At 43.1% G+C, this 288,358-nt stretch overlaps 5 protein-coding genes and 2 long non-coding RNA genes across 18 annotated transcripts in view; 3 read left to right on the forward strand and 4 right to left on the reverse strand.

Annotated features, from left to right (window-relative positions):
- The first annotated feature begins 27,003 nt into the window (after nucleotides 1-27,003).
- COL8A2 (collagen type VIII alpha 2 chain) lies at nucleotides 27,004-170,881 on the forward strand. 7 transcript variants are annotated; one of them, XM_088672285.1, is made up of 6 exons: nucleotides 27,008-27,384; nucleotides 61,444-61,534; nucleotides 95,830-95,893; nucleotides 128,988-129,117; nucleotides 154,351-154,532; nucleotides 166,316-170,881. In XM_088672285.1, exons 5-6 carry the CDS (start codon nucleotides 154,373-154,375, stop codon nucleotides 168,235-168,237), a joined length of 2,082 nt encoding a protein of 693 aa, XP_088528411.1. In that variant the 5' UTR covers nucleotides 27,008-27,384; nucleotides 61,444-61,534; nucleotides 95,830-95,893; nucleotides 128,988-129,117; nucleotides 154,351-154,372; the 3' UTR covers nucleotides 168,238-170,881. The 7 variants fall into 7 exon arrangements, with proteins under 7 accessions (XP_088528410.1, XP_088528411.1, XP_088528413.1 ...); XM_088672284.1 differs by lacking the exon at nucleotides 61,444-61,534 and having other exon boundaries at nucleotides 27,004-27,384; XM_088672287.1 differs by lacking the exon at nucleotides 95,830-95,893 and having other exon boundaries at nucleotides 27,250-27,384.
- Nucleotides 170,170-184,384, reverse strand: ADPRS (ADP-ribosylserine hydrolase). Its single transcript, XM_035117436.3, has 7 exons — nucleotides 184,170-184,384; nucleotides 183,140-183,271; nucleotides 179,484-179,580; nucleotides 177,436-177,643; nucleotides 173,668-173,855; nucleotides 173,450-173,550; nucleotides 170,170-172,848 (listed from the first exon to the last, which is right to left on the reverse strand). The coding sequence occupies exons 1-7, from the start codon at nucleotides 184,360-184,362 to the stop codon at nucleotides 172,556-172,558; spliced, it is 1,212 nt and encodes a 403-aa protein (XP_034973327.1). The 5' UTR covers nucleotides 184,363-184,384; the 3' UTR covers nucleotides 170,170-172,555.
- Nucleotides 184,385-185,725: 1,341 nt separating this feature from the next.
- Nucleotides 185,726-191,293, forward strand: LOC148685357 (uncharacterized). The gene is made up of 2 exons (XR_015950604.1): nucleotides 185,726-186,075; nucleotides 187,860-191,293. It is a non-coding gene; the product is annotated as an uncharacterized LOC148685357 (long non-coding RNA).
- An 869-nt stretch (nucleotides 191,294-192,162) lies between these two features.
- Nucleotides 192,163-205,903, reverse strand: TEKT2 (tektin 2). Its single transcript, XM_035118317.3, has 10 exons — nucleotides 203,599-205,903; nucleotides 201,410-201,577; nucleotides 200,805-200,930; nucleotides 199,920-200,125; nucleotides 198,447-198,590; nucleotides 197,175-197,289; nucleotides 195,966-196,073; nucleotides 194,835-194,978; nucleotides 194,278-194,357; nucleotides 192,163-192,660 (listed from the first exon to the last, which is right to left on the reverse strand). Exons 2-10 carry the CDS (start codon nucleotides 201,563-201,565, stop codon nucleotides 192,447-192,449), a joined length of 1,293 nt encoding a protein of 430 aa, XP_034974208.1. The 5' UTR covers nucleotides 201,566-201,577; nucleotides 203,599-205,903; the 3' UTR covers nucleotides 192,163-192,446.
- A 13,312-nt stretch (nucleotides 205,904-219,215) lies between these two features.
- On the reverse strand, nucleotides 219,216-270,439 carry LOC118086559 (protein argonaute-3). Of its 5 annotated transcripts, none has more exons than XM_088672280.1 (20): nucleotides 270,359-270,439; nucleotides 269,806-269,929; nucleotides 255,775-255,946; nucleotides 250,366-250,486; nucleotides 248,569-248,777; nucleotides 245,345-245,481; nucleotides 242,280-242,414; nucleotides 238,346-238,433; nucleotides 237,288-237,435; nucleotides 235,635-235,754; nucleotides 234,332-234,454; nucleotides 234,012-234,145; nucleotides 232,928-233,112; nucleotides 232,154-232,313; nucleotides 230,462-230,552; nucleotides 229,083-229,277; nucleotides 224,585-224,719; nucleotides 223,663-223,764; nucleotides 222,496-222,695; nucleotides 219,216-221,253 (listed from the first exon to the last, which is right to left on the reverse strand). In XM_088672280.1, exons 2-20 carry the CDS (start codon nucleotides 269,822-269,824, stop codon nucleotides 221,145-221,147), a joined length of 2,583 nt encoding a protein of 860 aa, XP_088528406.1. In that variant the 5' UTR covers nucleotides 269,825-269,929; nucleotides 270,359-270,439; the 3' UTR covers nucleotides 219,216-221,144. The 5 variants fall into 5 exon arrangements, 2 of the variants coding, with proteins under 2 accessions (XP_088528406.1, XP_088528407.1); XR_015950603.1 differs by lacking the exon at nucleotides 270,359-270,439 and adding an exon at nucleotides 225,441-225,653 and having other exon boundaries at nucleotides 220,773-221,253; nucleotides 255,816-255,946; nucleotides 269,806-269,928; XR_015950601.1 differs by lacking the exon at nucleotides 270,359-270,439 and adding an exon at nucleotides 225,441-225,653 and having other exon boundaries at nucleotides 220,773-221,253; nucleotides 269,806-269,928.
- Nucleotides 270,342-272,339, forward strand: LOC132592313 (uncharacterized). Its single transcript, XR_009557748.2, has 2 exons — nucleotides 270,342-270,676; nucleotides 271,645-272,339. It is a non-coding gene; the product is annotated as an uncharacterized LOC132592313 (long non-coding RNA).
- A 301-nt stretch (nucleotides 272,340-272,640) lies between these two features.
- LOC118086560 (protein argonaute-1) overlaps nucleotides 272,641-288,358 on the reverse strand; it is a 47,066-nt gene continuing 31,348 nt past the window's right edge. The window contains exons 10-19 of one of the 2 annotated variants that reach the window (XM_035118315.3): nucleotides 287,573-287,695; nucleotides 286,412-286,545; nucleotides 285,376-285,560; nucleotides 283,770-283,929; nucleotides 282,143-282,233; nucleotides 281,354-281,548; nucleotides 280,330-280,464; nucleotides 279,632-279,733; nucleotides 278,749-278,948; nucleotides 272,641-277,819 (exon numbers count right to left, since the gene is read on the reverse strand). In XM_035118315.3, coding sequence (XP_034974206.1) covers nucleotides 277,711-277,819; nucleotides 278,749-278,948; nucleotides 279,632-279,733; nucleotides 280,330-280,464; nucleotides 281,354-281,548; nucleotides 282,143-282,233; nucleotides 283,770-283,929; nucleotides 285,376-285,560; nucleotides 286,412-286,545; nucleotides 287,573-287,695 — 1,434 coding nt within the window. In that variant the 3' untranslated portion in view covers nucleotides 272,641-277,710. The remainder of the gene's footprint in view (nucleotides 277,820-278,748; nucleotides 278,949-279,631; nucleotides 279,734-280,329; nucleotides 280,465-281,353; nucleotides 281,549-282,142; nucleotides 282,234-283,769; nucleotides 283,930-285,375; nucleotides 285,561-286,411; nucleotides 286,546-287,572; nucleotides 287,696-288,358) is intronic. The other variant, XM_088672283.1, reaches the window with a different exon arrangement.

Below are 288,358 nucleotides of genomic sequence, written 5' to 3' on the forward strand. Positions count from 1 at the left end.
TGCCATGATACAAAAAAGTTTGTGGGTTGGTAGTTTTGGTGTGTGTGTTTTGGCCCAAAAGACCCCCTCACTCCCCACCCATTTTTAACTTTTTTTTTTAATTGACTGCTCATATATGTCCCCTGCTGTGCTACAAGAATGTGTTTTTCTTGTGGGCCCCCAAGACCTCCTCAAATGTGTCCATTGAACTTTTTAAAAAAAACAACTAACCATTTTTGTGGGTCCCTTGCTGTGATTCTGTGATGCCATTTCCCCCCTAGCCACACCCACCACATTTCAGCCCACTTTTATACCTTGACCACACCCACTTTGACATGTTCCTCTGTCTCAGAGATTCCAAACAAATGTAGGAAATAATTGCAGTTTTGTAGACACAGCGCATGGCTGATATTGGATGATGTTGTAACTTTGCTGCTGCCTAAGCAGGGCTAGGACTAAGCTGGGCTAGGCCCTTGATGAACACCCCCAGAATCTTGGGTAACACTGAGTTGCGCAGAGTGATTGAGAAAAAGGCAAGAGATTTAATTTAAATAATGATACCATCAGGAACTGATTTAATGCATTTTCTACACCCATGTAAAACTGCAGTTGTCCAAAATACTGCTTCAGAGCTGGCCCAAGTTACAGCACCCTACATCTGAAGGAAGAGGGAGACTGGAGAGTTCATAATTCCCCTTACTTCCCTCCCAAAATATATTGGAGAACAAATAGCCACATTTAGAGTTGATTTCAAAGCCAGTAGAAAATATAGCATTTTCTCAAGAACAACCTGTTGTTGCAGTTTGCAGTAGTTTGCAGATTAAAATCATAAAACTAACATGTCTAATTACAAAGGAAATCCCTGAATTGAAAAGCTTGTTCTTTTAAGGACTGGGTTGCCAGGAGGGAGAGGAAGGCAAGAACAGGACTAGCAGCTGCTTTTGCTGACCTGGGCTTAGCTCCAGTTGGGTTGTCAGCTCTTTACCATTTTTAAAAAGAATGTTTCAAGAATACAGCAAATAGCAAGTACTAGGAGCACTTGCTAAAGTTGATTATATTTTCTGTCATTCAGTGCTGCAGGCGCGAGGCAAAGAACGTGCAGAATTCAGATTCCTGAGAATCTCAAACTTCTAGTCCTTGTAGTTTGACTACATGTCAGGCAAATCTCAGAAAGTAAGGTACTGAATAACTGAGATTTCCCAGTAGTCTTGGGCAGGATTTCAGTCCCATTTTATGACAAGCAGAAACATGCAAAATATATGTGCAAATAAGCTTGATTTGTATAATCACAAAATTCCACTTTTAAGGGACTACTATCGTGTTACCTTCATGAGAATCTTTATTTATACATGTGTATGTGTGATCCCCCCCAAGAGAGCACATGGATGTAAGTAATATACCATGTTATGGGTGCAATTCCACGTAACACTTAGTGGGGAATACGTGCAGATAATGAGGTCCCCTCTCACAATAGGACTTTTCTCTTTCTCTCCCCACCATGTTACCCCTGAGCACCCCTAATCTTGTTCTGGGGTTCCTCCAACCCTCCAGAGCAGATTTAAGGAGTGTGGGGTGTATGGCGAGAGTGGCGGGGAAGCGCTGTTGTGCCAGTTGACCTTGCTCCACTCATGCAGCAACCTAGTTGAATCTCATCCTAAATATGAAGCTCTAGAACCTCCATTATTTATTCTGTCTATGACTTCTTCTCACCTTTGGGGAGATAAAGACAGATTAGTCTATATCAAGGTGGAGGAAACTCAAGCCCAGGGCCTCTTTATCTGGTCCTTAGAACTCTCCACAAGCCACACTCCTTGGCCTTTGCTTCGCTCCTGGAGTATTTTTGCCTGTTTTGCCTTTTGCTTGCTTGGATGGATGGAGCATAGAGAAGGCCGTGTTGTGTGTGAAGAAACTAGCCTACTGCACAAAATTAACATTTATGTTTGTTGCTCTAATCACTTTTGCCTCTGGATCTGCTCAAAAGTGGCATATGGCCCTCAAGATGGTTGACCAGAAGGAAAAGCAGCCCTTTGGCTGAAAAATGTCTCCCTACCAGTGTAAAATAGGATACATGGTCATCCTAATTTTGGTAGTGGGAGGCCCAAAAACTCTGCCACCTCATATTAAGTAATAGTGACCCCCCCAATACTAATGGAATTTGAACACACACACACACACACTCAGTGAAAATGTCCCATCCAAGTTGCCTAAGGAAGGAAATAGTAGGGAGGAGGAGAGAAACAGTACATCTACCACCACCTCTTAAATCAGGGGTCAGCAACCTTTTCCAGCTGTGGGCCAGTCTGCCATCCCTCAGACCATGTGGTGGGCTGGACTATATTTTTTTTGGAGGGATGAACGAATTCCTATGCCCCACAAATAACCCAGAGATGTGTTTTAAATAAAAGCACACATTCTACTCATGTAAAAACACGCCGATTCCTGGACCGTCTGCGAGCCAGATTGAGAAGGCGATTGGGGCAGCATCCAGCCCCTGGGCCTTAGGTTGCCTACCCCTGTCTTAAATAATAGTAACTCCCCTCACAACAAACGTATGGATGGAATTCAAAAACTTTCTTACAGTCAGTGAAATTACCCTCTCCCCACTTGTGTAAGGAAAAAAAGGGACAGGGTATATGATGAAACCTCTGCCACCTCATCATAAATCATAGAAACCGCTGTGCACACACACAAAAGTATGGCTAGAATTTAAAGTCCCCCAAAGTTGATGGAAATACACCCCATTCCAATTTTGTGGTGCACAAATATTTGAGATTTCTTGTTACAGGTAGGTAGTTGTGTTGGTCTGCCGTTGTCGAAACAAAATTTAAAAATTCCTTCCAGTAGCACCTGATATCTGAAGACCTGTGCATGCACATGAAAGCTCATACCAATGACAAACTTAGTTGGTCTCTAAGGTGCTACTACTGGAAGGAATTTTTTATTCTGTTTTGAGATTTCTTGTTAGGCTTCTTAAAATGACTTGGCAGTTCCAATTCTACCCACCAGAAGGCACTACTGAGCACACCAGTCTCACAGACTTAGTGAATACTTGAAAGAAAGAAAAAATCAGAAAACGCAGTGAAAATTTAGGGAGTAATTTATTAATTAAAATATTGATATCCTTCCCTGCTGGCACAAACGCTAAGCACTCTTATTAAAAGGGGGGGGGGGAGTTTTTGCCACTTAAAATTGCAAAAATAAGTATGTAATTATATGTAAAATATATGTAATTATATGCAATTTTACCTAATATTCACATTTTTGCAAAACAAAATGTGCCTAATATAATGCATTTTTGCATGCTATTTTTCATTAATATATGCATTTATGTGCATGCTTCACCCTATTGTGTGTATCTTTTGACAAATTTCTGGGCTGGAGAACTGCACTGCAAAATTTAGATAAGTGTGAGTTTTGAAGGATTGCTGTATATGGGTTCACATATTGTTTTGGGAAGTGTGAATTCGATAACTTTGCCTTTAAATGTAAATTGAATCAAACTGCTCCTCCATAGTTAACCTCTGTCCATCCACAGCACAAAGAGGGTTTGGATTGCTCTGTTAGTCTGCCCTTCTCATCCAAAGGAAACCAAAGCTGGCAGAGCTACCTCACTGGAGTGGTGGGAAGCATGCAGTGATATTTTTAAAAAAACTTTGGACATTTTATTTGAGGTCAGACAAATCTGAAATCGCTCTTCAGTATCATCCAAACTTGCAAGGCACTCAACATTTCATTATGCTGAAAAATATTAAACCAGCTCCACTCTTGGGAGTCTTGTTTTTCTTCCCTGGTGGAGCTCCCTGGAAAATGACTCCATAAAACGAAACAGCAGCTGTTCAGAATATAGTAAGATATATATATATATATTTATTTATTTTCCTTTGCAACTAATTTATTGCACACCATTTCTGCAGAGTTGGAGCTGCACAGTTTGCTTGTGTTCTGACACCCTTCTTCACACAGAAGTCAATTCTAGAATAGCCTTTGTTTGGCCTTCTGGACATGTATGTGGATTAAAACTCCACACAAAACTGGGGCAATTATGGGCTGCAATTATGGCTGGGCAACTATAAATGTAGTCATAAATGTATTCATTTTTTCCTCCGGGAAGCTTGGGGCAAAATGTGTGACAGTAATCATTTATCTTCACAGCAACCTAGTAAGGTAAATTAAGTTTATGTCTACCAGGAAGCTTCATGGCTGAGCAGGGATTGGAACTTGGTACCCCTCCAGTCCTAGTGCAACACAGCTGTACTTTCAGGGCAGGGCTTGAGTGCAGAAATTCATGTCCCCATCCGGTAGCCCTTCCAATACCAAATGGTTGACTTACTGTGTTTTGAAGTAGTAGTAGTAATAATAATAATAATAATTGGGCGGCTCCCAACAGAATTGGGCGGCTCCCAACAGAATATTAAAAACATGATAAAACATCAAACATTTAAAACTTCCCTGAACAGAGCTGCCTTCAGATGTCTTCTAAAAGTCAGATAATTGTTTATTTCCTTGACATCTGATGGGGAGGGCGTTCCACAGGGTGGGTGCCATCACCGAGAAGGCCCTCTGCCTGGTTCCCTATAACCTCACCTCTCGCAGAGAGGGAACCACCAGAAGGCCCTCGTAGCTGGACCTCAGTGTCCGGGCTGAAATATGTGAGTGGAGACGCTCCTTCAGGTATACTGGGTATACATTTGAAGCACTCTTATAATGTGGCTGTGACCTAAATGAAACATTACACAATGCTGTTGAAAGAGCCCTGCTGGCACCACTGCTATTGTAAGACTATTGAATCCAGAGTCTAAAATGATCCCCAAGCAACCCCAGGAGAAGTGATGGAAAGGGCTACAGAAGTTGTCTCCTGGTCAAATCTAGAGATTGGTGGTGTGGGCACCCAGCTTGCTTATTGTGGGCTGAAAGCCCACAATGTTCTTTCTGAGAGCGGTTGCACTCCCCCCTGAAGGAACGGTTTTCTACTCTGGGAGCACTCCTGGATTCCAACTTATCACTGGAGTCTCAGGTGGCTTCTGTGAGTGCAAGTGCTTATGTCAAGCTTAGACTGTTCTTGGGCTGGGATAGCCTGGCCTCAGTTTTCCATGTTCTGGTGACCTCCTGTCTGCACTACTGTAATGTACTGTATGTGGTGCTGCCCTTGAAGATGGTCTGGAGGCTACAGGTAGTATAGAATGCATCTGCTAGGCTGGTAAGTGGAGCAGCCTGATGGGCGCATGTGTGATGGCTGCCAGTGAGCCCAGATCAAGGTGTTTGTGCTAGCATGCCAAGCCCTAAATCGCTTGGGATCCAAGCACCTTCTCCAGTATCTTAGACTCTGTGACCAATAGAGGAGGACTTGTTGATGGTGCTGCCACTCGGAGATGCCTGGTTGGTGTCGACCCATAACACAATAGCATAACATAATAGCTCCCCATTTGTGGAATGTCCTCCCTCATTATTAAAGCCCAGGAGGAATTTAAAAACATTCCTGTTTACCCAGGCATTTGATGACGGAGAGATAAGGTTCTTGGCAACCCTAAAATCATTGGCGGAGAGAGAAGGTGATTGTTTTAAAACAATGTTTAGAACTTTTTAAAGAGTTTTAATGATACTGTTTTAATTATATGCTTGCTGTCCTGGGCAACATCAGAAGAAAGCATAGGGTAGAATTAATAATAATAATAATAATAATAATAATAATAATAATATAATTCAAGCTCTCTCAGTTTCTCAGTTTTCCAGTCTTATGTCTAGTTCTCCTCACTTCCACATCAGTTTGCCATATTAAAAAAATTCTTATGAGCCAAGCAATTCACACCTTCCAAAATGATACCTGAACCAAAACACAACCATCCTTTGAAATTTGCGCTTCTCCATATGTTGCCGTGTATTTTCCCAGCGAAGTAATGTGTACGATACACATATACAAAACTAAAGTGTGCCAATAACTGCATATATTAGTGAAAATAATATGCATTAGGGAAATATAAATATTAGGGAAATATGCTTTGCAAAATTTCAAAAATGTGTATATTAGGAGAAATTATTGCTAGAACACTGGTGAATTTTCATGAAAAGTTTTTACTAAAATGCAGATGAATCTTCAGAATAAGTTTGAAAAATCATAAACTGATGTGGAAATGTGAGAACTGAACTTAATGCTGGAAAAATTAGCAATGGTGAGAAACTGAAATTGACATATAGTGAGCCTGCAACTTGTGTGCATTTAACTTGTACACATACAGATTTACGCACTTGGCATTTTTCCACGGAAAAAAAGATTTTGACACCCAATGTGTTTTGATGATACACAATTTTGGCTTTAAGTGTGGTGCCCTCATAAACTGAGGGCTTGCTGTATTTGCCCATCACTAGCCCCACCATGCTGGCTGTTATTGCCTTTTGCACCTGGAAAGAGAGCGGGAGCTGGTACTGATGCATACTGAATTGCCTAACAGCCTGGGAGAGCTGGAACAGTCTGTCTTGAATCCAGAGCCTCTGTTCTTAAGCCAGAATCGGATTTGCTAGCAGGAAGTTTATGGGTGGGTGGATAAGGTTCCCCTGGGCATGTGATGAATTTTACAATATGCCAGTAAGTGGATTTATTTCCAGCCATGCCGTCTGTCAGTAGACAAACTGAGACATCCAGCAAAATCTTGCTGTCCCTAGAGACTGTCTTTAAGGAACGCTGGAAATATGCCAGAACCATGTTAATATATCTAGTTTTCCAAAATAACATTGCAAACCCCCCCACCTACCTATTGCCTGCCTCCCCACTTCCCGCCCCATCCTTCCCCAAAGAAGTAAAGGCACATGTCTTGAAATGATGTGTGTTCCCTCAGAGTCAACTCCTTTTTACCCAAGTGGCCCTTCAAGGCTAGTGGCTGGATTGAATTAAGTAAAATTAGTCAAGCAGAGAAAGGGAGGACTTGTTTTTCCAGCTTACTTGATACACCCCTCCTTTTCCAGCTTACTTCAGTTCAGACATCTCTCTTTTATGAGGAACCTGTGGTTTCCACCTTCTCCATTTGCACACATTGAAGCTTCAGTCCAGACATGGAATTGCCCAGGTGAGGTCTCTGTCCCTCTCTTTTAAAGGCATCCGTAGGAAGTTATGGCCACTCTCAAAAGCATATAGTACAGACATCCAATACTGGTTTCACACCACCCACCTGCACCTAGGAAGGCATTATTTTACATTCCACCCTGTATTTACTGCGTGCAGCACTGTTTCCATTCCACTGCAGTTTGTCTACTGCCAAAAACCATATTATTCATCTCACTGTCTGCTGTGGTGAAATTTAGTAAATTATGTAATTAATTATATAAATTACATTGTCATTTTGTTCTTCCACTCCATTCATTTCAAAGAAAACTCAATGATAATTGTGTCGGGGAGGGAGACACACATGACCAATTACGAATTCTTTGTGTACTGACAGCAACAAAAGTGAATACCAATCGTATTCAATGGATTCATTTCTATTCTGATCATGGGACGAATAAGCAAACATTGCCAATTCCCGCTTCTGTTTTTGTCAGAATTCTCCAACATCCCTACCTGCATATATTCAAAAAAGTAATTTTATACAAGACTCAATAGGAACATTACAGAAAATATTTTTTACTTCACTATGACCATGTTCATACTCGTAAGTACTGTACTTGGTTTTAGTAGATGTGCCCTGCTCTTTAACGAATTTTTTTTTTTTTACTGAGGATGGCTTTGGATGTTGTGAGATGCGGGGGTCAGAAAGTGTGAATCATTTACGTTTCCTTTTCTCAGTATTTATTTTTGATGCCTGAATTTGAACCCCACACATCCGTGCACTTGAGGGCTCATAGCTCGGTGACAGACCTCATGCTTTGCATGCAAAAGGCCCCAAATTTAAACCCTGGCAGGAACAGTTCAGCAGGTGGGGGAGAGCCACTAAGTTAGCTTTCTGGGAGGTGCATTGCTGTTGCCAAGTGGGAGGGACAAGGCTGTGGGGGAGTCAGTGCAGTGTAAATGTACTGGGTTGGCTCCAGCAGAGAATTTGCACCACACCAACCTCACATTGCCTCTCTTTCTCTCAGCAGGAACTTACCTGCCAATATGCTAGCAAAGTGGCTCTGCCCCACTTATTAATACCCTTCTGGTTCCTGGCACCCCCATTTAAAGACTGGAGAAGATGTATGCCTAAGCCCCTGGAGTAGTTGGGATAGACTGGGGACGAGGAAATGGGGGCCCTCCAGACATTGTTGGACTCCGATTCCTATGAATCCTAGGCATCAATGCCAATGGTAAAGGATTATCGAAAATGTAGTTCAACGGGATCCAGAGGCCACCACACTAGCTGTCCCTGACTTAGATGGACCAATGGGCAGTTTCATAGTGTATCCTGCACCCACATTCTCCTTCTCCCTGATCCCTGTCCTGCCCTAACAATTCAACCTGGATTGGAGAAGTGGGGTGGGGGACTGAATCTGGAATCTAAATGGCCCCTCCTCTCCCTCAACACTGTGAGAATGCTATTACTGGGAGTGGCAGTGTATTTTCAGCTGGCTGAATAGTTTCATTCCTCTCCATTTTATTGCATTGTGGTTTGGTGATTTATGTGAATTAGCAATCAGTTTAGTGGTTTAGTGATCAGTTCTTGACTTGTCACCCTGGAGCGTGATCAAGAGACAACAACCAGCAACTGGCAAAACCTCTCCCTCCCTCCCTCCCCCCCTCTCTTTCACACACACAAATATCAGGGTGTTAATTTAATATATATGGGGAGACATGCTAAAATATATGCTCCTGGGTGACCTTGGAGACTCTAACCTTAATACATAAGCTTGTTGCGATGATATAATGGGGCAACTCCTTGTATGCTGCTCTAAGCTCCTTGAAAAAAGGGTATGATAGAAATGTCAATAATGTATGGTATCTTCCAAAGTCTGTAAGAGTCTCTCAACAACTTATGTTGACAAAGTACCAATATTTATTTTAAGGGCAACATTTCAAAGGAGGAAAAATCCTAAAGTAAGAACAAAGATTTCAGCACAATCTTCTGTCCAAGCCAGAAAACACAAGCTTGGGGTTTTAACATTTCTTTCTTTTCTTCTTGCCAAAAAATGACAATTAAGTGACTTAATTTATTTTTAATGCTCACAAATTTCTGTTGCATTCCAAATGGTTTCCCATGGGAAAAAATGGTTGAAAACTTACTAACTGGGTGACAAATCTGAAGAGCTTGTTCTGATGTCATCCTAGGCCAAAGGTGGGAAACCCGGGCCCTGGGTCACACCGCTCACTTGCCTTGCTGCAATATGTCTGAAGGCTGACAACACAACATCAGCTTCGCCATGCGTGAATCCCTTGAAGATGACCACAGTACCTGGAGACAGACAGACAGGCCGTGTACCCACAGCAGTGACCAGAAGAGGAATGACTGCTGGGAGGAGCGCAGAGAGAAGAAACGCCATGGTGAATCCAACAGCACAATGGGTTGCTTTAATCTGCCCCAGCTGCAACAAAACATGTTTCTCCCATGTTGGTCTCTACAGCCACAGCAGGTGTAACCTAACAACAGTTTGACTTCACCCCCAAAAGCACACTCCTCCATTGCCTCCCAAGACAAACAGATGCCAACAAAGTGTCTTTGAACTCTGATAATGCCTCTTTCTTGCCCAGATGGAGGATAGAGAGGAGGTATACCAATGTGTGTAGAAGCTACTCTACTATACATATTTAAAACTAGCTGGCCCTGCCACGCGTTGCTGTGGCTCATCCCTGTGATTTCCCCCACCCTGTGGCAATCCATGATGTATCCCGCCCCCTCCCCCCACCTCTGGCTTATCCCTGTGATTCCCCCCTTCCCCCACCCCCAGCTCATCCCTGTGACTGGTCCCACCGTGTCTTGACCTATCCCGTCCCCTCCCCCACCCCAACCCCCACCCAGGCGAGTCAGTACCTCCATTCGGCCTAGTCTGTAAAGGCTTCAGCCTAGTATGTAAACGGGAGCCAAGGTGCTGTTGAGAGGGAAGGTTTTATAGGTGTAGTACCAGTGTAGCCGCCGCTAGAGGGCGCTGGTTTGTAACCTGGTTCTTTTCCTAGCATGCACTTTTGGCTGATCTCATCTCGCTCTATAGGCCAAGGGAGACAGCATTTGTCTGCAGACAGATTTGGCTGAGTGGTGCGTTCTGGAACAGGGTTTTTTTGGGGTTTTACCTGGCGGAGGTGTGGCATCTGTCTTAGCAAACTTTCCTATATCCTTCGGACATTTGCATGTGATGTTGTGTCAAAATGTCACCTCAATCGGTCAAGCGGTTTTGCTGAAAAGTGGAAACACACCCACATGTCCTATATATATATATATATATATATATATATATATATATATATATATATATATATACACATATACATACATACATACATACATACATACATACATACATACATACAGTGGTACCTCAACATCCGTATGACTTGACTTCCGAAGGTTTCGACTTCAGCAAACCCGGAAGTCTTTTCGCTGTGCGTGCGTTCTGCGCCTGCAAATGACATGTTATCGATGACATCCCCCTTCATCTGCTAATAATAATAATAATAATAATAATAATAATAATAATAATAATTTATTATTTATACCCCGCCCATCTGGCCGGGTTCCCCCAGCCACTCTGGGCGGCTTCCAACAAAACAGAAATTCTAAAATACAGAAATCCATCAAACATTAAAAGCTTCCCTAAACAGGGCTGCCTTGAGATGCCTTCTAAAGGTCTGGTAATTGTTGTTCTCTTTGACCTCTAGTGGGAGGGCATTCCACAGGGTGGGTGCCACTACCGAGAAGGCCCTCTGCCTGGTTCCCTGTAACTTGGCTTCTCGTAGTGAGGGAACCGCCAGAAGGCCCTCGGAGCTGGACCTCAGTGTCCGGGCAGAACGATGGAGGTGGAGACGCTCCTTCAGGTATACCGGACCGAGGCCGTTTAGGGCTTTAAAGGTCAACACCAACACTTTGAATTGTGCTCGGAAACGTACTGGGAGCCAATGTAGGTCTTTCAGGACCGGTGTTATGTGGTCTCGGCGGCCGCTCCCAGTCACCAGTCTAGCTGCCGCATTCTGGATTAGTTGTAGTTTCTGGGTCACCTTCAAAGGTAGCCCCACGTAGAGCGCATTGCAGTAGTCCAAGCGAGAGATAACTAGAGCATGCACCACTCTGGAGAGACAGTCAGTGGGCAGGTAGGGACTCAGCCTGCGTACCTGATGGACACCCAGCCCAAACCCCCTGATGATCTCTCCCAGCGGCTGCATATAGATGTTAAAAAGCATGGGGGAGAGGACAGAACCCTGAGGCACCCCACAAGTGAGAGCCCAGGGGTCTGAACACTCATCCCCCACCACCACTTTCTGAACACAGCCCAGGAGGAAGGAGCGGAACCACTGCATGACAGTGCCCCCAGCTATCAACAGTTTTAATCAGGCATCCCCATATTCGGCCCTCCAGATGTTTTGGGACTTCAATTCCCATCATCTCTGACCACTGGTATTGTTAGCTAGGGGTGTTGGGAGTTGTAGTCGCAGAACATCTGCAGGGCCGAGTTTGGGGATGCCTGGTTTAAAAGGTTGCTCAGCAGCTGTAGTCTGTATGTGAAGTATCAGGTTTGGTGCTGCATAGAACGGTGCATTAGTGTTCATGTGCATGGATTTTTAACACTGATGGGCATTACATGCAAGGTGGAGCCATTTCCCACTTAGGTCTTAAACTTGCAAGAGACCCCAAGGAGGGAGCAGAACTCTGAAAAATGACAACACTAGGAAATTCACATTAACAAAATTGTAATAAAACACCAGTGACAGGAAAAAAATAGTGACAATGATTTACTTGGGGCAGGGACCATAAAATATAACCTGGTAAATAGATACCATTGCAAAAGCCTCTGGCTATCTGTAGCAGCTGTTGATTCTGACTGATAGGTGCCACAGTCCATCGGGAGTTCCATTCCAGCTCTGGCATCACCTTTCACCCTTTGCTACTGTGGGGACGCTTGCAGGACGAGAGGAAACTAGGAGGTTGCTTTAATACTGTTGTTTCCTTGTTATTCTCTAGTGCTGCAAGACGTGTAGCTGCTACTACCAGCCAGGGGCTTCTGACCATGTGGAGGCTTTTAAAAAAGCCTCGTGCATGAACCATGCCAGAGATTCAGTTCATTGTAATTCTCTTCAGCAGACTGACGAGGAGATCGTCAAATAGGCAAAAAATAAGGAAAGGAAAGGAGATTCTTTGCTTTGTACATTTGCTATTCCTGTCAGCACCTACTTCTTTGAATTATACCAGAGCTATTTCAAGCAAATATCCTACGGCCTAATTCCTGGGAAATCTGGTTTAGATTTGTTTATATATTTATTTATTCTAAAGGTTTCTATTGGTCACTTAAGCTGTCAGTCACAGCCAGCTGCTTTATGAGTAGACTGGACTGGGAAGAAGGACTTTTGCACTTTCCATCTAGGCAATGCTCGTCTGTTCACAACACAAGAGATGGGGAGGGGAGGCAAGAGGGTTGAAATATACTCGGAGTCGAGAGTGAATTTCATGCTCTTTATTCAGCTTGTAGTAGCAAAAGGAGAAGAAGAGAAGGAATGGCTCTTTTCCCCAAACGTCTGCTTATATACATTATTTACACAATGGACCTTGCATGATTGGCTACTTCAGGGCTGCACCTGTAGGCCAATCAGGTTGCGGATTCACTTCCACCTGGAGCTGGATTTGGTGGCTCCTGCGGACCAATCAAGACTGCTGCATTCTGGATCCTATTGTTCTTGGATTCAGCTCAGTACATAACAAGGGTGATTAGCTTTGGTGCCTTTCTTGCATGCTTCAGGAAATGCCAAGGCTTGCAGAAAAATGTGACCAATCCAAAACCTTCCCATTTCATGCATTGGTACAGCACTCTTAAGAAAAAGTGATGTGGCCTCTGTGATCCTGTTATATTGGGATTGGTGCAGCAAGCAGGACTCTGTTCCATAGACGGGGCTAGCAAATGGGCACTTCTTTGGGAAGGCTGGGCCTGACCTAAGCAATTGAGGAGGTGTTAGCAACTCCTCTGGAGCAGATGGGGTGGAAAAGGTGACAGCTTCCTCCTCAGAAGCTGAGGCAGAGGCTCTGGCATGCTCTCTCTGATCCCACTGGCCCCTTCCCCAGAATCATGTTGCATCAGGCCAGCCAGCCCCCAGGGACCTATGACACCTGGAGTTGATGGGAGTTGTAGTCTATAAGATCTAGTAGGCACCAGGTTGAAGAAAGCTGTAGTACAGAGCAGATGGTGTGTGAGCTGCAGCAACATCCCCCCTACAGCAATCTGTTCGTGATGGAGAGGGCATTACATTGTGCTCCTCATTAAAGTGGTGTTTATTTAGGAGGTGCCCCTTTGCCCTAACTTGTTTCCACCTGAGGCGTAGCTGTTTGCAGGGTTTAGAAACCTTTAAAGGAGTCTTGTTATTTTACATGCTGATGCTGAATAAGGTAAAGGGCTTGCCAAGATAAATAAACCTTTCCCTCGCCAAAATTGTTCAAAGGAAGAGGGTAGATTTGAAGAGGGTTGTGCAAAAAGGATTACTTCTTGACAACTTTTTTTTTGTTTTTTGTTTTGCAAAGCGCATCAGTTTGTCGTGTTAATGCCTGCAAAATGCAACTTCGTAGCGTGTACCCCTGGCATCCACCAGCGGACAGGGCAGCAGGGTGGGTGGGTTATACATTCTTGGGCTGAAGAGCAACAGTGTCAGGAATTTTATATGCGCCTGAGGAATCTGTCAAATATCTTGAACATTCATCGTACCAGACTCTTCTCATTGGGCATTCTCCAAGCACTGAGAAAGCTCTGAGAAACTTTTGTAGTCCTCTAATGGGAGATCAAGATGTTTTTGAGGGCTTTTTAGAAATAATGCATACTGCATGGGTGGTCTTTAGGGTGAGATTCTGCCTTTCTTCTTGATGGTGGCAGAAGAAGAAAGGCAGAGGTTCTCAAGCAGAAGTCTTTCATGATCTAGTGCAGGTGTTGGCAAACACTTTGGGACTGTAGACACACTTGGAGGTTTTAGAAAGTGTCATGGACACTAGTTTAAAAATGGCTTCTATGGGGGCATGCCATATCACAAAATGGCAACCAAATCAGTCAAGGACACACTCACTGACTGCGGCCATATCCGCACCATACGTTTAAAGCACTATCATACCACTTTAACAGTCATCCCTTCCCCTAAAGAATCCTGGGAACAGCATGTTGTTCAGGGTGCTGAGAGTTTTTAGGAGACTCCATTTCCTGGACCGGCTCTGGGGAATGGGAATTGAGGGTACTTGTTCCAGTCCTACCTTTGGATCCAAGTCCATAGAAGTACCGTAGCATTGGGAGAATGCTTTCCCTTATTTTCTAATACATCAGGACAGCCAAACAGAGGTCCAGAACTCTGGAACCCTCTCCCCAACAGAGATATGGAGACAAAGAACCACAGTGACCAAGAAAGAAAACTGCACATGGTTATAAAACAAAAGTCAACAGGGTAGGGAGAGCCCCAGGTCTAAGTCAAAGCAGGTCACCAAGCAGCCACCACTAGAGATAGGGGCAGGGGAGGGATTCAGTTCAGGTGGTATTTTTTTTTTTTTTGTAAACCACTGTGAGATGATGATGATGATGATTATTATTATTTGTTACAATCAAGCTGTGTATACATTTAATGAAATGTAAAAAAATTCTGAACTTACCCGATTTGCATTTTCCAAAACCATACACAAACTGAAATGCAATTATCCTTCAAAATTTGCACTTCTCCAAATTTTGCAGTGCAGTTCCACAGCCAGGTAATGTATCCAAAATACATGTACTGGGCTAAAGTGTGCACATATTAGTGCAAATAGTATACAAAAATGCATTATACTAGGGGAAATCATTTTGCAAATGTTTGTATATTAGGAAAAAATACATACAAAAATGTGTGCATTGGGAGTAATTTACACTAAAATGCTGATGATTTTTTAAATAAAAAAAATTATGAATTGATATAGAAATGTGGAGAACTGGAGAGTGAAAAACGAAAAGTGACATATTCACCTAGCAGTGTCTACAACAACATCAAAAATGGCAGCCTGCATTGCCCCCCCCCCCAATTTTTTAAATCCGATTTACCCTTTGCAGGGAAAATCCAATGACTGTTGCCAATGACTCCTTGGCGACATCTCAACAACCTGTTTGCAGATTAAGCCCCTGTCTTGGAAGCACCCCCAGTCTCTCCCTCCCCTCCAAAAGCACAACCACACACAAAACCTTTAGTCGTTTCCTTGTCAAACAACCCCCCTGCAACATTTCTTGGAAAATGAAGGTTGTGAGCCAGCGGCTACGTATCAGCTGCTCACTGGCAACAGTGTCTGGGCTCCTTAAATCCCTGTTAATCCCACTGCTTCTTCTTTTAAGTGCTCTCCCAAAGCCCACCCATTAATCTTCTTGCCACGGGCAATGCTTGGCACGCAGCGGTTGAGGATGCTTCGTTTCATGCTTTTAGTGTTGCTCCAGAGTGGGAAATAGACCAGGAAGCTGGGCTCGCCTCCATTCCTCCGTGCATACCTGTCAACAGCTAAAAAACGTGAAAGGAAGTGGTGCCACATGCTGAGTTTGGGTGCAGCACTCGCTCGCAGGATTTGGCCCACCCAGGCATGCATAAGCAGAAAGCGGATCAGGTTCAGTCTGTGCCAAGTGGTGGAGTCAAGTCAGATGTGGGGTCATGGCAGGCCAGAGGTTGAATCCAGGGACCCCGGCTGGGCACAGCAACTAACTAGATGGGCTTGGCAATCCTCACAGGCCAAGAGGGATTCTAAAGCCAGAGAGCCTGTTCCAGGAACCAGGACTTGCCAGCTCTCCCACTTTGAAGAGGAGACGCCCAGCCTTAGGACTAACCTTCCTTCCATTCCCATAAGAAGACAGCTCTTTCTATGTGGGTAAATGATCCTGTGCATGAGAGGAAGTCCAGTTTAATCCACTTCACTTACTTCCAGGTAAACATGCACAGGATTGGGCTGCATTTTGCAAAAGGAAAAGTGGTGCAGCATAGTGGCCAAGTGTGTGTACAGTAAGCCAGCAAGTCCCAGTTCAAACCTCCCCTCCCCTCCCTTCAGTTGCTGAATGCACTGGTTGGATTTTAAGCAAACCACAAATCTCTTCAAGTCTTGCCTATAAATATGAAGCTATTGTGAGGATTATTGAGATGGTGGTTATGAATCTATTCGAACCCTCAGGGAAAGCATTCTATAGGTGTTAAGTATTGTAATTATAGCAGTGTTAACTCTTGAGCCACGGTGTTGAAATGTGCTTTCAAAACTCTGTGTTTGCAAAGAATAAGGACTACTTTGAGATGTGATGCATGTAATCTGCAAAGTTTATAATGGAATTAGCTGAACGCAATTCAGAAAACACAATTCTGTTGCATGTTATGGGTTTTATTGGATTTCAGTGCATCAAGATATTGCTGTGGGTTTGCCTTAAAGCAGTACCTGGGCAGAGTCTTGGATTTGACGAAGGAATGTTAATAGTTCAGAATACTTAGAAGATTGCTTCCTGAGACAATAGGAAAAGCACATTCAAAGCACATGATTTCCCCAAAAGAATCTTGGAAACTGTAGTTTGCCCCACACAAAGCTCATACCCCGCCAGTGTTTGGTTGCCGTGATCTCGCAATTTCACTGCATGATTCTCCCCTGAGAAAAATGGTTTTTGGTGAGCCGTGATCTTGTGTGGTGCCCCATAATGTGTGTTTTGGGCTTTGTCCCCCAAACTGATTTTTTGGGGGGGCATGGTGCAAAATTGTGAGATCACAGCAACCAAAACAGGTGCCATGCTTTCATGATAAAAAAATGGGAAGATGGTGCCTGGGAAGATGGTGTCCCATATATTGGCTTCAATGTGTTGGAGGGTATGAGAGCTACAATTCCCACCACCCTTAACTTGCTCACACCTGATCAGTTGGAGATCAGCCATGGCTGGTGTAAGACCCCCAAAAGTGGCATGGTAGGCTTGGTCACATGACCCATTAACCTGTCTTACAAACCTATTTTAAAGGTTTGTTTCCCCAGCCCCTCCCTGATTTAGGCAGAATGGGATTTTGATTTCTGCTGCTGAATGGAATTTTGATCTTGTGCAATTTTACACCTGCTTAATTTACACCGGCTTGCTTTATACCAACTTCTTGCTTATAGGATTGCTCCCTAGGACTATGTGTGAAAAATAAGGGAAACGGCAGTTTCTCATAAAGACTGAGAGAAAGACAGGGAGGAGAGCTGAGTAGGGGGCTCTGTAAGCATCTGGGGAGGACAGCTACCTCTCTCTGAAGTTCTGATGTGGAGCAGTAGATTTGGTTGTCGATCACAGTTTTTAAAATGTATACGTTCAACACATATTACAAAATGCCAATAAACTTCCAGTGACCTCATTTCCTATAGTAAACCAAACCTGGGTAAATGCAACAGCTATGGATTTTCCAGAGAATATTCTCTCTCTCTCTCTCTCTCTCTCTCTCTCTCTCTCTCTCTCTCTCTCTCTCTCTCTGTGTGTGTGTGTGTGTGTGTGTGTGTGTCATAATGTGGAGGGCTGCAATAGATGGGGAGGAGGGATTCATGAAATTTGGGTGCTCTGGCTAGCATGAGTGGAAGCATTTTAGTCTCTGTTTATTTAGCAAGATTTATGTAGTGCTTAATCAAGAGAAAATATCTAATGGGTTTACATAAAATTGCATTAAATATTCATTAAGAATAACCATAAAACAGACTTTAAAAACAGACATAAAAATAAACAGATTTTAAAAACAAATGTGCATAATAAAATTATGTGGATTGTATCCAAGGCTAGTCCTGCTCCACATAGACCCATTGAAAGCAATGGATATGACTAACTTACATTGAGTAACTTCAATAGGTCTACTTTGAGTAGGATTTAGATGACTACGGGCCTATGTCTGGGGAGGCTTGTCTAAACAAAAGGAGCTTTAGCAGGCACCATTGCCAACCTGTTTCCCTCCAGATGTTTTCGGATGACAACTTCCATCAGTGCCAGTCAGCCTTTGTTCATGGGACCTGAAGTCCAAAACATCTGGAGGGCAAAAGGCTGGCAAAGGCTGTGCTGTTGAGTACAACCAAATGCTTTTCCTTACAAAGTGTCCCCCTAGAGCTAAAATGATTCACTTGTATAAAAATGTTTTGTTTCCCATCATTTCAGTAAACTGAAGTTAATTGCACATTGTGCAGCTTGCTTGTTTTACACTATATGTTGAAGTACAACACAATTACAAAAATATAAACCAGCGCCTGTTTTACTCAGAACATATTGCAACGTTCACAAATATTCCCCAGACATATAAATGCTAACATTCTCAAATAGAGAACCTGTCACCTTCCAGATATTGCGGGGCTACAAGTCAGCTGCATAGCTCAGTTGGTTAGAGCATGGTGCAGATAACACCAAGGTTGCAGGTTTGATCCCCTCCAGAAGTTGCTAGACTACAACTCCCACCATTCCTGACCCCTGGCAATGTTGGCTGGGGGCTGATGGGAGCTGGAGTCCAACAACATCTGAGGGGCCACAAGTTCCCCATCTCTGGTCTAAAATCTCTGTAGCTTTGACATTTAGGGGAAATGAGAAAGGTGAGATGGTAGGGAGTTGTAAAACTATAAGCTGTGTGTAAAGTTGTAAAATGTAAAATTAGTCTTTCTCATAGTATTAGAACTCTATGCTACAGAGTGAGGTAGATTAGGAACAGGGTCAGAAGAGGAAAAAGGAAGTATGTATTCAAACACATTTTTTTTTAAGTTTAAAAATCCTTTATTTATAAATTCAAATAAAAAAATATACATATGATCAATTGAAACATACATAGTCAAATAAAGAAAAGAAAATGCATACCAATTAATTATATCCTAAACACTTATTCGAAGTAATCACACATCAGTTTTCGTAGAGAAGGAAAAAGAAAAAGGAAAGGAAAAAGAAAAGAAAGAAATTGCTCCACACAAAGAATATAAAGATAAAGCGGAAAAAAAAGAAATGAAAAGAAGAAGCAAAAAAGAAAAAAGAAAAGAAAGAAATACACTGCAAAATAGCATTGTACAACATTTACGACTTCCACCGCTTCTCCATACAGTGGTTAACTCAGCATGCATAGATGTTGTCTGTCTTTTTTGTATTCAAACACATTTTTAACTTATGGAACTCACTGCCACAAGATGTGGTAAATGCTACTTGCTTAGATGGCTCCAAAAAGAGCTTAGGTTCTTCAAGAATTGTGTCTTTTAGTTCTAGGCAGTCATTTGCTGTTCTGCTGCAACATTCATGTGGAATTGGAACTTGTGCAGGTATACAACTGTTTGCATAGGTACATCTGGCTTTATTTCATCCACACTAGTGGAGGTGACCAGGGCCGGCTCTAGGGGTAGGCGCGGGGCACCAGGGTGGGTGCCGGGTTGGTAGGAGGGCGCTGCGCGTCGAAGCCGCGTGGAAACCACCAGCCACGGGAAGAAACAGGGCAGGGTGGGGGCGCCAGAGTGATCTGCGCACCACGGCGCCAGGGCGCCTGACCTGCTTAAGACGGCCCTGGAGGTGGCACAGCTAGACATGTGGGGTAAGTGGCAAGTTTCACCTCCTAAATGTTCTGTCAGCTGCTTGTAAGACCAACAGTTTTAGAGATGCATTCCAACAGCATCCCTACTCAAGCAATGTGGGTGGGAGGTAGGTAGGTAGAGGGTGCAGTAGTGTATTCACCAGCCCCATCACCAACTTCCCTGCCCCATACGTATCTAAAATATCATCTCATCTCTTCTATACCCAGTCAATCACTGTGCTCTGCAGATGAGGGCCTCCTCCAGATACCATCTTATCAAGAGCTCCTTTCTGCAGTGAGGAATTGAGCCTTTGGTGTGGTGGCATCCGTCTTTGGAATTCCCTTGCATTAAATATTAGACCGTTGTCCTTTCAGCACCCATTGAAGGCCTTCCTTTTTTTTACAAGCCTTTTAAGCAGAGGTCTTTCTCAGTCTATAGCTGTAATGTTTTTAGGTGCTTTGATTGTTCTATCACTGTTTGCTGCCCCGGGGCTCCTTTGGGAGGAAGGGCAGGGTGTAAATACAAAAATAAATAGATTAATAAAATATACCACACAGATCTTCCTGCATGGAGTGGGAATGAAGCTTCCAAATGGATTTGCATTAAGCCCCTGCACAATTGTGAACCCTAATAGTTTCTGATTGTACAAAGGCTTCCAGCTGCTTTGAGCAGAGTGCAGCTATAAGATCCCTTCATACAAAAAGATCTCATTTTTGGGATGGAGATGTTGATAGTGGGACTTGCACATGCTCTCTTTGAACGCCTGCAGAGGGCAACTGTGCTACACTGACGCAGGGTGGCTGAAAGTCCTTTCGAGTGATGTGGAAGCACATAACAGCCAAGTCTGCTACTCCACTCTGCTTCATCTTATTACCGTAGTCAGCTTTTTTAAAAGAAAAAAGAAGAAATATTTTTATTGGATTTTATCCACATAACCCAATTACCAAAGTAGAAATTCATGAGACAAACACATAAAAACCTATCCAAACTAGGCTGGCATTGGATGTTACATTCACAGGAAGAAATGATAAAGCTGATTATTCGGATATTTGCGATAAGCTACAAGACAAGTAACTGGAGAGTACTGTCATAAGAAATGAGAGAACAAGAAGTTTGGTGCACATGACTTGCAAGAGATACAGAAACATAAACCTATAACTGAAACCTTCAGAGGCAAAAGGAATACCAAGAATAAAAGGCTCCATATTACATCAAGAATTCCCCCCCCCCAACCAATTAGGTGTTACTTATCACAACTTTCTCGAGAGACTTGTGGAAGAGACAAATGTAAATTTTCTTTTTTTATGTATTTAATAAAATCTCACCAAACTGAGACAAAAGAAGTTACCTTTATTTTTCCTTTCCAAAAGAGGTGTTACTTGCTAAGCTTTTCATGTAATGCAATTTTCCATATATTACTCCACCACAATGAGGCGTTAATTTCAGGTAATGTTTTTCATATTTGGGCAATTGATAGATGTGTATCATTAAGAAGGCAATTTAACAAATCAGCTTCTGTGTCACTGACTGGAAGCTCAAGCAAATGAACAGAAACTAAGTGTGATTTAGCTGTCAGTGAGCTGTACAAGTTCAGCCTGCCAGATGGGGAGGGATCAAATGTTTGAATGTTGCCCCATACAATATCCCATTCACCCTTCCTACACACATGCAACACAGGGAAGGGAACATGTTTTGCGAGGAGATTTTATCCATCCAGTCTTCCCTGCTCCCTATGTAAAGTATGAAATGGTATAGCCGTCCAACATATTACACCATAGCAAGATAGGAAGTTGATTTATACGGAGGTCAATTCAGCTCATTTTTGCCTTCATTGACTGGCAGCTGCTCTCCAGGGTTTCAGATGAGTCTCTCCAAGCCCAGTGGGAACTGGGAGCAAGGGTCAGAAGGCAGGAAGGCCAGCGGTAGGTGGAACCAGAGCTAATGACAGCCAGAGCTAACTTATTCTACTTTTTCACCCATCCTTCTTCCTATACAAGGGACAACCCTGAGATGGAGGAGGAAGACAGGCAGTGACACCCCCTGAATCAATTGCAAGTAAGAAGGCAGGCAGAGGCTGACTGATGGCAGACTGCGGTTGGTGGGGCAGTGGCGCATTTGCCTTAATGGACCAGCCACTGCTGTTCCAGTTCTACATTATTATTATTCATTAAATTTGTTAGTCGCTTTTTCTTGCCCAAGGTAACCCAAGCGACTTACAAGCAAACAAAAAATTGAGATGCTGGAAACTGAACTTGCAATCTTCGTTCCTGTATTGCAAGGGGTTGGAGTCTATGACCCTTGGTGTCCCTTCCAACCTTACAATGCTGTGATTTTATGATTCTGCATTGAAAGCAGATGCTTTACATCCATGCTATGGCCTGGCTGGCTCCTGCTTGTCCATTGTAGCTTCTAGTTCCAATGCTAAGATGTAGCAGTGTCAGCCTATGGATGGTGGCACCATCACACTACAAGGTGTGCCACAGGGACACTTCTAACACCTGATCCATACCGTTATCGTATATTCCGGCGTATAAGATGACTGGGCGTATAAGACGACCCCCAACTTTTCCAGTTAAAATATAGAGTTTGGGATATACTCGCCATATAGGAAATACAACCCGGCGTATAAAACGACCCCCGACTTTTGAGAAGATTTTCCTGGGTTAGAAAGTAGTCTTATACGCAGGAATATACAGTATTTCTTTGTATGTACAATTTAGCTGCTCCAGGCTGTTAACCTTCCTCTTATTACATTCTCCTACATTGTTGTTGTTTAGTCGTTTAGTCGTGTCCGACTCTTCGTGACCTCATGGACCATAGCACGCCAGGCACTCCTGTCTTGCACTGCCTCCCGCAGTTTGGTCAAACTCATGTTCATAGCTTCGAGAACACTGTCCAACCATCTCATTCTCTGTCGTCCCCTTCTCCTAGTGCCCTCAATCTTTCCCAACATCAGGGTCTTTTCCAAGGAGTCTTCTCTTCTCATGAGGTGGCCAAAGTATTGGAGCCTCAGCTTCACGATCTGTCCTTCCAGTGAGCACTCAGGGCTGATTTCCTTCAGAATGGATAGGTTTGATCTTCTTGCAGTCCATGGGACTCTCAAGAGTCTCCTCCAGCACCATTCTCCTACATACATGCCAACAATTGTCTGTGTGCCTTTTGTGTGTGTTATGGTTTCATTTTCACATATTAAGGGTGCCTTTGTTGCCAAACAACTCGGCTTGTATTGCATCCACTCTGCAGTTTCCTACACTAGAGGACTGTATCATAATAAAGTTTCACAGTTTGTTTCCATGGCCTCTGAAAAGTACAAACTCTGGCTGAATTTGAGGCATATTCCTGGGGTTCTGCTTGCCATCATGGTCCTCTGGGCTAAGATGGTACCATAATCTCTGGGGGTCTTGCTGATGTTCCTTAACAGTGCTTGGACCCTAAATGTAGCTTAGCAGGAGTCATCACTGTGATGCGGCAGCAAAAGAAGCTAATACAACTCTAGGTTGCATCAACAGAAGTATAATGTCCATATCAAAGGAAGTAATAGTACTGCCAGGGGCAGCATGTCCCATTTCACCACTTGAGGTGAAATGGGAAGTGCCACCCTGTTGCCACTACATCACATAGCACAAAGCAGCGACAGCAGTTTCCTCTTGGATGGGCCAGCCCTGAGTAGCACTTTATTCTGCCTTGGTCAGGCTCCACCTGGAGTCCTGTATCCACAGTTTATGAAGGATATTGACAAGCTGGAATGTGTGCAGAGGAGGGCAACAAAGAGGATCAAGGGTTTGGAAAGCAAGCCTTATGAAGAACTGTTGAGGGAGTTGGGGTGTGTTTAGCTTGGATAATAGGAGACAAAGAGGAATTATGATAGCCATCTTCAAATATTTGAAAGGCTGTCACATGGATGATGGAGCAAGCTCCCCCCCCCCCGGCTGCTCTAGAGGGTAGGAGCTGAATCAATGGATTCAAAATACAATAAAGGAGATTCCAGATAAACATGAAGGGGAACTTTCTGATGATAAGAGCTTGCCTTTACATCTCACTTCCCCCCAATTCCAGTGTAACTAAGAGAATGTTCCAGGGTATGGTCTGAAGGCACTGACCAACCCGAAACCTGCCTGAATGAGAGACTGCCTGGGGGCCAGGTGTATCCTGGCTACAATTTGTTCTCGAACTCTGATAATGCCTCCGGCCTGTTAGGATGGAGGACAGACAGGTGTGTGTGAGTGTGTATAGAAACTAGCGTATTGTATAAAGCTAAAATTTACATGGGGGGGGGTGGCCACCCCTTTGGAACTGCCCCCACACAAGCAATTTTACCTTATGGAGCCATCACACCTAAAGGATCTTACTGAGCTCTGAGAGGCTCCCCCAGTGCCCAGTAACCAAGCCCAAGAACTCTAAAGTTCTTTCACTGGGATGACCCTGCATAAAAAGAACTTTTAAGCTCTCCTTCCATGCATTTAATTCGTGTGATTTCAACCAGCCAGCCTTCAGCAGCATAAAGTTGAAATCACACATGTTAAAAGTATATAAATTTGTGAGTTATCTGCATTCATATTTACTTGGGTAATTTTTTTAAAAAGTACTCGCGTGTTGTGTAAATTCGTACTTTCATTTTCTCCCCTTTCTTTTAAATAATTATATGTGAGCAACAGATGGGTTGGATCCACATCTGTCTGTGAAGGTGGAAAGGGAGACAAGATTGAGGTGTATGGAGTGCTAGATGATCCCACTGCACACTGTTTTTTGACAACTGATCCTTGAATGCTATCCCTGGCACCTTCATTCATTCATAGTTTCCTGGAGCTCATTCATAGCTCTTTTTGTTGATCCTGCAGGAGGAGTGAGGCCCAATCTGTCCAAAAGTAACAGGGGCCTGGGGAGGATGGATGGATGAGCCTTGCAGGGAACACCTGTCAACAAGACATCTCGGTTAATTCATACACAAAAATAATACGTTAATATAGTGGCCAACTAAAACAGAGGGCCAGGCCCCTCTTGCTGAAGATAAATGAGCTGAGGCTACTAGAGGCAGAAAAGGGATCAAGGTGATGATGGGAATATCCGGAACATTCCACTTCTGTTCTAACTCTGCATCCAAAAAGGCAGTCTCGCTTCTGAAAGTTATACACAACCGGAAAAAAATCAGGAAAGAAATGCTATCCATATATATTTTATATGGTTGTATTTTATAACCATCAATGTGCATGGCACTCTGCTGAGCAAATGTAAGCTTGAGGAGGCAGGAGCATGTCTTTTTTTTTACGTAAGCAAAAAAGACAGCCCCCTACTCCACGAACTTACAATTTCAGTTTGAAAGTGGAAGAGAAAAACAGTGTGCGTTGGGAATGCAGTCATTTGTCACCTTTTCCACAAGCAATGTTCCTACACCTTTAACAGCAACCTACACACATCAATTTATCAGGCTAAGTTTATTGCAGCACGGAGCTAATTGGGGGAAGCTTCATCTGCTGAATGTAAGCTGCTTTTAGAAGCACAGGAACAGGGCCAGTTAAAAACAGTGGCAACATAAAGAGCAGGGGAGCGAGGAGAGGAGAGGAGAGGAGAGGAGAGGAGAGGAGAGGAGAGGAGAGAGAAAGGACATTTAACTGCCCTTAACAGCAGCTTGACATGGAAATTTGTCAGGTGAAGCTTTTCCTGGCATGCAGATCAAGTATGGGGGGGGGACGGATGGGGACCTTTATTGTTAAATTTATGCTAGGTTGCTGTTAAAGGCACAAAAGCAGAGAGAATTTATAAAGTGGCAACTATATATGTGATTTTTAAAAAATCAAAAGTAATTTCCAGTGTTTGGCCTCACTACCCTGTAAGGTTTATTTCTTGTTGTTCTTAAGTACTGAGCAAATGTTATTCTCAGAGGTGTGACTTGAATCTGAGTTATTGCTATTACCGCCAAACTGCAATTTTAAACACTCTTTGAAAAACTATCATGGCTTATCTCAAAGAACTGTGGGCATCTATATTTATTTTATATATAATTTATATTGTTCTATTTGGAATGTTGTTGTTGTTGTTGTTTTAAAAAAGTAACTGTCATGGCTTTATTTGAGCCATTGTGATGTAGTGGTTAAGAGTTCTGGACCTGGGACCTGGGGGTTATTAAGTAGTGAGTGGACATACCGGACGACACAGCAATTTCAACAAGTACTGTAGTCCTTTATAAGTGAGCAGGAAATGAACTGAACAGCTCAGCTGGCCTGCTTTATATAGGCAGCCAGCTGTCAACATTGTAACAACAACAGCCCAGGGTTTCCTTCCTAAATTAACTGACGTGGACCTGAGTGAAAACTATACACAATACCCCTGGTGGCCAGAGTGAGAATTTCAATACATAACAGGGGTCTAGGGTTCAAATCCCTGCTCAACCACAAAACTCAATGGGTCATCTTGGGCCAGTCGCAGTATTCCAACCTACCTTACTTCACAGGGTTGTTGTGAGGATAAAATGAGGAGGAGAACTATGTGTGTTATATTGAGCTCTTTGGAGGAATGGCATTGGATAACCTGCTGTGGTAAAGGTAAAGGAGCCCCTGACCATCAGGTCCAGTCGTGTCCAACTCTGGGGTTGCGGCGCTCATCTCACTCTATAGGCCGAGGGAGTCGGCGTTTGTCCGCAGGCAGCTTCTGGGTCATGTGGCCAGCATGACAAAGCTGCTTCTGGCGAACCAGAGCAGCGCATGGAAACGGCGTTTACCTTCCCACCGGAGCGGTCCCTATTTATCTACTTGCACTTTGATGTGCTTTCGAACTGCTAGGTGGGCAGGAGCTGGGACCAAGCAACGGGAGCTCACCCCGTTGCAGGGATTCAAACCGCCGACCTTCTGATCAGCAAGCCCTAGACTCTGTGGTTTAACCCACAGCACCACCTGGGTCCCTTTGACTATACCACCTGCTGTGGTACCTTATGGTAAATGCCGGATAAGGAATTAAAGACATCTGAAGGGCCACAGGTTCCTTGCCCCAGCCTAGAAAAACCAGGCGCCACTGAGGAGAGAAGGACAGGTTTGGTAGAGCTTGTCACACTTTACAGAAGGGCAGGCAGGCAGCTTCAGAAAACTCCTTTCTCCATCAAGGTTTGCCTCCTTTTTGGGTGGGGGCACGCTTTTCAGGTTTATTGGTCACTTGGGTGACAAAATTAAAGAACGTCGTTTGATCCGCTAAAGTAAGCAGCCCGTGTTGGAATAAATATCATACAGCTTTGAAGGAGAAGGTGTGTACATGTGTATATTTGGAGCGTGGGTAGAAAAGAGAACTTATTTCCTCAGCTTTAAAAAAGAAAAAAAAGGGGGGGGGAAAGCTTATTATGACGAAAACTTTTTTTTTTGTTGTGGCTTAAATAACACACTCCCGCCTCCTGCGTCTGTGTAAAGGAAAAACAATTCAGAAGCTGGAAGCCACTCAAGAGAAAAGGAGGGGGAGAGAGAGATACTTAAAAAAAATATCAACCAGCCAACCCAGCCCTCCTGAGCTGAATTCGCCCGTCCAAAAAAAGAAAAAAAGAAGGAGCTTGTGAAAAGCTCCTAGCTCCCTCCGCGCGCTCATTCGTAGCCCTGGCTGGCTGGCTGTGCCCGGTCCTCCTCGCTCATTCTTCTTCACCTCCTCCCTCCCTCCCTTTGCTATAAGGTGCCTCTTGAAGCCCTAAGGAGCGGGGCAGCAGCTGCAGTTCCCATGGAGTAGCAGACTCTGCCCTCGAGAGCAACTTCGCAAGTGCCTGCCCGGTCTCTCCTGCCCCCCACTTGCCGACCTGAGAGAGCCCCCCCATCTTCTCTCCACTGCCCCACCCCACCCCAAGGTAAGGTGCCTCCTCTTTTCTCTCTGTCACATGTTGAATTTCACGTGAGTTATCTGTATACAGTATATTTATTTCCTTCAGGGACCAGTGATTTGCCTGGTCTGCTTTATGCACAGGCAACTTTATACTTTCTCCATCTCTCCTCTCCCCCATCTAAAATATGTTCTAATTTTAATACATAAATAAATCCAGAAGGTATTTTAAAACTCTTTTTCTCACACTCATTTCCCCTTCTTTTTCTTTCCCAGTAAAATGCGTTGTGAGTTTGTTGCTGACTTTTTCCTCTCCTTTTTTACTATTCCGCTGAGCCAGCTTTAAATATCTGGGGCATATTTATCTATTTTAACTAAGGGTGTGGGGTGTTCGTATGGTATGTGTGTGTTTGTGTAGAAGTTGAATGTCCAAGGGGAGTCTCAAAATTCAGTTGAGTTCTGATAGAGAGAAGTTGCCGGGTTGATAATTTTACCTGCACCCCAACAATTTTTGTTCTTGTGTTTTGCTGTTGATTAAAAAATTAAAAAGAGAAAATTTGAGCTGGTTACACTTTTTATAGTCTGATAGGCAAATCAAGTCAGGAAGTGCTTTGCTAAATTGAACTCTCCCAGTCCTAGGCAATGTCGATAATTTAATGCTAATAATGAATAATAAGCAGATTAGAGGGAGTTTGTTCATGACAAGCAGCTTTGCTGTAAGCAAATGTTTAATAAATCATAAGGCCAGCAAATTCCACAGATTTTTTTTAGTACTTGTTTAAAAGCAACAGCAACCCATAACACTGGATCTGTCGACAAGTGGCTCGGACCAAAAAGGGCCACAATCCAGTGAGACAGTCTCCCCTGTAAGCACTATGTATGCAAATGAATAAATTTCCCTGGGGCTTACGCAGGAGAACTTCCCACTGAAGGATTATGCCCTGAAGTCTCTGCATTGCTTGCTGAAGTTTCTAGCATTTGGATGCTAACACAACAAACAAAGCTGGAATCCCAGTTTCTTCTGCCAGCCTTCCAAAAATACACGACAAGTGTAACTTGTTTGAATCGGGTTGTACGGTGTCAATTGTATGGGGCTGTATTGAGTAAGGGTGTGTGGACTCTTCAGAGCTATGTGGGGTATTGGTTTTATAAAGGCATTCAAGAGGAGGTGGGTAGAGTAAACTTATATAGGACAGGAGAAAGCTCCTTTTAATGTAACCGTGAAGGTTAGATTAATGTATTTTTGTTGAGTATATGGAAAATGGGTTATAGATTTATGGACATGTCATTGTGCTATGGAGCTGTGGTTTTTGTGGAATAAGGATTGCTTCTTAAAAATATGACATAATTTGCCAACCTGGGTTCCTGCCCTGTATGGTGGTGTTGTACCATGACAATGAATGTTGAAAGGCTCAGGAGACGTCTGCAGTGGCACACTTGATTTGGTGGTGAATTTAACATCTTACCTTTCCCATTTGCATATGAATTGCCGCTTGGAATAGATGCAATTTCATAGCATTGTTTAAATTTCTAAAATAGTTAAATGCCAGGGGATCAAGTAAACCTGAATATTGTTGCTTGTAGTTACTCCCTAATGAGAGAATTCAATTCTTTCTTTGCACATAAATTATTTTCCTTCATAAATACATCATGTATTTGAGACTTGGCACTGATTCAAATTCAGCTGTATTTAATACAATCCTGGTTCGAAGAAAGGGTTTTGGATTCTTCCCTTTCAATCTACAGCAGAACAAAATGTGCAGAGTCAGGAAGCTGGCATTCATTCATAGATGGGGGAATATCATCCACAGACAGAGCCAATCTTGCTACTAGGCCTTTTATTGCCCAAATTCATACCACATACTTTTTTGTCTATTTCTCAGTATAAGGAAAGTGTGAAATAGTGCGATTTGAGGAGAGATGAATTCTTTCCCATTCCTCAAAATGTAGATTTCTGTTGTTAGCTTCACTAGCACTTCAGTGGGATTGGCTACTCTCCTCCTCCCACTCCATATGGTGGGCTTCTTCTTCCAGGGAGATTTGCCAGAGTCTTTGGGTATCTTCACATTACCGCTTACTCCGCATCCAGGGTGCTTCCACTGCTAATTGTTGAAGCTGCACGTTCGCCACAATCCACATTGATCCTGTAGTTTCTTGACAAATACTGCTTTTTGATGTGTGTTTTATTCAAACAAGCTTCAATCTAATTAGGAAGCTGAATGTGGAGTAAGCAGTAACATGAACGTACCATGACAGTTCATTGTGCAGGGGCAGATGAGCACATGCACACAGATGACAGCCTAAAGAATAAGCAGTTCTGGGGTGGGTGTGGGTTACAGAGGCGTGGAAACTAAAAAGGTCATGTGCGTTGGGTGAAGACATCTCTGCCCCCTCTGTGATGTGAACAACTCCATGCAAATGTGGCTTGAAAAGCAAACGGAGGGGGTGACCTCGCTGCATTTCAAGCCACTAGTATGAACATACCCTTTATTCTGAGAAAGTCGAAGACAGTTAATTGACATAAGAAGAGCCTCTCTGGGTCAGACTAAAGCCCCGACTAGCACAGCATCTTGTTTCCCACAGTGGCTAACCTGCTGAATTTGTCTAATCCCCTTTTAAAGCCATCTTTGTTAGTGGCCAAATCTTGTGGCACTGAATTCCATGGATAAACTATGTGCTCTTTGAAGAAGCACTAGCTCCATCAGCAAGACAGCTTTTAAAAGCTGAGAGGTACGTCACTGCTGGCTGATGAACTGGGCTGAAGTACTGGGCTGAAGTAGAGATTGCCACCGAGTGTTTTTCTAAATTCATTTTTTTGTTTTGTTTACGCTATAAATACAGTTCTGGGGTGTAATTTCCTCTGAGCTTTCTACCAGAGGAAGTTATCAGAACTTAGAGAGGGAGAAATAGGGAGTGTGTGTGTGTGTGTGTGTGTGTGTGTGTGTGTGAGATAAATAAATGAACTATAGTCAGAAATCTAGTCCTGCTGTCACGGGGTGATACATGTATCACAATGTGGGGCCGAGAGTAACGAGAGCTACAAGAGGCTTGGGAGGCTGTGCTTGTACATTGTGTAGAGACCAGATCCTGACACCTGGCTCCTTTTTCTTGCCTTTTGAAAGCATGGAACTCCACCTCCCTGCAAAATTTGGCAGCATTGCCAAATAATGCAAGCATGTAAAACACTTCTAATTCAGGAATATTTACTGAATTCTAAATCACTGTCCTGAAGCAATACTCATTTCTTATGTTTTTATAGAATTCCCAGGTAGGAACATTACTGGTTAGGCAGTTTTAGAAATATGGGCCTGAAAGCGCAACACTATGTGTGTCTTCTCAAAAGTAAGTCACATTGGGTGGTATTGAACTAAGTTTTATTCAGAGTAGACCCATTAAAGTCAATGGACCTAACTCAGTCATGTTTATTAATCGTAATGGGTCTAACTTGGAGTAAAACTTAGTTGAATATCATCCATTGGGTTCAGTGGAACTTATTGACAAGAAGGTGCCTATAGAACTGTCAGCCTTTAAAGCATTTAGTAAGATGACAGTTCGTTTTGTTGCCTTAACATTTGTCAACAAGACTTCAGTATGCCTCAAAACATTTTCAGTATTTACATTTTGGATTTTTGTAAAAAGAAGAAAGTGGTCAGTTTGTGATGAATTTTATTTCATTTCTAGTTAAGTGACATGCTTGACTACTAATGGCAGGGGTACGGTATTATACATGTCATCTGTATGTGTGTGGAGTTGTCCTGCTTCTTCTTATTATTGTGACATATTGCTGGACTTTTCCAGACACTGGGGAAAAACGAGTTACAGAGATGTAGTCTGTCTACAGGTTGAGAAGGTTAGAAGGGAATATGATGGCTCTCCTGCCCAGGTTGCTAGATGTGTCAGAGGAATATAAGAAGCTGCCTTATACTATTCAGAATGTAGACCCATCTAGCTCAGTATTATCTACACCTGACTGGCAGCAGCTCTCCACATTTTGAGACGGGAGTCTTTTTCCAGACCTATCTGGAGGTACCAGAGATTGAACCTGGAACCTTTTGGATGCAACATACGTTCTCTTCCACTGAGGAACAGCTCCTCCTCATTTCTCAAGGGGCCTTGTGTAGACTTACTGACCTCTCAAAGAATGTTCTCCAGAATTATAACTCTGTGTCTTTTCTTTTTTATTGTTGGATTTACCTCGCCTTTCCAGTTTGCGACTTGCAATCTCAACACCAGGAAAGTTTGGGAATCTAGTAAATATTTCTCCGTTACGACCTTTTGTTACATTACATGGCAGATAGCCCCCTGTTTTTGGCACTCCTGAAGCATCAATAGCAAAACCATGTTGAGAACAGTGCCACATGGAATGTTACTGCAAGAAACTCCCGTCAGTTTGTGGGCTGGAATATTAACTGCCTTCTGTTTCTGTTTCTGGAGGGCAGCAAGAAAAAGAATACATTATCTTTACTAGAGAAGTACAGAAGTAAATCTGAAAGACTCAGCATCATATTTTTTTTAATGATCGAAAAGATGTATCAAGTACATTTTGAGAAGGATATGTATCTGCATACTTAAAATATAAAGTGATTCATTTTTCCCATTTAGATGGTATGAGCTTTCGTGTGCATGCACACTTGCATGCACACGAAAGCTCATACCAAAATAAAAACTTAGCTGGTCTTTAAGGTGCTACTGAAGGAATTTTTTTATTTTACTTCGACCCAGACCAACACGGCTACCTACCTGTACCCATTTAGATGGCGAATGTTATATTTCCGCATGACAGATAGAGGCTGTCCACTTGATTCCAAGGCTCAACTAGAATTTGAACCCAGAACCATTCTTCTCCTTCTTCCCTAGTTAAACTGACCATGTTTACCTCCTAGAATCTGATGTAGTGAATTACCCACAGTTGCCTGTGTTCAGTTTCTATGATTCAGGAATAGAAAAAAATAAGAGTTGTGCTACATCAGCCTCTGTGATTGGCAAGCACTATGAGACCTTTGGATTAGCTAGGCCTGATATAAATTCTAGTCCTGCTCTTCTCTTGCTTAAAAGGCAGAACAGAACCATCTTCCTCATGGGCATAGCCAGGATTTTTGTTGGGGGGGGGCAGGACTTTGTTAGGGGAGGCAGAACCAATATGATTGGTCAGTTAGTTAAGTATTTCTACTGTTTTACTTGATCTAGGGGGCAGCTGCCCCCTGGCTACACCTATGATCTTCCTCCCTCAGCTCCAACTCCTGACCTCTGGGGCTCTGGATGGGGAAAACTAGCATGTCACTCATGGACCCAGTCTTACTTTAGTAGTTTTTGCTTCTTGGTACCTTTTCCCTTCACCCAAAAAGACTGTTTAGTTTGAAAGATGAACAAATAGGTGAACTGACGGCCTCTGTGGGGAAGGGGCCTCCAGACCTACTGCTTGGAGTCTTTTCCTTTTCCCAATATATTGGTCCTGCAGTTCACATCTGCTAGTTTAGACAAGAGGGAGCACACAGAGTTCCTCTCAGGTCACTGGCCCTTTTCATAGCCTGGACTGGCAAGTGACCCAAGCATTGAAAAGCTGGACAGGCCAGTTAAAAAAAGAAAGGCGGAAGGAAAAAGAAGAAGCAAACTCTAGCAAAGTGACAACTATTTGGCTGGCTTTTGATGGTTTTATTCTCATGGCTGATAAAGTGTATGAATCAATATAGGCGCCTACTTCTGAATGCTTTGCTCGAGTAAATATTGACACCATTGACACCCCATCCTGAGACCCCTTTGCACATCAAAATGAGGCGTAGAACTCTGGAGTGCCAATCATATATGATTTTTGTTATGGGTAAGATACTATTGAGTGTGTGTGTGTGTGTGTGTGTGTGTGAGAGAGAGAGAGAGAGAGAGAGAGAGAGTATGGAATGGAAATAAGGCACTTGGTCCTCAGTAAAGAGTACATAGCGCTGTTTGTTTTTGATCATGTGAACAGAGCTCCGGTAAAACTAAAACAGTGACATGCCTTCTCTGGCTGGGCCAAGCAGGTCAAAGGAGCAACGTCACAAGACAGTGTGAAAAGACTGTGCAAAATATATGGGCTTTCTTCCTTCCTTTTTACACTTTTTATACTTCCTTCCCAAGGAAAGAAGAAGGATTAGCATTGTCACCATGACAGCAGCCATGAAATCTGAATTGGGAGATGCCACGGACAAGTTCATGCTCCCCCTATCAGTTTGGTCAGCAGCTTCTTTTGAACATGCATGAAGCTGCATTACTCAATCTTTCTAGCCACCTGGTCATGACTGGATTTTGTTAGGGGGCCTTGCCATCGCCTGCTACTTGATCCTTTGAGCTGAAGACTTCAGGGCTTGAACTATGGAATGTTCTGCGTGCTGAATATGTACTCTAAAACTGCTATGCGCTTCTCTTCCCAGAAGAGCATGACACTCTCTTTCCCTGGTGCATGGGCTTCTTTGGGATGGTTTGAAGGGCCATTTTTGAGGAGAGGGCAATGCTTAGCAGGCCATGGCTCCTTTCCTCAAACAGTGTGATGTCCTATTGCCGGGGTGGGGAACTGAGAGTTGAATTTGGCCGTTCAAGTCTCTCTATGTTCCCCTTGGAACTCTCCTCAGGCCACACATTGCACTGGCCCTTTGCACCATTCTGTTAGTGCTTTTGCCTGCCTAGAGGGTGTTCTTGAACTCTGATAATAATACCTCCCGCTTGCCTGGATGAAGAGATGTGTGTCTAAAAACCACTGACTTTTATGTGTGTGGAATGCAGCCTACTGTCGTCGTCTTCTTCTTCTTCTTCTTTGGTGATCACTCGTAGCCAATAAGATTGTCTTCCATAAACACGGTTTTAACAATGGGTCTGTACAGGTAGTCCATCGCTCTGCTGCTTTAACCCAGATGCTGCTCTTCCGCACCTCTTTGTTTGTGTTTGTGTTTAGCACTTGGAGGGGGTTAAACAGCACCTCTCAAAGGTATGGATTTAACTCATGGTCTACTTGCTTGCTGACCCTTATGCTAGCAACTGTCTGAGATTTCAGTGGTCTCAGCTTTCTGAGAAGCTTGGAGTATAGGGCTTTACTTTTACCACCCCCTCCTTTTTTTGCATTCCGTCTCTGAGAAAAATATTTTCCCGGGAAGCCTGTTGGAACTCTGTTGCTTTTCTTTTCAAAAAGCACCATCAGACTTGCATTCCGAGAGCTGTGAGGAGTTTTGTCAAGTTTTTCGGAAAAGAAGCATGATGCTTGAAGTATGGAATTTGTCACATTTTAAAGCAGACGGAAGGAGAAGCCCCGTTCCGTGTCGCACAGGTCCTGGCTGAGCAGAATGTCCTGGTCTGTTTTTTCTTTCAGTGAAAAAAAAAAGAGAGCTACTGTTATTCTTCCTCTCTCTCTCTCAATCCCTGCGCTCCCAGCCACCATCTCTTTAAAACAAAACTTGAATATTTTGGATTATTAGTTTCCAGCCCTGTTGTGAACTGGACTACACATGGCTAGATTTCAGTAGGAAGAACTCAGTTTATCTGTACTTGAATGTCTTGCAGTTCTTTGCAGTGATTCATATATTCCATTCATGTGAAATTCAGTGTGAATGGATGCTGATGTGGTAGGCTCTGCTTGTGTATGCGTTTAGAGTATTAAAGTTCTAAATGTGCTGAAAGTTTATTCACAGTGGTGAACTCTAGGTGTTTTCTAGCCTCTATGCTTTGGCATTGCTTCAGCATAGCAAGCCTGGTCGTGAAGTCCCTCTCCTTTCACATACTAACTGCATGCACGCTCTCTTTTGACAAATTTCCAAATTGTGAGGAGAGAACTTCAGCAGCTGTTGGCTTCTGATCTCTTAGCATAGTCTTTTGTCAGCATTTTGGCCTCCCCTCCTGAGGAATGCATGGCATTATGCTTAGGTGACCCCCACAGGTTCCAGACTATGCCCTTTGTGCAGTTCACATCTAGTGTCTTAGAGCCAGCCTTTAAAAGACCACAATTTCTGGTGTACATTTATCTTCTTCCCTTTACTTCACCTTCTCAAGCCTGGTTCACATGTCACGCTAAGTCAAACCATGGCTTGGTGTCAGGACCATGCAAAGCTTGTCTGAGGCCTGGGGTGGGAGTCTTGTTAGAATAAAGCTATGAACTCAAACAAAAATGCAGCTGGTCCCTGGCGGGGTCCTCTGACTGGCTTAGCCCTCTGAAGCCCAGGGCAAGTGTACCTGGCTGCTCCCCACCCTGCATAGCCTCAGTGTTAGAAACTGAGATATGAAAGCTAGGAGCTAAATGGCACCTTAAACCTATGTTATGGGTGCAGCAACGAAATGTCCAGGCACGCTTTTTTATAACAAGACTACAAAGGCAGCTAAAATATTATGTTATTTTTCACATGTTCTGGTCCTTCCCCTGCCCACCTCCCTAATATTCTTAAGAGGGTCTCTTCTCCAGTCTTCAGAGAGTAGCTGGAAGTGGGGAAGCAGAAAAAACATCCTCCTTTCCTTCCACTCTGCAGTTTTAATCTGAAATCTTAGGTGCAGTACTGCGCCCAGAGCTCAGAAACTGCTTGCACTAATGAAATTCCCTGTCGCAAAATGCACCTACTTTGCCTCTGTGTTCACCCAAAATCAGTGGGAATCAGTGCCCAACCTGGTGGTAACAATAAACAATGCAAGGAGGGAGCTGCAGCCTAGGATAGGAAAAGGGGTGGTAAGGGAACACTTAGCTACTTTAAATGAATTCAGATCCCCAGGGCCTGATGAACTGCACTCAAGGGTACTAAAAGAGCTTGCAGATGTAATCTAAGAACCTTTATGTATAATATTTGAGAATTCTTAGGAATTTCTGCAGGTGACAAGACTTCTCTCACTTTCCATGTCTTATCCACCTTTCACCAAGAGACCTTAGAGCAATTTTCTGCATTTCCTTAGTACTGTAGTAATAAGTGTGGCTTGTGATGTGCATGCATGGATGCACTTGAATATGCACTTGTATGTGTCTGTCATTGTAATTGTAAGTCCTTCCCCACCCCATAAAAGGTAAAGCTAAAGGACCCCTGACAGTTAAGTCTAGTCGCGAACGACTCTGGGGTTGTGGCGCTCATCTCGCTTTACTGGCTGAGGGAGCTGACGTTTGTCTGCAGACAGTTTTTCCAGGTCATGTGGCCAGCATGACTAAGCTGCTTCTGGTGAAACGCAGCGCAGCGCATGGAAACGCCGTTTACCTTCCCGCCGGAGTGGTACCTATTTATCTTCTTGCACTTTGACGTGCTTTCCCCACCCATAAGGTAAAGGTAAAGGGACCCCTGACCATTAGGTCCAGTCGTGACAGACTCTGGGCTTGTGGCGCTCATCTCGCGTTATTGGCTGAGGGAGCTGGCATACAGCTTCCAGGTCATGTGGCCAGCATGACAAAGCCGCTTCTGGCGAACCAGAGCAGCACATGGAAACGCTGTTTACCTCCCCGCTGTAGCGGTACCTATATCTACCTGCACTTTGAGGTGCTTTCTAACTGCTAGGTTGGCAGGAGCTGGGACCGAGCAACGGGAGCTCACCCCGTCGCGGGGATTCGAACCGCCAACCTTCTGATAGGCAAACCCTAGGCTCTGTGGTTTAACCCACAGCGCCACCCGCGTCCCACCCCATATCCAGGCCTAATTCAAGAGTGTGAAGAGGCAACAAGAGGAACTCTCACAGTCCCAGCAGTTCCCTTTCATGTGTATCTGAGTTTGTGTAATGCTGGCTTCTTATCACGAGATGAACTTCATGCCTTACATTCTAAGTCTTCAGAGCAAAACTATCCCTGTGTTCGACCCTTTCTAATAATCCATGTTTTATTGGGTCATATGCATGCTGCATTTTACATTTCTTGCCAATGCTGCAGTACTTTATACCTCCAATATTATTAATATAGTGCTATCTATGTACATGGCATTAAGTATGAGGACAGGCCCTGCCCTGAGGGATTTACAGTTTATAAATTTACAAAGGCAGATGATACAGGACAGGGGGAAGGAAATTGAGACGGGATAAAAAGGGAAGAATATGCAGATCTTTCAATTACATGTATTAAGGCTTGGTTACGGTTTGGAATGAGGACTAGGAGGCTGTGCCAAAGGAAGAGAGACAAATGTCCCTCTTTGAAACTTTTAACAATTGAGATGTCTTTGACTATGTGTGTGTCCAATTTCAACTTTCAGAATGATGTGGAAGTACTTTGATACCCACATGAAGTTCAAGCAACTTTTTGTTTATTGTTGCACAAACTGTCACAGGATCAAGCACTACAAACATATTTTCAACATAATGTTACTGCAGATTAATTCTCTTCAGGGTTTGACTTGACCTGTGATGGGAAATAGTATGGCTAAGTTTTGCTGGGGAGTCTGTCAGTATAGATCTGTGTAACTTCAGACAAGGTTTGCCAAGGGAGAAAAGCCTACTCTGCTCCTGTGCCTGTTACAGAGCTTTGAGATGCAGAAATCAGCCAATGTAATGGAGCTTTTCATGGCATTGAGATCATCTGCTCTTTGCTCCAGATCAAACAGCTGCTAAAGGGGCATTTGTAGGAACTGGCTAAATAAATTACAGCTCTGGTTTTGACTGAAAGATGAGAGTGAGAACAAAATATAAAAAATTCCTTCCAGTAGCACCTTAGAGACCAACTAAGTTTGTCATTGGTATGAGCTTTCTTGTGCATGCACACTTCTTCAGATAAATGAGAGTGAGGTATTTGTAGTTTTTCTTGCTGCAGGGTTTTAAATCCTTGTTTGCAAAATTCCAGTTTTGAAAGGTGATAGTTCACACACACACACACATACACACACACACTTTACAAATGCTCGCTATGCAAAACTTATCCAAACATGAGGAATAATGTACCCAAACCATTTCCAAGGAAGGCATTGTGTTCAGTAAGCAGGACCTGCGTATATATATTGTACAAGGAACATAGCAAGCTGCTTTACACTGAGTCAGACCATTGGTTCATTAAGCTCAGTATTATCTACACACTGATTGGTAGTGTTTTAGGCACAGGTTTTTCTCAGCCCTACTTGGAGATGCTGGGGATCAAACCTGGGATCTTTTGCATGCAAGGTAGTTGCTTCACCACTGAACTATGGCCCTTCCCCTTCCATTTTGGCCTACAATGCCTTTCAATCCCTGACCATATTGGTCCATATTGTCTGGGGCTGCTGAAGGTTGTAAAATGCTGGAGAGCACTAAGCTGGGGAAAGCTGAAATAGACTGTTACAGGAGCTGAAATGTTGGAGAATTTCTATGGCTGATCGCAGAGTGCAAGACCCACGGTGCGCTCTCTCTCTCTCTCTCTCTCTCTCTCTCTCTCTCTCTCTCTCTCTCTCTCTCTCTCTCTCATACACACATTCTTTGCTGCCCACAAGTCCTATTGATGCAGCCACCAGTCCTGTCGCACAATGTTTTTGCCATTGAGTTGACGAATGTAGGTGCCAGCTGGTGGTACTTAGGCACCAGTTCTGTTTGGTGGCTTCTAGTTGTCAATCTGTATTCTGTCATTAATGATTTTAAGCTCATGGCAATGTCGGGGTGGAACCATAACTTATCTGTGGAAGGTACATCATATTTTAAAATGTACAAAAGATAGCTCAGATTCAATTGCATGTGCCACCAGATGGCACCATTATCTTCCAAATTCTTGTGCTGCTTTCTTACTACGGTAGGAAAGCTCTATTCTTGCTGTGCTTTGTTTAGCCCTCCAGATGTTGTTGGAGTCCAGATCCCATCAGCTCCAGCCAGCATGGCCCAGTTGTATAAGAGAGAATAGGAGCTGCACATAGTCCAACATGTGAAAAGCTGCAGGTTCTCCATTCCTGGTTTAGACAATGAAAATACAAAGGAAACTTCCTACTGAAGTCAGACTGGCAGTAGTCTTAGATAAAATGGTCTTAGGACATCTTGCTTGTGTGACCACAGATCAGACCTCTAGATGTTCAACATTCGAAGTGTGTTCTCTACTGCTGGGCTATGTCATACTCCCTGTACAGTGGTACCTCCAGTTACGAACTTAATTCATTCCGGAGGTCCGTTCTTAAGCCGAAACCGCTCGTAACATGAGGCACGCTTTTGCTAATGGCACCTCCCGCTGCCCGTGTGCGACTTCCCCTTGCATCCCGGGGCAAAGTTCGCAACAAGGGGCATCTACTTCCAGGTTAGCAGAGCTCGTAACCCACAGCGTTTGCAAGGAGGATGGTACGTAACATGAGGTTCCACTGTATAATAAGATTATTATATTACCGGTAAGATAATATATAATAAGATTATTATATAAGATAATAAGAGGCCAAGAATTTTGAGAGTTTTGCACAGGAGATAAAAAGTGTCATTTGTTTTAAGGATTTGCAAAATGCCTGTTTATTGTATGTATCTTGGAAGGTTGATTAGACATTTGCTATTTAAACCTCGCTTCCCCCCCCCCAGTGTATTTGGAACCCATTGCATGTTTTTTAAATCCCAGAATATTTTATAAGTAGCTAAATCATTTGTTTGACAACTGCTGGATGTTTATAGGCCCATAAATTTCCCTTTAGTAGGTTGAGGAACATATGATCCTGCCTTTTACTAAGTCAGACCATTGGTCCATCTAGCTCAGTGTCAACTATTGTGACTGAAACACAGGAGGGAGCAGCTTTCAATCTGACAGAAGTTTTCCCCAGCATTTTCTGGAAATGCCTGGAAGGTGGTGTTACACCCGTGACTGACCTGCTTGCAAATTGTGTGCACAACCACTGAGCAACAATCCTCTTGTTGTCTCTCGGGATTGGCACCGTTTCTTTTAATGAAGTCACCCCTACCTGACAAATAGGCTACAAGGTGAGAGTTTCAATGAATGAATGAATGAGAGCAAGTTCATACAGTCATACCTCATGTTGCGTCCGCTGTGGATTGCGTTTTTTCATGATACAAATGTGGCGGACCTGGAAGTGTTTACTTCTGGGTTTCGCTGCGTGTGCATGCGTAGAAGCGTTTTGCGCGCTTTGTGCATGTGCAGAAGCACCACTCAGGTTGCGGACTTTTCGGGGTGCTAATGGCATCCCAGAATGGATCGGGTCCGCAACCCGAGGTACCACTGTATATACAAATAGGAAGCTCATTCTCTGAGTGTCCATCCTTATATAGTAAAAAAGGCATCTATGCACAAGTGGGAGGTGTCAGCAGGCTTAGGGAACTCCAGGGTTTGCAGATATATGAAAACCTTAGGGAGGGAAGAAGCTCCAAAACAGCCCAATGAAGACTGTGCATGCTCAGTGAGCGTGGAATTGTTGCTGTTGGAGACTAAGAATGGAAACCGAGGAGGAAGAGGGCAGGTAGTGGAATGGCACTGCTGCCTGGAACCCTGAACTGGAGCATGCCACCCATAGCTGCCAAGTACCCCGTTTTCCCTGGGAAACCCCCGTATTTTCTTACCGTTTCCCGCAGGTGTCCCAAATGGCAAAATACCCCATATTCCCCTGGATTACGGAGCTCCTTCTGGTGCCGCTGCGCTGCTGATCCCAGATTTTTCAATCTGGAACTTGGCACCTATAATGCCACCACAAAGCGACATTTTCTTGCAAGTCCTACTTATAAACCCTTTAGGGTAGACAGTGATGAGCTTATGCAAACTGTGTGTAGTACAGTTTTTTGGCTGCATGGCACCAGTGCATATTTCATGAACAGAGCAGGTAGCAAGCTACAGCTGGTGGTGTACATGGTGTATAGACAAAGCTGGATTTTTGCACATCTAGATATAACAACAGTACAAACAAAAATGCACTGTGTTCATTCTCCATAAAGCTGTTTGGGTGTGTGATACAAATACAGCGTGGGGGGAACAGGAAGTTGGTGGAAATCTTTCACTCCCTCCATGAAGGAGAGTAACCCCTGCCAGAAGAAAAATATGAAATCACTTAAGTTTTGGGAGAGGAGTGTGGGCATGTGATGGTTCAGCTGCCCCCTCCCAGCCATGTTCCTTTTAACTGCCTTGCCCCACCCACTAGGGAATTTAGCAGTGAATCAGCCCTGCAGACACAGGGTAACAGTCCCTGTCGGCAAGGCTTTGAATTAGGATTTCCTTTCTTTTAAGCAGAGCATTCTTTATAGCAAAGTTAAGTACAGTAATAGCACCACCTGCTGACAGATACTTACTGCACACGGTACTTTAATGCACTTCACTTCTTTGTAATGAGCTGCCATTAATATTTTTGAAGTTTGTGGTTTATTTACAGAATATTTTGCTGAGTATTGTTCAGTTCAATTAAGCTGCAATGGCCTGTAGCTAAATAATAAAGACTGATAGGTTGATTGCCCCCTGCCCCCCCGCCCCCGCCAAACATGAGAGACAGTTGCCTTGTTTCTTTTCCGTGCTCTACAGGAAGTCTGGGCATGGCTCATTGTTTGTTATTATTATTGACAGGTTCTTTAAAGTAAAAGTAGGATTGGTTGTATACAGAAATGGCTGAGGGGGTGGATTCAGTCATTGGTAACACCCTCTTTCTGCAGAATAGAGCTAGGCATGGATGAATCAGTCCAGTTCTGGTCCATGCCACCTTTACATGTGTTAATCCATAAATCCACTCTGTTCTGGAAGTATTGTGGGAGTGTGACTCTGTGGTGCCACTTTTGGGCAGTTCTATTGGTTACTCATTAATCAGTTTTAGAAGGTAGTTATTGGGGACTTTTTGTTAAGTGGTACTGTATTCTATGCTCTATACCAGGCATCCCCAAACTGCGGCCCTCCAGATGTTTTGGCCTACAACTCCCATGATCCCTAGATAGCAGGACCAATGGTCAGGGAAGATGGGAATTGTAGTCCAAAACATCTGGAGGGCCGAAGTTTGGGGATGCCTGCTCTATACTCTTTAATATCTTCATGAAACCACAGGGAGAATTCCATATTTTGCTGAGTTGTCCTCAGCATGTTAAGTGCATGAACTATATTAGTTATTTTAATCTGATTTTAATCCAGTAGTGACAGTAGAATTGAGGGTTTTGCCACAGTTATCCATATCTTGATATCATCTAGGTTAGATTACTGCAGTCTTTAATACTGAGTTATTGGAGAATATTCAGAAACTACAGCTGGTTCAGCATACAGCAAGTAGTTTGTTAACTAGGACTTGCCAAATGGAATATATATTGCCGGTGTTAAAAGATCTTCATGGGCTTCCAGTTTGCTTCAACGTGTTGGTTTTGACCTACACAGCTTGGGACCAGCACAACTGAAGGAATCTTCTTCTCATATGAACTTGCCCTATCTTTGAAATCCTCACCTGAGAATGAGGGAGAGGAGGAGTTTGGACTTGATATGCCGCCTTACACTCCCCTTAAGTAGTCTCAAAGCAACTAACAATCTCCTTTCCCTTCCACCCCCACAACAAACACTCTGTGAGGTGAGTGAGGCTGAGAGACTTCAGAGAAGTGTGACTAGCCCAAGGTCACCCAGCATGTGGAGGAGCGGGGAAGTGAACCCGGTTCACCAGATTACGAGTCCACCACTCTTAATCACTACACACCATGCTGGTTCAGAGGTTACAGGAGTGGTGACTGGGGACAGGGCCTTTTGTGGTGTCACCACATTGTGAAATACAAATACCACCAGCAGTGACATTTATGTGGTTGTTTTTTTAAGCAGCAATTTAAAATATTTTTCTCTCTCTCAAGCATTTGATAAATGATTTATTTTATGCTGGTTTGTTGTCTATTTTATTTTAAAGGGATTTTGTGGGATATTTAGCTACTGTTCTTTGTATTTAATTGTTTTAATGTCGTAATCTGTCTTGAAAGTGGGCCACAGGGTTCTGTCTTGGACCTGAATGGATGCTCATCAGGTTTTCAGATGACACGAAACGGAGTGGTATCAGACAGAATCGAGATTTGGTTTGACCTTTACAGATTGGAGAACTGGGCCCAAACTAACAAAATGAATTTCAGTAGGGACAAATGAAAGCTTCTGCATTAGGCAGGAAGAACAAGCTGCACAAATATAAGATGGGAGACATCTGGCTTCCAGTAGTACATATGAAAATGATATAGTGACCTGATCAAGGGAGGTTATGTTCTGCCTTGTTCAGACCACACCTGAAATACTGTGTCGAGTTCTGGACACCACAATTTAAGAAGGATATTGACAAGCTGGAATGTGTGAGGAGGAGGGTGAGCAAGTTGTTCAAGGGTCTGAAAACTATGCTTTATGGGGAACAGTTGAGGGAGCTGGGTATGTTTAGCCTGGATAAGAGAAGACTGAGATGAGATATGATAGCCATCTTCAGTGCCTGGCGTGCTATGGTCCATGGGGTCACGAAGAGTCGGACACGACTAAATGACTAAACAACAACAGCCATCTTCAGATATCTAAAGAATTGCCGCATGGAAGATGGAGCGAGCTTGTTTTCTCCTGCTCCTGCTGGAGTGATAGGACCTGAACCAATGGCTTCAAATTACAAGAAAGAAGATCCCAGCTAAAGATCAGGAAGAACTTTCTGATGGTAAGAGCTGTTTGACAGTGGAACAGACTCCTTGGGAAGGTGGTGGACTCTCCTTCCTTGGAGGCTTTTAAGCAGAGGTTAGATGGCCATCTGTCATGGGTGCTTTAGTTGAGATTCCTGCATTGCAGGGGGTTGTACTAGATGACTCTTGGGGTTCTTTCCAACACTACAGTTCTATGCTAAGACTGAATTTTGCCTAAGGTGAATTTGGATGGCCTTGATTGAGAGAAATATTCAAGAGTTCTCAAGAAAAGAAAAAAGCTACAGTCGTTGCATAAATGGGTATGAGGAACCGGATGAGAAAATCCACCAGCAATGTTTCCTCATAGTGGTCAATCTGTACACCTAGGTTGTTATGTATGTATGCATTCAGTCTGTGCAGAAAACGGTGATGAAACTGAAAAAGGAGTCCCTCCCAAAATAAACCTTGTGAATGAGCTCAGCCTCTGAAATTCTCTCATTCCACAGAAGATATCTTCCCTGGTTAGAAATGGAACCATATGAAGAGTTTAATATTTATAATGTACTGAGGTTGTCCTTTTCCATAACCCCCCGTTTCTGCGGTAGAATAGAAAAGCCTTTCCCTGACTGATCTGATGTTTAAATGAAAAGTTGGGTTCCTAAGAATTAGTTTCATTTAAAACATTCTTTTCATTTTTTCATAAAGTGCAGCAAATCCACAGTGCTTACAGCAGGAATGTACCAAGAATGTGGCTGGGTAGACAGCGTATTAACTTCAATATATGGAATATCAGCGATGGAGGAGAGAAAGGAAGGGGTGAGGGTGGGAAGTGGTTTTGTTCATCTGGCAGTTGAATAAAGTTAGCTGATACAAGGTCTAACCCCTCATTAGATTTGCCCAGACAGAACCAGGAAGATTATAAAGTGGTCTGCTGCCCACAGAGCCAGCCCAATGCATTTTGCTTCTTGAAGTGAAGAATAAGTTGGTGTTTTCATCTATTCCATGTGCAAATGCAGGTCAGGCTGGCAGTTGAACCTTATTTCAATGCTGGCAATGGGACAGCATGCATGAGGACAACAACCTAATGTGGAAGCTTAGGGGAGCCACAGGGTACACAAAGCTCTGTTCACTCCTTGTCCATCTGCCACCTGAGGCAGCCACTTCAGACAGTCAACTCCAGCCCTGCCAGATTACTGAGATCTTCCTGACCAGTACCCCGTTCTGAATAGAAGAAGCTGAATTGTGCTGACTTGAACCACTGTTCCATTTAGCTCATTGTTGTCTACACTCAATTGGCTTTCAGATAGGTTTAGTATCACTGAAAGTCTGTTGTCTGAAGAGCAACATATACATTGACTATGTTCACAGTCTGCTAGGCCACAATTCGTTTTCATTATGGTTTGTTCAAACAAACCATGAATTGTCTCAGAATTAAGAAAACAAACCATTGCTTGCTCCTTCAAAAGGTTACTCCGAAAGCTTGGTTTGTTTTCCAGCTACTCTTGCATCGTCTATGCTTCTGTAGCTTGCTGAGTGTCTGGGATGGAGTGGTCAAGCAAACCATACTTAAGCTAGGCTGCTGGATTCAGAAATGACACAAACTATACAAGCTGTGGTTTGTAAACCAAAAACAAACCATGAGTTCCCATTGTGATTTGTTGGCAGAAAACAAGCCCATGGACTGAGACTGAATATTCAAACAAACCACAATTGTCTAATCAAACTACGACCTAGCATTATTTGAATTATGTTTATTTGGAGAGGTATTATCTCAAGTTATTTGTGAGCAGAACTACATGGTAACAGAGATGCTGCTGAAAAGAGTGGCCCCATGTTTTTGTTTCCTGATCTGTCCCCCACTAACACATAGTTAAAGAGGACATATGAGATCGTCATCATACAGAGAGTTTCTGTCTTCCACTTCAGTCACTGAAATGGGGTAGGGGCAGAGAAACCAGGAGTACAATAATGTCACTTCATGCATTTTATTTTATGTTTATGATGCACTTACTGTATTTAGGGTTGCCATACTTCAAAAAGTGAAAATCTGGACAGAAAAGTTGTTGAGCTGTTTGTTAGTTGTTAGTTTTTTAGTTTTGCGCCCCCCCCACCCCAAAGGAAAATCTTCAAAAGCGACACTGCTGACATGTGTTACCATACATCCGGATTTTCCTGGACATTTCTGACATTTCCGCCTGGACATTCCAGACGTATGGCAACCCTAACTTATTTTATCATGTTCTAGGTGAGAGACAAGAGATGTATGGCCGCCCTTTTCAGCTGAAGTCATACTTTTGCTGTACTGTGTAACTTTGGCTTGAAAGGCTCTACATGATTCATTATATTAAATGCAAAAAATGCTCATTTGTTTCTTTTTTGTTGTCGCAATGAGACCCACTTATCTTCCTGCTGGATTAAGTTTCCACTGTAGATATGTTTTCCTTTCTAGTAAATGGTATCTTTTGTGGAGGCAGGGGTAGAGCAGGGGGCAGAATTAAATACTTTCCTCACAAGTACATCCATTGCTGTTGGAATTGCCATGTAAACTGTGGTTATGCAAGCATCATGGACCATTGCTGACTATTATCGTTCGTGGGAGTCATGCAACTTCCCTCCCCCACTCATGGATTTTGTTTAAAAGTTTGTTTCTTTGTGGAGTATACTGGGTAAGCCCAAAGTTGGAGAACTAGTGCAGTTCTGTTTGAAAAAAGCAAAATGTAGTAAAGACTACCAAGAGTAAGCTGTTCAGTGTGCATTGCTAACCTCTCCTCCTTTATTAAGTGCTGCTGCTGCTGCTGCTGATGATGATGATGATTTGAGCCATTCAGGTTTATTGCACAAGGGAGAAAAAGTCATTAGGACACATAAGCCAACCCTGCTGAATTTTGGAGCCCTCCTGCTCCTTTTGCTGAGTGGAGTCCAGGACTTTTGCCCCAAAGTCCTGCCCTGGTAGCACAAAAAATGATTCAGGGATACAGCAGTGTTCATTTTGTTGTTGTTTAGTCATTTAGTCGTGTCCGACTCTTCGTGACCCCATGGACCAAAGCACGCCAGGCACTCCTGTCTTGCACTGCCTCCCGCAGTTTGGTCAAACTCATGTTTGTAGCTTCGAGAACACTGTCCAACCATCTTGTCCTCTGTCGTCCCCTTCTCCTAGTGCCCTCAATCTTTCCCAACATCAGGGTCTTTTCCAAGGATTCTTCTCTTCTCATGAGGTGGCAGTGTTCATTAATAGAGCTGAAAAAGAGATAAGGTCCTTGCATAGAAATTATCCACTGGCACTGGTTTTAACTCAATCCCCTAGGAAACCACACTCTTTCATTATAGTTCATTATAGTTCCATGTATCATTCTCCTGAAGTGCAAAGCTGTTCAGGCAAGTTTCTCACTCCTTTTGCAAAACAAGAAACCAACAATTTGAGCTTAGATTCTCTAGGGCAGGGATAGCCAGTTAGTGGCTCATGGAATTTTTATTCCACCCTTCCTCTAAGGAACTTTGACTGGTATTTTAACCTTGTAGCAACCCAATGAGGTTAAGGTGCGGTAAAAATCAGTTAACTCTGAAGGAAAATAACATTGTTTTTTAAAAGAGATGCATGCCTCTGTGTGAGAGAGATGCTGTTAACATCTCATTTTGGGGGATGTACATGTAATGAATGCTCTATAAGCACATGTGAGTACTTGCGCTCCATAACAGAGAAGCCTTTTTGTTAGGGGGTGCCAACTTTTTATGCACCCAGCCCACCCATGAAGGGGTTGAGCAGCATGGCAAAAGATGCCGGAAAACATAATCCTCCGTCCCTCGGTACAAATTGGCCATTCCTGTTCTAGAACAGGGGTGAGCAGGCTTGTTATCTATCAAAGATAACCAGGTGCAGAGGACATACAGTTAAAATGAATGAACGGGGTGCTCTTGAGCACATTCTGAGCCTAGGTATTTGTTTAGAATATGAGAACCATACTGAGGTTACAGTCCTTTCACACAAAAAGGTCAATGCTTGGTTAGCTTTCTTCATTTTCTAACACTCACAGTAGTAAAAATGCAGTAACAATGAAAAATGCAAAGAACATTGAATAAGGTTACCCCCAAACTGGATAAAAACAAGATAAAAATGGGTTATGGAGTTCCTAGGATACATTTAGACAAACTATGTGTCTTTTCAATCTCATATACTGTAGTCTAAGTTCTCTGATCTTAGATCAGATAAAAAGGTCAGTTATTTCAATCACTGTGTTTCTCACTGTATAATTTTTATATAAGAATTGTATATTAAGTAGACAAAGGAGATCCTTTAACCAGTTATGACAGGAGATGGGGGGGATTTCAACCAGATTTATTTGAGTATTTACATGTCACAATAAAGCAGGGGTGGGGAATCTCAGGCTCGGGGACCAAATATTTCCAAGTCTTTCTATCTGTTCCTCAGATTCTTCCCACACCATGCCTCCTCCCCAGCTACAACCGCTCAGCCCAAACCACCCCAGTATTGGCTGTGCTTCCCACTTTCATTGAGTGTTTTTGCCTGCCTGTCTCATAGTGCATCTTGCTTGGCTGGATAGATGATAGATTGGGATGTGTGTTTAGAAAAGTAGCCAACTATATAAAGATAAAACTGCCCAGTTTTACCTCTGGCTTCTCCCACCATTGGCATGTGGCCCCACAAGGTTGTCTGGAAGGAGATAGGAGATACATCCTTGGACTGATGAGTAGATAACTTTTTTTCAGTTCAAGGATGTACTGTATACCCTTCCAGACAACCTTGTGGGAACAAACCAGAGTCTCATGTGTTGTGATGTTCAAACCTGGGCTTGTGGTTTGTTTCTCTAGCTAGCTGGCTAGAGATGCAAACAGGAGCAGCCATATTGGGAGGTGAGGACATATTTCAACGTTTTGTTGCAGTCCCACTTGTATTACCTGAGAAGAGTCCTGCTGGATCAGAATCAAAGGGCCATTTAAGTCCAGCATTCTGTTCTCACAGTGGCTAACCAGATGCCTATGGGAAGACTGCAAGCAGAACATGAGGGCAATTGTCCCCTCCTCCTCATATTCTCCTGCAGTTGGTATTCAGAGGCATGATCCTGGAAGCAATTCATAGCTGCCATGAAGTTGTTTACTCCTCTTTTAAAGTTACTCTCAACTAGTGGTCATCACAACACCTTGTGGCAATTAATTTCAGAAATCAGTTGTGTTTTGTGAAGTAGTAGTTCCTGGTGTTGTTCCTGAATCTCCTTTTGCTGATCAACTTAGCTGGATGGCCCTGCATTCTTGTATTATGAGAGCCCATGATTCTCCAGATCTTCAATGTTGACTGCTGCAAGCTTTGCACTCAGCATGGGTGCTCTGCAACTTGGCAGAAAGGTATACCATGACCATTTGAACAGCACCTGATCCCTCTTGCCCACCCATGCCTAGTGTAAGAATGGAAAGTGATCTTATACTTCACAGACATGATTACTTAAACGCACCGGAAAAATCTATGTATGAGCAGTAGTATGTACCACAATTCAACAAAGCTCTTAAGCAGGAGATGCTTTGTTTCTGGTGAGTTCAGTCAATTTATAAGAATGTGCTTAAAGTTAATCACATACTCAAAAGCTCTGCTGATCGAGGGTCTTAATGTCTTCACTTCTGGAGGCCTCTCTTGAAATCCTAGCTTAAACTCAGAGCCAAAATTAGTTTGGTGGTCTCGCCCCTTAGTGTTTCCAAATTCTTGTGGTTTTCTTGCAAGTCGTGCAAATATCTGGTGTGTTTTTTCTTCTTCTTTTAACTCCCAGCTGCTGAAGTCAAGTGACTTCCCCCTCCCTTAGATTAAGAATTTCAGCATTTATTTCCAACAAAGGTTTTTAGTCCTTGCCAGCTGTTGACCCTTTCACAATCTTAGTTTTCCAGCTATCCTCAAAATATTGACCTCCTTGATTGATAGTTAATGATCCTTGAAGGGGTGAAGGAAGGGCTGTAGCCTATCTGACAATGAAATGAAGTGAAATTTGGGAGAACGCTGAAGCTGTGTGACGGCTTTCCATGGGCAAGTCCTATCTCAAGGGGGTAATATGGCTGTATACTAGTGTTAACCATATCTGGTTATATCTTCATTCCCATGTCAGTTGATAGGGTTAGGTTTGCTGCTATAGCATTAGCACAGCAGCAGAAGGAATTGCCTTCTCGTTTCATTTTAGGAGGTGCATGCTGTAGTTCAGTGGTAGAGCACCGTACATGCTTTGCATGCAAAATGTCCTGCGTTTAATCCAGGTAGGTCTGGAAAGATTCCTGCCTGAACCCCTGGAGAGTGCTGCTGCCAGTCAGTGTAGACAGTAATTGGCCAAAGGTCTGGACCTCCTATGTTCCTTACCAGTTTGTCCACATCTTCAGGCTTCAACAAATGGAGTTCATTCAAGTAATAGCAACTGGAGAGTTCTCCAGTAGCATGCAGTAATGAATGAATAAATAATACGGTGTATTTTTGGCTAAACAGGCTTGACAGGTCTTTGAAACAAATATCTTGAGAACCTGTTTACTGGTGGCAGAAGACCCACAAAAACCTAATTGGGGGAAAAACTCTATAGCCAGTCTTCATCCTTTACGTCTCCTAACTCTAGAGTGAAGGTGGCTCCTCCACCTTTTCCCCCCTTGACAGGTACAGGTTGGACATTATATTTTTATCACAAACCCAATACATTTCGCAATGTACCAGAAAGCTAACTGTTCCTTTATCTTCATTATCCATTATACATATTTAGGCGTCGGGCAAAAACATTTCTCTTCAACCAGGCCTTTGGCTGATTAACAGTCTATGTCCTTTTAAAGCTGTGGGGGGTTTTTTGTGGGGGGAGTTATTGTTTTGTTTTGTTCTTGTTCTTGTTTTTATTATGTACTTTGTGGTTATTCTGTATTTTTTTGTTGTGAACTTCCCGGAATTCTTTGAAGGGCAGTATGAAAATTTTAACAATAACAGTCTTTTGTAGGGAGTCCACTGTAGAAAGATTGTAATAGTAAGCCTTTAGCTTTAACTTAGCTCAATAACTTGAAAGATGGGTTAAAAGTGTTCCGTTCTCACTGTCTTAAGATACAGACAGGTACCATCGCATAAGGTCAGCATAGCTGCCAAGTTATCCCTTTTTTACAGGGATTTTCCCTTATGCTGAATAGGCTTCCTCGCGAGAAAAGCGAAAACTTGGCAGCTATGGAGGTCAGTGCTTATGAAAGGCTACATTCGCCTGCAAGGTCTTTCATTGGAAGTCACTTCTTAAAATGCAGCCTACAAAAATCCCATTGTCGCCCCTGGACAACTGGAAAACTTGCCCTTGGATCTTCTTTCAGTACATCTTCCATTGAGGCGTATTTTACTAGAAAACTACAGTAATGGTGGTGGATACTTCTCTTTCTGGCTTAGCAGCAGCTCACCCATCCAGTCCAGATGCTAATAATTAAGTTGTTCACTAAGTGCTCTGTTAAGGAAACGTGTTGTTTCTTCTAAATATTGCCAGGGTGTTATGATTTGAACGTGTCTTTGGAGTTAAAGTTGAGTTTTGTTTTTAAATACCTTTCCCCTTGTGATGACCTCTAGCGGATTAATTTTGAATTGTGCAGCTACTAGTGTGTGTCTTTTAGCATTTGTGTTGAATTGGTCGACGCTGCTACCACCCTACCGCTGGGAGTTGGAATCATGGAATTTCCTTTCTGCAGCAGAACTGAGTCAATAACCACTACAGGGTCAAGGATATAGGTGGAGTGCAATTAAATACAGTGCTTAACTTGTTAAAAATAACATTATTAAGAACATTTTTATTTATTTATTTATTTCTCAAAGCAGCTTACAGGAAAAAAATGAAAAATGAAATAAAAAAAATAAAAAAACATAGATAGCCATGATGTGCCAAGAAGGGGAAAACCCAAAATTCCTATTAGGAAGTATCACAAAATAGTGTGCAATTTTTAAAGTTCTCTACAACTCTTTATCAGGCTAAATGGTAAAACCTTCAAAAGGCACTCCACACATACTCAAATGCATCATTTTTAAACTTCACTTATTCAAGTCCCCTTATGAGAACAGAAGATTTACTCAACCGTTTCAACATTTGTGCCCAAATGGAGATTGTGCTAAACTGATCCTGATCAGCTTCCTACGCATGCATTATCTATGAGGAGAGGTTATTCTTCAAAGGCTGCTGGGGTATGAACTCTAAAAATCCTTAACAAATTTGGGCTTTCTTGGGCAACATAGACACCAAATATTTCACCACCCAAAGAATAATGGGAACTGTAGTTTACCCCACCCCACAAAGGTACAATTCCAAGCACCCTTAAGCTACAGTTCCCAGGAATGTTCCCAGGAACAATGGGGAATAAATGTAGTTGCCATACAGTAAATGCCAGGATGGACGTTTGGGCCACTGTGGCAGAATCTCTTGGCAGTCGGCTGCACAGTCCTGTGGCCTTTTCGGCTACACCAGTGGTAACCAATTGTAGTGCCTCCTGAATTTTGTTGGACTCCAGCTTCCATCAGCCTCAGCCAGCATGGCCAGCAGTAGGGATAATGGGAGTTGTAGTCCAGAAACCATGTTGGCTACCCCTGGGCCACACTGCAAACATAAACAGATTTCACAGTCATTTCCCTCCTCCAAAACCCTTAGTTACTCTAATTCTGTGAACGGAACAAGGGATCCCTAACAGAGAAATTTGTATCTTCCCCCAACAACTTACGGTACTCTTGTGGGCAATATTAAGAGGTGAATCGGTATACAATGGATAAAATACACCTATTTAATACTTAGAGGTACCTTTTTCATATTTAGTAGTTTCTGCTGATGTTGCTAGAATTGGAGGAAATGCTTTATAATTTAATTGGCTGCAGGTTAGCATATGTCTTTTCTTTTAGTATCATAGCTAAATGGCCTTCCTAGCAATTTTCAAAATTACAGTACCTGGAGACAGGTGCTCCTTCACACTTGATAGAAAATTTCAGCAGCTGTAGCTTGCCATGCAAACATCCCCAGCTGAAATTCCCTCTTGTACACATGTAATCAAAGTGGAGACTGCCTATCCTCCTTTTTTACCTAGATGCCCTACACCTGGGAAGCCAGATATTTATCACGCAGCTGAATATAGGGGAGGTCAGTATATATTCCGGTGTGCTGTGAAACATAGGTGCCAGCTTCTGGGTGTTGCAGTACTGCCTAGCTTGCTCTGTTCAGGAAGATATTTCTGACGGTAAGAGAGCTGTTTGAGCAGGGGTCAGCAACCTAAGGCCCATGGGCCAAAAGCGGCCTGCGGAGGTTGTTTGACCGGCCCACAAGCCACCCCCGAACCGAGCTGCCTGCTCGTGTGCTGCGCTAAACCAGCCTGGTGCGGGGACTCACTTCTGTGGCGCCGGAAATCACATCTGCACACGTGCAAACACCCAGAGTCACTTCTGCACATGCACTTCTGCACATGCACAGGCGCTTGCGTGCAATCCAGCCCATGGAAGGATCTCCATAGGACCGATCTGGCCCAGGCAAGATAAACCTTGCCAACCCCTGTGTTTGACAATGGAAAGGACTCCCTTGGAAGGTAGTGGATACTCTTCATTGGAGGTTTTTAAAACAGAAAATGGATGGCCATCTTTCATGGATGCTTTAATTGAGATTCTGCATTGCAGGGGGTTGAACTAGATAACCCTCAGGAGTCCCTGCTAACTATAAAATTATATGTTTCTATTTAGATGTTTTATGAACTGTTTCTCCTACAGTTAGATTTTTTGGTCCTGTGCTATCGTAGTTGGATTTCCCTACTTTCCATCCGTGTGCCAAATATATTTCAGATTCGGGTCAGGTCAAAGTGGGTTTTTTTGTTTTTTTTTTAAACTATTTATTTTCATGGTAAAGAAGAGGCCAAAGTGGTTTGATTTCTTACATGTGATAATAATTGTTTACAACCAGTTGGCCTCTTTTCACCTATTCCTTCCTTTGCAGTGCTCTCTTCTCTTTTGCTGTTCAAGGTTTAAAAGCTCCACAGCACTTATGAATTTCTCACTGTGCTTCTCTGGATTTACATTCCTTTGTGTCTGAGAACCTAGGACTTGGAGCAATTTAATATCAAGCTACTTTAAAATGGGTTGGTGGGGGTTCTGAGCCCCTTAGAGTATAACTAGTAAATCATAATGTTCAGTATTCCTTGCTATCCCATTTCAATGTATTGTGTGTCTTTTCTGAACTGAAACCCTTAAAAATGGCAGGGCCAAATTTGTGTCTGAACATGAAATGTAGAACAGGGTTCTGAACCAGGTCACATACTTTCATTTTCATATTTCAATCTTAAAGGGTTGTGATGGGTTACAACTTTTTTTGCATTTCTCTCCCTCTTAAAAATGGGTGCAGAGATTGAGCTGGCATATTGTTAAAGCTGAATGGTAGCATTGCATTCTGAACATGCACGTCAAATTTCAGACCAATATTTTATACTGTTCAAGGGATGTACTGTGACAGTGCAGATGAAAAATGCATGTAGAGCAGGAAGGAAGCAGAGCCTGTGGCCCTCCAAATGTTGTCGGTCTCCACATCACCTCAGCTCCAACCAGCATGGCAACAACTGGAAGCCACCCTTGCTCTTGAGTAAATTCGCATAAGAGGAGGGAGCAGGATTGCACCTAACAACTTTGTCTCATTCTGCACATTCAGCATAGTATATCTGCACAGAAGCTGAAGACTTTACAGCTTTTTGCATCTTTAATTATTGTACTGGTGCTTTGACTGTATGCACACAGGCTTTTTGCAGAGGCTCTGCTGAAAGGCAGAGAGTGATCCCACTCCCCACTATATGCAAACATTTTGCAGTTTGCAAACATTCAAGCAGCTATTCAAACTGTTTCACTTGACCCACTCAGAGCTACACACATATATAAATAAGTTTGGAAACAGCAGTAAACATAAGGACACATTCTGCTACTACCACCAAGAGCATAAATGGCATGGGCTATTAACTCTATAGAGAGAGATTATGGGAGGGTTCATAATTTTACACTAAGGCATATCTATACATGTTCTTGTGGTGACTCCTTATCCTTCAGCTACTTTTCAGAAACACCTGGTATAAATTTTTGTCGCCATATAGGTATAAACAAGTCGTTTCTACAATTTTATAAGCCTTGTTCTCAAACACGAGCCACTTGAAAGTTCGAGCAGTTATTTTTAGGTTGGGTCTGCACAAGTTGTGTGACTCATTGAGCCACACACAGCAGCCCACCAGCCAAGTACGATGGCCCAACAGTGCATCAATAAAACTCCTGCCTGCTAAATAGAAAAGAGTTATCAAACACCTGGCAGGTGGGTTGCATTTGGCTTGGTTCTGCAGGCCTGTTTTTGGTAGAGATTCCTGTGTGGCCAGTTAGTTCCCGGCTTCTTGTTAGATCCCCTGTAGTCTGTAGGTATGGCCCATTCATTAACCAGTAAAAGATGCAGGCTCCCAAATTCAATCTTGGTAAAATGTGTTTCTTTCATAGGTGGTAGCTGTTTGAATTGGGCAACTAAGTGTGTGTTTTCCTGAGGGGGCTGGTGGTGGTTCAGGGGAATCTTTTGACCTTTAAATTAAATAAGTTGATCTAATGAGCAAACAAGAGTTGAGGAAGCTTGTTCTTTTCGTTGCAGCCAGAGGATGGTTGTTCATTTGGAAAGCGGGAGAGTGGCTTGATTGACTCCAGACTCCAACCAAATTATAGATTATAAAGCCTTATTTATGTAGTGGGAGGTCCCCCCTTCTTGCTTGATACAGAGCCTGCATTGGGAGCTCAGAATGGAAGAATTTGCATTTCCTTAAGATACAAAAAAAGAGCAAGTATTTAATGTGTTGATTTTTAAAGGGTAACTAATGCTGCTCTTGGCTGCCACCCAGTCAGATCCTTTATAAGTTTCATAAAGGCTTGCTTTTTTCCTTTCTTTCTTTCTTTCTTTTTTCCCCCTGCCGCAAGTAGGAGGGCTGGTGAAGTGTTGATTAGCTGTGTGTAAAGACTCTGAATCATGGCCACCATTTTGTGTCCTTTGTGTGGTGAAATTGGCAGGTAGAATATTTGGAACAGTATCTGCCCAGAAGAAATAGGATGGGACTCTTGTTAAAGATGGCTCAATGTTCCATCTCCAGGGGTGGTGATGGTGTTAATTACTGGGATGTTGACGTGCAGAGTTAGTTTTATAGAATTATTTTACTGAATGTGATCACTTTCCCAAAAGCTGATGCCAATAAGTTAAATATATTTCACTTGGGAATATAGCAGAATATATTTCTCTTACAGAATTATTATTAAGTTTTCTGTAAACACTAAACATGTGCTTTGCAAATGTGGCAAAAGTTGACAGTGTGTGGAAAAAATGCCCAAAGAATCAAACAGCAGTGGCACAAATTTAAATCTTTCTTGACACTTTTTTTTTTGGGGGGGACGACGACTCTTTACATACAGTATTTGGCTTTCTGTTGCTGAAGGTGGAATTACATGTTGCAGAAGATCATGGCCCTGTGCTGAGTTCTCCCCCATCTGTAAACATGTACCCAAACATGCCCTGATATCACCACATTGCCCTTTTTCTTACTGTGCTGCAGTATGGTTTGGAGGCATAGAAATGCACAGCAGAATGATGTGCATGATTTTAGAACAAGGCTTTGAGAGGAAGAACTTGACATGGGGCTGTCATTTTCTGTGACAGTCCCCTATTTATTGAAACATATAGCTCAATCCCAAATGAAAGTTTCTGCTTCTTTGTAGAAGGAATAAAATTGATTGGCAAGAGGCTGAGGGCAGACCCGATTCTCCCATGCGCCTGGTTCCTCATCTTTTTGGCTATATATCCTGAACTGGGATTAAAAAGGTGCTCCCTGTCTGCCTGAACTTCAAATGAAGTTTGCTTTTTGGGGGTGTGGTATTATGATAACGGTTGAGCCCACCATGTCTCTGAGAATTCAGAGTGAGTAACAAGATTGTAAAAACAAGTGTTGTATCTACCACACAGTAATAATTTGTCATGAAAAGCTACAGTCAGGACCAATGAATCTGAAGTATATTCTTCGAACGTTTAGTACTTTCTTCCCAAGTTTTGCTTCCCATATGAAAAATACTAGAATTCAGGTTCCAGGAAACTTCAAAATTAAGGTTTAAGACCTGGTTGTCACTAGAACCATTGCTCTGTGTGCTCTGATTGTTCTATGAACTTTTTGCCAACTGCTTCCATTTGTTGTAATAAATTGTGACACAATGCGGAGAGGAGCTGGTCTCTTTGAATGCATAGATACCAAAATGCAGTTTCTAGTACATTTAAAGGGCACTTTATGTATCTTGATTTCTGCGTCTCTTGTTGCTTCTGTAAGAGTTCTTTCACACAAACATCCCAATACCTGATAATTTGCCCCAGTGGGTAATAAACCATCAAATTCTGAATTGTGTTTTGTGGGACTGTCGGCAAAACTGCATAATAGTTGTTTTGAGCGTGGAGTCTGAAATAATGCCCCTTGAAGCACAATGTCCCCTGTGGGAAGGATGATAGTTGGAACTTGGAAACTCACATGCTGCCCCGGAATGAATTGCACCAAAATGGTCACAAAAGTGCAACTTTTGCTAGAGTACAAGGCTGCTGAGAAACTCTCTAGCATGTAAGCTCTCTGTGATCCAAGAATTGCTATTTGAGGCCATGGTGTACATGCTAAATGACCACGGCCGTGCTCTGAAGTGGTTGTGTTGTATAAACTGGCTCATAATTATGGCTGCAGTCTGTGTACTCATTGGTTGGGTTATCTTGTGTCAACTCTTTAGGAATATAGGGTCATGTTTTAGGTCATGACCTAGAAATAGGTCAACAGATGATGCCATTGCTACAGCTTTTCACCTTGCAGTGAGTCATCTGGAGAGACCAGGGAATTATGTCAGAATGCTGTTTATTGATTATAGCTCAGCTTTCAATACCATCCTTCCAGACATTCTCATCAGAAAGTTGAGACCTGGACCTTTCTTCTAACATCTGTGATTGGATTAAAGTCTTTCTGAGAGATCAGACACAAAGAGTGAGGATTGGACCTGTTACATCTACCTCCCTGAAGCTCAGCACTGGCACTCCACAGGGATGCATGTTAAGTCCATACCTGTATTCGTTGTATACATATGATTGCATTTCATCTGACCCATCTACTGCAATTATTAAGTTTGCTGATGACACCACCATAATGGGTTTAATTACAGGCGGAGACGAATCTGCATACAGGGGGGAGGTTCAAAAGGTATCCACATAGTGCACTGAAACATTGGCAAGATAAAGGAGATGGTGTTGGACTTTCAGAGGAAGAGGGGGCAGCTAGCCCCGTTGTATATCGGGGGGGGGGGGCTATGTGGAGAGAGTCTCTTCCTTTAAATACCTGGTAGTCCATCTTAGTGAAGACCTAACTTGGAAGGTCAATACAGCCCAGGAGGTTAGGAAGGCCCAACAGAGACTTCATTTCCTTAGGGTCTTGCAAAAGAACAAGGTCCACGATAGAAAGTGTTCTCTCATACTGCATTACAGTGTGGTATGCTGGTTTGACAGCCATGGACAGAGAGTCCCTACGGAGGGTGGTGAAGACAGCACACAATATCGTAGAGTCCGCTAGATGTTATCGTGGGAGACCGTTGCCTCAGAAGAGCGAGGAACATTCTCAGGGATGACCCACACCCTGGCCAGCACCTTTTGAATCTCCTGCCCTCGGGCAGGAGATATAGAAGCATGATAAGCCGCACCAACAGGTTAAAGAACAGTTTCTACCCATGGGCCATGAGGCTGCTGAATGGAAGACAGCAACATTGCAGCTGACGTTCAGGGTTGGTGGTTGTACGACAGCACCCAGAGTGTAACAATGACTGAGAGATTGGGGGGGATGGGGGGCTCGTTTAATCTCACTGTAGACAAGTGATACAGTGACAATAAAGTATTTCTATTCTATTTCTATTTCTATGTTTTAGTTGTCTCTCCAGGTTCTTCTACTTCTTTTATACTGTCATATTCAGTGTTAGGAGTTAAGATGTGAAAGCTAGGAGCTAAATGGAACCTTAAACCTAGGTTATGGGTGCAACAACGGATTGTCTAGGTGGGTTCTTGATGAACTGTAGCTAAGATAATTGTTTTCATTTTTCACAGGGTCTAGTCTTTCCCCTATCCATCCCCCTAATATTCTTAAAAGGGTCTCTTCCTCCAATCTTCAGAGTTGCTGGAGGTGGGGAGGCAAAAAAAAGGTCCTCCTTCCCTTCTACTCTGCTGTTTTAATCTGAAATCTTAGGCGCAGTAATGCACCCAGAGCTCAGAAACTGCTTGCACTAATTAAATTCCCTGTCGCAAAATGTGCCTAGAACAATGGGAGTTTCGAACACTGGTCATATTTTTACTGCAGTGTTTTGGAAAGTCGGCTACAGGATGATGTGAAATCTTATGTGTGAATCTGGAAATCTGGTTTCATTTATGGTGGAGATGAAAAAGGGGTCATTTTGTGAAAATGTTCAGTAGCTTTCTCTTTTGCTAGTCACTTGGCTCCTGTAAACAGTGTTTCCGTGCGCTGCTCTGGTTCGCCAGAAGTGGCTTAGTTATGTTGGCCACATGACCCGGAAGCTGTACGCCAGCTCCCTTGGCCAGTAAAGCGAGATGAGTGCCGCAACCCCAGAGTCGTTTGCGACTGGACTTAATGGTCAGGGGTCCCTTTACCTTTACTATTCAGCTGCTCTGGAGTAAAGGAAGTAGGCATCTGATTGACTGGCATCACCCATGAGACCTGTTCAGTAATGTTCTCAATATCAGTTGGCTTAATTTGTCCTCAGATGTTATTATGTAGCTAAATCTGGACATGACATCACATCATTCACAATCTGATCTCTGATTGTCTGGGCTCATGTAGTGTGTAAGAGGGAAATCCCCCCCAAAAAGGTGGAAATGACACCAAAGCAAAAGAAGATGGCATTCCAGGCAAAAACAAATAACAATGTTTTTGGAGATAGAGTTGTTGTTGTTGTTTGTTTTTAAAGAAGTACTGTATTGTATTCTCCCTCTGGAAACATATAATTTGTGCTGAGAATATTGGTTTATCCATGTAGCCCTGGTTTTCACATCTTAGTTCAGTGTTGAGCAAATCTGTGCTTTTATTGTTTGGCTTGATTATTTTTTAAAAATCCATTTACAGCTCCCAGGCATCGACCACCATCCCTCTGTGAGGCAGGGCACAAATTCAATGTTAGAAAACAAACAGTTCTGCTTTGCAACAGACAGATTCAAGTGCATAACAGATTTAAAGCAGTTGACTTCCAGCTCTGATTTATTTCCAAACTCATGAACGTCTGCCATTCAAATGCATGTGGGTGTTTCATTCTTTCCCTGTCTGCCACTTTTATTCTGAATGCCAGCCAGGCAAAAACACCCAAGGAAGGGTGCAAAGCAGGGCCAGTGAGAGACATGGCCTGGAGAGAGCAGGGGTAGCTTGAGGGGAAGTGTGATACTGGAGAATCCTCCAGTCCAAGTAGAGAGGCTTTTGAGGGCTATATTCTACCCCCAGGCCTGAGGTTCCTTGTGCTTGGTTCCATGTGACATAAGAACCTAGCCAGCACCTAAATTGTAAATACTCAGAAGTGGACAAGATCTCTTCATATCTCCTCCTTCCTTTCCCAGTTTTCGGATTCATGTTTACATTTGGAACCCTTAAGAGGGAGAAAGCAAATAGGCAGGTGTTCAGTGGGGAAATGTTATGTATTAATTTTATTCAAACTTTCATTTCCTACCTTGTAGAATAAAGATGCCACTTGTAACATCTTACAACATAAGACATTGCTTTTATAAAATAAAATAAAGCAGTTACAATTACAAAATAACATAAAGCAATTTGCTAGTATAAAACAGTCTTCAGTAAACCAGCAAAAACAATGAGGGATGTGGCAGTGGGTGGAAGACTGTATTACCTGTGCAGTATGTAAAGCCACTGAAAAGGCCCTCTGTCTTGTTCCACTCTTACATGCTTTCACTCTATACAGGACACAGGGAAAGGAACTTCCTTCAGATCTTAGGGAGCAGGCAGGATAGCATGGTAGGAAGCAGTCCTTGGATCTACACCAGTGATGGGGAACTTCTGTGCTCCAGATGTTGCTGTACTAAAACTTCTATTGTCCTTGTCTATTGATCATGTTGGCTGAGGCTGATGGGAGCTGGAGTCCAGCCACATCTGGAAGGCCGCAGGTTCCCAATATCTGGCAACCTCCATTTAGGGATTTAAAGCTAATCGCCAGTATATTGAATTGTGAACGGGTAACCAGTGCAGCTGTCACAGGTTCAGTGTAAAGGGGTCCCAGTAAGTTTTCAGCAGCTATCTGAACCAGTTGCAGTTTTCGGAGACTCTTCTAAAGTAGTTGCATATAGAATGTATTCCTGTAATCCAACCAATCCAAATAACTTTATTGTACTAGCCATTGGCCATGACAAATCTCAATAAAAAATAAATACAAATAATGGTCTCTATTTAGATCTCTGCGTCTCCCTTACAGTTCACTGCTATATTGTCCACAGTCTACTTTCTGACCCTCCCTTCAGTTTCTCTTCTCCCTGAACTGTTCTCATCTCAGCTGGTTATGATAAGAACTCTGTAACTTTAAAACCTTGGGTCTGAGTTAGCTACTCCTCTCACATTTTTGTTTCTTTCCCAGATGGCTGTTGTGCCCAGCGGTAGAGCAGCTGCCTGACCTGCTTAAGATCCCCAGCATCTCTGATAAGGCTGGGGGAAACTGCTGTCTGAGGGTAGGGGCAGTGTTTTGTTTTTGATTATTAAATAATCTGGAAGCTCCTCTGTGAGTCTTTTCTGAGGTAGAAATGCTTTAAAAAGAAATAATAATGACCTTAGGGCTCTAGCAACTGCTACTACTTGAGTGGTGCTTGTGAGAATTTGGAGCTTATCCACCCTTATCTTTTGCCCTGCTAGTTCCAGGTCTGTACTTTAACACTGTGTCTGAGCATTTGTTTGTGTCCTGAGCTTACCATGAAAACCCACTCTTTAAAGCTGAATTGGAGCAACGTCAATTTGGGTTTCTGCTCTGATTGAGCTTTAAAGGACAAGTTTTTGTGTAGAAAGCTCCTGGGGGTGTGTGCTTGGACACAGAGCTTTAAATTGCAGACTGTGCCTGTGAAGAGCAGAGTGTGGATAAACCCTTAGTTTTGATACTCTATCTTCTTCCAAACCATTAGCTTTTGGTGGAAGCAACATTGGTGACTATCTTCTTACAGTGGAACCCTGTACTGCATGAGGTTTAGCTATTCATTTCCTCCCACTCTTGCTGTTTTCTACCAGCTAGTTAAAGCCTATCTGTTCCAGCAGGCTTTTGCCCTGCGAGGTAGGGAAAAAATGTTTTGATTGGATGGTTGCTTTATCTGTCATACAGGCAGGCACCTGTTACATTTTGCTGATGCCGTGGTTTTATTGTGGTTCTGTAATTTTTATTGATGCAAGCCACCTTGAATGCATAGGCATCTGAAAGATAGGTTTAAAAAAATATTATGAATTCCTCTCCCCTCTCTATGCTCTTTCCCAACCTTATTCTGGATACAACACCAATGCCTTGGATTATATGTATACAACCTGGGAAAAGAGACAATGCACGTACTTTTGTAAACTAAGAAAATATTTTTTTAAATAAAATATTATAAATATGAGAAATAAGATGCAAATAATTCTACAAAAGCTGTAGCGCCATGGTTGGACTGGGGGGTGGGGATCCGTGGCTTTTGCTAAAGTATTCAGCACCTCCTGTGCGCACTCACAATAAAAACATCTCTGCAGAATTCCAGGGTCCTTTCTGTGTGCCTTCCTATGAAATCCTAACTTGTAAAGAGCTACTTGTTCCTCCAAATGATGTCTGGGGTTCAGAAGAAAGGGCTTTTACATCTGGAAGTATCTAGTGTCCACATAAATAATTTTATTAGGAACCCTTTCTTCATGCGTGCGTCAAGAAAATCAACCGCTGAAGCATGAAGCCCTTCCACATGTGAATGTATAGTGTAATTGTCAGAGATCCAAGTCTGGTAAAACAAAAATTGGTGGGAAGAGAGAGAAAAATATCACCCCCATGGAAATTTTGCTTAGCAGCTGCATCTGAAATCGGTGCTACTCTCCCCAACCCCACACAAAGGAAGCTGAGTTCCAAATTTTTCTGTAATTAGAAAGCATTTTTTCCAACCACATCATATGTTCATATATCTCTGAGCACTGACCTTCAGAACATGAAACACTGAAAAGTGGAATGCAATGTGGGGCACAAATGTTCTTATGCCATTGATGCTCAGGCTTCATCCACTCATCACTTGAGTTTTCACTTCATCATCTGAGGTTGTTTCCAGAAAACATAATAATAATAAAATTGTTTATGCCCCACCCATCTGACTGGCTTTCCCAAGCCACTCTGGGCGGCTCCCAGCAGAATATTAAAAACACGATAAAACATTAGAAATATATAAAAAAATAAAAAAATTGTCCAGTAGCACCTTTAGAGACCAACTATTTTTGTTCTTGGTATGAGCTTTCGTGCACATGCAAACTTCTCTAAACAACTTGTTTCTTGAGGATGTATTCTGATTTGTTTCTTCACTGTGTATTGGGCATTCGTTCTTATGTTTGTGAAGAGGTTAGAAAACATGTCAAACAATTATTATTTTACACTTTCCAGTGCATTTTCCACCACTTTCCTTATTATAAAAAGTTCAGGTTTAGGGGGGGGGAATCAGTTTTGTTACACAAGAGCTCCAAATCTACTTTGATTGCACTACCAGAATTTGCTGATATGTGATTGAATCCCACGCGAAAATGAATGTACAAGCTGGCTTCCTTGGAAAGCACTCTCAAGTAACATTGGAAGTGGTGTGTGTGTGTGTGTGTGTGTGTGTGTGGTGTTGTTGTTGTTGTTTTTAATCTTAGGCAAGGCTAGAGTAATATGTAGCCAGCAAAAGCATTTTCTCCTTTCTGGACCCTGGAATGATTTCTTCCACTCACAATGCATTTGGTTGGTTGGGTTGTCTTTTTTCTTTTCTTCATTTCATAGTATTATGTCCCATCTGCTTAACTCTCCTGCCCAAGTGGGCTCAGCTCCCTATATAACACTAACCAGGGTATCACAGAGGCTTATTTCCTCATAAATCTTTCTGCGGCACCCAGTTTATCCGTCCCAAGACTGTTTTAAAACACTGTGTGATGATGGATAAGAAGCGGATTACAGGGTTTAAAAAGTGTCAGGGGAACATGTTTCATTCTGACAAGGGTGAGGCCTCTCATGTGGCCTGCATCCAAGCACCTGCACCATTGTTATCTGGGGAGCAGCTGCTTTTCCAAGCTTCGAGAGAAGCCCACTTCTTCTATATTCAAAAACTCTTCATAATGTACATGCAGAACAACACGGCCGTGTGGATGTAATGAGAGAAAGGAGTGCTGGAAGTTGTTTCCCAGTTGTCTGAACTAAGGGCATATTTTTGTTGTTGTTGTTGGTATCTGTCCATATCAAGAGACAATGGAGTGCTCCTCTAGAGGTGAAGTCAAAATAGTGTAGAATTGTAGCACCTGCTGCGGCTGCAGAAACTGGTAGCTCATAACTGCTGCTTCCCATGTTGTTTTTACTGCATTAGCTGCACCAAAGTGACCTCCACAGGGTGTAAGCCTGGGCAGTGTGTATGTATGGAGTTGGGCTGCCCAGATGACATGACCTCCCTCTCGGCCTCGCTGATGTGATCCAAAGGAAAGCAGAGTAATACGTTCGGTACCAGCTTAGCTGCATGAGTTGCCAGAAGGAGGCATGTCGTGTTTACGCCTTAGTCTTTTCTTCTCCCAAAGATACCCTAGAAGGCAGTTGAGGTTTAGGGTTTGAGTTTTCCTTCTCTTAGATGGGCTACCTTCCCAGGTTGACAAGCCCCACCTGCCCCTACAGCACAAACAGAAACTGCCTTCTTGACCGTTGGACCCACTATTGGTCTTGTCCATTCAATCTGCCAGAGACTGTCTACACATGCAGGAGAAGTCCCTAACTCTCTGAGGGTTTGAGACAGTCAAAGTTGTTCCCAGGGTGTGGCCGCAGTCACATGTTGACAGCTACTAGGAGCCATAGGTGGGAGCTGAGTGCAGGGTGGGGACCAAAGGTGGACAAACTAACCCAGAAAGAGTATGATGTGTTCCCCACCGGAGATATTACCCCTCCCCTAACACCCCATACACCTCAAGCAGCTTGCAACCCAACAGACAGATGGAAAAGCCCCACAGAAATACAATAAAAACAAAGAAGAAAAAGAAATACATTAAAAACTTCCCAACAACTTCTAAGTTCTGCTCCTCATCATGCACAGATCCAAGTCTGTTGGCCCTGTCCCCTTTGAGGAGCTGTCTTCACCTTTAAGGGCCTTGTTTTACAGCATGGAGTTGATGAGGACTGTCCTGGATGTGAATATTCTGAATCCAGGGAAATCCAGAACATGCAGGTCTTCTGGCCTGGATAAATCTGGTAGGGATGGATGAATTGCTCCTTGTCCAGGTCATTGTCCAAGCTTGAGGGGCTGGTCAAACATGACAAGGGGAGGGACAGATTGCTCTTGCCAGTGGTCTGAATTGATCTCTTGCAAAGGTCACTTCTCTGTTGTCCTCTCATTGTGCCATCCATTTTGGTTTCTCCTCTGTTTCCATCCTCTCCTGTTCTTCTGTCTGTCTGTCTGTCTGTCTGTCTGTCTGTCTGTCTGTCTGTAGGTTTCCCTTACCTATATTAAAATTAGTCTGAGGGTTGCAGGTGGTCCTTGGACCATCAATTGACCAACTTTAGGCAGTCTTTGTAGCAAGGCTATCTCTAGGTTTGAAGGAACCCTTGGCAAAGTGTTTTCTGGTGAGCTCCTTCCTACATAAGCGGGCCACCATCTGCAGGCTTTCTGACAGTAGAAGGTGGCCATATACATTCCCCACAATGCTCCAGAGCCTCCCTACAATGGGCATTCCTAGGGCATTGTGGGAAATGACTGTTCACTGTCACCAAGTGTGGGGGCAAGGGTAAATGTCAGTACTAGTTGGGCCCCGCTAGGGTGCCGTGGCTACAGCTTATGTCTGAGGGTGCCAGATGGTGGCACTGGACCTAATTGTAGCATTTTGCAATCTAGATTGTTTAATTTGATCTGTGGAGAGACTGTTGGGTAAATTGGTCCTTCCTTGAAACAAAGCATTGCATTAGATGATTCTTGTGTCTTTGACAACACAATAATGCCTGTTTTTAACATGTATGGCACTCCAGTCATTCTTGCACTATTTTCTTTTTTAAGGCACGTGAGTATTGCTGTGGGATGTAAAAGTGGAAGAGAGCCATTTGAAAAATAAATAACATGAAAATAATGTATGCTCTAGTCCATTTAGCTGCATTAGGCTCAAAATGCAAAACATGCTTTTTAAGCATCACATAGGAAATTAGGATTCCATGTTAGCATAGCGGAATCCTGTCTGTTCTGAGTGCTGAAAGCCAGAGGGATGTTCCTGGAGTGATGTCACAGACAAACAACGGAATCTAGTCAGGGTGGACGAAGCAGAGCCAAAAGAGAATCCATGTCAGAGTCCGTGCCAAGCAGCGGCCAAGGCCAGAAAAGCAGTCCAGGAAGTTAGTTAAGGAAAAGAGGGAAGACCAGTAGCAAGGTTCTGGCAAAGGGACTCGGTCAAAGGCCGGTGGAGGCGGCATGGCCAATGAAGAGTGAAGGAACTGCAATACACACAAATCCCCCACTAGGCTGAACCACACCACACATACACCTGTTCGGGATGCCCTTATCCCTGTATTTTGGTTGCCAGGTTCAAATGCGCACACTCCCTACAAGTGACATAGTGACTTTTATTTAAGGATAATTAATTATCAGCTAGATAATATACTGATTATCCAGCAGCAGAGTGAAGAGTGAGTATTGCAGTGAGTTAGTGGCTGTTTCTGAGAATGCGAATTAGATTATGTTGTTTCTTAGTTATTAGAGGTGCCTCCAGACTGTTTTGTTGTCCTAGTACAAGAAATCCACTAAAAAGAAACAGATTTGATTTTCTTTTGTTAGAAAAGTGATGGGGAAATGCATTGAAAAGTGTGAGATGAACCACAAATGAACAGGAAGGGGTATAAACATCCCACAAGCAAATCAAAATGAGTGTTCATTGTTGTACAACTGCCCTACAAATCAAAAGTGTGAGATGAACCACAAATGAACAGGAAGGGGTATAAACATCCCACAAGCAAATCAAAATGAGTGTTCATTGTTGTACAACTGCCCTACAAATCAAAACTTATGCTCAATAAAGGCTGGATATAATCTAATTGCGTAAGCTTTGTGCAAGCAAATTGAGATGAGTGCTTAATAAATATGCTATCTGGAGGAGCCTTGGGACCCTCAGCTGTTTAGCAGTATGTCATATGTATTATAATTTGTCACACAGATTTGCCTGCCTGTCATTCTTCAAATTAAATAAAAATCTGAATTGCAAAATAATAGTAATTAATAATACTTACAAAGTTCTATAAAATACAGATATATAACATAGCATACTGTATAATAGAACATACTGTGCAAATCACAAAGATTGCAGCATTTTTACTATACATATCTCCAGACCCACGGGTCTTTGGTTCTAGGTTCAGTCATTTGAACTGCCCAGGGCATCAACAACTTTCCTGTGTGAAATGACCCATGGATGAGAGACGCCAGCAGATCTCCATCAATTACTCACCTACATAATGTATCTTTAATCTTTCAGTTTGGGGAAGGAAGCACTCTCTCTCTCTGTGTGTGTGTGTGTGTGTGTGTGTGTGTGTGTGTGAGAGAGAGAGAGAGAGAGAGAGAGAGAGAGAGAGAGAGAGAGAGAGAGAGCGCTGATGGGATTGTACAAGGCATATTGGGAGATATTTCATCTCCACTTCCTGGCTCTAGCAAAACTCTTCAACGATGGTGGTCTGTGGGAATGAAGCAAAAAAAAATTTTTTTTTAAATCCCCTGTTGCCTTAAATCTCTGTCTCTGTGTGTTTATTTGGGCTCCTTCTGAAGCTTTCAAGCATTTCTCTGCCTTTGAGAGAGGCCTCTTATTTGGTAACTTTAAAAGAAGTGTCAATATCTAGAAGGGAAATAAATAGGAAGGAAGGGAGAATTTGTGGTTGGTTGGTTGGTTGGTTGGTTGGTTGGTTGGTTGGTTGGTTGGTTGGTTGGTTGGTGTTAATGCCCAACCAAAAAGTAGGATTTTGATTTAGTGTTTTAAGTTTTGATGTATCTGGTATGCTGTAATTGTTATATCTGCTAATGTTTCAAGGAGTAAAGTCTTGTTTGCTGCCATCTTATTATACACACTTGATTGGGAACAAGGCTGGTCCTACCATTAGACAGGGTGTAACAGTGGAAGATGTCCCATTGCTAGTACTGAAGAAAGAATTCTACCGGCATCTCGTACCAATTATACATATTACTTTCCCAAATGAATTTTATATTGTTGTAAACAATGGTTTCATATTGCTTTATGATATATTTTATTATTTCTATGCTACTTTTAAGAAAAGGCCTTCAGTTAGCTAAAATGCAACCTTCTGCTTTTAATAAGAAATGCAAACCAACTTGAAATAAAGTGTTACCATTTAAACCTGAATTCAGAACCACATCCAAAAAAAGGCAGGGTAGAGAAATACTCAGCATCTGCTTGACTCTTCTTCTTGTTCTCTTGATTCCCACTGTGATGGCTGTCAATTACCATGACACTCTGATAAATGACACCATTACTCATGCTCTGCAAGAAGTACTTTCTTGTGTCCCACTACTAAAAAGAGATTAGGCAGATCCATGGAGGAGCAGAGGCCTATCAAAGAGCTAAGTGGATCCTTCATCTGCAGAGGCAGCATCCCTCTGAATGCCAGACATTGGGGTCAAGTAGCTGGGGGAGGACAGTTTCCCTGGTGACCACCTTGTCAGTTTCCCAGAGCATTTGGCTGAGCACTGTTCGAAACAGAATGCTGGATGAGATAGACCTTTGGACTTCTCAAGCATGCTGCATCCATATTACAATTTATTTACTTTTTTAAAATAAAAAGTTGCCCTTTTCTCTACCCTGAGTCATCTCCTTAACTGGCCAAATGATTTCCATACAGTAACCATGTCTCACCAGTGGCTCTCCTCTTGGGAAGATTGACAGGAATCAGGAGCAGGGTCTGTTTTGTGGTGGTGCCTTAATTGTTGAATGGCCTCCCTAGTGAGCCCAACCACGGCTCCAGATTGCCAGTTTTCAGACATGGCTCTGAAGACTATTTCCCCCCACCCCAATTTTAATTTGGCTCTTTCCTTTAGTAGCTGCTGTATTTTAATTGTTGTGTGTTTTATTGAAATTTTACTGTTTTCTGGAGACAACTTGCTCATAAAAGTAGGCTATAAATAGCTAAACTAAAATGTCACCTGGACATTCTGCCATTGAACTAAAACCAACCATAACTAACCAAGGGACAACACGTAACTTTTAAGTAAAGAAAAAAGTATAAAACAGAACAGCTATTAAATATACCTGCTGAAACTCAATAAAACCATGTAAGAATCGGTTTAAGTTCTTGCTCCCTCACTCCACCTTAATGCATCCAACTTTCTGGATGTTTTGAGGTTTTACATTTTACTGGGTATGATTAAGCACTCAAAAATGAAAGATCAGCAGCTTTCTGCCCTCAGAGAAACCTGGATGGCGGCTCTATTTGACTGGAGTTTGCCAAAGCATCTCTTCAAAAGGAGATCTAAGTTGGAGTCATTAAATAATCCTGCACCCATTTTCTAATTGTGGTCCAGGAGAAGAAAGGGAGCTTTTGAAAACACTTTTTTTTAATGACTGCACGTTTTGTTTAACAGTGCTGTTGGTTGCTATTGCTCTTCAGAACTACAAAAAAAAAAATCCAAAGTTGTGTGTAGGAATGCTGTGGTATAATCTGTCAGCCTCAGAAGACTGGAGCAGAAGTGCACTAGCCAGGCAAGCTGTCCATCTGCTCAAGTTGGAGGGTGTAAAGGACAAGAAAAGCTGCATTGGCTCCTTGTATTACTTCACCCCTGCTGAGATACATCACACAAGAACATCAGAAAATCTGTGCTGCATCAGTCCAAAGACACAATTAGTCCAGTATCCTGTTCCACACAGTAACCAGCCTACGTGCCACCTACCTGTGGGAAGCCCATAAGGAGAACATTCTGCTGTTGGGTTTCCTGGCAGCTGGTTTTCAACAGCCTCTGATCCTGGAGATGGCTCATAGCCTAATAGCCATTGGTAGCATTGTGCTCCCTGAATTTAGCTAATCCCCTTTTGATGACCCCCACAACATCATCCATAGTTTAACTAGGCACTGTGTGAAGAAATGCTTTCTTTTGTCTGCCCTGAGTTCAATACCAAGAGTGCCTTACACTGTCCAGCACTTCAGACAGCTGAACCTTGCTTACTATTTATCATGACTGCCTGTTCTCTTTTTGCTGCCCCATAAATGCCCCTTTCCAAATGTGTTCATTGTGCCATCTTGCACTCGGTCTTCTTTCAAAATCCAGCTGCTCGTGAGGCTGTGAACTCTTCAGTCCACCTTCTCAATTGCAAGCCTACCTAACTACATGAAACTACCTTTGCCTCTGCGTTTAACCAATTTCTCTTTCTCCCTTGACTCTACATAAACCCTATTCATTCTTTTCTTTCCTCTATACCACCAGGGGACAGTGGCCCAGTTTGCACATCATAGTAATGTCTGACTGCTCCTTTTTAATTCCTTCCTTCACATGAGCAGGAGCAGCAAACCATGAAGGTTGGGTTGTCATAACGTCAAAACCAGGCTTGTGGTTTGTTTCTCTTGAATAAACTATGATTAGCAGGCCAAGAACAAACCTTGGCTTCACAATTGTGGTTTGTGTGGGAGAAATAAACTGTGATGCCAGGTTCTGACATAATGATAAGCCAAGCTTCCTGGCTTGTTATTCATGCAATGTGCACTTACATGTTGCTGGTTCATGGTATGCCATTAGCCATGGCCTACTGTGACATGCAAATTGGGCCAATGTCGGCAAATTCTGCCTCTCTAATCTTCTCAAAATCCAACAAAAGAAAACAGCTCCCAAATTGCCAACTGGAATTTATTTTTGGAAACTAATTAATGCTAGCCTGGTTATTTGCAGAGACCTGAATGTTTCAGATATATTTATCATTCTTTCCTCTTCTACCCCTTGGTTTTAGGTTTTCCAAAACTGTTAGATTTCTCCAGATTTATTTCAATTAGCAGCCACAAATGGAAAAATAACTCTTCAAAGTGACGCTTGGTTGACTGTTGAGTTGACAGTTGTTTCTATTAACAAAACATTAAAATGGGGATTAAACTACTTAAACATTTAAAGTCTAAAGGTGCTGACCTTTAAAGCCCTAAACGACCTTGGCCCAGTATACCTAAAGGAGTGTCTCCACCCCCATCGTTCAGCCCGGACACTGAGGTCCAGCACAGAGGGCCTTCTGGCGGTTCCCGCCCTGCGAGAAGTGAGGTTACAGGGAACCAGGCAGAGGGCCTTCTTGGTAGTGGCGCCCGCCCTGTGGAACGCCCTCCCATCAGATGTCAAGGAAATAAACAACTATCCGACTTTTAGAAGATATCTGAAGGCAGGCCTGTGTAGGGAAGTTTTTAATGTTTCAAGTTTTATTCTGTTTTTAATGTTCTGTTGAAAGCCGCCCAGAGTGGCTGGGGAAACCCAGCCAGATGGGCAGGGTAGAAATAAATCACCATCATCATCAAAACAGTTATGCTTTGAAGTGCCATGGACCCGCTGTCATGGCAAGTCTTTCTGAGAGCCCTGCAGACCAGATTCTGTTTAGCCATCCTTTTAATGACCTGTTTTTGTTTTTCTAATGGAGCAATGCCTCTGCTTGCATAGCTGCTAACAATAGATCAATAAGTTCATAGTGTTGCACAGAGATATCTAGCTCACTATTTAACAGCACAAAACAGGGTTCTGGATTTGGAAGTTGATTCATGATGTTGAAAATTGTAGTGAGAACCATTGCCTAAAAGTGTGTAACAGTTCCACCACATATGAAAGGCCCAACACTCTATGATGAAGTTTCACCAGGGTCCAGGGCCAACTAAATATGACCTTGAGAACCACCTCCTGGATGCAGCTGAAATTGTTTTCAGGGGCGGAGGAGTCCACAAATGCTCCCAATTGGAATTACCTATTTTTATCTTGATCCCCTTCCCACATATATTCCAATGCCACTCTAGACTCCATGGACACACCAAACAGAAACTTATATATCTTATAAGTATTCCCTTTAAAAGCTTATGTATGTTGTGTACATCACCACACCTGTGAATCCTTGTGTAAATGACAAAATCTGTGTTTTTTGCAACCAATTTTCATGGTGACCTTGCAAATTTGTTTGTCAATATGCATCAGTGACCGACCTCCCTATATGCACAGTATATAGGTCTTTAGATTCCCATTCTCTCTCCTGGGCATATTGGTTATTATTACTGAAGCTAGGTTGATCAAGAAAAGGGAGTGCTGATGATTGGCAAGGGGCAAAGCAAGAACGCCATTTCCAAACTGACAAAATGCATTCAAAAATTGGATCATTAACTTTCCTTAACTAGTCAGGACAGTGTCAGGAGGAAGGTAAGACCCCATACTGATGGCGTCAGAGGGGAAGTTTTCACCTGGACCTGTGGGATACCTTTTGAACTTCTTACAATATATCATAGATGTTTCAGCTGAAAAGCATTTGAGTAACAGAAGCAACTAAGAAAGCTGAGGCCCCCTTTATTTCTAACTCTATATAGTATGTATTTTGTTATTCTACTTCTCTTCCTGTTATTTGCAAAAAAAATTCATGATATGTTGCCATTTGCTAAGCCATAATAGAGGGAGCGTAAAAGGGAGAGATTGAAATAAGAAAGGAAACTGAAAAAGTAGACATTTTAAGAGCTGTGATGTGGCCCAACTATGGAAGTTTAAAATACTACTTTTCAATAAAATAGCTCAGAACTTTGCCCACAAAGTCTTCAAAATTGTGCTTGCAGAGCTGTCTAAGATCTTTTGGTAAGATCATGCACAGGTAGTGAAATCCTCCATAGCAAGTGTGAAATCTTGAAGTAACGAAATATATGTTTGTGTTTGTCTTTGGGAAGATTTAAACATGTAACAGTTTTGGATAAATTGATTTCAAGGCCAGCAACAGCAGGAAAACCAGTTAAAGTTTTTAGCAGCAGGGACAAGCTTCTTTAGGATTAAAAGGATGTCATTGGCAAATAAATGGATGGGGTATTCCACGCCCCAAATGCTCACTCCTTGGATATTACAATTGGACCTAATTTTATTCATCAAAATTTCAATGGCCAGTGCAAATGGAGGTGGGGGTGGGGGAGAGAGACAAGGGACACTTCTGCTTTGTTCTTCTCTTTGCATAATGATTCATATCAAGGTTCATTTTATGATATCACAGTATTGGGTCAAGACTGCATGATAGTAGAAAAGGAACCTTGATGCTGACATGCATATGGTTACATTGCATCCAACTCTATGACTCTGTTATTCAGATTGTGTTTTTTGTGTGACAGTTCACTTGCGCAAAAATAATTTGCCAGTGGAAAATATGCACGTGAAAAGAAGGAAGTGAAAAGTGTGGCAAATTGTGCATCGCACAGCTTTCTGTGCAAAATTTGGAAATAAATAATGTGACACTGGAGGGTTCAGGACCAGCACTACTGTTAGGTAGATGCTGGAGAATGGGGAGTAGATTGCAGATTTTTTAAAAGAAAATATTTTAAATTATTTTTAAAAAATTGTGTTGTGCAATGAAATTAAATGTGTGCCACATGGCCTGCCCTGTGGCGCCTAATCTAGCTGGGGCCATCCATTGTGGAGGATGCTGTCCCACTGCCATCATCGAAGGAAGTCCGCTTACCCCCTTTAGTGGCAGCTTTGCGGGATGGCCAGTGCTTCCCCTCCTGCCAATGATGCAGGGCTGGGTGCCAGAGCCTGATCCTTGCTGGAATACGAGCTTGAAATCCTGCTCTGCGTCAGTCTGCCGAATTGGCCAATGGCAGGCTGGCACAGAGGGTGGGGCTCTCCGGGGGCGGGCTTGAGGGAACAATCAGGCTTCTCTGAAGGACCCCACTGCCAGGGGATTTAAAACAGCCCACGCCGGCCCCTGATGCCCAACTTCTGTACGTGGAATGTAAGGGGAGTGCCTCTTATCCTTTGCCACGGGCAATAAAATGTCTTGGACTGGCCCTGGGAGGAATCTTAATTCAGAAACCCAAGGAGAAATTTCAGTTGCACCCTCAGTTTCTTGTCAGTATGCACTTCTCACAATTATCTCGCTCCAGGAGCTCCCTGATATATTTGACAGAGCTACAGGTTGAAATCTATGGGAGAAGGGCCTGTTCCTTCATTGATGGAGAACGCCCCACATCGATTGTACATTGGAGTCTGCATGGAACTTTCGATTTGAGAATACTGCTGCATGAAGCCTTTTACTGTGCCTTAACTTGTTCGCAGGATGGAGTGGTTGTGATGGTGGCTATGGTGCTGAAGGTGAAATTGCACTTAAGCGGCAGCACCAGGAAGGAAGGGGGGAGGGAGAAGGAGGGGAGGGTGAGAGGTTTCAAGACAAGAGGCTCTTTGTGTGTGGGACTTGCGAGTTGATGCTGTTCCGCAGTTTCCTTCTTTTGGATGATACAATTTGTTATTCTATGAAAATGGCCTCTGCTAAAATGCTCCCTGAAGGTGGCCACAGCAGAGACTCATGGGGCCTTTTGTCTGGGCTTAATATTAGTCAATCACCTTGGAATTTCACTACCCACTCCCATCTCCGGACAAACACATTAATTATGCTCCTGGGTGGGGAGGGGGGAAGTCACTGCTCCTCTCCTTCCTTTCTCTCGCTGTGGGGCGGGTGGATCGTGTCTGCACTAGTAAGGCACTGTAAGTGTAGGCTTTGTGGAAAAGGCAGTGATTTCTATAAGTAGGATAGTCTGAAGTTTATTTTTCCCATACCTGTGGTCAAGGTAGAGGAAGCACAGCCTGCTCCTTATAGGGATGTTGGGGGAGACATTCATTCAGTTTGCATTTTGAAGCAAAGCCACTTAATTTGCTCTTTCAAAATCGAATCACAAATTGAAACACAGCTATTCTTCAAAACTCACACTTCTCCAAGTTTTGCAGTGCACTTCCAACCAAAAAAGGAAAAAAATGCATGTACTAGAGTAAGGTGTACTGATATGTGTATGTGGAAAATAGCGTGCATTATAGATGTATTTTAAAGAATTTCCTTTACAAAAATATGTGTAATACTGTATTAGGAAAAATGTATTAGGAGAAATGTGCATTAATATGCTGATGAATTTTCATGAGGACTAAAAAAATATCACAGAACTGAAATGGAGATGTGGAAAATTGAATTTAAGATTGGAAAAGTAAGAAACTGGGAGAAACTGAAATTGAATATTGACATATTCACCTATCCCTACTCTTAAGGCTTGGAAACAGATCATTGGAACCCTTCCATGCTATGTTATTAGGAATCCAATGGAATCCAATTTGACTTAGAAAAAATATATTGCTTAATCAAGCCTCATTATGTATCAAGCTCAGTGTCAATGGAAATAGGTGGTGTTCAAAGCTCCACCTCATCGCTGACTAAGTTCCTCCCATCTGTCTTGCCTCTGCCCACACAATCCTGTCCAATTACTTCACCAATTTCCCCTTTGCCCTACCTGTTGTTTGTACATAAACAGAAGCCTAAATTAAAATGTTTCATTTTAACTGTATTTCCCCAGAAAACATGGAGATATTCCAGTCTCACTGTTAGCCTGATTCATGTACATTATGAAAGAAATCTGTGCATATGCAAGTTTTTCTGAAGAGATGGGAGTAACAAAACTATTTGTATCTGTTTTGAACAGACACGCTTGCAGTAATTTCTCTCTCCACCCTTCCCCCTTTAATTTTGAACAGAACAGAGTGGGAGGAGGAACATAAGTGTTACTAACAGCACTACAGGACTGGTAATTATTTTATCAGGTACTTGGTTCTGCAATAAAAACTTGACTCGGAGCACAAATTCTAATTGGCATGTGGTGTTAGTTTCTTCCTTCAATAGAGGAAATTATGCAAACATTGGCCCAATGCAACATTCAACTGTGGTTTGTTTTTAGGGTCTGTGTCAGAGGTTGACATTTTGGGGCATATGCCCAAGGCTACAGCAGGGGTCCTGCTTCCATTCCTGCAGCCTCTTGACCAACAGGGTGTGTAGGCTGTTGAGCCATAGGTCTCTCTGAAGTAAGAATAGCTACTGAACTGTGGCTTGAGGTAATAGCACTACATGAATTCCAGTGGCTCAGAACATTTATTTCAAATCTGATTATGTCTCCTGGTGAAAGGAGGATGGTGACTACAGGACTGAAAGTTGAGGTGATGCTCCATAAACCCTCAGGGTGGTTCTGCAAAGGTGATTGGGTCTGGGAGCAGGCACTGAAGTCAATCCTGGCCCAGGGTGCTATTTATCCCCTGCTGAGAGGTCTTTGCCAAACAGTGAGAGCAGCACTTTTTCGTGTCTAGTTGTTTCCCACCACTGCAAAATCAAATACACCAGTCCTGGGCTGTCGTCAGGGGTAGATACTGCTAGACAGTTGCCAGATCCTACAGATCCTCCTGGCCCTGGTGATCCTACATGGTGTCACTGCCTGACCAGAGCAGACCCTCCAAGTGTTCCTATTTTCCAGGGACAGTCCCAGATTTACAGAAGCCACCCTGGTTTCTGATTTGATCCTGGGGTGTCCCACTTTTCCTTAGGATGTCCATTTTCATCAGAGGAGTATTGGAGAGGATAGTAGGACATCCCTGTTTTCATCAGAGAAATGTTGGAAGGTACAAGGGTGCTGTTGTGGCTACTCTTGAGTAACAACGTCCAAGTCTGCTGTGTCTTTAAGAGTTTTATTGTGCATAGTATTTACAGTGCAAAGATAGCAAAAAAAATATGACCTCTCAGTCACTCGCAGAATCCGGGAGTGGACGTTTCCGGCTACGGAACCAGCATAAGAGTTTGGGCACCCCGAAATGCCTCCTCCCGACCTTACGTTTGGTGGTGTGCCTTAATTCGGGCACTTCCCTCCACCTCTTGGTCCTGGCGGCGCAGGGGCTCTCCAACATCGCTGAGCCCTGACATCTCCGTCCCGCTCACTTCCTGATTCCCCTCACCTGACCCACTGCTGCTGCTGCTCAGTGGGCGAAGTGCTGGTCAGCAAGAGGGGAGGAAGCTCCCTGTAGGAAGGCCCCCTGACAGAAGGTATGGAGTTATGTAATGCCCAAGCGAAGGAGATAAGTAACTATACAACCTTTAGAAGACTTCTGAAGGCAGTCCTGTATAGGGATTCCCCGCCCCTAATGTTTAATGTTTTATTATGCTTCGATATATGTTGGGAAGTCGCCCAGAGTGGCTGGGGCAACCCAGTCATATGGGTGGGGTATAAATAATAAAATTATTATTAAGGAATAGAATGTCTCTATTTTCATTGGAGAAATGTTGGAGGTTATGCCAGAGGGAGGTGAGAGATCAACATCCTTTGCTTGGTACAGGTAGGTAGCCGTGTTGGTCTGAGTCGAAGCAAAATAAAAAAATTCCTTCAGTAGCACCAGATACCTCAGGTATCTGAAGAAGTGTGCATGCACACGAAAGCTCATACCAAAATATAAACTTAGTTGGTCTTTAAGGTGCTACTGAAGGAATTTTTTTATTATCCTTTGCTTGCTTTAGTGCTCTTTACATCAGAGCGTATGTCATGCAACAATTACATAAAATTAAAAATAAAACAAACTCAGACAAACATTTCTGAATATATTTACAAAGTATATTTATCATAATTATTCCAGTTACAGTGGAACCTCGGGTTACGTACCGTTCTCCTTACGATCACTTCGGGTAACGAGCTCTGCTAACCCGGAAGTAGATGCTCCTGGTAGCGAATGAATTAAGTTTGTAACCGGAGGTACCACTGTATTTCAGATATGAAATGATGTATGGTAGCGTGTATTGCTTAGATTGGTGACCAGATGTAAAAAGTATTTTGTATCAATAACAATTAGAATTTAGGGGAATCTATAGGAAGTGGGGAAGGAGGGAGGATTTAAAACGGAGTCTTCCTTCATCTCTAGATGATCATACTTTTAATACTTTCTGCATCTGCCAGCCTATGTGGCTAAAAATGCCCCCAACTTGTTAATTTTTTAGTATCTTTTTCTGAGATAGGAATAAGCTCAATTCCTGGGGAAAGCAGCTGGGGGAGAGAATTTGCACAGGCAGAAATATTATCATTATTATTTATTACCTACACTAAAGGCCCAGGGCATTTTATAACAATTTAAAATCCAACATTAAATTGGCATGTGCTGGAAGGGTTATGTACACATTACCTGCTGATTCTTTTCAGAAAACACCACCTCTATAGCTGTCTGCTATGATGTTTAATCTTGCCTTAAGCTTGAATGTTGTGGGTCAGTGAAAGCACCTTACAACTTACTCCTCGTATGTGTTACCTTCTCACCTTGCATGGACGGCTTCCTGGCAGCTGCATTTGCTTTGGCCCGTTGTGCTGCTCACATATAGAAATCCGTTGCAGTTGAATAACAACCAGCAGGATTAAAAATAAGAGCTATGTTTTCCATGTTGGGTGGCAGAGCAAAGAAGAAGTCAGGGACCTCTCTTGTTGGTGCTGAATGTTCCATAAATAGCCTCACCTCTGTGCTGGAGTTAATGGAGGCCAGGATGTCAGAACATGAAAACTCCCTGTTGACTGAGGAAAAGGGTGAGTGAGATGTTGTAGGAACTGTGGATACTTGGTGAAGAGGGTTTTGTTGTGATGTTGGGAGAGAGGTCTATATGATTTAGCAGTTTTTTCTTTTTATGTACATTCTGCCCCACTTCTGCAGGGTTGTTTTCCCCCTAAAAATAAATCTGCACAGAATTCTGTCTCCTCTCCCCCAAACTAAAGGAATGACTTATTTTTACAGTATTTAAACACTGGCAAAAAACAAAATTCTCTGCGAAGCCTATATTAATGCTAAAAACATAAAAATAGGATTATTATTTCTGCTAATTAAAAGGTTCCACCACACTAATAACCACTGATGGACCTATTGGTTTTGAATTTGTCTTAATTCTCTTGCAAAGTCGTCTAAGCTATCAAGTAATGTCTGAGAAGGGTCCCTGAAGGCAAAAGCTTTGCAGATCTTCCATACTAATTGAGGCTTCCCATCACAAGCCAGACACATTTATGGCCCCGCTTTTCAGCGTATAGGCACAGCCATGCTTCAAGCACCTATTTAACTGCTTTTAAAAGAAGAAAACAAGTTATACAGTTCCCAAGAAAGACCAATGGACCTCTCATTTGCCAAGTACTACTAATGCAAGATTGGTTGGTCCAACACTGCAAACAGTCTTAAAAACCACTATACATTTTGAGAAAGTAAGTACCTCCATTACCTAATTATGGGCATTGGTATAATGGAGGAGGAGCACAAGGGAGTGCAGCTCCAGGGCTTTTTTAAAAAAACAGGAGTGGTGACCATGATTTGCAAGAGCAGCAGGATAAAGTGATGGGACACTCCTTGCTATCGTAAGTGAACAAGATGGTGATGAGGCTTTCAAGTTTGTGAGAGATTAGCACAGAGGGAGTCAGAATGGGGAATATAATCAAGTAGAGGATGGATAATTCTTTGCCTTGATAGAATTCTTACTTCATGCTAGCAGTTTAAATGATAAATGTATTACAGGACATTTAGCTGGAGAAAACCAGAACAAATAGGCCCGTTAAATTAAAGCACCAGGCTTTAATCTTTTGGATGTGTAGCTTACAGTAAAGGTAAAGGGAAAAGGGGCCCCTGACCATCAGGTCCAGTCGTGCCCAACTCTGGGGTTGCGGCGCTCATCTTGCTCTATAGGCCGAGGGAGCCAGCGTTTGTCTGCAGACAGCTTCCAGGTCATGTGGCCAGCATGACTAAGCCACTTCTGGCGAAACCAGAGCAGCGCACGGAAACGCTGTTTACCTGTTGCAGGGATTTGAACCGCCGATCTTCTGATAAGCAAGCCCTAGACTCTGTGGTTTAACCCACAGCGCCACCTGGGTCCCTGTCTTACTGTAGCTTACAGTATCTCACTGCAAAGAAGTTGTGTGTCTTTGCAGCTTACTGTCTCATATTTTTCCATCTATAAAATGGGTATAATAACCATTTATTGAGCAGGGTAAGTGAAATAATGTGCCCACAGCTTTTCACATTAGGAAAGCTATATAAATAAGCAATCATGTTGCCTCTGTAGGCAAGACTAGGATCTGGATTCTACCTCCCAACCCCCCACCAATATACAGCAATATACAGAACCTAATGGAGAGATTTAACTTAAGCTCTTTAATTGGTAACAACTAAGCCTTCAAAGTTTATAAATGGGCCCAAATCAATTGGAGAGCAGAATCTCTTCTTGAGGTCCCTTCCAGGTCTACAGTTTCAGTTTCCCAGACCAGCCATCCAGCACTCGGTAGGATAGGAACTGAAGCCAGTTCCGAAACAAGACGAATATTAGGTTTCAACCCAGACGAGGAGGGAAAAAACTCTAATCTTCGGCGTGTTTTAGTGAAACCCAATTAAGCTCTTGGCATCCTCACAGACGTGGCATTTGCTGCAAAGCAAGGCACTGAGCCAATGACACTGGTAACCGAAGAGAAACCAAGAGGGGAAAGAATCCCAGTTTATATCTTTTCTAAAATGTCTCCACATGCTTTCAAAAGGGCTGTCTGGCAGGACATTTTATTTTTACCACAGTCCTGGCCCAGCAGAGAGAGAGATCGTTAAAGGGGCAACGGGATATTAACATTGCTCAATGTTTAACTTCTTTTTGGCCAAGCCTTTGCCAGAAGGCGACGCATTTGTTCGGCAGTAGTGTTGTCAGCTTTCTTCATGGCCTTGTGATCTCCTCTGCTCTGGGCCAAACGGCTAAAAGGAGTGCTGAGTTTATTTTTTCAGAACTTTGTTGCTAAAAAAGAGGGATTGTTACGAAGGGAGGGAAATGGGAGAAGGATGGCAAATGAGCCCAGAGAGGAGCCAAAGCGCAAAAGTTATAATGAAGTAGAACATTCTTCTGGGGAAAACTGGAAGCCCAAGTTTAGTTTCTTATTCTGTTGCCACAGAGCAGCCCCCTTGAACATGAAAATACCTATTTTTCTCTTCAGTGGGGAGCCTTGCAGCTCCCCCTCAAGAATTGCATAAGAGAGCCATTGTGGTATAATGGTTAGTGTGTGGAACTGGGACCTGGGAGACCAAGGTTCAAATCCCAATTCATCTGTGAAGCTCACTGAGTGATCTTGGGCCAGTTTACAAGAAGCCCACATCTCCTGTGTGTGTTATTTTTATGCTGCCTTTCCTCCCATGGAACACAATGACACTCATGAGGTTCTTCTGCCCCACAAGGTAGCTTTGGACCACAACTGAGAGGCAATTTGGTGTAGTGGTTAGAGTGTTGGACTAGGATCTGGCACACCATGGTTCAAATATCCATTTGGTTATGAAGCTGACTAGTTGACCTTGGGCTAGTCACTGATTCTCAGCCTAAGCTGCCTCACAGTGTTGTGAAAATAACCTAGAGAGGGGGGAGAACAATTGAGCTCCTTGGGGGAAAGGTGCAGTATACATGTATTAACAAATAATAAAAAAGACACATACAACATTTATATTTATTTGAAATATTCCACGTTTCCCTTCATCAAAATATGAGCCCACAATTTTAGGTGAGGAATTAAAATCAACCAAAAGCATGGCCACAGATAAGAACAAATGAAATCACAATAGAAGTAATAATGGGCCAAAATCTAGGTAATTAAGTTTCCATAAACCACAGAGCCTAGGCCTTGCCAATCAGAAGGTCAGCAGTTCGAATCCCTGTGACGGGGTGAGCTCCCATTGCTCAGTCCCAGCTCCTGCCAACCTAGCAGTTTGAAAGCACGTCAAAAGTGCAAGTAGATACAGCGGGAAGGTAAATGGCATTTCCGTGTGCTGCTCTGGTTCGCCAGAAGCGGCTTTGTCATGCTGGCCACATGACCTGGAAGCTGTACGCTGGCTCCCTCAGCCAATAATGCGAGATGAGCGCCACAACCCCAGAGTCGGTCACGACTGGACCTAATGGTCAGGGGTCGCTTTACCTTTACCTTTAAGCTATAATAAACATTATCATCAAACAATCCCATCCTGTAAAACAGTTAAATCCAGAGTCTACAATTTCCAAATTATACTACAGCAGCCAGGACACACATGTACTGTACATACCAATCAGCAATTGGCAATCCAGATCACTGTACCATATAGGATTGCAGCCTTAGAGTTGAAATTCATTTAGGGGAAAGGTATCCGATGACAAAATTTCCTAGAAAAAACCACGTTTCTCCCACTTTGCCATTTATAGTAGCTATTTGATTTAGGTACTATTTGATGGGGGGGGGATGACTGTCAAAATACTGAGCCTGGCATTGCTACCAACATTATTAAATAAAAAGATTTAAGATTTTATATGTTTAAAGTATCTCTCAGAAGTAAGATAATTCACCACTCCAGATGTTACAGATCTGTTCTCTGACATTCTTAGACAACAGCCTTTTAAAATGTGTTACTTCTAGGGCTATGGTAAATGTTTGCATTTAAAAGACAGTCATGCATGTCTTCACATTTCACAAGTTGAAGGCTCAGCAGAAGCCTGTTGGAAACAAGCAAAAATATGTTTAATCTGTATTTATTTACTGACACTCTCAGAAAACTGAGTATATTCTTAGTGGTTCAAGCCACAGCGACATAAAAAAGTCCAGTCTCACCAAAATTGTATAAGTCTTCTGAAGGCAGCAGCATTCTCTCAGCTCCTGCAACCACATTCCACTGCCCCTGATTCTTAAAGGGTGGGTCACTATCCTTTTTGACATATGGGTTATATTTTATGATAATGCGAAGTCATTAAGTAAACCCTTATCAATTGTGCAAGTGAGCAATGAACTCCTTGTTGTCAGTATTGGAGAAAGCATAGCCCAACTCTCTTGCACACTTTTTGGTGTCATGAACACCAGACTTCTTATTTCAAAAAGTGTTTGTGGGACTGAAAGGAGTGGGGAAGAGTTGCACTCTTGTTTTCCCTGCTACTGCCAGGAAGGCTTCACTGGGAGATGGTCCCACCAAGCGCCCTGTCATTTAAGGTATTCCAAGGCAATCTCCTATTGTTCATAGGGAGCAATGCCCAGCCCACTTCACCCCCAAGCAGAGCCACACCTGTGTGAGATATAAAAGCTGCAAGGGGCTTGCTGAGTTTCCACAGTGAGTGAGCTGGCTGCTCTTGTCATCTTCAGTCAGAGGTCTGTAAGTGATGCTACAGTAAGTCCCTCTCAGCTATTTCTTCATGGTCTTTGCTAGGCAACGTAGAGGTGAAAGCTGCTGTTAATGCAACTGCAGATGAGATCATAAAACTGATACTGGGTTGTATCATAGCTCATCAGTCGGAGGCAGAATGCCTCTGAATACTAGTTGCTGGGAATTGCAAATGGGGGGAGTTGCTGTTGTGTTCAGGTCCTGCTTGTGGGTTCCATAGGGGCATCTGCTTGACTACAAGATGCTGGACTAGATGGTCATTTGGTAGACCTTTTGGATCTGATGACAGGAGCTCAGCAGTCCTTCAAAGCTTTAGTGTTATCACTGACTTAGGACAGGTAGGTAGCCGTGTTGGTCTGACCTAGTCAAAACAAAAAATAAAATAAAAATTGCTTCCAGTAGCACCTTAGAGACCAACTAAGTTTGTCATAGGTATGAGCTTTCGTGTACATGCACACACTTCTTCACACTTCTGAAGAAGTGTGCATGCACACGAAAGCTCATACCTATGACAAACTTAGTTGGTCTCTAAGGTGCTACTGGAAGCAATTTTTTATTTATTTTTTGTTTCCACTGACTTAGGGTAATTCTTTTTTATGGCCAGACTGCACATTAAATTGTCTGCTTCTCTGCCCCAAACCATTCTTAGGAAACAGCACTGCTGAACTTCCTCCTCCTCCTCCTCCTCCTCCTCCTCACTTTAACCTGAACCCGTCCTCCTGTGAAATTTTTCCTCTTTTGGATTTCAGGCACGTTTGTGAGTCTGAAACCGTAGCGGCAGGAAATGTAGCCTTTCTCACTCCTTTATCCACTCTGATTTGTGTGTGCAACGGAGATGCTAAAAAGGGTTGCCAGCTAGCCAGAAAAACAAAACATTATGGTCTGCTCTTGTGCCTCTTAACAATAGATAAACAGATAGCAGCTGCTATGAAAGCTATAGTAACAGTGACAAGTTGAAATTTTGGCAACCCTAGCTCTGGAACAGGAGTAGCCAAGGTGGTACCCTCGCCATGTTGCTGGATTACAGCCCCCATCATCATGACCAGTGGACAGTGATTATCAATGGTATTTTAATATTTTGTTGGAAGCCCCCCAGAGTGGTTGGGGAAACCCAGCCAGATGGGCGGGGTATAAATAATATATTATTAGTAGTAGTAGTAGTATTATTATCTATGCAGAGTGAGTTCCTGGGCCAAGGGGAAGAAGTACTTGAAGAGGGAACTTCCTGCAGAGGTGAGTGGGAGGAGGAAGCCAGCATGCCATGGAGGCCTAGGAGTTAGCCCTGTCTGCTGTACTTAAACAAAACTGTTCAAGTCTGAGTTAACCTGAAGTGCCTAGAGTCTGTTTCTAGGAAAGACAACCCTGCTGGGCAACAACGCAGGGCTAATGGGAGTTGTCGTCCAACAGCATTTGGAGGACACCACATTGGCAGCCCCTCCTGGAGCATATGCTTCCATTTAATTCACAGAATGTCTGTTTAAAGGAAACTGCAGGAGAGAGAGAGGGAGGGAGAGAGACGTGACAAACCATTTTTCATTGCTGCTTGCAGTTTGGATGCCGTCTCATGCTTGCTGTCAGAAGTAATGAGATGGAGGGCAGGTCTCTATTGTAAAAAGTGCCTTCTTCGCCCTTTGAGGGAAGATGCGGGCTTGTGGGCCTGGCCTGTGTTTCGTCTCTGCTTTTCTCTAGGCTGCTGGATTTGCCTCCACTTAAAATATGCCAATATGGAACGTTTTCTAAAATTTGATAGCCTGCCCAAATTGATCCTGCTCCTAATAATTTTGTTGGGAGTTAAATCCATTTGTGGTAGCTGCCCAAGTTCCATTCAGGTCTTGACATTTGGACATGTGAAGCGTCTGGAAAAGCAGGCCTTTCTTGCTGCTACTGGAACAGAGAGAGAGGCTGGGTGTGAAGTTCAGTGGGTAACACGACTAATTGCGCACAAGAGCTTTTAATTATCAGCCTACATTGTGGAATTGTGTATACTCTCACTTCAACCATTGACATTGCTTCTACAATGCCAGACAAGGTGGTTCAGCACTTCAGTTGCTGGGTCAGAAATATGGTCCTGGAAATAAAACATTTCATATGGACTTCTCCGCTCTCCTCTGAGGTGGGACCGATTTGGATGGTCTTCCCCCGCCACTTAATGGATCCAAATGGTTTCCAGAGAGTGGTAGGGAATGCTTTATCCCATGTTGATGGCCTTTCAGCTGATTCCCTGGTGACCCATTGGAATATGGAGTTAACAGGGCTATTGACTGTCTGGCTCCGAAGTGCCCTCTCCGATTGCATGGAGCCCGGACAGCCCCGTGGTTTTCCCTGGAGCTGAGGGTAATGAAACAATCACTGAGATGGCTAGAGTCCCGGTGGCAGAAAACTCACTCTGAATCAGACCAGACACAGGTTAGAGCTCAACGTCGAGCCTACTAAGTGGCGATGGCGATGGCGAATAAGACTTTCTTCACCGCCTCTGTTGCATCTGCATAAAATAGTAGCAGGAGACTCTTTCAGGTGGTTCGCAATTTAACGGAACCACCTTTACCATCAGGGCCTTGTAAAGACCCCAAGATCTCCTGCAACAATTTTGCAAAGTTTTTTGCAGATAAAGTCTCTCAGATTTGGAATGAGGAAGACACCACCATGGGAGCATGGCCAGGGCGGGAAAGTACTGGAACTCTGTCTGGTCAAGTTGCATGGAATCAATTTCAATCCGTTATCCCCAAGGATGTGGACAGGCTGCTTGGACAGGTGAAACCAACCACCTGTCTCCTTGATCCTTGCCCATCCTGGCTAATAAAAGCAAGCCGAGAAGGGCTGGGTGATGGGCTCTGCAGGGTGGTGAATGCTCCCCTCTGTGAGGGAGCGTTCCCAAACCCGCTGAAAGAGGCTGTCATTAAACTGCTTATTAAAAAAAAAATCTTTAGACCCGGTCAATATGGCCAACTATCGCCCAGTCTCAAATCTTCCATTCTTGGGCAAGGTGATTGAGTGAGTGGTTGCTGAACAACTCCAGGCACGCCTGGAGGATGCAGACCGTTTGGATCCCTTCCAATCGGGATTCAGGCCTCATCATGGGACTGAAACTGCCTTGGTCACACTGGTTGATGATCTTCGGCGGGCTAGGGACAAAGGTGAGAGCTGTTTCCTAGTTCTGCTGGATCTCTCAGCAGCTTTTGATACAATCGATCATAACATCCTTCTGGACCATCTAGAGGAGCTGGGAGCTGGGGGCACTGTTATACAGTGGTTCCGCTCCTTTCTCCGGGGTCGTGTCCAGAAAGTGGTGTTGGGGGATGAGTGTTCAGACCCCTGGGCACTCACTTGTGGGGTGCCTCAGGGTTCCGTCCTCTCTCCCATGCTTTTTAACATCTACATGAAACCGCTGGGAGAGATCATCAGGGGGTTTGGGCTGGGTGTCCATTACTATGTGGATGATACCCAGCTCTACCTCTCTTTTAAATCTGAACCAGTGAAGGCAGTGAAGGTCCTGTGTGAGTGCCTGGAGACGGTTGGAGGATGGATGGCAGCTAATGGATTGAGGCTGAATCCTGACAAGACAGAAGTACTGTTCTTGGGGGATAGGGGGCAGGCTGGTGTGGAGGACTCCCTGGTCCTGAATGGGGTAACTGTGCCCCTGAAGGACCAGGTGCGCAGCCTGGGAGTCATTTTGGACTCACAGCTGTCCATGGAGGGGCAGGTCAGTTCTGTATCCAGGGCAGCTGTCTACCAGCTCCATCTGGTACGCAGGCTGAGACCCTACCTGCCCGCAGACTGTCTCGCCAGAGTGGTGCATGCTCTGGTTATCTCCTGCTTGGACTACTGCAATGCACTCTATGTGGGGCTACCTTTGAAGGTGACCCAGAAACTACAGCTAATCCAGAATGTGGCAGCTAGACTGGTGACTGGGAGCTGCCGCAGAGACGTCTTGAAAGACCTGCATTGGCTCCCAGTATGTTTCTGAGCACAATTCAAAGTGTTGGTGCTGACCTTTAAAGCCCTAAATGGCCTTGGTCCAGTATATCTGAAGAAGCGTCTCCACCCCCATCGTTCTACCTGGACACTGAGGTCCATCGCCAAGGACCTTCTGGCAGTTTCCTTGCTGCGAGAAGCCAAGTCACAGGGAACCAGGCAGAGGGCCTTCTCGGTAGTGGCACCCGCCCTGTGGAACAGCCCCCACCAGATGTCAAAGAGAACAACAATTACCAGACTTTTAGAAGACATCTGAAGGCAGCCCTGATTAAAAGCTTTAGGGAAGCTTTTAATGTTTGATGGATTACTGTATTTTAATATTTTGTTGGAAGCCGCCCAGAGTGGCTGGGGAAGCCCAGCCAGATGGGCGGGGTATAAATAAATTATTATTATTATTTATTAATTTCAGGGGGGAGTATTCTGGGTATATATAATACCCAGTGCTGACCCATACATGAGGTAGACTGAGGCAGTCACCTTGGATGGCAGAATCCTTGGGGTGCTGGCCTGTACGTGCTCTGCCTTACCCTGGCAGAAGCAAGAAGAAAATGGTGGGGCTGGCGACTTCCCACAAGATCTCATGAGAGTCAAGCAAAATGTCTTGGAGCTCCTGTGGGATCTTGTGGAGTTGTTGTGAGATCTTGCTGGAAGCTGCCAATGCCTGTTCTCTGGTGCCACTGTGGGTGCTCGCCCTGCCTATATCCCCGCTGCCCCCGCCACTGGAGAAGCAAGGAGAAGTGGCTCTGGCTTTGGGGCTCTTGCAAGATCTTGCCAGGCGCCGCAGCCGCATGACTCCTGTAAACAAGTTTTGAGATGGTGGGAAAGCACAGGGAGGCACCTTCCCATTTTGCCTAAGCCGGTAAAACAGGACAGCCACTCCTGATAATACTATTTCTCATAACAATGCTGGCATTTTATGTTGAAGTTGTTAGTATGTTAGTTTTGTTCAGGCGTGAGTTTTACTCACCTGTGCCCATTCATTTTTGTTGTTTTTATAATAGTTGAAAAGTAGCTGCTGTTTTTGGCCGAAAACTGTGATAGCTGAAAGGTGTTAATCAGTTAAATGGTGTGCAATTAACCTGGGTAATGCTGATAACCATAGACCTTTAGTTAGGACTAATCTGTTTCTTTCCTTTGTTGTTATAACAGAAAGAAGTTGGAAAAGCAGCTCCTATTGGGAATATTTGGAATGGTGTGGCAATGGAAGGCATTTGGATATTTCCAGTCCCTGCAGTGGATTTACAAGCAAAACGGAATTCTGCTAAAAGCTGCTGCAGGGGTTGGGATTATTAAAAACCTAACCTAAGCATCTTCTGTTTAGCTCACTGCAAGAAAACTTGTTAGGAGCAAATGAAGAAATTTATTAAACTCGTGCTGTGACAGCTCTCATCTAAAGGTCTTTCAGTGCTATGCTTCTGTGCAAGTTCTAAAGATGCAAGTGCAAGCACACCATACATTTATAGCACCATCTCCTCATCCTCACACCTGCAAAGAATCCTGGAAACTGCAGTTCTAAGGGTGGCAGGAACTGCATTTCTGGGGGTAAACTACAGTTCCTAGGATTCTTTTTGTGGGGGAAATATGCCTTAAATATATGGTGTGTATTCAGTCAAAGTCTTTAGCTGCTCTTGTTTAGGAAAGTTAACTAATGCAAAAGTAAGAAAAAGACTTGCAAAGTACAGAGCAGAAACATGATGTGGGTTTTCTTGAAAATAATCCTACATAAATTTGGGTAAATTGCATTCTCAACCCAGTGGTCATTTGACATGTATAATATTACAGAATTTGGCATTTATTTTCATTGCCAGGCATGCGCATCTCGTGGGTATAAGCCCTCCCCCCCAAACATACATTGTTTATTACTTTAATTATTTGCACATGGCAAACATGGATAACCTTTAAATTTCAACCCCCCTCCAATAATTCGTCCCTCCACCTTGCAATTTAACTGTGTTGGACAACACTGCTGAACACATAGTTGCTCTGTATAGCCTTTCACCCAAACAAGGATAGTAGCAGCCAGCAGTTCAAAATATTTTCTGTTTCCTAGAACACAAAATATGTGTGTACGTGTGTTTCTGGGTCAGATTCTGATTTCTGCTATCAGCAGAGTAAACTGGGAACTGGCTGGCGTTAGTAGCTAATGCAATGATAGCAGGCAGAAGAGCCCATTAGTTTGCTATCTTTCATCAGTCTTGAGTGAATCCAGAAGCATCTGGGAAAGCGTTTTTCTTTTCTTTTTCCATATCAGTGCAAAGTGATTTTCATACTTTTCAGTGAATAATCACTTCCTCACACCTTAGCAGTTTTCATTGCGTTTTGAAAGATGCCTTCATTTTGGCTTTGAATCTGCTCCCACCTGCTCTTTGTGATGGATTTGCTTGTCAAACACCTGGACTGTTAACAGGGGGGACTGTAACATTATGCAATTTCTTCATTCAGGTCGGTGTTCCAAAGGGTTGCATAACTACATATGTGATTTCCTTGTTGCTTGGGCAGAGATGCAGAAGCTTTGCCTCTCTTCAAACACCTCTTTACCCTGCAAGACTTTAACCACCATCCACCTCTGGAAATTTACCTTTCTATAGCAAGGAGAGCCAGATTCTGTGAGCACATGCTTCTGGTTCTGCTGTTAGAATACTTTATTGTTTTAACTTCTTCTTAACTTTATTTTTCAGTTTTGGAAAATACATATAACATACAACCCCCTTATACCATAACCAGCCAAGAAACATAATAATAATAATAATAATAATAATAATAATAATAATAATAATAATAATAATTTTTATCCCACTCATTTGGCTGGGTTTCCCCAGCCACTCTGGACAGCTTCCAACAAAATATTAAAAATACAACAAAACATTCCATGCATGTACATTGTTAAGCATTTCCTGGTTACCTAAGCACTAGTTTCATGGGCAGGCTTTACCAAGGTCAGTTTCCTTCTGAGAAACCAGCCCCATTCCAGTAAGTAGCAGTGATGGCAGTGGTGGGGAGTTGACTCCGCAGCTCTACTCTGCCACACTGGCCACAATTGCTGCAAGGTGTGGGGTAACAATTGCCAGATGCAACATTGTATACCCTCTCTGCAAAAAATAATAATGAATGAATGAGCTAAAAATTGCCAATGTCAACTAACCTCCCTGCAAAATTTATGCAAACTAATCAGGATGAACGCGCCATAAACAGGCTGTCTGGTAGCGAACTATGTTTCTTCCTTTTTAAAACATTTCTTTTTCTCCTGACCTCACTAGTTATAATTCTCTTCCCTACTACCTGTGTGTGTGTGTGTGTGCACGTGTGTGTCCATGTACACGCACGTGTATAATCTGATGAAGTAGGCTCTAGTCTACAAAAGTTTATAAATTAGTCTTTACGGTACTACAAGACTGTGGATTTTGTCCTCCATGGGGACAGCCATCCACCAAATGTTTCTATTCTTTCCATACCACTGTTACCACTTCTAGCCTTTAAGGTCTGAGCATTTGTCCTCTGGGCCCTGGTAGGTGAGACCCTCCCTCAAAATTCTGTAGAACGATCTATATCAGAAATATGGGGGACTAATTTCTGTGGAGATTCTGAGGGTGGATTCTATCTCAAATAGGGGCATCAAAGAGCACACACACTCCTTGAGTTCTTGGGCAAACCTCTTTATAGTAGCGTGCAGCTAAGAGCATAGTGCTGTTTCTTGAGCTTGTAAGTTGCGATTTTGTCAGCAAAGAATTATAGCTATCCACGCCTCTCTCTCTTCTCCACCGGATAATATCTCAGCAGCGGAAGGGAATAAAAAGGGAGGAGATAACAGTTTTTGTTTCAACATTTTAGAGCTTGTGATCTCAACAGCCATGAGAAAAACCTAGCCTCTGGGAATCTGGAACCCTTTAAGAGAGATTACGCCTAGATGTTTGATTGCAGAGCAAATTGGGAGCACGGTAATGAGATATTGCAGCTTTGAATTTTGAATAGCTGGTGATTAGCGTTGCTGGAACTTTTCAAGCTGCATGTTTTTGTCAAGTGTGGGAGGAGATATTGCTTTGCACGTATGGTTAGCTTTTCACAAGGCACCTCAGGTCACAGGAAACCTGTAAGCTGAACTCTGCCAAGGAAACACAGTTTAGACTCAGACACACTTAATCCATGCAAGGTTTTCAGTGTACCAGAGGCAATAGGTGAGGGTTTTGTTTGTATGGGAGCATCTCCCAGTTCAACACTGTAGCACCAATGCAGATGCCTGGGGAAAGTCCTGCAACAAGGAAGCTGCCTGGTTGGCATTTGTCTGTCTCGGGAGACAAAGGAGGAGTGGGCCTTTGGGGGTAAAGTCAAACTGTTGGAAGGTTGCAACTTAGCTCAAAAAAACTTGTCCTGACATTGCACCATGGATTGTCAGAGCAGTGCAGCAGTCACTATAGAAGGCATAGGCAAACTCAGCCCTCCAGATGTTTTGGGACTATAACTCTCATCATCCCTGTTAGCACAAGATGCAGTCCTGTTAGCACAAGATGCAGTTCTACTCCTGACTTGAAGCAGATCTGAACTCTTTGTGTTCCTTGGAGGAAGAGGGGGACATGAATGAAATGCATGGGACATACAACTGATACCCTCAATTTCTGCTGATGCTCTTCCTCATCTGGTATATGAGTGCTGCTTCTGGAATGGTAGGAGGAAATGGAATTTTTTTTGCTGGCAAAAAAAAAGTTCAATCAAATGCTGACCAATTGTCATGAGGTCTTTACAAAATAATATAAAATTATCCCACACTGTGGAAATCTGGAGATCTGAAGTTAAAATTAGAAAAATTAGAAACTGAAACTGGCAGATTTATCCATCCTTACATGGAGATTTATCCATCCTTACTGGGACGCAGGTGGTGCTGTAAGTTAAACCACAGAGCCTAGGGCTTGCCGATCAGAAGGTCAGCGGTTCGAATCCCTGCGACGGAGTGAGCTCCCGTTGCTCGGTCCCAGCTCCTGCCAACCTAGCAGTTCGAAAGCATGTCAAAGTGCAAGTAGATAAATAGGTACCGCTACAGGGGGAAGGTAAACGGCGTTTCCATGTGCTGCTCTGGTTCTCCAGAAGCGGCTTTGTCATGCTGGCCACATGACCTGGAAGCTGTACGCCGGCTCCCTCAGCCAATAATGCGAGATGAGCGCCGCAACCCCAGAGTCGGTCACGACTGGACCTAATGGTCAGGGGTCCCTTTACCTTTACCTTTACATGGAGTAAGTAATGTGCAAGAGACTCAAATGTGCTTTTTAGTGTGGCATCAGAGAATGAACAAAGAAAGCTGCCTTACACTGAGTCAAGCCATTAGTCCATCTAACCCAGGGGTTCCCAACAAAATTTTCTCGAGGACCCCTCATCGAGCCGCTATTGTGACAAGGACCCCCATTAATTCCTAATCCTAAAATTAAAAAGTGAGAGCCAAATTAAGAGTCTTTTTATATTTTATATTTATACGTTTTTTACAGTTACAACAGAGTACTCCATCAGTATACAGTTAGTTTTAATTTTCAGTTCTTAATGAGATGAACCACTTTTTAACCAACGGTCCATTTTTAACTACGCGAACTGTAGCTTCCGCGAAAAACAACGCTTTGTTTACAAACACTACTGTTTTGCAAAGAGGCAGCGTGCGCCAGGGAGGAGGGAGGGGAATGGAGAAGACAGGGTACCTGCACAGTAGCGCACAAATGAAGCCGACGCGCGCAAAGCATCTTGGGGAGGTGAGCATTAGTAGAATGCGCGCGCTGCCTCTTTGCAAAAGAGTAGTGTTTGTAAAGCGTCACCTAACGGCATACAGCAGAACTACTGCCTCTATCTAATTCTAGTTTTGCGCTAGACTCTGCTCATGCAGGAAGCGGCCAAAACAAAAAATCTGTTATCATACGAAATATATTTAATATATTTTTTAGCATCTTGCGGACCCCTCTGGCATAGCTCGCGGACCCCTGGGGGTCCCCGGACCACCTGTTGGGAACCACTGATCTAACCCAAAATTGTCTACATCAGTAGTCTTGAAACTTTCCAGACCCAGGACCCACTTCTAACCCAAACATGCAATTGGGGACCCAATTTTTCAGTCTTTTACCATATATTTGTATGGTGCTGGTGCTGGTGTCACGACTCACTTTGGATCGGGCCCTCACCCACTAGTGTGTCTTGACCCCCCAATTGAAGGCAAGTGGCCTACATTGACTGGAAGGGTAGGGAGGTGAGTAATATGATGGCTACCAAATCCCTGGGTGGACTCAAACTACCAACCTTTTGCTTAATGTCCAAACATAATAACTTTTGGCGCAAGAATGATAAAATGTAAACTTTTTCATAGTATTTTATTTATCATGTTCAAAGTATTTTGTATTATCTCAATAAAATCACATGTGAGATGTTCGGCATTGTAGCAATAATTCAGAAAATATCTCAGTTTCCCTCAGAGTTGCAGTTGCTTTGATGACTTCAGGGAACTTTGATTAAAACTGTATTTGAAAGAAAGTCTGTCTTAGTGGGTGGAAGTTCTCTCTTTCACCAGCACCCCTGTAAACCTTTTCATGGTAGCTGGCAGAGACCAATATGGACATGAAAAGGACACATGGCAACTTTTTGTTGAATCGGGAATGGTCTATGGGGAAAGTCAGCCCATGGGCTTTGGGTAGCCTAGTTTGCCATCAAGTATAGTTTGGCATTGGCTTTGTTTAATTAGAAAGTTTTAGAAGCGTTACACTGACTCTTCTCTGCCCTATCAAATGTCCGATGGAGTTTTGAACTTTATTAAACATGTGTCTGGAACCTGTTCTAAGCTCATGGAAAAAATTACACCTTACACTGGATGTGTTAGCTTGGTGTGCAGCTTACAACTGCTAAAGGGTCTCGAAGTTTTCATTGTGAATCCAATGTTTTCAGGATTTTAAACTAAGCTAATAAAATGTTAAAATATGAAAATTGTGTTTAGAACTTGGCTAACTTAGCTTCTTGCATCTAAACTTTTGGTGTATGGAAATATATATGCTAAAATATGCTAAAATTCTTCAGATCCACCATAAAGCAAGGGTTAGGAAAGAGATAGTGAGTTCAGGAGACCATAGTCTGAAAGAGGCATTCTGAATTTTTCTCATTTTAAAATTCAAACCTGTGTTTGGAGGATAGTTCTTTGGAGAGCAGTTGTGTAAGAGCAGGAGTTTTCCAAGCACTGTGTTACATCCAATAAGTGGGTTCTACGGTTTCCAATGAATCATCCTAGCCTGGCTAAGCTCCCATAGACCATACTGTAGAAACTGCGTACTATTTAGCTTGCTTGTTAAAGTGGCATCAAGCCACTCAGCAAACACTGTGAAGTCTACATAGTTTCATGGTGGGGCTTCCAAAATTGCTTAGGGCTATTTTCAGAATATGGTGGTGGTTTCCTCACAGCCCATGGCCTTCTGAGAAATGGAAACTTGGGACAATGAATTCTGTACAGATGTAAGTTACCGTGTTAAAAACATCATGTGATCCATCCCTGGGTGACACCTTCTGTAGTTTTCAGTGTGTGGCATGATGGCACCAGCCTTGTGAATGCTCTGACAAAAGTCCGGCTTATGGCTCACCAGTATCTCAGTTTTAAACCATTTTGGAAGATTTTTTTAGGGTGCTGTGAGTCATGAACTAGTGTATATGGTGAGCCCACTAGTACTGCTGGAAAAATAAACTCAACCCATAGGATTCATTCAAGGAGTACACAAAGTTTGAAGCCTTCATGAACTACAGTGATGAATATTAATGAAAATTGACTTTATGAATTTCTGCTAATCTCCTTGTGCCCATAAAGCAATTAGATTTATTGGAAGGCCCTCACAGTAGGCAGTGCAAGGCAAATGCCTGTGGAAGCCAATTTTGGGTGTCATAAAGGGCAGAAAATTGTCAGTTATTTAATATATTCTTACTGAATTTTTATTCCTGTGTGGGCTACTTCTTTTTTTCTTTTTTCTTCTTTTTTGCCACAGTTGCCAAAATAGCATCACCAGCCATGGGTACTATGCATCATGATTGGGTTGGGGGCACCATTTACTATTCCAACCCAGGTAGCAAAATATCTGGGTTGGCAGTGAAAGAGAGGAATCCCCGCTCTATCAGGGCCTCTGGCTGCGTATCCCTACCACAGTGAAGTGAATTAAAAATTAAAAATAAAATCCATGAGGATATTCAGAAATTCCCCCCTCCCCCATGTCTGGCTTCCTTCACCAGTCACCTGTAGGGGAACTTACTTTATCTGCAGCAATTACCTCTTTTCTAAAGCTGGGGTGTTGTAGTTCAGGTGGTGGCAGGGAAGAGATGGTATCTAGAGTCCCAGCTAGTTGCTGCTGCTTTTGTATGGATTCCTCTTGGAAGGAAGAGAGCAGTCAAGGGGGGAAAGAAAACGCTGTGTAGAGGAAAAACTTGACTTATATTTTTGAAAAGGGGTTAATGGACAAAACAGGAGGAAAAAATGGTCACATGCTTTAAACCCACAAAATCCCTTAGTTAAAGCTGGGCTTGTCAGTCATTCTTATAGGGCAAAGCAAGGGCAGGAAGAGGGGAGAGGCTCAGCTTGTTCAAGGGGGAGCAGATCAGGAAGGTCTCCCTTCAGCTGGGTTTCTGTTCATTTGCATTGACAGTTCATGTTCTCCATTCATCTTCTCCAGACCCTGCACATCATCTGGACTGATAGACAGACCATCAGTCATTGGCCGCTGTGCTGCTTTGAAGGTTTGTGTCTTCTAATTACATGCTTAATTTTACTGACCCTGATAATGCAACATATCAGTATTTCGTGGCAACTAGTCAGAACAGAGTAAGAAGCTTGTCCCTTCTTGCAGTTTGGGAAGTATACATGGAGCCCAGGCTCCCAACAGACTGGCAGTGCAGTGCATCAGGCTGGGCAAACTTTGATTGAATTGTGAACACAGCTCTTGGTTGTGGAGAACATTGAGGCAGAAATGAAAAGCTGCAAGATCCTGCCTCCCAATCTCTCTGGCATACTCTTTGAAAAGAGCTAATGTGTGAGAGAGTCTGATGATGCATAGTAGGTTTTGTGGATTTAGTTCCTTTTGACAGCACTCTTGTTGCTAAGACACAATTGCAGTGGAAATAGGGAGCAGAACATGCCCTCAGTTATCCTGCGGCAATGGCCTATCCAGCTTGGTGGATAATCATATGACCTGAAAGGCACAGTACAGACTGATATATAAAATCAAGATGCTGTTGTCTACATGGTAGGTTAGAGCTAAGGGTAACTAAAATAGCTTTTCCTAAACTGGCGCTTTCCAGTTGTTTTGGACTACAACTTCCATCAGCCCCAATCATCATGGCTATTGTTCAGAGATTATTGGAGTTGTAGTCTGGACGGCACCAGGCTAGGGAAAGCTGTTCCACATAGAAATGAACAACTGTTAAGAGGCCTACATTCTTGACTTCTTCCCCTGTGTGATTTGATCCTGATCTGAAATCTTTTTGTAAGAAGTGCTCAAACCAGTTACCCAGCTTGGACAAAATAGCAAGCTGTGCTTTTAACAAACCAGGACGTCATATATTAAAATAGACTACGAGAGGTGCAAAGGGGAACATGGAGTATGAAGGCTTACAATGCATTTCCAGTCTGAGAAACCATAGTTTGTTGATGAAAGATGTGATTAAACTAGACTAGCATTGCAGTAATAGATCTAACTACCCTACTGATATAGAAGTGTTTCCTAAAAATATATACTGGGTCATATTCAGAGTAGATCCATTAAAATTAATTACCATGACCAATCTAGGTCCATTAATTTTAATGGGTTGACTCTGAGTAAAAGTTAGTTGACTATAACCCATGGTTCTGAAGCTACATTAATGGGATAGTAAATAAAATACAGCTGGGGGTAAACAGTCTTTTCCTTTTGTGTGTGATCTGGCTCAAAACTAAAGTTGCCGAACAATTAGAGAATTTTAATACAATTAAGTATTTTAATTGCCTGTGACTAATTGCCTCACAAAATAAAATTTGCTCTTACTGCCTAACTAATGGTTGTAGCCCTGCTAAAAAATATTGGTAGTTTAAGCAGTTTGTCGAATACTATCATTTCCTCATTAGTTACATACTTCTTGATATTTTTTCCCTGTGGCATCAGTAATACCTTAAAATAGGCACAGACCATACTGGTCCAGTGGCGTGCAGACATGGTTAAACATGTTTAGTGCTAACTCTGGTTACAATCCTGAACATTAAAAGAAAGCTAAGACCTGCCTCTGGAGTTTATGTATAACAAAATTCTAGAAAGTTCTGTTAGCTAACCGGTAAGCATAAAGGCTGGGGAGATGGGGAAACGGGTTTGCTGGATGCAGACCATGGTTTGCAAACTCATGGTTTTACATCCTGATCTGCAGCTGCAGCTACTCCTTAATCATGGTTTTAGTAGTTATGGACCATGTGATATCAGCAGTAGAATCTAATTGGTTGTACATCCTTCTATTAATTTATTTCTCTTAATGTGTTTGTTTAATATTATGATCTAACTTTGCAAATAGTTGCCTTATTACATAATCCAAGAATAGGTTTTTTTAAAGGAATTGTCCTCTAAAAGTGCCTAAAATGAGTGTATATCTGCCTGAAAATATTGGAGCGGTATATGAAAGTAGCGGGGGGGACCCTAAACCAGCTCCAGGAATGTATTGGTGCTGTGCACACAGCAAAAGGTGGCCTCTAAGAGACCTGACTGATTCATGACTGCTAATATCTGACTCGTGAGATCTGTGAGGATGAAACACACCTACTGAACAAACTAGAGGTTCATAAGCTCCTTGAATATTTAAATCTATCACACCACATCTGTGAAAGGCAAAGACCCATGGCATATACAGTAGGAAATAAAAGGGTTTCTGTCTACAGTGCAGTGATGGGGATTAAGGGACGTGTGATCATTGAAATGTCTCCATGGAAGCAGGGGGGGGGCAGCGGAGGAGAGAGGGAATAGGATTAATGAATGAGGGATGAAGGGAGGTAATAAAGCATGTGACCCCCATCTAAAGAGATGATGTGTGTGTGTGTGGGGGTATGCTTTATAAGCCATATAACTGGCTCTGGAAGTGTTGTGTACTATTCGCTAGAGAAAGGGGAGGCTAACTAGGCATTATGGTGGAAGTTAGCTGCCAACCACATCTCCCTCAGGTAATGTGCCACCAGTATGCAACTCTCCTGGTAATACCTAGTTCAAGAAACATGATATGATGTCAATGCATTTAGCTTCTCCATACTCCACTTGAATTAACTTGCAAGGGAGCTGGGCAACACTGAGCAGAATGACATCCTGTTATACATGTCTTGTACTAAATTTTAGCAGTGGAGACGGGTTGGAGATAGCCAGGCATCCCCCAACATGTTTAGTTAAGCTGAAAGGTTGCTGCTCAATTGATAATTGATAACATAACCGATACATGGAAAAACATGATGTTTGATCCAGGTCAGTTGTCACTATCTGGCATCCTAAGGCAGTTGCTGGTGCCCTCTTGCAATAGTGATGCCTACTGGGTTCCAGTGGCTCTAGTTTCAGCCTCCATCTTAGTTTCCTCAAAATATGAAACAATTTCATGAAGGTCCTGTCATTCCATAGCACTGATGGGTGTGGGATTCCCCCCCCAAAAAAAAAGAATGGCAGCTGCTATATAATTATGGAATGCTGCTATATAAACAATGGAAATTCTGAGGCGTTGTATTTTGGGAAGACAAAGATGGAACCACCAGCCACCTGGGATCCATTAGACAACACTTTTTCTGAAGGCCTCCTCAGTCCTGGTTTCTGCTAAAACTCTGCTGCAGACTTCTTCTGTCAGTTAACCTTCTACTCACTTGGTCTGAAATCTACTAGCTTTTCATTTTCCTCCTTAAACATGCAGATACTTTATGGAGGTTTAAAAGTTGTTGATGATTAAAGTAAGATATTTTTTTAAAAGACCGTAACTTTCTGGACCAACAGTCTTGATATGGCAGAACATCTTCTCTGTAAGCCAGGGATGAGAACCTGATGTTAGACTGCAACTCCCATCATCCCTGACCATTGGCCATGTTGGCTGGGACAGATGGGAAGAGGAGCTCCATAACACCTGGAGGAGGTTACTCATCCATGCTGGTAAGCCTTTGACTGATAAGAAGGACTTTGTGAACTCCAAACTGACTACCTACCCTCAGGAACTCTCAGGAACACAAAAGCTACTGGAAGGAATTTTTTTATTTTGTTTTTCCTGAATTAGTTTGCTTCACTGTCTGTTCTCTGCCGTGAGGTGCTTTATCACAAAGGTGGGGAACCCGTGGCCTTCCAGCTGTTACCTAACTACAACTCCCATCATTCCTGATAATTGTCCATGCTGGCTGGGGCTGATGGGAATTGGAATTCAACAACTTTATGTAGGGCCACAGATTCCACACCCCTGGCTTATCTTACGCCCAGCCCTCACTGGCTTGTTGGCATAGGAACCAACTCCTAGTGGCTAAGGTCCCTTTGCTGCCACCCCCCCCTCCATAAAATATTTGAGGGTGCCAGGGGCACTCAAGTTGGTGGACATTGCCATTCATATGAGGGAGGGGTGCCACATCTTGTGATTGATTATGTAGGGCCTCCCTACCTGCTTCCCCCCCCCTCCAATATTTTACTCAACTTGGCACCCCTGCTTGTTGGCCATTTATGTGTTGGAGTCAGTTCCAGAAAATTTCCAGATCAGCTATTACCCAGTAATATTTTTCATTGTGCCAAGCAAGTAAAAGCAAGCAGGCAGACTGTTAAAATTTATTATGGGCTGGTAAATAGTTTCGTACTTCTGTATGGGACTGGCTCAGATTCAAAAGGTTATCTTTTCAGCACTTCCGCACCTCCAATTATGTCCAGGTTTATTGTAGCAGAAAGTAACAAGGCTTCTACTCTCCTGGTACCCTGCTTACCAAGCAGTTTTTGGACATCTCACTGGCAGCAGGTAACATAAGCCTTTTCCACCCTGCCCAGGTTCTCTTTCTTCCCTGGCTGAGAGAAATTCTTTTGAGTCTCCCCTCCCTCTTGTTGCAGAAATGTAGTTTAATGTAAACCTAGCTCAGAGGCAGCTTTTTCTCATTTTTAAACTATTTCATATCAATTGCTGGCCTGACATTTGTTTTCTTTGAATTTTGGTTGGGAAACCGGTCTACATTTCTCAGGATATCTCTTTAGGAATCTTGGCAAAGCCTGTGCCGTATCTTTTGAAAAGACTGTAAATGTAAAACAGAAGGGAGATATTAAAAGAAGCATAAACAAGTTTCTTTTTCTCTCATCGTTGCCCCCTGCCGCCACCTCCCCCAGCTTCAGCAAAAGGAGCTATGTGTGTGTTTCCCTTTCTCCTTTGTGGGGGTGTCAGAAGAGAGACAAAGTGGTTTTGAGTGGTGGCACTTTTGGGTACAGAGATCCATGACTTTTTAGCAAGAAGTGGCGAGAGATTGTTCTCAGAGGGAGCACATTATTTTTCACCCCATCAGCTTTGAAACACAATTTTGCGACTCCACTTTTTTAAAGTTGAAGGTGCAAAATGAACTTTCTCTCTTTTGCACATTCATTGCTTCACAGTTTAATCCCCTGGACTACCTATGATGGGGGGGGACCCTGGGCATTACAGTGAGTTAACTTCCCTCCGTGTTCTCTACAGCTGGGTCCAGGCATGTGTTGAAGCTAGAGGGAACATTGGCAACGGCAGTGATGGGGGCGGGGGGCAGTTGAGAAGAAAAGCTTCCTTATGGCATCAGATGCCAAGCTCCATTGTACCACAACAAATTTCATATGGAATTTATTTTCCAAACTAGCGTACCTTTTCCAGAGATGGAGCTCATGAATATATTTATGTTTTTAGACATGGCAGACACTGAAGAACGTTGGGAGGGAGGAGCGATTTAGATCTAACGAAAGGAACACTGAATCATTGGCTGGAGACTCTCTCCATTCCATACTTGAAAGAATTTCTTCGTCTACATGGCTGGAGAATGCAAAGATCAAATGGGGTTGTAAAAGTTAGGGTGTCTTTTTTTGCCACAGATCCACCTCCCCTGCTTTTAAGTTATATCCTGATAATAATTAGCCGGATTAGGTGACATTGCCACCAGATTTCACCCAGAGCAAAAATTCATCATGTAGTCAGGGGTCCTGGTGTGGGTGAAGCATTTTCGGAATTTTGAAGGAAGCAAAAATCATTTTGGCGAGTCTAGTTCTTGGTGGGATTCAGCATATCCTTAACTTGATATTATCCCCCAGAGATAATATGAGTGAAGGCTGTTGGTCCAGCTGTGCTGCTGCGCCTTTTTGCCTTTCACTAGTGCCGTATATGCTCTGAGTGGCAAAGAAACCCCTACATGAAGTGAGCAAAACTGTTTAGGTGAATTTGGAGAAATATCCCAAGCCTTGTCAAAAGAAGAAAAAACAAGTTTCGCTGTGACTTTGAGGCAGCTGCGAGGGCTGGGCTGGTGCGGCTGCAGCAGGCTTCCTGTGTGCCCCGCCCTTCACTCACGGCCTGGGTAGCAGTAACATATGCTCTACTTCTGCTCAGTGCTGCTTGCTTCTGACTGTTTGGGTTCAAACTGTAAAACACAGTGTGCTTTAGCAAAAGCTCTTCCGTTACCTGAAATGCAACCTTTAGCTCTTAATTAGAATTGCAAACAATCTTTCAGAGCTATGTTACCCTTTAACTCCTTGCATGAAGTAGGAACTGCATAAAAGAAAAGGAAAGACGTATCCAACCTCTGCTTGATTAATTCTCAAAAAATTCTCAAGGCCTCATTCACTTTTCTGTTGCACTGCTGCTCCATCAGATGACATCAACACTCCATTCCTGTTCTGAAAGAATATCCCAGAGATAGGCACTCTTGCATTCCCTTTCCACTACAACACTGATGGGAAGCAATGCTGTGGTACCTGTTACAGCAAGAGGCAAAAGAAATATTGTAATACCTTAAAGACAATAAATTTGTTAGTCTTTAAAATGCCACAGTACTTATTTTAATTCTGGAAAGATAATAGTTTTTACATCCGCTTGTTCCTGTTTTAACCTTATCCTCTGCTTAAATGCCTGTTAGGGATTATATATATATATATATATATATATATATATATATATATATATATGTGTGTGTGTGTGTGTGTGTGTGTGTGTGTGTGTGTGTGTGTGTGTATATATATATGGATTCCAGCCATAGCAAAAGATAAAATAATGTGATCAAACCAACAATAGGAAAAAGAACCACAGATTGCTAATGAATAACTTTAATATCTCTTCCAGATGAATTACTCAGTGCTGGTAGCGATAATGGATCTCAAATAACTAGAGATGAGTAATTAATCTGAAAGCTTCTTTATCAGCAGGAACTGAAATGTGTAGTGGAATGCACTTTGCTGGGCAGCATCCAGCAGTTTATACATGTGACCAACATAGACTGTATTATTTTCTTTATTGGGATGCATTGCCATTTCTTGCTGTCACGATTTTTGGTATGAACTTTGTCTGCTGATGGGACGTGGGTGGCGCTGTGGGTTAAACCACAGAGCCTAGGGCTTGCCAGTCAGAAGCTCAGCGGTTCGAATCCCCGCGACGGGGTGAGCTCCCGTTGCTCGGTCCCAGCTCCTGCCAACCTAGCAGTTCGAAAGCACGTCAAAGTGCAAGTAGATAAATAGGTACCGCTACAGCGGGAAGGTAGGGACCCAGGTGGCGCTGTGGGTTAAATCACTGAGCCTAGGGCTTGCTGATCAGAAGGTTGGTGGTTCGAATCCCTGTGACGAGGTGAGCTCCCGTTGCATGCAAGTAGATAAATAGGAACCGCTACAGCGGGAAGGTAAACGGCGTTTCCATGTGCTGCTCTGGTTTGCCAGAAGGGGCTTTGTCATGCTGGCCACATGACCTGGAAGCTATACGCCGGCTCCCTCGGCGAATAATGCGAGATGAGCATGCAACCCCAGAGTCGGTCACGACTGGACCTAATGGTCAGGGGTCCCTTTACCTTACAGCGGGAAGGTAAACGGCGTTTCCGTGTGCTGCTCTGGTTCACCAGAAGCGGCTTTGTCATGCTGGCCACATGACCTGGAAGCTGTATGCCGGTTCCCTCGGCCAATAACGCAAGATGAGTTCCACAACCCCAGAGTCGGTCACAACTGGACCTAATGGTCAGTGGTCCCCTTTCCTTTACCTTGCCTGCTGATTATCGATACAAAGCTATTCTGGGCTTTACTTCTTTATTTTTAAGCCAGAGTTTTTTGTATGCTGCATTTTTGAGGGACAGCAGAATCCAGCATTGGGTGTAGAATTCTTAAGAATCTCAGCTTTGTTTTGTTTTCTTCTCTGTGTGTGTTTCTAGTCCTATGGCAGCAAAGATATCATGGAAAGGGTACAGGCAGTGCCTACTAAAATAGAAGGCAGAAGAGTGGGCGAATAAGACCTTCCAATGATTGGGGTGGGGCTTCATTGCATTGAATAACTTCTTGACCCTCCCCATGACAAGCACAACCAGAATAAATTATACAGATTTTTCTCAATTTGTATAATTTATACAGCTGGCAAAATCCATATTTTTCTTGGTGCAGAATTTTAATATATATATTTAAGCACAGAGTGCACACAGACCTGCCTTTTAGACTGTCCATGAAGCATAGCACTGTTCTTTTCAACACAGCAATGGTTATCTGAACCCCACCATCACTGTGGAAGCCAGATGGTGTAAAGGTCTAAGGACAGAGTATGGGGCCGTTCCCGTTGCATAGGGTTTATAGACTGATTGATGCAATGCTTCATTTATTTGACACCCCAAGTGGGAAAAAGTGGGGGTTCCTGTATTCATGGGTGTATGTGGATGGCGACTCCAAACTAGCAGTGAAGCCAAAGCTATCCAACACATGGGTCGGAAGACATTTTGCCATTGTCCAAGGCAAATAAACTTTTTCTTCCTATTCCCCCCCCCCCCCAAAGAGCAAAGTTGGAGTTGCTTTAAGCAGACAGATGGCTCACAGATGCCATTATTGATGGCCTTGCATTATTAACCACAACCTATGCAGCTTGCAAACTGTAAAGGGATGGTGGTAGTGGGGGAGGTCTCTATAGCTTTGCCCAGATAATAAAACCAGTTGATAGTAATTAATGCATTTATATTGTAGAGCCAAGGGGGGAGGGAATATGAGCAAGTTGTGCTTAGCAACTACCGAGAACATGAAAGTCAGTCTGTAAAGAAATTAAAACCATTCCAGTGTCTCCTGTTCACCCACGCTTACTCACCACTACAGTGAAAACCATTTCCTCTTAATGTATGACCTGACATGCACTAGAAACACATGGGGAAGAAACTGCGCAAACATTCTCCTCTGCTGTAACGTAAAAGAAGCTTGCTGCTTTTCAGATTACAATATTGCAGTGATATCACCAGGTAGTGTGTTAGCTAGGCACACACACACAACTTTATTTTTTAGGAGCAGGGGTGATTTGAACAATCCTGAAGCAAACTTTGGGAGGAAAATTCTCACTAAAATTCTCAAAAATTGAATTTATGTAATATGCCCTTCCCTCTGTAGCTTGTTTTTCTGCCTTTCAAAGTAGTTTTATTTCTATTTGTCTTAAGTAGTGGGAAATCCCCTCCTTTCCACTAGGAGTTCTCTGTCTACAATATTTGGTCCAAGTATTGGTTTGAGCTACGTTCTTGACCACTTGGAAGAAAACTGAGCATGGAAATTCCCAACAGAACTAGAACTGTTGATAACTTCTTAGATAACTTCATAGACTTTCTTTTTGACCCCACTGTTTTCAGTTTCCCCACCCAAGGAAAACACATGCATGTTATTATTTTAGTCTACAAAAGCTAATGCCATCATAAAGTTGTTAGTCCCTAACATGCCATGTGTCCTTGTTTCTCACTATTATGACAATCAAGCACAATTAATGATGTTATCTGTTCATAACCTTTGTGTAGTTCTTATGGAACTATAATAATCAAAGCTAAAGACTGAACTAAACACTCCTCTCACTCTCCCACTTCCCTTCCATCTTCCTCTCTCTTTATACTAGAAGGCAACAAAGCTGAAAGGTAGAAGATTCAGGACAGACAAAAGGAAGTATTTCTTCACATAGAGTACAGTTGGAATTAGTTACTAGAAGATGTAGGGATGGCCACCAACTTTGATATCTTTAAAAGGGGAATAAACAAATTCATGGAGGATTGTTACTCAGTTCTTACTAGCCCTTATGGTGATGTGCTACGCCCCCTGCCAGAAGCAGTGTGCCTCTGTATACCAGTTGTTGGGACCTATAAACGGGGAGACTCAAGGTTGTTGTACTCAGGTTTGTAGGCATCTGCTTTGCCACTGTGAGAACAGGACTAGATGGATCTTTGGCCTGATCCAGCAGGGTGCATACGTTCATTCTTTATAGTCAGTCTCTGGGTTGTACTATGCCAAGTGCTACTCATAGTAGACCCATTAAAATTAATGGGCTTAAGTTAATAATGTTCCTTAATGTCCTTGGATTTACTCTTAGGAGGTCTAGCATTGGCTGCAACCTGCTGTCTCTGCCTCCCATAGGAACTGACTGGCTGATTGACTTATGAGAAAACTTGCTAAGAAGGAAAGTCCTGGAATGGGGGTAACAGAAGTTGTTTGTTCTTCTAAAGCTCCTCTAAGAGTGTTTTCACATAGGAGGTTTCAGTTGGCTTTCCCTAAATTAGCGCATAACGTGAATGTATAACCTACATGGGTGGGAACTTGTATTTCATTTTTTTATTCTATCCAGCATTAACATGGTTCACACAAAGCACAAATGGCATGAGGCATGCTCCTAAGTGCTTTTAAGTGTCTTGCGTGGAAATAGCAAAAAAGAACCAGCTCTTGCAAGACACTCAAATGCTTGTGGTTTTGAAGGAATATATAATGTTCATTCCTACAAGATTGGTCATGGGTTACTCATATTGTTTGGAATTGCTGGTCAGGAGTCATATGGCAACTTGATCTAAAGAAGATTGTTGCATGCTCCATCTAACAGAAATTATCAGTTCTGTGGGCGAAGATTGTGGCATTCGGTTGTTTTGTATGCTGCCTAGTGCAACGTTGACTTAAAATAAAATGAATTGTATGCTGCAGAGCTGTAGCATAGCAACTTAAGGGCCAAGACAGGTGCAGTGGCGCTAGAACCATGTGTCTCAGGTCACTGCAGAATCCCTATAAGCAGGGTGAGGGCTCAGGTGTTTAAAAGCACAATATGGACAACAGAGGGGTGGGGCTATGTCAGCCAAACCCTTTCCTTGTCTATGTTTGAAAGCTGTTTTTCTTCAGTGGGGCTCCATGCGGAGAAGCAATTTCCACTGGAAGAAAATTTGCTTTTTAATTATTATTATTATTTTTAAAAAGAAGTTTCAGTGAGAAACTAATAGGACTTCCCTCTTAGAGGACTGGCTCTATCATTAGGCGGAATGAGACAGTTGCCTTAGGCAGCCGGTTTTGGGTATCACAGGGGTGGCCATGTGTCATAGGACAGTCCTCTATTTGAAGGCTGCCCTGTCCAAGTCTGGTTTAAAGAAAAGGAACTATAAAAAGTGAGAGCAGGAGCTTTAAAGTTGCCCATCAACAGTTTGTCTTCTTCTTTTTCTTTTTTTGGAAATGCATAACTTGCTCCCTTAGGTGTGCTGGCCTACATTCCTCTCCCCATTTTATCCTCACCCTGTGATGTAGTTTCAGCTGAGAGTTGAACCCAGCAGGCTTCATAACCGACTGGGGATTTTAATACAGGTCTCTGCAGCCCCATTCTAACCACTTTTCTGCACTGACCTTACATCTCAAGACTGCTATAGCAATGATTAGTATGTGGAGTGTTTTGCACATTTTGAGCTAGGCCGTGTAAATGTTAAGTTGTTGTCATTACTAGCAAAGCATCCATAATTACAGTGGCAGGTGTATGGAGGGGGGAGTGTCTCCACTGCAGCAATATGCGATAGGTATAACGTGCCTGCCTTAGTTTGGTTGTTGAAATTAAAGCTGGACTAACTAGAGTCAAGGGTGATATGTGGATTTTATCCAAATCTCAAAGTGTATGCCAGCCTTCACCAACCTGGTGCCCGCCAGATGTTTTGTGGACTACAACTCCCATCAGACCCAGACAGTGGGGGGCACCAGGTTGATGAGGGCTGGTTTAGGCTGTACTCCCCCCCCATAGGAATGAATGTCATTGTTTGCTCTGTCCCACAGAACCAGGTGTTTTCATAACCGTCTTCCGAAAGGTACACTGTAGCAGGTTAAACACAGAAGTATGGAGTGTAACCTCCATCTCTCTCACACACTGTGGTTACACCTTGAATGCCACAGTAACTCCAACTCAGCTAACCCGTGGGGTGTTTTCCTAGGTGGCTTTCAGCCAAATAAAACCTTGTTTTGAGATATTTCTAACTCCTTTTTAATCTGAGCCCTTGTGGCTGAGGTCCAATCCAACCCAGCATTTTGTTCCGCTTCTTCCTTGCTATTGTACCTCCTCCGTTTTCAGTCTGGAATCTGCAAACATTTTAGCTGCACGTCCCAAGCATAATGTTTGAAAGAATGTGTCCTTAACACCCACTCCAAAAACATTGTCCCTGGCCCAGAAACACAGACAGTGCATCCTAATGAGGTCCGGGGATAAACACAATTATGTTTATTTATAAAATATACTGTATCAAAGAGTGCTGGAAAATGCACCTGGAAGAGACAGAAGGGAGGCCAAACCACAACTGTCCAGCCATTCCTTGACTGAAACCATTGTGCTGCTCTTGTTGCTTCAACTTGTGGGTTTGGAACAGGCTAGGAAAACAGTCCTTAGCATGCAAGTCTTTGTTGCATTGTCACCTGCGGCTGCGAACAAAACTTGTATGTTTTGTCTATCTCTGCTGACTTTCAGATCTTGCCCTGCCGTTAAAGCTCCACCAAATTCAAGAATGTTTTCCACATTTGTCGCTGCACCTAGTATTTAGTAACTTAGAATTCGAACCTTGGAATAAAATAATCTAGTATTTTCCTCTTTATAATATAGATTGTGAGATAGAAGTTGGTGGCACTCTGTTGCAGTGGTAACGCTCCTACCTAGAAGGCCTGGGGGTTGTATATCCGTCCCATTGCAGTTGTACTGTGGGATGCTGCAAGGCACTATTTTATTCCCAGTGCTGGTCGCTATCTATATGAAGGCACTGGAAGCAGTCATTAGTAGATTTTGGATATTTCTTTGTTATATCGGAATCAAGAGAGGAAACTGTGAATGTCTTGAAACAGTGCTAGAATGCAGTAGTGGGCTGGATGAGTTCCAACAAACGGAATCCTGGTAGGATCCTTCAAACAGAGAACTGTTAACTTTTGTAGCTCCTTTGGTTAGAGCGTGGTGCTGATAACACTGAGGTCGCAGGTTCAATCCCCAAATGGGCCAGCTTCATATTCCTGCATTGCAGGGGGTTGGACTAGATGAACCTTGGGGGTCCCTTCCAACTCTACAATTCTATTATTATTTTCTGACAGCCCTTGAAATAAATGACTGTCCACTGCAAAGTAGGCCACTATGCAATGAAAGGCAGCAGAAAAATATTTTAATAAATTAACCAAGCAGCAATTACATTCCACAGATAAACTCAAGTTTCTGTCTCTCCCACAGCAGGCAAGTGAGGGTCTGTAGCTTAGTGGTATTGCACATCTTTGAATGCATAAGTTCCCTAGTTCAATCCCTGACATCTCCAGGCAGGCTTGGGAAACATTCCTGTCTGGAATTCTGAAGGGCAGCTGCCAGTCAGTGTAGGCATGACTGAGCTATATAAATGGACCAATGATAATGTCCCTATTTTCCAAGGTCCCTACACTCTGTAGCCTCCTAAAGCAGAGCTGTCACCTTCTCTATTTTCCTACAAATGGAAGAAATGATGCTGTTAGCTAAAATGACCTGGTTTCATTTTAAAAAAATCATTTTGGCCCATTGGCTGATTAAGACCAGGATCCAAGTGACAGCATCAATCCATGCTCTTATAGCATGCCTTTCAGACCCAAACCCCAAGGTCTGAGACGCTGAGCCGGCCAAGGGAGATGTACTGAATTGTTGTGGTTAGTAAATAGGCCTGCTGTCGGCAGACTGCACTGTGCATTGCCATAAATAGCTGAGTTTGCAATGCCACCTCTAGAAAGCTGGGTGTAAGCCAGGGGCTAGGATCCCTTTGGGGAAAGCTCAGGCAACAGAGTCCAGGAGAGACAATTGTAAATGGCCTACACTTCAGTATTCCAGAGTGCTGTGGTTAATTTATTTTATTTTATTTTATTAAAAAAATCAAGTCAGACATGCTGCAATCCTATTGAAGTCAGTGGGACTTACTTCCAAGTACGGTAATAGTGTTTTCAGTCTGGTTTGTAAGTTTTCCAATGTGCTGCTGTATGATGCCCAACTTCCTACCTTATGTGTAATTCCTGATGGCTAGCCGTCTTTGCATATGAGCCAGTGAACTCCTCTTTGCTGGGGACAGTTAAGATTTCCTTGTACCTCTTCCTGGCAAATGACTGTCTGTCTCCATTATGGCTTTGGATAATTTTGTGGACAGGCTATGCAAAAGCCTTTGACTGTGTCGACCACAGCAAACTATGGCAAGTTCTTAAAGAAATGGGAGTGCCTGATCACCTCATCTGTCTCCTGAGAAATCTCTATGTGGGACAAGAAGCTACAGTTAGAACTGGATATGGAAAAACTGATTGGTTCAAAATTGGGAAAGGAGTACGACAAGGTTGTATATTGTCTCCCTGCTTATTTAACTTATAAGCAGAATTCATCATGCGAAAGGCTGGACTAGATGAATCCCAAGACGGAATTAAGATTGCCGGAAGAAATATCAACAACCTCAGATATGCAGATGACACAACCTTGATGGCAGAAAGTGAGGAGGAATTAAAGAACCTTTTAATGAGGGTGAAAGAGGAGAGCGCAAAATATGGTCTGAAGTTCAGCATCAAAAAAACCTAAGATCATGGCCACTGGTCCCATCACCTCCTGGCAAATAGAAGGGGAAGAAATGGAGGCAGTGAGAGATTTTACTTTCTTGGGCTCCTTGATCACTGCAGATGGTGACAGCAGTCACGAAATTAAAAGACGCCTGCTTCTTGGGAGAAAAGCAATGACAAACCTAGACAGCGTCTTAAAAAGCAGAGACATCACCTTGCCTACAAAGGTCCATATAGTTAAAGCTATGGTTTTCCCAGTAGTGATGTATGGAAGTGAGAGCTGGACTGATCGCCGAAGAATTGATGCTTTTGAATTATGGTGCTGGAGGAGACTCTTGAGAGTCCCGTGGACTGCAAGAAGATCAAACCTATCCATTCTGAAGGAAATCAGCCCTGAGTGCTCACTGGAAGGACAGACCGTGAAGCTGAGGCTCCAATACTTTGGCCACCTCATGAGAAGAGAAGACTCCCTGGAAAAGACCCTGATATTGGGAAAGATGGAGGGCACTAGGAGAAGGGGACGACAGAGGACAAGATGGTTGGACAGTGTTCTCGAAGCTACAAACATGAGTTTGACCAAACTGCGGGAGGCAGTGGAAGACAGGAGTGCCTGGCGTGCTCTGGTCCATGGGGTCACGACTAAACAACACCAACAACATACTGCCTCCAGCACTAGAGGTAGAGCAGGTTTGTCCTGGACACACCCCAGTAGTATCAGGCAGCAGAGTCAGGTAGCTACTAATGGTCCAACATTGCTCTCTTGCTTCTGCCCCTCTCCTCAACTACAACCCCATTTCCTCCATCAGCAATGCTGCCATCACCTCTTCCCTCTTCTCTTTCCCAGCTGTGTGTGTGAAGGTCCCTCTTCTGCACCCAAAGAAAAGTCTTATATAGGATAGAGGGATTAGGTGGCAAGTGATTGCTGGGGCTGCCTGACACCCAGGGCAATCTGTAGGTTGTGGGTTCACAGGCTTGCCAGGGAGATGCCATGCATAAGGTCCATACAATACTGAAGCCAGCCCCGATTTGACCTGTAGAGGTGGAAGAGGGCAAAAGATCACAATAATTTCTAAGTGTGCATTAGACCCAAGACTTTTTGAAATTGTTAGTATTTCAGGACTGAATTTGAAGTGTTTTTATAATGTTTATTATTATTTTCTAATCCAAATTTTAAAGTGATTTGGGAGACAGTTGTGCTGTTGTGGAGAATACATTATGCAAACATAAATGGTCAATTGTTAGAGAGTGTTTGCCCAGTTGCTGAACCCTGGTTGTCCCTGCTGCTCTGCCAATATGTTTTGGGGAAACTGGGCACCACATACCACTTTTCAAATAATGACACTCGGGGTATGTATGCATTTTCTTTAAGCTTAATAAGAAAATATAATCTGCAATGTCCACATGGACTGATTAAATTTATATGCTGCCCCCCCCCCAATAGTGCAGAATTGGCTTCACATTTTATGCTATATAATTATACATAATTCCAGGAAACATAATAAAATTTGAAAATGTCATAAAGCCCACCGTGCATCATAAAAATGACCCTCTCTATAACCACAAATGAAATTAATCAACACATGGCCTAAAGAAAGAGATATGGTTGAAATAATGCATTGGGTTCAGAAGTCTCAGCTTCTAGTAGCAGACCACCCAAATAGTGTGGGTATGGCCAAAATCTGCCCCACCCATTTTAAGAAGCTGATGGACGAGCAACCCGCATTGCTGCATATCACATGGTATCCACCTCCAGGTTCATTATATTAAATAGCATCTGTGGGGTGTGTGTGATGCAGAGCAGGACTATGTTATAGGAGAATGGGTTTTAACCCTTCATACCTGCTGTAAGGGGCAACTACAGCTGCTTTTTGAGATCAAAGGTTCCATTTGTCCTTAAACTTAAAATATACTTTGTATTCCTTATGATTAAATGTCTAGCTCGGTGTAAGAATGATCCATTTGTTTGAATCTCCCTAATGAAATAAGAATTCTCTCCGCAACAACATCTTATACCGGTAATGGCCAACAGTTTTCAAGCGGTTTTAAATTGCTATTGTTTTAAATTGCTGGCTTTTAATTGTTTCCTGCCCTAGAAACCCTTTTACAGTTGAAGAGCAGGAGAGAAATCCCTGTGCATAAAATACAATAAATGGACCTTGAAGCAGCCCAGGGGGCAGGGGGAAGGGGTGGTGGACAGAACAGCAGAGCCACAACCGCCGCCCTGCACCAGCCAGTGGGGCCATTTCCAGGTTGGGGCCCCTCTCAGAGGTGTACAGAAGCTTTGGATTCTGCAATTCCTTTGCACGCAGCATGGTTCCTGTTGGAACGGAGAACCCTCAGAACCTTTGCATTATCATTATAATCAGTTTCTTAACGCCTGAAAGTGTTGCTTCTCCGAGTGACTTCTCATTTCATCTTGATGTGCAACTGGTATGCTTTGAAACCTCAGTAAAGTTTCTAGAAGACTAAATTGGTTTGATTTACAGCTTTGATTATGTTCATATCGCTATACATCAATGCTAGAGTGGACAATGTGAAATATAATGAGGTGTTGGCCCAAGCAAGGTGGAGATTACTAGGCCTGGAATTCTCGAATAGGTAACAGATGAGCCCATGCCCATGGATAAATGGATAAACCCCATGGATAAATTAGTGATCCTGCCACTGGGAAAGAAAATGCAAATTGTCTCAGCAGTGTCTTGGAACAGCTAGAAGGGCTTTATAGTCTGGACTAGTTTGTGAAACCCAATGTCCTGAGTGTTGCATCCGGCCAATTAAAGGGCCAACCCCTTTTTATGCAACTGTTTTCTAGGCACTAATGCAGGCTTCCTCAGACTCGGCCCTCCAGGTGTTTTGAGACTACAGTTCCCATCATCCCTGACCACTGGTCCTGCTAGCTAGGGATCATGGGAGTTGTAGGCCAAAAACATCTGGAGGAAGCCTTCACTAAGGTTTCAAGCTGTAGGAACTGCCTTACGGGGAAGTTCCTGGTTCTCCAAGAAGCCTGCGGTCCAGTCATAGGAATCCAGTGCCAGAGATGTCTCCTCAGGGAAGTAGAGATGTGGGCTCTGGTGTCAGTGGAGTCACATGAGAAAGACCAAGGAATGAATCCATTTTCTTGGGGTTGCTGCCACAGAAGGACTGTGCACTTGAGGATTCCTGTTCTGCTCTGCTCCACCCTACTCCATAACTCTGTTTTAGGGCCCTATACCGACTACTGCTGATGGGAACATTGATGGTGGTAGCTTCTCAACCACCTTTCCTTTCAGGAGGCACAGCAGAAGGCTCTGCAGCAGATGGACCCCTCCGCCTAATCCTAATACCCTCCAGATCCACCAGCAGTGTTATTGGGTGAGTTGGATGGAATGGTAGAAGATTACAAATATACAAAAATTCCACCAAAAATGAATGGATGATTAAGGTATGACTTTTGCACAACTGCCCAAACTAAAGTCGTGGTGAAATATATATATAGAATGCAAACTTCCGTAAAACACCACAAGTTTTTAAAATAGAAAGTCAGTGCAAATGTTTACAATTGTTTTATAGTTGTCTAGTTTTTATTGTATAGCAGCTTTTTTCCTTGTGTGTGTGTTTTTAGCCAGAAGTTAATTACAAAAAGACAGTTTGTTTTTATTTTACAAAAGCAAGAAACTTGTTTTATGATTCATCTCCTCCAAGGAACTCAAGGTGGCATAAGTTCTTCTCCCCCTTCCCATCTTATCTTCACAACAACCCTATGAGGTAGGTTTAGACTAAGAGAGAGTGCACTAACAGAAGGTCACTCAGTGGGCTTCATAGCAGAGTGGGGATTTGAACCTTGGTCTCTCTTGTCCTAGTCTGATACTCTAACCACTATGCTTCACTGCCTCTTACAGATATCTAAGCCACTGGTATCATCACATGCTGTGGCATCAAGTTCCATTTGTTAAGCTCTTTCATAACAATGTGTAATTTTCTCACAGTTAGAACATACTCTATTTTGGGCCTGATCTGTTCAGTGCTATGCAGACTGAAACTAGTCCCTCTAACCATTTAGCCTTCCTTTCTCTTCCACTGCCACATCAAGCACCTACAGCTGGCTGGAGCAGCTTTAGCAGGATCAATTATCTTCTCCTAATGTGGAAAGTGAGTTTGACATTCAAGGAAGCTTAGCGTCAGGCCAGCCTTTGATTTTTCTCCTTCTCATGGTCAATTAACCTTTTGGAGCAATACCAGGCAACATTTGCTGCCTTGAATTCCACCCTTTTGCTAGAGACCTGGCAAGCTATTAACTCAGACCAGCAGCCATGGAGATGCATTGGGGAAACCTCACACTGAACAACACAGGCATCAGGTTTAACATTTATCCACTGTAGAGAGGGGAATCCCATTCTCTTTCCCACTGTCTTGTTCTTTGCAATGCAACCATCGGATCCACTAGTCAATGAAGCCCGCCACCTAGTGGTTTAATGTTTGGTGGGGGTGGAGGATTCCTTATTTAATATTTCTGTTTGGTTGCAAAATGAAACTTGGGAATTTATAACTATTTTTTCGGATCAAACAAATTGCAATTAATTTGTAATATTTGGCAGTCAGTCTGTCCAAACCTGTCACTTTTATCCTTTTGTATATTTTTATAACACTACTGTTGGCTTTTCCACATGCATTTTATCTTAAGAGGTAGACTTGGGTATCGATTGATTTTGATCTAAACATTTTTAATTGGGTTTTCAGCTAAGCACAAGTTATTTCCTCAATTAGTAAAGAAATACTTCTTTTCCAGGAAAAGTGCTAGTTTACAAAGAAAACATATGTAACACTTACCAAGAAAGCATTCAAGTGATAGCTTTGTCTCTTCTGGTTGGGTTATTTAGCCCACAGGTGGGGAATATTCTGGAGAAAAACAGGTAACACTTTTGCCATGATCTCAACAGGAAGCTAAGTTTGTGAACTCTCACAGACTGCTTCGTTCCCTTAACAGATCTGGCCTTCAGGGACTGGAAATGCTAAACTAGTTTCCCGTGCCTTAGAATAATCAGAAATTGCCATTCATTCCCAAAACTTGAAATATCATTTTACAAGATATTGTACTTTCTTTTGGAAAGCTGCTTGAAGTTCAAAGCTAGAATTTCTTTCCTCCTTCTCATAATGGGCTTCTTTTTGGTAGCATAGTTTTTGTTCTTTTTCCCCTTGAAACTGTTTTAACATGGTTGCAATAATATATATTTTTGTTACGTTAGAAAGCATATGACATGCAACAATAACTTAAAATAAAAAAATAAAACAACAATAAATGATCAAATACCAGAAGAAGAAGAAGAAGAAGAAGAAGAAGAAGAAGAAGAAGAAGAAGAAGAAGAAGAAGAAGAAGAAGAAGAAGAAGAAGTTGTTGTTTCGATAGCAAAATGGTTTCACCTCAACATATTTATTTATTTGTTCTGTTTGGTATGTTGGTCTGTGATTTGGTCTAATTTGGGTTCAGTTTCCAGACAAGATCTTGCACCTGGGGAAAGAGGGTTGGTAAATAATCTCTCATGCATATAGGAGATCCTGGGTTTAATATTTGGCATCTTGTCTCCAGGTAAGGCTGAGAAAGAACATGTCGGAAACCCAGTCAGCAAAAACCCTGCACAGAGACCTATCAAAAGAGCGAGCCCAGCCTCACCTTTACCTCTTCTAGGCTTTGTATCTCACAGGAAGGAGGTATTGCTTAAGTGAACAAGTGCCATTTTCCCCTGGGGTACCTGCTTGCTCACTTTCCCTTTCTGATCTGTGTTCTCTTCTTCTTCTGTGGACTCTGAGAATTCCTCATTCTTTCCAATGCTGTCTATCTCACTTTACTATTCTTCTCAAGTCACATCTCTCTTTCTTCCCTTCCATCTTGGTTCTTGGCCATTCTTATATTTGCTCTTCAAAACGTATATGGCAATAAAACTAAAGGTACCTCCAGACTGTCAGTATCTCGTGGAAGGGATTCTGTCGTGCAATTAAAGTAGTTTAAAGAACTCTGTCACCCTAGCTAAACAAATCCACTTTAAAAAGAAACTTCTTGTATTTAGGAAAATGACAGGAAAATGTAGTGAAAAGTGTAGATGGGAGGAATGATTGGTGGGAAGTTGTGTAAACAACCTACAAGTAAATCAGGATAAATGGTTATTGCCATATGACTGCTTCACAAACAAATCAGAATGAAAGTTCGGTAAAGTTATAGTCCAACCTCCATATAAGATTTGTGCAAAAAAGTCAAAATGAATGCTCAATAAATCTGGAGGGGCCCTCATAATTCTCCTACTTACTCACATTTCAGGCTTTTTCTTTCTCCCACTTTCTGCTTCAGCTTTCTGCCTCAGTCATACTTTGCATCCTCATTTTGTAAGCATCTCTCTTTTTTTCTAGACTGGCTTCTTCAGCCCACTCCTGTTTTTTTCCTCACGGGCTTTTGCTGAAGATTTATTGGACAAGATTTCTTCTATCCACTCTTCACTCTTACTTTCTCCTCCTCAACATTGCATCACCAGTCCCCTTTTTATTTTCTCTTATTCATTTCTCCCCAGAATCTTCATTCCAAGGCATTGGTCTTCAGGTAGTAGGTCTGGACACACTTTTGGGTCTGGACACGATTTTTTGGCACTTCATAAATAACAAATAAAGACCTGCTACAACAAACTCATTAGTAAAAGCTGCTCGTGTTGAATAAGTAATATCATCCCCCAACCCCAAGATCCTTGTGTTGTTACTTAAACGTTTGTAGATTTGGTCTCGGGAAGAATTCCCTGGGGGGAGCCCCAACAACTTACATGCTCCTTGTGCTAAATACCTCCCTTAAAATTTACTCTTTACTACTTGTACTAGATGTGATGGTGCAGATGAATGCATATCTGACTTCTTTCTTGGCTTGGTGCAGCCACGTTCCCCGAACCCACCATGTAAAAGTCAAACTCCACTGTTGCCTTCACACTTACCAAGTCTTATAAAATGAACTTCCCTCAGGGGAGGAAGGAGAGCCACCTCCCCTTGCTTACAGGCAGGCTTCTAACCTGAAACAGCTGTTTACCAAAAAGAATGGACCACCTAACAGAGTTGAATTAAAAAGCCAAACCTCAGCAATTAAACTGAGGGCCTGCCAAAGATGGGCAAATCACTCTTAGCACTGTTCCACGAGAGTTTCCTATGTGTTCAGCCACAACTCTGAACAAGGCAGCCCCTTTTTTATTAACCTGTCAAGTACATATGCATACAAAAAACTGCATTTAACTCCATGTATCTTATGCATAGCTTAATAGGTATTCCTCGCCCATGCATATTTTGATCAATTCTATTTTTAAATATATTTTTATTAACAAATTTAAATTCAAACATTAAACACCAACATCGTCATTTAAGATTCCCTGAATCCTCCGACACCCCCCCCCTTCCATGGTTACCATTATCAATATTTTTTCAACTGCTTCCCTTATTTTATTTATTTATTTATTTTTAAAATCCATTTTTACCATAGTTTTTTTTTTTGGGGGGGGGGTTGGTTGGTACATTACAAGCATTACTCAAATCCTGTCAAAGTTTTTAGTTGTTTACAGTGTTCTCTTAAATACATTATGAATTTTTCCCATTCCTTCTTCCTGGCTTCTGATTTTCCCGGTCAGTTTCGCCATTTCGGCGTAGTCCATCATCTTCATCAGCTATTCTTCTCTGGTTGGTACTCTGTCTTCTTTCCATCTCTGGGCCATTAGTATTCGTGCTTCTGTTGTTGCATACATAAATAGTCTTCCTGCTCCTCTGTGCTCCTAAAATGCCTAGTAATAAAGCCTCTGGTTTTTTCCACAAACATTATTTTTAAACATTTTTTTCAACTCATTGTAAATCATTTCCTAGAATGCTTTTGTAATCTTGCACGGTAAAATGCGCCTTCTTTCTCCTTGCATTTCCAACAAACATTTAAAGCAGTTCTATACGTCTTTGCTAATTTTACAGGTGTTAAGTACCACCAATCCATCATTTTCATGTAATTCTCCTTCAACTCACAGCACACTGTAAATTTATTTTGATCAGTTCTTTTAGCTATAAATTGCATCAGAATATTATGGAAGTGTGGTGGATAACTGAACTGCAGTCCACACATTAACCTGAGTTGAGTGAAGATCAGGTCAATGTGTATCAGAATTTACAAGGCCAGAATTCCTCAGGCGTCTCCAGAGATCATCTTGGTCTGTTTTGGCAATGCTGTTTAGTGGACCTGTCAAAGACTTTTGGATTTCAACCAAGGAACCGCATGGCCTCAGGCTGGCCTTTTTCCTTTTTACTGTTTTAGGAGTTATCCTCATGTTTTAATGTATTTTGTTAAGTTGTCTTGAATACTAGTTATGACAGAAATAACATTTTAAAAGCCCTGCTGATAGTCCAGCATCCTTTCTCACAATGGCAAACTAGAGCAATTGGGGAAATACCTTGATTAGTTCCCCCCCCCCAGTTTAATAAGCAACTGTTGTCTAGTATTGGAGAGGAACACAAATGAACTGGCAGTGCTAAAATATACCACAAATTAACAGGTAAGAGAAGTGAACTGGCTGGTAGATTTTCATGCAATTCAAAAATCCCTGGTCTATCTTAACAGGTCCTGTTATGAATTCAACAAAGCCACTTCCGCGCCTGCGCCGGAGGTGGGGTTGTGGGCTTCCCGACGATACCAATTGCGTAGGGGCTGCAGGTTCAGCCCCTACGCAATAGTAGGTTCCCGCCTGCGTCACCCCCCCAGCAGTCCAATAGGGACAGAGTGGGCAGGGCCAACCCGTTTTAAATCAGCCCGCAGGCGGGAACTCGCCCTTCTTTTATCCCTGTTCGCCGGAGCGAACAAATTCACCCGCCCACCCCCCCTTAAAAAGAGGTTAGGGGGCACTGCTATGGACGAGAGTTGGTTGCCTGGTTAGTCGGGGGCCTGGTAGGACTTTTCCCATACTGGGCTAGCCATGATGGGTTTTTCGCCTACCTCGTAGCATGTTGTCACAACTTAGGTTAGGCGGTTAGGCGTTCGGAAATTTGCATAACAATTAGATGGAGGAGGGGCATGTTACGTCATCAACTGCCCAAATTTGGAGAAGTAATTCCGTTAAAGGATTCCGGGGGCGAGGCTTAGTCCTGAGCCTGGAGTTGCCTGGGCCGTAGGGCACGCCCCTTCGGTGGCCACAGGAGGAGTTCTAGTAGATCTACATCATGGGGCTCCTTTCTGGTGGTTAACTTCTCACGGACTTCAACACACGGGTTGGAGTCGGATTTATTCTGATAGGTTCCAACGCCTAAGCCAATTCCGCTCAACATGCATATTAATAAAGTTGTGGCCTTAACCACCCAATTAAATCTTAATTACTGCGTCATGAGTCTTTTTACATGGGAAGGAGGGACATTGCCACACAATACAAGCTCTAGGCTGTTTGCTAGATGTTTATGCAAGAAACAAGCTAGGAACCAAGTCACACAATTTCAGAATATCAGTGGGGAGTTATGTTACAAGTCTGAGGACACTTGTCAAACGTTTGCTAATTTTTATAATAATCTTTATTCAACAGATCACCCTGAACCTAAGAAAACACAGCTCTATCTGGAGCATGCTGGGTTGCCTATTTTAAGCAAGACTCATAAATTTAGTAAGCAAAGCTTTAACCAGTTGGATAAATTGTGTTGCAGTAGAGCTGTGTACACACTATACAGTGGTACCTCGGGTTAAGAACTTAATTTGTTCTGGAGGTCCGTTCTTAACCTGAAACTGTTCTTAACCTGAGATACCATTTTTAGCTAATGGGGCCTCCCGCTGCCGCCGTGCGATTTCTGTTCTCATCCTGAAGCAAAGTTCTTAACCCGAGGTACTATTTCTGGGTTAGTGGAGTCTGTAACCTCAAGTGTCTGTAACATGAAGTGTCTGTAACCCGAGGTACCACTGTACCACTACCAGGGTTTTTTCATTTCTGTTTGCCTTGAAAGAGTATACCCTTGGGTTAAGAAATCCCTTTCTTGATCCTCACTTAAAGTATAGGAATTCTGGGTTTGGAAACTAATTCCAGATAGTTTTCCTTTACTCACATTCATAGACCATCCATAGTTTTGTGATCCATCTAAATATAGTCAGTATAAGGGATAGGAGGGGAAATGTTTATACTCTGTACGGAACACATTCAGAGGAAAACCCTTCACCTTCCAACAGTTGGAAGACCTATTGGCATCTGTACAAATGGCTTCAAAATCTGTACGGGACTTCACTGTTACTTACTGTATTTTTCCATGTATTAGACGCCCCCATTGATAAGATGCACCCTATTTTGGGGGACTAAAATTTAAGAAAATGGGGGGGAGATGGCACAACTTTTAAAAGCTGTGTCATGGTTTCTATAGCAAAATGGTTCTGCTCATTTCTCTCTATTTTTAGAGGTATGTTATCCTAATACCCAGATTTTCTTTATTTAGATATCATCTCATTGACTCTCTCCGAGGTTGTTAACAACTTTGCAAATCTGTTGTTGTAATTGATCTTATAAGTTTGGCATTTACAAATGAATTATTTCCAAAGTGTGTAATGGGGATACTCGATTCACTTATGTATTCCCCCCACCCAGGTGATCTTTAGAATGGATTGATTGTTTTATATTGGTTTGTTTATTTTAATATAGTTTTTAATACATTGTACTATATTGTTTATTTTAGTACAGTGGAACCTTGGTTCTTGAACTTAATCTATTCTGGGAGTCGGGAAACCATTTGAAAATGAAGGCGCAGCTTCTGATTGGCTGCAGGAGCTTCCTGCACTCAAGTCATACCTGCCAAGTCTCCCGCTGAAAAATGCGGGATCAGCAGCGGGGTAGCACCGGAAGTTGCGAAGAAGCAACTTCCAGGAGCCGCTCTGCCCATGTGTGGGCACTGGAAATAGGGCAGAGCGGCACCGGAGGTCGCTTCTATGCATGCCCGGCGGCCATCTTGGTGGTGGCTGCATGGCGACGGCCATCTTGGTTACAGCCGCCGACATGCGGCCACCACCAAGATGGCCTCCGGGCATGCGTAGAAGCGACTTCCGGTGCCACTCTGCCCTATTTCTGGTGCCCACACATTGGCAGAGCAGCACCCAAAATGGAGGCTCCCTGGCAGGCAGGAAATCCATGGGATTTCCGGGATTTTTCTCCATTCGGGAGAACAGCGGGAAACGGATTAAAATCCAGGAATTTCCCACGAAAAACGGGATACTTGGCAGCTAAGACTCAAGCAGAAGCTACGTCGGACATTCACCTTCTGAAAAACGTTTGCAAACCAGAACACTTACCAGTACTACCGGGTTTGCAGCGTTCGGGGGCTGATTTGTTCGACAACTAAGCCTTTCGAGAACCAAGGTACCACTGTAACCTATTGTCTGCAATATTATTTTGACATAAAATGACCAACCAGACACCTATGGTCAGCTCACAAGCAGGGCCTGAACACCACAGGTGCTGAAGCCACTCTATTCTCCCATCCCATCAGAATTCCGTCCTTTCTCATTATTTCCTTCTTATTTTTCCTGGCTTTCAAAAGTTTTCCCCTCCTCTTTGTATGTAGTTTCGGAGCAATTGGAAGGGACACTTTTTTATTTGATGAAAAAGAATGTTTGGTTTTAAAAAAAAATGTTTCCTGGATGTATGGCTTCAGGAAAAGAAATTTTTCCACATCGGTCTGAGAACAAATTGGTAGGCTTGTCTCATACATGTGTGTATATAAAACACTAAACCCATAAAAGAATTGCTTTCAGTTGCTTTCCAGAGCAGTAGCTGTATTGATTTGTTGTACCTTTTAAAAAAAAATCTATATTCTTTTGAAAGTTACCTGTGAAAGGCTTTACGGGCACAAGTAGTGCCCATGGGTCCTGGGTTGTTATCCCTGTGCTGGGATATGCAATAGCAAACCTTGCAGCTGCCAAATCTTCTGCATTGGCCAGGCCTGGTATAAATGCAAGTGCCATCCAGCTCTTGTATCTATATACCCATCACCTGGGCCGGCCCAGAGTGAGGCAGCTGGTAGGTGGGGGGTAGCAGTGACAGGCAGGGAATGATGATGATGATGGTACATATTGGAAAACAGAGCTGTATGTTCCATGTAGCCTGGTTTGTGGCTCCCTAAGCTAGCTTGCTGCCCTCACATGGAGAGGAGGATACTGCCCTATTGCCAGTATTGAAGTAAGATTCAGCTGCTACTGTGGCCAAAATTGGGGTGAGGAAATCAGTCTTGCCCTTTGCCTCGTCTACAGCCATACTACCCTGAATGAGCAATCTTTCCCTTTGCCTCAGGCAGCAAAGTGTCTTGAACCAACCCGGCTTGTCAGATTCCCGCTCCACCTCTTGTATCTTAGGAATTAGGCTCATGCCATAATATGGCTGCTTGAGCCCTTGAAACTTCACAACTGGCTGGGTTGTGTGGTCTGTGTGTGTGTTGATTGGTTTTAGTTTTCAGAACTGAATGGTGCTTGCTTTTATACCCTTGTTTGCAATGAATGGTGCTTTTCTTATTATTTTCAAAAGACCTTGCCTTTTGTGATGCTAAGAAAATAATAATGTTTTGTAGCATGACACAGCTCTATGAGGCAAAAGTGCCCGTAGGGAGAGGGAAAGGAGAGCTGGAAACAGTGGAGAAAGTGAGTGATGGGGGAGGGGGGTGCTGTAACAAAGAATCGCTACAGGAAAAAAATGTCTTCATAACAGGAAACGTCTCATAAAATACCTGCGGTTTGGCATGCATTGTTTGGCTGGCCAAAATATGCACCTGGCAGCTTTACCCTCCTATTAATGCTTCAGTCTGTCTGGTATTTCAATGGATCTCGAAATTACAGTGGTTGGGGGAGGTGGCAGCAAACAGGAAGAAAGGTTTGTAGGTCTCTGAAAGCAAAAAAAAAAAAAAAAATCCTGAAGAGGGAGGAGAAAAATAATAAGAGTACTGTAATAGTAATGAAGTTTACAAGATGGAATGGTGAAGGTATTTTGATCTAGGAAATGGCCTTTTGCAAGTTTCACCGAGGGAAGTGACAATAAACTGGGGGGGGGGTGTTTGAGTCTGAAAAGTAGCTTGTTTACATGAACTTTTTGACACCAGGTCCGTGTACTTGCCAAGATTCCCGCTCTGAGCAAAAGCCTGCCAGTTCAACATGGAGCTCATTTCTCTGCTGGTTTGAAATTGGATTTATTGACTCCACATTTACTTTGCCCCAGTTTCATCCAAAGCACTACAAAACATTTGGCCCCGCATTGTGTTTTCCCCCAAACAATTATATAAAAAAACTCCTTTGCCAGAGCTCATCTGTCTAGATCAAAGCAGTGTACAATGACCTTGGCTCCTCACCAAGCTTAGTGGTTTTAAATATATTTATCTACGTAAACAAACCACAAACAAGCCTAAAGTGATGTAAAGTTCATAAGAGACAAAAGAGAAAACAATTGTTCGTTAAAAATACTGAAGACACCAAAGGTCATCAAGAGCAAGAAATATTACTTAAAGCTGCAATCCAAAGAAGATTTACTAAAACTGCTTAGAAATTATTGGGGCTCAACTTCCCAATAAACAATGATTGCGCTGTAAGATGAGAAACCAAGTGCAGGCATTTTTTAAAAAGGAGCCCCCCCCCAAAAAAACCTTTAAATTTAAATGGTTTGCCGCAGTAATAAAGCAAAGCAGTCTGGAAATCTCTTGGAATGATGAACAGCCTGAATGGGAGCCACAACCAAGAATGCCATTTGTATCTCCAAGAAACTCAGTACCAAGTGATGATAACTGAAGAGAGCAGTCACTAATCTTATGGTGGAGTAGCACCATTTCTTTGCATTGGCACCTCTCCATGGAAACTACTGAACACTTCAGCTTGTATGAAATTAACACTGAAAAGCCTGCATAAGGAGCCACCTTATGAAATTACAAGTTCACACAAGTGAAACCTCCACAGAACTGCTAGCTGGAGGCTCTGAACACTAATGAGGTGGTTGCACAGGGCCTCCAGTTAGCAACTGTAAGAATCATAAAACGACATCAAAAGTTTTCTAGCAGAACACCCACTATCAAAGCAAGCATCCAAGGCAGCAGCTTCACTACCCTGACCATCAAGGCAGCTGAGGAATAAGTTTCTGCCCTGCAAAGAGTTTCTACTCTGCAATTATGTCCATAAAAGTTACTAGCTTAACTTCCATGTTCAAACTATCTTCTAGAAGCAAAAAGCTTCCCTGCAGAATCACCTAGATAGGTGGGTGTTGTTGTTTAGTCATGTCCGACTCTTCGTGACCCCATGGACCAGAGCATGCCAGGCCCTCCTGTCTTCCACTGCCTCATGCAGTTTGGTCAAACTCATGTTAGTAGCTTCGAGAACACTGTCCAACCACCTCATCTTCTATCGTCCCTTCTCCTTGTGCCCTCAATCTTTCCCAGCATCAGGGTCTTTTCCAGGGAGTCTTCTCTTCTCATGAGGTGGCCAAAGTGTTGGAGCCTCAGCTTCAGGATCTGTCCTTCCAGTGAGCACTCAGGGCTGATTTCCTTAAGAATGGATAGGTGGGTAGGTGTTTGCAATCATGCCCTTGGCATCCTCTTTCACTGTTGTACTCATCTGGTAGATAGGAACGCTCCCCTCAACATTCTGACTTAAATCTGCAACCTTGTACATAAAGGAGAGAGAATACTGCAAAGAGAGAGACCTGGCTGCTTGTTTTGATTTCCTTCCTCTTCCATTTTCCTTTTACAGCTCTAAATAGACTCCCGGACCAGCGAGGAGCATTAATTGCACCAGCCTCCATTTAGCCAGCATTTAGGAATTGCCACACTAGAGATGCAGATAACTTCGAACTTACTGGATTAGTAACGGGGACCTCATGCTCTCTAAAACATGATTGCTGCTATTGTGTATTTACACTTCTGCCACCATGCCTGCCTGTAACATGACAAACTGGGCATGATGTTTGCCTTTATTAAGATTCCAATCCAGGAATAATAATCTTATGTGGCCTTCTAGATGTTATTGGACTATAGCTTCCTTCATCCCTGACAGTTGTCCATGTTGGTCGGAGCTGATGGGAGTTGAAGTTCAGAAGAATCTGAAGAGCACGGGATCTCTAGCCCTGTTCTTAACCTATGAGCTGAGGTTAGATTTGTAAGACATACAACTCAAAAACACTAATGTACTGAAGTATGTGTTAGTATGTGAATCAGGACTGGCCTGGGACATTTTGCTGCTGGAGCCAAAATGCCCCACTGCCACCATCTCCTTCTCCACAGGCGCCCTTTGCTGCTACCATATGGGGGGGCAGCAGTAGTGGGGTATGGGTGTGGCAACAGTGGGGTGTAGCAGCAAGAGGAAGCAGGGCACACCCACATAGGAGATGGCAGTGGTGAGCTTCATGCTCCTCATTCGCAGATCTGCCACCTGAGGTGACTTCCTCACCTCACTTCATGAGCAGTAAAGTATGCAGCTTGAAGATCTGCTTAATAGTGCCTACTGAAAGTTTGCAAATGAACATCTCAGAAGCAGCTTCAGAAAAGCCTCAGGCAAGTTTCCAGGGAGACAGAAACCATAACTACATACTATGGATGTTGGTTGATTTTTTACAACTTTGACTGCCTTCGCTTCCCAAAAGAATTCAGGGAATTGTAGTTGGGTGAAGCTTGATCTGCTAAAGACAATAACCCCCTTTTTCAGAACAACAGTTCCCATGTTTCCCTGGGCAGAGGGAAAGGTTGCTTAACTGATTAAGTTTGTAATTGGGAGGGTATGAGTGAATATGTGAATGTGTCAATTTTAGTTTTGCTTTTTCTCGGTTTCTCATTTTTCCAATCTTAAATTCAGTTCTCAACATTTCCAAAGCAGTCTATTTTTTAAAAAAATGTCCTCATGAAAATTCACCAGCATTTTAGTGCAAATTTATCCTAATATACACATTTCCCCTAATATAATGGCGCTGTGGGTTAAACCACAGAGTCTAGGGCTTGCTGATCAGAAGGTCGTCGGTTTGAATCCCTGCAATGGGGTGAGCTCCCGTTTCTCGGTCCCAGCTCCTGCCCACCTAGCAGTTCGAAAGCACATCAAAGTGCAAGTAGATAAATAGGGACCGCTCCGGCGGGAAGGTAAACGGCGTTTCCGTGCGCTGCTCTGATTCGCCAGAAGCAGCTTTGTCATGCTGGCCACATGACCCGGAAGCTGTCTGTGGACAAGTGCCGGCTCCCTCGGCCTATAGAGCGAGATGAGTGCCGCAACCCCAGAGTCGGACACGACTGGACCTAATGGTCAGGGGCCCCTTTACCTAATGAATTTTCTATGTTATTTTCAGTAAGCTGTTCACTTATGCTCACTTTCCCCTAATATGTGCATTTTTGTGCGCGTCATTTCACTGGAGAACCCCCCTGCAATTCCAAGAAGGATGGCTATGTTTTAGTCAGTGTATTGTTTTGCAAAGTTCAAATTAGGTAGTTCGCTTTCGAATGGAAACTGAATTGAGTTGCTTGCCCCATCTGACCCAGAAATTTGCTCTAATTCAAGAAGTGTGACACTGAAGCTGTGTTCCAGTTGTTCAACACATGTTGTCAGCACATTAGTACCTCAGATGAGCTGGTCTTTGGGCTTAATTGTGCAATCATTGAAAACCTACAGCAAGCAGCTGCCGTGCCTTTTATGCCTCAGCGCTGGTCTGCTGTTTTAGGCCTCCAAAATGGAGCACATTTATTCTAAGCTGATGATAATTATTGCAATGCATCATCCCTGTAAAACAAGCTTCCCAAATGTCCAAAGAGATCTTGTGTTTAGCAGCGGACAGCAGCCAGAGAGGAGCGGTGAATGTTGGAGGGGGAGATTATATTCCCTCCAATGAGGAAGTGGAAAGAAGGCCCCCTTGTGTCAGAATTAATGAAGATTGATGTCCACTTCTACAGCTCCTTGAAGGAAATGCAGCCATTTCCTTCTGCACACTCCAGGTCTTTCACAGAGCATCAGCTATCAAAGCGTGCAGTTAAGGATAGTCAGGAATGGAGCATCAAGTATGACCTGTTCCAGATAATGATTTAGGCCAAATGCATTGCTGAAAGGTGAGAGCTGCTGCCTCTACTGTGACTGCAGTCAGGCTTGGAGCAGATAAGTTGTTTATGCCCTGGACTGGCTGCTTATAGTCATTCAGCGAAACTATATTGGTCTAAAAGCACATAGGGCCCCCACCCACTCTTGCTGAAGCTAAGCAGGTTAGGATCTGGTAATATACGCTACCTTGGGTTCCATTATGGAATAAAGGTAAAATATAAATGTATGAAAAGAAAGAAAAACAAAAAGCCCATAGTCCACTGGTGCATAACATGTTTCTAATGCAAAAGGGCCAAGATTCAGTTCTTGATATATCATCCATTGAAGGGTAGCAGTGGTGAGGAAGGCCCAAGACCCTGGAAAAGCAATGCCATTGTGGTTTAAATGTTCTGAATATGTTTATATTTTATTGCAAATTGTATTGCTTTAATATTTTGATGTTTGCTGCCCCCTGGGCTCTTTTGGGAGGAAGTATGGGATACAAATTTAATAAACAAATAATGAATCAAGCATTTCCCCTCAGCTGGGGTGTTTAGACTCAGTTGAACTGTAGAGTTGGAAGGGACCCCGAGGGTCATCTAGTCCAACCTACTGCAATGCAAGTATCCTGCCCACAGCCGTCCCTGGATGGGCTTGAACCACCAACCTTTTTGGTTAACAGCCAGATGCACTGACCCATTGTGCCACTGAGGACTCCCTCCCAAGATCTGGTAGCTGCAGTGGTGCGTCAGAGCAGGACTTTGCAGCCGACAGAGAAGCCCGATGCCCCACTCAGCAGAAATGAGCAGGAGGGGCCCCAGATGTACCAGGACTATACATTACCATTTAAAGGGAAGAGGCATAAGATCATTAAGTCAAGTGTCTGAAAAACTGCAGCACTGGGTAACTGGAGAACAGAAATCTCCAACTGTTTCCTAAGTATTAACTCCTACTTAGGAAACATCTACCAAGCGTCCTAGGTTATTAACTAGTAAATTGACCTAAGAACAGGCAGATCATTTAGCAGCCATAACAGTATGTTTAGGTATCTGTCATCATTACAAGCAAGAATGGAAAGAGAATCCTCCTGTACAGAACAATATTTTGGGCGCATGTTGCATCTGCTTGCAGCAGAATTCGTAATGTGTGAAGCAGCCTTCATTAATCCCAGGTCTCTCCCTTTTCTTCCACTACTTCATGTGAATGGCCTTGGAGCATCAAAGTTCGATACAGAGGAGAATCAGAGCTTAAAGGAGACATAAGCCCTAATTGTTGCAAGCTGCTCTGGAAGTCCTTGCACTGAAGAGCAAAATATCAAATAATTGCAATGACTAAGTAAAATAGAATTAGGCTCTCATTCTTCCATGTAAATAGACTGGTCTGATTCTATTCTAATATTTGGTGTTCAAGGGCTCATTTGGTTCTTTTTTTTTTAATAATGCCACTGGGAATGCCAATTTAGGAAGAAAACTATTCCCCTGTGCTGCTTTCCCAGAACTCGCTCTGTCTTCTGAATCTCACTGGAATCTAAAGTCTGGCTCGGGGAAAGCTCCATGAATAAACAACCCCAGTGTTCCCTTATGTTTCTAGAAATGGAATTCCTTTAAAAAAAGTAATTCCATTACTTTCTGAGTGAACCCACGACAGCCTCTCCCTGTTGGGTAACAGCTCACACAGATATTAAAAAATTGCCTTTGATTCATGTTTTGTGAACACTACTGAGGCAGGCAGCTCTTTCTCTTGTAGCCAACCATGGTGTATCTTGGGATGTCAATACAAGACCCAACAGGATCTCTCGCCTCTGAGAACATCTTACAGTTCAGTTTTGCAACATAATGATCTCTCTTTTGGTTCCTTCTAGGAGTATGACTCTATGATCTCGGTCTCCTGGCTTTTAGCAGATCTTCAAAAGGAGCAAAGATATGCTGTGAAACTGGACTTCAGGTTTCTGCAAAACATTTGCACTTGGTCTTGCCGCACCAAGACTCCAGGTAAGCCTGCTCAACTAGCTTGCTTTTTATTAAGAAGGAGCTATAGTTCAGGGGTGGAGAACATATTTCGCAAACAAAAGGTGTCAGGATCAGTCCCCAAAGTAGTAAAAACTGGACTAGAGGGCCTGCTTCAACTGTTTTACTCGTCATGGGAGGGACTAGAGCAAGAGGGGAGCTGCACATACAGCATACCTTAAAGCACATGACTTTGCCCGAAGAATCATGGGAACTGAAGTATTTTAAGAGTGCTGGGAAGTAGCTTTGTGGGGGTAAACTACAGTTCCCAGGATTCTTTGAGGGTAGCCATGTACAGTGTCTTCACAACCTAGAAGCCTTTGGCCCTGTAGTTGGACATCAGCCCAATTCACATTAGTCAAGGATGATGGAAATTGTAGTTCAACAGCTTCCAGAGGGCTGCAGGTTCCCCACCCTTGGACCACAGCTTGGTGGTAGAGCCACATGCCTTGCACATAAAAGTTACCAAATTTAATCCCTGGCATCTCCAGTTAAAAAGCTGTTAGAGAGTAGCTCTGAGGAAGCCCCTCATCTGAGATCATGGTGAGCTATTGCCAATCTGGCGTGCTCTGGTCTATGGGGTCATGAAGAGTCAGACATGACTAAACGACTAAACAACAACAACAACAACAACAAGCAACTTATTTCTATCATGCCTTTAAAAGCTCAAGATTTCATCACATTCTAGCATTGTAAATGGAGTGAAACCAAGGCAGGGAACACAGATAACAGGGACAAAACCTATGTGTATCAGAGCCAGCTCAATTCACAGTGTTTGCCATGACATTGTGTGGGACAATGAGCCGCAATTGGATACATGACTAGCAAAGAACATAACCTATTTCGTCCCCAAAACTGGATGCAACTGGGAGATTGTCCCTACCACCCTACTGAGGACCCTGATAGGAACAAAGGCCCATCTCGTCCAGCATCCTGTTCTCACATTGGCCAAGCAGCTGCCTCTGAGAAGTTTGCAAGCAGGACTTGTGTGTAGGAGCACTCTTTCCACTTGTGATTCTCAGCAGCGGGTATTCAGAGGCATACCACCTCAAATTCAGGAGACAGCACAGGATAGGTATGGCTAATGTCTTGTTTACACTGCTTCCCAAACCAGTAGTGGGATTGCAGACTAAATGGATGTGCAGACACAATCCAGGATGAGTGAGGCTTGGATAAGGAAGTTTAAGAACATAATGAAAAACCTGCTGGATTTATTATCTGTTGTCAGCAATATTTGGAAGATCCCGGGCTCTCTGCAGTAGCTGAAGGGGGAGGTGGGCAGAGCACTTACAAGCATTGGAAGAGACTGTGAATCTGTTGGAAAAGACAAGGGAAGCTAGCTATGCCAGGATCCGCTGCCTTAAGACACCTGGAGCGCCTTAAAACAGCAACGCACCACAGCTTCCCTTGCCCTGCACCTTTCTCAGTTGGCACATGGTCGCCAGTCAGTTGACCAGGAAGTAATGTGGCATTGAGACACAAAAGATTCCCCTCTCCTGGCCCCTGTAGCCCAACACCTCCTTTCCACAGTGGCCAACCAGATGCTTGCCTTACTATGCCCCCAGCAACTCATGTCCAGAGTCTGGCTGCCTCTGAACCTGAACAAACGTATTCTATAATAGTTGCAGATATTAGGGAGCATGCTCAGGAGGAGGCCATTTTTCACAGGCTCATTGGGGCTTTTAATAAACTGTCAGAACTTTACTGCAGCTGCGCATGAAAGTTCTCCCAGATATGCTTGGTCCTGGAAGAGCGCTGAAGTGCTTACCTCATGCACTGATACTCGTGCACTACACCCAGAGGACTCTGCTGCATTCCAAACAATTAACTCACTAAGCCTTGTGGAACACCATCAAAGGCAGAACATGGAATGTGGCGGACCGTTGCTTAGTGACCTGAGACATCATGGGTGGAAAGGTGTCTACTGTATTCATGCAGCATCCGATGGCTTATTTGGAGCAAGCCTGGGTGGTGCGTTATTTTTCATTGTGGTTGTGGTGTGATAAGGAAGAAGCACAGAGAAGGGCCATAGCTCTGTGGGAGAGCATCAGCCTTGCGTACAGGAGGCCCCATGTTTAATCCCCAACATCTGCAGGGTGGACTGGGAGTGACCCCTATCTGAAATCCTTGAGAGTTGCTCTCAATCATTGTAAACAGTACCGAGCTAGATGGACCAATGCTCTCTGTCTCAGCAGCTTCCTAGGCTCACTCTGCACAGGCTCTCGGGTACTCTTGTTATTGCTTCCAATTCTCCCCTGCCTCTTTTTGGGCTGAAACCTGGGGATGAACCCATTGCTTCTGATTCTGAAACTACTGTAGACACGAGATCGAACCATTGGTCATATCAAGTCTCGTTTTCATTGTAATTTCATATAGTCCCTATGATATCTGTGCATTGCACCATCATAATTGCAGCAGCATCCATGTGAAGTAGGTAGGGAAGGGCCATCCTGACGTACTACTTCTCAGGGAAGATGTGGGAATGTTCAGGGTGGCAGAGGAGGATATATTGTTTAGTAATATCTTTCATAACTTGCGTTAGCAAGTTCCTTTACTTAGCAAAGTGCATTCCCCTTTACACGGCAGAAAACTAGTTGCAAACTCATGTGAGTTTCTTAAGACAATTTGCAATTCAATCTGGCTTGTCCAGATTGAAATGTGTTCTAATATTTCCCTGGTAAGACCCCTTGAATCCCTCCTAAAAGAATAAAGACACTACAGTCTTATTCATAAGCAATAAAAAGAAAGTTTATTCACGATCAGGCAGAGCACAGTGTGATCCCTGAAGGCAAGCTTTAGGCTTAAAGTTACAAACTTATACTAACAGGTTTATCCCATAAGGGAGATGACCTGGGGGACTGCTTGGCTGGCAGCCAGCAGTTCATTCCAGGTAGTTCGCAGGACAAAAAGAAGATGGAAAAGAGAGAGAGTCGCAGCATTCCTTGTCCTTTTACCAGGTCTGGAAAGGTCACGCCCACCCACTAGTCACATGCAAGGAAGGCTGTTCCAGGCCAAGGGGAACAGGAAGTTCGACTGGCTGGACCAGACATTCCCTTGCATGTCCACTCTAGGAAAACAATGAGTGTTGTACTTGACTGCTCCCAGTGGATTACATCCCATATCTTCTTACTTTTTTTTCTGGCTTAATACTGATTCCTTTTCTCTAGGGTTAAAGGAACTCTGGGAAGTATATTAAGATCAGGGATCTCTAAAAAAGAGATTCTTAGCACCTTGCCAAGTTACAACTCCCAGGACTATTGGAGGGAAGACACAGCAGTTGCACTGGTATGAAGCCAATAGCAACTTGTAGCCAGGGCCGTCTCGAGCAGGTCGGGCGCCCTGGCGCTGAGGCGCGGAGGTCGCTCTGGCGCCCTCGCAGCACGCAGCACCCCCCCCCCGCCGGCCCCGCACCCTGGCGCCCCGCACCACTGGGAGTGCACCTAGAGCCTGCTTGTAGCATAGATAAGGGACATATGCTGCCCCCCTAAAAAAATTATTTGTGACCTACTCCTGCAGTACTGTTTTACAATTCAGACACCAGTTCCTGGCTTCCTTTATAATAGAATCATAGAACTGTAGAGCTGGATGGGACCATGGGGCTTATCTAGTCCAACCCCCTGCAATGCAGGAAACTTTTGCCCAACATGGGTCTCAAACCCATGACCCTGAGCTTAAGAGTATCATGCTCTACCAGCTGAGCTGTTCCAGCATGATCTTCCCCCCTTCATGCTAAATGGTAGGGCTGCCTCTCATTCCTCTGCAAACAAGTTATTCCTGTATTAGATTAGATTTATTATACCGCCCTTCATCAAATAATCTCAGGGCAGAGTATAGGTTTGTGCCAACCTCCAGGATGGTGTGGTGATTGGAATACCCCCTGCGCCACCTTTAACCCTGCCCATTCTGTCTTGTTTCCTCCTGTTTTCCCCCCTGAGCTGCTCTGTTTGCTGCCATAGAAAGTCTAAGAGCAATACTCAAGTATGCTTCTCCCCAAACAAAGGCCGAAGATGCTACAGATTTGCACAAAATTGCATATGGGTGAAAATTTAGAAATAATTGCAGCTTGATTCTCCTTGCTATAAGGGGCTTGATTTGAGGCATCAGGAAAGCCTCCCCCCCTTTCCTTTCAGAGTCTTTATAAAAGATCCACTATTCAATCACCCTCTGACCTGTTTGTTGGCAGCAATGGGATGCCATATTGCCGAACAGCAAAAGCAGTATACCGTAACCCTGAAATGAATTTTGACAGCTTGAGGTACAGCCAGTTTCCATAGTGGAAAAGTGTTTGCATTAAGTCCACTATGGCTTCTGGTTGGCATCCTCTTTTGCCTTTTCCCCTCCATCTGCTCTGAGAGACAAATTATTTGGAGCATATATAGTCGTATTGCTTCAAGTCAGTATTATTCCCTGAATACAGCGTACAGAGGTTGGATATCACTTTCCCAATCCCATGTTCATCGTCCTGCTCAGCTACGTGAAAAAGTGGATTACCTTTCATCTTAAAATGGCCTCACAAGACTGTCACAAGATTAAACTTAGAACGAACAGCATTTTCTGCCTTAAAAAGTATTGTAGAAATGAGTAAGACTCTTAACACAGAGCAGAGTTATCACAGGAGAAAGCAGCAATATCCAGCAATTAGAAGTTATATAAATGTGCCTTTTTCCTTTCGTTGTATCATGATCCATCTTTGTCTCCACCCAAAGCTGATAACAGAGAAATAATTTCAAAAACCCTTTTATGACCTCAACTTAAGATGAGTATCCTTTTGTATCTTGGAACAAAATGTCTTGGAACCAAATGTCATTAAAGCACACATGGCATTATTGCACTCAGCCCCCCCCCTCCACTCCACATCATTGGCTGTTGCTGGTGGGCTACTGGGAACAGACTGTGTGCAATGTTATGTCATGCAAAGATAGAATTTGTAGGTCAGCAGTGCCTTGAAAGTAATGTCCCCTTTCAGCTTACGCCAAGTCTTAAAAAGGTGGAACTAAGTAACAGTAACAACAATAGGGGCTGTTTAATGTCATAATGACAAACCAGCCCCTAAGGAACCAGTTGCTTTTACACCAGGGGCCTCATGCTCACCCATATCTCCTCATCACTGTAGGCAAAACACAAGGCATGGGGTGACTGAGCTAAGTTCCAAGACACAGGGTGAATATGTGGCCCTACAGTTGTTGTTGGACTCTGTTGTTGGACCCAATTGGTCCTGGATAGTATGGCCAATGACTAGGGATAATAGACGTTGGAGTCCAACAACACTGCAAGGGCCACATGTTCCCCATCCCTGCTTTTAAGGCTCCATTTTTCAAGAAAGGGACACATTCTGGGAGGGGGTGGACTGATCTAAGAAGGATAAAAGGCCTCCGTTGAGCTCCAGACTTCATTGGAGTAATCTGTCTGCTTGGAGCTATCCAAGGTCCTGCAACTCTAGCTTGGCCCCAACCTGCCTGCCTCCCTGACCAAAACATTGTCAGGCATTCCTTGCAGCCCATGACCACCGTTTGTGGTCTGGACCATTTGTGGACCATTTGTGGTCACCATACACTCACCAACATTGCAAGAAAGTCCAGGTGTGCATGAAAGCACACCCCATCCTTGCCTCTGCTCCTGCTGCTTCCTTTGCTGTTTCTCCTTGGGCAGAGAGATCACAATATGAGAAAGAAGAATTGCTAAAACCAACAGTGACAGATGAAGATGGCGCCTGCACTTGACTTCTCTCTGTTACACGCTTGGGCCAGAGCTTCTCCTCATGTAGCAGTTTCACTATGGGAAATCTTTATAGGTGGAAAGCATGTCCAGGTCTTCTAAGCTTGGCTACTATAAGAACAGAATGCTGGACTAGGTGGTTCTTTGGGCTGATCCAGCAGGGGCTTCTCTTGTGTTCTTACGCAGAGATCCCACCATGCAGAGGATTGCAACAGGATTGAAAACTACATGGTAGATCTGTCAGTGGGTCTCCCCATGTTTTTATTTTCTTTTTTTATCATATAATCTTTATTGATTTTATTAAATATATTTTCTTACATTTTATATTTTGTTTTACATTCCATAAATTATCTTGAGTTTCATATATTGATTCTTACATTTTCCTCTTATACCTGCTAGACATCCTATATATTTCACAAAATATAAACAATTCCCATTATCCCCTTGATCCCAACTATTTGACTTCCCTTCTTCTTTCTTCTGTTTTCTTTAGTCATCCTTATTGTTCGCGTTATAGTTGCCATCATTCCATTTGAGTTCTATGTTTCCTATTATTTACATTTTAATACTTAATATTTACATTTTTATGGAAGTTAATTTCTCCGTATTTATGTATTGACACGTATCTTCTTATATGGTTTGCATAGCCTACTATATACAATCCAATAAATCATACTTCCCTTCTTTTCTAATTTCCCTTTTTATATTCCGTTATGAGGTCTATATCGCATTTACTTGTAATTATATTATCCACACAATTTATCTATACAGTATACTTCATAAATTTGCTCCATTCTTTCAAAAAAGTTTCATTACCTTGGTATCTAATCCTTCCCGTTATTTTGACTATTTCCAAATATTCTAGCACTTTTTGCTGCCATTCCTCTATTGTTGGCATTTGTTTCTGTTTCCACATCCTTGCACGTAGCAGCCTCACCCCAGTTGTCACATACAGGAAAAAAATATAACCATTTTTCTCTATATCTTACCCAACCATTCCCAGGAGAAATGCCTCCAGTATTTTTTTTAAAGGTGTATCTTAATATTTTCTTCATTTCGTTGTAGATATTTTCCCAAAATATTTTAAGTTTATCACATTTCCATCACATGTGGATGAAGTCACCATCTTTTTCTCCACATTTCCAGCACTTTATGTCTTCTGTTCTGTACAATTTTACTAACTTGGTCAGGGTAAGATACCAACTTTTGAATAGGTTTTCCTTCAGAGTTACACATGCTGTAAATTTTATTCCTGTATTCCAAAGTTTATGCCATTTTTCAAACTCGATGTTATATCCTAAATCTATAGCCCAGTGTGTCATAACAGCTTTCACTTCCTCGTCCTTTGTATTCCATTCCAACACTGTATTCCATTCCAACGAACTGTCGGAGCCCATCCCAATCATAAAAGGTACAAGACAGGGATGCCCCCTGTTGCCCCTCCTTTTTATTTCAACTCTGAAAGTACTACTGCATAAGATCAGGGAATCAGCAAATATTCCAGGTACTAAGCATGGGACCAAGGAATACAAGGTTAAGGTCTTTGCTGATGACATAGTGGTAACTATACACGATCCTCAAACCTCATTAGTCAGAGCCTTGAAAGAAATGGAAGAATACGGAGCCTTAGCAGGTTTTAAAATAAATAAAAATAAGACAAAGATGATGATAAAAAAAACCTTGCTGAACCGCAAATTGACCAACTGCATAAGAAAACGGGTATTACAGCTCTAAAGAAAATAAAATATCTCGGTATCTGGCTAGCACTTAAAAACAATAACTTATTCAAAGATAATTATGAGCCAACCTGGAAGGAGGTGAGATCAAATCTAGAAATCTGGAATAGGTTGAAATTATCCTTCTGGGGCAGAATCGCCGCCATTAAAATGACAATACTTCCGAAAATGTTATTTTTGTTTCAAACTGTTCCTATTATTATGGGGCAATCTGTCTTCAAAGAATGGCAGAAAACAATATCCAGATTTGTATGGCAAGGCAAGAAGCCCAGGATTAAATATAAGCTTCTGACTGATAAAAGAGAACGGGGAGGTTTTTCCCTCCCCGACTTGAAATTATATTATGAAGTGACTGCAATAATTTGGATAAGAGACCGGTTAAAGTTAGAAAATATAGATATTCTTGACTTAGAGGGCTTTAGAAACATATTTGGGTGGCATGCGTACCTGTGGTACAATAAAGTGGAGGTACATAGAGACTTTCTAAACCACAATGTAATAAGACCACCCTATGAAGTTTGGACCAGGAATAAAGACTGGCTGGAAAGAAAAACTCCCTGCTGGTTGTCAACACAAGAAGTGTTCTCGGTAAAAAAAAAACCTTCTGACAGAGGACCTTCTGACAGAGGAGACCTTCTGACAGAGGAGAATAACACAGTTAAGATCAAGCCCTATGAGGAGCTAAAGGACAAACTAGCAGGGTGGTGGGAATATCATCAACTGTATAACATCTTTTCAGAAAGATAAAAAAATTAAAAGATTTCAGCATGCAAGTTCAGATCTGGAAAAAATGGTAATTCAAAATAGCACAAAGATGGTGGCTAAGGTTTACCATGTTTTTATTTTCATTTCAAAACAACTGTAGGTGGGACTCCAAATTTGATTGGAGAATCAGCCCTGCCTGGAGGTGTGTTCACTCTTTTACCATTTGCCATGTCAGGTGGTGTTAGCCCCACGCCAAGAGAAAACAGGGACAGTCTACATACCTATCCCTTTTCCCATGTGAGTTCAAATCCAGAATCCTTGTGTCTGCTTTAAAACCATCAAGATCTGACCGTAGCATGTAATTTGGCCCTGATTGAGCTCTGGTTGCTCCCTCAAGGCAGCTTTGTGGATTCTCAGTGCCTTGCCAACCAGTAAGCAATGGTCACTCAGATTTCTGCAGCTATTGCTGACACCCATTCGAGCATATTTTCAGAGTTATAAGGGCTAGAAGTGTGCTCCCCTTAAAAAAATAGAAGAGGAAGACACCTGAGATTTGAAGGAGGCTGATTTCTATGTCCATTGCCACATGTGGTGGCTTTTTCTGTATATCCATAGAACACAACAGCTCTCTCTGTCTGTCTGTCTGTCTGTCTGTCTATCTATCTATCTATCTATCTATCTATCTATCTATCTATCTATCTATCTATCTATCATCTATCTCAGGCATCCCCAAACTGCGGCCCTCCAGATGTTTTGGCCTACAACTCCCATGATCCCTAGCTAACAGGACGAGTGGTCAGGGATGATGGGAATTGTAGTCCAAAACATCTGGAGGGCCGAAGTCTGGGGATGGCTGATCTATCTATCTTCTATCTATCTGTCATCTTTGGCTTTAAAGAAATGTGCATTGTAGAGGTGTGCAAACTGAATATCCAGAGATTAGAAATCCTATTCAGGATGATTCCTTTCTCTAGTCAGACGCATCATTATTGCTGGTGAAGCCAGCCAGCCTTGTGGTGCAGCCACACACGAAGACCTAATTCCAGCGTCAGAAGAGAAATCATTTATCTGCCACAGAGTTTACAAGGCGAAGCTAAAGCTGAAGTGTGTGGTTAATGCCACACTTGCCTGTGCACAGAGAACCCCTTCAAAGTAATAAATTGACCACTTTGTCTCGGGATGGAGCTTGTTGATGTTTAGAGGGAATATGTAAGTGGGTGTATACGTCACAGCTTGGCAAAAGACAATCAAAGTATTCAGGCTGTGCGCAGGAGCCTTAGGAAGGAAAGTGGGAGAGTCTGGACTTGGAGAATGAAGCATTTCAAGACAGGCAGGTGAGTTAAAAGACGTGCTTCGGGATGGTTTGGGATTTATGTTTGCTGTTTTCCACAATAAAAGGAAAAGGGAGAAGGGACCTTCATCTTCTGCCCGTATGTGTTTCTCAGAAAAGGAGGGAGGGTGAACTGCAGATATATTTTTCTTGACTTTCCTTATTCATTTAGAGCATTCAAGGGAGCTGCTGTTACCACCAGGCTGGGCTAGAGCTCTCTAAATGCCCAGTTTGCAGGGAGAGGGAGAAACAAGAGCATGCAACTCTCAGAATGCAATTCTCACTCTGCTTGGAGCTCCTTTCTAGCTGTGTCTTTAAGGAATTGCATAACCTCTACCTTGTTTATTAATAGTAGTAAGCCAGTTGATGCATAAGTCAAAATTGAGCAGTATTGTCTCGTGATGAAGGATGTTGATGGAGGTGAAATGGGTGGAATCTTTTGAGTCAGTATGTGCAGAGGAAAACTTGCAGGGCTGTTATAACTGGGCCAAAGAGACATGATGGGGGCAGTCATGTTGGTGCGATCACCAAGTCTGCCCCATACAAGCACAAAAGGGTAGCATTAGCAAATTTGCATTACTCCAAAAATACCTTGGAGGAAGAAATCATAAGGAGAAAGGAATCCAATGGATGCCCAGTAGGCATCAAAGACTGACTGTTGGAGAGGAGATAAAAAAAACTGGGGAAGGGAATAAAGGAATGGAATAACATGGAAAAGGGTGTGACTGGCTGGCTGGCTGGCATTCTGAACAGGAACACTTCATGCTGCAACATTTTGTTGCAAGTCCCACTTGTTCATGTATAAAGCTAGGCATGGTTGGTGTGGGTGCTTTTAACAGCAGAAATTGTGTGTGGATGAGGGATGCTGAATTTGCCCCTGGCCTAACACCCACACTCTCTTCCCACAACTCGCAACCCATTCTGATACAAGGAGTGAGCCAGGCCAAGGGACAAATGCCTGGGATGATGCTAAGGAAGAATTCTTCTACCTTTATCCACACCCTCTTTTTTAATGTTGCAAACACCCCTTTTAAAACATGTGACTGGAGAAGACTTAATGATTGAACAACATTGCGTTTAATTTGGCCCTGAGAATGTGAAAGTTACAACACATGCCAGATGTGCCAGGCTTTCTAATGATGGACTAGAATGCAGATAACAACCATTGTGAATCGTGCTGTTTGCTCACTTGGTATGAATTGCTACTTCTATTTCCTCAAAGAAGGTGTCTGAATATTGAATGGGGATAAAAACCAGAGCTGGTTGTTTAGTCCAGCGTTTCTCAACCGCTGTTCCGCGGCACACTAGTGTGCCGCAAGACGCTGGCTGGTGTGCTGCGACGTGCGGCGACGAGAAGGGCGATTTGCATTGTCACGTGCCTGGCGGCCGCCAATAACCAAGACTGACCCGCCGGAAAGCAATATTTCTCCTCCTCTTTCCCAAAGCGCAGTGCAAACGAGCCTGGCGGCCGCCAATACACAACGCTGACCCGCCGGAAAGCAATATTTGGCAAGTGTTTCTTACAGTCATAATTATAATATAGGGTGGCACAGAGTTTAATTTTTTAACTTTTTTTAATGGTGGTGTGCCTCATGATTTTTTTCATGGAACAAGTGTGCCGTGGCCCAAAAAAGGTTGAGAAACAATTTAGTCATTCCTGAGCAGCAAAGGAAAGGAAAAGGGCTTCCTTTCTATAGCAGCTGATGTTTGCTTTGCCACAACAGCCATAGGGTGAAACAAAAAGTGTGAAAGGTGGCCCTGGAAAAGGTAATTCACCTGGACTTGCCCATGCCAAGACTATAAAGCCAATCTTGTAAACTGTATACTGTGTGTAGTTCACACAGCTCAGGCAAACATGCAGAGGACCAATGTAACTTGAAGGGCCATAGCTCTCATCCCTGGCCATGCTGACTGGGGTGGATGAGAACTGTGGGCCAACGGTAAGGGAAGAGCTGTAGCTCAGTTGCATAGCATCTGCCTTTTATCACAAGGTCCCAAGTTCAATTCCCAGCCTCCCCATATAGGACTGGGTCTGAAACTCTAGAGAGTGGCTTCCAGTCAGTGCAGACAATGCTGAGCTAGATGGACCAAGGTCTAACTCAGAAGAAGGCAGCTTCCTTGTGTTCCTATGAACACAGAAAATGATCTGCAATATGGATCATGTCCTAAGTAATCGGTTTTCTACACGACCTATGAGGGCGTACCATAAGTTTCCCCCCTCCATTTTATCTCCTTTCCCCATTTTCTTTGTGATTTGTAGTTTCCTGCATGGAATTGACAAAATGTGCTCTAAATATATACACAAACACAACACTGAAAAAGCAAACTGGGACAGATCTTCCCTTGGCTTAGCAGAATTTGTGACTTCTTCCTCCAGTATTGACTTTTTGTTATTATGTGTGGTTGAAATGCCTGTTATATCACCATCAGAAACAACTGCAGCCCAAGTCCCATGGCCCAGTTGAGTTACCTCCCTGGGACTCATTTTGTGCCTCCCCGTTACTTATCCCTTCCGTGGGGGGATCTGCTTTGTATTTTTTTTCCCTTGAAGTCCCAATTTTATGCTGCTTTTACAACTCATTGGGACAAGGGGGTCTGTGTTACAAGCTAGTAAATTCACATTGGCTGGAATCCTCTACCCTCCTAAATCTCCAGTTACAGAATCATTGTCTTGGGGATGGAGACAGGCCCAGGGAGCCAAGAACTTTGACCCTTGGTTAATTTTCCTCACTCTTTATTCCTGCAACTTTCCTTGCTCTCACAGGTTCACATTTCAGCAGATTGTTTTATTATAATTGTACAGCTGGAGAGCTATTGCATTTCTTTGTTTAAATTTTATTTTATGCTTTCTCATGGAACAGGGAATGAGAGCGAAAGAAGGGGAGGCTTACAATTTCAGTAGGGATTTTAATTTGTAAGCATAACCCAGTTAGACTCCAGCAGAAGAAAAACAAAACAAAACAGCTTTCCATACACAACATAGAACCCCAAAGTAATTTAAATTTCTCTTCTAACAGTACTTTGCACGCTAGAAATCTGTCGTTCATTGGTCATGCACTTCTGCAGAGGCGTCCTTCGCGTAGGGGCTAGTGGCTCATTGCGCCAGGGCGCTGGCCTCTCAGGGGCGCCCCAGCATTGGCGGGGCGCAACAAGCCACCGCCTCCTCTCCCTCGGCCGTGGGAATCCCCTCAGCCGCTGACCACCGAGCCGCTGTTGCCTGAGGGAGTGGCAGTGGCGATGGCGGCTCCTGAGGGGCCTCCTCCACGTCACCAGTGCCCGCTGCCCCACCACCACCACTCCCGGGGCACAGGCAGCGGCATGGCAACTGCCTCCAGCTCCTCGGGCTGCTGGGCAGCAGCGAGAGTGCCGGCAGCAGGCTGTAGTCAAGCAGCCCCAACGGTGCCCTCCACCCCAGGCCCATGGAGGCTCGGCCACCTTTCCCCCGGGGCTTTGAGGAAAGCCCTGGGAAGCGGCCTCCCCGGAGCCTCACAGGGCAGAGCGGCACCGCCAATGGGACCCACAACTCCCGCCTCTCACTGGCGCTGGCCATGCTGTTTGCGCTCTGCATCTTCCCGCGCTTTCTCCTGGAGCTCGCCTTGGCCTTGGCCAACTCGGACTCGAAGAGCAGCGGCGCCACCGCCAAAGCGCGGGCGGCCCTGGGGAGCATCATGGTGGCCACCAACAGCACCCTCAACCCCTACGTGTGCCTCTTGTTCAACAGCCACAGCCCTTGGGCACGGTGCCTCCAGCGCAGGCTGTGCCGCTGCCCTGACGGGTAGCCCCAATGGCGGGCTCGCCACCGGTATCGCCTGCCACCACAAGCGGCGGCCGAGCACCCTGGACGCTAGCTGTGCCCTTTTCAGACCAAGCCACCCACCGTCTCCATGGTCGTCCACCTCGAGAAGGGTGAGACGCCGCTCTCTGCCGCTTGCGAAAGCGGCTTCTAAACAGTTTCTTGTGGGATTGCGGCATGGAAGGATTTTTGCAGTATCCCCAGGACATCATCAACAAGTATTTTTGACTCATTTAACCCGAATATGCCCCTTTCCTGGAGAAATCCGATATTTAACACCTACACACCCCACCACCTCTGTTACCGCAATCCCTTGGGGAGATGCCGGCCACCCCCTACCACGACCCATCTTGGTGTTCAAGGGAGCAGTGCATGGCGCGGCGTGGGGGGCGCAGGAGGGATCCTTGCACCACGGCGCCAGATAAGCTGAAGACGGCCCTGCACTTCTGTGACCAATTTTAGTTTCACTGTTGGCAGATGCAGTTCTTTTCGCTTTAGCACAGTTATTAAAGATGGTCTATGGTGAGTGCATCTTGTGCCAGGTTTACAGCGCGGATTCTCCCCTCTCCCCCCTCTCCCCCGTTCATTGTTTAAAGCCCACACTCATGGCCCTGTCTGCAGAGGAAGTTTTGGCCTAGGCAAGCGATGGATTTCTTTTTCACGCCCAATTTGAGCTGATTTATTTTAGTCTGGGATGTGATGGGAGGTTGCCAGGGTTCAAGGCCAGCCCCCAAAGAGCTTGTCTTCCCCATCCCATCTTTTTATAAACTTCTACGGAGCTGAGTGTCGATGTCCTGGAGACCGAGTGTTATGCCAGATTCCCAACTGATGAGTGGCCAGGATACATTTGCTTTGGTGCATTTTGCTGGCACAGCTTCCTTCGTCTTCACAGATGGAAAGGCATAGCCTACAAAGGAAGCAGCCTGCCTAGTGGAGGCATGGTAACCCTGGCGAACGGAAACCAGCATGTAAAGAACGTATCTGGACCCAGGACTTACTGCATCATATTTAGTGAACTGTATTTAACAACTTAGATATAGACTGCTTTTCGGGGGGCGGGAATTCCCATAACAATTTGCAAAATATAAACAATAACAAAAATTAAAAACTAGATACTGCTAGAAAGAAGATCCAGTGCCAGAGCGGCAGCATCAGTGGGACCAAAGAGGGAGCTTTATGAGTGGGGGGCAGTTTGGAGAATCCAAAGGATCCAACAGCTGACACACCTGATTCACCCCCAAACCAGGAAGAAGTTTGAACATGCTCAGGAGCATATCAAAAATCTCCCCCTCCCATTTTCTTCCTATTGTTTCCAAGACACTGGATATGGTGATTGAACCGCCTTCGGATTTTGCCTCACTCCTTAGGGTTGCAGCCTTAGTTAATTCATTGTATGGATTTTTAGTAGATTAACTAGTAATTTTTAAATAAAAGCAATAATAGTTTTGCAGCAAAAATGCATGATTTCTTTGTTTTTAGATTCTACATATGTTTCATAGGCATCATCTTAGAAGAAGCATTCTTTCATGTGTGAAAGAAGAGAGGAAATCCCTTTTCTAAGTTAGCACTTGACCATCCATATGCTACTTGCATTAAAAAACACTCTCTCTTTTCTCTCTCTCTTTCTCTCTCTCTCTCTCTCTCTCTCTCTCTCTCTCTCTCTCTCTCTCTCTCTCTCTCTCTCTCTCTCTCTCTCTCTCTCTCTATATATATATATATATATATATATATATCCTGCAGTTAATCAAATTGATAAAATGTTTTCATTCCCCACCAGTTCTACACACTACACTGCGGACATCCAGACAACTTGTTTACTGAGCATTTGTCCTGCGGGGTGGTTAAAGTATGTTGTCCATTTATTAAGCATTCATTCTGCTTTGTTTGCAGGGAGGTTATATGACATTGGGACAAGTACAGAGCTGTCAAGTTTTCCCTTTTCTCATGAGGAAGCCTATTCAGCATAAGGGAATTTCCCTTTTAAAAAGGGAGAACTTGACAGCTATGGCAAGTAAGTGCTATCCCACACTTTCCATCCATTTCCCTTTCATTCTCCAATTTCAGTGGTGGTGGGGATAATGGGTGTGATGCCTAAGAATGCCACGTCATCTTTCATTGCTCAACCTGAATTTGGCAGCTGGGGGGGGGGGTTGAATTCCACCTGAAAATTGCGACAACCTCAAAGCACTCACAGACACCTTTGCTGTTAAGATTCACACAAAGATTCATGCAATGAGATAAGGAGAAACCTGCCTATATTGCAGTTGGCCAGACTCAAGATCCAGCATGAACCCCACCCATGTTTGCACAGCCATCCAGGCCTCTGAGACAAAATGACTTGCTCTACGATATACTTTATTGTAGGCTGCATTTTGTGGAAGTGGATTATATATATCAGAGGCATATGGGGCTTCATTTGCACTGCAGGTCTGAGCCAGTTTGCTTCTCTAAGGGGCCCTGGTGGTTTTATTATTTTCTGTGTCTTTTAGAGTTTAGGAGAGGAGCACTTGTTTTTATGAAACATTGTTTTATGGGGATTTGTCTAAAAGGAGAGAAGAAGCCCATATTAAGATATCTCAGCTGTAAAAATATGTTTTCTGTTATATAAAAAGAAAGCTGAAGCAGAGGGATCATGGAGGGATGTGGAATAGTCTGAATCAGCAGTCTGATTTTTTCCCTCCTTACCTGGTATGACCTAAATGTTTGTGGCTCTCTGGCTCCGCTCCTTTTTGTATTTTTCTTCTCTGCTAGATAGATTTAAATGACAGCCTATGTGAAATAATCATAAAATGAAGACCCAGGAGACCTGGGCTCCAATCCCCACTTAGCCATGAAGAAGAACAGTGGCTGAGCCTCCCTCTAGTCACAATCTCACTGTTACCTACCTCACAGGATTGTTGGAAAGATAAAATGGGGGAAGGACTGTGTGCGCTGCCTGGATAAAAATGTAATAAATCTATAAACATACTCACCTACAAAGTGGTGTGTGCATGCATTGCTGTATTGCTGTAGTGTGTTACCATACAGTGGAACCTCAGTTTACGAACACCTCGGCTTACGAATTTTCGGTTTACGAACGCCGCAGACCCATCTGGAACGGATTAATTCACTTTCCATTACTTTCAATGGGAAAGTTCGCTTCAGTTTATGAACGCTTCAGTTTATGAACAGACTTCCGGAACCAATTGTGTTCATAAACCGAGGTACCACTGTATTATAATGCCTATGAAATATTACTACTACTACTACTACCACCACCATAATATTTATTCTACTTATTTTCCTCCCACTCTTCCTCCCAAAGGAACTCAGGGTAGCAGACACAATATTGGCTTTTGCATTTCTGGTTCATTCCTGTGTTTCACCATTGTTGACTGTATTCCTAGTTTTACGTTTTTGGCTCAAGGTGCTGTCTATATTTATACTTTTGGCTGGCTTGTTTTATTTGTTTGGTCACCCAAGTCCAAACAACAGATTAAGATTCTGCTGGTTTGGGGCCCTGTACAACTCATGAGTACAGTTTCATGAGAGAAGTCATTAAAAGTTTCTTAGCATTTCCCATCATGTTAGGCAGAGCTCTTGTCTCCTTGGGGATATTTTGCTTTCTGTATCAGTCAGTGGCATAGCTGGGATACACTTCATGGCTCTGACGTTATGAGTGCCTGAAATGAGTCTGTGAAGGGTTGCCAGGCCTCACTGGCCCTTTGCTGGCACCTGGCCATTTAGGCAGGCCCCAATTCTCACCAACCAGGCAATGGCTGCAGAGGAGACCACATTTGGATATTGCCTGTGGGAGAAGAAGGCTGGGAGACTCCCCATCAGCTGCCTGATGGTATAGAAGGAGCCCAGCTGCTGTACCTTAGGTAGAAAGAAGGGAGGAGAGACCGGGAGGATATAAAATACCTCAGAGAGCGTGGGAAAGGGGAAGCCCAATGGAGACACAGAAAAGATGCTAGGCAATTCCTAAATAGAGCACCTCTACAGAGATTGGGAAAAGGCAGTCTGCTTCTGATGTGTTCTGGTATGTTGCAAGGCTACTGGACCACGGACAGCTCTAAATGAGCAACTTGTAATAAAGACTGGGAGCACACTAAAGCCTTTTATGCCTCTGTCTCCAGATTACCTCTTCCAGGCTGCACCCCCTTGAGAGTACTTCAGAGCCTTAAATGACCAGTGGTCTGGCCTAAAGATGGGCCCTCCTCCTTCATTCCATAGCATCCCTCCTGATGCTGGCTAGCTGGCTGGCTGGTAATATGCAGTGCGAGGCATCTGGTTCTTCAGTCTCAGGGGAAGGTTCCACCAGGGTCCAGGCTCTGGCACTATGGGTCCTGGTGGTCTGAAAGATTCCTTGGGGAGTTAATGTCCAACTACCTCAGATGCAGTGTCTCCCTATCCTGCACAGTTAGCTCTCTGCCCTGTCCCAGACTTGCCCTGCCCATCTCTTGCCTCTGCGGCCTCTGCCCCTGTCCAGATCATTGCTGGATAGAATAAGAGAAACATAGAATTGTATAGTTGGAAGGAATCCTGAGGGTCTTCTAGTCTGACCCCCTGCAATGCACGAATCTCAACTAAAGCATCCATGACAGGTGGCCACCCAACCTCTGCTTAAACTTCTTCAATGAAAAAGAGTCCACCACCTCCCAAGGTTGAACAGCTCTTACCATCAGAAAGTTCTTCCTGGTGTTCAGTTGAAACCTCATTTCTCGTAAGTTGAATCTATTAGTTCAGGTCCTACCTGTCATAGAGGGCACGTTGCGGCTACTCTAGAGTAACGACTCTCCAAACCGTTGCCTTTTCATGCTTTTATTGTGTGCAAACTATTTACAGTGCTAGAGCTGTACAGGATACATGTTCTCAGTCTGGGTCAGAACCCTGGAATGGCGTTTCCCGCGTTTTCTTCCAACATAGGAGTCTGGGCACTCCAAATCTCTTTCCCCTCTTCCTCCTGCGTAATTCCGGAACCGGAGGGAGAAACCGTCTCCTTTCCATGTTTTCCTTTTCCCCCTTTCCCCCGCTCTTTCTTCCTGTCTCCCGTGTAACAGAGGCTCTGCCATCCTGCCAGAGCCTTTTCCCCTACTTCCTGCTTCCCCACTGGACTCTTCCCCCTCCCCGCTAGCTCCGCTGCTATTGGACGAACTGGTCAAGATGGGAGGGGGCTCTCTCTATTGTTTCCCCCTCACACTACCCTCCAGAGCAGGAGAAAACAAGTGTGCTCCATTTTCTATGTGACAGCCCTTATCTCTTCTCAGTCTCCTCTTACCCAGGCTAAACATACCCAACTCTCTCAAGTGTTCCTCATAATACTTGGTTTCGTTAGTCCATCTATCTGAATATTGTCTGCACGCCCAGTTGATTAAACCAGGGGGACTGTTGGTCAAAATAAAAATGGCAGGGGCAGTGATGCAGCACTGAATATGCTGTTGTCCATCTCCAGCCTATTAGTGCTCATGAGTAAATGGAGACCCTGTTAGGCAGAATCCCTGGGTCTAGCTGTTGATGTGCACCTGGCTAGGGTAAATCTTATGGATCTGCTTTCAGCAAGCCATCTTATATGCATAACAAGAAAACTCATGACTATGTATTCATTGTTCTTGACTACTTGCTTCCAATTGGGTTGTGATAAATGCGCTCTGCTGAGTTGTTGCTTGTGCTGGCCTTCCACATGCAGAAGGTCCTAAATACAATCCTTGGCACCTCTGGTTTAAAAGATCAGATAGCAGCGAATGGACAAAGATCTCCACTGGAGAGCCTGGAGAGGCACTGCCAGTCAAAGGGGTGAATAGTTTGAACTAGTCCCGTGCTCTGTTGTTGTTTGAATCCCATTCAGCTCCACACTGTTGAAAGGTAAAACAAACAAACAAAGAAAGAAAATTATAAGGAATAGTAAAGGCCTTGGCATATATTTACCTTTCATTTGAGGCCTACTTGGTTTGGGATTCTGCCTGTTCTGTGGCTTGAGGGATTGGTGTGAAGAAAACCTTGAAAGAGGAGAGAGAGAAACAGCTACACAGACAGAATCTCAGAGTCATCTGCAGTAGCAAGGTCCTTATTGTTTTGGTAAGGGCAAGATTTAAAAGGGGGGACAGTGAAAAATATAGTTTCCTGTTGTTAGAGGGTTGCCCAATGGATTCATCCTTTGAACATCGTACTTGGGGTTGCATTTAATCGCAGCATTTCTCCATCATCTTCTCTGTTTCCACTCCCCCCAAATGCAAGTAGCTAAGTGTGCAGCAGAAGTACCTCCCAAAAAAAGATTCAGTTTGGATGAGGGGGGGAATTCAATAAACAACCCAGTGAAGAGGGCTGAGTAGGCTCAGTGGCCACGGATTGCTGTTGTTGATAATACATATCCAATATTTCATCTGTGCTGTCTTCACAAGTCAGGGATCAGGCAGTCACACAGAGACTTGAAGATTTATAATAATGCCAAATTGTTCAGGGTTTTAGCCTGCTAGCCATGTTCTTTTCCAGGTTAGTCCATTGTATCCTCTCTTCTCTCTAGAAGATCAGCTTAGCAGTTATTTCCCCACTCATGTCCTTCCACAATGTGCTTACTCTAGGGCAGCCTTCTGTGCTAGCCGGGGCTGATAGGAGATGTAGTCCAAAAGAGCTGGAGGGCTTCAGTTGTCAAAGGCTGTTCTAGGTCTACACCAGACAAGTCCAAAATCCGTTTTGGGGGCCTAATCTGGCCCGCCGGTCGGTTTAATCTGGCCCATGTGGCAGTTTAATTCCTGGGGTAAAATCCTAAGAAAACCTCAACTTCTATCCTTAAAAAAGCTCAACAACTTTGGGGTAAAATCATAAAAATGGTCAACAACTCTGGTTGGCCCTTTGGCCAGCCCTCATGGCCCTTCACTTCATCAAATCTGGCTCTCTTTAAAAAAGTTTGGACACCACTGGTCTACACTGTACACTGATTTCATTGAAAAATTAGTCTCACGTGGAGCCTCAAAAGTTGCTGGGGTTTTTTTTTCTTTAAAGGAAAGGTGATAGGTCTTATTCCTCCTGGGGTCCCATGTAGCTTGCATTAATTCTTGCCCTCCACCAGCTTCCTTTCTGAGCGAGGAGCCATTTCCTCTGCTGGTGACAAGAGGGCAGTTTGTGCAGAAACCTTGGGAGACATGGAAGGAAGCAGCCAACACAAACTCTTTCCCTCAGATCATTGGAACGTCAGCTGCAGCCCTAGCCACCTTTTGGCCGGGTGAGGGCAGGAGCCCTCTTCTCAAAGGTAAAAGTAATAAAAGGAGACTTAATATACATCATTTGGGTTAGACAAGGAATGACATTGCTACTAGAGATCTTTCAGGTTCCCGCCAAGCCCACATAGCATTCAAATCACTTCCATGTGGGGGCCAATCTCCATCGCTACCCGCTGTTAAAACTCCTCTTTCTCTTTCTTCATGGTGTATTTTTTCCCCTTCACACACACACACCCGCCCCCCTGCTCCCGTTTCAGCTCAGGAAATTCCAATCAAATCCAGCCGAGGAGAAGCTCTCTTCATTCCTTCGGAGGCAGGAAAAGACCAAGGTCTTTAATTTTTATTAATGGTGATTGTGGTTCAATTAGTCCACAGCACTTTTGGTGTTCTGTGTCATTAAACCTGTCAGAAAATAAACTGTCCTTTGCTTCATACAGGCCTCATTTGAAGCCTGTGCCTTGGAAAATGTCGCAAGAGTGGAAGGCAGTATTTATAGAAGGCCCTTTAATTTTACACAAGTGGGCACTTTAGCAAGCGTCTGGCATTACTGAGCATCATAAGCAGTCAAGGTTACTCATAAGTACTTGACCAAACAAACTCCTGTTGACGTTTTAAGAAGCACCACAGCGGAGAGTTACTAGCTCTGGCGATACTCCAAGTGAGGGAATTGTGTCTCTGACATAGTCATTTTTCAAGTAGCCAAACACAACAGGGTTTCTTCACACCCCCTCTTCAAGCCAGAGGGTTTCAAAGGCAGCATGGTGAGGCCTTGGCTTTGGAATCAGAGATGCTCTCAAGAGCCAATTCCCAAGCGCACACATTTTTTTGCTGGAGGAAATCCTGCTCAGTCGAAAGACGTGATAATAACCCTCAATTTGGTCATCCCCCGCCCCACTGTTGCTTCATTATGATCTCATTAAAGGGTAGGTGGTGGAGGAGGATGAATCTGTAAGGAGTGTTCTAGAGTGGGTGTCATTTACTTCAGAGGCATATTTGCCATGGCCGGCATAACAGCTAAACCTTTTCCTGGAAATACTAAGGGATAGCTTAGTTGCTCTCACCCATGCCTTGGTAACCTCAAAATTTAATTACTGTAATGCACTCTCTGTGGGGCTACCCTTAAGGTTGGTTTGGAAGTTGCAGCTGGGGTCGAACCCAGCAGCTACAATGCTGAGCAGGGTATCTAGCCATGCACATATAGCTCCTGCACTGGAGGGGCTGCACAGACTGCCAGTTTGCTACCAAGCCAGTTGTAAGAAGTCCTTGATAGCAGATAAAGCCCTGCACCAGTAATCTTCAACCTTGGGTCCGCAAATGTTGTTGGACCACAACTCCTGTCATCCCCTGCCAGCTAAACTCAAGGTCAGGAGTGATGAGAACAAGTATTTTAGGAACAAATGGGGGAACCAAGGTTGAAAAGCACTGCACTTGGGACCAAGTTACCTGAAATAGTGTCATCGTCCCTTCCCCTTATAGATCTGAGAGTTCATTTAAAATAATCAGAGGATGCCATGCTGATCGTGCAAGAGCCTACAGAGAAGCATCTGGTGGAAAGACAGTGGCAGGCATTCTCTGTAGAGGTCCCTCCCTTATGGAATGAAGAGAGCCCTGTGGTATTGTCTTGTGAACCGCTCCGAGATCTTTCAATGAAGGGCAGTATAGAAATATATATATGGTCCAAGTTTGTTAAAACGCGGCATTCTCCCAAACCGCTTGCCCGATCGCGTTCAAATTTGGCCACAACGTCACATGGGTATAGGTGAGTGTTTCCATGCCCATAGATTGGCCCAGGCATCCCCAAACTTCGGCCCTCCAGATGTTTTGGACTACAATTCCCATCTTCCCCGACCACTGGTCCTGTTAGCTAGGGATCATGGCAGTTGTAGGCCAAAACATCTGGAGGGCCACAGTTTGGGGATGCCTGGATTGGCCACATGTCACACCTGTGCCACGAAAACCAGGTAAAACCCACTGGTTTGGAACACTGAAATCAGAGGGCCAGGGAAGCTGGGAAATAGAAGGCAGAAGAGGTTGCAACACAGCGCCCTCTAGTGGTGACTTTGTTGTTGTCTAGTCGTTTAGTCATGTCCGACTCTTCGTGACCCCATGGACCATAGCACGCCAGGCACTCCTGTCTTCCACTGCCTCCCGCAGTTTGGTCAAACTCATGTTCGTAGCTTCGAGAACACTGTCCAACCATCTCGTCCTCCGTCGTCCCCTTCTCCTAGTGCCCTCCATCTTTCCCAACATCAAGGTCTTTTCCAAGGATTCTTCTCATGAGGTGGCCAAAGTATTGGAGCCTCAGCTTCACGATCTGTCCTTCCAGTGAGCACTCAGGGCTGATTTCCTTAAGAATGGATAGGTTTGATCTTCTTGCAGTCCATGGGACTCTCAAGAGTCTCCTCCAGCACCATAATTCAAAAGCATCAATTCTTCGGCGATCAGCCTTCTTTATGGTCCAGCTCTCACTTCCATACATCACTACTGGGAAAACCATAGCTTTAACTATACGGACCTTTGTAGGCAAGGTGATGTCTCTGCTTTTTAAGATGCTGTCTAGGTTTGTCATTGCTTTTCTCCCAAGAAGCAGGCGTCTTTTAATTTCGTGACTGCTGTCACCATCTGCGGTGATCAAGGAGCCCAAGAAAGTAAAATCTCTCACTGCCTCCATTTCTTCCCCTTCTATTTGCCAGGAGGTAATGGGACCAGTGGCCATGATCTTGGTTTTTTTGATGTTGAGCTTCAGACCATATTTTGCGCTCTCCTCTTTCACCCTCATTAAAAGGTTCTTTAATTCCTCCTCACTTTCTGCCATCAAGGTTGTGTCATCTGCATATCTGAGGTTGTTGATATTTCTTCCGGCAATCTTAATTCCGGTTTGGGATTCATCTAGTCCAGCCTTTCGCATGATGAATTCTGCATATAAGTTAAATAAGCAGGGAGACAATATACAACCTTGTCGTACTCCCTTCCCAATTTTGAACCAATCAGTTGTTCCATATCCAGTTCTAACTGTAGCTTCTTGTCCCACATAGAGATTTCTCAGGAGACAGATGAGATGATCAGGCACTCCCATTTCTTTAAGAACTTGCCATAGTTTGCTGTGGTCGACACAGTCAAAGGCTTTTGCATAGTCAATGAAGCAGAAGTAGACGTTTTTCTGGAACTCTCTAGCTTTTTCCATAATCCAGCGCATGTTTGCTATTTGGTCTCTGGTTCCTCTGCACTGGTACTATAGCTAGAAAACCTTGGCCCTCTATCAGAGGCTACACTGGTACTGGAGCTACTAGGCCAAATACAGGCTCAGCTTTACAGACTAGGCCGAATGGAGGTGGGGACTCGCCTGGGTATGGGTTGGGGGCAGGAGGGGACGGGATAGGTCATGGATCAGGACAGGGTGGGGGGAATCACAGGGATGAGCCACAGCAACGCATAGCCTGGCCAGCTAGTAAACAAATAAAATAAAAGTAGGACAGGCATCCACGGTAGTTTGTTTCTACCCAATGTCAGGTTTCTGTTTTTGTTAGTTCTCTATGCAGCACTGTGGGCGAAGCACAACGGTGCTCTTATATTGCTGTTTTGTAAAAACCCAGCTACAACTTTAGCTGTGTACACACCATACATTTAAAGCACATTTCTCGCCCCCAGAGAATCTTGGGAACTGTAGAGAGCCAGAATTCCCAGCACCTCTAGCAAACTACAGTTCTCAGGATTCTTTGATTTAAATGTACGGTGTGTACTCAGCCTGTGAGTTGTGGTTTGTTCTACTGAAAAGCAACCCAGGAATGTTCTTGAATGAATGAATAAATAAATATGTGCTTTGGCTGTTTTCGAAACAAGTGGCCTGATCTAAAAGACCGTGGTTGCATGGATTCTTCCCCAAGCCCTCAGGAGTCAGCTATGCATTTACGATGTATCCCCACTAGGGTAATCTGCCCACACTGTTCCTTAGGGTGGCCTGATACAAAGGAGAATCAGGGAGGGGCCAGTCTGCCCATGTTCAACAGATGTACAAAACCAGGGGGTTGTCATGCTACCTGAAATTCCCACTTCATCTCAAAATGATACAGGAATGCAGTTGCCGTTCTGTATCTTGCCTCCATCTGTCTGCACAGCAGATGGGGGGTTCTTGTCAGCACTGTGAAGGGCACATTCTAGGAGAGGCAACAACAGATACAGGGTCTTCTGCGTGGAGGAGCATGGATAGAAAGGCCTCAGTAAAATAATTTGGCAGCATTAAGAACCAGTGGCTACAAAGGAGGAGAACTGGGGTGTTGGGGGAGTGGGAAATTCAGGAGGAGGTAGCAGAGGGAAAACACTGGGGAATTTTGCTCAGGGCAGGGAACCGTTTTGAGCCAGAGAGCCACAGAACCAAAAGTGGGCAGAGAAAGAAATGTGGACTTTTGGATATTAAGCTGACCTCTTCTACACAGGCTTTCATGCAGACACCTTTCTCTCTTCCATCAAGGTTAGCAAGAAGCATATCAGGTCTCAGGGGCACATTCCAGCCAGGCAAAAACACTCAGCGAGGGTGCAGAGCAGGGCTAGTGAGGGGGTGGCTTGGGAGGGTGTTTGGCCCAGTGGGCCATAGTTGGTTCCAGGGCCTGAGGTTCCCCATCCCTGTTCTAGCAAAATCTCTCTCACACACATACAACTGCTTTGTTTTTGCTTAAAAAATACCCAAGGAACAGCTGAGCGATCCTCTCAAAAGGTGATTTTGCTGTCACATTTTGTTTGCAGAGAGACTACCAACAAAGCCACGATGCTCCATGAAGTAACCCTGTGGCTGTTGCTGGTGGTTGGCATCTCCACGGTGACTGGAGGGGGAGCTGGAGGTGGTTATGGGCAGATCAAATACATGCAGCCTGTGGTGAAAGGACCTCTCGGCCCTCCATTTCGGGAAGGCAAAGGGCAGTACTTAGGTAAGTAAGTAGCCTTCGGGTGCACAGAGTCCGGAGGAGGCAGAAAGGGGGGGGGGTTGTAGAGTTTTAACTTAAAGGAGCAACAGGCCCAGGCCTCTTACTGTTTTTCCCTACTTAATATGTTCAGTTTACTTTTATTCTTCTTGCCAGTAGCCCTGAGAACCTGGCTATAGGTTGGCATACAACTGATAATTTTTTTTAATTGTTGCCTTCATCTTTCCATGTTTAATGTTAGTTCCACACCTCATCTGCCTACACCCCACAGTAATTATGGAGATTCCATCCCTGCCCTTTTCTCCTACAAGTAGAAACCATAGTTAACAGAGAAGATGTTTAAGTTCTAAGTGGTAGTTGCTAGGAGAAATGAGGCCATCATGCTGTGTCTCCCAGTGGTTGCTAGGTGATGAAGAGATTGTGCCATTTTGGTTGTCTCACAGTGGTGCCTAAGAGTGTGTGGCACTGTGTCTGTTGACTAGCAGAGGTTGCTTGGAGGCCATAAGGCTGCAGTGTGTGGTCTGCATTCATGATGGTGGTAGTTAGGCCACAAAATGGCTGCAGAAGCGAGTGGTACTATTGCTTCCCTTGATTGGGACACTATACTTCTGTTGATGCAGCCTAGAATAGCATTTGCTTTTTTTTGCTGCTGCATCACACTGTTGACTCACATGAAGCTTGTGGTCTACTAAGACCCCTAGACCCTTTTCACATGTACTACAGGAAAGACAGGTGTCCCCCATCTTATACTTGTTCAGCTGGTACATTTGTCTCTGTGGAAATTCATTTTGTTAGTTTTGGCCCTGTATGGGCCAAACCTTTAAGATCATCTTGATTCCTGATTCAGTCTTCTGTGGCATTAGCTACCCCTCCCAGTGTGGTATCATCTGCAAATTTGATGAGCAACTCCTTTATTTCTTTATTCCTCTCATTTATAAAGTTGCTGAACAACAGGGGGCCCAGGATAGAATTCTGTGGCACCCCACTTGTCACTTTTTTCCAGGATGATGAGGAACCATTAGTGAACACTCTTTAGGTTCAGTCAACCAGCTACGAATCTACCTAGCCATTACCTTGTCCAGCCCACATTTTACCAGCTTTTCTGCAAGGATATCATGGGGAACATTGTCAAAAGCCTTACTGAAATCAAGATCCACTATGTCCACAACATCCCCCTGATCCACAAAGCTTGTAACTTTATCAAAAACGCACAGGAGGTTCATCTGGCATGACTTGTTTTTGAGAAACCTATACTGGGTCTTGCATTGATTGGCCCTTCCTCTGTGTAATTTATGTTTCACTCACTGAAAAGTAACTTGGTATATCATTATATTACTGGAACCGTGAGTCTGTTTTTATTTCTTTAAATAAATAAAAACTACTTTCTCTCTATATATATACATACATACATGCATACATAGACTTGGGGGGGGTCTTTTTTCTTAGTGATACTGATTGTTTTTTGCATGTACTTTTTATTGTTGAAAGATTATTTGGATGGGATTTCCCCAGAAAAGCAGCATAGAGATATCTAAAAATGAAAAAGCTGATGTAAAACAGATATAAGTTCACAGTGCAGCTGTGCACATAGAAGTTAGCTCTGCTCCCTTCAGATGATGGAACAACAGTTGTGGCTGTTGCTAGGCATGTGTGCATGCACATACATTATTGTCAGATCTCAGGACATGCTGAACCTTATAGCTTCCCCTGAAAAGGCTTGGGTTCTCAGATCAGTTCCCTTAGTATTTACTGTGGTTACATGGCAATGGCATCACAACCCTGCTAACAGACAAAGGTGACTGGAGAGTGCAGTGGCTGGAGTGCTGGACTAGGAAGGCATGGGTTTAGACCCCTCCCCCATGTGTTCTGGACAAGACACCACTTTTCAGTCTATTGTTGCTGAGTGTAGGTGCTGTATTATGGGACCAGGGTGTGATAATGGTGTTTTCTGTGACAGGAGATGTATTTTTTTTTATTTTTTCCTCCTCCTTATAATCAGAAGCTAGCTGAGTAAGTGGGTTCCAATTTCTGCAATGTAGTTGGGAAGAGTATTTTAATTTGCTCCCCTGTTCTGACCTCCCCCCGCACCCCGCTCTAGCTTCAGTGTGTGAGCTACAAAAGGGACTCCTGTGTCTTTTGCCTCGAACTGCAAAATAACTGCAGCAGGGCAGCACGCAGGTCTGAAACGCTGGTGTGGGGCAGCAAAGGAGATACGCTGTAGAATATATGGTGCCCAGTAAAACAATTTACCTTTTGTTTTGCCTAGAGGTGGAATACGACTCCCAGGAGCCTTTGCACTTCTGCTGGCTCAAGTGGGTTTGCATTGGCGGAGGAGCCTAGGAATATGTCTCTGTTTGAGTGCTTCCTTTGATTGGCTTGCCATCGTGTTCATGCAGGTGTTGGTTTGGAGAGCGAGACCATTGGACAGGAAGCCTGGTGTGCTTTTCAGCTGAGGAAAGTCAGGCAATCAAGGGAGGCCACCCAGAGAGGAGAGGAAACTGGGGCCCAGGCTGGCAGGACATTGTTTCCTGCTGCAGTAGCCTGAGTTTTTGAGTTTTTTTCTTTCCTCTGGGGTACCTGCTGGAGACAGCCACAGCTAAAGGCAGGATGTTGAGTGGAATGGATGTGCCATAACAACGTCCCCTTCAGGAAGACGGAGGATGTGTACATTCCCATTTAGTCTGCAACCAGTGCACTTCCACTTCTGGTTTGGGAAGCTGCGTGCACACAATGTTAGCACAATCCATGTGTATCCCACAGTTTCTTAGGAAATACTGCATTTTGATGCTTTTTCTCCCAAGCCAGCTTTGATCCGAATTGAGAAGAACAGCCAAGATAAGTTGTTAAGCTGATAATGTGTACACAGCCAGAGTATAAATTGGCATATTGTTTCATTTGGCTAGTGACTTTAGGTGGGGTTAGTTGTATTTTGCTTGGTGGAGGGAGTCCCTCACTCTTTTATTTTCTTGTATTGCCTTCCTCAGTAGCCTGTGGGTTGGTTGGTTGGTTGGTTTGGTTTTTGATGGGGTAATTTATGTCTAACTTCATCATTTATGGCGGGTAGCAATCATGGTGCCCTCTAGATTTAGTTTATTGCCAGTTCCCATCCACCTCAGCAAGTGTGGCTAAACATCAGGGATGACTGGAGTTGTGGTCTAAATATATACTGTATGTGGAGCACTTGATTCCCACTGTGCCCCAGTTCTCTGTTAGTGCCGTGCTGTTTTCAGGATTAGCAGTCAATTATCAACACAGGAGGATACAGACAGCCCAAGATATTTTGCTGCCTGAGGCAGGACAGTAAATTGCACCATTCCCCTCACCTCCCCCCAGAGTGTGCATTATGTATGTGCTATTTTACCACCTGAGGCAGAAAAATCCCATGAGTATCTCTCTCTGCAAGATAAATTCCAATAATAATAAAACAAGAAACCAACTGCTGCCCTTTTGTAACAAGGGACTGAGGCATCAGCCTCACTCTACCTAAAGTTAGGGCAGACCCTAGAGGAGGGGCCAAAATATAGGTGTGGCTGCCTTGTTACATTTGGCTAGTGAATCATGTTTTATGATCACACAGTGGCCTATTCAACCGTGTCTCCCACCCAAGGGCCACATCCCATATTGCACAGAAAGACTTCCCCAGAATAGAGGAGAGTCTGGCTCAGGCACTTGGCAGGCAGCAACCGTCTTCCCATCCTAAAGTAAGGTGTCAGACATTCAGCTGGGCGACATATCACACCCAGTCTGTTTTTAAAACACGTTATTCATTTAGTTTTCTTTTAAAATGTGTGACAACCAGCATGTTCACAGGAAAGAGCTGTAGCTCAGTAGTAGACCGCATGAGTTGTATGCAGAGGGTCCTAGATTTCGTCCCTGCAATCTCCAGACAGGGCAAGGAAACATTCTTTCCTGAAACCCTGAGCAGCCACTGCCAGTTGGTAAGGGTGGGGGTGATTCTGTTTGCATTCAGAGCTGGGTTTATCAAAGCAATATGAGAACCAAAACATAGGCATCCTTCAAAATTCCCACTTACCCAGATTTTGCAGTGCAGTTCTCCAACAAACAATCCGTGGGCTATGAAAACAAAGGTTCTTCAGACCTTCTCAGGTGATTCACCCAAACCTTGGGAAATTTACTATTAGATTTACAAAAGCACACTAGCAGGAAACACAAGCCTGAGAAGGGTAACTGACATTTAGGCCACTGCATCCTTTTGCCCCCCTCAGGATGGAGGTGAATTACAGTTATTAATTCTTTTACTCCACACCAAGACTGATGACAAGGTCAAGTTAAAAACTTCTGGGCTTCTAAATAAAGCTGCTGCTGTTAAAACAGTGTGAGTAACTTGGCACTGGTGAAAACTGTCTTTTGGTAAATACTCTTGCTCTGCCCTAAAAGTGAGGATTTTTTGTGACTGCTGCAGGCCGGGTGTGAAGGGAGTATTTTCAGGCTACCACTGTGAGACAGGTGCTCTCTAGTTACAGCAGCACAGCTGGACTGCAAATGGGCTTCCCAGTCATTGTTGGGGGATACAGGGGGCAGTACAGTATGAAATCCAGACAGGCTTCTCTGGATGACAACAGACAAAATCAGAGAAGTAATCAATGGTCCCTGGGGACTGCTTCACCCTGAACTGGAGACACAGCTTTGCTGAACCTTGCTGGAGACTGCAGGCTTATTATCTAGGTTGGTAAAGAGACATGGACAAGAGAAAGCAGATCAAGAGGTATAGATCCCTGAAAGAGAAAGGGCCTGGTGGTAGAGCATCTGCTTTGTATGCCAAAATCCCAGGTTCAATCCCTGGCAGCTCCAGGTAGGGTGGGGAGAGGCCCCTGTTTGAAACCCTGGAGAGCTGCTTACCAGTCAGTTTGGACAAAACTGAGTTGGATTGTTTGTCTGCCTTGGTATAAGGCAGCTCCCTGTGTCCCTGGGGCTTGAAGAGACTAGATTTACCTCCCTGTCTGCAAAACAAGAGACATAAGCACTTTCCCACATGGCACCTATGTTTTGGCCTGCCTGATAATCAGATGTGCTGGGTTGTTGGTGATGCACAGGAGGCTTATAAAAACAGCCAACTAAAATAAATGAAACCTGGCAAATGTTTAAGTGCTGTTCCCCATCTTCACAACCACGTAAGAGTTCACATTTAATAAGTTATCAGCAGCGCCAGGGCCGTCTTAAGCGCCCCTGGCGCCATGGTGCGCCGGATCTCTCCGGCACCCTCCCGCCCCGTTTCCCAGCGCGGTGGGCGGGTGGGTGCAGCACGGTGGGCAGCGGGCGGGCAGGCAGGCACAGCGCGATCTCCGGCGCCCTCCCGCCCCATTTCCCAGCGCGGTGGGCGGGTGGGCGCAGCACGGTGGGCAGCGGGCAGGTGGGCAGGCACAGCACGATCTCTCCGGCGCCCTCCCGCCCCGTTTCCCAGCGCGGTGGGCGGGTGGGCGCAGCGCGCAGCTGCACGGCGGACCGGCCGGCCAGCGGGCGGGCACAGCTCGCGGCGCCCTCCTGGCAGGCCGGCACCATGGTGCCCTGCACTACCCAGCCTACACGTAGGGCCGGCCCTGAGCAGCACTTTCCAAAGATGCTTCTTCATTTATTATATTCTTTACACAGGGAATATTGGTGTAGAAAGCCTATATAGGTGAAACTCGGAAAATTAGAATATCATCGAAAAGTGCATTTATTTCAGTAATGCAAATTATTATTTTTTCTTTTAATTTTTACAAATGCTTTCTTTTGGAAATTCCACAGTAATAAAACAAATAGTTACAATAATACAAAAATAAACATCGCTATTACATATCAGTAATTACATTTCATTTATAATTGACCCGCCTAACAACAAATAATTACAATTAAAAAAAGGCTTGACATATCTTGCTTTGCATGTCATGCATCTATCTCATATATTGGTTTCACCTTTTAAATTGTGTTACTGAAATAAATTCAGTAGCCTTTGCCAAACTGGTGCCCTCCAGATGATTTGGTGTGACTCCCATTGGCCCTAGCCAGCACAGACATTTTGGAGAAAAGGCAGCCTTACATAGTTGTTGCAGAGACTGCAGCTAGGTAATGTACATAATGTACGTAAAACATAATATAGATATTAAGGTCCCCCGTGCCTACAAAAGATTCCACTCTAACTTCTTTTTTGCCCAGTATACTTGGGCCTGCCTCCCCTCGCTCTAAACCTACCTTTTCTTTGAAGTCTTTGACTCAGCCCTCTTGTTCCTCATGCTCTGTGCCAACTGCTGCTGCCTCGAGGAGGACTGCCCTTGGTGAGAGTTTGGAGACTGCAGCTAGTGTAAAATGCAGCTGCTAGGCAGGTCAGTGGGGCAGCCAAATATCCTGAGAGCACTGCACTCCCTCCCTCAGTACCCACCACCTGAGGCAGCTGCCTCACTCTACCTCATGGTATCTGTTGCATTTGGTGATAGAACAAGATGTTCATGAGCATCATTCCAGAGTACATGTATTGCTGATGCAGAATTACAATTTATAGAACTGTGAGAGAGTAAGGGGAAAAGTGTCTTAAAGGCCAGCAGAGAAGATGGGCATTTCTTACTGCTCAACCGACTAGGCTCATCAGATGTTTAAATGTGGTATGTACGGAGGTTAAAAGACACACGCACACCCTTTCTATGTAGCATTAAAGGGAGCAAAGGTCTTCTTTTCTTTTTCCCTGCCTTTTCCAGCTGTTGTGAAGCTCTTATATGAACTGCAGCCAAGGAGAACAAAACAAAGCACAAACTCCAGCACAGCCTTACTGAGAAGTAACATTTTTGGCTGCTGATGGGCTGAAATTCAAGTATCTCTCTGTGCTAGTGTTTATTTCTTCCAATGTGTTCTTGTTGCCACTGAGCAGGCTGAGTTTGTGAAAACAGCAGGCAGCAGCACACCCTGGGTGAGAGGCAAAAAAAGAAAGGCAGGCTGATCAGACAAGGAAGGAAGATTTGTCCAGGTTTTAGAACGAGGCTTTTCCACCTTCTTCCTCCCCTTCACTGACACTCATTCTCAAGCTCAAGCGTGGGGTACATCACTCCAGCAGCCTCCCCCCCCAAAAAAACCTACACCCGTGGCCCCACCCCAAAAAAGGAGAAAGTACCTGCACACACACTCTTTTTCCAAGGACTGACAGTTAGATCCAATGGAATTAACTGGAACATTGAAGAGTCAGTCAGTTTAGAGTAGACCAGGGGGCCGGTCCACTGTCCCTCAGACCTTGTGGGGGGCTGGACTATATTTTGAAGAAAAATATGAACGAATTCCTATGCCCCACAAATAACCCAGAGATGCATTTTAAATAAAAGGACACATTCTACTCATGTAAAAACATCAGGCAGGCCCCACAAATAACCCAGAGATGCATTTTAAATAAAAGGACACATTCTACTCATATAAAAAATGCTGATTCCAGGACCATCCGCGGGCCAGATTTAGCAGGCGATTGGGCCGCATCCGGCCCCCGGGCCTTAGTTTGGGGGACCCCTGGAGTAGACAGTACTGAGCTAGATGGACCAGTGGCCTGACATAGCTTCCTGTGAATGTGCAAACACTTTGCATTTTCCCCAAGGACCAACTTACAGCATGGTGACTGCTCAGAAAAGACAACTGTTCTGGGGACATAACTAACTATTCAAAATGCATGTGGAGAACATACTCTGAATGTGGAAAATATGCACGTTGAGTTCTCAAATAAGAAAATAAAATGAGGAGGCAGGCCTAGGGGCTTGAACTAAAGCCCTGGCTTAGCCCCAGTGCCTTTTACAAGGCAAGAAAAGTATATTGCCGGAGTAAACTGGGGGGACAAATATGAAGATGTGAATAGCTTCATGATCAGGTGATGGCCATAGCCAATGGAAAAATGCTGATGCTTTATGTAACATCACCACCTAGTGGTTGCTTCTGGAATTTGCAATCTTTCAAAGTCACAGTTTCTAGGTTGCAATATCAAGAGGCCTCCAAAGGCAGCTTGAGTCAGAAACAGAACCACAGGAACAGGAACTGGGAAAGTCTAGGTGCAATGAAAACATTGGGGTTTGCCATGATCCCACCACTGGTTCCTCCGGAGGAAGCCAGGTACAGGGTGGTTTTCCGGAGAAAGTTGCCACAGTCTGAATCAGGAGTATAATCCAGATTGGGGGCTGTGGCTGCTTTTTTCCAGAGTAAATGCAGCCAGGTTGTGTGTTTATTAAAGGGTGTGACTAACATCTACTAATAATAATAATAGTTTTTTTTATTTATACCCTGCCCATCTAGCTGGATTGCCCCAGGCCACTCTGGATGGCATTTGGTCTCTGCCCTAAGTTCTCCACCTGTAAAATAGAATCAGTAAAAGACTTTGCAGAATTGTTTGGATGATGAACATTTTGAAAATGAAATCAGATTTCTTCTCTACCTGTGATCTAAAGGGCCACAAACACATTTTGTGCTGCCGACACAATCAAGTGTCAAGGCATTTTTCTGAAGTCTACCAGGGAGTGGGAGTTGATTGCATATGTGCTCCCTCCCAGAAGCAGACACCATACCTGCAAATAAAACACATAGCATGTCAGGGTGATGGTTAGATCAATCTTTTTCGCTTTTATGTGCAGAGGTATTCTGCTTCCACCATCACCTTTAACTAAGCCTCCAGAGCAAAGCAAAAAAAAACTTCCCCTAGCAGGCTCCTAGCAATAACATTTTTGATGTAATTGTTCATGACTTGCAGTGTCAGGAAAAACGTTGGCAACTGATTTTCTTGAAATGGCTCTTGACGAGGATTTATCATCAGAGGCATGGATCTGGTTTTAAAAAATAATTGATGTAGTGCTTTTGATTATTCACAGAACTTCAAATACATTCTCCATTTTTAGTATGTTAATTCTTGCAACCTTTTAAGGTAGACCAGTACTGTATTATTATCCCCACTTTAGATGGGAAAGTGTGTGGGGGGGAACTATGACTATATGAGTGCAAAGGGCTTAGTGCTTATGCATCACTCACGGCAGCCAACTAAAATCAAGAATGAAATACACTAAAACAAAGAGCCTCCCATAACAGTTAGAATGTGAAGAACAATCCCATTCAAGAAGAGGCAGAGCTCAGATGTTAGAGAAATGGGGGCCATCCATTTAAGAAACCTTCCCTTAACACCCACCAGGCTCCCCCCCCTTTTCTTGGTGGGTGTAGTAAGCACTAGTTAAGGTTCTCTTCATGCCTCAATGGGAGGGCATAAATCCCCACACAAACACTGTTGCTGTTGAGCACACACTCTGTTTCTGCGGCAAGACATAATTCTTTTGAAATTGGATCACATTGGGGCTGCAGTGTCCCAATTTCTCCATGCTAGCGTCCCCGGTTTGGTTTTCCTGTCTGCTTTCCTGACCGGCTGAAGTTGGCAAAGTTGCATCTGTTCATTCCCTTTCCATCTCTCTCCCCCACCCCCCAATTCCTTTTCATAAGACTGGTGTGTGTGTGTGTGTGTGTGTGTGTGTGTTGTTTTTTCTTTCACTCTCATTCCCTCGCCTTGTAGGCCTGACTGTTTCCTTGTTCTGATGACCTAGAAAGCTAATTCTTCTCAAACTATTGACTGCAGCATAAGAACATACTGAAATAATTTTCCTCGGGAAAGCATTTTTTCCGGGCGCCGAAAGAGAAAGGAAAAAAAACTTGCTTGAGCATACAAGCTTAAATGGCTCTCTTTGGCTGCATTAATACAGTGGCCACTTAAGAGCTACAGTATATGGCCAAGGATTTCCAGAGATGCCTTTGCAACTCTAGCTAGGACAGTGGGTGTGGGCAAGGCCTTTGATATGCAGATAAGCCACAAATGTTTCCACTAACAGAAGGAGAGTAACATCAGGAATGTCTGGTGCTAATTTTTCAGATTTGAAAATAAGATAAGTGTATTCCATACACTCACCTACTGGAATGAGGGCTGCTTTGCCAATGCCATCTGGGTCTTCTTCCTCGCATGTGTGTTTCATTTGCAGCATTAGTCTTCCATTGGCTGAGGGAAACTGTTTAACAATGGCCAAACCTCTGGAGACTTTCTTTCTTTTGAAGAGATGGCGTTGATCCTGTCTATCGCTGCATCAAAACAGTGCTTAAACAAAAGTACATGCAAGGGGAGTGGACTCAAACTCAGCATCGTTGTGTAGAGTGAACAAAGGCTCTTAACAATCACTCATGAGTTTTAGGGGAAGAACATGGCATTTAAAAGAATGTAAGTTTAGCACAGTTTCAACAACAGAAAAGCGGGAGGCCTGCCTGAGCACTGTTCTTTGCTTTGTGCATCTTGCAAGCTAGGTTTCTTTAAGGATGTCATTTTCTTAAGGGGCTTGGTATCTACCACCAAGCCTTTACCTCCATCTGTGACCCTCTTGTACAGTAGCTTTTGCGTATGCAGAAACTTAATCACTTGTTCTTATTTTGGAGTTGTCTGGATTATGCTGTTTAGTTGTCACTGTCCTAAGCAAAATCTGCTCTTATTCCCTTATGGGGTACACAAGAGCCTTATTGGGTTCTCCATCGGTCGGAGAATATATAACAGAGGCCAACCAGAGAAGTTTGAGAAGCAAAGCCTTTATTTGCTGTTGCAACAGGGTCCTTCCCCTCACGCAGGAGAACAAGGAAGGAACCCAGAACAAAAGAGAACCTCCACTTTTATCAGTTTCCCCATCACCAAGAAACGCCCCCAATACATCATTCCTACATCACAGCTATGTAATCAATACCTCACAAAAAAGGAGGGTTCAAGGTAGAAATCTGAGCACTTTTGACACCTCTCCTAGTCCTCCTATCACCCCTCCCAGGTGTGAATTCCTAAACACAAAGAGAAATTAACATTTTTATAAGAGTTGATCACTGTCTTTTGTTCAGAGGAGTCTTCCATTGTGAATGAGATACCACTGACAGCGAATTATGGCTCCCAAGTTGCTAGTCATGTGGAAATGTGCGCATATGCTGATCCTTAAGCCTTCCTTAAGGCAGGGTTGAGTCCAAGCGGGAGGGGTGCGAGTCTCTGGAGTGGAGCAGAGGTGAAGAAGGTGGTGTTGCGAGGGATTCTGGGTAACTGCAGCTGTCAGGTTCGGTCACCCCTCTCTGTTCATTAGTAATGGTGTCCTGCAACCCCAATATTATTTTATAACAGTCCCCTCTCTGAGGCAATATTGTTGTGTAACAACCAATCATTGCCTCACATAATCAACAGTGACGTATTCTCCATTTCCCAGATGGTACATTGGCACAACCTCAGGGTATGTGGTGGCGGCTCGAAGGGGGGCTTGGGAGAAGCATTTTATTCCAAAGGACCTCAAATCTAAACACAGTGGTACCTTGGGTTACAGACGCTTCAGGTTACAGACTCTGCTAACCCAGAAATCCTACCTCGGGTTAAGAACTTTGCTTCAGGATGAGAACAGAAATCGTGTGGAGGCAGCGGGAGGCCCCATTAGCTAAAGTGGTACCACAGGTTAAGAACAGTTTCAGGTTAAGAATGGACCTCCAGAACAAATTAAGTTCTTAACCCAAGGTACCACTGTACATATTTGGAAATATGTTGTTCTTGTGCAATGGCCTTTGATGGCATCAATGTGTCTACTCAAGACTTTCAGGCAGCAAAGGTACCCTACCCAGATACTATGTTCTGAGAGCAACAGAAGGAGGTTTAACCAATAATGGTGATGGAAGCCATTGGTAGTTGGAGCTGAAGAGATGGCATGCATCTACATTTCCCTTAGCTTCCAAAATGTTAGTTGCCAGTCCTTTCTTTCCCAATTCATACTGATGTGTCCCTCTTCTCTTCACAGATATGCCACCACTGCTGCCAATGGACCTCAAAGGAGAACCTGGACCTCCTGGAAAGCCTGGCCCAAGAGGACTTCCTGGCCCACCTGGCTACCCTGGGAAACCCGGCATTGGCAAACCAGGGCTCCATGGCCAACCAGGCCCCGCAGGTCCACCTGGCTTTTCTGGCATTGGCAAACCAGGCATCCCAGGGCTCCCTGGCAAGGCAGGTATGAAAGGGATGCCTGGAATTAATGGTGAGCCAGGCATGAGAGGAGACCAAGGGCCACGAGGCTTGCCAGGCCCTCCAGGAGTGCCTGGACCAGCTGGCATTTCTGTGAATGGAAAGCCAGGCACAACAGGAAGCCCAGGCCTGCCAGGATTCCGGGGGGAGCCTGGGGCCAAAGGAGAGCCCGGTCCCCGTGGCGAGCGTGGCATGAAGGGTGAAAATGGAGTTGGGAAGCCAGGGTTGATAGGGCCGCAGGGAAACGGAGGCCCCCCAGGCCCTGCAGGACCTCCAGGGCCACAGGGAATTGGGAAACCTGGACTTGATGGGTTGCCTGGTGCTCCAGGTGGCAAAGGTGACACAGGGCTTCCAGGAGAGCCAGGGGTCAGTGGGCAGCCTGGCCCTATGGGCCCACGTGGCCCACCAGGTGTTGATGGAATTGGTGTGCCGGGGGCAGCTGGTGTGCCTGGACTGCAAGGGCATTTGGGCCCCAAGGGAGAACCTGGTCACCGTGGCCTTCCTGGCATGCCTGGGCCTACAGGGTACGGGAAGCCTGGGTTGCCTGGCTTAAAGGGAGATCGTGGGCAACCAGGTGTGCCAGGAATCAGTGGAGAAAAAGGGGAGCCCGGAATGGATGGAGAACCAGGCGAAATGGGTCCCCCTGGTATCACTGGGGGCCCTGGGATTCCTGGTTCTATGGGTATGCCAGGTAAACATGGCATTCCAGGCCCTAAAGGTGAAGCTGGACCAAGTGGGCCTGCAGGGCTGCCAGGTATGCGTGGGGACCAAGGGCCTAGCGGTTTTGTGGGGAAGCCAGGGATTCCTGGGGAGAGAGGATTGCCTGGACCACACGGGATGCCTGGCCCAATGGGCCCCAAGGGGGAAGGTGGATTTGCTGGTCTCCCTGGGGTCCCAGGGATTACAGGGCCCATAGGCCCAAAGGGGGACTCGGGTATTCCAGGGCAACCAGGCCTCAGAGGCTCATCAGGGATACCAGGTCTGCAAGGCCCTTCTGGTCCAATGGGGCCCCAAGGTTTACCAGGACTGAAAGGAGAGCCTGGCCTCCCGGGCCAACCAGGAAATGGCAAAGTAGGGGAGCCGGGTATTGTAGGTCCCAGTGGGCCACCAGGGGTTCCAGGAAATCCTGGATTAAATGGGCTTCCGGGACCCCCAGGGCCACCTGGACCCCCAGGAGCACCCGGGATGTTTGATGAGACAGGGATTGCTGGCCTCCACTTGCCAAATGGAGGTGTAGAGGGAGCAGTTCTGGGGAATGGCAAGCCTGGGAAGCCGCAGTTCGGCCGAGGGGAACTATCTGCCCAGATGGTACCTGCCTTCACTGCCATCTTAACATCGCCATTCCCAGCCTCAGGAATGCCAGTAAAATTCGACAGGACTTTGTACAATGGTCACAATGGCTATAACCCAGTGACGGGAATCTTCACTTGTCCCATCTCTGGCATCTATTACTTTGCTTATCACGTGCACGTTAAAGGAACTAATGTCTGGGTGGCACTTTACAAAAACAACGTGCCTGCCACCTATACCTACGATGAATACAAAAAAGGCTACTTGGACCAAGCTTCTGGTAGTGCAGTGCTTGAACTGAAAGAGAACGACCAGGTCTGGATCCAAATGCCATCGGATCAAGCCAACGGTCTGTACTCCACTGAATACATCCATTCATCTTTTTCTGGATTCCTTCTCTGCCCTACATAACAGCTGTTGGGCACACCTCCTTTAATCCACTGTAGCCATAAACTTGTCCGTTTAAAAACAAAAACAAAAAACACAGTGTCACCGGGAAGATGGTGAAAACCGATGGTGTGTGGAACCATTTTGACCAAGCTGAGAAGATAATTTGAGAGAGAAAACTTTGCTGTTGTTTTCAGTACCATCTTTGTATTCAGAATTTAGTTTACCCTAGTGACTGCACATTGACCACAGATGCTAACTTGAGGATTAGCTGCCCGTCAATTCTCTTAGGCTGCATGGAAGGCATGTGATGGACAGCAGCACTCGGGGATCTGCAGGTTGTGTGACTTACCAGCTTAAGACACCACCTTCCAAATTTAGCATTTGTTCACTTTTAATCTTTCTGCTCTAAAAGTGTGATTCAAATCAGTCAAATCGTGACAAAATGATGAATTATCAAATTGTGGAATGCTTTGCATGAGCACCTTTTACACAATGCTTAACACATCTTTAAATCATGCCATCAGAGGTATATGGGGAAAGGGATGGCAAGTGAAACATATTCCAAAGCCAGAGACTTTTGTGATCCTCTACAAAAACAGGGCTCTGTAAAGTGCACATGCTTGATAGTCCCTAAGCAAATCAAGTAGCTAAATATCCATCATGAGTCAGCAGCCTATGAATGCTGTTGTCTGACAAACCCAGTGTAAAGGCACTGCAGATATAGGTTCAGTTGCTACTAGCTTGACTTGAGAAAGATTGAATTGTGTTATCTTCAAAGTGCCAGTTAAGAGACCATTTTCTTCAGGATGTGTAAACTTATTTGTTGTTCAGGGTGGTGGAAGTACCCAACCACCATAAAAATGTTGATTTTTAAAAAAGTAGATTTCATAGTAACTTCCATTCAATCATTTCTACAACGGTGCTATTAGCTACTTAATGTTATTCAGTATAGTGCAATATCTATTAAAAAGGTGCAAAATGTTGTGTGCAAAGTTTTATGTGATTTTGGAAAAGAATAATTTGTCTTTTCTTACCACTTTCAATAATGCTTGAAATGTCACCTGCCTTACAAGGTTATTCACAGATTTTGGGATAACTGATCATGTGTACAGTGCTTTCAGAAGTGGTAACGCATACCCTTAAATTGCTGAAGAATGAGCTCTCTCATCTTGGAGAAATAATATGTTGGTTTGTACCACATAAAAATAAGCAAGAGCCTCTTACTGCTTAGGCCTGTTATGAAGAAAATAGATGGAATTAATCCAGTCCATAGCTCAAATAGCTTCTTTTCAAGTGTCCAGGATGCCAACAATATGGCGAGAGCGGCTCAGTTCAATTTCCCAGGTTTAATGTAGATAAAAGTATTTAAACATTAAAATGCAGTGAACTTTAAATTTGTGAACAAGTATTCTAGGGTGACGGTTGAGAGAGAAAAAAATAATCACATTTTGGTTTGTAAAAATAACTAACACTGATAGATGGATGCTGGAGAATTGAAAGTTAGGTCACCTGCTATTTCAGCTGCGCTGCCACCTGCCTCTTCTTCTTTCCTTCATTTAACTTACAACTTATATGTCTGATTTAGACACAAGCAAAAGAATAGGCCCAAGATTTCTGATTCCATCTGATGTTTTCTAAATTCCTGGAAAGGACAAGATTGCCAAAGGCACAATCTGCATGCAATAACATCTTTGGTTTCACATTGGGTCACCACAGGCTAAAACTGAAGAAGCCAAGTGCACACATTTTCTACATGCCTAATATTGGAAGAAGGGTTCTAAGAGACTGGTGCTCTAAATTTCTCTATTTTCCTGTGGAGTAGAGTAGTAAGCTTCCATTTTTAACACCATCAGATCTAAGAAAATGTGTTACTATTTAAGTCAGATTGGCAGAGATTGAAAGTGTGGTGGATAAGTACTCTAACAGCAGCAGAGAAACACATAAACCCCAGAATTGCTCCTGGGTGTGTTGGTACACAATTTATTTATACTGTGTTCTAACATAGAGATAACCTCTTTTTTCAGCTCCTTTGGAGATTCAACATTTGTGATGTGGCTGACAGAAAACACAATGACAAAAAGCAGATTTATCTCCAAACTAAATTGTTCTGTTTCATGGGTACTGTTCTGCAGTCTCATTCTGCTCTTCTCTTCTCTCATACAGGGCATAACCCTTCTGCATTTATACAACAATTAAAACTTCTTAATATAGAGGCTGTTATTACACATAGGAAAATGAAGTGTGGGATGAAGAGGCTGATTCACAAGTCATGAGTTACCTTTTTTTATTTTTGGTGCAGTGCCAGATATTGTCAGTGACAAAGTTTGGGGTTTTCTTGTTGGAGAGCATGTGGGAATTAGGTTTCAGTCAGCAGAAAGATCAGGTTTGGAAACTACTTTGAACTGTGCATTACAATATGCATTTTTATATACAAATTCTCTCTCTCTTAAAGAAAAGAAATTTGCCTCTAGTATCTTCATTGCTAACCTAGTATATAGCGGATTTTTAGTTTTGTAAATACTTATGTTACATGCACTGTTTCATAGTAAATTTGGTTTTAAAATGCACTCTTGTTTTGTGATCAAAAACTGGTCTTCACTTTTGAACTGAAACTACAGTACTTGATTGTATTGACCCAACATCAATAAATCTTATTTTACAAAAAGATTTGCATTTCACATTACTGCCTGCAAAAATCATGCCAATGTAAATATTGTTTGTTTGTAAGTCACTTTGGGTTGCCTTGGGCAATCTAAAGCGACTAGCAAATTCAATAAATAATAATAATAATAATATTCCTTGTCTTTAGAGCAAGCCTGTTCTTTGATCACCACCTGTGAACATACAGAAGGTTTTCAAGCTGACCAGGATGAGCTAAGCCTCACTCCCATACTAAGGACTGACCCAGAGGCCACTGTATGCACAGGGAGACCTCACGAGAAAGGTTGCAGTGCCACAAACACTGACACCAACAGTGCTTTTGGTTAGACTTTAAATTCTAACAAACTCTAATTTGAATATTTGTTTCTTAAAAACAAATACAGAATTCAAACCAGGTAGGAGGATATCCTGAGCCATTTTCCTTGGGGGCATAGTACTACAGTGGTACCTCGGTTTATGAACACAATTGGTTCCGGAAGTCTGTTCATAAACTGAAGCGTTCATAAACTGAAGCGAACTTTCCCATTGAAAGTAATGGAAAGTGGATTAATCCGTTCCAGACAGTCCGCGGAGTACTTAAACTGAAGCGTTCATAAACTGAAGCAAACTTTCCCATTGAAAGTAATGGAAAGTGGATTAATCCGTTCCAGACGGGTCCGCGGAGTACTTAAACTGAAATGTTCATAAACTGAAGCATGGGTGTAATTGGTTCCGGAAGTCTGTTCATAAACTGAAGCGTTCATAAACTGAAGCGAACTTTCCCATTGAAAGTAATGGAAAATGAATTAATCCATTCCAGATGGGTCCGCAGCGTTCATAAACCGAAAATTCATAAACCGAGGTGTTCATAAACCGAGGTTCCACTGTACTTCTAACACCACCACAAAGTTCAGTGTGGGTAGACCAAAACTACAGAGTCAATTCCTGAATTTCATTTGAGTCACATGATCTGGATTTTGCATGTTTGCACAAATGATAGTCCCCAATGTGGACATCTGGTGGCACTGGAGTCCAGACAGGCATGTTGGTTGGACAGAAATGTGGCACCTGCTCCCCTTCAAACTTAGGAGAATGCATCATCCATTTGGCCTTTTGGTTTCTACTGAGGGCAGCAGTGTATTTTACTTTTTTATTTTAAATTTACTACTGGTAACACATTCCTGGTTATCAAAGACATATGTAAAATCTCCAGATTTCAAGTACTCAGAGATTACTCAGTTACAAGGCAAGAGAGTCCAGTCTTCCGTCCTCTAGCTTTTGCAACCACACAGGAAATCCAAAAGCAGTTTCTGTAGCTACCATGTGATGAATTTGCACCATAACAATGGATGGAAAGCAATGCTTACAAATCCTTGCCTTGCTCCCAGCAGAGCTCAGTGCCAAGGGTTCCCAACACTTGGGCATAGTGAACTGAGAGAGATTTGACTCCAACTGAGATTTAATAATAAAAGTCTAAAAATCAGGCTGTAAGAGGAGCGAGAAATTATGTATGCAGCAGAAAGCAATTGGCACTTTGGAGCAATTGGTTACAAGAGGAACCTTTATCTGCCACACAAAATATCCTAGGCATGTTTCCCATGAGGGAAAAGAAGCCCCACATTGCAAACGAGTTCTTCTTTGGAAGATGAAACAGAAACACAAATCTGATGTCCAGGTACAGGGTTCCTTTTTCCATGGCTCAAATCCGCTGGCAGTAAAGTTCGTATAAGCTGTCAGCCAACTTCTCTGTCTCCTCAAAAGATTCACAGCTATACTTCCAGCTTTGGGGCACCTGCTCTTCCCCATAATACGCCCCAGCTATTGCCCCAGCCATTGTAGCAATGGTGTCTGTATCCCCACCCAACGAGATGCAGTAGACAATGGTCCGTTGCAGACTGTTGAAGTCCTCAGGAATATCTGGGTGAGACTCCATGCAGCGCAGAAAGGAATAGATAGCAGTGGGGACAGAGCGCAGGGCTGCAATGTCATTGCCTGACAAAAGAATTCCCTTTAGCAAGCAACAGCTCATGCATTTGGCCTTCCACCATAAACTCTCATTATATTCAATGCAAAGTTATTACTATAGAAATGTGTATGTGTGTGTACACATACCATTATATACATGACCATTATGCCTCACATAAATCCACAAGCATGCTATGCTGGCTATAAACACATCGTAGTGTGCACCTCCAAGATCTGATATTTGGAATTGTGGCTACTCCAAATGCTTAAGTTGCATTTCTGCCTATCAACAGGTAGTTCCCAAAAGACCTAGCCACTAAAAACCTGTGTGTATGTGTGTGTTTAAGCTATTTATATCACAAATTTCATAACATCCTATGAAAATTTCCATCAGCCAAGTAAGCACTGTGTGAAGACAATTTATTGACTTAAACCTCCCACAACTCATCCACACTCTCACACACAAACCAATTTTGAGCAATTATTTTACTATTCTATCTACTTCTTCCCCAATGCTGATGATTTAAATAAACCACATGCTTGAATTTTATAATTCTACAGATTAGTGTTTTACTGTTTACTGGTCACAAAATGGGAGTCCATACCTTGTGCTCAATATTGTACATACCTAATTCTGACACCACATCTGATTTTGACACGGTGCTCTGCTCCAAAAATTCTTTGATCTTCTTTAGACGCTTTGAATATGGCAACTCTTCATAGCCCAGCCTGGAGATGAGAGACTAGGTTGAGGCATGTGCTTCAGGGGGGAGGGTATGCTGCCCCCTTGTGTTACATCCAAGTATAAACGTAAACCTGCCCTCAGATGGCTACGGTATTACTTACATTCGTGCATCTGCAACAGACTTGTCATCTGCTTCCACTTCCTCCATGTGGCCTATCAGCTGCTCCACGAACTTCTCCCGATTCAGCTCTACACCCTGTAGAGCGTAGTGAACTGCCAAAGCCTGCAGTATGGCTCCATTATAGCCCAAGGAATTGGAGTGGGTCAATTCAGCACTCAATTTGGCAAACTGCAGAGGCAGAAGACATTGTTGTAAAAATTAAGCCTGAAGAAGGGTGCATGTCTTAAACCAATTGGGTGCATGTCTTACCTGCCTAGCATCTTCTTTGACAGATGCTGTCAACAAATGTTGTAGGAAGCAGTGACAAAGCAGTCTAAGGACTTCCTTGACTTTCTGACTTACACACAGTATCAATATATGCAATTGAACCTAAGAAGGTAAGGCAACCCTGCTGGACCAGGCCACTATCTGAAGTTGAATGTGAGAAAATTCAGAACATATTAGACAAACTCATGGAGGTAAAGCTGTCAGTGGCTTCTAGCCATTATGCAGTATCCCTCTGAATACCGTGTTTCCCCTTTTTTAAGACGTAGTCATTATATAAGCCATAGCAGGATTTCTAAGCAATTGCGCGATACAAGCCATACCCCGAAAATAAGACATACTGATAGACCCTTCACCCAGTAGCAATAACCCCCCTCCCGCCAGCCAACCCCCCCTTAAAAATATCTCCATTTTGCTGTCGCTCCACAGACACGTATTTCCTTTAAAAGCTTGTAAAAATGCACTGAAGAGCCGTAGCTGCTGGCTGCCGAAGCCTCGTGACCTCCGTGAGCGCGTCTGTCTCTCTCTCTCCCCCCGCCCCCTGCGTCTCTCTCTCTCTCTCTCTCTCTCTCTCTCACACACACACACACACACACACAGAGAGAGAGAGAGCACCCACCTCTCGCTTCCCCCCACCTTTCCCTTCCATTCTATGCGCCCACCCCTGAGTTGCCTGTTGATTTCCTCTTGACGGGAGAGGGGCGATTGAATGCAAAGGCTGTTTTCCCTTTAAGGGAGAGATCTCCGTGTGCGCGTCTGTGTCCTCTGTCTCTCTGTCTCTCTCTCTCTCTCTCTCTCTCTCTCTCTCTCACACACACAGAACCCACCTCTCGCTTCCCTCCACCTTTCCCTTCCATTCTATGCGTCCACCCATGAGTTGCCTGTTGATTTCCTCTTGACGGGAGAGGAGCGATTGAATGCAAAGGCTGTTTTCCCTTTAAGGGAGAGATCTCCGTGTGCGCGTCTGTGTCTCTCTGTCTCTCTGTCTCTCTGTCTCTCTCTCACACACACACACAGAACCCACCTCTCGCTTCCCTCCACCTTTCCCTTCCATTCTATGCGTCCACCCATGAGTTGCCTGTTGATTTCCTCTTGACGGCAGTCTCCTGTGTCTGATTGTTGTCTCCTTGCAGCCTTCCTTTCTACCTTATGCTTGCTTGTCTGTGGAGCTGCCCCTTTAAGGATTTGTAAGTAGTCTGGATCGCAGTCCTTGCCTTGGGGACTTTTTTAAAAAAATTAAGGACTTTTTCCTTCTTGCTGTTTGTGAGCACAAAAGTTAAACTGCCGGTCCTAGCTTCCTTTACCCACAAAATTTTACCTTGCTAGCTCAATTGCTTCTTAATTGCTACCATTTACCAAGTCAGCAATCTTAATTGCTGTTTAGCTGGCTTCTTTGTTCTCAGCAGGTAGCTTCTTTGCTATCAGTGATAGCACTACAAAGTTCTGGTTACAGGTAGGTAGCCGTGTTGGTCTGGGTCGAAGTAAAATAAAAAAATTCCTTCAGTAGCACCTTAAAGACTCATACCAAAATAAAACTTAGTTGGTCTTTAAGGTGCTACTGAAGGATTTTTTTTATTTTAGCACTACAAAGTGTTACATTGTTGGAACTTAAGTCTTGGGCAGCTGGCTAGTAGAGATCCTTATTTGCTTTACTATAGGCTACTGCTAGGACTGTATCACACAGATAGATTCCATTATACTGGTTTAGATTTAAGAAGCTCCAGTGTAGCAGATTGCTATTAAGTGAGTCCCCACATCAGAGGAGAGAGAGAGCAGCCCTTTGCGAACATCCCAGGGCTGGGGAGAGAGGGCTGGGCCAGGGACGCACACCTCCCTTCCCTCAGACTCATAATAAAAATACGAGTAAGACATCCCACCAAAAATAAGCCACCCTGTGGTTTTTTGAGAAAAAAAAGTAATAAGACGGTGTCTTAAAAAAGGGGAAACACGGTACGAGTTGCTGGGGAACATAAGTTAGAAATGTTCTGCTCAGGTCCTGCTTATGGGCTTTCCTTAAAGACCTTATTGAACACTATGAGGACAGGAAGGATGGTGGACTAAATGGCCCTTTAGCCAGATGCAGCATGGCTCTTATGTTCTTAGCCTGTCTCCACAGTGGCTGAACCGATGCTTTCAGAAAGCCCACCAGCAGTACATGAAAGCACTACCCCCACCCTTGTTGTTCCTCAGCAACTACTATTCAGAAGAATTTTGGCTCTGAATCTGGTGGTAGTTATTAGTGAATTTACTTTCCTTGAATCTGTTTCATCATTTTTTACAAGCCATATAAATAAGTGGCCATCACCACAACTTCTGGCAACAAATTATAAAAATCCTGAATGAACTTTTCTAAACTTCTCTGATATCACAACACAAAAAGAATTCTCTTCAATCTGTTCTGATACTGCTCCTTAGTCCGATGCTACTACCACCCAGCCTAAGACTTTTTGCATGTTACAACATAACTCTTCTCAATGTCATGACCGCACAGTTCATGTGAGGGGAACTGTTACACACACACACACCGTTCACTGACAAGTCCCTGAGAGCTCCCACCAACACTACTATAACAGTAGGCACAACTGCAGCAACTTCCTAAGATATTGGCACCACAATGTGCAGGACCAAATCCTGTAACTCTTATCTGACATCCCATATGCACTGCAACCAGCAAATGGCTGCATTGGAGAGATTATGGGGGATGATATTATTGGATTGCTCCTTACAGAGTTTATGCAAATATTACAAAAACATTGGCCCATGGAGATATGAGACTCTTGCATATTTCGGCTAATTAAACCAACATTTTATTATTTATTTATCTGTCATCTAAAGGTAAAGGTAAAGGGACCCCTGACCATTAGGTCCAGTCGTGACCGACTCTGGGGTTGCGCGCTCATCTCGCATTATTGGCCGAGGGAGCCGGCGTATAGCTTCCAGGTCATGTGGCCAGCATGACAAAGCCGCTTCTGGCAAACCAGAGCAGCACATGGAAACGCCGTTTACCTTCCCGCTGTAGCGGTTCCTATTTATCTACTTGCATTTTGACGTGCTTTCGAACTGCTAGGTTGGCAGGAGCTGGGACCAAGCAACGGGAGCTCACCCCGTCACAGGGATTCGAACCGCCGACCTTCTGATCAGCAAGCCCTAGGCTCAGTGGTTTAACCACAGCGCCACCTGGGTCCCTTATCTGTCATCTAATATGCAAATTACATGCACAAATAAAAAGTGCCATCCAGTTTAACAAAGCAATACACACACACACCCTTCCAAAAAACATGCACATCCAGAAACAGCAATAACCATCATACATGTCAACATGGCACTGGAAAGATGTTAATGCCAGCACTTGGTAGGTCTCACTGGAGACTGCATTCCATACACACAGATATGTACATCCAGCCTAGGACACTGTTTGTGATGCGCTTTTATTGTTATGTAGTCAGCATTATTTCAGCAGGCTAGGTATAAGAAATTAACAAACCTTCTTTACGTCTTGAACGTTAGAGTAAGCTAGTGAAATGCCTGCTACTCTCATGGCACCACCATTCCCATACGAGCCTTTCCCATTAAACTGCTGTCTCGCTGGCTCAAACACATCTCTGCATTTGGGGCGGAGAAGTTTCTTGAATACAGTAATCACACTGGCGCCATAGGTCCGGTCAGGGTCTTTCTTGTATTCTTCAGCAAACCTGCAGGGAGACTATGTTAAAATGCAAGTCCACTTAAATTCTGTGAGCTATCACTGGACAGCTGTGAATATGAAAAAAGAATAGTGCCTAGCTGGTCCTGTTAGCAGGGTGAATTTGGAGGATATATTTATTTCATTTATGAATTGCTTCCCATGAAACATCCCAAAGCAATTTACCAATAAGAACACCAATTAGAAAACACATATAAATACAATTTCTAGGCCAATGAAGATAAGACTACGTAAGAACATAAGAATAGCATTCTATTCTCACAGTGGCCAACTAGATGTCTGTGGAAAACCAGCGAGCAAAATATGAACACAAGAGTACACTCCCCTCCTATGGTTTCCAGCAACTGGTATTCGGAAGTATTGCTGCCTCCTACTGGAAAGGCAAAACACAGACATCATGGCTAGTAACCACTGATAGCCCTTGCCTCCACAAATTGGTCTACTCCTCTTTCAGCAAACCTGACCACTGCTCTCTCCTAACTCTAGATCATATATGAACAAGTTAAAAAGCACAGATCCCAGTGCCAATCATTGGGGCACTGGGATAAAAATTTCCACTTAAAAGGCTTGTTGAAAGAGGAAGGTCTTCTACAGGTGCTACTTAATCAAGTTAAAGTTCGCAACTCTATTTCACACAGGACGTAGATTCTTCTCAAGCCCTCTTCAACAGTATCTTAGGGGCTGTCCCTGTGTGTTTAGGAAATGCATGCAAAGAAGCACCCTAGACCAGTGTTTCTCAACCTTTTTGGGGCCAAGGCACACTTGTTCCATGAAAAAAAATCATGAGGCACACCACCATTAAAAAAGTTAAAAAATTTAACTCTGTGCCGCCCTATATTGACTATATAATTATGACTGTAAGAAACACTTGCCAATTGCTGTGTTGGTTGCAATCTCCTGTAATAAGGCTTCACAAGCCGCTGATTTCTCTGCCAGCACAATCCTTTGCTCAGCAAGTTTCAGGTTGAGCTCATCCAGCCAGCTTCTTTAAGTTTGTCTAAAACCACCCTCCCGTGGTGGTGGCTGTTGAGAGCTGCGCTCGCCCCGCGTCGTGACCCTGCCGGCTTCCTTTCCGGCGGGTCAGTGTTGGTTATTGGCGGCCGCCAGGCACGTGACAATGCAAATCGCCCTTCTCGTCGCCGCACATCACGGCACACCAACCAGCGTCTCGTGGCACACCAGCCAGCGTCTCGCGGCACACTAGTGTGCCGCGGAACAGCGGTTGAGAAACGCTGCCCTAGACGTTGCCAAACATGCACATCTCTGTAGTGGAAACAATAGCTTTTCTTTTCCTTGCCTAACATAAGAAAGAAGGGCTGAGAAATTCCTCAAAACCTGGGAAGAGAAATGCTTACATAAACTCTCACCCCTTTCCCCACCATGCTTCACAAAATGCCTCCAGGACAACATTTCATTTTTGTTAAAAACTGGTATGGTTGGGTAAGCATGCAGGAAACTCTACACAAAGATGCCTTAAGTTGCACTCATATACTGAGAGCTAAGTCCCAATGAACAAGGTAGATTTTACTTCTGAGTAAATCTGCACAGGATCATTGCCTTTTTAAATTTTCAAAAAACAATGTGAACATGCAAGTTCCCACTCCCACGGAAGCAGTTGAGAAGTGTTTGAGGATACAGAAAGGAATGAATAAATCATCAAAATAAAAAAGGACAGAGTCCATTTCAATGATTTCTTTGTCCAACCCATCAGTCCATCCAGCCCATTACTCTGAACTGTGACTGGCCGCACCTGTCCAGGATTCTCAAGCTGTGAGAGATTTTCCACACCTACTCTTCAAGATCTCTTGTAACTACAGGACCCTCCTTACCGCTTTGCCATATCCACTTCATCGAAGTCCTGCTTGGCTAGTAGTGACCTCACTATCGAGTGAGTCATAGCTGTGTCATCACTGTAGAAGTGGATTCCTAGAAGGTAGGAAGTGCAGAAATGTCAGCATATGATGGATAGACTAAAAACCTTGTGGATGTGTGCTGTGTTCTTTTCCCTTTACTCTTTCCCCTCAATAAAAATTTGGGAAGAGTAATTAACTGATAAAGAGGTATCAGGCAATCCCAGATGGAAGAAGGTCACTCTGTAAACGTTCCAAGAACTTCACCCATTCCTGAGTTCAGCATAATCTTAGCATTCAAAACACACACAAGTGGGGCTCAGATAAAACCTTCATTTGGTGGGGAAAAGAGATACCAGAGCTCACAACCAAACACTCCCTGTCTGCAGTTATAATACTGGCACTGTGTAATAACAACAACGATAAACAAACAAACAAACATCTTATTATAACATATGGCAAAATTAGGTTATTTCCATGGCAATAGTCAACAGAATTTCCAGAGCATAATGTTTTTTCATTACACCAAAGGCTCACCAATGTTCTTAATTTGTCATTGTAACTATTTTGCTTTAGGTAATTGTCAGCTGACTGTTTATTTTGCATTTTATTTTCCTCTGCTCCAGATCCCTGCCACAATGTGCACATAGGTCTTTTTAGTGTCTACACCCAGATTATTTATTTTTATATTATGTATAATACACAGTTGTTGTTGTTGTTATTATTATTATTATTATTATTATTATTATTATTATTATTATTATTATGCTTGAATTTGTATTCCACCCTTTTCCCCAAAGCAGCCCCTGGGGCCACAGAAAGTGGTTGGGCCCCTCCCTCATTGTTATTTGCTGCTTACTGAGGACCTTTTTATTTTATGAGGTAAACAATTGTTTTTATGTGCTAAAAATGGCTGTCACTCTCTCTTTTTGTCATTGTTTTATGGAATCGTAATGCTGTAAGCCACACTGAAGGAACTGTTTTTACTCTAAAAGGGTGGGGTGTACAAGTTTTCATAAATACATATGCTTGCCAAATTAGGATTAAATCTCATGCACCTGCTGAAGTGGTCATTGAGAGCTTATGCTCTAATAAATTTGTCGGAGTGATATCCAATAAAGTAGTTTTATTAGTGCAAGGATTTCCATTTGCACAGTGGAACTTCCCCTCCCTCTCCTCTCCTCAAGCACTCCTCGAATTTGCTCTAGATAATTAGGGGAAACCCAGAATAAATTTAAGGGGGTTTCAGAGAAAGGGAGGACATGTTTTGTTCCACAGCCAAAAGTTCCTGCACTAATGGAACTCCTTGATACCGCCCTCAGTCAATAAAGACTCTTGTGGGATCTTACTCTTCAAGCATAAAAAGAAAGCATTTTTAAAACAATTTATATCCCTTTCACTGTAAAAAGAATGCTCAGAGCAGCTGACAAGCAGGGCTGGCCCACTCATGAGGCAAGGTAAGGTGACTGCCTTGGGTGGCAGGATCCACAGGGGCAGCAGATCTAGCATCCAAGGAACACATCACCCGCTGCTGCCACCAGAGTGTTAAAAATTCCCAAGGGGCCAGGTGCATTTTGCAACTAGCACAAGTCCAATTGCAACCACATGGAGATCTCTGGATGCCAGGTTAGCAACTGACATTGCATACAGCTGGCCTCTCCAGCTTTCTTAAGAAGATAAGATGAAGAACTTATTTATTGCATTTTTATCTCACCTTTTTCTCCAAGGAGTACAAGGTTCAGTTAATCCCTACAATGACCCTGTGAGGTACCGTAGGTTAAGTGGCTGTGACTGGCCCAAGGTCACCCAGTGAGCTTCATGACTGAGTGGGAATTTGAACCCTGATCTTCCAGGTCCTAGGATGACACTGTAACCCCTACACCACACTGGCTTCCTAGAGTACTTCTGCTATGGGGCAGCTATATAAATTAAGTAGGTAAATAAATAAATACAGTGGTACCTTGCAAGACGAATGCCTCGCACAACAAAAAATTCGCAAGACGAAAGAGTTTTGGGACGGAGCCAAAAAGTTTGGGACGGAGTTTGGGACGGAGCCAAAGCGCGGCGGTGCGGGGGCTGCCCCTGCCTGTCTTCCCCGAGCCAAGGGGAAGACAGGAGGCGGCAGCCCCGGCAAGCAGCACCGCGCTTCAACTCTGTTCCCCGGAGCCAAAGTGCGGTGGTGTGGGGGCTGCCCCCGCCTGTCTTCCCCTTGGCTCGGGGAAGACAGGAGGCAGCAGCCCCGGCAAGCAGCGCTGCGGCTCTGTCCCCCGGAGGCGAAGCGCGGCGGTGCCGGGGCCGCCTGTCTTCCCCGAGCCAAGGGAAAGACACGAGGCGGCAGCCCCACTTTCTCCTGCTCGCCTCGGCGGCACTGGCGCTGAGGCAGCCAATCCCAGGCAGGCCCGAGGGCAAGCGCAGCATGCGGGGGGCGAGCAGGAGAAAGCGTGCAGCGGCTGCGGCGCTGAGGGGGCTGACCCGGGATCGGCACGCTTTCTCCTGCTCCCCCCGCGCGCTGCGCTTGCCCTCGAGCCGACCCGGGATCGGCCGCCTCAGCACCGCCGCCGCCACAGAGGCGAGCAGAAGAAAGCGTGCGGTGCTCATCCTCGGGCCGGCCCGGATTGGCTGTCTCAGCGCCGCAGCCGCAGCACACTTTCTCCTGCTCGCCTCGCGCGCTGTGCTCGTCCTTGGGCCGGCCCAGGATCGGCCGCCTCAGCGCTGCCGTCGCCTGGCTTCCCCGAGCCAAACGAGCAAGCGCCGCTGCCAGTTCCCCGGAGCCCATAGGAACGTATTAATTAAATTTCCATGCGTTCCTATGGGAAACAGTGCTTCGCAATATGAATTTTTCGTAAAACGAACTGACCGGTGGAACGAATTAAATTCGTCTTGCGAGGCACCACTGTATGGGGGAAACAAAATGACACATAGAAGGATTGGAAATATTTTCATTAAAGCTTGAATTTGTTTTATTCTGGATCGTTTTATTTGATGTTTTAATGTGCTATAAACTGCTTTGAGGTTTTGTTTCTTTAAAATACAAAGTGGTATAGAAATGAAATTATTATTATTATTAATATTAATATTATTATTAATAATAAATCTCATGGGGGGAAATGGAACCTAGACATTCTGTTGTGGCAACTGCAACCTATGCTTAAGGTGCTGTTTGGTGATTAGTGTACAGTGGTACCTCCGGTTGCAGACAGGATCCGTTCCAGAGCTCCGGCCGGATCCCGAGGTTTCTGCAACCAGAGGGACTGCTGCTGCGCATGTGCGCGCACTGCGAAACCCCAAAAAATACTTCCGGGTTTGCTGCGTTCGCATCCTGAAGGATACACAACTGGAGGTGTGCGTATCCAGAGGTACCACTGTATATATCTGAGTTTCTAGCACTGCTTCCACAGTGGCCACTATCCCCAATGCCATCTGTACATCCCGGTGACCAGGAGATGTGGCTTGTATCCTCCCATCCCTCGGGAGGAAATGGCAAGGGCTGCCTCTGGGGTCTCCTGGGGTCTGCAACCACCTGGCATGATTCAGAGTGGGGCTCTTCCCCACCTTTGATTCCCACCTCAACCAGCAGGGAAGGCTGCTTTGATTCCCCCCACCCCACGTTGTCCCTGATGTAGATCTTTACTCACCTAAATCTTCCCTATGTGGATTCGTATAACCCCCTTGTTCCTGCCGCAAATCTTCACACTCCCCTTCTTCCCCGGCTGGGGAGGATGTTTTGTGGTTTGGCTCAGGTGCCAACCTGTCCTGGGCCGGGCGTTCTGACAAGGCATTAAAAATAACCAAAATAAAAGCACCCGAGTGTTATTCATCACCCTCTGGACTCCATGCCCCAAATCTGTACAGTGACCTTACACAGAGCCAGGAAGCCATTTCTTTAAAAGTTTCCATCAGAAATAAATTCACTTTTTGTCCTCTGCACCTTCAGGCTTGGCCATAGCTGTCAAGTTTTCCCCTTTTTTGCAAGGAAGCCTATTCAGCATAAGGGAATTTCTCTTTAAAAAAGGGAGAACTTGACAGCTATGGGCTTGGCTTTCCAAGGTGTCTCTCTCTCACACACACACACTCATATACAGCATCTTCTGTTACCTTGGGTGGTTCCCACCCAACATGTTTGCTGATTTTGAGAACGCAGAGAACCCTACTTAATGAGGATTCACTCCGATTTGTCTTGGGCGCCGTGGGGTCAAATCATTCCTTTGTCTTCCCTTTATTGCAAAACAAAAAAACCCCGACCCTTTCGAGAAAGCGGGCTTGTTGAGCAAGACCTGCAAAAAGCCAGCTTCAACTGCGCAAATTGAATTTGCGGCCTCTCTAGGCAGCCCCAAGCAAGGGGAGCTTCGCAAGGAAGGGCTGATAATCCCACGACACGAAGCCTTCCTCTCGTGACTGCCCACCGTTTACCGTGGAGAAAATGTTACAGCCCCGAAGACACACCGAGGCGTGAGCCGCCCCTACCCCTCTGGAATAAATGAGGGGCGGCGGAAAAGGGTCGCTTGCCCCAAATAAATTGGGGGCTCTCCCTCCCCCACACAGCCCGAAAAGGAAGGGCCGCCTCCCTCACCCCTGAGGGTCACCATCTGCTGAGGTAAAAGCGGCCCAGCTGACGCCGGAGGCGGCCGAGCCTCCTTCGCCCGCCTCAGCCCCTCCTCCTTTTACCTTTCTCGGGTGGCTGAAGCGACCGCACGAAGCGTAGCAGCTCCGCCAAGTTGACCGTCTCGAAAGCTTCGAAGCCGCCGCCCAAGCAGTCGCCCAGCAGCGCTCCGAGCAGGCAGCCCCGGAACCGGCTTCGGCTCAGCACAGAAGCCGCGGCAGCCCCACCGCTCCCCACCGCTGCCGCCGCCGCCGCCATCTTGGCTCCTTTCGTTCGAGGCGGGAAGAGCGGCGCCCGGCGGCCACGTGCCGCCCCCGCGCGGCTGCAATAGACCCGCTTAGCCGCCGACTGGAGGAGGTGGTCGCTTTCGCCGCCCCGTTGCCCTTGTAAAAAACAGCATTTTGTGTCTCGTTGTGTTTTCCCCTCAGCCGCCCTTTGTTTAGGCAGAGAATGGGGCGGTGTAGGGCATAGCAACAAAACGAAACAAAAGACGGAAGAGATCTGAATAGAACAGACCGCAGGCAAATGTAAAAAAAAAAACCATTTAAAAATGCTTGGGCAAGCCTGGCATTGTTACAGCACAGCATCAAGACGAAGAAGAAGACGACGACGACGAAGAACTCTTTCTTCTCTTACTCTAAATGCAATAAAAACAAATCCCTTTCTGGAGTAGCGAAATTCCACCGCGGAATAGCTTTGTATACTAACAAGGGCATGCGGACACACCTGTCATTTTGTGTCCTCGGGGTTTTAGGGGTGTGGGGTGTCAGCTACTTCAATAGGAAAAGGGTTTTTTTAAAATCTATTTTGGCACCTCACATCACTGCTTGATGCATAAAAGTAGTGCTACCTCTGGAGTTAACAACTTGGCGGGAGTCTTAAGCTTGTTGTGCCCAGACACGGGCTTCAAATGTAATTTCACTTCTTGGCTCCCTGCGAAGCCAGGTAGCAGATTTTAGGTGCCATTCATGAGAGCAACGTGGGAGAGAAAGACAATTAGATCTGACCTGTAGCAGGCACAATTCCCAGGAAGTTATTCTGCACAAGCCTTACCAAAATATTGTACTTATTCCCCAGTAACTTGTGTTCTGTATCGGAGATTCCAGATTATATGTTTATTGAGCATTCATCTGGATACACTCACACCGAGGTTATACAACCAGCTAGTGGTTGTTATCTTATAGGGTGGCAATGACCAGGGCCAGAATAATCCTGGTCAGGCCATAAAAGCAAGAGGAACTCCATTTTCTAAATCTCTCTGCCTCTGATAGAAAGTAAATTAGACAGCACTTTGCACACAGGCACAGCATGTTTGCACATCTAATGCAAAGATCTAACCACACACAGCACTTCTAAGAAATTCTAGCATAAACCACAAGAGCAAGAGGATGTAGCCCACCGCAAATTATAAGTAGAGCACAACCACAATTGTGCCTGTAAAATTCCACATAGACACGTGTATGAAGGTACCAGGTACATAACGCCACCTAGTAGAGTTGGGCGGGTGACTTTGCATCTTGGGGTGCTCTCTCTTGATTGGTTGATGAAGTACTGCAGAAAGGCTGATCTTCACTTCACTCTGTCAAAAAGGTATAAAAGCACTCTGTGTATGCCCATGGGTCGGGCAGAATGAGGAATGGTTTTTTCCCTACTGCTCCATATTGTTTTGCCGACAAACCAATAATAAAATTGTTCAACTGCCTGAGATTTCGTCTGGTCAATTTGGGAAGCCAGTCATCCACCTTACATTTCTGGTGCCGTGCGTGACTCGGATGAGGGCATTTCCCTGAACCAGAGGCAGTCCCCTTTTGCCCCACTGGACAGGGCGCAGATTCCTAACGGCGCCTCTGGTCTGGTGCACACCGGCAGACTTTTTCCGGAGGATCAGAGGTGGCCCTTGAGTTTCCGTGCCCTGGACGAAGAGGCAAAAGGACCGAGGTTGGAAGGGAAGAACAGGAAAAGCCGGCTGGGGTAAGTAGAAAGGGAAAAGGTACCTTGAAGGGAATTGGCCCCCTTTAATGAGGGGAAGGGAGATCCTGATCACATCTCCAGCGTGTTGGTAGTACTCAGTTAATCAGAGGTCAACTGGGAAAACCAGGCGCTTTGGGTAAGAGGCAAAAGGGAGGAGGAAAATGTGTATGTTAGTAGTCAGTAGGGAGGAGGTCCCTTGACAAATAGATACTTAGGAAACAAGGAAAAACTGGGAGGTAGAGTGTGGTAAAGTGTCCAATGCATGGTATGTGTGGCAAAGTTTGCAGTGTGTGCTGTGAATGAGGGGATACTTTACAGGGCCATAAATGGGAGGAGTATGGTCAAGAGGAGGGAAAAATGTGATTTCCCTAGAATTCATGATAGATAAATTCAGAATGTCATAAAAGAAATTTAATTTACAAGTCCTGCCAACAACAAGTTCAGAGAAAAAGGGTGGCGCAAACCAGTATTCCCCCCCCCCAGAGAGAAGAAAGGCATTTTGAGAAAGAAGATGAAGAGAAAGGCAGTGGTTAAACAGCAACAAATAATGGCTCAAGGACCAGTGAGGAACCAGAAGGGGTTCAAAGGTCACTGGTGAAGGTCAGTTGCTAGGACGGAGATGTCTCGGTCAATGTAAAAGAGGAAGGAAGAGTGTTCGGAGAAAGATGGGACAAGGGGGTCCCAGCAGAAGAGAGTTCGTCGGTTTGGCAGGCATGGCAAGGAGCCATGGTCAAGGTGACTTAAGAGTTACCTGCATCTGGACTTTGTTATAAACATAGGCACCCAGTATTCTGTTTTTAAATATCCTTGAAACAGCCCCAAAAAGCCAAAAGAAGCATCAGACTGATTTTATGCCTAAAAGGGCTGTACAAACAGACAGCGGAGGATTGGTTCAGAAAAATCATCTCTGCAACCTTTAAAATGCTATTCACCACACTAGAAATGAGGCTACCGCCGCACAGGATACTGACAAAATGCCAGTAATGGTGCTCAGAAAATGTTTTCATATGCTTCAGCTGGCTTCAAAAGAAAAGAAAAGGAAAAAATCATGTACTTAAGTAGTTCACAACGCAAGAGACAATAGATTTTATTTGAACAATTAACATCTTTTCCCCAAGTCCTGTTGGAGCTGTGCAGATTTTAATTTTGGGGAAACTTACAAGAATGGGGAAAAAGAGACATTTGAGTCCTTCAAAAAGCAAACTACGTTTAAAAAGGGTTTTACCCTCCTACCTGCAACCCCATTTCATATGTCTTTGTGACAGCAACATGTTGGAAAAATTGTAGAACTGCATATTTTAATGAAATGAATGTTTATCAACTAAAGAATTCAGGATAAGGTAGAAGGAAGTTATACTGAATGGAGATTTGTGTGTAAAGACATTGTCTGTTTGAATCTAACACTACCATTGGAAGACAGGCTGCGAAAAATCTCAAGCAGTCTCTCAAACCTCCGGCAGAGATGTGTGGCGTAACCCCCCTTATTTGGTTACACAAGCGATTCTGCATGATTTGTATTTGCACAACTTGCTTTCTCCTGCAACCTGCACTTAGAGACTGTGGCTGTGCCTGGCTGGTGTTGCCATTTCGGACATTCTATTGTGTGACATTGTGTGACCAAGACCGTTGCTGTGAAAGTAGGGAGAAAAAGATGTTATGCTTTGGAGGTCCACATTTCAGCTTACAAAAACACTACTGCTCTAAATGCTTTGACTTTAAAAATTTTATGTCTCACGGAAACAGCCCGTTGCTACAAAGCAGCTGTAAGTTTTTTCTTCTTCTAGAAACCACAAGACTTTGCATAATTTGAAAAACAGGCTTCAGTATCCTAGCAGAACTCAGCCGTCGGCAGCTGGATGGGAGGCAAATACGGATTTAAAGGACCCCTCCTTAACCCTGCACATGCATGAAGTTCTGTGGAAGGAAAGAGAAACCACGGGGAGATCCTGAAAGATGGACCAGACGTGGAATCCTGTTGCAAGCCTTGTGAAATTCGGCAAAGACTGCTGTAAGGCACTGCTGCTATATCCCAGAGATGACTTCTCAACTAACTGCTGCTACATCCCAGAGATGACTTCTGTGTGCCAGACACACCTCAATGTCCAATACGTGGGACGCACTACCTCGGAGAGTTTGGTGGTGGACTAACCAGCAAGAAGTTCTAAAACAGCAGCGGCAGCTACAAGGACAATCTCTCTCCCCCCCCCCTCCTTTGTTTTTTATCTACAGGAAATCACTCGAGCGAAGAGCGTGTAGCCTTGCGGAGCCTGACACGATGGTTCCAGCCTGACGCTAGCGAGTCCCTGAGTGAATCCTTGAAGGAAGGGAGACGAGACCCTCTTCATTCCTAGGTGGTGAGGTATCCATTCCATCCGGTGAAAGTGCCTGAGATGACCCCCTGGATCCACACCCTGCTGTACCTAATCAGGAGTGGGTACCCAGCGCACGGTGCACCAGTTTCCCCTTGCAGCGTCTGACCGGCAAAAGACGCCCAGCGCATGGGAAACCGAAGTAGCCCCTGCTGTGACACTCCGGACGCTGTCACTCGACGCACGGGTTGAGGAATGTCCATCTTATGCAGCACCAAACATCAAGGAGACAAGGAGACGCAGTAAATCTTAGACCCTTATATATGTATGTATGTATGTATGTATATTTGTATGGGAGGCATCAATTGAGTGGGACCCACAGTAGAAGTCTACCTGCCCCCAAAGCAGTATCCTTAATTTGGAAGGAAGGGCAGTGTACCTGCCTCACTTGAGCGAACAGACCCAAAACAGTTTCAGAAATTGAACCATGGGGTGGGTTCCAGCAACTCCCTAGGTCATACAGATATGGGGAGGGTTCCAGCAACTCCCTAGGTGATACAGGGCTATAGCTGGGTTGGGGATGTAACTGGAAGAGCTGGCCAGGTGCACCCCTCAGTTCTGGCTTTGGAAATGATGGGAGAAGCTTCTGGTAGTCCACTGATATCTAATGCAAGCCTCTCCTGATTCTGGCAAACTGGAACAATAGCCATTCTTTCTGTAGCCAAATGCTCAGCTAGGACAAACCTCCAATTGTTATATATATATATATATATTCCTGGCCTTTAGAACTGTGTAGGAACTTTTGAAACCCACTGATTTGCATTGAAGCCCAGTACTGAGCTGAGAGAGAACTGTGTATTTTCCTGCTGACATAAAGTTTTGGAAACAGTGGCTAAAGCCCCTTGGCTTTTAGATTTCCAGCAACTATAGTATCCTAGTATCTCTGAAGACTAGTGTGGCCATTATAGATTCATGGCCCACCTGAGAGAAAGAACCCTTTGTTGCCAAAAGTCTGTATTGCGATTTTTTTGTGTGCCTCAAATGGAAATGCAATGTAGTAGAAAGTGGCACTTGTGCTTCGACAAAAATGATGTTTGTATAATGCAAATATGTGTTCCCAGTTAGGTCTAACACGAAGGCTAAAAACTTCAACAGAAAATGCTTAGGAGTTATGGAAATAGATTAATCAAAAGCTGAACCAGGCTTAAATTCAGCAAGCATTTTTACTCTGCTTTATAGCATCAAGCTGAAGCAGAAAAAAAAAAAACTTTCATGGTTATTTTACACTGACAGTTCTGCAGACTGAATGCCTTAATCTACAGGCTCTCAGAGTTTGTGTATAGCCCTATGAATTAGCTGATGGTGTCTATCCTAACAATGAATTATCCTTTCCCCCTTAGGAAAGTTTCCAACCCCATGTGTATGTGTGGTAGCATTTTTAAGAAACTGCTTAGTAATGCACGTTATTCACAAGTTTTAGAAACACTAGCTTGTATACCTTAAGTTAAGAAGTTTCAAAATGAAGGTCTGAATGTGCCAGGTAACAAAATTTAGGTCAGTTTGTAAAATATTTTGCTATTTGATTTAAGAAAAGCAATGTACTATGTCTTTAATGACTGCTAGTTCCTGATCACAGCCGGAGGTTCCTGGAACCTTTTTAGTTCTGGTGACACTAAGAAACATTTAACAGCCTTGGTCAGGTATTTTAACTGTTCAGTAGAAAAGGCAGCCCCCACCCCGAAGTTCTCTATCTGCCTTGCACTATTTCCCTGGAAGTCAAAACCTAACATTTGAGCAAGCTTCCAGTTAGCCTTCTTCTGCCCTACATACCTCTTTGCAGCCCAGCAATCTTCTGAGGGCTCTGAACTAGCATCTGTATACAACCAGAGTAAACGTGTTGAGAGTGATGTTAAAAACATTAAGAAGCAGGCTGATTTGTACCACAAGGTTAGCCTAGACGGTGCAGGTCTGCCCAGTGTATGGAGTTAGATTAGTTCTTGGCTCCCAGGTTGGTCATAGTTAAAAGAGATTCTGCTCATAATATTAATTTTCTTTCTTATTGTCTTAGCCCTATGCAGAACCTTGGTCTGTATAAAGCTTCTGGTAGCCCTTCTGAGACAAGCTGAATAACAAGCCTGGGAAAAGTCAGCAGAAGCTTCCTCACTTACTTTGCTCTCTGTTGCCCATCCTTTGGCCTAACATTGGAGCATGGGAAGCTGCTGGCTCCTCTGTAGAATCATAGAGTTGGAAGAGACCACAAGGGCCATCCAGTTCAACCCCCTGCCAAGCAGGAAACACCAGGAAACACTGTAGTGCGATGGGTCAATCAAATGGAGATGCAGAAACACACCTGTTCTTCATCTCCATATTGAAGAGGAGGGAATATAGGGTGGCAATGACCAGGGCCAGAATAATCCTGGTCAGGCCATAAAAGCAAGAGGAACTCCATTTTCTAAATCTCTCTGCCTCTGATAGAAAGTAAATTAGACAGCACTTTGCACACAGGCACAGCATGTTTGCACATCTAATGCAAAGATCTAACCACACACAGCACTTCTAAGAAATTCTAGCATAAACCACAAGAGCAAGAGGATGTAGCCCACCGCAAATTATAAGTAGAGCACAACCACAATTGTGCCTGTAAAATTCCACATAGACACGTGTATGAAGGTACCAGGTACATAACGCCACCTAGTAGAGTTGGGCGGGTGACTTTGCATCTTGGGGTGCTCTCTCTTGATTGGTTGATGAAGTACTGCAGAAAGGCTGATCTTCACTTCACTCTGTCAAAAAGGTATAAAAGCACTCTGTGTATGCCCATGGGTCGGGCAGAATGAGGAATGGTTTTTTCCCTACTGCTCCATATTGTTTTGCCGACAAACCAATAATAAAATTGTTCAACTGCCTGAGATTTCGTCTGGTCAATTTGGGAAGCCAGTCATCCACCTTACATTTCTGCACTTCCCATTTGTCATTTTTCTGTCAATTTTCTTATCAGACTTCCTGTGATTATAAAAGTGATGGGATATTTGCACATGTGCAGGATAAGAAGCCTTTTTTGTGTGTGTGTGCAAATTAATTATCCAGCAAGAAGCAAGAGATTGCACCATTTGGAGTATCAGGTAACAAAATTTGCCTTTATAGAAGAGGCTACTTTCTACATACACTCACACATGCATTGCTGTCCTCAGTCCTAACAAGCATGGGGCATTATTAGAGTTCCAGCTATGCCAAAACATTTTACACATCATGTGTCAGTGAGGAGTGTGGTCATGGGAGAGGTTCAAGGGCCACACAGAGTTGCTTTGAGCACTGCATGTGATCCCTGGCCTGAGATGCCCTAAACCTACTATTAGGCATTACAAGTATAGGCCATCATAAAACAACCACATATAAAAATTTAAAATATTTACAAATAAACATCCTTGTAAAATATATGAGGATTTTCATTGGGATTTCTTCCTGCTAAAACTCAGCAACCCTTGCAGTTACTTCCGGGTTAATGTCAGACAGATAGAACCCAATATTTTCATTTTGCCATTATGTTGCACTACCCAAAAAAGGGGATAGCACACATTTGCGTAGCTGGTTAGTAGAAAAGGATATGGTGTCCGGCACATTCAAAGAACATCCACAATGTCTTATCATTTCTGGGGATGTTTAAATATCTGCCCTTGACGAAAGCTGAGGGGAAAACGTTCTGTTGTATTTTTAAACCATAGAACTTGGGTTCCCCACCAAATTTAAAGAGATGCAAAAAAATCAAAGAATGAAAGTATTTGATGTGTCAGAAATACTGTCGCTGGGGACAGATTTATTTATTACTACACTTTCTTGGAATACCAAAGCTGTAAACAAGGGGAAGTTTTATACAACCTTTGAGAACAGAAATGGGTCAAAAGGGAGAAGGAAAGTCATGTCACTCTTAACATGAGACAGATGTCATCTGCGCTTGGCATGGAAGCAAGTCACTGGGCGGGGGGCAGGGACTGTGTCACTCACTTCCCAAGCCAATTCTTTCTTCAGCATTACTCAAGGGATTATACATCTCATGCCATTATTCTAAGCCAGTTCCAGCTGTCGGCACTTGAGGGGTGAAAGAGTGCGATTAGTGGTTCGGTTGAAGGTGTCCACCTCAGGCACAAATTTTTCAGCAGGGATCGTCAGCTTCCTCCTGATATCCATGCACTTGTTATCCAGTGTCAGGGAGTTCAATTTGAAGACGATGTTTGCCTGGATACGGTCCAGGTGTTTGTAGAGAGCATCCAGAGCATCCCTGAGGGAAGAAGCCAAGGTAAGTTGAGCAGGGGGTTGCCTCCATTTGCCTTTAAATCAAAGCAAGTCCTTTTTCCTTTGGTGTGGTTGGTGGTAACTGGGAGTGGGGCAACACTGATTTTCCATTGCAAGGATCTCATTAATCATTTTTCTATCAGGTATAAGCAGGGCTGGATTTGGGTTCGAAGAGGCCCAAAGTTACTGAAGGTAATGGGGCCCTTTATATGTCCAGCTGTCCTTTGTCAACAACAAATTGTTGCTGTTTTTTGTGTTGAATGTAGGCACCCTATATATAGAAATGAGCAAACCAGTGATATTTTAGGGAGCAGGCTAGCAGGCAGGGCCCATTATTTACATCATAGGAGCCTACACAACACAAAACAATGTTGTTGTATGTAAGCTTTATTTTATTTGCTTTTTATCTTATATTTTGGAAATGTACATCCAGGTTTTCTTTTCCTTTAATTTTTTTGTGGGGCCCCAAGAGAGTGGGGCCCTAAGCTATAGTTTGTTTAGCTTATACATAAATCCGGCACTGGGTACAAGTTACATTTACAATGGCAGATTATCTTGGAGGAACAAGGATCTGTCTCCCCATGGCAGGGCCTCCCTGTAAATTGTGTAAGGAACCGTTTTCAGCCTAAGGGCCGCATTCCCTTCTGAGCAATCTTCCAAGGGACACATGGAAGAGTAGTGGATGGGATAAGAAGCAAATGTGAGGGAGCCACAAATGTAAAATTTGCCTTTGTAGGCTAGTTACTACATACTCCATCTATCCAACCAAGCAAGAGGCATTATGAGAGTTTGGGAGCATGGTCCAGCCAGGCAAAAGCTTTTGGAGTGCAGTTTCCATCATCCCCAACCACTGGTTATGCTAGCTGGAGCTGATGGGAGCTAGAGTTCCAGAACATCTGGAGGGCAACAGATTAGCCACCCCTGGTGCAAAAGAACAGACTACAGGGAAATTGTGTCTGACTTCTATGGTAAGCTTATGTATTATAAAATACATGCGAAGTCTTGAATTTATTATTGTGGACTTCCTCCTGGGCCCAGATATTGACAGGTCATCCCAGGCACTGGAATCCAGGAGATGCCATCTTGCACCTATCACCTAAGGATCATGCACAGAGCCCACTATTTTGACCTAATCATTACCAGCCTTTGATATAATGCTGCAGTGTGAAAGGCACATTGGTGCCGCATCACAAAATATTTGGGGATTATGCTCCTAGGCTGTATAAAATCAGCTTCCCATGTTCTGTTTTCACTCATATATCTAGGCAAAATAAAAAAAAATCCTTCAGTAGCACCTTAAAGACCAACTAAGTTTTTATTTTGGTATGAGCTTTCGTGTGCATGCACACTTCTTCAGATACACTTGAAACAGAAGTCAGTCCCTTATGTATATATCTAGGTAATCTTAGTGAACAACCATGGCCTCCTGCAATCTAGGCAGCATAATCATATATCTAGGTAATCTTAGTGAACAACCATGGCCTCCTGCAACCTAGGCAGCATATGCTGACCCAAGGCCACAACTTGCAACCGATGCTTACTTAAAAACAGCCTATTCCCTTTCTCCATTGAATTTTGATTTTGTTTTTAGGGAGGTACATACTGTAACTGTGCCAGCTTCTGATTCAGACAAGCAATGGTGCCTTCCAGCTGATGCACCTCATCTGTCAGTCCGTACTGAGCCTGAAAGCCAAGGACAAGAAAGGGACGTCAAGCTTCAATACGTCACAAATGGTAGCTTTGTCAAGAAAAGATTATTACTCCTGGGTTAAACTGTCAGCTCCTCTTAATATTACTGCTATGGTCTGGCTTCTGCAAAGAAGCCCAAGAAGCTTCAAGGCTACGGCTTATTATTATTATTATTATTATTATTATTATTATTATTATTATTATTATTTCTATACCACCCTCCAACTGAGGATAACAAGCAGTTTACAATATAAAAACACAAAAATACATTACACAGTAGCAAATAAAAGGAATAACACACACACCCAGCATGAATGGACAGGGGTGGAGCAGTAAAAACCTCCTGCAAGCAGCCTTTAAAACGTGCTTCATGCCTTCTCTCTGCCTTGCCTTGCCTCTGGTGCACAAGGCTAGCAGTCACTCCTGTCTGCCCACAATTTTTAAGCTTACAGAGCTAGAGGTTTGCTGTACCTGGTCACGGCAAAGCTCCGTGTTGGAGCGGTAAGTCCGGGTCTCCAGACGAGTATGAGCCAGTTTCAGATTCATCACCTTTGCCCGGATGTCATCCTCCAGGCGCCTGATGTCCTCTTCCATTTCAGCAATTTCTTCTAGGGTCTGAAAAAAAGCAAGGACACCATGGGGAGAGAGGCTTAGAATTGGTTGCCAATTCAGGAGGGGCACATGCAATGGCAGAGCTTTGCATGCAGGAAGTCCCAGGATCAGTCCCCAGCAGCATCTCCAGGTTGTGGGATAACTGCCCTGAGACCTCCAGGTATAGGGCGGTATATAAATTCAATCAATAAACAAACAAACAAATAACCAACCAACATGCTTAAGTCTAATTAATGCATGAAAGGGTTAATACAATAGAGTAAGCTCTCCTGCTCAACTTAGCTACTATGGCTCATCTTTCTTGGGGAAAGGGCTGCACTGACACATAACCAGGCCTCTGACAGCCACGTGACAAAGTGGGTGTGACCCAAGTATGAAAGTGTGGCAATAATTGTGGTTCTCAAGGCTGCCTTCCAAAAAAGGGGACCTGCAGAAGCAGTCAGAAATGGAATGGAATACTATTTTTAAGGGAAAATGTATCACAGACAAATTTGGGAGAGTTTGGGGCCCTAAAAAAAGCATTTAGCAACAAAGTGTCACAGTGAGGGACTTACAGAAGCAGCTAGTAAAGACTCGTCTGAAGACAGCCCTGTATAGAGAAGTTTTTTTAATGTTTAATGTTTTAACATATTTTTATGAATGTTGGAAGCTGTCCAGAGTGGCTGGGGCAACCCTGTCAGATGGGCAGGGTATAAATAATAAAATGATGATGAAGAAATAGGCTGTCCCTAATTTCATCAGAGAAATGTTGAAGGGTCTGAAGTAGGTCATGAAAAAAGCCTCCCTAACCCTCCTTCAGGCACCGGAAAATAAAAGAAATCCCCTCCAAGACTGCGGATGATAACACTCTGAATTGTGGAAGAACCTTAACATAAACCCTTCACATCCGAGGGAGACTCTGCACTCAGAACAGACATTATATATGTGCAATTTATAAAAAAAAATCAAAAAATGTGCAGGACAGATCTCCAATGCCAGCTAAAGACTTACATTCTTCTCTTGCCACCTCAGCTCATCAAGAGCTTGCTGCACTTCATGAAGCCTCTTCCGGAAGGCAAATTCTGTGGCCACGCGCTGAGCTTCTAGTTCGTTCTCAGTCTAGAATAGGAAACACAAATGGTCATAGCCAGAGGGGGGCAGGGAGGGGCAAGCTGCCCCCCTAAATCAATAAAAGGAAATAAAAATACATCGCTAACTGAGGTTCTGCCCCCCACCCCCAACCCAAACGAAAGGCCTGGCTCCTACTAACAAAAATCATGGCTATGCCCATGGAAACACATATAAAAAGTTAGGCCACTATCATAGTTTAATAATTGCACATAGATTGAGAAAGCCATCCCTTTGCAATGATGTATACTGGCTTGGCAGTTGGCCAAACAGATTTTACAGGATTTTGAAATGTAGATGGGCACAACAGGTTTTAGAAAGGAAAAAAAGTTGAACAAGTGTATATGCCACAAACAACGATTCCTCTTTCAAACCACTTTTACTTCTCAAAAAACAAAATCCCAAGTTGCATCCAGCAAAGTTGTTCTATTAGCACAAGGACTACTACTTGCACAGTGGAACTTTCCCTCCTGCTCCCTCACAATGAGCCCCCCACATCTGTTCCAGGGATTCCCCAACCCTCTGGAGCAGATTTGGGGAAGGGGGTGAGTGAGAGAGGAGAGGGAGGGGGTCGTTCCATTGCACAGGTGATTGCACAGGTGAAGGTTGTTGGAATAATCAGCCTTTAATTAAACAGCCTTTCCCCCTTTCCTCCTTGCTTCTGCTGGATCCAGTAAAGGTTGGTGATCCTGAGCAAAAAAAGTTCATTTCAGCAGTATAATTTTAGGCTGCAGGGATCCATCTAGTTGCTGCCATTGATAAATCATTAGGAACCAGAAAGCTTTGCCAATGAATGCAAACCACTAAAAGATCTTCCAGTAGATCCAGATCAGACGTTCAGTAGATTACTTTGAAAACAAATCACCTTAATTATGGATCTACTCACAGCCTTTGCCAACCTGAAGCCCTCGAAATGCTTTGGACTATAACTCCCATCAGGTGGGAGGTGTGGTACTTCTTAGGACTGATGGGAGTTGCAGTCCAAAATACCTACAAAGCACCAGGTTGGCAAAGGCTGCTCTATAACATACAGTAATGTATCTTCTCCATCAAGAGCCTTCCTAGGAGCCAACAGGAAGCCGTGTGGTTTACCTGGGCAATGGTGAGGGCCATGGCTTCTCGTAGATCTGAGGCTGCTTTCATTTCTGCCTCTGCTCGATCCTTGTTGTATGTTGTGATCCGATCCCACTCCTCTGGAGTGAGAGTTCTACAATAGGCAGAAGGAAAAGATGGCCTGGTTGTGAGAATCAGTTTTTCACACACACTTTCTCCCTGTATTGCCTTGCATATTTTTAAACTGTGTGTCTGTAGCTTTGGAAGCCAATGGTCAGAAAAGAGCATATAAATAAAGTTTAACTCACCCACCCACCCATGCAGTGCACTTAATAAAAGCACGCTAAGCTACCAGTGTGCCAAATACTTCTTCTGCATTTTTTTCTGACCATTCTCCATCAATTAATGAGGAAATAAATGACATTGGGGAAAATACCAAAGAGGATACAAAATTCAGTGAAACACTTGGGGTTTTGATGTACTTCCCTTAATTCTGAGTGGGCAAGCGGCTGTTTGTATGACTGAGTGCCCTTCCCTTCATTCTACAAATCTACTCTCCGGCAGTCTGCACTCTGCAGCACCCCCCCCCCCAACCTGCATATCTGTCCTTCCTGTAAACCTCATGAAGTCCTTGGCTGGGCTTTCCTCTAAGAACAGAAGGTAGGGCTGTTGCCGCTCCTGGGCGCTGCTTGGTTGTTTTAAAAAACGAGACTTTACTTTTAAGGAAATCATTACAGAAAAAGTAAAGGTAGAATGACGTACTTTTTAAGAAGATAAAAGGAAGCACTTTTTAAACAATATCGGTGAACACATTGATTGCAGGTGCTTGGTAACTACTTTCACCAGTTTCCTACACTTCAATAAAAGCTGAGGGGAAGACATGATGCTAACTCCGCCCATGGGAGAAGGCCAAGCAGCTGGGGAGGCTGCAGAGGGTAGGAGAGATGTTTAATGGGAAGAAAAACACATCCCACCACAACCCACAGTTACCTCACAAGGATGAGACCTAATTCCAAACCTACCAAAAGTGTGAGGAAATTATAAAGCACCCCGTGAAAAAGGCAGAAAAGCAAAAGCCTCTTTTGTGAGAGAGGGGCAATTTCAATAAGTTGCAGAGTCATTATGGGGGCTCAGCATAGGCCTCCAGTTGTCATGGCACACCCTGCTCTGGGCCTCCAACAGGAAGGTACAGCCAGGGCACTAGGGAAGGGGCACCTCAGTTGCCACATTCTGTCTAACAGGAGGGCTGGCCCTGAGATGAAGGTGGAGTTCAAGACCTTTTGATGGTTGTTGCGCAAGACACAACCTTACCCAATCGGCACTCGGGTAGGATTGACTTTATAGGAGATATTTGGAGAGTTGATATTGAGGGAAACACAGGTCCGGTCAATCTCCACGGCTTCCGTTTTCCCTCGATGGGCAAAGTTCAGCTGCTGGCGGGCTTCCTGCAACAAGCTATGAATGAAAAGTGGGGAGGGGGAGGCAAAGGGCAGCCATGAAGGGATGCAAGAGAATATTCAGGTGGAAGTCTCCAGATTTATTTCCCTTTCATTTTGTTTAGCAATCAGCAGTTAAAACTCCCATAAATTGTTGGCAGTGCAAAAAGCCTCCCCTCTGTAGCAGAACATATTGTCACATGATGTTGCCATGAATGCTGAACGCAGAACACGATATACAACTGTAGCTGTGAGACTTGTAGTTTAGTTTGCCTACAAGACAAAGTCCTTGTATCACTGCTAGAACTTCTTTTAAGAAAAACAGGAATTTATAGTTACAATTACAATCTCCCCAAATCACTTTAAATCTAGGATTGTGTAAACAAGACAATAAGATGCTAAAAGGGAGCTGAACATGATGGGGAATGAGCCCCTAAGTAATTAGGGGGGGGTTGATTATCCCATTTCTTTCTCTGTCAAATAAAAGAAGTTATAAACAATGCAATGGCCTTTCTCTTGGGTGTGTAATACTAGATGGCGTTTCAGTTTGCTTATTTTCAACTGACCAAATATTAGCAAAGATATAAAAGGTGTTCTACAAGATACATTGATATAAAAGGTGTTCTACAAGGTGTTCTACAAGGTACATTGAAAAGCTGTTGCAATGTGGGAGCCTGAGTTGTCAAATGTCCAGCTAAATTCTAACATCAGCCAGTAAATTTATGATTTTGGGTACTAGAGATAATACTGTTCCAGTGATTCTTAAAAAGTGTCCCCCTATTGTTTTAGAATTGCTTTTATAATATATAACCCTAGAAGACTTTTCAAAAGGCAGGATATTAACTGACAGCACAATCCCAACCAAGCCAACTCAGAAGTAAATCTTACTGAATTTAATGGGGCTTACTTTCAGTTAAGTGGGGTTAGGATTGCAGCCAAAGTAAGTAAATAAATGAAGTATGGCATGGCTTACAAGGTTGGTGCAATTATTACAGAAATAATGTATGTGATGCTCAAATGTGTTGGAAATTTGAAATGCACTGTAACTACAAACATCTAAGTATTGTTATGCAGTGCTTTTTTTCTAGAAAAAAATGGTGCCAGAAATGGCCCCTCATTGCCTCTTCCCCCCCACCTGCCTCCCTCACCCCCAACCCCCCCCAATGTGCACCCTACAAGCCCTGCCCTCCCTCACGTCTCCCATCCAAAGTCTGGCTATATGTCATTCTGCACCATTAAAACAAGTTCTTTGTGCCTCCCCCGGCATCCCACATTGCACTTAACTCAGTTCAATGCCTCAGACACAATTCCCATATGTCATACTTTACCACCAAATCTTTTGACTCACCAGAGCTGCTCAAAGGCCTCGCTCACTTTCTGTTGAAGATCTTTCGTAGTAGCATCAATCACCTCCACCTCTTTGTGCAGCTCTTCCTCGACAGGATCCTTCACCACATCGATGTCTCGGCGACTTTCCCGCAGAGTGAGATTTTCAATGGCCACATCCAATTGCAAGTTCTTAGCCTGCAGGGCACGTTCTGCCTCCTCCTTCATCTGAAGGGAAGAAGCAAAAATAAGATAAGGGGTTGATCTCCCCTTCCCAACTCCCTCTGTGGACATCATGTCAAGTGACATAAGTTTGCTAATGAATCAGGTTTCCAATGGGAATGCTTTGCAGGTGGGCCAAGCACGTTCTGACACATAGAGAAGAAAGCTGGGTTGCTCAGCTTTCATCTCAAAGAGGTCACTGAATTTCCTTCCATCTTTAGCATCACAGAAACCATTGGTTACATGCCATCTACTGCACAGAACCACCCAAACCACTTTTTCAGCACACCAAAATTGAGTTGCATGACCTTTGCCCTTCATTACCGCAATTCATATTATTCTTTCTTCTTTGGCGATCACTCATAGCCGAGTAAGATTGTCTTCCATGCACACGCTTTTAACAGTGAATCTGTAAGTGCACATGCACGCACACTCAGCCCAGATAAAAGCATAAATAATCCTTGCATACCACAGAAATGCCAGCGGCCTCCGATGACCTTCATTCCAAGGAAGCCAGATCCAGGGCATGTGTTGGGACCCCCTGAGACCTCCCACCCCTGAGAGACTGGGGTTCACCTAACAATAAGTTGTGTGAATTGTTTTCATACTTCTGCACACTATCCTGGAATCTCCTGGTGAAATTCAGTTTAGGAACACCATAAATGAGTAAGTCTGCACTACATACTTGAGTCAAGGCATAGATTTCCGCGTCGATGTCCGTGAGGCATTTGTCCAGAGTTTCCTTCGCTCGGTTGACGACTTCGATCCGCTCAAGAAGGCGTGTGCGGTTGTCATATTCATCCCATTTTGTCTGGAGAAGAGAGAGGCAATGGTTTCAAACCCCGCTTTCAGAGAGGGCACCAGCAGCATGGTTCTTACAGGAATAAGGAAGGCTAAGCTCAAGACTGCCTTTCCTTATCTTGACAAGTTCCTGGCCCATTCTTTAGACATGTACATTTCACACAGACATGCTAGCGTGGAAATTATTTGTGAACAACCTTCCCTTGGTTTTGTGAGAAAAGGCTGAAGCTTCCTTCACTCTACCTTCTCCAAAAACAACAACAAAACTCAAATGATAAAATTTCAGTTACAATTCAGGATGAACCAATCTGCCAATTTTGGTTCCTCATAACTTCTCAATTTGTATTTCTGCTCTGCCTATTCAGCAATGACCCCATGCCCTCCTCGCCCCACCCCACCACCATCTCCATATTTCGGAACTCAAATTATCATTTTAGTTTGTTTGCTTTTATTTGGAAACACAGAAAAGAAGCTCAAATACTTGCCCACCTGGTTATTTGTTTCATTGCGCAGGACCCGGCCCTCCTGCCTGATCTGGTGGGATGCCAAGCGCTGTCGCTCAGCATTGGTTGAAATGAGGTCAAAGTGGGTGCGCCAGTCTGGAAGTGTGTACCTCTGGCCGGGCTTCACACTCAGAGTAGCCATGGCAGCAACATTCTAGGAAAGACAAAAATGAAGGAGACACATTCAGAGATACTGGACTCAGGGGCCAACATGCTTGCTCAACACATAGCAGTCTGCTATGCATTACACTTTGTTTTTCTGAATTACAAGCAAATGTGTTTTTTTTTGGGGGGGTGACTGTGACTTTTATTTTGCTTAACAAAATTTACAGACTGCTTAATAAACAAAATCTAAACAAACAATAAACAAAAGCTTGCATAAAATAGTAGAAAATACTAGAAAAAAGCAATCAAACTTAGTCAGGCTAGCCTCCTGCCTGGTGAGGTGGTAGCCTTGGTGATGAGCTATTAAGGAGAGCAAAGGAATGGGCTCTGTGGGAGATGGCAAATGCGTGGATAGAGCCGCCTCCCGCAACCCACATGGGAGTTAGAAGGGAAAAGCCAGAGGTGAAAGTTGAGTTTTAGTAGTGATGTGAGCTAGAGGAAAAAGCAGTAAACTGGAGAGAGAGTCAGAGCAAATGACTTCCAATGTCTCAATTGAAATACCTTTGGTTATTGGGGGTGGAGTACAGGGGTTGAGGACACTTATCATCTGTTTATTTTTATTTACTAAACATAGGTCAAACAAAATTCAAAAGAGCAAAATCAGTTCTCTATCCATTTAGGGCAGTGCAGCTGATGCAAAATTTCCTGGAAAACACACATCCTTGCTTTCAAACTTTAAAATGTTGCAGAGGCTAAAACTACTGCCATATTCACTGACCTCTTTCCATCTACCTCTTTTCAGTTGTCAATATGTACATTGAATAAACCTGTATAAAGAGGGTTGGGAAGTCTATTGTCCTTCAGACATTGTTGGACTACATCTTCCATTATCCCTGACCTTGGCCATCTGGTTGTGTGTTATGGGAATTGAAGTACAACATCTGGAGAGCCACATGCTCTCTACCCCTTGCTATAAAATTTGTGACCCACTGAGCCAACAACCCTCGTTTTGCTGCCTAGCGCATGCTCTTTTTTTTTTTTATTCCTGCCCGTTCCGCAATGCTGCTCATGATGGCATACATTCTGTTATCCAATCCCTTTTATCCTAACAACAGCCCTGTGAGGTAGATTGGAGCAAGACAGCAAGAAAACCAAGCCCACATTTACCCTATGACAATCCAGAGCCGAGTACGGATTGGAACCCATAGTTCATTAGTCCTCGTACAAGAAAACCTCTACACTAATCTGAACCAATTGTGGGCAGCAAAAATGATGTTCAAACTGCTTCTTCTCCAGAGGGGAGCATTTTCACGTCCATAGAGATTTCAAGGGGGCTCCCTGTAACTCTAGCTGATAGGTGATAGCATATCTTCAGAGAAGGTTGCTGTAACTTTCACAGGTGTCAAATACCTGATGTCATTATGATGTCCGGTGACTGACAGGTGGCTGGCCCCACCCACCTGCAAAGTTTGTTCTGGTCTATCCCACCAGGCAGGTCACAAAAGATATCTGATGGGCTGCTTCAGGTGGGGTGTGCCATGGTATTAAAATCCAGGGAGAATGAAGAAAAAGTAAAACCTCTCCAAACTCTCTCTGCTCTAAAGAACTATGCCTTCTGCTCCTCCTGCCTAAGATTGGTGTGTATTCTGCAACAGCCTGCTTATCCCTCCCTGTTAATGTTAAAGGCAGCTGACGAGGTTTCTTCTCCCACCCTGTTCTATTTGCAAAAAAAAAAAAAAAATTTAAAAATCACACACACACAGTCTAACAGACAGCAACATGTAGATGTTTTGGTAGGGCCTGTGAGGAAGGAGGAGGAGGTGGTGGTGGCATTTGTTTTTGCCAAAATTTATCAACCTAGCCTAATGAAATGTTGTTACTGGTAGGAGAAAAGGAGGGTACTCTGCCCAGTAGGAAAAGCTGCAGGTTCAGATGTGGAAAGATTTCGAAAGAAATTACTGAAGACAGAAGTGGGAGGTGACAACGTGGATGCAGAACACAATTTTGACTTGCATAGAAAGAGATCGATCCCCAACAACAACTGTCTCTGCCCTTCCATCATCAACTCACCACTCCTATTCTCCAGGCAGGCAGTCCTCCTCTCGCATCCGCTTCCTACAACTGTTCTTCTGTGTTATCAGCTTGGTTGCTAAGCACGCTTTGTGCCTGTTGCCAGGCAGCCATTCTCAACAGAAGCCAATCAGAAAGAACCCCCCCCCAAGTGTTTACAAAGGGGGCGGGGGAAGCCATGGCAACCTGGAGATCTGAAAAAGAAAAGGCTTCAAGGGCTGATGAAACTGATCAGATCACAGAAGAGCAGGCTGGGTTACTCTCACCCTGCCCATCCGACTCAGAGGTTACAACAAGGAGCAGTGGATTTGAGAGGGGCTCAGGGCAATAAATGCCTCCCTAAGTGTCTCTGGTGGGTTGCCCTGTTGTCTTGGTTTAATCTTGCATATGTGTTTTCAAGATCAATGGAATACACCTATATAGCATCCCTCCCCCAAATGTGTTCTTCTTCTGCAGGGCTAGTAAAGAGGGAATAGTTTTTCATAAGTAAAGCCTATATATTTTTCGTAAGTCCTATATTCCAGCAGTGAAATCATCTTCTACCAAAAGAAAGAATCTTATTAAATTAGGCTTTTCTAGATGGGTTGCCAGAGAGGAACTTTAACAAGGATTCAGTTGTTGGCATCCATCTGCCTAGAAAGACAATGGAGTGTGTGTCTCCAGAGGTGAAGTCAAACTGCTGTTTTAGCAGCACCAAACTGACCTCCCCAAGCCTGAGCAGTGGATATGGAGTCCTGGGCTGCCCAGATGACAAACCCCTCTTCTTGGGCTCACTGATGTGGTTGAAACAAAAACAGGGCAATATGTTTGGCACCAGCTCGGATGCAGGAGTCACTGAAAGGAGGTGTACGTAGTGCCATCCAACTGTCTTGGGGACTCCACTCTGGATTTGTATAGGCTTTACTCCTTAGCCTTTTCTTCTCCTGGAGATCTCCCGCAAGGCAGTGGAGGTTTAGGATCAGAGTATTCCTTCTCCTAGATGGGCTACCTTCCCAGTTGACGAGCCCCATCTGGCCCTCACTTCCCTCTACAGCACAAACAAAAATGGCCTTCTTTACCATTGGACCCACTATTGGTCTTGTCCGCTCAATCCTCCAGAGCCTGTCTTTGCATGCAGGGAAACTATCTCAGCAAGGGTTATAGACCCCATCAGTTTCCCCTCACCTAGACTATCACATGCTAACAATTTCTAGGAACCACAGGTGAGAGCTGAGTGCAAGGTGTGGACCAAAGGTGAATAACTACCAAAGAAAGAGCATGTGTCCAAAAGTACTACTCACCCTCCCCTAACACCCCATACACCCAAGGATTCAGTATTGGTACAGATCTTCAGCCCAAGATTGCTGGGAGCCTCAAGAGTCACACATGCCTTTCACACTGCGACTCAGAGCTGGCCCAACCATTAGGCAGGGCAAGACCACAGCTTCAGAAGGCATAACACCCCCACACCCCCGGTGACACCCCTGTAGGCACCCTGCCTGCCCTGCTGCCTCCACCAGAGCTTGCCCAGAATTGATGTGATCTTACGTCAAATTGGCACTGATAGCAACGGTGCTTCTCTGCCAGTAACGGATGTGGCAGGATGTGCTGTGGTGACGGAGTAGGCCGTGTTGACAGCGGCAGGAGCAGGTAGGTGGTGGTGGGAGTAGCAGCAGGGCTGGACGGCACTTCCCATTTCACCTCAAGCTACTGTGACTAATATATCATGTGTGAGCTGGGCATTCAAAAGTGTGCAATATTCCAGTATCAATGGTGGTTCTGCATTTGGGGAGGAACTCATAGTTCCATGCTAGAGGACATGCTTGCATGCAGGTCCTAAGTTCAGTCTCCAGTATTGCTAGGTAAAGGAGTAACAGGTAATGGGGACAAACCTCTGGCGAGCCACTGACAGTCAGAGCAGATAATACTGAACTAGCCAAGACTAGTCCTGCTCCAACTGCACTGGATACCAATGGGTTTCGTTTCTTGGCCCAATTCAAGCTGCAGCTAAGAACCTAATGGTATGCTCTCCCCACTCATCTGAGGGTCTTCTCTGTGTGCTCCTCCAATGGAGAGGTTGAGGGTGGCAACAGAAACATGGGTCTTCTCAGTGGTGGCTCCCTAGTTGTGGAATGCTTTCTCCAGGGAGGCATGCCTGGTGCCATCTCTATCTTTTGGCACCAAGCAAATACACTGTTATCCACCTAGGCCTTTGGAGTTTATTTGCATATTTTTAGCAGGGTGGGGGCAAGCTGGATTTGCCCTTATATGCATGTTGCGAGTATTTTAGGATATTTTAATTCTTGTATTATATCTGTCTTTAGGCTTTGTTTTTGTAAGTTGCTTTGTGTTCCTTTTTTGCAAAAAAGGTGACTATTAATAATAATTAGTCTTACCTACCAGAAGCCTGCTTCCTTTGTTCCCCATGAGGAAGGATAGCAGTTATTGGTTGAACCATGCAAACAGCCTACATAAACAGCCTGGTATCTGAAGAAGTGTGCATGCACACGAAAGCTCATACCAAAATGAAAACTTAGTTGGTCTTTAAGGTGCTACTGAAGGAATTTTTTAATTTTGTTTCGACTCAGACCAACACGGCTACCTACCTGTAACTAGCCTACATAATAGTGACAGTCTGGAAGCAGTCTGTCTTCTCACCTACTCCCATTCGTGATTGTATGCAACATGTCATTTGTTTTATACATACCTTGGGGTTCTGCAGAGCAAAAATACCTTGAATGATTATTATAGGTCACTGATGCCCTGCAATTCAGTTTTCTTTTAGATTCAAAGTGGCTGGACTACTAATAGCACATGCTAATCAATGGGTGATCAAAGCAGGGTATCTTCATGCTATTTGAATAATCAACTTGCACATTCCTGCGGTGTAGGAGAAGGCTGTGAAGTGGCTTGTGAGGTGTGAGGCCAAGAAACCTGGAAAGGAAGCACTTTTGAATCTGGCCAGGAGATGCGCCCTTAAGCTTTCATGGGGCTCGTTAGCAGAAGGTGCAGGTGCACTGATTTGTGTGCTTGCTTCTGTGGCCTTACACTACTTGACTGAAGATGTATAATATGACAACACAGGTTTCTAGCATTCTTCCTCCAAAAGAATACAGATCTTGTGAAAGCATGGAACTTCCCTCCAGTTAGGTGACAGAACACAGCGAGAGCATTTCCTTCACAGTCGCTAATGGCTGTGTGTAATGCCATCATAAGAGCTTATAAATCTTTCTTTCTTTCTTTCTCTTTCTTTCTTTCTTTCACGAAGCAGTTTTTCAGAATTTGGTGCAACTAGGTGTAAATGATGAAACTGAAACTAGGAAGTAAAGCCTTAGACATTAAAATTTCTTATTGCTTCCCATCCCTGACAATCACCATAACCAAAGTCTGGACACAAACTTGAATTCTGGAGCAAAAGCGTATTTATTGCAGTTATTAGTGAAAGTTACACTTCAAACTGAAGCAAAGCAATGCTAAGTAATTGTTTTACTTAAAAAAAAACAACCCACAACATAGAGTCCTTCCAGTATAGAGAAAGTGGACCAAAACAAGACAAAACATAAAAAGGAGTGGAATCTGTCACAGAAAAACAACTTTGGGGACAGATTTGGCTCAGGAGTTCCATGACTGAATTATGTACGGTTACATACTTGTAAGCGACAGAACATTAGACAAGAACAGAAAAGTGTAACTTCAACTGACAGATATGACAATGTGTTTTGTAACACAATGGATTGACCCCAAAAGATATAACTAGCAACAAGTCTGGGAGAAAAAAACAAACCCTGCTTGTCCAGTATTTATCTGTACCCTCAAAGTATTTTAAGGTGAATTCATAACCTAACTGGATATTCAAGACATGGTGACAGAATTTCAGAGGCACTACCATGATTTGATACAACATAACACATCAGGTTACGCTGGGAATCAGTGGTGCCCAACCCATTTGGCAAGTGTGCCGTAAATCAAAGTATGAGTAGGTATGTGAAACCAACTTCCCCACTCCCTCTCTCTCCCACCCCCAACCCCCCTACAGTGCCTGGATGTTGTTTTGCCTCTAGACCAGCTATTTTGAACTATGACTCCTATCAGCTCCAGCCAGCACAGTGGGGATGGCTGGGGCTGATGGAAGTCGTATTCCAAAACATCTGCAAGACACCAGGTTAGGGAAGGCTGGACTAGAATATTCAACAGAGGAGCAGACAGCATCACAGTGCTGGCTAGAGAGGCAGCAAGGAGTGCAAGTCCAACTATCTCAGCCAACCTGGTTTTGCTGTCCACGTATGCCACAAACTCCCTCCTGCTTATACCCTAAGTGGTATGCATGCCACTAACCATGTGCCAAGGCCATTTTATTTATGGCAAACATTGTTATTTCTATGCAAATATCAGTCCAAGTTGTGTGTGTGTGTGTGTGTGTGTGTGTGTGTGTGTGTGTGTGTGTATATATATATATATATATATATATATATATATATATATATATATATATATATATAACATTCTCCTTTTTTTCCTTCTCCCTTGGCTGGAAACATTGTCAGAGAAAATTTAGAAAACACACACACACACACACACACACAATCACACTGACAAAAAGTTTGGCAGACTGGGTTTGGGAAGTCCCTCAGAATATCTGCTTCTGTGGCATTACAAGATTGAGACCTATGAGAATGTAAGACCCCTGCTGGATCACGCCCAAGGCCCATCTTGTCCAGCATCTTACAGTGGTCAACCAGATACTTGTGGGAAGCCTGTATGAAGGACCAGAGTGCAACAGCACTTGTGATTCACAGCAGCGGGTATTCAGAGGCATCCTGCCCCTGACAGTCACTAACCTCCACCCTGTAAGTTAAGACAGTTGCAGGGTCGGGAGAAATTTATGCCACTAAAAGCAACAAGGACTGACTTGTGTGCCAATTCAAGAACGCTTGGTCCTTAAGTAGTTAAGATAGGCTTACAAGAACCATCCTCTTCCAACAAAGTGTGTTAAGAGCCAACCCAAGTCTCGCAAAGCTGATGGATATGTAACAAAGTTGAAAACTGTAGAAGATGACAGGTTGATATTTAACCAAACTGGAAGAAAATGCAAAGATAGCTAAAGTTTTGGCAAGGGCAGTAAACTTGGCGGGGGTAATGAGTGAAGGGAGCAGTGGACACGCCGCTTCTGAGTTAAAGAGTTAAGTTTCTAAAAACATACTGAAATACAGATTTGTTATATATGTGTGTATATATATATATATATTTATCTATATTTTATATAAACCAACCCTCCCACCCTATCCCCAAATAGTTGCAGCTCACATTTGCAATACAAAGAGGCACACACGGTCAAGGTGGTTTAATAAGTAAAAATTGTGAAGGCTTTTACCAATGCACTTGCCATCCATCTGTCCACCCAGGAAGGCTAACTACAATAGTCCAGGTGCAACAAACCTGCTTTACTTCAGCATACTTTTGTTAAGGGGGGGGGGGGAGAGAACCTACAAGAACACCCAGAGATTTCAAACACATCCTATGCTTCTCTCAGAAAGCAAAATGGCAGTTCCCCACAAAGCAAGAAGTCATCAGAAATTTGCAACCAAGGGCCTTAAGCTGAAGTGCAGCACCAACATGTTCCTAGGAGAATGTGAACCTATAGCTGGCCTACAGCGGGATACAGTACTTAAGAAATGTGTCCCTGCAATGGCACACAGAATAGTGTTGACATCACCAACACAATGCCCCACACAAAGGCAAAAGGGCACCTCCGATCTGCCATGCTATGTATTTCTTATAGTGGACCAACTGCTCAGTGCAGACCTAAGCACCTCATGGACCCACAGTGAACGGAATGTCTTGAGGATGGAGCTTACATTTGTCCCCCTAACTACACACACGCACAAACACACAATGTTAATACTATACTGTTACACAGTTTAAAGTCTGCCTTATTAAGGAAACTGCTTGAAGGGTCATTTCTCTCATGGATATAGTTTCCATACAGGAATACCTTGCATATACCACCTGTCCCCTGTAACATGAGACCAACATGCATAGGTCCATGTGCAGATGCATGTGGAAAGGATGCAGTGATTGGCAACAGGTTCTCACTGTGTGTGGATGTGGTCAAATAGACATCCGTGTGCTTGTCACATGTAGCATACATACAATTCTCTTAGACAGAAGGTACCCAGTTAGCAGTCATGCATGAAAGAGCCCTGTGATCAACCTACATGTCTTCTTCCTGTCACCATGGACCATCTGTGCCAAGCCGGCAGAACCGAAACCTCATCAACCCCTGCCCCTTAGTGTGGACAAACTGGAAGAGCAATCATCCAGGACACAAGTCATTTTTTAACACGGTGTGCGGGGGGAAACTCAGAAAACTTGCCTGACCACATGACTGTGCAATAAAACATAATTTCAGAATCCATTTTAATTTTCAATGTGTATTGGGGATAACTGACTTGTGAGAATGGTTGCTAATACATACTTCTCAGGTCTGGTGAAATGGCATCTTGCTGTTTAAAACACAATGGCCACTCCCCACAGGTAACTTAATGATTCCACATGTGCAAATAAATTCATACTCAAGCAAGCCATATCCAACCTGGAGTCCAAACTCCTAGATCAAGTCAAAGCTGAGCTGAGAACAAAATACAGTCTGTAACAGAGCCAATAGTCAGAAAAATTGACCCTAAAGTCAAAGCTAGAAAACATTTTACTGGAAATATTCTACTTTAGCATGTACTGAAATCCCTTAACAATTATCCTTCATAAACTTTGATTCAAAACATTTTTTTCCCCAGTGACTTAAATTGTGATCTAATTTAGCATATCTGACATGTGTACACAAAAGTATGCCACATTAATTTTATGTATTCTATAAACACATTTTCCCAATAATCAAAAGTATTAAAACTAAACCATTTTAATCAGGAGGGGAAAATCATTAACACAATTTATGTTCCTAGGGATAATCATCTGAAACAAAAACTTAATTACACTTTGAAACTAGCATTGTAATAATTCATTGTGTTGCTTATTTTATGAAAATGTATTTTGAGAAACAACATTATCCAATACAGAGAACATTTCCATGGAGAAATGTCCATGTACCTTCTAATGAGACTTTTTTGCTACTTGAAAAATGAAAAATCTATCATATCACAGGCTTCAAGAAGTTCCATCAAAAAAGCTGGAGATTTGCTTCTCCTAAAATGAGATATTGAATAGGTCTGAACCCACCCACCCCTCAAACACACACACATTGTTGCTGGGAGGAGGAGTAACTGTCAATAGTGCTCATGATTAAAAGTGGGATAGTCTTGCCTTCTGCTGCCTGCATTTCAGAGAGTACAGCTTGAAACTTTTCTTAACAAAAAGCTCATTCCTTAAATGTAGACAAACAGATATGGCTAGACACAGCCAATACAGTGAGTGAGTAAAATCTTTATGTTGCTCCTGCTCAAACCTGACATTCAGCAAGCCTCTTGGCCTCAGTGATTAAGTCTGGAGGAACAGGATACTAGAGATATAATAGAGGAAGGTCATACTCATGTCCTGCTTGTGAACTTCCCCGGGGCATTTGATGGAAGTAGAATCTAAACTAGGTGGGCCTCAATCTGCTCCTGCCAAACACGTCTTCTGTGCCTGCATTTTGCTGCAGAATCCATCTGAACAATTCCACTAGTATGACCCAGTGTGCCTGTGGAATATGCATGTATTCTTCTCAGCCCCTGCTTCTTTCCTGCAACCAAAGTTTTCTGACTCTACAACAGGTCTCCTTCATCACCCTGCTCCACTATATTCACCGCACAACATTCTTACAAGTCCTCATAATCCACCTCAAAAAAAGACTACCATCAAGCCGAGTGTACAGCAAGCACAAAGGCACCATAAACAAAGGAATCAGTAAAAATGAGCAACATGAAAGAGAGAAGGCAGATTAGATCAGTTCATGTTACTACTCTGACTACATGAATTCATAGGTAATGGACAGCAGTAACCTTAAAGTCACTTAAACAGATACCCAAAAAATTAATGGGCGGCTATTTTAAAAAGCAGCCTTGTGGGCTAGGTATTGGTAAACTGAGATAAATTACTTAACGCCTCACACCAATGCAACTGAATTCTAAGCAGGGAAGTGGCTCAGGGATAATGCAGTTACAAAGGCACCAGTTTCTTGCTTGTTTGAAGTGCTTCCTAGTATATGCTGTGGAGTGCAGGGAGGAACGAAGCAAGAAATAGGTGCACTGTTCAAAGCACAGAATGGAAAGCAAGACAAGGATTTTGTCACCATAGGGAGGATTCTATGGTTTTTCTCCTGTCTGAGACCTGGTTTTTCTCCCAGCCTGAGACCAAGAGGGCTTTAAGCTTTTTCTTAAGAGCATAATTTGTTCCAAGTAAAGGATTGGCACAATGCTCTCCATTAGCTTTTGATTGGCTCTTTTGAGAAACAAATTGTGGCCTGGGTACTAGTAAACTGGGAAAGTTATTTAATGTTTTGCAGTAAACTTTGAAAAGATTTAGTCCCGAAAGCAATCTTGAGAAAGTAGGGTTCAGCTCCGAAAGAGCACCTCTGAGTCCAGCACACTTCTGGTAACAGAAGAAAAGGTACCAGGTCAGGAGCCGAACCTTTCTGTCAGGCTTCAGAGCCAGCTCTGCAAAACTCTGCTGTATGGTTTCGGCACCAGGTCATGTCCAAATCTGCTGCATCTGACTGGCCCAGCTAGCCTGTGCCTCTCCCCTCAACATTGCACTTGCATTGCATCAATCAATGCACATTGGAAAAGACACAGAGATGTGCACACGCACATGGGAGGGCACCATGTTTATGGAGTGTACATATATGTTTATATGTGTATATAATATAGACATGAACACATTTTTACAAAGGAACCTCTAAATGGGGTAGCCAACATGGTGCCCTCCAGATGTGGCCTCCCATCAGTCTCAGTCAGCATGGCAACTGTCAGGGATGATGGATATTGCACTTAAACATCCTGAGGGCATGACTTTGGTTACCTCTGATTATAGAAGCATGCCACACTTGTCCGGAGAGCTTGGAGTGGGTAGGAAATGATTAATGTTTTCCTCTCTTGAAGCTGCAAATAAATTTTAAAAGAAAGGGAGAACAAGACATACAACAGCTAATAAGGCCAGACCTAGCAAATGGTCTCCACACAACTAATGGTACAGCTACTACTGAAGTTAAGCACCTGCGGACCTGATCAGTGCTCTAGATGATGACTGAGACCCTATCTTAAGAGTGAGGCACACATATGCTTCCCCACCCCCCACCCCCACTAGACAAGCATAATAAACCAAACACAAAGTAGATTTCCTACTAAAGGAGAGCCTGCAAAATCAGATATAAGTCACCAGGAAGAAGCAACTCCTCTAATTTAAAAAGCATAGGAAGCTATGTTGGTCCATCTAAATAACAACAGCAGCAGCAGCAGCAACAACAACCCTCTGAAGTCCACAGTTCAATAAAGGTATTTATTATTAATAATTAAGGTGTTAATTAATAATAAAATAAAAATGTGTCACTTTTTTAGACTTTGGGGTCAGTCCCAACAAAAGTATTGCGTTCAGAGGTTGCTCCATTCCCCCCTCCCCCATTCCCTACAGTTGAAAGTGCATTAGGTTTTGAAATTATTTCTATGATTTAACATTTAAAAGAATAAAAGTATTAGAAAAAGTTCTGGAAGTATCTGTAAACAAATTCTGAAGGAGACCACTTGAAATGGGACAACATCTAGTCTGTTTTCAAACATGGCAAAGTCAGAGGCACCTCTATGATACTTTCACAGCATAGTCCATCCAATGCATGTCTACTGAGAAGTAAGCACCAAATAGTGCAATGGGGTTTACTCCCAGGTAAGCACATATAGGATTGCAGCCTGTGACAATTCACCTATTTTTTTCTCTTATGGAACATTCATAGAAGGAATGGAAAATGTTCCCGAGGATACTTGGGCAGAAGATACACACACACACACACACACACACACACACACACACGTATATATACGTTAAAATTTTTAATAAAAGTGCTTATAAAAATTGCAAAGGGTGAGCATAATCTGAAAAGAATCACTTTCCTTTTTCACACAGGAATAATGCATTTTAAGATTATGCATGTTATGACGTGTGTGCATCAACTAAAAAAAAAAGCTTCTTCAGAAATATTGGTTTTACTCATATGCAAATTTAACTGATCAATTAATTGATTAATTGGCTGAACTTGAACAATTAATAGATTAAAAGTTGACTGGGTTGCAATTAGAGAGTTTTGCCACTGGGGTTGCATCTAGAAAGCTAGTACAGTTAAAGCCAATACCACCATGTCTTTGGAGGCAGCCTATTCTAATAGCAAGTTATTCTTATCATTTACAAAAAAAGGTATGTACTTCAATGTCCACCCTTAACTTTCCCACTGCTGTGTATTCAGTATTTTGCTCAACCCTTTTGGAATAACTAATAGTCAAGAACCCTTGTGCACATTTAATCTAGAACCATACCATATGTGCTATTAAGCTATCAGCTAGGATTGGCTACTGGGTCAAAAACAACTGAGCAACTGATTTCAGGTTATATAGTTCATTAAAAAAAAGTTAGTTAAATTACTATTAGCACAGATGCCACAGTGCATACTGAACAATTTAATACACTGTCTTTGGATAAGGTTATTCAAGAAGGGAAATATATAAACTTATATGCAAAGATTAATGGGCAGTGCACGTGTGAATTAAGGCAGCCGTCACTTGTAGTCACAAAAGCTTCTACACCTCTGGAGAGGGTAGTTGAGAAGGGATCATTCATCTTAAGTATACGCAGTCAGCATTATGGGCATGTTACATGGAGAAGCATGGTGTGAGCATCAGGTAGGCAGGATATATGTGCAGGCCACAACTCTTACTCTTTCTGATAGCCTGCATCATAATAAATGAAAACAGGCTGTTGCCCAATCCAAATAACACCCCCCCTTTTTGTGCCAAAGCATTAGACTATTATTAATGAACAACTGGCCTCCTCTACAATCCAGCATTGCACTGAGAGTTCCAGGATGCCGAAGACGGATATGAAAGTAGGTTTGGATGAGATTATCCTTTGCCCTGGCAGTTCCCCCGAAACCCTGGATTGCAGTTATAGCAAGAACATTATTGTAAAGACAAAGCCTGATAAACTCTTCCATGAAAACGGCAGCCAATAGTCAGGAAAAAGAGATGGTAGCACATAAACTACAGAGGTGACCAATAAGCTAACCACAAAGGGACACAAATCTTCCTTGAAAAATATTCTATTGGTACCATTAAGACCATAACTGGATTTTTTTGCAGGTGTGTGCAAGTAGTTTTACAGTGTAATCACTACAACTTTGTTATTACTTTTACAGCATTTTGCTGCTACAGAGGTGCAGTGTTTATTAGTTTTTTCCTGACTGATAAAAAGCTTAAAGACAAGACTGGCTGTACAGCACTTTTCTTTTAAAAAACAGGTTTTTTAAAATTTCAGGGCAGCAGACTTGCTCAGCACCAAAAGGCCATGCTGCAAATTTTTGTCATCAACATTTGCCATTGCAACCATGAGGACTAGGGACCTGCTTTTTACAAAAGGTTTACAGTTAAAGCTGGGATTTTCAGAATTTTAACAACTTTTAAGATACACATATAGCTTCAGGGGCACATGCTGCTTACCACAATTTCATAGTTTGTGGCCTCTGAATAAACATTTAGTGCTTACAAGTGTCCTAGGCTACTTGCCCTAAAAACCCTAAATTATCTTAGATCCACACAGTGGATTTTAATCAAGTTATCAGTACCATTATTTCCCCCAAATATAGTATGGTCCACTCTTATCTTGGTCCTGATTATTTTGGGGTGGGGTACTACACAGTACTCAACACTACAAGTGATACCATCAAGAACTTGGCGTGTTTTCACTATATGCTTCTATCCCCCCATCACCCAACAATATACAACTTCAGAACGAAAGAAAAATCTACAGCACCATCTTCTAAAAAGGCACTTTAAGGACTGTCTTGCTTTGAATGAATAAAACCCTCCAAGTTTCAGATGGCAGAGCTACTTTATTTTTAAATAGGTCTTTATAGTTGCATACCTGCCAGAGGTAATTCAGACACAATTTTAATATGGAAATGAGACTGAAAGATGCTAGACATGATTCTCGTCTGTCAACATTTTGCCTCCTGTAGAGTCAATACTTCAGTTTAATTTTTCAAACTGTTCTCCAGTTCCCACTCCAGGGTTTTTGTTCCCCATTCCCCAGTGGTTACTTAGTCATAACCTCTTCATCAGCAAAGTCAAGGTTACAGAGAACAAACTGGCAAGTCATAAAAGAGGGTCTGGCATCTAACAACTTTGTCTCTCATCATAGTGAAATCCAAGCACATGAAAATATGATAATTAACAAGTAGGTATTAGCAGACCTGCAAATTCCCCAGGAGTTGCTTAGCTTTCCAAAAAACATAAGGGTCAAATACATCACAGGATAACTTGAAGCTGAGCATGTCTTAATAGACTCTGCTGTGCTTGAGGCAATAGTGAAAGCTCTGCCTGGTGTTTAACCCATGATGGCCATTTTATATATGCCAGACAATGCTTGAGGTTCGATTCACCACAAGCTCAATATGCATGGACAAATTGCCCTCAAGTGAAAAGGATAGGAAGTGGAAGTTGATTAAAAAGATATGCCCTGCTCCCACTTCGCAGACACACAAACAACTCCTCCAGTTGAAAAGGTAATTGTTCTACCAGTTCATAGCACTAAAAATCCATTCAATGAATCACTTACCTACCAAGTGGGAAAATCTGACAGATTCAGGGTGTAACCATCATCAAAAAGAGCTAGCAGAAAAGCTATACAACAGGAAGGTTACATGGGTGGTTAATAAGTCACAATAATTTGCATAGGGGAACACACAGGGTCAAAGGATATCTACAAGCAGATAGACTTTCAGTCTCGCAGAAATATCCCAAAGGAAGCTTTGGGATGCACCCTTGCCATTATTTTTAACATTTTTCATCTAACACTCCTGAGATCTTTACGTTCTAACACAGTCTCACACACATATGTGTGAAAGATCCCAGAGAATGAACCTTTAGGTCTGATGTCTTTTAATAATGCCCCTCTTAGCAGCTGTTGCTTAGATGAGGAAGCTTGGCCAGTAGGACTCTGCATTAGTTTTCTTTGTACTACTAGGGTTTCCCAAAAGTCGTCAATTCTGCCTTTGAAAATGCAGCCCTAGCACTACCGACTTGCTGAAATTAATGGGAATTGTACCTGACAGAGAGCAAGCCCAATGGCACAAAAGGAAAGTCCCTACTTAGAGGGGCACATTATGTTAGCTCAGCTTTATTCAGCCTGAAGCTGATGGAAGTTGTAGTTCAAAACATATGGAGAACAATGCACTGTGTTTTCATGGTGGACAGAACTCAGCACCAAGCACCTCTCAAGTATGGAGTGGTGATGGAGGGAGGACAATGGCTCTTGCAAGTACAAGTGAGAAATAGGACAACCGGGGTGGGGGGAGTTACAGCAACCATTCTAGGCAGGAATACGCATACTGAACGAAGAACAAGGCCAAGCTGGGTGCAAAAAAAAAGTTAAACCTACACTTTTGTACCTATATAAGCTGAACAGACAGCTGTCTCAGCTGTACAGGCAGAAATTTTCATGAAAGCACATTAAAATTCAAGAAAGCTTTTTTAAAAAACAAAAACAGAGTGCATGTACAAAAATAAAAGTCCATATAATCTTGTGAAAAATATACTGGAAACTGCCACCACAGATGAGGTACCGTTAATTTCCTCCCATCCCCACCTCCACCCATCCACTGCAAACATCAAAATATATCTTAAGTCTTTCAGAACAAAGGAAGAATATCTGGCTATTTTATAATCTTGGTTAAGACAGCACCCTTTGTTATATCACACTGTTAAAATTGCTTTTGAAACAACAAAAATCAGAATACTACTTCTTAAATTGGATTCCTGCTCACCTGCCCTTTTTCCTTAGTGCAGTAATTGCCCACCTCCATTTAAATAAATATAGCAGCTACAGTATTGTAGTACATGTGGCCCTCAATGCCAGTACACTGATATTGGCCTGGCTCGCAGATAATACTAAGTCATTGTTTATTAACCCATAGTTTGTTGTTTGAGCCTCCAAACCCTGCCATCAGCCCAAATACAGTTTGTTTAGAGCCTAACCACAACCAGAAGTCATGATTTTTTTTGTTGGCTTACAAACTATGGCTTTTTGCTACACCCAAACCCTTCACCCTTCCTTAAACATTTCTTTGGCCACCCCACCCTCTCACCCATCTACAAAGGCACAAACCAAGAGCAGCTGGAAAGCCCAATGCAACTTTAAAGAAACAAGTTATGGTTTGTTGATTGTCTATGAGACAACTGTGGTTTACTTGTGGTTTGTTAACCAAACCATGGCTTAGCATTAAGGTGTGAACCAGGCCAGTGTATTACAAATTTTATCTGCACTTGAAAGTTTCAAAATTAAAATATATTCCGGTTTGTTTTTAAGTTACCATCTCCTCTCCACATGAAAATCAATCACACTAGCACTGTGTACAAGTATTTTAAAGGTGCTTCTCTGTTGGGCTCTAAATCATTTTCACTTTGGAAGGATGAGGGTGGTGGCTGCAGCAAAGGAGGCTTTAGAGCCATCATTCTTGGGACAGGTCAGGAAATAAATATTATAGTGCATCTTGGTATAAACAGCTAAAAGGTATTTAAAGGGGGGGGGCAGAGGTCCCAATGTTCTACAACTCACTTTTAAAATCTCAATTGTGAAACACTGAGTAAGAATTCCCACCAGAGCTTTTTAAAGTGACAATCCTTGGAAGAGAAAAAACGTAACATTAACATTAGTGAAGATTTGTTGCGATGCACCCATATCAGAACTGTTTAAAGTTGACCTCAAGCTCCAGGGATGTTTACTAGGCTACCCTGACAACAAGTGGTGCATATTCTCTTTAGGCAGGAGGGTGAAGGACAAAGGAGGTGAAGTCTGGCCACATCATGGGGCCTAAGCAGGCTGGTATTGAACTCCCCGCAGTCATTTCATGCTAGGAATTCAAGCGTAAGTACGGTGCATGAAGTATCCTCAGCCAGGAAACTTCCAGAGATTGAAGCATGAAAACAGCCACTTGCAACTCAATTCATTAAGAACTCTTTTGGTTCTAGCAGTTTCCCCTTTCATCTTAGTGCACACTTCTTCCCAACCCCCTAAGGCAAGCTGCTCCCCATCACAATTATTTCAAGTGCACTTTGATTCTTGCCCCCAAGGGGTTAAGTGTACATTGTACCATTTTGCTGAAACTGGGAGTAAACTTCACTAGATCACAAGTGCAGTAAAGCATTTTGAGACACCATGAGCAGCAGCATATGCCTGCACAAGAAAGCATATAAAACACAGTACTTAAGTTTTCTGGTGGGGGTGGGGTGGGGAGAGAAGAAATAGGAAAGGTTCAGGCCTGTTGGAGCAAAATGGGCTCAGATTTTTCAGCTGAAAATACAGTAAATTGGCAAATATAGTGGGTCACTTTGAAGACAGCACAATATAAGAAAGATACTTCAACCAGTGAAATGGTTTTCATGTGGAGAATGGTTTGTTTGTTTGTTTGTTTCAGCAGGGCTGGGTTACTAGCAATGCCCATATGAACCATCTGTAGTATATATCTATGCATATATACTATAAAACCAGTGCAAAAAAAGCAGTCACAAATGCAGTTCATGTGTTTACAAAGTGCAAAACGCCCCTGAATCCCTGTTACTGAGTTCAATGCTCATCTTCATCATCTTGTAAAATTCTTTGCTTCCGCTTCAAAGTGGAATGAAAAAGAGGCCCATTCATCTGATTCACATTTCAGTGATCTCACTTAAGTGTATTCCAGCCCTCTGTAGCTTTATTTGTAAAATGAAATGAAGCACTCAGTTTCAAAAGGAAAGTCTACATGATCAAAAACTGCTTTTAAAAAATCTTCATGCCCCCTTTTAGACTTTTGCTCAATGTCATCCGGACAGATCTAAAAACCTGAATTTCTTCTGTGCTGGGAAAAACCATGCCCTCCAACCCCAGGGTGCAGCAGAGCAAAAATCCTGTATTACTAGACAGTATTAAAGCTTGTAGTCTGCTAGCAGCATGAAAGGGTTTGCCTTTTTATGCATTAAAAAAGGGAATCTTCCCTATTACAAGACTTTCCTTTCAAAATTAAGGCTAACTTTGTCCTTTTAAGTGCACGGACATGTCCATTCTCCCACTATTAGTGGTGCAAAATGCTGCTGTTTGTGCACAGCAAAAATGGACAGATTTTTCTCCTTTGCAAAGGCTTATTGCACTAAAAGATAGCAAAAACATTGTCAGTTCTCTAAAACAAAATAGTTATGTTTCTAAACATTAAAACTGATGTCATCAATACACTGATTTAAATTAAAGCATTATTATTACTCTAATAAATATAAAAGAAAAAAGGAAGCTAAACCTCAAAGTACACGTATATATAGATATATAGATATATATATATATGCAATCACATTAATGTGAGAGGCAGCGAGTCAACTAATATATATTTTTTCATTTTAAAAAAAGAGAGACCTCAACTTAGTGTCTGTACTTGAATGGATATTACAGGTCACCCTGGCAAAACAGGGGAGGAGATCTGCTGTCACAAGAAGCTCAGAAGGTATACACATGGCACACAAGATGTAAAATTAGCTGAAACTTCTGGACAAGGAGAAAGCAGCAGCTTCATTAATCTCATCAGGTTGTATCGCTACTGCCAGCATCAACGTATATGGTTAACTTAGTTATGGTACAGATATAGACTTGAGTTGAGCAACTCCAAGCAATGAAGACAGACACAAAAGGCAGCAGTTAGCTAAACCACACTGGGATCAATGGATCTGCAAATGCACCATACACACAGCCTTTCCCACAACATACTCTGTGGAGCTGCTCACTCAAACATACAAACACACTTGCTATGGTCACATTCAAGTGCTGACAGCCATTGAGGGGAAGCCACCAGCTACCCTCGTAGGGGTAGCCAAAGGATAAAAAACATTTTTGCACATTCTCCACTTCACTTCACTTGCCCACCCCAACAATCACTTTTTTGATTGCTCCTGTAAGTTTTAATACCATAATAATTGTTTCTTTTTTGCAGAAAGAGTTGTGCTGCTGAGCAACTTGAGGTAAAGGCATAAAAAAGGGTTAGACTACAAGAAAAAACACACACAAAGGAAAAGACAACAACGATGACGGCAGCACTTCCCATTGGAGGCTGCTTCAAAAGCAGTTGGCTGGTTTCATATTGCATAATAAGTGCCGTGTTCTCGGTGAAGTAAACAATCTTCCTTGCGTCAAAACAAGGATAAGGCCCGTGCCCCCTCCCACAGGATCAGTTTCAGCAGTAGCAGAGGTATCCCCCTCCCCAATGAACTGACCCTTCTTTAAACATACACTGTATGTGGCTAAATTCTGCAGTTCTTCCTTTTGTGAATAGGCTCTGGTCTCACTGATATATTTTTTTATAGCTAAGCAAAGTACATGGTGCGTAAGGTGTCTTGGTGAATCTGTACAGCCTTCGCAAGGGCTTGGGGATCTCTCCCATTGCTCTGTCCTGAAACATGGCTTCCTTCAGCACTGCAATAGCGGGGAAAAGAGAGAAGAATTAGCAAACATCTTTGGGCCCAAGAAGCAAAAGTCATGCTCCCCTCTTATATTTTAAAGCAACTAAGCTGTAAAAAATAATTACAATTCCTGCACTGAGCAGCCATTAGTACAGCCTTGTGTTAATTCCTTTGCTTTTGAACATCAATCAGCAAAAAAAGCTTTAAGAAAACTGTATTCCATGTTCTTTTTAGCTCTCAAAAACAATAAATTACACTAATGCAACACATGGATGAACTTCAGTACTAGATGCATGGTCCACACCACCAATTATCAGTATAGAACAAGTCACTGGAACACATGTTCCAAACACTTCTATGGGCAAATTCACACACTTATTTAAAATGGCTGTCCGTAGACATCATGGAAAAGCTTGAAGATACTGCCTGTCAACATGTACAATCAAATGTATGATGTGCTGGTTAGCATGAACAATGTGCTATCTTCTTTTATCACAAACACATACTTAAAGCACAATGGACTGTTGCAAATAATTTGTGCACCCAATTGCACCTAATAAAAGATTGAAGTTGTGGGTAGCCATCTATGGGAATCCAAGGTTCCCCACCACATCCACAGAGCAACCTTCTATAATGAATGAATGGATGGATGGATGGATGAGCTATATGGGAACACTGCAGGAACTCCGAGTCATATTTATAACAGTGCTAGATTTATAAAGGATAGATTGGCAATCATGATGACTTTACCTCAATAGACTTCATCGTTAACTGGCTTGCCTGCTGCTATTTCTGTAGAACTCTGTACACATTTAACCATGCACATTTGATGGTTTGCTAGTTGAGGTGGGAGAGACAGGGCAACTTGATGCCCAAAGGGGTCTAATTATGCACGTGGTCTCCATGGAGCATGCACACACCCCTACTTACCTCTCAAAATCCAATCAGGGTTGCACAAAAAAGGGAAGTTAATGGATCATTCTTGTAAGCTAACTCTGACTATACTCAGTTGTTTCATATGCAGCAGTGTGAAACAATGTGCTAGGACTGAGCTGAACAACCAGGCACCCTAGTGCACATGCGTTGACTATACAGTTTAAACATGTGAAAATGATGCTGTTGGCCTTTCCTTATAAAAAAAATCAAGTTTGGAACAAGTTTGCCAGGAGATCAAATGCCATACTTTAACATAAAAAATTCTGGCAACTAGCCCAGAGGTAAGAGAAGCCAAGTCATCTGGCAACACTACTCTTACCTGTCATGTTCTTTGTCTACAAGGTGATATCTTGCTCTAAATGCCACCAAGTGAGCATAATACGCTGGTGCAGGTATAGACACGGATCGTGTACAGCGCACGTAGGTGTGGCAGAGCTGGTAAGTTAGCAGCTGAAGTTCGTCTGCAGTAAAACAGTTATCATCCCACAATACATGATAATGTGAGGGACGGCTGGTACCCTAGGGAGAATGAAACATCAGTTCAAATGCCCAATTAACTTTCTGCATCACATTTCTATAAAAATTAAACTGAATAGCAAATGTTTTTGTATGCAAAGGATATTGACTGTGTTCCTGAGAATACAGTTCTTATTAATGTGAAAAGGGGATTCCATGTTGCTGTAGCCCCACCCTTGCACACACTTGGCACTGCAGCCCATTAGCATCCTGCAGAACATTACCACACTACCACAGTCCTATCCTGTCACTTATTTCAAATGAACACTTCCAAGTGCAAAAATATAGGGCTGTATCATTCACCAGTGAAAGGGCTCTTGTGCGGCTGGACATGAGAGTTTTAATGCTGCGCAACAGAGAAAACCAATGCAACAGTTGTGCTAGCAATAAACTTACCAGCAACCTGCTTATGCATTCTCTGGTGCAACAATGATCCACTGGTACAAAGCTTTTCACCAGCAGATCAAGACAAGTGACTTGCTGCTACATTGGATACAGCCCATAATCAGAGGCTGAAGTTTTAAGGAGCCATTGGAGTAACAAAACAAATTTACTTTGTAAGAGCTTGATGCCAAGCTGTTTCAGCTTTGAATTTATGAAGCACAGCAATTACATATTTTCTGCAGCTTCCGAAAGGTAAATGGGTGAATACAAGCACGGAACAGCAAGTGTTGGAGCCATAGCAGAGCTTCCAGGAGACAATCCCTAACACAGGTTTAGTGTGTGAGCCAAATGTTTTGAGAATACATTCCTGGATAATATGATATTTTTGTTCCATGGCAAATCTAAGGAGTACACACTTGGGGAAAAAACTCGTCATAAAAAGCTTGCTTTAAGTCAGCCTTGGTTGTTTTAAAAACTGGTTTAAATAGAAAGCATCCTGCAGATTCACTTATACTACCACTCATGTCTGCTCAAGAATGGTACCAAACCCAGACTGCGTCAAGTAGGTTAGTGCTTTAGTTCCTACCTGTATTCCTGCATGGCTACAGAGGTAAAAATCAAATTCATAAGGATGTGTGATATCCGTATCTACAGTTGTTCCAGCTGGGATGTTCCCACTTCTTCCAACCTAGAAAAGAATGCATTTCCACAGAAGAGAAATAAAAATGTTAGCTTGTTATGCAATGAACACATGATATAAAATACTGAAAAATCTGCTTTTGTTTCAATTTTGAACATCTGCTTCTCCTAGTTTTTGTGCATGAAAGCAAGTCCAGAACTGGGCTGCTAACACTAGGCTTGTAACCTGATGGTGCAAAGAGGCTGGCAGCTGGAATAAAGTCTGTTGTTAACATAGAGGTGAGGTTCACAACAAAATGAAGTTTGAATGTCATTTTGTATTGGTCAATTTTGCTTGCCTTTGAAATTGAAGAGTAAACTTGGAAGAATAGAAACATATAGCCTTCTATCAGACCAGACCCATGGGCCCATCTAGCCTGGCATCTAAGATACTCAGCAGATTGTCAAGGTCTCGTACAGGGGCTTTAGTAAGCCCTGCTGCTCAAGATGTTTTTCACTGGAGTGACTGAACTGGGGACCTTCTGCAAGCAAAGTTGTTACTCTGCCATTGTGCTATGTCTCCTCATTGAAGCATTTACAAAGTGGAGGAATTAAGCTGTTGTAGCCTGGTAAAGAGGCTACGCTATGAATCAGGACATCCTCCACTGAAATTTTGCCTCTACCATCATTTGTCAGCCTCTCAATCCCATCTACGACAGGGCGAAATCATAATGGACTATCTTATAGGACTGTTGTAAGGATTACAACAAGATGATTCATCTGAAGTGCTGTGGAAGTTCTAAACCACTATATACATGCCAATAATGATAATTACACTTTCTTCAGTCATCCACTTGGAAGCAACTACACTGAAATTAGAAAAGTCTTACCCTTTCTGTCCGATCAGCACAAAACAGCCTTGTATGATGCCTCTTCTGAACAACAATATATGTTATGCCAGGCTGGTAATCCTTTTCGAGACTGATACAGGCCTCTCTAATTGCTAGCAGCTCATAATACAACACCTACAGTGCAAAAACAGAATGGTTAGCTTACTCTCAAATAGAAAATAAAACAGGACACTTAAATCAAATTCTTATGTTAAAAGAAACCAAGATCACAAAGAAAACTGCAACAAACAAGTGGACAGAAAACCTCTCAGAATTTGTTCTAATTGCAAAAATGATATATTTAAGATAAAAGGGGAAAGGTAACAGCAAGACAACGTTATGGCACACTGCCAGCCTTTTACTGAACATTCTAGAAAAAAACCTCATTGCTTCACTGATCTTAATGTTTTGAGGTATGGAAATTATAGTAATTTATTTTATGTTATTTTAATTTAAAAATATGAAATTAGAAATTTATTTCTTGAAACATTAGTAGTCAAAGGGTACACTTCAAATTCCTGATCCTTGTTTATTTGTTGTAAAGGTGGATGCTGTTAGTATATCCCCCCAAGTCTTCACAATAAATTAACAATAAAAAAAAATACACACACTACTTAATTCTATTGCAGAGACACACATACATTTGAAGTGTGTCTAACCTTTAAGTCTACAAAAATGTAGAAGACACTATAGTATTTGCTGGTTTAGAACTTCAAGGTCTATGTATAGCAGAACTGCAAAACAGACAATATAGATTTATACAGATTTGGACTGGACTTGCAGTTCAGTCTGGAAGCTAGCATCCTGGTGGAGTTATTAGAACAAGGGTGTTTAAACAACCAGTATCAAGTCCCACCCAGGCGACAGGTCATGTATTTGACAGGGTGCTTTGTGCTGGGTAGAAGGAGGGCGATCTCATTGTGGGGAACTTAATGTAGTTCCATTGTTGTGGATGGATCACTACTTGGTCCTGACACATCAGGAACATAATAGAAACATCCTGCTGCCAAGCTGAAGAGCTCCTCTGCTGGCATGGAGAATGAGGGTCTCGAGGAAGGAGGGCATCTTTCTGAGGAAGAGGAAAACACTCCTTTACAAAGGAAGTATTCCTTGGGTGACAAATAAACATCTTCTTGAGCAGAGACTATGCCTCTAGGGCTCCTTGTAGTGGTAATTAGGCATACACAGAGATGGGTTTTGGTGGGTGCATTTAATGCATATCAAAGGTTGCAGGCATCACATATTGGTTAGATAGGCTGGGTAGAATCAGTATTGTAGTGCACACTAGCAGCAATGACAATGGGAAATACAGAAGTAAAGTTTTGCAAGTAAGATTAGGATGTTAGGTAAGGTGATGCAACCTACAACCCCTATTGTAGAATTCTCACAAATGCTACTTATTGCATGTGCAAGACCACTGAACATAGGGTGTTAAGGAGTCTCAATATATGGGTGGGATGATGTCAGAGGAGGTGGGGTTTAGATTTGTTAGGCACTAAGAAACATTTTGTGAAAAGCCAATTGGCAGGAGGGTCAGGCCAGACACAATCAAGTAATTCACATGGTGCATAATTAATTTACTGCCATAAGATGTGATGGTGGCCACCATCTAGGACAATTATAAAAGGGGATTAGATAAATTTACAGAGGACAGATCTACTAATTAGTGCAAATGATAGTATATGTGACCTCCAGGTTACCCTTTGAACACTAGTTGCTAAGAGGACTGTTGCCTTCAGGCTCTACTTGCAGGCTTCCCTGTGTGTGTGTGTGTGTGTGTGTGTGTGTGTGTGTGTGTGTGTGTGTGTACAAGTCCTGGGCTGATCTTTGGAAATAATAAATGGCCTGGTGACTGGCATGATTGCTTTTAATGCCCTCTTCCACCTAGTGGAGTCCAGCCATCTCCATGATTTCCCAAGGAGCCGGGGGCAATAAAGGGAGAAGGGAGATGGACATATTAATGGGGTCAGAAGACCTATGACTGGTTCAACCAAACATGTTAGAACACATTATAGCCATTTTAAATATCTAAAGTGGAGTTTGTTTATTATTTGGTTGCTGAACAACTCCAGGCACGCCTGGAAGAAGCGGACCATTTGGATCCCTTCCAGTCGGAATTCAGGCCTCATCATGGGACTGAAACTGCCTTGGTCGCACTGGTCGATGATCTCCGGCAGGCTAGAGACAAAGGTGAGAGCTGTTTCCTAGTTCTGCTGGATCTCTCAGCGGCTTTTGACACTATCGACCATAACATCCTTCTGGACCGTCTAGAGGGGTTGGGAGCTAGGGGCACTGCCATACAGTGGTTCCGCTCCTTCCTCCTGGGCCATGCTCAGAAAGTGGTGGTGGGGGATGAGTGTTTGGACCCCTGGGCTCTCACGTGGGGTGCCTCAGGGCTCTGTCCTCTCCCCCATGCTTTTTAACATCTACATGCAGCCGCTGGGAGAGATCATCAGGGGGTTTGGGCTGGGTGTTCATCAGTATGCGGATGATACCCAGCTCTACCTCTCTTTCAAATCAGAACCAGTGAAGGCGGTGAAGGTTCTGTGTGAGTGCCTGGAGGCGGTTGGAGGATGGATGGCAGCTAACAGATTGAGGTTGAATCCTGACAAGACAGAAGTACTGTTTGTGGGGGACAGGAGGCAGGCAGGTGTGGAGGACTCCCTGGTTCTGAATGGGGTAACTGTGCCCCTGAAGGACCAGGTGCGCAGCCTGGGAGTCATTCTGGACTCACAACTGTCCATGGAGGCACAGGTCAATTCTGTGTCCAGGGCAGCTGTCTATCAGCTCCATCTGGTACGCAGGCTGAGACCCTACCTGCCTGCAGACTGTCTCGCCAGAGTGGTACTCTGTTTCTCTCCCGCTTGGACTACTGCAATGCACTCTACGTGGGGCTACCTTTGAAGGTGACCCGGAAACTACAACTAACCCAGAATGCGGCAGCTAGACTGGTGACTGGGAGCGGCCGCCGAGACCACATAACACCGGTCCTGAAAGACCTACATTGGATCCCAGTACGTTTCCGAGCACAATTCAAAGTGTTGGTGTTGACCTTTAAAGCCCTAAACGGCCTCGGTTCAGTATACCTGAAGGAGCGTCTCCACCCCCATCGTTCTGCCCGGACACTGAGGTCCAGCGCCGAGGGTCTTCTGGCGGTTCCCTCACTATGAGAAGCCAAGTTACAGAGAACCAGGCAGAGGGCCTTCTCGGTAGTGGCACCCACCCTGTGGAACGCACTCCCACCAGAGGTCAAAGAGAACAACAATTACCAGACCTTTAGAAGGCATCTCAAGGCAGCCCTTAGGGAAGTTTTTGATGTTTGATGGATTTCTGTATTTTAATGTTTTGTTGGAAGCCGCCCAGAGTGGCTGGGGGAACCTGGCCTGATGGGCGGGGTATAAATAATAAATAAATTTATTATTATTATTATTATTAAGTTTATATACAGCCCTTCATGTAAGGATCAAAGGGCAGTTTACAGTATACAACACAAAAATATTTAACAAACAAAACACAATCCCCCCGCACAGTTTTAAATGTAATGAATTGTTTAAGTAGCCAAAGGCCTAATTTTCACTTGGAGCCTAATGAAAGCTCCAGAAGAGCCTCCCTGGGAACGGCATTCCACAAATGAGGAGCCCCTGGAGAAAAGGCCCATTCTTACGTCGCCACCCTCCGGATTTCTCGTAGAGGAGGCACAAAAAGGGCCTCAGAGGATAATTGCAGAATTAGTTCATATGGGGAGAGGTGGTCTTTAGAAGGTAGAACCATTTAAGGCTTTATAGGTCAAAACCAGCTCTTTTAATTGGGCCTGGATACTATGTGGCAGCTAGTGCAGTAGGGCAAGGATTGGTGTCATATTCTCAAACCACCATGCTCTGGTGAGCAACCTGGCCACTGAATTCTGCACCAACGTTTGAGTGGTTAAGGTAGGTGTGGGGGACTAGGACCTGACCAAAGGGTCTGGTTTTGAACTGCCCACCTTTGTAAGTATTCCCACTTTGTCAGGAGCACCCACCTCTCAAGAACCTTATGTCATCAGGTGACCGATTTTTCCTTTGAAGTTCAAGCTGTGCTGCCAAGGAAAATCCCAGGAAATCAAAACAGTTTGACATCAACTATTGGACTGGCTACACTTGAAAGTTTCCGATACTCTGAAGTGTAGCTGATCACAGTGAAACTTGAAACCACTGTGATCAAGCTGACTAGCACTGTGTTCAAGCTCTGCTTCTGAAAGGGATCAGCTACACTCCAAGCCTTGCATTTGTTGCCAAATTAAAATTCCAAGGAACTATCAGGAGCACATTTTAAGGTTCCCAGTTGCTTCTTTGCACTCATGTTGTCCCCTTCCTCACACATGACATCACATGTTACATCAGGTGTCACTTGGGAGAAATGGCCTTGCGGGCCAAATTATGACCCTTGTAAAAATAGTTTTATAGGCGCCGTAATCTGCTCTGAGGGCCCTTTTATGGTAAAAGTTGTGGGACATAAACACCTGTCGAAACTGCCCTTCTGACACCCCATCACGATAGAAGATTATTCGTGTCGGTTTGAAGCGTGTTGACTTGTAGAACTGGATGAGAAGTTCTCGAACCATGGAGGCCAAGTCTTGGATGATCTCCTGGCGGGGTTTTTGAACTCTCACTGTGGCACAGTACCTGCTTGGATGGGCATCCATACTACCTACAACCTAAAGCAAGAGAGGCACATGAAGAAAAATGATCGTTCCAGACAGACAGCACTTTATCTAATCAGCATAAATAATTTCCCCCAACAGGAAGCACAAGTCTTCAGAGAGTGACAGTTGCAAAAAGCTGTGAAAACTGCTTATTACTAAATTTTGCTGTATAAAAGCTTGGAAAGTCATCCACATTTAAGAATGCAGTATGTTTTATCCATTGAGGGCCAAACAACTGTGCTTCATTCACCATGTGAATAATACATGGCTAATTTGTCATATACACATCTAGTGGAGCACTCATGACATACACACAGCAAATACACCCACTTGGACAAACTGAATCTGATAGCACTGATGATCCTAATGCATGGGTTAAGAGATATTGTGGAATCTGTTTGTTTTTACTATAACCTCAAGATCCACCAACTAAAATTTGGTGTATAAGACATGTTCTTAGATTTGAATAATTTTGAGTCTAGCAACAGTTTTGAGTATAAGCACCAAACCAAGCCTCCCAAATCTTTCACATGCAAAATCTATTTCTGGTTACTCCAAGTTTTCTTCATTTCAGCAGTATTATTTTGTTGGGTGGTGGGATTCATTCTGTTGCTGCTGTTGGTTTTGTTAAAAAATGGGGAGTCAGAAATCCTTGCTGATCAACTGCAAATGAACCGGAAATACCAGTCGACCCAGATCTGCCTTCTCACAGCTATCACGATGTTATTATCTATACACTGGCTTCATTCACTGAAAATACTGTGATGATTTAGTGCAGTAGTTTTCAACTAGTGAGCCATAAATGAAGGTGGTCCTTTTCCTCACTGTGCAAGAGGAGAGGGTAGTGTGAAAGCCTGAGGATTTGCTTTGGTTTCTTCCTGTTTGTGCAAACAGCACTAAAACATGGTGCAGCATTACATATGTGCAAACTGAACCTTTCTGATTCATAATAATGCTCCATCTTACGCATGGTTAGCCCTACAACCCCAAGCAACAGTCATTTTGTATTAGGGAATGCTTTTATTACATCAGAAAACTAAGCACAAAAGGAGGCATGGAGAATTAATGAGACAGAGACAAGGGGCCTATTTAAGGCAGTCAATCCTTGTGAACATTCTCTCTCTTTCACTCTCTCATAACTAAGGTATTCAACCAAGGTTGGGTGGGGGGCACACACAAATGTGAATGCAACTCACAGCAGCAATAGATGGCTTCTTTCCATCCCCAGCAGGTGGATGAGTAACATCTGCTCCCAAGAAAATCACTGGTTGTTGGAACACAGAAGGTCTTAAAAAAAAGTGACATGTCAATCTCAAACCCAAACTTCATCTACTGCCTTCCTCAGAAGGGTCCTAGACTATGCACCTCACATTCTAGAAGGTAAGCAACTATTCCTGAAATGCATTCATGGAGTCTAGAAATCTTCATACAGAAAATTAAAATGCCACAGTTTAGTTGTTTAGAACACATAGCTGATTTTGGATGCACCAGACTTCCTCTACTTAAAATAAATAAAAACAAACACTCAACATTGCTGTAGGAGGCAGGGAAGCTTTGAACACATGGGCTTACTAAAGATGTGCAATTCAGAGGGCATCTTACAGTCAGTCTCACATTCCTGTGACTGGAGCTGATGACTCAAATCGTGTGGCCAGAGAGGTGGACAATATTGCTCACTATGAATTATACTGCTCCCTGTATAATTCCTCAGGGATAGGTTTTTGAAATTGATTCATGATACAGTTTATTCTTTGAATAGTGGGGACAAAAACTGTTAGTAGATGATAGGAATAATATATAAGGAATATGGTTGCTATAGTAATCCGGACGGATCAGACAAAAATTATCCTTCAAAATGAGGTCCAATCTCCTAAAATGTACCTTTCAAATTGGTTGTATGTATGTATGTATTTATTTTTGCAATCTAATCAGTCAGATTTTTATTGATTGCAGCCAATAGCCATTACAATATGATTAACACAAAACCATCAAGAACATCTAAGATTATCAAATTATCGTTCCCCAAATCACTTAGATTTAGCTGTGTCAAGCCCTGTTTCTTATTAAAGTTTTCAATAAGATAACAGCTGCAAAAAATACAAATATTTCTTATGTCTGTACAGTCATACCTTGGACCCCGAATGCCCTGGAACTCAGACGTTTTGGCTCCCAAACACTGCAAACCCGGAAGTGATTGTTCCAGTTTGCAAACATTCTTTTGGAATCCAAATGTCCGACGGGGCTTCTGATTGGCTGCAGGAGCTTACTGTAGCAAATCAGAAGCTGTGATTTGGTTTTTGAACGTTTTGGAAGTTGAACTGACTTCCACAACAGATTCTGTTCGACTTCCAAGGTACGACTGTACTTTTGCGATGACCAATGTTGCTTTAGCAAATGAATTTGGCTATCAAGTCAAGCATGTTACATCAGTAAGGCTTTTTTATTTGGTTAAAACTCACATTCTTAAGATTCTTTAAGTCAATAAATTAAATCTGAATATGGAAGAATAGCTCTGCAGGAAAAATGTAATTTGCCTTTAGCTGAGGATTGTCGGAACCCGTGGTCCTCTAGATACGCTCAACCCCTGCCAGCATAGCCAGTTGTCAGGGATAATTAGAAGTTCAACAACACCTGGAGGGCCATAGTTCTCCGCCATCCCTGTTGTTATCTGAAGTTATTATAACTATATATACTTAACAATTGCAGTTAAAACCATTTTGATTGTCTTTAAGTGCTCTCTATTACACTTTATGCCAATCAGTGTGGTTTTTAATTGCTTAATCCAACTGACCATTTCATGCCACATCTGGGGGGGGGGAGCAATTCCCTTAAGTTCTACAGAATACACAGTTCTGACAATGGCCTTAACATTAAGGTAGGATTCTTACCGTTGATGAGGTACAAGGATGTTGTTGATTCCTCCCAGTTTTACGTTAATCTTTAGGCACAAGTTAGAGAGGGTTTGAGGAGATGTTTTTATGACATTCTTGACTTGAACACACTGTGTGGCCATCCCCAAAAGTGTGTCCCCCACACGCTTCACCTCGGCTGAGAAACAAGCATTGATGTGAAGGGATTTCAATATTTTACACCACAGCACAGTTCTAAAATCTGTCCCTGCAATGTCAGCTCACTAAGTCATGCCCAATGCACAGGATGTCAAGAGACAGGTACAATATTAAAAAGCAGCACAACTCTATCTCTTCAGTACTTTGAAGAATGAGGTCCCCCCGATAGGCAAAGAAAACTGGAGAGAATTGAACTCATGATGACAAGAGGAGCTAATCTGCTTTTCTTCATATGGAGCTAATCCTCCCTAGCAGCTAATAGGGAGGAAAGCAAGGAAGCTTAGCTGGAATAAAGAGAGATCAACAGGAGAAAGAAAACCCAAGACAAAAGTTTCTCCTTCCTTGCAAATATGAATGCAAAGCTCTCCTTCCAAGCAAGAGTTTTATCTTATCCTGGACAACATTTCCCCCTCTTCCAGCTTGTCTATTTCTCAGCCTCACAAAATAGCAAGACACAACTAGTCTGACCTATGTTGCATGTCCAACTGCCATTTCTTACAGCAACTTGCTATGCTAAGATTACCATTTGAAAGCTTGAAAACAGAAGCGATCAAACACAAGCTGAACCAAAATACAACTTTAATATTTATTTACCATACACTGGTGTTTTCCCTGGTAGGATGACTATGATGAGCTGGAGCCCAGAATATGTGTTTTTAAGGTGTCGGAACATAGGCTCCACACTGTCGGCACCTTGTGCATATTTACAGAAGCATGGTTGACCTTGGATTGGCATTCCTGCATCCTTGGAAATTTTGCGCAGCTGATCTGTAAAACCCCTGGCAAAAAATGGAAAGCTTTCTGAAGGAGGAATAACGAACATCCACCAATAGAATAACGAACATCCACCAACAGAATCTAAGCATACCTCCACCCCACAAAAATCCTGAATACCTTGTTCTTCCAATCCCTAAAGTTGTGGGTGCATAGATCACATACTTTCTCCCTCCAGCTACTTCTTTCTGTAGTGAGAACCTTCAACAAGATTTATGGTTATAATGGTACCACTCTCAAGCCCATTTAAAATGTTGTTTCAAGTTCCTGTTGATTACTGGTTTGCGTTACGCATGATTAAAAGCGTTGCCAGCATAGCTTTTAACCACACATAAGGCTGTCAGGGGCTGCTAAAGGAGAAACTACACATAAAGGAGAGGTTTTGTGGCCAATGTTTGTAGCCAATGGTTACTGTTTTACTATATAATAAAATCTTAAAAGATATTGTCATGCTGCAGTTAAGTTGGCATGGTCTCCAAGACGCTGCAACTGCAGCATAGCGGAACAGCAGGTGGAACAGTTCGAGAGAGCTGCGGAAAAACAAGTGAGAACAGCTCTCCAGAAACTGTCCTGCTCAGGTGCTACTGCCCATCTCACACCTTTAACCCTTCATTCAGTCCCTCCTTGCCACAATGTCAAAACTACCCAGTGAATTCAATCATAAACCAAAAAGTAAAGATGTGAAAAACAGGTTGTCAGCAACAAGGCAGCTTTTGGGTAAATAAATCCCATTTGTGAATAATGTCAGCAGCAAAGGTTGGACATATTCACAGGTTTTAAGGCAGAAGCACAAAACACATAACCTCTTCTAATCAGTGACCTACCATGCAATAAAAAGTGTGTAACATGAGGGCAAGGGAAGGAAGAGAGAAACAGCTCACTGCCTGATTAACAGGTGGCTTACTTCAATATTTCTTCACGACATTGTCTCTGTGTTGCAAAGCAAGCAATTGCCCACATCTTGATTTCCACACCAGTATGAAACTGTTTTCCCCGCATATCCCACACACCATGACTTGGTGTTGCAACTGTTCGATTCTATGGAAATAAACGGGGAGGAAAAAAATAAGATATTAATGTAGTGGTAATTTACAACATGTGCCTCAATAAATCATTCCACAGATGTTTAAACTCAGACGGTTCTACGAAGGGAAGAGTCACTAAACAAAGTTAGAATCCCATCTGAATATTACACCAGGAGACAAACAAACAAGGGTTTCTTACCCGCCCTCCGTACTGCAACATGGGAGCTGGAAGCACACGCCCTGTTACATGAGCCATCTCATCACGGACTTTAAACTGAAATTCCTGAACAAATGGGTCTGCATCATAATTAGCACTTCTCACCTGGCATAAAAGTGGAACAAAAAAAGAGTCATATTGAATACACTTGTTATTGCAGAAGTGCTAATTTAAGGGTTCAATTCCTTTCTCCTCCTCTAAGCCAAAAGCAAACCACGTATTCCAAATGTGGAACAAAGTCCTTCTGTGATTCTTCAACACAGACTTGGCTGCCTTAAATTACAAGCCATTTGCAAAATTTCCCATTATTATTTACTGTTCATACCCCATTTGAAGATGCTTAAAAACTTACTAAAGATGGCTGCTCACCAAAAACTATGCTATGCCCTTAAGGCTGAACCTCAAAAGTTGGCACAATTGAGGCATGTAAATTTCCTAGACCAGTGGCACACAAGGAGAGCACATACATTTTATCATGCTCCATTTGAGGGGAAGCTGCCCTTTCTTAAGAGAAATCTAAAGCATCAACAACTGAATATAAGCAGAGTTTCTTCCAAAAGTTCAGTCTAAGCCTCAATAGACGATGACATACTGTTATTGTTATTTATTGTATTTGTTAGCCTCTTTAGAAAAAAATAAATAAATCTCAAAGCAACTTAACAGCAAGATGAAATACAAACAAGTAAAATAAATTAAAAGCTAAATTAAAAATTTACATACAATGCAACATTCCTAAAATGTTCATTGAACAATAGAATAAGACATCCTACCCTAACCTATCGAAGGATGAGCATTTATAGCCTGGCCTGCATAGTCCCAGGTTTCTACTCACTCCCTGCAGACCATGGGCCCAATTAGGCCTGTTAGGCCTCTTAAGGTTGGCCCACCAGACAGTTTTGGGCAAATCACACCAAACTTTCTCATACCTGACATCAAAAGATTTCTGCTAAGGTGAATGAAAAAACATGCAAAGCATCTTACTAAAGATTAGAAGAAACAAATTAGCCATAGGTCTTGGCATGCATAGGTCTTGAAGATGCAGAGATAATGAGATAAATGATGCACTAACTTTCATGTACAAAGCAGATTAACCCAAGTTTTGTCCTCACTAATTGATTTCAGAGGTGGGGATAACAGTTTTGAAGTCAGCAGCAACACACTAAGCAGAGAAAATGGCAAAAAGGAGGCTGTGGGATTTAAGAACAAACTAGGAAAGACCATGTTTTATCTTCATTAGTCATTCAAGAGTACACAAGCCCACTTTCCGTTTCAAAAGCAAACTAACCAGTCTGCTGATTTCTTCTTGTCTATCTGGGGCAGATCTTGCTGTTGCTTTTATCATGGTTGATGTTTGATTGTCTGTTAGTTTCTTGATACATCGCTGGCCTGCCACGATGTTACAAACCTGCAAAAATGGAACATGTCAGTCTAATGATGTACATTAAGCAAATGGAATCATTTATGAACATAGCATATTGCCTGCCAAAGCAATTTTAGGACTGTGTTCTAGTAATGTGAGCATTCCTTTGTGGTAAGAACCTCAGTGACATGTTTCCACAAAAGTTAGCATTTCTAAAGCTTTCCTAAAGTTATCTTCCTAAGATTCAACATTCAGCATAGGAGAAACTGAATGGTTTTAAAAGAGGATTAGACAAATTCATGTTGAATAAGGTTATCAATGGTTATGTTCTACCTTTACTGACAGTGGAGGTATGCTTCTAAACACCAACAGCGGAGAATCCTAAGTGGGAAGAGTGCTATTGGGCCCAGATCCTGCCTTCAGGCCTACCATAGGCTTCTGGTTAGCCAGTGGGAGAAAAGGATGTTGGACTAAATGGGCTGCTGTTCTGATTCAGCAGGCTCTTCTTATGTTCTTATTGACAAGTTGACGAAGTCCATACCTTCCATGCAGAAGGTTCCAGATTCATTCCCTGGCATTGCCAGCTGAAAGATTAACAAGACGCAAGGCTGAGAAAGAGCCCCTTGCTTGCAATTCTGAAGAGGAGCCACCAGTCAAAGTAGACAATACTGGGCAAGATGACCAACAATCTGACTCAATAAGGTAGCTTCATATGTTCATTGTAATCCACCAGTCAGAGCCAGTTCTTGAACTGAATAGAGCTTGCAATATTTCCACAAAAAATCTAGTTACCCCAAACTTTCCTCATTTCAGCAATATTATTTAATGCAGTGTGCAGGGGGGCATTATATTGCACCAAATCCTACCGAGTATCACTGGGTGGTGACCTGAAAACAGGTGCATTCCATAATTGTCACCTCCCTTTAGAATGCCTTCTCCTCTGCCATACATAAACCATCATTCATCAGTTGCTTCAGATGTCTTGTAAAGACATATCCTTTTGCCAAGGCATTCCTTGACCCATAAAATTAGATCTTGATGTTACTGGATTTGCTTTTTCCATTTTTACACTTGCATCTCAGTTCTTATATTGCTTTATCTGTTTTTATATTGCTTTTATGTTGTATTTTTATATACCACTTGTTGTTTAGTCGTTTAGTCGTGTCCGACTCTTCATGACCCCATGGACCAGAGCACTTAAATATTTTACCACTTAAATATTTTAAAATGTGAAGCTTTTAAAAAAATATCGGAAAGTAACACACACACACATGCCCTAAACACAATAAAGGGTCCTGTGGGCATCTTAAAAACTAGCTTGTTTGTTATGGCATACACTTTCATGTACTAAAGCTCATTTCATCAGATAAATGGAGTTATCTTTAGATGGCAGGAATGGCTGTAGAGAATGGTGTATTTTAAAAAATGTATACATGAAGCTTTAACTTTTTTAAAAAATAAGCCAAAAAATATTTCCTTTATATAAAACGTTTGGCAAACTGCTAGCACTGCACACAGTTAAAACATCTGATAAATCCTTTTTGGCTATGCAAAGTAACAGTATTCTGAATAAATTACTTCAAGAGGCAGATAGGTGTGTTTCTGCTCCTGTCCCACTTGTAGACAAGGAAGATGAGGATATTTCAGCTGCAGGTTGTACTTTTCTCTGAAGTACTGTGCTACTGTTCTCTCCACAGTCTGACCGTTTTCTAACTGCAATGGGAAACTGAAAAGAGAAATTGAGTTTTAATCAGAGTAGAACTGAGGGAGTTAACTGCCTTCTGGGGAAAAATAAGTGATTTTTCTGGAAGTTATACAACATTATTTTATCATTATTTTTGGTATCTGAAGAAGTGTGCATGCACACGAAAGCTCATACCAAAATAAAAACTTAGTTGGTCTTTAAGGTGCTACTGAAAGAATTTTTTTATTTTACTTCGACCCAGACCAACACGGCTACCTACCTGTAACCAACATTATTTTATGTCAGTCTTATAATAATAAATAAGAATTTTTTAATTTATATCCCGCCCATCTGGCTGGGTTTCCCCAGCCACTCTGGGTAGCTTACAACACAACAAAGCATCAAACATTAAAAAACAAAATATCCTATATGAGCAACAAAGAAACCAATAAATCAATAGAAACCAATAATAACAATAATAAACAGTTTACAGTTATACCCAAATTAAAATAACCGCCAGCCCCAACTAAACATTTAACCAACATAAACCCAACAAAAACAAAACAGAGGAACCAAAAATAGAACCATTTAAAACATTTTAGCCAATTGCCCTAACCCAAGAGATGTTCCAGTAATGTCCCTTCGGCCTCCAAGGAACCTCTCTTAGGAAGGAAACAAAGTGGCTTCAAATCAGTGTGAAGGTAAGTACAAATATGCATCCATGAATACAAGGGAATAATACAAAAATGAAAACAACAGCAACAATGTATTTTTTAAAAGTACTGTGCAATTTGGGTCTATGGACCGCAATCAAGTTATGTGTGTGTGTGTGTGTGTAAATAAAAAACCAATACAGTGTCATGCATTCCAAATTCTAGAAAAATTGGATGGTGGATTTTTACTGTGGCCATGTATGCAACATTCCAGTCAATTGTTTAAAACATTTGCTTACGTTTGATGACTGGCAGGTCTCCGTGTAACGTTACAGACACGGTACTTTCGTCTCATTGTTCCACAGTGAGTCACTTCAACCTTCAGACCTATGTGAAAACAAAGGGGGAAAAGAGAAATACTGATGTCACAGAATGGCTGCTCCCAAAATGGTACATGCACAAGCTGTTTTATAACAGAACATGCATATTAATGTACAACAGAATAAGAATGCCATCAGGCTTCTTATTATGGAACAATTATACAAAGAATGGTTACTTTGAATGTCTCATTTCATATGCAAAACAAGGGAGTCTGGAGGAAAAGAGGGTCCAATAGACCTTTGGACAAATAATGTCAACTTTCCATTGGGCCCCTTTTGCACGAGCACATACTTTGTTTCTCCGAAAATAAGACACTGTCTTATATTTATTTTTCCTCAAAAAACACACTATGGCTTATTTTCAAGGAATGTCTTTTAAATTGGAGATATGAAAGGAACATTTCGTACAAAGATTACCATAATCAAGGACAAAAGTGGTAAGGACCTAACAGAAGCAGAAGACATCAAGAAGAGGTGGCAAGAATACACAGAGGAATTATACCAGAAAGATATGGAGGTCCCGTACACCCCAGGTAGTGTGGTTGCTGACCTTGAGCCAGACATCTTGGAGAGTGAAGTCAAATGGGCCTTAGAAAGCACTGCTAATAACAAGGCCAGTGGAAGTGATGATATTCCAGCTGAACTATTTAAAATTTTAAAAGATGATGCTGTTAAGGTGCTACACCCAATATGCCAGCAAGTTTGGAAAACTCAGCAATGGCCAGAGGATTGGAGAAGATCAGTCTACATCCCAATTCCAAAGAAGGGCAGTGCCAAAGAATGCTCCAACTACCGCACAATTGCGCTCATTTCACACGCTAGCAAGGTTATGCTTAAAATTCTACAAGGCAGGCTTAGGCAGTATGTGGACCGAGAACTCCCAGAAGTGCAAGCTGGATTTCGAAAGGGCAGAGGAACCAGAGACCAAATAGCAAACATGCGCTGGATTATGGAGAAAGCTAGAGAGTTCCAGAAAAACGTCTACTTCTGCTTCATTGACTATGCAAAAGCCTTTGACTGTGTCGACCACAGCAAACTATGGCAAGTTCTTAAAGAAATGGGAGTGCCTGATCACCTCATCTGTCTCCTGAGAAATCTCTATGTGGGACAAGAAGCTACAGTTAGAACTGGATATGGAACAACTGAGTGGTTCAAAATTGGGAAAGGAGTACGACAAGGTTGTATATTGTCTCCCTGCTTATTTAACTTATATGCAGAATTCATCATGCGAAAGGCTGGACTAGATGAATCCCAAGCCGGAATTAAGATTGCCGGAAGAAATATCAACAACCTCAGATATGCAGATGACACAACCTTGATGGCAGAAAGCGAGGAGGAATTAAAGAACCTTTTAATGAGGGTGAAAGAGGAGAGCGCAAAATATGGTCTGAAGCTCAACATCAAAAAAACCAAGATCATGGCCACTGGTCCCATCACCTCCTGGCAAATAGAAGGGGAAGAAATGGAGGCAGTGAGAGATTTTACTTTCTTGGGCTCCTTGATCACTGCAGATGGTGACAGCAGTCACGAAATTAAAAGACGCCTGCTTCTTGGGAGAAAAGCAATGACAAACCTAGACAGCATCTTAAAAAGCAGAGACATCACCTTGCCGACAAAGGCCCGTATAGTTAAAGCTATGGTTTTCCCAGTAGTGATGTATGGAAGTGAGAGCTGGACCATAAAGAAGGCTGATCGCCGAAGAATTGATGCTTTTGAATTATGGTGCTGGAGGAGACTCTTGAGAGTCCCATGGACTGCAAGAAGATCAAACCTATCCATTCTTAAGGAAATCAGCCCTGAGTGCTCCCTGGAAGGACAGATCGTGAAGCTCAGGCTCCAATACTTTGGCCACCTCATGAGAAGAGAAGAATCCTTGGAAAAGACCCTGATGTTGGGAAAGATTGAGGGCACTAGGAGAAGGGGACGACAGAGGACAAGATGGTTGGACAGTGTTCTCGAAGCTACGAACATGAGTTTGACCAAATTGCGGGAGGCAGTGCAAGACAGGAGTGCCTGGCGTGCTATGGTCCATGGGGTCACGAAGAGTTGTACACGACTAAACGACTAAACAACAACAAACAAAATATTCGGGGTATGGCTTATATTCCTTGAATGCTTAAAAATCCTGCTATGGCTTATTTTATGGCTACGTCTTATTTTCGGAGAAACAGGGTACACATGACTTGATCTCATGTTGATAAGGTAACTGGGAAAAGATGGTACAAATGTACAGGAAACTGCATGGCTTGGCACCTATGACATTACCAAAATACATTCACTCTTATCTGTAATTGTGTGCCCCAATGAATTCTGGTGAGCTAAGTCCACCATTTCTAAGCACTTCAGAATTCAAACCCTGAAAAGTTTTCACTTCATCCTCATGACTGCAAACCTGTTAGACTGATCCACTCCAAAGTGGTCATGGTTGGTGTGGTTGGCTATTATTCATTTATTTAATGTATATACCACTCTTCATTAAAAAAAAATCCAAAGCAGTTCACACAGCATTATATTTTTTAAAAAAATGCAATTAAACACACCAATATATAATCAACATACAAAAAAAGCAGAAGAAACAAATCAAGCAATGGTATGACTATAAAAAACAATAGCCCTCCTGTAGAAAACCAATTGTCCTCCTAACTGCCACTCAATAGAGCAGGACAAGCAGGAAACATTAGTTCACCCAGAGCAATTTTTGTTCCAGAACAATTAATTCTTCCTTCCTGCTCCCCAGCCTGGACTAGGAAAGGTCCTGGCAGACCGAAATATCACCTCAAGTTTCCTTGGGCAAATTGTGAGAGAGAACCAAATGGTATGGATGTGCTGGACTGATGTCTTGCCTTGGCAATGGACTGTATGAGACCCAACAAATTGAAGCTCAATCCAGATAAGACTGAGGCACTGTTAGTGGTTGATACCCTAGACTGGATGGATGGGAAGTGGCGTGCTTTTCATGGGGTTACACTCCCGCTGAAGTAGTGTGTAGCATGGAGGTACTTCTGGATCCTTTATTGTTGCTTGAGGCTCAGGTGGCCTCAGTGGTGCAGAGTGCCTTCCATCAGCTTCAGCTGGAGGCCCAGCTGTGTCCCTATCTGGACAAGGATAACCTAACTTATGTTGTCTATGCTCTGATAACCTCTAGGTTAGATTACTGAAATGAATTATACATAGGGCTGCCTGAGAAGACTGTTCAGGAACTTCAGCTGGTAGACAGGTTGATCACAGGGCACAACCATTTGAGTGTATTACATTGATAATGGTCTGATTGCACTGGCTGTCAATTAGTTTCTGGGCCTAATGTAAAGTGCAGGTTTTTACCAATAAAGCCGTCAACAGCTCAGAACTGCAATAACTTAAGGGCCACTTCTCCCCATATGAACTGCCCTGGACCCTGTAATCATCATCTGAGGCTCTTCTTTGTGTGCCTCCTCCATGAAAGTTCTGGAGGGAAGCCTTTTCTGTGGTGGCTCCCCATTTGTGGAATGCCCTCTCCAAGGAGGCTCGCCTGGCATCTTCATTACATAGCTTTAGGCTCCAGGTCAAAACATTTCTCTATAACCAGGCCTTTGGTTGGTTAACATTCTATCGCTTTCTAAACAGGTTTTTTTTGGGGGGGATTATTTGTTTTATGTTATGAACTATTCTGTGATCTTCACATGACGGGCAGTACAGAATACAAATCTCTTATCAGAACACACATTTCATGCAAATTAGTGTATGAGTAGCACAAAAGATGAAGAATCATATGCATTTTAAATGAACCTAGGAGTGTTCAGGAAGAGCAGAGGAAAGGCTTCTGAGAGCATTATAAGCTACTCTACATTGATCAGTACTCTTATTTTCTACTTACCCTTTATCTCTTTGGTGAACTTTACCCGGTGAGAATCAGTCAGAGGTCGTGGCTGTTCGTCAATGTTGTGAATATCGAGAACTTCACACATAAACTGAATTACAGGTTGTGCTTTGTAGAAGGCAGTGGCAGAAACTAAGAGCAGAAAATAGAGCAGTTAATAAAGTAGAAGTTCTGAAGACTAAATAAATCACTGGTACACAATAATTAGTTCTGTGTATACATTTGAAGAAGAAATCATTAAAATCATCACTAAGCTTTGGGGCAACAAAGTGTCATGTAGTACATTTTCTAATTAAATTATCTCATGAATTTAGAGCAAGTTTCCCCAAACTTCTCAGTTTACTGATCCCTTGTATTCACCCATCCACCCTGCAAATTCTTAGGAAAGTAAATGAAATAAAGTCAAGAAATATCAATATTTAATCAACATTTATTAATCATCAATCACCAATAACAGGAATCATCAAATGTAAAAATATATATTAATACAGATGTTTCTCAATGGCAAGGAAGATACACTTTGTACATGCCCACATAAATAAAAACAAAAACTAGGGGTTCAATATTAACCACTTTGGGAAACACTGATTTAGAGGGTTCATATTGAAAACGAGTAATCATTAATCTTATGTAGGGCAATAAACTCATGACTACCAAAGTGAGCGAAACAGTACGTGTCTCATAGTAAGTTACACAAATAATTATGCACATTTACTCCTATATCACTCAGTCAAATTTCAACCAGCCTAAGTTCTCCTTCTCCCCATGAAGAAATAGAACATCCAGCATCCATATTTTCATTCTTGCACAAAACTCTAAACTTGCAAGTTAGACTTACGCCTGAAGTTTCTCCCAAACAAATAAGATCACCAAGCAAGTCTAAAAAAATGCCATTAATCTAGTTTCTTGGGGGAGGGGAAATAGCAGGCACTCAAATTCACATATAAGGGCACAATTCTATACAACAACCATTAAAAAAATGCTGAAAGGCACTGGACTGCAACAGCAATATATTAACAAGAAGAAGTTAACAATAAAGTAGACAAAATACCATTATAATTGCAAAGCTTACAAACAACCATATGGCACAAAAAATATGACTATTGTATTGAAGAATGCTCAAAGCAGCTGAGAAGAGACAGGCATGCATGCAGATAAGGTCCTGTTTCAATGATCTTCGTAAGATCATGACACCTCAATAATGTTTCAAGGTCCTGAATGCAGTTTTCACAAGTGGGAGGGCTTCAGGAATGTTTAGCGCTCCAAATAAATTACTCAATTGCAACAAGATAATACCACAGATCGTGAAGCTGAGGCTCCAATACTTTGGCCACCTCATGAGAAGAGAAGAATCCTTGGAAAAGACCCTGATGTTGGGAAAGATTGAGGGCACTAGGAGAAGGGGACGTCAGAGGACAAGGTGGTTGGACAGTGTTCTCGAAGCTACGAACATGAGTTTGACCAAACTGCGGGAGGCAGTGCAAGACAGGAGTGCCTGGCGTGCTATGGTCCATGGGGTCACGAAGAGTCGGACACGACTAAACGACTAAACAACAACAACAATACCACTGCAAGCGTCCAAAATTATTTTTTTCTCCCATATTTTAAACATGATGTCCCTGTAAAACATCGCTCAAAAAGCATTTTGGGGTATTTGAGACTTTGCTAAATTATAAAGGCTTACTTAACTTAGGGATGAATTTGTTCCCACCTTTGCCATGCTGTGGGTGAATGCAAGGCAATACGTTTCAAATGCTTTCCATACAGCAGAATTACTAGACTGTGAAACAGTTAACGAGGCGTTTTTGAGGTTCCCAGGCCTCAAGTGCACCAAACAGAATGTCCCCATACAAATATAACAAAACATTCTTCAGACATGCGTCACCGCCAGCAGCCCGCCAACTTCACATGACGCATGCTAGCCGACGCCTACAGATGCTGATTAACTGAATGAACACAAATAGCTTGTGTGCATCCCCCCAAAACCTCAACCTGCTGCAGTTTGTCACCATGGTAACCAAACTTGCTACACCAATTAGAAAACATTTTATAAGTACTTAGTCCTGGATGGGCAACAATTAAGAAGTTTCAGTGGACTTCTTACAGGTTTCATCTTCAAACCACATTATAGAACGCAGCTATCCTGCGCTAACAGTTTTACTCCTCAAATACAACATTCACACAGGCATTTTAACCTAAATAGGAATTAGTACAGTCATACCTCTGGTTACGTTCGCTGCGGGTCGCGTACATCATGGGTTATGAACGCGTCGAACCCAGAAGTGCCGGAACGGGTTACTTCTGGGTTCGGCGATTCGCGCATGCGCAGACGCGCCAAATGATGCCACGTGCATGCATAGAAGCGGCGAGTATGCGCAGAAGCGGCGAGCATGCGCAAATTAGGCGCTTCAGGTTGCGTACTGCTCTGGATGCGAACGGGGCTGTGGAACGGATCCTGTTCGCATCCGGAGGTACCACTGTATGTTGCTTATAACTTTTAAACCATGTCTATTCTAGCCATAAGATTAAAAGCAAAGCACCTTCATGTCAGAAACTGGGAGGGGGGCATTCTTCAGAACTGCAAGCATTACAAATAATTTCACTGTTAAGACGCCTTCCCCCATCAAATCATACCAAAGTCAGTGACTTGTTAGTAATTAACCAACTCAAGCTCTGTCAATGTGATTTTGCTTATGCACCTATCACTGCCTGATGAAAGGCATGACTTTCATTAGTAATGCCTGCTTTCCCATCTACGTTGTTACCCTAATTAGCAGACAATATTTCTATCATATGTTCTTGGATTCTTGGGCTTAAGTGTTTCTATAATTCAAAAAATTATGAAGGAAAATATTTGCAGCATACCTCACATCATCTACAAAGGAGAAAAGCTGGCAGAAACAATATATAGAACAAGACAATTTGCATGTAAACTATTTTGATTAGTTATCAAAATTTACTCCAATGAACTGTATCTATATATGTATACTATTTCATACTCCGATACAACAGTCATTTGTAGAGACAACATACTTCTCCATGCTCTCATAGAACTGGCTTACCATCAATATTTAGCATCATTTTCCACATTGCAGGTCGAACAGACTGATGGAATCCAAACCATACTTCCCTGCCACCTCCCAAGGGATGATCATAGCCTTCTGGAGCAGAGAAAAAGGAGCGGCCTACAGGTGTATACCTATAAAAAGAAGAGGTTATGTTATGTTACTGCTGTAGCTAAATATTTAGATGGTGGGTGCATATCCAATCTAGGAATGAATCTTTCAAACATTCCAAGAGTTGCAATTCCATAAGTGGCAGAAGTTATTATGAAAATAAACAGTCTTGCAAGGTCCTGCTTTTGAAACAGTAACAGATATTTACAAATTTATTTTGGGTCTGAAATTGCAATAGATATGGAAATGGGATTAAATGTCAGAGTGTGGAGACTAATTTTTATAGCATCTATTCCACACTTTTCATGTGAAAGGGGTTGGATAGACACTTCCCTGTCAACCTCATTTGGGGTTGAAAATGGGAGTCTCATGCTTCAAGCTTGATCCAGGATATTACTAGGCCTGCTGAAATCATAGGAATGATTTGCTGAAGCTGGAAGGCACCATAATATGATGGTAAATGAGGGACTCTCCAACTTCCCAAGCTGGATTCAAAATAAAATGACAAGGAGGATAACCTAGGACATTTGGAGCAGCTTTAATGTGTTACCTTCTCAATTACTTAGGAGCAGATAGGCCTCTTTCCTCAAAATTTTGTCCTTGTAATTACAGTACCAGAAGGTGGGACCAATAGAAGTTGTTCTTTGTTTTGTAATTTTTACACAGGAGCTGTTCAATGAATGATTAACCCTTTATTGACTAAACTACCAGGTAGTCAGCCCAATTTTTGTGTTAAAAATTTGCTGGGAGATCCCTCTAAAATCCACAACCAGCAAGGGGTTGCTTTAACACATGGCTTTATTTGGGTTTAATTACTTGAAGTTTGCATATTTGTTATATTTGGGGTTCCTTGGTGGAAAATAGAATAAAAAATTAAGAGTATACAAAAGTTGTTTGACTTCATCTTTTTTCCCCTCTGAGAAGTCCATCAGAAAATAACAGCAAAAACAAAAAGCAGGTTTTAATTGTTTACGGCTAAGAAAGATTATAAATGGCCAAGGGCTGTTCTGATTGTTAGAAATCTTTATTTTATTTTAAACTTTCCATCCCTTTGATGAAAGTGCTGGTTGCAAAGTGAAACTAGCTTATCTATGCTACTGTCAGAAAAGAATGCACTCTGATAAGGAGACAGGTGATTCAAGCTTTTAAGGCAGAGACTGTAAAATCATAAGGTGGAGAGTAAGTTGTTAATAAGACCAAGAACACTCAGTATGGTAAAAACACTGTTGGACACCCCACTGACGGCTGGCATTGTGCAGTGATTATTGGATGAGCAACTAAAAGAGGTAAGAGCTGAGGTGCATAAGATGGTGAATGAAAATGGACATGGGGAAGATGAGGTTTAAAAAGACACAGAACCTTCAGAGAACAATATTGATAAAGTACTGCCACAACAGGAGAGTGGAATGGTAAAGCTGGAGACAGTAAAGATGAAATGGGGAGGACCTTCACACAGGTGCCTGGAGGAGTTAAACAGTCAAGCAGTGGACTTATGAATGTTGGAGAAGTGGAATGAAACCATGGACTGAGAGATTGTTCTGAGCTGGCAGAGACAGAGCTGAGAAAGGATTCTGTGTACAATTTGGAATGAATTTAGAAGAAAAAGCTACCAAGCCTCTGACAACTCTTCTGGAAAAAGAAAGAAGCAAAATTGCAAAGATCCCCGCCCCCTGGCCAAATTAGGATGGAAAATCACAGCCATAGAAATGGGATCAGAAGATACGGAACTGGGTTTGAATTAATGAATATACAATAAGTAAATAACTATGGATTACTTTTTCAATATATGACCACAGTGGAGAGACTCCTGTGTGAATAAAGAGGAAAGGTTCTTGTTTTTCAGCAGTGGAAGTAAAGTTGTTGTGCTGAACTGAAGGAAGACTATTGTGGACAAGTACTGAAAATAATAATAATTGGAGAACCCCCTTTAGACTTTTTGTGTGGAAGGGAAAATGAATGAACTTGAGATGTCTGAAGCCTGGGAAAATATTGCCTAGCAGAAAGAAGAATAGCTGGATACTACCCTGGAGTGAATACTGTGAATATTTTGAATAATCCTTATATGATATACCTGACAGATGGAGAATCAGAAGCCCTTTTTATTTCTCTCTTATTATTTTTATCATCCTGCTTCTTTTTCTTATTTTTTTCTTGCTTTGCTTTTGTTTCTGTTTTGCTTATTTTGGTGTCCTCTACTCTGGGTTACTAAGGGGATTGGACACACATGAAGGCAATGGATGGTTGATGAAGAGCCCTGTGTGAGAGGTGGGGAAGGAAAGATATCCCAAGGCGGAAGGCTGGGAGAAGAAAGAGAAGCTCCAAGGTAAGAGCTGGTAGGGTCCACCTCCTTCTGTGTGAGACAAGGATTAAATTTTTTCTTTGAGCTAGGACTTTGTACTTCCTTTGCTCTTCCTTTCTCTTTCTCTTTCTTTTTCTATTTAGATTAGTTTTTTATTGTACTGTGTGATGAAAAGATTCAATAAAATTTAAAGAAAAAGTAAATAATAGCAGACTTCTGAAAGCATACATACACAGAAAGTTGCGTTAAAACATACAAATTATGTGGTTCCACAGTATAGTCTTAGTAGATTAAACAAGTAAAATACTGTCATAGTTTTGGTGTTCTTTTACTGCTCTGTTGTGGCCATTATCTTACTGCCTGCCATTTGCCAACACAAGCATCTCATGTCCTTGATCACTTCTGAAATATCTCATTGTGAAATGGCTTTCCAATTAACCACTGGTCTTCCAGAAGAATTATGTACACGTCTAGAAGTAGTGATGTGCTCAGTGGACAAAACTGATAAACCTTTACTCATATCCTGTTTAGGGAAGCTTTTAATGTTTAACTGACCATTGTATTTTAATATTTTGTTGGAAGCCGCCCAGAGTGGCTGGGGAAACCCAGTCAGATGGGTGGGGTATAAATAATAAATTGTTGTTGTTGTTGTTGTTGTTGTTGTTGTTGTTGTTGTCCCTAATGCAAAATGTGTATGAACCCTTTCTCTCCCTTACCCTTAAAAATGTGCACAGAAGTGTAAAGAGACCCACTCCTAAAGATGAACTTTTAAAAGATAGATACTGTGTTCAGAGAATGACAGGGAACCTACTTCATGGAGGGTAAATGTCGTAGCACCACATCGACAGCATGAACAGGGTTAGTGCTGATTGGCTTGTCTAATTCCAGAGGTTCAGGCAAGGTTCGTCCTGTCAGAACCTCATGCAGCAAGTGCCAGCTCACCCGGGAAACAAACTTTATTGACACCTTGAAGGGACGATCTTTACCACCTTCTCCAGGCAATGTTACATCTAAATCAACCTGTTAAGGGAGAAAGTCATAGGAGAGGATACAGAGAAGAAGAATCCTAAAGTAAGTAATTTATCTGCAAGTATTACTCCTTTTCTTCCTCTGGCCAAAAACCTATTTTACCAAATAGAAGACTGAAGAAATACTAGGCATCTATGTGAATGACAATGAAATGGCACTCCAGATTGCCGTAATTCAACACACGGAAATGGGAAACCAGAAAATCAAGGCCTAATGTTAGTGCCTTGAATCCCTTTTCCTCTCATCACCAGTGAAGTTAGAAAATCAAACACATCAGCACTACAGTGGTACCTCTGGTTACAAATGTTTCTGGTTACGAATGCTTCAGGTTACGAGCTCCGCTAAACCGGAAGTAGCTGCTCCTGGTTGCAAAATTTGCCCCAGGATGCAGCGGGAGGCCCCATTAGCGAAAGCGTGCCTCAGGATAAGAATGGTTTCAGCTTAAGAACGGACCTCCGGAACGAATTAGGTTTATAATCAGAGGTACCACTGTAATCAGATTCTGCATCAGATGCTTGACACAGCAGCTGTCATGGGAATCTCAATGTATCCAACCCAGTCTACTGTAGCAAGGGCAGGGGACCCCATGGCACCCAGATGTTTTTGGACTCGCAACTCCATCAGTCTCAGCAAGCATGGGCAATGGATAGAGATGACTGTAGTTGGAGCCCAACATCTGGTGGGTCATTGGATCTCCAATACTGTCTTATGGCTGAACTCGACAATACATTAAGTGTGCAATTGCATTTCATGTAAAAAACAAAACAAAAACAAAAAGACATAACGGTGGCAGAGAGGTCAGGACCACCAAGGTTTAACCCTTTCCTCCCAAGCAACAGATCTAATAAAAGCTGAAACCATTTGCTTCAGAAAGAAAGCTGTAAGTGGCCACAACAGCAGCTACTGCTACTGTCCTTGAGGCAGAATTCTTTATCCAGACCACAGCATGGGAGGACGTGTTTAACTCCACTTTGCCGCAGTCCCAAACCTGAACTTTTCCCTCCAGTGTGGCTGCTCTTTTGTTGTGACATGATGTGATCACATATTTCAAATGTAATGTAGTCTGGCCCTCAGAGAATACAGTTCTGCCTGTTTGCCAGGATATGCCAGAGCTCACAGTGAAATTAACTGCATCCACTGGCTATGATGCTGCAGACTGGATGAGCGTGCACACTCAATGTATCTCACCCACACCAGACTGACGATTTGTGTTGCAAGACTGTGTCCAGTGGAAATGTGTCCAACTACCTTGTAAACCTTGTCAATTTCATACACAAAAACTCAACTATTTAGTCCTCAATCCCAACTAAAATAAACTCAACTGCATTCGTGCATACTCAATCCATTAATCTCCACTCCTCCCCTTCCCCCTCATCTTGTCTGTCATTTCTCCCATATACTAGATTTAGATTGTAAGGTCCTCCAAGACCTGTCATTCTTTGCTTCTGTTATTTTGTAAAAAATACCACACAAAGTGGTTGCAATGTACAGTAACAATCAATAAAACCTTAACACTTTCAGAAAAGATTTCATTTATCTTACAAACAATCAGAACTTACGGAAGGACAAACTATCTTACCCCAGTTGTTGCAACGGGGAGCGGATTGGCTGTATAAAGGCTTCTTTTACCATCATAAACAGGTCTGCGGTCCCCAAATATTGTCACTTTAAAATGCTGCACCATTGAATCTACCACCTCCCTAGGGAAACAATATATATATATATATATGTGTAATTTTAAAACAGTATAGCATTAAGAGGGAAAGTAAGAAAAACACTACATTTCATCCCATTTTAATATTTTCAGCATTTAACCAAGTCATTACAGAGCAATTATCTAAAAGATGCTTCATTGAATTACGATGTCACAACAAAACAAATTTTAAGAGTGTGCATGAGATGGGAGAGAACGGTTATTGCTTCTTCCTCAGCGCCAAATAAAATTTTAATTAAAAGAACTCAAAATGACAGCTTGCTGCATGTGTTTAACTGCTACAAGAGAAATGCTACGCCCCTGTGCTTTCCAACACTCTTAATTTCCTTATGCAAAGCTGAGAACAATTCAGTTCTTTACATATTCCAGTGAACATTACTTGTTACTGCAACTCCTCTGACTGGTGATGGCAACAATTACAACACAGTGACCTTGCGGCTGCATCTTATCCTGTTAAAAGTCACTATTGTCTTAGGCCACTGAAAACATAGCCTTCATGGAGAAATAATAAATTGCACCAAACTTTCTTCCCAAGTTTAATGCAATAAGAGAAGAAAAAAACTGCCCATCTCATTGCAAAGAAATTCCCAATCACGGTGCAAAAAATCAAAAGTAGTTTTTATTATTGATCTTAGGTAAAACTACTCAATGAGATTTTTTGGCTGAGCAGGGTAAAAATGTTAAAAATAAAATATTATGATGAGTTATTTTCCAGCCTTAGGATTTCTTCACACATTATGTAGTCTTAGGTGGATACCTCAAAATTGTAAGGGTACACAACGTGGTACAATGGGAATGTGTTTGAGAATGCACATATATCAGATTCATGAGTTTGGCTGTGGCTTCATGTTGAGTATATATTTGATGGCCTAAACAAGAGTTTGTTTCTGTGTAGAGAGTGACATGGCCCTAAACATCATGGGGAATGCTTCTCAGTGGGAGTGAAGTTTTCAAAGGCGCATCTCTGCACTACCAGAACTGCCAATAAAGTTTTGTTTATTTATGTTATTCCATTTATAGTAAACTTTCCACAAAGTATCTCAAGGCAATTTCTGTGTAGAAACATCAATGAAAAAAAATCAGAACAATTCCATATATACAAACCATTTCAAATCCAATACAGATATAGACTGGCTTAGCCAATTAAAATACAAATTCGTTTAAAAGGAAGGTCTGCAATAGATGCTGAAAAGTCAATAGAAATGGTGCATGTATGATAAGTAATGGACGCTCCAAAGGTAGGTGCCACCATGCTAAAGGCCTGATTCCTATATCATATGAAACAGACCTCTTGCTGAAATTATATCTCCACAAAACATATGTTCTGCAAAGCACAGCAATCAATTGGGTATACGAGGGTGAAACAATCTCTGAGGTATCCTGGTCCCAGGCTATACAGTGGTACCTCTACTTACGAATAACTCTACTTACGAATAACTCTACTTACGAATGTTTCTACTTACGAACGGAGCTCCGTCCGCCATCTTGGATGCGGTTTAGATAGGATTTTTTCTACTTACGAATTTTAGATAGGGTTGCTTTGACTTACGAATTTTTTCTACCAATGCATTCCTATGGGATTCAACTTACAATTTTTTTCGACTTACGGATGTGCATTCGGAATGCATTAAATTCGTAAGTAGGGGTACCACTGTATTGGGCTTTGTGCACATAACAAATATCATGAACTTAGCTTCATGGTTAATTGGCAGGCAATGCAACAGTTTTAGCAGTGGAATGACATGGCGGTGAATGCTCTGTGAGCAGTCAAGCTGCTGCATTTTGCACTAGTTGCAGTCAACCTCAAGGGCTGCTTCACCTCAAATGTACTGCAGTAATCCAACCCAGGTTACCAGGGCATGGACAAAAGCTGAAGGGAAATACACCAAAGGTACCGTAGCCTTTGATCCACCAAGACTGGAATAGACACATGGGTGCCTCCCTTTGCCACAAGTCACTTACGAACACATCAGATAGGACCATCATGAAGCTGAGTGAAAAGGGAATTCAGATCACAAGGTGGGAAAACTAAAACAATTTTATTGAGATAGGACTTAAGCTGAAGTTTTGTTTCTTAAAGCTTTCCTTATTTATACTTTACAGTGGTGGACCCTCCGGATACGAACTTAATTCGTCTCGGGGGTCCTTACTTACCCTGAAAAGTCCGTATCTGGAGACAACGCTTCTGCGCAAGCGCGCGGTGCAATAGAGCGCTTTTGCGCACACATGAAGAGCGCTTCTGCACATGTGGCAAAACCCGAAGTATACACTTCCGGGTTTGCCACGTTCATAACTCGAAAATACGTTGCCCAAAGGTAACGTAACCTGAGGTACCACTGTATATGGAGTTACTGTCTGTTTAAGTTACATACTTGACTGTATTTTACGACTACAAACTGGACAATTTTGCCTGAAAGTGGTATAAAATGTAATTAAATACAGATTGTTTTCACTAGACTTCCAAAACACCAGATGCACAAAGGGTGTAGGTGGAGTATAGCCTTAATTTTCCTCCTCAAAGCATCTGGAGCTGTCTCAATTGCACAATGACTGTTGTTCAGACCTGCTCTTAGACAAGGAGCTGCACCTAGATGGCTTGTGGCACTTTCAGTAAAATTTTATTTGATGCTACCAAGAGCAAGATGCTACTGTAGCTCTGCCTCATTATCATTTCCTGAAGGCCAGCCAGCCTCAATTTGACATCCTTAGGAATACATATCAGGTGTGCACCAACAATATCCTCATTCCCTCTCCCAGTTTAGCTAAATCCTAGAGGCCTGGCTGCTAGACTGTTGAAAATATGTTTGTCTCTTCTTTTCACAGATAAACACAGTATATTAAGCAAGTAAAAGGGAAAACATGTCAACGTGATCTTCATACTAATCCCAGCACCTCACGGGCATCAAATTTTGGTCTCACTGCCCACCCCCCACACGTAACAAAGCAGTATGCAGCCCACAGGTTCCACAATGAAGTACTCATGTGGCCCACTTGGTGTGAAAAGTTGGATGGCCCTACTCTAGAATAAGCGTGTAGCAGAGGACTAGGTCAGGTATCCCAAAACTTCGGCCCTCCAGATGTTTTGGACTACAATTCCCATCTTACCCGACCACTGGTCCTGTTAGCTAGGGATCATGGGAGTTGTAGGCCAAAACATCTGGAGGGCTGCAGTTTGGGGATGCCTGTACTAGGTGCACAGCAATGGAACACAATACTTCTATATGATTTCCCACTGCACATTAGCTAACCCGAAGGTCAAAGAAGATATATTTAATATACTTGAATAGTAGCATCCAGCAACATTATGGGGTCATAGCAAACAAAAATTTAAATGCAAAATAAAGTTATTTTAAGAACTTAGGAGCCATCTACCACCACACTGTACAAACACTAGGTGATGAAACTTCTCAGCAGGTATGAAATCATTCAGTTAGAAAAGCATGAGTTCACACCAACTGCATATTGCAGAATCTACTAGAGCTAGAGTTGAAGTAATCTGCCTTTTCTGTAAATTACATGCTTACATTTGCTTCCCGAGTATGACTTATCAATAAAAGCAACATCTCAAAGCTCTAGTGCGGTATTAAAACTATCTGATCCTGGGGACTTTGGACAGTTACTTTCTTTAAAGTTAAATCAGTCTGTCAAGCGTTTTAGTGAGCATCTAACCCAGTGTTTCTCAACCAGTGTGCCTCCAGATGTTTTGGGACTACAACTCCCATCATCCCTAGCTAGCAAGACCAGTGGTCAGGAATGATGGGAGTTGTAGTCCCAAAACATCTGGAGGCACACTGGTTGAGAAACACTGATCTAACCTACTGGTCCAGGAAAGAGTTCTCACTTATTTGGATGCAAAGGCTCAGAATAGCATTAAACACACACACACACACACACACACACACACACACACACACACACACACTCTACTGCAAGCATCTGAATAGTTAAAAGCATACTGAAGCATTATTTGAAATAAAATTAAAACTAAACTTTTCTTAATATGCATTTCATTTCTCTACAGCATCAGGCTGAATAAATGTCTTTTCTTGGCTGGAAGACTTCACCATGCAGGGGACTGGCCAGGTAGGATCTGGGAACCAAAGAAAGCTCCACAAACTGTTCATTGCAAGAATAAAAGCTAAAGAAGAACTATTACTAAGAGAAACCATAAAGTTCTGCCTACATTACTCAATATTAATGCCATTTACAAACTGCCCTTTCAACATAAGCTACTCTTGGGGAAGGTTTGATTGTCCATCACAAGAGGCAGAATAGAAGTCTTACAGCCCAGCTTTTAATTGAATTTATTAAATATAACTAGCATCTGTTTTAATTAATCATGAGGCCATTCTTCTACAAATGGCTAAGTGAGGTGCATTCAAGCTACAGATTATAATTTGCTAGTAAAGCCTCATTTCACATTATAAACAGAACCAATCCAAATCAAAACTGGGACTGGCAGAATTCTTATTCTGCCTGCTGGAACTGAAGCAATCATTTCTATTGAGAAATTAAGCTGCCCACCAAGGAATGCAATTGACCCCATCACACAAATAAGCAAACCGTTCCAACAGCAAAAGGAAAATATCATAAAGACATGAGACCACTTATAGAACTTCAGCTGTATAAGGGTGTTATCAGAAAAGATGGAATCAAATTCTTTTCAAACAAATGCTAACTTTAAAAGTTGTTTCTGATACTTAGTTGAACATGATGTCTTCTCATTTACTCATAAGAATTCTGCCAGTCCCAGTTTTGATTTGGATTGGTTCTGTTTATAATGTGAAATGAGGCTTTACTAGCAAATTATAATCTGTAGCTTGAATGCACCTCACTTAGCCATTTGTAGAATAATGTCCTAGTGATTCCTAACACAAATAAAATACTTGCCTCTAAACACACTAGCCCATTTACTAAAGAAAGACACAGTTTTCAAAAACAATTCTTAATTCTGATATTTTACAGGTTTAGAGTGCCAATATAAAAGAAGGCATGTTCAGTCTACAGATGGCCCTCGTTTGCTTCCTATCTTGTATGAACATTCACATGTGCTCTGTATTGTGATACAGACTAAAACAGTGCTCTGGGCATCAACCATGCAAAATATCTAGGGAAACTAGAGCAAACATATTTTGCTCAAACAAGGCTGTCTGATTAGTCCCAGCTGTCACTTCTTAAAGCAGCTATAGTCTTACAAAAACATCCAACATCCAGTTTCATCAAGTACTGCCCAAACATCTGTTTGATGTAGTAATATTAAACACCCTGACTTACCTGTTCACCCTCCGAGGACACTTATCTGGCTTAATATCTACCTCATAGAGGTAGACGTCAATCTTTGGGATTTCAACTTGGAAGCAGTTGGCCAGCAGTTTAATGGGTTTGCCCATGGTGCCATAGCCAGGTCGTCTGGGCACCATCAGCAGGGGCTGAGCCCCAACGGGTCCTGTCAAATAAATATAACATAGTTTAGAGTTTCAAATGTACAATATGTAGCAGACACATTAAATGAATGTATTTAAACATGTTTACCCTAGGAGACTCTGGGGGGAAAGTACCGGTAGTTACTGAAAAGGCTATAGAAAAAGCTTGCTGAGACTCAGAAGCATGTAACATTGGTAACCTGCCCAAAATATCACCTAGTCTGACCCCTTTGCAGAACCAAGTACTCAGACCCTGCCACAGATCCACTCAATTCAAACCAAGCTATGCCATTAGCAGAGAGAATGTGCTTGCAGAGCAAAGAAATAATTATTAAAGGAATCAAGCCAACCAACACACAAAAATGCTAGTGCCCACACATCATACCTAACCAACCTTACCTAAAGGAAAGTTTTCTTCTGTGATCAGGCAAACCTTAAGCATGCATACAAACTCAGTGAGAGGTGTGAGCTTGCTTGTGCCTGGTAATCTCATTTATATTAGGTCTAAGTTGAGACAAACAAACTCTCATCTCCTCATCAACACAAAGAAGCCATTCTCTTTTCTGATCTTTCATATTTGTCAGAGTTACAAATTCCTGTTCCCAACAGTATGTCATGGAGAACTGTAGAAGAATAGTCAATGTTATTCTCCAGCACTCTGTTTGAACAGTGATTCTGGATCACAGCTAGGATTTGTCCTCAGTATCACTTGATGCTCTTGCTCTCATTTTGAAAAGGTATCTATCCATATTCTGAAAGTTAAAAAAAATGTTTTGATACTACACTGAATTGTTTAAATGTTTCATTGATTGTCTCTGAATCTTCCTTCCACACTTACCATCCTCTCCTGCCACACACCACACCCTTTGAGAATAAATAATAACAATAAAAGAATAGTTGTTATTTATTTATTTATTTATTTATTTATTTATTTATTTATTTCGCACCTTCCATCTGGCTGGGCCTCCCTAGCCACTCTGGGCGGCTTCCAACAGAATATTAAAAACAAGATAAAACATCAAATATTAAAAACTTCCCTAAACAGGGCTGCCTTCAGATGTCTTCTAAAAGTCAGATACAGTAGTTGTTTATTTCCTTGACATCTGATGGGAGGGTGTTCCATAGCGTGGGCACCACTACCAAGAAGGCCCTCTTTCTTACCACCGATTTAGCAGTTTGAAGCCTCATGTAAAATGTGGTGGCTATTAGTTCCACTGCCTTCAATCTTCTTTAATCCAACTATCTATGCCCTTTAAATAATTCCAATATATTTCTGCAACTACTTATATACTGTATCTCCATTTCCTTCATTGAAGTCAAACAAGCCAAGTAACTCTAGGGATTTTATATACCACTCCATAAGTCAAAAGAAATCTGAGCTGTTTGCAACTTCATAAAAGTATCAGCAAAAATGCAATTAAAAATCTGCATTTTAGAGCAGGAAATAGTTATTAAATAAGATAGCCTCTTAAAAATCATTATATACTAAAATGAAATATGGGTACCTCGGCTTGAAAGCAAAGATGAGCACCGCATCCCATAGTCGAATTTGACTGGACTTAACCATCCAGGGGTCTTTTACCTTTACTTTTATGGGTACCATAACAACTTCTAGCAGATCCAATATGCAGCAGAGACAACCAGATCTACCCCTCAAATATACATGCAAATATATAAGGTAGCAGCAGCAGCACTCTAATTTCAACTGTCTCTCTAATTTAAGCTCACACTGAAAGGTGGGGCAAAATGACATACTCCTCATTTATGGAGCTGTCACCTGGGAGGACCCACAATCATTTCTCCCTCTCACAATGGCGCTTGTGAGGGAACATATAATAGAATTTAGACTAATTCAGGCATAGGCAAACTCGGCCCTCCAGATGTTTTGGTACTACAATTCCCATCATCCCTAGCTAACAGGACCAGTGGTCAGGGATTATGGGAGTTGTAGTCCCAAAACATCTGGATGGCTGAGTTTGCCTATGCCTGAACTAGTTCCATCCATTTCTGTAATAATCTTGTTCTTTACATCAGTTTTTAGTATGAATTCATCCTTCTCAGATATAGATGTTCAGTTGTTAACACAGCATTCTCCAGTATGGTCCCATCAGTGCCTGATGAAAGGTTGCTGAACTTTCTTATTACTATTATAAATGCTGCATTTAATGCATCTAATTAACACTTCCTGCAATCCCTCTGTGCTGGTTCCTTGCCAGCATGATCAAAATGCCAAGGTGAGAAAGCTAATATTCCACCAGTTTCCCTTTCACCCTCTTCATATTTTCCACACTCATCACTTTCCTCAGATCTACCCAATCTTTCAGAAAGCTAAAGAGTTTCCAAAGTTCATTCCAAATTTCCTTAGCTTCTTAAAAGCGTTTTATTTTTAAAAATTATTTGAATAAAATATAAGGGAAAGTATGCCAACTTTAGCAGAAGAGTCCTCTATTTAAAGAGAACAGCCCAACATCACAACCCCCATGCTAGAGGGAAAGCCTCAGTTCAGCTTCCTGAAGCAAAGGATTTCCAGAAAGTGCCTTGGTAGGTCACCAGCCTTCAACCAGTGAGTTGGAACCCATTGCAAGGTCACAGTGTGACCTAAGGTGGGTTTCAGCACTAACACCATTCAAAGATACAGTATAGCAAAACATTAACAAGTAGGTTCTCAAATGCATGTTTGGGATAAAGGGAGCAGGGGTCCTGACCCTAAAAGGGTCAAGACCACTGGTTTAAGCTACCCTTTTGCTAAGCCATTAGCTTTCATCACAAAGGCCCAACACTGTTTCCCCCTTAGTAGAGGGCTTTATCTTTTGGCAATATGGCATTGCAAAAGAGAGAGAATGCAGGAATGCATCCAACAGTGCCCTTCCATTCACAGAGGAGCCTTGGATCCAAAAGAGGTCCCTGCTTATGAAACTGAAGAGGTGATTTGTCAACCCACCCACCCACCCCCCCGCCTTGCAGCTCCTCCAAATCAGCTCTGAAGTAGTGGGAAACCCTCTAGAACAGCATGCAAGCAAGAATTGACAAAAATCACCTCTCCGCCACCACCATTTTGTGAGCAGGAGCCTCTGCTGTATCCAAGTTCTTTCCATTACTGGAGAACTCATTCAGTTCATGGAATGGTACCATTGTATTTAACCCATCAGATGAGAGCTAACTGTCAATCCCTACGTAATGAACAACATTCTAATTACCAGTAGTTCCTATGTTTTTGAAGCACAAGGCTTTTTTTAAAAAAAAGATCATACAATGATTAGCAAAACTGCAGATGGGGCTGAAAGACAGTGAAACCAGAAGTGAACCATATCTACTGAGACAATTATAAGTTTCACCAGTCACAGCAATCAGCTTCAGTAGCTTAAGTATTTAATAGAAAGCCAATACTGTACTACCAAAACAGAAGGAGGATGCATTTTCAAGAGGTGCAATCAGGCATATCTAGCTATGCAGGCAGCAACATTGCCTCTTCCGTTTCTAGCATTTTCTGTAGAAATTCCCTGTACAGGAAGTAACATTATCACTTCTCATTTCACTAACATTGTCTCAAACAAAAAGAAACATATTCAAAAAGATAAATACTGGAAACTCATTTGGAGTTACATATTGGAATGAGTCAACCTACAAATCTCATTATATGTAGATGTGAGGAACCCGCCTTTTTTCACACCTACTCACTGACAGAAATTGTGTGTGCTCCCACCTTCTAACATCAGCTGTTAATTTATCTCTTGTATGTGGAGAAAAGCAAATCATAGATAAAATAGCATCATGTTTCTCTTTACCTACACTAAAATCTGCCATGCCCACTGTTTCAGGGGCTATCTACAAGTTGCTCTGTATTGGAAAAAGCTTTCACTAGACACAATAAACACAAGACACATATATTAAAAGACCAGATTCATATCAAATCTGAAAACTGCTTAGTAAACATTTCAAAGTGACTTGTTTTATACACCAAACTCATCACAAATCCTAACCACCAAGGCCTCCAAAAGGTATGAACATAACAAAAGTCAAGTAAGTCAAACAACTATATAGGTAATTAGCTACATTTATCTCCTTTTGGTATTATTTTATTGTAAAGTTTTCAAATAAAGTGATACAAGCCACATTTATCTCTGCTACAATATGGATTGTGTTTATAATACATTACCTAAATTATTGTCTCTTCCCATATTATAACTGCCCTAGACCCTAAGATCAGGTGATATTCAATGTTACACCAGCAGATGCAACCAGACTTCCCCTTCCTCTCTTACCTCATTACAGTTCTACATACCCTCCATTTACTCCAGAGGTTCATCCAGAGCAGATTTTGAGACTGAAGGGGGGATGGAGGGTAGGAGAGAAAATGAAACTCCCATTGCAAGATATTGGACTGAGACCAATATCTTAAGAGACCCTTCTCCAGGTATCACTGCAAAATGACATGAGGTGGATGGTCACCGATGCCACTTTTTAGCAGTGACATCTTGGTTGAGGACTGTCCACCACAGAAAGGCTCACCTATACCTACACTGGGTTCTTTTTGGCACCAGATGAAGACTTACATTTTAGTGCTTTTTAAGTTCTGTGAAACAATTGTTTTGTGTTGATGGTTTTATTCTGATGCTGTTTTAGCTGCTTAACGTTTACGTGAAAGTTCTTTTTACACTTCTCCATTTCTACTTCAGTTTTAATTTGTGTGAGAACTATCCAGAGACCTTTTGTTAATGGGTAGCATAGAATTTTAAGTAAATAAATTACACTGCAAGCACAGAAGTATTCCCAAGCCAAGTTCTTATACAAATAGCAATTCTTGGTTTCTCACTACTACGCCTTTTCCTGGGGGCTGGAAGGTTGAGTGGGATAGAGTTGTTCTACAGGCTAAGCGAATATCCTATTCAGAAAGGCAGAGTGAACAGATTTTGTATCATGTTCCTTGCCTAAGAGCAGAAAATATTGCTTTTAAAAAAGCTCATATTCAGTGCTGCATGCAGGGAATTCCATCCTCTCTCCTCTACCTTACAGTTTGTGATCCCTTAAATCTGTTTTGGAGGGTCTTCAACTGTCTGAAACAGATTTGGGGTGCCTGTCAGAGGACAGAGAACAGAAGCTCCATTGTGCATGCAGAAGTCTGGTCTCAATGTATATTACCTATCATTTATTAAAGGCTTTTCAAATATTCAAAATGAAAGTAAAACAAACCATTGAAGAGTTAACTGCCTACATATTATTATAAGAAAGGAGAGAACAGAATATTAATACTGAACTTAACTGTTTCATTTCTTTCAGACCAGAGCTTGTATGAACATAGCAATAAGACTATAAACGTTAGAGTTTAATGTATGTATTTATTACTCAACAAAGTGGTGGTGAGTACTGACTGCAAATGCTACAAAGCATAAATACATGTGCTGTACTGTGATCAGGTATTGTGTTCCTATGTTGAGAATCAATGAGCCGAGAAAAGAAACCTAAGCAGGTAGCAAGACATGTGCATTAGTTGGCTTGAGCTTTAGTTTATTGGTTAGCTCATATCTGTCAAGTCAGTTTATGAACCATGATGATCTTCCAAACTTTGTTCATCCAATCCCTAAAACTGAGTTTTCTTTCAGGTCAAGTCAACTAACAACCCAATAAATTTCCCTTTCCTGTACCATGTGGTAAACTTGCTTGAGCTTTCTAGTTTGCAACACTATTTCTTGATTTTAAACCTACAACTTCTGGCTCACCTACACTTTCTACTAGTAAAACACATTATGGGTGGTGTGGGTTATACTATATGTGGGTAAGGAGGCTAGAATCCTGATGTGTGCTAAAGATAGCAATTATGGAATAAAAAACCCTTCCTTACTACAATAGATAGAATTCAATCATCTTTGAGTACCGGACTAACTTCTGGACTAACAAAAGGCAGCATATCTAAGTAATAACGCGAAGTGCTAGAAATCTGTCCAACCTCAGTTCCTGATCAACCTGCATAACAAAGTTATTCGAATCATATCCCACAAGCACACAGATGTATGCTTGAAACTAGCAGCACCCTGTTAATCGAATCAACCAAATACATTTTAAGACTACAGTATCAAACTGCACAGAATGTTAAATGGGTATCTTGCATGCATGACAGGGTTTGGTTTTTTGGGGAGAGGGAAGGTTGACAAAGGCACGCTTTTCACTGGGACTGCAGCTTGAGAGTAGAGTGGGTTAACCCTTACATCAAAATCCTGATGAATCATCTCCCCTACACTGCTATTAGACTTAGAAGAGAAAAGCTCTCACTAGCACCAATGGGAGTTTCTCCCCACTAATGTTGATAGTAGTGCAGGGGTGGGGGGTGGGGGTTACCTTTGTCAGTGTCGCAGTTGGGGAGGAAGGATTAAACCTTCCCTTGCAATGCATGCAGCCCCAATGAAAACTATTAGAATTTTAAAACTGGATGTGTTTCCAATGAGGCATGTGCAGTGTGCTGCCATGAAGGAATATATTACGGACCAAGTTATTACATTTCATCTACTGCCACCAGTCACTGGTCTCAAACTATCTGTTTGAAAATGTGTAACAGTATCTGATTTTATGTGAAAACATGTCACAGTTCAGAACCACAATAAGCACATTAAAGGTTTGGAGAGAATATTTATGTGGTACTTCTGTGCATCACTTAGATATATGTGTCAAGGGGATACAGTGCTGCAAAAACCCTATTCATCCACAGTTTAGACAAGCCTGTCAGTGTTAGAAACTCAGATACCTAAGATAGCACCAGGGCGGCGGGGGAGGGCAGATGAGTGGCATGAAAGGGCTGGTTCCAGAGAGGGGCTGCTTAAAATGGCACTCACCCAGCTCAGCCCAGCCCCCTTCCTCCTCTAGGCAGGGTGGGGAGAAGCTGGGAGGGAGGGAGGAGGCACCGCTGTGGTGTGTGTGAGGGAGGGGGGGGAATGGAATGGTGTAGGGGGGGGAAATGGCGCAGCCCAAACAAACAGAATCCCCACGCCGATCCACGGACAGTCTGTGGGCCGGATCCTGAAGGCAATTGGGCCTGATCCAGCCCGCGGGCCTTAATTTGCTGACTCCTGGGTTAGAGCATCAATCTAGAACCTAGGGGTTCAAATCCCTACTCAATCATGAAGCTCACAGGGTGACCTTGGGTCAGTCACAGCCTTTTAACCTATTTCACAAGGTTGTTGTAGGAATAAACTGAGGAGGGGGGTGAACCACGTACTCCTTGGAGAAAAGGGATATAAATGCTTACTTGTTTAAGAAAGCTAGAGGGGTCAGCCAGATCCGAACCTGGCATCCAGAGATCTCCATATGGTGACAACTGGACCCAAACCAGCCTCAAAATGCGCCTGGTGAATTTTGGGCACTGGAGCCTGTCCTATGAAAGCTTTTTTTAAATAGGAATTTCAAAATGTTCAAAACAAGGAAGGATATGTTATCAAAGGATTTACCTGAACATTGAATATCCCTTAAGCATCCCTGCCAATTGCTGTTTTCGAATGATTTTACAACTGTTCGTATATTTAGTGTGCTCAGCCTGCTGGTGGGATTAAAAAAGAAGTAACATTTATGAAAATCAGCTTAGTATGCTTACAAATTTTAATTAAGAAAGACAGTTGGACTGAAGGCACAGGAAGCAGTAACCTTGCTAAAGTTGAATATATCTGGTTGGTCTTGGATGGGAGATGGCTTGAAAAACCTTGTATGCCACCTGGAATTTCGTAATCGAAGATGCAGGGTGTAGCATCCCACAAGAAAATGACTGAAAATGAAACTGCCATTGTCATAATACCATTACACAAACTCTGGCACAACCATACTTGGAGTACTATGTACAGTTTTGGTGGCCACACCTCAAAAAATGATGTTGCAGAGCCAGAAAAGGGCAACCAAAATGATCAAGGGACAAGATCAATTCCCTTATGAGATAAGATAACAATGTTTGGGACATTGAAGGTCAGAAAAAAGTGATTAAGTGGGGGGCACAATAAAGATGTACAAAAATTATGCATGATGTGGAGGAAGGGGAAAGAAAAGCCATCCAACAAAGCTGAAGTTTGGAGGATTCAGGACAGACAAAAAGCAGGATTCCTTTACATAACACATTGCTACCACAAGATGAAGGCCACAAACTTGAAAAGATTAAAAAAATGAATTGACCAGTTTATGGATGATTAGTCAGTCAATGGCAACTAGTCACAATAACTATGTACTATCCCCAGAATCGACGCGGGTGGCACTGTGGTGATACGGGTGGCGCTATGGTCTAAACCACAGATCCTAAGGCTTGCCGATCAGAAGGTTGGCAGTTCAAATCCCCACAACGGGGGTGAGCTCCCGTTGTTCGGTCCCAGCTCCTGCCCACCCAGCAGTTTTAAAGCACATTGAAGTGCAAGTAGATAAATAGATACCGCTCCGGCGGGAAGGTAGACAGCGTTTCTGTGCGCTGCTCTGGTTCGCCAGAAGCGGCTTTGTCATGCTGGCCACATGACCCAGAAGCTGTATGCGGACAAATGCCGGCTCCCTTGGCCTATAGAGCAAGATGAGCATCGCAACCCCAGAGTCGTCCGTGACTGGACCTTAAGGTCAGGGGTACCTTTACCTTTACCCCCAGAATCAGGGCAGTATGTTCAGTGGAAAAGTTCTCTTGTAGTCATGTTATGCTTGTGGATAGGCATCTGATTGGCCACAGGGAGAACAGAGTGCTAGACTAGATGGGCCGTTGTTCTGATTCAGTTATGCTCTTACGTTCTTAAGAAAGGCAGGATATAATCATCACCACCATCATCATCAACATCAAGATTAGTTGACTTAGATAATTAAGCAAACAAAAAATATCACCAAATGACTAAAATGTCAGCTGTATATATCTCCTCAAGTAAAGGGGGAAACCCAACCTCTGCTTGCTTGGCAGAAGATTTAACCATGGTGTCTCCCCACCCACATGTGCAAAATTATTGTGCACATGCTTATGGGAAAATACTTCGGAGTATGACGTGTAACAATACAGTCTAGCAGATACCGGTAAGTAAAAGTCTTGTATCTATCATAACATATATGTCAATCTCGCCAGCTATTTGCCTTAAACAGAGTTACAACACACCCAACAATTTTCCAGTCACAATGCACCTTTAGAGCTTAGAGATCAACAGTTGGCCTTATTCTCTCAGTGTGTCAATTGCAGGAGAAAAGTTGAGAGCAGAGATGCACCTCATACATCTCCTTCATAGACCTAACAAAGGACTTTGACCTTGTCAGCATTAAATTTGAATGTGCTACCCATACCGCAAGTGACATGTTCCTTCTTATCTCTATACCTGATGACAGAGTAAAATCTCAATTTTTACAGCATCCTTTAGGCAGCTAGCAATTCTGAACATAAACACTGCATTCTCAGAAACAGGGAACTGACAGCTGAGCTCCTAAGGCTGAAGGAAGAGATCTCCAAACCTGTCCCTTATAATCTAACTTGGCTTTCTTGTAACTGCTGCATTTCCAGATGCACATAATGAATATTTTGTAGATCTTTTCCAAAGGTTGATAAAACATTTTTCTCTGAAGCTATTTAGACCATTAGAATGAAGTTAATTATTTTAAGATGTAGGTTTAACATGGATGATCAATTATACCAGTGACTCACGGAACTCCCCAGAAAGCTAAATGCAGAACTTTGCTTTGCAAACTATCCTCAGCTACACCCACAAACATGTTAAACACCAATTAAATATTTTTTACTAAGAGCCTGAGTAGCTTTATCTTTTATCTTCCTCCTGTGACAGTAAAAACTTCCACAGAGCCAGCTTTAGATCCTCTGACTTTATTGCCAAGGTTGTTGCTTTTTTGCCGGGGTGGTGGTAGTGGTGGTGAATTAAGCACCACAAAGCTCACCGTCTCAGTGCATCCATTATTTGGATATGAATATTATTAACCTTATGTCAAAAAATGTATAATAAAACCAAACTTTATTCAGAAATCAGAAACATTAGTCCTGCTCCCCTCAGTATTTACTGACCTCTTAAATTATTTATTCATAGCATTTTTATCACACTCGTCAACCAAAAAATGCTCCCAGAGTGGCTTACAATTACAAATGACATTCATAAGAGAGTCCCTGTCTAGGATTATAATCTAAAAACAGACACAAGGGGGAAAGGAATTGGGTGTAAAGAAGCAGGTGGAGCAAACCCAGGCACCATTTCTTGTGTTGTAGTGCTTTTATAATGACATATTGGAATTGAATATCCAATTATGACAAAATTAAAGAAGGGGTATCTGCAAGGTATAAGAGCATAAGACCACCTCTGCTGGATCAAGTCATCCATCTAATCTAGCATCTTGTTTTCCTTAATGAACAACCAGAAGTCAATGGGAAGCCCACAGTCATCCTCTCCTACTATTGCTCCGTAGTCATAGGTTTGTTTTCAGAGGCATGCTGCCTTTGACCCTGGAGGTAGCATATTGCCATCACTGCTACTACAGTATGTCCATCAAACAGTAATGTACGCCTCTCTAGAAAACAAATGTTAATGGCATTTCCCCAATGTACAGAGAGAATGAAAGCAGAGAGAACTTGAAAGGAATTATAAGAAAATGGTTCAGAAATGAAACTTGGGGGGGGGGGGGATACCACATGATTTTGACTCTTTATACAAGGTATGATATAGTATTAATGCTATAGTTACAGGTAGGTAGCCATGTTGGTCTGCCGTAGTCGAAACAAAATAAAAAAATTCCTTCCAGTAGCACCTTAGAGACCAACTAAGTTTGTTATTGGTATGAGCTTTCGGGTGCATATGAAGAAGTGTGCATGCACAAGAAAGCTCATACCAATAACAAACTTAGTTGGTTTCTAAGGTGCTACTGGAAGGATTTATTATTATTATTATTTTGTTTCAACCAATAACAAACTTAGTTGGTCTCTAAGGTGCTACTGGAATGAATTTTTTTATTTTGTTTCGATTGTTATGAAAGTTAGAGGAAAATAACAGTAGTTTTTGGGAGGGTGCAACTGGCAGCTAAACTAGTTGAGGCTTGCAGAATTTAAGATTTGCAGTCATTATTTTAGCCATGTTTACTTGGAACTTAATCTCTGGTTTTAATGACGACACTTCTAAAAACATGTTTAAAATCACAGACTTCTAGAGCCAAATGTCTCCTGGGTTTTTTCAGTACCTTATTAGGGACACACAGTTCTGCAATTATACTAATATCTTCTTTCCAGGATTAATAATGTTCAATTCTCCACATCAAAAATCAAAAGATGAATTTTTTGTACAGTAAGAAGGGATAGAAAGAATGTACATATCACTAAGTCTAACATGCGGCATTAATGACCACTATGCATACAGTGATGTATGGAAGTGAGAGCTGGACCATAAAGAAGGCTGATCGCTGAAGAACTGATGCTTTTGAATTATGGTGCTGGAGGAGACTCTTGAGGGTCCCATGGACTGCAAGAAGATCAAACCTATCTATCCTGAAGGAAATCAGCCCTGAGTGCTCACTCGAAGGACAGATCCTGAAGCTGAGGCTCCAATACTTTGGCCACCTCATGAGAAGACTCCCTGGAAAAGACCCTGATGCTGGGAAAGATTGAGGGCACAAGGAGAAGGGGACGACAGAGGACGAGATGGTTGGACAGTGTTCTAGAAGCTACGAACATGAGTTTGACCAAGCTGCGGGAGGCAGTGGAAGACAGGAGTGGCTGGCGTTCTCTGGTCCATGGGGTCACCAAGAGTCGGACTAATGACTAAACAACAACAATGCATACAGACAGCAATTAGATCACTATTCTTCATTAGCAAGCCAAACAAATTCCAAAAGTATTACTCAACAGCATCCTGCAAAAGTGGGGGGGGGGACAGCAAAAACTTATTAAGCGATCTCTGTATTAGGCATATAACACACACTTATTTTTTTCCCTTTATGCTTGAACCCAAAGTTACAAAGCAGCACACCTTTATATATCTTTGTATCAAATGGCATTACAATTTTTCACCTGAGTGATAAGGCTAACTTAGATATGTTCCCTATCAAGCTAGTAAAATTTTATTTCAAAATAATTTAGCTGCTGTGGATCAAAGCACCCTATCTTAAAGAATGGTATTAAAGCTAGTAGCATTTAACAGCTAGAAATCTAAAATGGCGGGATCAAAAAGTGTTAAGAAAATAAATGCTGTGGCTATCATTTAACATTGTAACATGAAAATCTAAGTATTTGCATTCATTGGTCAACACTGTCAGTAATAACTTCAGGCTCCAGTTATAAATTCTTAAGCAGCTCTATAGATACAAAGTTACATGTTAGTGCATGGGGGGGGGGGTTCCCTGCAACTGATTTTAGCTGTCATGTTGCTAAGATTTTGAAAAGGAAACTTTTGTTTTGGTGTGTACTGTATATGATCTAACCAATGCATTTAACTTGCAAAACAAGTATTTTCAGACACAAGTGGCTATTTAGTACATTAAATCCTACTTTTCTTCTGTCACTTCTGTCACAGTACTAAAGATGACATATATGGCACCGACCAGAAATGCTTGTTTCATATGCCCTCAGGCCATATATGCCTAGGATCCAATGCCAGTATTGCTTAAACACTTATTCAAACACATGTCCATATTTTTTTTAAAAAAATTAAATCACTCTTTCAATAATGGCTTGGTAAACAAAAAACAAAACAAAAAACCACACAGCTGCTTATGTTTATAAACAAACTGAAAGAAATGATTGCAAAAGAACAGGAATCCATCCCACCTGAGAATCCACAAAAGCAAATATCTTAAGGCAGCTACCGGTAGCTGTTCAAATGACTCCCAAACTTTCAGGAAGCGTCCTTTCCTTCAGTTCAGCCACTAAACTACTTGATTCACCCAAACTCATTTCAAGTGCACAAGTTGGATTTACAAATATTCTGCAAAATTTGAGCAACTTTCTGAATTTAATACTGATGTCTAGACAAACTATACATGTCTACCACACCTGTGACCCATACCAGGGTTCACCTGAGGTCAGGCACAAATACACAGGGGGGAGAAAAACTGCATTCTCAAGATCAGTTATGTCATGCATTTCTTGATTTTTTAGGTAACTGTAGGTTACAAGAAGCTAATAGTTTTTTAGCATAGATAAATCACCAAAGCAAACATGTGCTTTTATATAGTATCTTCTGCAAATCAGAAACACATTTACCTCACAATTATTCCAAGTTTCTACCCCAATGGCGATGATAATCAAGCCACTTGCTCCACAGCTACATATAAAATATTCAGGGTCCGAGCTGCCCCACAAGCACCTTGGGAGGACCACTCTGCTAAAACAAAAACACCTACACCAGTCCCCCCCCCATATTCTGTTCAAGATTTCAGAACCACACTTCCCTAAGCTTCTCCATAGGTCCACCTACCTACAAGCTCTTACACACACAAAGCCTGACCCTGACACGTTTGTCCTCCTATCCAACTATTGATTTTATAGACATCTCAAGAGTATAGGATTGGTTCTCAAGCTACAACCCTAAATGCACTTAGGAATAAGCTCAACTTCAGTCAGTTCAGTGGGACTTAACAGTAAACACTATTCTGGGCCACAGAGGACATTTACTTCATGCAGTTAGTTGTGTTTCAGCCGCATATTTTATTTTATTTTTAGTTCCGAGGAAAATACCCCAGTGCCCCGGGTTGTCTCCATACCCAAATGGCAGATACCATGAAGCCCAAGCTACATACTTGCCACTAGCCCCGTAACTTCAAGGTCAGTTATTCGGAAACTGCCGCCCAACCGCCTCCCCGAAACTTCCCTCCCCGAGTCCACCTATTGTGTCAAGATCCAGCCCACGCCAAGCGCTGCGAGCGGCTCCTAAGGAGTGGAGCGTCCCGTCAGGCGTCGCCTCCGCCTCACCTGCGCTGCTGATTTCCATTCATGGAGCTCGGCGCGGCCGCTCTCAGGCTACGGGTGCCGGTCCGGTTCCTGCCGGGTCCCCCACGTCGTTCTCCTGGCTGGCGCCGTCCCGGTCCGGCCGGGCCTGCGGAGACAGCAGTAGCAACAACGGCGGCGGCGGCGGCGCCTCCTCTCCACACAACGCAGCCACTCGAGTCTTTCAGGTTATTGCTCTCCCTCCCCAGCCGCCCACGGGCGGTCAGTCAGTCAGTCAGTTAGTCTCGGGCTGCGGTGACGGGTGAAGAAGCGGAAGTTGCGTGGCCGCCCGCAGCCCCAGCTCGCTCCCTTCTCCACTGACTGACTGACTGAGAAACCCGACTTTCCACTCGGCACACACCGAGCCTCGCTCTGGAGGGACCAGTCCCCGGGTGCCCGCATGCGCCTCCCGCTCTATCGGAAGCCGTCCCCCCTCCCTCCTCCCTTTTTCGGCTCTGAGACGAAGACCATCTCTGTTGTCTTTCTACGATGACTCTGACTCTGTAGCAGGAGGGGGGAGGGTGCCTGACTAACTCACCGGCTCACGCGCATGCGTGCATTTTCCTCCACCACCTCTGGCCGCCGGAAGTTCTTTTCCTACTTCAGCCTCTCTCGCTAGCAACCCCGCGCAAGTTCGCGCTTGGTCCCGCTCGCGTTGTTAAACTAAGATAAACGCAGTACGCATGCGTACGAAAGTTGCCGCTCTCCTTCAAGGGTAGCCCTCGGCGAATGCAAATTTAGAAGGCGGAGCTAGGACCGTGTGGAGGCGGAAACAAGCGAAAGGAAGGAGCGGTTAAGGGGTTGTCGTAAATGAACCAACGGTCGCGGGTTCGAGTCTCGGCTTGTGTTATTTGAGGTAAGCATGAGACTTGGAGGACCCTTAAATTCCGCAGGTGTTTAACATTTTTAATAGTTAGCAAACTAACACTTGGTTAGTTTAACTACCTTAAAGTTTTAGACGGCTATAACTATAAATACAAAATGTTAGCTTGATTTTAATAATGAAAACAGAGAATTACATGTAATGTCTAGTTGTAGCTTACTGATTTTATTTTTTTCTACTTTCAATTGCTTGTTTTTAACCTTTATTTATTCTTTTTGTAAACCGCATTGAGTTTTTCGTAAAATTGTAGAGTTGGAAGAGACCACTTGGGTCAACTAGTCCAACCCCTTGCAATGCAGGATCTTTTACCCAATGTGGGGCTTGAATCCACACCTCTGAATGCAACATTCCCATCCCAAGCAGTAAAAAATGTATGGCTTTCACACTTAGTGTCTCTCTGCCTGAAAATAATAAGACTTTTTCTCTTAAGAGACACATACAGTCAAATCCATAAAAGAACAGGCAACCTGGCTCAGTATCCTTTTTTTTAAGATTCTAAGCTTCTGGGCAGGAACCACCTTGTTTTAAATCTTTGTACAGCAGTTTATAAAATAGCACCTAATGAAAGCAGTGTGTTGTAGTGCTTGGACTGACCAACTAGGAATTTTCAGTCCCAATAAGACTGTAACTCTACAGAAGCATAATTCTCCCCAACCTGGTGCCCTCAGATATTTTGGACAAAGGCTGCTGTACAGGGAGAATTGTTGTGGTCCATCCTCTAAACAGTCCATTCGGGAGGGCCACCTGTTCCGGAGGGCTCATCAGACATAGGGCCTACCTAGTGGCAGTGAAGGCAGCCAAGGAAGCATAGTTTGGTACCTCCATTGTATCCTCATTGTGCCATCTGGTAGAGCTTTTCCTAGTGCAGTCTGGCCTGAAGCAGGTAGCTCTGTAACTTGCTTGCAAGCTGTCTTGAGAATAAATTTGCTTGCATCCACCAGGATCTTGACTCCACCGTTACAGAAGATGAATTTCAAGAGGTGTCCAGAGCACTGTCTGGTCCTGCAACCAGTATGTTGGATGACTTTGTTAGCGTCATGGACTAGTTGGAAACAGAGGAGTGTTGGAACCAGAGCCCAGGGAGCAGTGATGAGACAATGAAGAGTGGTCACAGGGACTGTGAAAAGGTTTCTGAAGAAACTTCCGCTAACAGCCAGGTTGATCACAGGGGCAAGACAGTTTGAGTGTATGACATTGATTCTAGTTTCTGGGCCCAATTTAAAGTGCTGGTTTTTACCAATAAAGCAATCAACAGCTCAGAACCGCAGTACCTCAAGGACCACCACTTCTCCCCATGAGAACTGGCCTGGACCCTGTAATCATCATCTGAGGCTCTTCTTTGTGTGCCTCCTCCATGAAAGGTTTGGAGGGTGGTGGCTCCCCATTTGTGGAATGCCCTCCCCAAGGAGGCTCGCCTGGCATCATTACATACTTAGACCCCAGATGAAAACGTTTTTCTATAATCAGGCCTTTGGCTGGTTAACATTCTATCACCTTCTAAACGTGATGGGGGGAATGTTATTGGTTTTTGTTTAATGTATTTTGTGCTCTCAATTTGCATTTTTCTGTTGCGAACCGCTCTGTGGTCTTCGCAAGAAGGGCAGTTTACAAATTTAATTAAATAATAATAATACAACATGACAGTGGGGCATTTATTACAAACTGGGCATGTGGTTTACTGGTATCCAGAAGTGCATGGCCATCTATGCACACCAAAAGCATCAAACCTTTTTCAAGAAATAAAATACCAACCTTGCCAGAATATTGACATCCTAGTTAGTTTTTTAAAAAAAGCACAACTGTATTCTATGTGGATTTTGTTTATCCTTTAAGTGAAATCTCTGCTTCTCACAGAAGAAACTCATATCCAGGTGTTGAAACTTTCTTTATAAAATTTGAGTCCCAGTTTGCTCCTCTCAATAAGGACTGTACAGCAGTTGATCAAGTCTGTTTAATAAATGGACCATACAATGTTCATTTTCAAATTAAAAAAACACAAACAAGAAAACAAAACTCAACCAATAGCGTGTTTTGTGAACATTCTCTATTTACACTTCAACGCTTCCTTGTAACAGTTTTTCTTTTTTAAAAAATAATAATAATGAACACAAACCAGAGTTGCCATCAGTTTAAAACTTTCACAATTTCTTGGAAGTGCAAAATTACATGTGCACACGTGATACGGGTTTCACTTTTTTTATTGCTGTTCTGCCATGTTGCTCACATTTCTCTCCAGATAGGACCAACACACCAACTTTGCACCTTGCTGCCAAATTGCTTTGAACATTTAATTAAAAGGGGATTCTTTGTTGAATCCTTGCAATGCTGACACTTTTAGGCTTTCCTACAACATCAGTTTTCTATAGACAGAAGCTGCTTTGTTGGTCCCAAAAGGATTATGATACCAGGCACGGCAACTTTCCTTTTTTCAGACAGATGTTTGGTAGCCAGATAATTTTTTCGTGTGTTAGAGTTGTATAGAATTCTTCAGATGAGAACAGCTCATTTTCCAAACTAAAGAGAACCTCTCGTTCCACGTAAGGATTTACACTAGAGACAATATCTAGATGTCGCTGCATATTTACCCGGCTTTCCCCTCTGTACTGTGTATCCTCTGCCTGAAGAGTGGTGTGTAACTCAGAAAGTTTGCATCCACCAAATGAAAAGATTGTTTGTTGCCCTACCTCTATTTTACATCCTATCAATTTCATTTTGGTACGCCCTTACTTGTAGTTCAGCAATGTCTGGAGGGCCGCAAATCCCATTGGCCATGCTGGCTGGGACTGATAGAAGCTGGAGTCCAGAGCCCCCTAGAGGGCCACAAAGGTTAGCCACCCTAGCCATAGACATGGGTGGGCCAAAGTTCCCAAGAACTCTGGAGCTCGTTCCACAAGCCCAAGGGAGATTTAAGAATAATTTCTCCACAGGTAACAGCCCCTTTATGCTGTATGGCAAGTTGCTTTGGAAACTGAGAAGAATGTCAACAGTAGCTTTTGACATGACATTGGGGCCTGCAGTTTATAAAATTGGCAGGGTGTGTGTGTTAAAATATTCCACTGGGCTCATATAAGCCCCTTGGCACAAACCTAAGGGCCACCTTGAATCCCAGTCCAGTTTTTGTACTGCTCCTTGCAATCTTTTGTGGCACAGGTTCTTGCCTTCTTCACCATCCTCTTCCACCCAGCCCAGTGTCTTTTGCTCAAATATAAGCATTAAATTGGAACTAGCAGCAGTGCAGGTAAAATAAAAAACAAGAGCCAACAACAGATAGCTACATAATTATGCTGCCTCCCAAACCCTCACGCAAATGCAAATGCAAACGCGCACACACACACACACACACACACACACAAAGTGAGAATTTGGCAACATTTTCAGCTGCAGAAGGGCAACATAGTGACAAGAAACAGACTTAAGGTGCAAGGTTAAATGCTCCAAAATGCGTATTCAAATATCTTATTGGTAGCCTTGCAACGCCCCCAAAGTGGACACAGTCTGTGGTACAAAAGAAAGAATGCCACCTCCTGCTATGTGCTCTCGTGGACTATCAAGAGGATATAATATACAGCTTTGCCAAACCTAAGCGGGAATGGAACAGGGAGCCTCCATTACACAGAACATGCAGGAAGATCTAACTCATTAAGTAGAACATCTAAAGGGGGGAGGGGAAATACCCCGAACCCAGAAACTTTGTTCAATAGAGGGTGCAGCAATGACATCATTTACGGCACTTAGTGAAAATTCCGCATGCACCAGGTGGGTGGGAGGGAGAAGTGAAGGATGGGCCAGAAAGCGCTTTGAAACAGGTATGTTTCTTCTAGCTCAACCTTCAGCAACCTTGTGCCTTCTAGATGATTTGCACTATAACTCCCCAGGCAACTCAAAGCAGTGTAAAACAACTGGAGAGCACCAGGTTGGCAAAGCCTGCCCTAGCTGCCTGTCTCATTAGGTCATGCCAACACCAATTCATTCAAAGCAGCTACTTAACGGCGGAGTGCAAAAATCTGATAACAATTCAAGTCCTGGAGGTTTGTGTTTGTTTTAAAGCAATTTTTTTTAAACAAAGCTGAATATTTCTCAGATTCCCTCCATCTCCCCCACCCCCCAGGTTCTGAAAATGCCCAAGTCATTTTTGCTCAAAACGCTTCTGAATCTTGGACCAAATATTTTAGTTGCAATGCTGGTGACTGAACTTACAAATCCCACTCCAAGCACAGAGACAGAGGCGCAGAGGACATGAAGGGGATGCAAAGAACTCAAAAAGCTGCTTCTATAAATAAAATCATTCTCACTCACAAGCCCAAGTAAGAGGGGGGACTCCCCAACATCTCTTTCTGAAAAACACAGGGCTCATAATCTAGGTTCATGCTGGAAGATGATAATGTGTTTACCCATGCAGGCACTTGGTTAAGAAGATCAGCTTTTCCAGACTGATGCTTTTGCTGACCGGACTCTGCCCAAAGCAAAGCAATTCCCAGCCTTGCGGGATACAAAGCAGCTGAGTGAGAGGAAAAAGGAAACCAGCGGGGAAAGAGAGGAGTCAAAGATCCAAAGAACTGCATAACTCACTGTGTGCAGCCAATAGTGCATTGGACTTGTGCTTCAAAAACCAGTAAGCAGGCACACATCTTCCCAAGTAAAGCAGGTGAACCATTCTGGAACCTGGGGAAGTGCTAAAAGCCAGTTGTGATATGAAGTGGAGATCTGATGCTCAAGGTCAGAAATCTCAGCAGCTGCACACAAGCATTCCTACAGCAGTTCTTTGGGACCAGGCTAAAGAATATGAGCCATAATGCCCAAGTAATGTAAAACACAACAGTGCTCCATTCTGTGGCCCATTTTTTTTGTTTTTTGCATAGCATTATGCAACCCATTATGATGGGTTAACATTCTGCCCCCAAAATGGCAATTGGAGAGAGAAGGGGATGGGATGGAGGAGTGAAAATAAAAAGGATGGGATACCTGACTTGACACTTGATGCTTGAGTGGTAAAATCAGTATTGCCTCACAAGCTGCAAAGAATATGCTTTAACAGGGTGTGCCTATAAAGAGAGTGGCATGGCTGCACAGGTTCAACCTTCCTTTTTTTAAAAAAAAGATTTTGGCAGTTTAAGATAATAATCTGAAAAGACAATGTGGCTTGAGTATAGGTGACATTTCCTTCTCTCACCACATGCCTGCTTTTGTACTAAAATGGCAAGAATGTGTCCGTAACAGAATATGACAGAGAACCTCCAGCCTTGAAAGCACAAGTAGCTTCTTGTAGGAAGTTTGAAATTCATCATCACGGGGGGACAGAATAGATTTGTCTTGTGAATACGAACTATGTCTACATAGATAGAGCAAAGTGCATGATGTTGTTGTTCTGATCCAAGGAAGAGCCTAGTGGGTTTTTGTTTATTTGCATGGGGGAGGGGGGTTGGCAGCAGAAACCATCAGGGCAGTTTTGAGAACATGCTGGACCTAAAACTATTATAAAACTGTAAAGGAAAAATAGAATGAAACTTTAGAAATAAAAGATTTTGTGGATTGCAGCTCAATTAATGGAAAAGCAGCCAGCCTCTCGCTAATCTCTATCACTTGCCTTTTAGTACACATGCTGCCAAAGCAAGCAAAAATCTCTTAACACAACCCACCACATATGCTATAGGAAAACTCCAAAGTATGAGGTGGCTGCTGGGGGAATATTGTGATGTAAATGCTGAGAAGATATAAGTGATTTGAGTAAGTTTTGGCAATAAGACTTGGCACCGTATAAAAATAACACTTGGTAATAAAAAATTTCACCGGCATATAAAAAAAAGTCAGGACATCAATTGATAATGGAGTTTCTTGTTTGTGCTCATGGGGCAGGCAAAAACATTCTTCTTCTTGCAAAACCCCGTTTGTTAGAAATGTAGTTTTTAAATTAATTTTTTTTAAAAAAAAATTCCACTCAAGAAATACATCAAGAACAATTAAATCAACATCAAATAAAAACAAAAGAACAAAAACAGGTTTTATCAGCAGCTCTCCAAATTCATATGTCATGTTAAAAGTGCACAGAATTTTAACCCATCGTGAGGCTGTGAGGCTAACATGAAAATGAAAGCTTTGTGTGAACATTTAAAAAAAAAGAACTCCTAATACCTTCAAGTTGGAGATTTTTTTGGACCACCACCGAGACAAGAGTATCCTTGGTTTGCTTTTCTGTTCCTTTGAAAGGTGAACGAACATCAACATTTTGCAGCATTGCGGTAAGGCACTCGCCCACATTTGAGTATGTGACTGCTGCATTAAAAGGGCAGCAGCTATCCCACTTTTAAACAGGCGGAAGACAAGTTTCCTTTTCGGCATTGTGGTAAGTGCTGGGGGTGCCTTACATTATTATTATTTATTATTATTATTATTTTATTTATTTATTATTATTATATATAAAGGGGAGAAAATTTCTTCATAGGGAAGGGTAAGAGTGTTAAAATTAATCTATAAACTACTGGCTTTTTCTTCTTCTTCACCAATTAAAGCATCTTGTATCCTAAAATATTAGTTTTTATAAATCTAGTCATCTGTTTTAAGGCTCTACAAATCCCATTTCCCCCACCCATCCCAAACAATAACAAACAAAAATCTTACCAGCGTTTGGATTTGGCATTGGAGAACCAAAAAAGTTATTTCACAGTCGAGATAGTCTAATATTGCGCCCCCCGCCCCATCCCAATAGTGAAAACCGTTTTGTTTTTTTCTTAACAGGAAGTCAGATCTCTTCCATGGTTTAAATACTTAGTGTGTTTGGTCAGGTAACTAGAAAGCCTGAAAAACAAAGACTACAAAGGTGTGTTCAACCGGTTAAGTGGCTCTCCTGCATTCATTCCAGAGGATGCTGGTTTCCTGCCTCCAACGCCATCTGCGCCCTGCAGTGATTTCTCATTGGATGCCCATAAGGTGCTCCCAATGCTTCCTCTTTTTAAATTATGGCTCCTACAAATCTGAAAGCTTTCTGGAGTGAGGTAAAAAAAGTTATACTTTCAAGCAAAGTACATGGTACGTAAAGTGTCCTGATGAACTTGTACGGCCTTGGCGAGGGCCTGAGGGTCTCGACCATTACTCTGGCCAGATATGTGACTGCCTTCTCCGCTGAAAGTGGAAGAAACGGGGTATGGTAGGGAAAGAGAACAAAGCATTAGTTGTCTACATATAAAACCACTACTTATGAATTGCTTCCATTCTGGGTAAGAAGCCTGCAAGCAAATCCGTATTGCCCTAGCAGAAAACTGTCTTAGGTAAAGGTAAAGGTACCCCTGACCATTAGGTCCAGTTACGGATGACTCTGGGGTTGCGGTGCTCATCTCGCTCTATAGACCGAGGGAGCCGGCGTTTGTCCACAGACAGCTTCCGGGTCATGTGGCCAGCATAACTAAGCCGCTTCTGGTGAACTAGAGCAGCACACGAAAACGCCGTTTACCTTCCCACTGGAGCAGTACCTATTTATCTACCTAGCAGGCCCACAGATTCTCTACCCTGCCCTTTTCTCAACAAAGCCTAAGGACCCTATCCAGTGCTAGTTCTTCTCAAGAGTGGATCCATGAAATTAATACACAGGACTAGCTCAGGCCCATTAATTTCTATGGATCTCCTCTGCAAAGAACTAGCAATGCATATAACCCTAGGTATGTGTAACTGAAATAATCCTATGCACTTCCCTTGTTTCCCTCTTCTGCCTCCCACTTCCCCTCCCCTTCTTCAGTTGTTTTTTAGATGGCAACCCCATTTGAGCAGCGACCTGCCCTCTTGTGCTTCGTAAAGCACCATGCCTATTGGTGGTATAATGTGACAATCAACCCATCAGGGACTCCACAAATGGGATGTACCTGACATACAAATCTGTTCCTTCAGAACTGAAGACACACATTCAAACCCAGGTGTCATTGGGGTTCCACCACACAGTGATGATGGTGAAGGAAAAGAAGATACCATAGAGCCACATAACTACTGTAGTCCATCCTGCTCCAAAGATGGAAACAAACAAGTAGAGGTACTACATGTGCAGACACCCAGCTGCTCACCTGTCATGCTCTTTGTCCACAAGGTGATATCGCGCCCGAAATGCCACCAAGCGGGCATAGTATGCTGGTGCTGGGATAGAGACTGAGCGAGTGCAGCGTACGTAAGTGTGGCAAAGCTGGTAGGTGAGAATCTGAAGCTCATCCGCTGTAAACCGGTTGTCATCCCAAAGAACGTAATAATGGGAAGGTCTGCTTGTACCCTGGATGGGAAGAAGAACTGGACTCAGTGGGGTACACAGGGAGGAATGATGATACCTTCCTAAGTGCAGTGGAAAGATGGTCCATCTACAGGGATAGTGGCTAACCTTTTCGGTCCAAAGGCTGCATGCCAGCGTTGGCCATGGCAAAAGCAGCCAATGCACACTCAATCTGGTGCATGGGTTCGCCACCCCTGTGCTAGGTGGCCTTAGGCAAGACCCCCCACCCCCCCACCCCCAGCTTCCAATCCCCATTGGCATTATGGATATAGTAATATCAACATCTTGCCAGAGTGTCGTATGGATTACTGGGCTAACATGCAGTGCTTTGTGCATTCAAGAACCTCTAGGTAAATTCCAACCACCACTATGGTGACCCACAAAACCCAGAGGCCACCGTCTCAACTTGGTCCCTTTGTTTTAATCTTCCCTTGTGGTCAACTCCATGTAACAGAGCAAACTGCAGCCTCCTTCCCCAGATCTACAGCCCCATAGAACCTTTGCTTCAGGGAGCCACAATAAGCTGGTGCCCATTCACCAGCTCCTTCCTTGCTATTGCCTCCCTCCGCAAAAAGTGAACAGGGAATATAGGGGTAGGAAAACTGAAGTATACTCTGGGATTCTGGCTATTATCTAAATCACCTCCTCTCCTTAAATAAAAAAGGAAGGACATTAATACACAGTACCTGAATGCCAGCATGACTACACAGGTAGAAGTCAAACTCAAATGGATGAGTAATGTTTGTATCCACTGTTGTTCCTGCTGGAATGTTCCCACTTTTACCGATCTGCAGAGTTTATTACAAAGGAAACAAAGGCATAAATGCTGTTAGCAAGAGCAATTGTCTGGGATGTTTAAGCAAGATTCTTAGGGTGGATGCTAAGAAAGACGGGTGTTAAGCAACGCTAAGAAAGAGCAATTGCCTGGGATGCCTCCACAGCCCTTTAGGGATCTCAAGCAAGTTAGTTAGTGAGCTGCTGTGCCAAACAAAATAAAATTTAAAAGAGCAAAATTAAATTAGCTTCAGGCTTTATTAATGCTACAGTGGTACCTCTACTTACGAATAACTCTACTTACGAATGTTTCTACTTACGAATGGAGCTCCGTCCGCCATCTTGGATACAGTTTAGATAGGATTTTTTCTACTTACGAATTTTTAGATAGGGTTGCTTCAACTTACGAATTTTTTCTCCCAATGCATTCCTATGGGATTCAACTTACAATTTTTTTCGACTCACGAATGTGCGTTCGGAACGCATGAAATTCATAAGTAGAGGTACCACTGTATCAGCAATCCCACAATTGCCACTTGTTAGCCTCGCTGAGCTGTGTTTACACAACCAAAAGACCTAATTTGAATCATGCCCCATCACTGATCCTCACCCTCTCATTCTTATCTGCACAGAAGAGGCGAGTGTGGTGTCGTTTCTGCACAACAATGTAAGTAATGCCTGGCTGGTAGTCCTTCTCCAATTTGATGCAGGCGTCACGGATGGCCAGGAGTTCATAATGAAGGATCTAAGAGAAAAACAGCAACAAAGCTTTAAAAGGTAGAAGGAAAAAGCCATGCTGCCCCCCACTTCTGTGTCTAGAAAGATCATCAATTCACTAAGCCATTTATTTTAGTATTCTTATTTGCTTCATCATATATCTTCTTTTAAAAATAAAATAAAAATGTTGAGGCCATCTTAATCCATGGCGCGATTACAGCTAATTGAAAACTTTTTCACCCACTAAAATGGACTGGAAGTCAATTTAGCACAACTCAACAAAAATAAAGCACTTTGTAAGACAAATGTATGGTTAATTTGCTAAACTGTCTGCCCCAAGTTGTAGGCACATCTACAGGTTTAAGGTGGCTTTAAAGGGGGAGGAGGAGGCAAAAGTAACGAAGAAAGAGAGGCCTATCAACAGCTATTAATACCTAAATGGACCCTCCTGAAACATTTACTCCTGAAAATCAGTAGCTGTTTCCCTTGTGCCCTGCCTCTGGGTCTCCCATAAGCCAGGGCTGGGAAATTTGGGGCCCTTTAGATGTTGTTGGTCTCCAGATTCCATCAACCCCAGCCACCAAGACCAATGGGATAATGGAAGTTATGGCTGTCAACAAAACCATAATCACCATCATCTGCAGGGCTACAGGTCCCCCAGACCTAGACTAAATGGACCTTTATTTATTTCATAAAATTTAAACACCACTTGATTGTAAAACAATCTTAAAGCAATTTACAAAAATCCAGTTAGTCAAATTCAACAGAACATATCTACCACTCAAGCTCATCTTAAACTGGGCAATTCCTAACCTGTACCCACTGCAAACCTCTGTCCTTTCCGCCTAATGTGAACCGAAGCTTCCTGCGCAGGATCCATTCCCGCTGGTACTACTGAGGAAAAGAGGACCCCTCACCTGTGGGAGCTGTCCCTCCGGCACTCCATCACGGTAGAAGATGATGCGGGTGGGTTTGAAGCGAGTGGACTTGTAAAACTGGATGAGGAGCTCTCTCACCATGTACGACAGGTCCTCTATGATCTCCTGCCGGGGCCGCTGAACCCGCACGGTGGCACAGTAACGGCTTGGGTGGGCATCCATACTGCCCACCACCTGCAGCCCATAAAGAGCAAAAGTGTGAAACTTGCACGCCACTGAAACTGAGAATTGTTGTTATTATTATTTTTAAGAACTTCGCCCTGTATTATTTCTGTCAGGCTTGGGTGCGGGTGCAGGGAGCAATCCTGATGAAAGTGAAGGACTGTCAACTGGTGAAGACAAATGGGAGAGAACAGGTTGAAGACAACACTGCCTCTCCCTATGCTAGGGGAATGAAGAGGCAACTCCCTAGACATCTGTGCTAGGCTACATGGACACAAGGCAAATGTACCTATGTGAGCCTCTCACTGTAATCCATCCTGAATGAGCGGGTTGGTGCACAACTGACGTGGTGGCCAAGTGCTCCAGACAGGCAAACAGAACAATGTCTTATACCGAACCAAAGCTATGGTCCATCTAGCTCAGTATTGTCTACACCGATTGGCAATGGTTTTCCAGGGTTTCAGGCAGACTTCCCTGGAGACTGAAACTGGGACTTTCTGCACACAAAGCATGTGTTCTATCTCTGAACTATGGCTCTTCCCTTCCTGATGGTCTGGGGCCGAGCCAGCCTATAACACACCACAACATTTGAGGGGTAAAACTTACAGCTGTTATGGAAGGCTTCTTTCCATCGCCTGCTGGGGGATGAGTCACATCAGCTCCAAGGAATATGACTGGCTGCTGAAAGACAGCAGACCTGGGAACAAGATTGAGTAAGGAGATTTAGTACCAAATACAACCAGAGTTTTTTTTAAAAAAACAAAACAAAACAAAACAAAAAACAAGAAGAAGAAGAAGAAGAAGAAGAAGAAGAAGAAGAAGAAGAAGAAGAAGAAGAAGAAGAAGAAGAAGAAGAAGAAGAAGAAGAAGAAGAAGAAGAAGAAGAAGCATTTTGTGGGGAACACTCTTCTACAAAAGCTAGCTGTCCAATGTTTTGTAGCTAAAGAAAGTTACTTCCTTCTGTTAAAACAAGTTACTAACAAGCAATATAATCAGAGTTACATGCTTTTATCTCCCCCATGTCCTCCCCAAAATTCCAAGCTCAGTCCCAAAGAACTCCTCCTGAAAGTGTGTTCAACAGGCTCCCTTGCTGGCGATTTTCCTCTGCCAAGAGAAATCTTGATATTTTCAGTAAGTTCTTCCTCTGGGCTGACTTACTGTGTTCTAAACTGCCCACATTACTTCTTAATATATTTCTTTATTCATATTCATTAAAAAAAAACCAAAGTAACAGCTGGAGACAAAAACAATGAGAAATCTGATAAAAAAGCTCTCATAAAGTATTCAGTGTAGCCATATAACTGGATGAATTTTTAAACCATGAAACATTTCAGGTGAGCCTTTTATTACTGCTTAATTGTAGACTTATGGTTTTGTAGTAATTTTGCTATTTTTTTAAAAAAATGTGGACTGTAAGCTTGGTTTACAATCTAGATTTTTTAGATTAAAAATGCAAAGCGCTGGGGAAATGGTGGAGTGTGTCGCCTATAAAATATTGGAAATTATGAACAGGGCAAAAAATGAGCAGATACATAATTCTAATTACTATGTGTAGTTCATTCTAGGACAAAGAATCCAATTTCTCAGTTCAACAGGGAGGTTCTTCAGATGCAAATTACAGTGGAACCTCGGTTTATGAACACCTCGGTTTACGAATTTTCGGTTTACGAATGATTGTAACCCGGAAGTAAGTAAACCGAGGTTTCCGAGGCCTATGGAGGCATCGGAGCGAAGGCCCGGCCTCCACGAAGGCATTGTGATTGACTATTATCAGCCCAGGTAAGAATCAATCCAGTAAATCAATCCAGTAAATATGATCAGTATTCATTGTTGTTGTTGTTGTTGTTGTCCATCCACAAAGAATACACAATTGATTTAAGTCCCCCACCTCACCCCGCTTTGCACCTCGTTTCCTTTGCACTGAAATGAATGGGGTGGAACAACGGAACAACAGTGTAGCTTACATAAATTAGGTGTGTTGTGGAGATGAACAGCATAGTTTGGGGTGGAATACAAATGACAGAACAGAAGCATGCAACCAATACAGGACAAAATGGAAAGCAATACCTTCTTACATCCCTAATCATGTGTTCTTGTTCAGTTATGGCAGGTAGCAGGGTGTGCTTGTGAGCTACAACATTACTGTGTGTGTGTGTGTGTGTGTGTGTGTGTGTGTGTGTGTGTGTGTGTTCAAGTGATGCTGCTTCCCTTCCACCCCACTTGTCAAACATACCGCTGGTGAGGCACCAGGATGTTGTTGATCCCGCCGAGCTTGACATTGATCTTGAGGCAGAGGTTGGAAAGAGTCTGTGGCGATGTCTTCACAACATTCTTGACCTGCACGCACTGGGTAGCCATCCCCAGGAGCGTGTCCCCCACACGCTTTACCTCCGCTGCAGACAGAAGAGTTAAAGCCTGTTAAAGCAACAGGCACCTTGCGGCTTCTTGAAAAGGATAGCAGGAACATTTTTGGGGAAGGTTTCCATTTGATATGTGGAGGGATAAGGCAATAGCTTTAAGAGAGGTTGAGAATTCCAGAGCTGATTTAAAGCATGCAAAAATATTCCATGGTTTGTAGACCTCCGTGCACTGTATCGCTTCAAACTACATGCAGTGCAGGGGGGCAAATGCCACATATCTTAAATTTCCTTTTTTTTCCATCTTGAAAATATGCTCCTAAAATCTGCAACTACAGAGGCTGGATTACCGTAATAAACTATGTGGGGCTGACCTTGAAGACAGTCCAGAAACTCAACTAGTGCAGCAACTAGCAACTAGTGCTAAGAGAGACAGAAGAGCAGCCCTGCGGCATCAAGCCAAAGGACTACGAGGTCCAGCATCCTGTTCTCACACTGGCCAACCAGATGCCTGTGAGAAACCTGCAAGCTTTCTCATAACATGATATGCAGCCAATGGGAACAAGAGAAAGAAAGCTCTTCACCACTTCCTGTACACTTTGCTTTAGGAACACAGGAAGCTTATATCAAGTGAAACCATCTGGCTCAGTATTGTCTATACTGACTAGCATCTCTTCAAACTGTGCCTGGAGATGTTGCAGTTGAACCTGGCACTTTTTCATTCTACCACTGAGCCACAGCTCTCCCCGAGAGGTGGGATCTATGGCATCTGTTCTGAAACAACATAATTGGCTCCCTGTCCACTTCCAGGCTCAGTTCAAAGCGGGGATGCTTATCTACACAGTATGAGACCCAGATACTGGTTGGATCTTCTTCTCCCATACTCCCATGGATGTCCAATTTAAGTACGGCAGTCAGCAGAAGCCCTGGAGAGTACCTTTTCAATGGTGGCAACCTTGCCTGTGAAATTGCTACCTGAGGAAGCCTTGTCTGGCTCCTACTTTATTATTGTCCCTTCTCAGGCTTTCAAAAAGCTTTTACAGTTTTTAAGCTATCCTAGGTTTCTACTTTTATTGGAGGCAGTTTGTTTGTTTGTTTGTTTGTTTGTTTGTTTGTTTGTTTGTCACGTCCCTGCTGCACTAACTTTCTATGTTCAAAGGCATAGTTTGTCCTTTAAAAAGAAATGTAGTAGTAGTAGTAGTAGTAGTATTTACATTTGTTTACTGTCCTTCTTTCAAAAACCACAGGGCAACCAAAGCAGTTTCTGTGCCAAAATCGCTCCTAAACACCAATTAAAACAGATCTAGAAAATCAGCTTCCTCCAAGAGCGCCCAGATCTGGTCTGCAACCACCCACTCAAAAACCTTGTCCGAGAAGGGGAGCTTAGGAACTGGAAGTGTTGGATTATTAAGGGTTCAATGGACAGAAACTCCCTTTTGTCCTCCCTCCTCCTAGCAACTCCCTCCTTTCCTGTTAACATACCATACACCGGCGTCTTCCCTGGCAGGATGACTATGATGAGCTGGAGCCCCGAATAGGTGTTCTTAAGGTGACGGAACATGGGCTCCACACTGTCCGCACCTTGTGCATATTTGCAGAAACACGGCTGGCCCTGGATTGGCATCCCTGCATCCTTGGAGATCTTGCGTAGCTGGTCTGTAAAGTTCCTACGGCACAGGGGGGAAAGAAAATGAGGTTTGGAAGGAGGATGCAGGAAGAGGTTTTTTATGACTGGTTATCCCTCTACCAAGAAGTGCAGTTGCATAGGATGGGGTTGGAAAACCCATGGCCCTCCCAACTCCCATTAGTCCCAGCCAGCAGAGCCAACACTCAAGAAAGATGGGAGCTGCAGTCTAGAGGGCCACAGGTTTCTCATTAATGCACTGAGGGGTGTGTTGGGTCCAGGACGGAGAACCTAGCCCAGGGGACTAAAAATCCATCTCAAAAGTCTGCTAGTTGTCCCTAAGCCCACAGGAAGCAGTGAATGCCCTCCAGTTGTTGTTGTTTTTACTACAACTCCCATCAACCCTGACCACTGGCTACTCTGGCTGGAGCTAATGGGAGTCCAACAGCATTGGGAGGAGAACCTGTGGCCCACCCAGGCATGAAGGAACCATCTCCCAGCAATCACCCATAGCCCTGGATGGGAGTGACAACCCTGCAATACCCAGGTTCTACAGCAGATGAGGAACTGCTGGCAGCTTCTCAGCACCAGTTTTCCAGGAGCATCCCCCCAAAAAAACTGCCACACACATTTTGAAGGAGATGGGCTACCAGAATACATTATGCTGTTGCTTCAAGATCTGATCCAGCTCCCTATTAGAAATCTAGGAAGCTGCCTTATACCAAGATGAGCCACTGACCCATCGAATTCAGTACCACCTACACCTTTCGACTCTTAACTGGAGGTGCCAGAGATTGAAACTGGGTCCTTTTGCTTGCAAAGAATGACTCCAAGCCATGGCCCTTCTATAGCCCCGTCCAGTTCCCCACACCCACAAACATAGCACTCACTTACTTCAGAACTTCTTCCCTGCATTGCTTCTGGGGGGCGAAACAGGCTATGGCCCAGACTTTGATCTCAATGCCATTGTAGAACTGCTTCCCCCTCATGTCCCATACCCCCTGGTTGGGTGTGGCGATGGCACGGTTCTGCGGGAAAAGAAAATGGGTTGGTCTTTCAAAATAAACACCACCTACCAGGGGAGATTGGGAATCATTGCCAGTCAATGGGAGGGGGGGCTGGGGTTCATCTGGCATCAATATCCAAACTTAACTGTTTATTAAAACCTAAGAAAAGCCTGCTGAATCAGGCCAGTGGTCTATACAGTCCAGCATCCTGTTTTCACAGTGGCCAATCAGATGCCTGTGGGAAGCCTACAAGGTGGGCCTAAGTGCAACAGCGCTCTGCCCAACTGCGACTCCCAGCAACTGGTAAATGAGAGGCATACTGCCACTGACAGGAGAGGCGGCATATAGCCATTGTGGTTAGCAGCTTGCGCTCCATGCATTTGTCTGATCCTCTCTCAAAGCCATCCAAATTGGTGGCCACCCCCACAAATCAATAAAAATAATAAAAATAAACCAGTTTCCCTATCAAAAACAGCTCTGAATTCAAACACTTAAAACTATTTAAAAACACCAAAACATAATGCGCAACACCTGCCCTCAGAAGACCCTGCCGCAATCGTCAGTTAGCAGCCAAAGGCTTCTCTAAACAAAGAAAGTTATTTCCCTGCCAGCAAAAGGGAAGCAAAGCGGGACCGGCCTAGATTCCCCTAGAAGGGAGCTCCACAATCCACTGCAAGCAGCCCCTGAGAAGGCCCTCTCTTGTGCCCTTGCCTGTGGTGGGACAGATATACTTTTGTTCTGTAAGCCATCTTGAAAGGATTTCATCCGTAAAAGATCATAGCCATAAAATCATAGAATTGTGGAGCTGGAAGGGACTACAAGGGTCACCTAGTCCAGCCCCCCCCCCCCCCCGCAATGCAGAAATCTTTTGCCCGATGTGGGGCTCAAAGCCACAATTCTGAGAATTAAATACAATTTATATGGTGACTGGTGGCTTTGAGGAAGAGGTGCCAAAATGTCAATTCCTTAGATATTACTACTGCTCAGTTACTCTAAGCGAATCTGCCACACACACCCCAGAGCACTTGAGAGACCCTTGGATGCTTACCCGTCCTCCATACTGTAAAATTGGGGCTGGCAGGACACGCCCAGTCACTTCAGTCATGTCATCCTTCACCTTTATGCCAAACTCCTGTATGTATGGATCCAGGTTATAACTGGCGTTCTTCATCTGAAAAACAAAGATAGTTACATTTTACTGAGTGCTTCACTTTCTGCATCAACTTTCCCCTTGCTGTGCTTTATGCTGCTCTAAGTCGGCTTTTTGCTGTTCTTTCTGCTTTGGTGTTTATGTTTTGTTTTAAGGGCTCCTTCTGAAAACAGAATTTCCTGTTTTATGGTCTATGTCCATGGTGGAGAGCTGAAGCTTGGTTCCTCAGCTGCCCCACCCACCACAGGTCAACTCTGATATCAGGTGACTACTTCAAAGGGGATAACTCAGCTCCACTCAGCTGATTGGTACCAAGAGTGCACCCTCCAAAGTGCTTGTTCTCAGTGCTCATCAGCTGATCGGTGCCAAGAGAAAGCCCCATCAGCTGCACTAGGGAATTCTGAACAGGAACTTCTAAGATAAAGCCAGTCTTTATCTGTCCCACATTTGAATTCACATATTATGTCAGGTGTGGCGCAGGTGGGTGTGGTTTAGGGCAAATGGCCTCACATGCCGACTTAGGACCCCTGCCAGGCCAAATTAGGCTCACAGGCCAAAATGTCCCAAAGCTGATCTATGTATACGTACTGCACAAATAACTTTTAACTTTTTTATTTTTCACATCTAATAACACATAAAAATTACAATACCTGTACATAGAATTCATGGAAGGTATACAATGCT

Source organism: Zootoca vivipara, chromosome 6 (genome assembly GCF_965207765.1).
Source record: "Zootoca vivipara chromosome 6, rZooViv2.hap1.1, whole genome shotgun sequence".
Lineage (NCBI taxonomy): Eukaryota > Metazoa > Chordata > Lepidosauria > Squamata > Lacertidae > Zootoca > Zootoca vivipara.

What these genes read in the sequence shown, in the direction of transcription:
- COL8A2 (XM_035117429.3), top strand. Translation starts at nt 138,600, where the DNA reads ATGAAGCATTTCAAGACAGGCAG. An exon ending in AAGCATTTCAAGACAGGCAG is followed by an intron (nt 138,623 to 154,350) that starts GTGAGTTAAAAG and finishes TTTTGTTTGCAG; the next exon opens with AGAGACTACCAACAAAGCCA. An exon ending in AGGCAAAGGGCAGTACTTAG is followed by an intron (nt 154,533 to 166,315) that starts GTAAGTAAGTAG and finishes TTCTCTTCACAG; the next exon opens with ATATGCCACCACTGCTGCCA.
- TEKT2 (XM_035118317.3), bottom strand. Translation starts at nt 201,565, where the DNA reads ATGGCTACTCTGAGTGTGAAGCCCGGCCAGAGGTACACACTTCCAGAC. An exon ending in CCTACCCGAGTGCCGATTGG is followed by an intron (nt 197,290 to 198,446) that starts GTAAGGTTGTGT and finishes TGCCTATTGTAG; the next exon opens with AACTCTCACTCCAGAGGAGT. An exon ending in CGGAGCTTTGCCGTGACCAG is followed by an intron (nt 194,358 to 194,834) that starts GTACAGCAAACC and finishes CTTGGCTTTCAG; the next exon opens with GCTCAGTACGGACTGACAGA.
- LOC118086559 (XM_088672280.1), bottom strand. An exon ending in TCCCCGTTGCAACAACTGGG is followed by an intron (nt 248,778 to 250,365) that starts GTAAGATAGTTT and finishes CTCCCTTAACAG; the next exon opens with GTTGATTTAGATGTAACATT. An exon ending in TGTCGTGAAGAAATATTGAA is followed by an intron (nt 233,113 to 234,011) that starts GTAAGCCACCTG and finishes ATTTTTTGCCAG; the next exon opens with GGGTTTTACAGATCAGCTGC.
- ADPRS (XM_035117436.3), bottom strand. Translation starts at nt 184,362, where the DNA reads ATGGCGGCGGCGGCGGCAGCGGTGGGGAGCGGTGGGGCTGCCGCGGCT. An exon ending in GCTTCAGCCACCCGAGAAAG is followed by an intron (nt 183,272 to 184,169) that starts GTAAAAGGAGGA and finishes ATGCCTTGTCAG; the next exon opens with AACGCCCGGCCCAGGACAGG. An exon ending in ACGTTCAAGACGTAAAGAAG is followed by an intron (nt 173,856 to 177,435) that starts GTTTGTTAATTT and finishes CTGCCTCTGCAG; the next exon opens with TTTGCCAAATTGAGTGCTGA.